This window comes from Pseudopodoces humilis, chromosome 1 (genome assembly GCF_049639895.1).
Source record: "Pseudopodoces humilis isolate 2021_Gansu_Grassland_sample_001 chromosome 1, ASM4963989v1, whole genome shotgun sequence".
In the NCBI taxonomy this organism is placed as follows: Eukaryota; Metazoa; Chordata; class Aves; order Passeriformes; family Paridae; genus Pseudopodoces; species Pseudopodoces humilis.
This window is the reverse complement of record NC_142200.1, coordinates 131,646,042-131,931,486: the sequence shown is the minus strand read 5'-3', so window position 1 is coordinate 131,931,486 and position 285,445 is coordinate 131,646,042. Positions and strand designations below refer to the sequence as shown.

Below are 285,445 nucleotides of genomic sequence, written 5' to 3'. Positions count from 1 at the left end.
TGTTTAATAATTGAGAATAAATTAAAATACAATAATGATGGTAATAATGATAATAAAAAGGAAACAAACCATTGATGCACAGTACAATTGCTCATCACCTGCTGACAGATGCCAGACTTTCCTTCCCAAACCCAGATCAGCCATGCTTCCAGGTAACTCCCCCCAGTTTATATACTGGGAATGATGTTCTGTAGTGTGGGATATCTTTTAGGTCAGTTTGGGTCACCCCTTCCATCTATGCTTCCTCCCAGTATTTTTATTTTTTTGTGCATCTCTTCATTGAGACAAGGAAAAAAAAAAGTCCTTGACTTAGAATGGAATAACTTATCCAAAAAATGTATCAGTGTGTTATCAACACCTCTTTCATTCCGAATCCAAAATATGGCTCTGTAACAACTACTGAGAAGAAATTAACTCTATTAGCTGAAACCAGGACACTGAGATAGGTAAAATAGTTGTTAAGCAATATCCAGAATGCTTTCTGCCATAATACACTCTCTCAAGCCTGCTAACTCAATGGATTTTAACTTCTCTGTGCTTTGCTACACTGCATGACTACAAATTTTATTTCAGGGAAGGAACAGAGCTGGTGCATCCACCTGTGTAAAGAAGTGATAGGGAAAGGTTATGAGGAGTCATGAAGTAAGGAGCTGCAGGCTAAGGAGCTCTATGAGGGGGACATGGACAGCGCACGGACACCCTGATATACCATCAGTGAATTTAGTCCCCTGATTTTGCTAGGCCGAAGATGTGGCAGCTGACACGCTCCTAATTGAATTGGAAGCGTCAGAGAGCCCCTACTGCTATCCAGATCAGCCAAGGCAGGAACCAGCAGGAGCCTGGCGGGAGCATCCGAATGGATGCACATACTGCTGAGTATGGCTTGCAATAGGAGTGGGTCTGTGGGGTGAAACAGTTGCCAATGTCCAATGTCCACACTGTCCAGGGTGGGGGCATGGAGGAGACTATAAATGCCATTTGTGGTTAGATCCCACTAGATACAACCCAACCCAGAAGCCTGTCTTCTGGTTTAATTTAATCTGAAAGCAACCCACCTTGTGTACTGTGAGACAACTCTACAAAGCAAAGAAAAAGAGGGTTGATAAGGGTGACTGATTTTAAAAACATTCCCTGAGTGAAATACCCTCTCCATTTCTCTAACAATATATAACAATAACCTGAATGGAAATCATTCCCATGGGCATGAAAAAAGCTTGGTTAAGAGGTGAACTAATACTCATGGGAAACAAAGCAGTGTTTGTTCCAGAGTTCTCTGTTTAGGATGTTGAAGTATTTCTCACGCAGCTGTTAACAGTTTGTAAAATACCATAGACCCATAACTCCAGCAAATGCTGATCATCTGTGCCTGGGTCTCTGGTCTCTGGCACCACAGACCTCTGATCCTGCTGTGGGGCCTGGGGTGACGCTGCATAGCCAGTAACACAAACCCATTTCTATTTCCTCTGATCATTAATCACTCAGAATTTCATTGGTGCTTAATGGCGATACTTCGGGCTCTCCTATAAAGACGATAAGATTTCATGTACTTGGAGCCCTTCTGCCTTTCTAAGGCACTCACATTTTCTTTTTCTAGGAATAGCCTTGGTGATAAAATGAGTCACCTAGGCCTCTGCCAACAGTGAACTTGATGACTGACACTTAAATGGCACCTTTCACGCTAGGAATGTTGAAACCTATGTGTGGAATCCTTCCCTGGCTGCTGGTTGTGCTGCCAGTACGATGCCAGAGCCTTCCTACATGCACAGACCAGGAGGTCTCAGTGTGAGGATTCAACACCCTTCGTTACTGCCTTGGAAAGGATCTGTGTGTGAGGCTCTGACATGGCTGGCAGGCACAAGTATTACACAGGGAGTTATGGTGCTCCTGTGCCATGTTGCAGGGAACAGCAATGGAAGGGAACTGTGCAAGTCCTCTGGTGAGGTTTCTGCAGCCATGTCACAGGCACCTCTTCTCATCCCTCCTAATGTGCCAACAGCTTGATTCTCTAGCACACCAGTGGTCTCCTGAGTGCTGCAGAGATCCAGGCAGTTGAGCATGAAAAGGTAAGTGACATGAGCTTTATGTTTATTCTGTTCCTACTGGCTTAACATAACCAGGACTTCACTGTGTGCCTTAGAAGCATGAATTAATTTATAAGGAATGTGGAACTAGCAGCACTAATGATAGAAAGAAGACTAAGTTTTTAATTTTGATAGTTTATGGAACACTCTTCATGGTCAGAATCACAACAGAAAAGCATCTTAGGAGCAAACAGCTCAGCTGTTCCTTCAGCCAGCCAGCCAAACACATCTTCAGCTTCTCTACCACAAAGTACCTGATTCAGAGAAACCCGTGAACTATAGAAAAGGAAATAGAAAAGTAAAACTGAACTTCTTTTTTTCTTTTATGAAACTTGAACTTCTGCAGGGCTGATTCACAAGTTCTTACATGATAATATTGCAAGTATCAAATAAGAATATACTTCAGTTACAAGGGAAGTCAGTGTTGCTACAGCCAGCAGCAAGCAAGTGGGAGATTGAAGAGGATGGTGTCATTCGGTGTTGATGGGAGCCTTGGTCTTTTGAAAGCCTGTGCACATCTGCCCAGCAACATCAGTAGTTTTCTATTTAAAGTCAAGCACTGGTTCGCTGAACCTGACTCAAAGATAACTGCAGCTTGTTTCAAAAACCTGGAAAATTAATCGGTGTGAAATGTATTGGAAAACAGAATGGTTATTCATATGCCTCAGCAGTTTCCTTATTAGGTAAAACAAGCTTTTGATTGTTCTCCCAGGACATACAATACCTCAATATGCTGCAAAATAGGCTGTTAGAAAATGAGCCAGCACGACTTGCATACCTCAGTGACCACTTTTGTGACAAATGCAAATGAATATTTTGAATCCAAGGTCAAAGTCTAATCATTGAAATGGCAAAGGCTTAGTCACTAATTTAGATGTACTCTTCACCCTATATGAACAGCCTGCCCTGGGCTGACTGGGACCCAGTGGGGTTTGCAGAGGGCAGGGACCACTGGTTGTCCCTATGATGAGTTCCCTAGACAGCTACAATGTAAATTCTTCACAGCAGATGCAAAAGAAATAAGCATGGGATCAAAATCCTCCTATGGAAAAGGAAAGTACCACACATTAAAATAGCAGTATTAGAAGCTCGTAAAACAAAAGCAAGGCTTAGGGTTCCAGATGTATCATCTTACAAATGGTCTTTTACAGTTGGCTCTACTCCTTGGAACCACTGAATCATTTCCTACTTGGGCACGTTTGGAAATGTCAGCTTTTTCCAATTCAATCCTATCTGGTTGCATAAACTGAAAATTCAGAGTGGCTCAGTGCCTAAGTGTGGGAAAGACAGTTGCATAGAAGAATATAAATGAATTCATTATCCCAGCAGAATTAAGCTCATTTTAATAGCACCGCCCCCTACCCTGAACAATGCTAGAATAAAAATTAAAAGGCAAGTCCTTTAGCAGGAAGAAAGTGTTCCTTTTTTGGTCTACATTGCTTTTCAGTGAGTAATGATAATAGCATCCATAATAATAGGATGCAGGAGGTCTGGATGCTCTCTGCCTCTATCCCTGAGGAATGGGGTGATGAAAAATTATGTTGACTTAACCATATGTCCAGAAGGATTAATTTTGATTCTGTAGTCTTGGTATCAGCTGCTACCTCAAAGGCGATGAGTGTGATGGTGATATTTCTAGGCTACTGATTATTTGCTAACCCTGACCTGAAAAATGACAAGATCCCTGATTTTACATGTTTCCAGCCTGACTACAGACTACTGCTAGGAGAGAGAATTATAAGAGATGATGAGACTGCTTTAAATACATCTTTATGTCTGGCCAAGACACCTATTTCCTAGCCCAAGATGTTATTTCATGGTATGGGTTCATTCAAGTAATATCTGGGATGAGGTTAAGTCAACACCACATAGTGCATACCACAGCAAAATCCCTGCCCAAGCTGGCAGAGCCCCTGTGGCCAGCAGCACCTGCACAGGCATCAGATCTTCTGAGCCTCAGTGCTTGACTTATGTGTCCATGTTATGTGGGCAATATAAAAAATGTGATTTGCTTGATGATTTTGGAGTGCAGACAAGTAATTTTTAAAACCTTGTCAGCCCCACTGTGGTTTGTGCCCTCCCTGGGGCAGCTCTGCATGCCTGCTCACACCAGGCAAATCCTCCAGGGTGCCCCCAGGCCACCCCCAGCAGCTGGTGGATGGACTTTTTGTGCTGGCAAGCAGCTGGCCTGCCACCTCCTGCCTCATCCCCTTCCCCACAGGCAGCACCCAGAGCAGCTGTATGGGGCTGATGCTGATGTGCCATCGACCGGACAGAAGCTTCTCTTTCAACACTGTCCAAGTGACTGGGATTTTGAGTGTTTGGTTAATGGCACTAGTACAGACTAATGGAAAACCAGCTTGATACAAATAAGTTGTAATAATCTCCAAGTGAATGATTTCTAATGTTCTGTTAATATTTTTAAATAAATCCAACATCACATTTCTAGATGTCTACATTGTGAGTGGACTTTTTCACTGTACAAAGGGTTTCACTCTGCTGATGGCTGTCTGCAGGAGAGTGGAAGGACTTGACCACAAAGCAGCATCCATGGACATGTAATTTCATAGCATCACAGAATCACTAGGTTGGAAGAAACCTCCAAGATCGTTGAGTCCAACCCTGCCCTAACACCTCAACTAGACCATGGTACTGAGTGCCACATCCGGTCTTTTTATAGACACATCCAGGGATGGTGGCTCCACCACACCCCCAGGCAGACCATTCCAATACTCTATCACCCCTTCTGTAAAAAACTTTCTCCTAATATCCAACCTATATTTCCCTTGGTGCAGCAACAACACAGCATTTATACCCTAACCACACTGTGTTTTCAGACATTCATTTGTAAGGGTTTTCTTTTTCTCTTCCTGAAAAAATTGCATTTTTATGGGTAAAACAATCAGTGAAGGTAGCCACAGTGCCACTATCCCCTTTAAATTATCAAAAATAAAAAATAAGCTGAAATAACACAAAGCACAGCTTTGATGTGATGATTTCTGGATGTCATCTATTATTCATACACACTGTCAATAGTTCATTAGTTCTGGTCTGTTTTCCCATGTAAAAAATCTTGTTTTTCATGCCTACAGTCATGCAGTAGAAAAAATAGCATGATCAATGACCTCAATACAATGAAAATAACCCGTTTAAAATGATCTGTTTGCATACAGTCTAGAAGCTGAAAACTTCACATCCCATTTCTGAAAAAAACCCCAACCCAACAACATGTCAGGGAAACAAAATTTATTTTCAAATAGAAATTAATTCTTTCTTACTGTTTTGAGTGAGGTATTTGAATTAATTCTTGCAAATAACACTGGACGAAATTGGGAGGGGTTTTTAAAAAGCCTGTAAAAAAGGAAAAAAAATTGCATTATCTGATAACGTATCCCTCTTCATAAAAATTGCAGCTAGTCCTACCTAACTAGGAGTTGTTTGTGGGCATTTCTCAAAGTGATGAGTGGTGTCTCAGCGTTTCCTTCTCTCTTTCTGATGATCTGTTATAATGACAGCAGCTTTTATCATATCTCTATTTGTGAGGGCCCCTCACTTTCTTCCTTCTTTTACTACAGAAGCTCTCAAAGGAAGCCTTTGTGTGTCAGGAGAAGCCAAATTAACATAATACGCAGCATCTATAAATAGTTGCTTCAAATTAGGCTTCTACAAAACCTTGAAGCAATATTTCTTTGGGTTCTTTTTTTCCTGCTGCTGGTAAAAGATACAATGTCATATCACATTTTTTCCTTTATAAAACATTAATGTTTTTCTTCCGATTTCGTATATTTTTCAATGCTTTGATCCAGCCACAGGTAAAAGATGGCCAGTTCATCGTTCCTATATTTTCAATTTGTGCAAAAAAGACATTGTTATAAACATGGCCTGTGGTACTGGCAAATTAATTACCAAGGACAATGCCAAATTATCTCTCTTGAAGTCAGATCCTGGAAAACATGGATTTTTCATAAACTCTGCTCCTACATCTTTTCAGACCTTTTGAGAATTGCTTCCAGACGTAAAAAAATTTGGAAAGAACTTGTAAGCTGAGAAGGATTAAGACAAGGCTAATTAAATCAATGTCTGGTATTATTAGGATCATGAGAAAATGTTAGCCACTATTTGTACATCATAACGACCGAGTCATGAAATTATCACATTTCAATGCAAATGAAATAATGGAATTATTTCTCTTTTTTTTTCACATACTTTCCTACCAAAGTGTGAAATTCAATTCCATGTAACGAAGAAGTTCAAGAGGAATTTGGAAAAATCCCCTGAATTAAAAACCCTTAGGTTTTTCTTCAGCAAGACTGTCCAGAGGTAACCAGTAACTTAGGGATTCCACCGAGCTGAGGGTTTGCACTAAGGCAGAGCTTACCGGTTGCATCCCTCTCCTTTTGCTTTTTTCTTTTTGGACACTGTTGGAAAGAGGCACTGAGGCTGCCCTAAGCAGATGTTGAATGTCTCAGATGTTGCCCAGGCTGCACTCTGGTGGCAAAGACACGGTGTCTCCTGGTATGTGTCAGGACGGGAGGTGTGCGCATCAGCCCCGGGCCCCTTCCCCGCATCTCTCATCTTCAGGACAGTCTGGCATAGCCATGGACTCCCAGCGCCCGAGCACGGCTGTGAGATCTGCAGAGAGCCATGGGTATCGCTGGCTGTTTGAGGGCCTCTGCACTGAGCTGTTAGTGCTGTGAGTGTCAGTGAGTGTGGAAGGAGGCAGAAAATCCAGCTGTGCCAGACAGCAGCAATCTGGCCCGTGCGCCGCTCGCCGTCTGCTGCGCTGGCACAGGAGGCTCCGGACTCTGCTCCAACAGCGGCTGCAGCTCTTCTGCCTGCCTGATCATTATTTGTTTGGGGCTCTCTTCTAAGGACCAAAGGGTGAAAAATGGTTCAAAAAATTATCCCTGTGAACTACACAGTCTCTTTTCCACATTAGCTGCTTACTAATGGCTGATACTGTCAAACACAGCTTTATAAAACCTACATAGGAATACATCAGTTCCTCCAAAATACTAATTTTTTTTTTTCCTTTTGGTTTCTTTAATATTGAGGAGCTTCCTTTTTACTTTTTTTTTTTTCCCTCAGCAATTTTAAGGAATAATAATAAAGTTTTTAAAGGAAAATCTTGGCTTTTCAGAATCTCATGATTCTAGTGACTAAGCAGTGAGGGAAACACTAAATGACACAAGATGCCTAATTAAATCACAGGCATGCTTCAGTTTCTTGAGATTTTGTCCTGAGAATATTTTCCTGATCTTCAAAGCAGCTAACATTTTAATCTGGGCCAGGGAAAGGCAACCACTCCTAATCTAATCTAATCTAATCTAATCTAATCTAATCTAATCTAATCATATTTAGGTTTTACAATTAAGTTAACTCATGACCAAACTGTTTACTTTTTAATTCCATGGCAGTATAATACATTGCTATATCCTGGACAAATTACTGATCCCAGCTCATGTATAAAGGCTATTTACATAAAGCTTAGACTATAGTATCAAACAGCTACTCAAAGAATGCCTATTTTTTTCAAATTAAGAATAGAAGGTACATGGAAAAAATCCTATGAAAACTATTATTTCAAACTAACAGGGCTCATCAGTAAATATTCTTTGAGATAAGGCAATAGTTGAATAATCATAAAACCAGCTTCTTGTGTAGCCAAGCTCACTGTTTCTGAGGAAGCACCATCTACATTAATTACTACTTCCCCTTCCCCTTCCCCATAACAGTCACTTCTTCAGGAGGAATTTACAAAATTAAAATACCTTTTTATTGAATAGGGGGATGTTTTGCATGATGGAAATTCTTTTAACACTTCCACTTCTGTAACTCAGTACAATGACTCAAAAGCAACAGACAAAATTTCTTAAAACATGTTCACAGGAGATGTTTAAGAGGAGATTTCTTGCCCTGTTTTAATTTGACTGTCATTTTTCAGGAACTGCAGTGAGTCTTTTTTTTTTTTTTTTTTTTTTTTTCAGATCAAGAGATTTTTAAAATACTCTTGCCAACCCTTTATTTTTTTAAGGAGTTCAGCTCCTCTTTGTTCACTAAGATATTCCAGCTGTACTGTAACCCAGGAAGGCCTCCTGCATGGCTGGGCTGTGTCTGTACTCACCATGTTTTGTGGCTTTCAGGGTTCTTTGTGCCCAGGCACATTCACCTGGCACATTCGTGGCTCGGTACATTAAAACCTGTGGCAGCTCCTTTTCTTGAAGAGGCGTGCTCAGCCTGAGAGAATATCAGTTGAAGAGACACGTAGGTGTGCCACTGAGGGACATGGTTTCCAGGGCTTGGCACTGCTGGGTTAAGAGCTGGACTCTATGATCCCAGAGGTCTTCCAGCTTAAATGATCCTACAGTTCACTGATTTGAACCTAGACTTTCATTAATTATTGTTTTTCTCATAAATGCAAATAAAAAAATCAACTCAATATTCTTTCCAAGTCTCATAACTTTGAGGAGAATGGACTTTTGATAATTGAAGTCCCAAAGCAAGCACACACTTTGTGACTTTCTTAATTGGAACAGCATGAGCCACAACCCTGGTAGAGCTCTGTGCACCAGTGCCATCCAGTCAGGGTACCAGAGCACTTCACAGATGATGGATGAGTTATTTTTGTGGATGCAGGATTTCTCTGCATAGTTCCTACCAACTAATTCTGCTCTCTGGAGAATTTAACAGCAAAACCGCCTTTGATTTTTTTGTGGTAAGTGCTTGAAAAATTCCACCTGCTATAAGGTGAGCATGGAAGACATCTTCTACGTGAAAAGGATAAAGACTAATTTTTGCTGTAAATTCAGGAGAAATTGAAGTAGATAGTGTGAATATAGCAGGGTGTCCATGGATTGGATAATTCATGTCAATAACATGCACTGTACCAAATCTATAGTATTTTTCCCACATAATTAAACATGCAAGTGTAATTAAACCGTATATCTACCAAGTTTAGTCCATGTCAAAATGTGACTTGATTCAGCATTGTGTCTCTAGTAGAAGTGGTGTGCCAGGCTATGCAAGTAATACTCATTTAAAAGCTTGCCGTCACCTCATAAAATAATATGTCTGAATGCATGAAAAAAAATCAGTGTTTTTAGATGAGGACAGGAACACTTTAAATTCCCCTAAATATTTCTCAGGAGAAGAGGGCTTTACCTCACCTGGAGCTGAAACAGTCTCTGGGTTTTTTACGCACATTATAATAAATATCAGGTTAAATATGTTTACTTTTGGATGAGATAAATTTCTCTCCAGAAGTGATTATCATTCATTTAAGTCTAAATGGAGCCAAGGTGAATGGTTCAGATGTGAATGTATATATTTCATATGACTGTATCTGATAACATGAAACCCAGCCACGATGTGCCATCTGTGTCCTATAAAAGTAAACTTTTGTGTCTTTGTTTTTCAAAGACCTCCTTCATAAATATATCTAATGGAGTTGATACTTGGAATGAAAGATATATCATTTCAGGTTGCTCTTACAAGGTTTTGTATCTATAACTGGCAAAACCAGCTTGTTTGTACATAATTTATTCATTTTGCAACCTGTCTAGGTAAACACACTATCTATAGGCTATTTAAAAACCTTCCCTGTGAAAGGGGAAGTAAGTTTACATTTCATAACTTACTTTATTTCCTGAAAATGGTCTCTCTACTGAAATAAAAGTAACTACCTATATACACAGGAATCTAACCCAAAGTTCCAAATTTTATACTATTTTACCCTTATGATTACAGAATAGGTCAGTACAGTCAAATGCCAAAGGGGGAGCTCTGTCACTTTTTCTGTTATGTTAACTGCACATAGAAGCACACATGCTATAGAAAATAATGCCTGTTTGCTATAACCAGGAAAAAACCCAGGTGAGATCTGATCTTCATGTGCCCACCACAGAGCCCCCTCAGTGTTTCTTCACCCAGACCCTGGGGAAAACACAGCTCCTGTCCCTGCTGTCCCCTCCAACAGCTGCTGCAGTTTGTGATTAGGATGATGCTTTGTGTGGGGTAAATAAGTGTGCAGCTCAAAGCACCACCATTCATGTCACATCCAGCTTAGGACCTCAGCCAACTTCTACCCAGGGCATGGGCTCCTACTGGAGCTCTACCAGTGCTATTCTCCGTGCTCCGCTCACATCTCCCTGGCCCACACCTCTTTCCCTAGTTTCCTATAGAACATCTGGCAACACCTTCTCATCATGCATTGGAAGTACACTCACGTAGTAATGTGTTCTTGCTTTTGTTTAGCATGAAATTTTTCTGTATCTGCTAAAAATGGCCTCTGTTTATGAGTCTAGATAAAATACATGCTCAATAAACGTAAAATGTCAGCAAATGGTAAAACAGTATTTATAAATGGACTAATCCAATGACCAGTCTAAGACCAAACACTGAGTTATAGTGCTGTGTTGCAGCTTTATGAATTATATGGTGTCTGAACAGAGAAATCAAGACGTCACATTTCTGAAGTCGCTTGGCACCTTTTAATTTTCAGAGATAATCTTACTTCAGATCTTGACATGCACCACTGATCTAGACAGGAAATGAGTCCTGGACACTGCTTCCTGTCTTACAGGGCTCAGTAGGCTACATGCAAACATCCTGTGCAGCAAATCTTTCAGATACCAGCCACTACACGCCATCCTCAGCTAGATGCTAACGTGCCTCAGAAATGCAAACATGCAATTCAGTGCTGAAATTTTGGTTCACTGTGGTTGAGGAAGGGTCCTGCAGTCCACAACTGCAGGATCATGTCCAGAGAAGCTACAGTTACCAGGAACCAGCATGGGACACCAACGAGACGGGCTTCTGTTCATGAAACCATTTATTCAGCATGGGAACAAACTCAGATTCAGAGACAGAGAGTGCTGAACAGAGGCAGGGAGATGGGTTTTGAGGGACAGAACCAGGGTGGAGTTCAGGGTCAGGGACCAGTAGGAACACAACAAGAGAGAAACCCCAGGGGCTCAAATCCAACCAGAATATCCTGGGCTGCCCCCCAGGAGGCGTCTGGGGTGGGGCAACTTCATCCAGGCCTCACAGGGCCCATCCCCCAAAGCAGGAGGTCAAAATTCACACTAGCTGGGCTTACAGCCATGCTTCTCACTTTAACAATGCTTATCTAAAACTAAATCTTTGCCTCCCTGAGGCACCTCACAACAGAAGGGAGCACGTTCCATCTCCTCCAATGTGGACTGAATTTGTGGTCTCAATCTCATCCCTGGTGAAAAGATTGCTGGTTGTTGGGGTCTTTTTCCCAAAAAGGGAAATTATTCCACCATACACATTACTGAAGACTGAGTCACACAAGACATAAAAAGGTGTTGCAAAGGCTGAAGCACTGTCTCTCTTGAAGAAGAGCCAAGTAATGGGGTTTGGGGCAGCTCTGGGAAGTGCTGCTGCATCTGCTTGCAGCTCTCTGTGGTACTCTCTGGTCAGCTGTCACATCGGGGGCTCATTCAGCTTCCATGACCATACCCAACAAAAAAATTTCACATATTGCTTACTTGTTAAATTTTCAGTTTGCTCTTAAGGACAGCCAAGCTGAGCCTGAGCGCATCTGGGGAGCCTGAATAAATTTTCTCCAGCTGCAGGTTCCAAGTGATGATTCCTTGCTTTAGAATTGACTTTTACACACACTCAGCTATTCGGTCAAATGCATACTCATGCAATATGCAAACACAACATTAAAGGCGAAGGATTTTAAATGCTGGTATTTAAAATGCACATCTCCCCAGCACATGATAATGGTACTTTAAGCATCAGCATTCCTCTCAGCTGAAAATGCCCTCATTCCCCCTCCCCTCTGCCCTTAGTGCTCAGGCTCCACACACTTCACACACCATCCTGTCCTCCACACTAAGCCCTTGTGCTCCCCAAGCACCTCTTCACTGTCCTGGAACCTCCATCCTCCTCTCCTTGCTCCTGCTCTCCCTTTTGGGTGCTCTTCCCAAACGTTGATACACTTTTAGATTTCTTCAGATCTACTGGTGATGCCAAGGCTGTTCAGTGTAGAAGACTCAGAAATGGTGTATGCAAACCATATATTTATAAACTTAGTCTATTTAGATGGACTTATTAACTGTAGGGGATATCCAAATAAGTAGTCTGGGTGATAAAGCTCTCAAGATTAATAAATGAGGTTGGTCAATCTGTAAGAAGAAAATGACCATGTCCTGCAGCAAGTCTCACCTGGGAGCTAGGTACTGAATGCCTGTTCTGAAAAGAATGCTAAACATACGAGTTGTTATTGATCCCTTTTGCTCAGATGACACTCACACTTCCTAAGCTACGTTTGGTTTTCCCCTCTGGTAGACCTTAATTCTTTTCTGCCAGGCCATCAAAGGTACTAGATATAATAACCTAAAATGTGCATTCTCTGGAAGTACAGTAATTGAGAGGGAGACAAATAGATAAGTGACTATCTGAGGACTGTAAGAGAGATTCTGGCTCACCCAGCACACAGATTTTGCAGGAATGGCAGTATATTTGCAGAGCCTAATGAAAGTGAGCCAGGGCTGCAATACAATCAGCAAGGCCTGTCACTGAGGTATGGGATATCAGCATATTTACTGAAGTCCCATACCTAGCACTACATGTTTAGAGGAGAGAGACAGAGAGAGGAGAGAGCTGAGCCAAATTGATGATGATCTACCATGAGAAGGAAAATGCCCTAACTCCCTCCCCTGGCCACCTTCCACGACCCCACCCATGGCACGGGCCTTCCAAGGTTTCTCACTTTCTCCCTGTGCCGGAGAGGGGCTGTGTTGCTTTGCAACTGCTTGAGAAGCCCCAACCCAGCTGCCCCACTGCCAGTCCTTTCCTCAGCAGGACAGCAATGGTCATGCACTGGCTGAGATGGCTCTCTCATATGTTGGCATGAATCCCAGCATGTTTTGGCCCCTTTTGGACTCTGGTCTACAACCAGCATAATTCAGACAGAAAATTACTTCAGAATGGAGAAAAAAAGACATCTGAGCCAACTCTGGTATACAGCAAGCATTCCCAAATGTCTTTATATCTTGCTAGCTCTTAAAGTACCCTGGATTTATTTCTGTTTGGAGATAAAAGCTTTCAGTTCCAGTTTATAAATGGCTCAAGTTGTTACAAGACAAATAGAAATAAAGAATTGTGTAGAGTTTTTTTCTCTCTTTGCTTTCACTGATGATTCTGAAACAGAAAGCCACCCTAATGCTAAGAGGTAGATTTTTTTGTATGGCTTATTTTCCTGTACTATTTCTCCTCCCAGGATGTGCTGAAGGTTCAGTGACTGTCTTGCTTTTCCTCATCACTGCGTGGATATGCTCCCTGACCTGTGTAAACACTGATGTTTCACTTCAGAGACACACTGAGATTGCAGAGGATTCTGGCAGGTGCCTCACCAGAAGCTCAAGACTGGTCCCAGGTTAACATGTGCTTAAAGCTGCATCTGAGAGAAGGGAACTTGTCAAACCCTGACTTCCAAGCACCCTCACAATTACTTTACTACGCAGCTTTTACACAGATTTATGGGATATGGTTTCTTCTCCAAGTGATCTCCTTTTCACAGCAAGGTATCCCAGTCACAAGCCCCATCTGGCTAATCCCACTGTTGACACCCACATTGACACCTACATCCGTCACCTGCACCCCTTTGGCACGCCCCGTTGTATCATAGCCTTATCAGCATTAACTTCACCACTGCAAATAGCCTAAGGTATCTTCATCTACCTGATGATAGAAGAAGGAAAATCTAGGATTTGGATCTGCTATGTTTCTATGGAGCATTGAAAAATTTTTACTGCAGAAGAGACTGTGAGAATCACTATTATGTAAGAGTATGTCTGGGCTGCAATCTGGGCAGTTATATTTTTAACTCTGTTTAATGAGGTTAATGGCTTTTTCCCAGTTTAAAGGCAGAGGTCCTGTCTTTCTACCTCAAATCCATGAGTTCATGGTGCTCTGTACCACTGTTGTGGTGTTCTTCCATAGCAATGAAGTAGTCTATCCCCATACTTTGGCACAGGATTCTTCCTTAATTTTACTCCATCAGTTTCAACAAAGTATAGGAATGGTAAAAAAAAAAAAAAAAAAAAAAGCTCTAGCCTTTTCAATGCACTGTGATCCCAAAAAGACATTTGAATCTGATCAGTCAGGCCACCCTCTTCATGAAACTCATTGGATAATCTTCCTATCCCAAGATTATGCCTTCATACATTTGTCCCTTTTTTCCTTTTTCCAAGTGATCCCTGCTATTTGCTCATACCATGGATTTATTTTCCTGAATTGTTGCTCTGATTTTTCATAAACATAAATTATGCTGTCTGGTCATCACACCCCAACACATGTATTATAAAAGATGATTCTGGACTCTACTATGGCCTCTCATTTCTATCACTGTATATTTTATATGCACACTTCAACAAACATGTGATCCCAAATAGGATTTTTCTGCAGATGGGCAGCTGGGCTCACTGTGTCACACTCAGTGATGGAAAGAAATGTTTCGTTTGACTTAATTACCTCAACCATTGACCACAGTGCCCAATGAGAGCCCTTCCATTACATGACATCCCTGGAGGCATATTTCCCCTTCAGCTATGCTGGCATTTTAAAAGCCTCTGGGAGCTGTACAGTCAGTCTGCATGCTGATCTATGACAAGTAAATGTTTCTCCAACAATTTTTGTCAGTGCTAATTTACTTGCTTTGTTTGTTTGCTTGGGATTTTAATAATTGTATTAAAAGTCTTTGCTCCTGATGTATTTGACATTGTGCCATTGGTCCATTAGGATTTGGTTGAGTGTTGTGCATTATTTTTAATTTGCATTCACAGTATGCTCTGTAATAACTCCCACTGAATTCTAGCAATGGATGCTGTGAATTTGTATTAACAGCAGTGCTGTTTGTGCAACTGTAGTAAAATTCTTTGCAAAAGAATACTTAGTGCATCATCTCCTTTAGCGAAGGAGATCAGAGCTCCAAATAACAACACAGACTTGCAAATTGTTCCTGGGCTAATTGTAATGGAAGGATTCATCTTGGATGGAAATCATTGCCACAAGCTGCTGTTGATGCCAGAAGTTTACATGGTTTCAAAAACCAATTAGACACAATTATGGAAGGAAAATCCATGAAAGGCAACTAAACACACAGCTAGCTCTAGTTCAGAAATTCTCTGAGCCATTGATTGCTGGAAGCTGAGAAAGGGTCCTAGGGATGGATCACTGCACAGTTCTTCTCTGGGATTGTGCTACTGGGCACTGCCTGAAGAACACGCTGTTCTAGTCTGACCCAGTACAGCCTTTTGCATAGTGTCACGTTAAGATGTCGTGCTGAGAGCCTTTAGGAAGAAAAGAGAATGGGGAAAAAAATTATCTCCCTTCAGGTTAACAACTTTCAAATTTTTCAGTTTCTGAATTAAATTCCTCCTTTGTACCTAATTGTAATTCAGATCCCCTTGGCCCAACAGCTTCCTTTGGAAAAGCATGCATGCTGGACTGAACGACAGTCATGGGCACATAACCTGCAGTGCCCTTAATTGGATGAAGGCTCACACAGTGGCTGGCAGTAGAGCACGCATTTTCAGTAGTTACTGGCCTCAAGTTTGCTTATGCTACAAGACTTTTTTTGGCAATGAGTATTTATCTGCCACTGGGCTGCATCATCGTTGCTAAAGAGGAGAAGCTGGTTTCTCAGTTAAACTAAATAAAGGAATCTGGTGAAGTGCACACAATATCTTACTCTGATGGATATAAAAACATAGCTTACAACAGCAAAAAAAGCATTTATTTTGTGCATAAGAAGCAAGTCCTGCTGTTGATTACAAGAGGGAGCTAATAACACCAGGTCATGTGTTCAGTCCCCATACAGACCATTCACTTAAGAGTTGGACTTGATGATCCTTGTCTGTCCCTTCCAACTCAGAATGTTCTGTGATTCTGTAAGTATGACATCTTATGAGACACTCAGAGTCCTGAAGACTTCTCCATGTGCCCTGATTTTTTTTCACCTTGACCTTCTCGAAGGAGTTCATGGTGCTTGACTGGATGAGTCATCACTGGCACACTTGATGAACACCTCAAAGTGATGGTACATGTGACCGCTTTTAAACACCTGATAATTTAGCTAGGTTTATGTAGATCTCAACAGACTGTTTACTGGCTGAATTTAGTTATTAAATTATTATTTTAATAAAGCCTAATTTTTAAGTTGCAGGACACAAAATTCTGTCCCGAAAAAATAGAGAGAAAACATTAAGGCAAGATAAAAAGCGTAGCAGCAACAGCCACACAAGGTGATTATTTGGTTTGAACTTTTTTTTTAATTTTAATGGGGTACAGGAATGCATTACTTTTTGTGATTTTCCTTTAGTGGAATGATTGGGGCCATTTGATGTCCTGGAGTCTGGCAGACGGCACCTTAGTTCTTGCAGTTTATCATTATGTAAAACCACATTGCCCAAAACCGTGGGTGGAAATAAATGAAGTTGTGAAATGCAATGAACCAATGATTTTCTCCCAGTTTGAAACACATATGTTTCAGTTTTGTGAATTTGTTGGAAGTTTTTTTGCTAAAAGCACTCATATTGTGAGTGCACTAAAAACACCAAAATAGCTGTCTCATACCAACACCTCAGTCTGGGGCCTCTCATGCTTCCCCAGAACATGGGACTCCAGTTTCACTGAACATCTTTAGTACCTTTCTCTTCTTCTTAATCGTGACAGTCATTTCTCCTCCTATTTGCTATAACTAATATCCCTATGACAGCCATTGCATAGATGAGAAGGCAGCACTAGGAAAGCATTTAATGAACATTAATTGCTTCTTAATATGATTTAGCTGCTGGAAATAAGAAGGCTAAGCTGGCTCCATGTGACCAGCAGCCCTACAGGCACCTCCACCAGACTCCTTTCGAGATGCAATCCTGCTGACCTGGGGGACAGTAGCTTTTCATGGATGAAAACCAAGGCTGCATTTTGCTTTTCCAAATTAGCAGCTAAGTAGGGCTGTAGGAGCTCAGTAACAAAGTCATGATGATACCACCTGGCTGATTAGTGATCTCTTCCTTCTGTGCAAGCCAGCAATTATCAATTCCTGCTGACTTCAGAAGCTAATGGGAATCAGAGGATGGGGGATGCTGCCAAGATGCAGCAGCTTCCAGCTGTGAGGAAGATGACGAGATGGAACAGAGACTCTACGTAGGCTGTTAAGTCTCTGTCTTTTCCTGTGTGGCATCTTTGGCACCTGTGCCTTTATCATTTTGACCATCTTCATTACATTACAACACTTCTGACATGGCAACACCATGTAAGAGAAACTTGGTCTTTTGAATTCAGCATTCCTAAATTTGAATTCTGATTCACCATTGATTCTCATCTCATGCTTCAGTAGGGTCACTTAACCTTTCTACTAAGCCGCTGTGGCAGGAAATTAAGGTTGGTAACAGTTAATGATACTGTGACAATCAATCAATACGTTTGTAAACTTGTTAGTAAACAACAAGCACCAAGTGCCAAGTCTAGTTTAAACACATGTTGTTTATAATCTTCCCATTTTTTTTGCAAGAACTTTAATATGACACAAAAATTAACCTTCTGATCTTGGGGAAAAAAAAAAAAAAAATCTTTACTGGTATTATAGACTACCGTTGGCAGCAGACCTCTAACTTGAAATATGATGTCCTAACTGGCATCACTAAATTTCCCATGGATTAGCTGACAGTGATACCTCAGGACTCATGGGGAAACTGTATTGCAGAGGGAAATGACAGCGAGGGCAAAAACCAAATCTTTTTCTGGACTGTAATTCTTAGTCTTCTTTCATTCAGAGCTGAAATTGAATACCAGTAGGCTTTTAAGATGAAAGACGTATTGTTTTACATAGGGTATTTAATGGGTATTATGAAATAGCTGATGATATCCACTAACATAAGCAGCAGCCTTCATGTTTTACAGAGGTGATGGGGGATTGATATTTTTTAGTATCTGATCAGTGAACATACACATACCTTGAAAAGCTTGACTGTTAGACTCCTACTTGTTCTTATACAGTGTCAACTGGTTTTATAGGATAAGCCCAAAGCAAGCTTTTGGGAAATGGTGATGAACATGAATCACCTTCATGTTCAAGATGTTTATAATTCATTACAATCTCAAACCAGCAAACTTCTTCAGGACTTCAGAAGTCTTCACACAGGCTTTGTTTCACTATTACAACTATGTATCGCAAAGCCAAGAAGACAACTGAACTGCATTCCCAGGAGGACTGTGCAGCGAGCTAGTGAAACACCTGCAACCCCTTGAGGAACCAGCCAACTGCTTCTCCCTCTCACCAGCACCCACAGTCCTGCTCACCAGCAAGCTAATGAATGCCCCAAAAACATCATTAGATGTTTCCCTGCATAGCCCATCACGATCACAGATGGTGTTGTGCTGTTCCTCTGGGGTACTATAGGCATGCTGCCTCTTATTGTCATATCTAACCACTCACAATATCAAGTCAGTGTTACTTCATTAATATAGCTGCAGCAGAGCAACATTGAGACTTTCTAGCCATTGTTTGATGAGCAGCAACAATCAAGGCTTAAGGAAATGCTCACAGATACAGAAAACATGAAGGATGGGGAAGAATCTGCAAAAACAAGGTGTCAGACCTTTCATGATTGAAAGGTTGCTGTAAGTTACAGCATCTCTTCTACCCACTCTTTTAAAAAAGGGGGCCTAGTTATTGCTACCTTGTCACCTTTACTAGGTTTCTCATACCAATGGCTGGCTTGTAAAAGCAACACCGTATTGGCAATTGAGAGACAGGGACATCCAATTCAAGATCAGAAGCCAATTTTATTTGGTATACAAAGCATTTATACAGGGTTTTACTTGTATGGCACTTAGAGAGAGTTCTATTTTTGGTAACATTGTTTACACGTTCTTCATATCATCACTTCATCTGGTAACATTATCTTATCACAAAATTTCACATCATGTTTTCTTGGCCACTTATTGCTCAGGGAGCACTTATCTGTGTCTGTCTCTCCCATGGTTTCTGCTCGATCAGGCCTAAGATATTAGGCTCCTTTATCAGTTCTATTGTACTCTGTTTTATTCCCCATAACACTGAATGCACCATTAGGTAAAAAGATCCAAGCTTACTACAGAAACACTTCTTTACCAAAACCACTGCAAATCACAGAGTCATAGAACATTTGGGGTTCAAAGTGACCTTATAAATCATCTGGTTCCAACTGCCCCTTGCCATAAGCAGGGACACCTTCTTCTAGGTCAGACTGATCCAAGCTTGCTTGAACACTTCCAGGGATGGGGCATCCACAGCTTCTCTGGGAAATCTGTTCCAGTGCCTCAGCATGCTCACTGTAAAGATATCTTCCTAATATTCCATCCATACCTGCCTTCTTCCAGTTTAAAGCCATCCTGCTTTTTCTATCACTCCATGCCCTTATTAAAAAGTCCCTCTTCAGCTTTCTTGTAGGCCTCCTTCAGGTACCAGAAGGCTGTAATGAGGTCCCCCCAGAGCCTTCTCCAGGCTAAACCACCCCTTCTCAGCCTGTCTCCACAGCAGAGGTGTTCCATCCCTCAGATCATGTTCATCGCCCTCCTCTGAGCAGGTCCACATCCTTCTTATGTTGGGGGTGCCCAGAGCTGCACACAGGTATTCCACGTGGGGTCACTTCTATCCATAATATATATATTTTCATAACATACCTTTTTATAAGAGAAAACACAGGGCAAGTTGACTATTATTTTTTAATTCAGATAAAGAGCCACTAAAGTAGCAGCGACTTCACTACACCAGCCACGGGGCAGAGCTGCCTGTCCTCACCGGGCATGCCCCGCACCCCGCTCCCGCCGCCGTCCCGCACGGCGCCCCTCTCCCCTATTAAAGTTTGGGCAGTTTCGACTCCCTCGCTCCGCGGCCCTCGACACCGGGCAGCGCCCCGGGCAGCTCCCCAGGCGGCCGCCAGCACAGGCCGCCAGCACAGCACAGGCCGCCCGGGTGCCGCCCTCACGCCGGCCGGGCCCGCCGCCCCCCCCCAGCAGCGGCGGGCCGGGCCGGGCCGGGCCGGGCCCGCGCGGCGGCCGTGGCGGGCGTGGGGCGGGGGGGGCCGATGGCGGCGGCGCAGGGCTGCGGGCGAGGGGCGGAGCGCAGAGACCCTGTGGCTGCCATGGCCGCCTCCCCCTCCCCGCAGCCTCCCTTAAATACTATGGGGCGGCCGTAGCTGCGACGGGCGCCGCCGCTGAGCGCACCATGCGGGCTGTCATCGCCTTGGCCGCGGCGCTGGGCAGCCTGCTGCTCGGAGGCTGTCTCCTGCGCCTGGGCGGCCAGCAGCCCCTCCGCGCCAGGTAGGGCGGCCTCGCCCGCGGTCCGGAGCCGGCTGGGGAGGGCGGGAGGAGTGGGACGAGCCCCGCGGGGAGCGGCGCAGCCTGGCGCGGCTCCCCCGGCTCGCTCTGGGCTCGGCGCGGGTGCTGGCGGCTCCGAGCGGGTCGCGGACAGGAGAGCGGCGCCGCTCTCGCCGGGTGATGTTCTATCACCGGTCCTGACAACTTTGTTTTACCGTCTCGTTTGCCAGGGGCTGGGAGGAGGAGGCAGGAGTAGCGGCTGTCACGCCGAAAGTGGTGCGAGCCCTCAGGTCTCCCCTGACGCCCCTTCCTCACACCGAGAACAGGTACGGGCTGGCCGCTCGCAGGTGGGTCCGTGAGGTCGGGTCTACAAAAGCAGAAATTCGCCTTCGCTTCGGTTCATTCTTCCTTTTGTTTCGGCAGCTTGATCAGAGAGAGCGTTAGAGATCATTAGAGCAAATGACACTTTGCTTTAACTATAATGAATTATTTGCTCATGGGCCATCTTATTGATGTCTGTCACTCTGCCCTTGGTTTTGAGCCCAATAAAATATTGCGTAGACCAGTTTTGTTAGCATACGATGGAAAAAGTGCCTGCTGAATGGTGTGTTCCAAGCACCTTTTATTCTCCTTTCCAGGAAGGTGGAGCTGGGTTATACTGCTACTGTTTTTGTAATCTGTTTTTGGTTAAAAATACAGATTCATAATTTAAAATTCACAGGATGAAGGCAAGACATATGAAGCCTATTTCATTTTGGTTTGGCATTGTACTTTGTGGGAGCCCATTCACTTGATCCTGTGTCTTGACCTTTTAGATCAGTGTAGATCTTTTCTTTACAGTCTGTTATTTTATACTGTGAAGTTTAATATTTACATACTTCATAAAATCAGCTGTGAAACATGTTGTGCTATACATGCAGACGTCAGTACTAATGACTATTGTTTTCAGGCTCCCCACACACTGTAGGAAAACTAAGAGTGCAGAAGACAGTGGTGTAATCCACTCATGAGATAAATACTATGTAAGAAGTAGTTTTGAAGTATTTTTGCTTTCCTCTTTTACTTTATATGGTCTTATTAACTTTGCAATTACCATGACTATTATATGGTAATATAAATTATGGTCAAAAACACACTATAAAAATTAGAAAGAACTTAAGAATTGGGTCTTTCACAGAAACTGTGATGTCCTTGTGTTGGAGACAATGGTGACAGTGCAGTTAACCTTACTGAGGCCACCATCTCACCCAATGTAGTTGAATTTGACAGCCTATGCTTTCCCTAAGTGAATGAAAGTGATGTTAGTTATAGTAACAATTGCAAGTGTACCCTAACAGTGCATGTGTTTCTGGTGAGAGACCCTTGTGCTCCCTCCCTCAAGATTTAGAACTTTCACGAGCTGTAAGTTTATAGCATCTTTCAAAATTAGACTCAAAGAAATTCTGCACAAGTTTCTACCTGGTGTTATGAGCTTCTAGCCTGCTCTTTTCTATTCTCATCTTTTCCCTTTCTGCCTTTTTTCCCTTCTCTCCCTCTCTTAGTAATGATTTTGCAGTATGTACTCTTCTGCATTGTTGGTTTTTTTTTTTGTAGCCATTACTCTGTTCTTCTTGCCACTCTGTTTTGGGTTATGTCTGTGGTTTCCCCCGGCCCGTCTCCTCATGCTCTTCCCTGCTAGTTTCTGAGCTGCATCTCCTTTCACTCAGCCCTTTGTGCTATACCATGGAGTCAAATTGACTAGAAATGCTGGCAAAGAGCACTTCAGAGAACAGTCTAGCTATTTCCCATCTGCTGTTAGTACACTCACAACTGGAGCAAAGAAAGTAGAAACAACACATACCAAAGAGGTATGAAAATCCATGTCATGTTTTCAACCTTTCTAATAGGGCAAGTGAGATTGAGATTTTAAATATGTATTTTTCCTTGTTCTACTTGGAGCATGTTTGCACCAATTTGAAGCTAGTTTTGGTCAGCCTGAAATTGTATTTCTTCATGACTAAGTGAATGCAAAAGTGTGTCAAGTAAATAATTCATCAAAGAAAGTTTCAGTTTACTCAAGCTCCTGTAACCGTAGTGTCTTCAGAGAGATGTTTTGCCAGCTGAATCCAAGAGTGGATGTGCTTTCTCACCTGAGTGACCATGCTCAGTAAGCTGGCCTGACAGGAGTTTGTGGTGCATGTTTGGCCTGTGAGAAAGGAGAGATTGCTGCTGGACTGGACTGACTGACTGAAGCTGTTACTTCATGCAGAGAGCAGTAAGACTGGGCAGGGAGCCATGCTGGAGGGGTTTGATCCAGGCAGCAGCTGGACTGGGCCTGGCTAAGGGCCATGCTGGAGAGGTTTGATCCAGAGACCATCTGGACTCCTTCAGGAGGTTCAGACCAATCCCTTGGTGATGGAGATGGATGGTCTGGTCAACAGGAATTAAGATTCCAGTGTGCAATGGGGAAGCATGATTCTCCTAAAAAACCCTGATCATTTGAATGGCATTGCTGTGTTATTGACAGCAATGTCATTTCCTGCATAAGAGTAAAAGGATGTGCATGGATGTTTCCAGGAGAGGAAAAAAGAAAAAAAACCTAGGCACTATCCTTGACCTCTAAGTATAAGTAATCTAGACAATCTTCACAGTCACAAGCTAATCTTTTTTCTTATCATTATTTCCTTTGCTGTTGGTGGCATATTTGTAACCAGACATCTCCCAAAGAATCTCTAAGGCCCTATTATTCTGTTGCCTTACAATGTTTAAAGCTAATCTGTTCTTTTACTTCGAGTAATTCTTTTAAAAGGATGGAACTGAAGGATGAAAGGATGAAAAGCAGGGGATTGGATCAGTCTCTTAGATATTTAGGCAGCTATTATGTGCAGCAATGTTTAAATACATGGTGACTAGGCATCTAAAGTTCTCTCAAGATCTGTGTCTTAGTAAATAAACTTGATGATGTGGTTTGTCTTACAGAACATTGCTTAACCCCTTTTTCTTGTTAAGCATTAGGTAATTGGAGCAATGTGACTGTCTCTACAGTGCAACTTAAATGTTTAGTCTTGGGCGTATTTCACAGCCTACTGTGGCTCTTAGTAGGGTTTCTTACTGAAAAAAGTGGCCACTGTTAGTAAGATATGTCTAGTAGTCCCCAGATTTATTCATGGAACCAATAAAATTTATACTGCAAATTCTCCTATCTATGCCTCATACTGTCCTCTTAACTTTCAAGCTGTAACTGCAAGAACAATTTCTATTTTCTTAAGCCAGCAGTACAACCAAAAAAAGAAGACTTGCATTTTTCCCACCTTTAGACCCTTGGTCTTCTCTCTCTCCTTTTCTCTCTCCCCAGCTGTGTTTGTGCAGGCTTAGTTGTTTGTGTAGTGGTTGCATTAATAGTGGAACAGAAGGCTCAGTATTGCTAGTGCTTATCAGGGGAAAATGAAAATAGTAAGAGAAGCTAGGTAGTATTTTCTTTGTTATGAGGCCCAGGGTGTGCTAGGTTAAATTTAGGCAGAAATTCTAGCTCTTATTATACTACCCTGGAATATGTAGCATATAAATAATGTCAGCTCCTGCAAGGGAAGTGAAAATAGCACTATTTATGTATACTTATATAAAAGTAACAGGGCAGCAGTACCCTAAAGAACTGACCACTGTTACTGTGTTGCCAGTTCTAAGGCATTCACTTACTATTTCCCTATCTTGCTGTCTGTTTTTGTGGGTCCAAGGCAAGCACAGTGTAAAGACCGCTGAAGTAATTGAACAGTGGGAGGACGTGATTGAGGAGCTATGAGTAAACAAGTTAGTATTAATAGAGTGTTCCATAGTGTTGATTTCTCCAATTCCTCTCTCAGCAGCAGGTCTGTATGCAGGCCTAGGAAATAAACAGCTATACTTAATTAACAAAGCTACAGAGACCTGTACATTCTGTGTCCTGTCAAAATACTGCATTCAGGCACTCAGAAGTGGAAGAAGAGACAGGCTAACACCACAATTATGGATTAGTATATAGTAAATTGCACTGATATACTAGTATATTGTACAGATACTTTGCTATGGTTTATACTAGTCAGCAGTGGGGGCCCACTTCACTAATTTTACTGCTCTCTTATTATTTTGCCCCTTCATTTCCAAGTAATGTGTGCAGACATATTTTAGGAGCACACTTTGAACATATGCCTCATGTATTAGTTCTGTCTAAATGAATAGGTGGTCAGTTGAAAGCTGCTGCCAGGTGTCATTTGTGTTGTGACAGTGGTGAAAGATTTACCAGACTCTTTCTGTTTACTTGATCCAAATGAAACTGCTCTGTCATTCTATCGTGTGCCCTTGTAACACGATTTTAGTGTAAGTACCTTATTATTTTCACTTCCCCTACCATGAGGCTCTGAATGTTACTTGTCATGTTAGCTGTCATGCAATTTATGGATTTTATAAATAAAAAGTATCTGACGTTATACATAACCCCGGTGAATGCACAAGAGGGTCTTTCAAATAGTTTAAAGGTGCAGTTTGTGCATTTCTTAGCATTCCTTAGATAAGCAATACCTGTATAGGAATTTGAACAAAGATAGTAGGATCAGTCCATTTAACAGTTACTGTGATTAATGTTTCAAGATAAATTCTTACTCCTGTGGTTTGATGAAGCCATTTTTATAGTCCATTTCACCAAGAATTTAAATTGTGTATTGCCTTATTAATCAAGGTGTTGTGAACTTTAAAAATATCACCGTATTCTTATAATTTAATTAATTTGAAATAGTGTCAAAGACAGCACTTAAGAGCGCCCTTCCTAGGGAAGTATGGATTGTGGTTTTTTTAATAGTATTCAACTAACAGATGATGAGATTCAAATATAAATTAGTCCCTTCAAGGGAGAGATTAAGATGGAAGATATTCACAATCTGGATAATGCTATTCAGTGTCATTTGCTAGAACGATTAAAAATGGGCAATTTTGCATACAGAAGTTATCCTTTTTAGCTGGAGATGCTCAGCAGGAACATGTTTAGATCTCTTCTGCTGCTTCAGACAGACAAGGGCAAGAAGCTTTAGAAAAGAGCAACAACTGGTTCTGCTGGGTGTGGAGTGAATAGCCAATGAGTGGTATTTTCCCTTACTTTCAGTGTGGACTTACTAGGGAGGTGGAATTTTTATTGCTTTACTGATGCCAAACAGTTCAGTTCTGAGAAATTTTGAATACCTCATCCCACATTCTTTGTTTCCACCTGATTTTGAGGGATTTCTAGAGGAGCGCCCTTTCAATCTTCATGTTCCAGTACAACTCACAGCACCACTTTTCGTTTTTCCATCTGCTTTTTTTTTCTCTTACCTACCATTCCTCCATATCATGCCCATTTCATTTTCCAACTATGATAACTGGGGTTGAATTTTTTAGAGGGTGTCCCTTTCCTTTTCCTGCCTGTACCTTGTACCTTTCTGTTCCCTCAGAATGCTGTGTTATTTGACATGCCTCTCTGTCTGGTGATTACCAGCACTACAATTCCCTATTGTCTCAGGACTGAATGCTACAGGAGCAGCAAAAGGACTTTCCATATAGTTCCTGCATTTCTTATTCTAAAGGTGGATTCAATCCTTATCTTAAACAATTTTACGGTTTGAGGATCTGCTGTCTTCCTGAGAGCAAGATATAGAATAAAAACGTGCTGATAAATACGGCACATGGTCTTAATCTACTGTGGCTTTATTAACGTACAGATGGTGTACTTCCTGAGTTCCTAGAATTACCATAGGAAGTATGTGGTCCTCAAGCTGTTCGTATATGATTAAAAAAAACCCTGTTTTTCAGATTTGGTCCAATGAGATTGGCTTCGAGAACATCTAAGCCCTAAGGAAAATACAACTGAAATTTCCTTGTATCATCAGTTTTATGAGTTCAAACCAACAGAATGTTTCTACTTCAAGTTCTCATTTAGCTTAATAATTCACAAAATTAGTTGAAAGTAGCCTGATATCTGTGTTGTTAGTCATGTCATTTGATTTCATTGTGGAAGTTGTAATGCAGCTCTAAGTATTGAACAAAGACTGTCCTCAACTAGGTCAGGTAAATCAATTTAGTGGTAAGTGTTGCCTTGCACAATTGTCTGATATGAGCAGAAATTTAATCTGAGTCTGATGCTTGCACGACTTTGCCATGAATAATGCAGTAGAAGTCTGGACTGCTTCTTGCACTCCCATTTTTATCTAAATGCAAAAAGATTTCATTCATGTGAAGCAGAGGGCACTCTGACAGTGAAACAGAAATTCAGAAACTTAACTTTTAATGGAATGAGTCATTGTTTCACATCTCTTGCAAATAAATTGTTTGAATTTTGTATCTTTTGCACCACATAAAGAATGTTAAGTAAATTTTGTGTAAAAAGCCACAGAAGAAGCATTTTGGTGATCTATCATGTGGGTGTAAAAGTGGTCGTGAGGCTTTAACAACAAAACAGAATAGGGACTAGTTTTGTTCTTTCTTTTTTCTCTGACTTCCTCTTTTTTTGAATTTTTCAAGTCTTGAAAATGAGTGCATAAAAAACAATTATCTGTTAAAAAATGAGGCAACTTGCTTGGATTGATCTTATTAAATTTAAAGGACTAGAAGTCTGTGGAGTAAAGCTTGTATTTGAGAAAATATTTATTCATTGCCCCACAGGTCTCAGGACACAAATTAATAAGAAGCTGTAAGGACTTGTAATGGCTGTGTGCACAGAGTTGTGAAAGAATGTTGGTGCTCTGCTGCTGCCTGCTAATGCACCTTGCAGGGATCTGCTCTGAATTGGCCATCATGACAGCCTTCACATGTTAGACAGGGTCTCTTCTGGCCAGCTGTGGCTTAGAAGGGCTGGGGCCACTTCTCAAATCAGCATCCAGTTCTTAGGTTTTATTTATAATGAAAGTACATGCACTTGGCTTATATCAATAGTTTTGGGGTTTTTTTCTTTTCTTTAAGATGCTGTTTAGCCAGCTAAATTCTTGCCTGTAGCCATTTCTCTTACTTCAAGCTGCAGCTGTAGAATAATAATTTGTGGTTATTGAGTTAGAGAAGCAACAGAGAGGAAGAATGATGTAGTGCTAACTAAATTTGTTTGAGAACTGGAAAGGGCCTACCTGGTTGTTCTGCATAGACAGAACCATTCAGACCAAGCTGCAACAAACCTGTATACATAAATTTTGTAGGCAGAATATTTGCTAGCACTTGCTATGTGAGATCTGCAGTTCTTAGCTCTGAACTGTGTTCTCTGAGAGCCTTCTGCTATTTCTATTTCACTCCTTGAGAAAAAAAAATGACATAAAGAGCTGTATTTAAAGCAAAGACAGCCAAGAAGCTCTCAGTAGGCAGTGCTGGCTGTTACTATCTATTGAAGTCACTGCAGAACTGAAAGGATAGGGGTTTATGTTGTGTTGTCTTACTGCTGTCCTCAACAAGAGGCATACAGACTGGATACTTCCTCAGGGGCACTGAGATTATATTGGGAAGAATTTCTTGGTGGTGGGAATAAAGGAAGAGGGCTGTTCTCTCTCCTCTGCAGCCTACATCCTGTGGAATTGCTACTGGGGAATCTCTAGAAGATTTAAAGGCAATGAAAGAAAAACAAAGGTGGTTCCTTCCTTTCCTGCCAGCTATGAACATGAGTCAGTTCAGTCATAAAATAAACAAGCATTTATTCTTCTTTCTACTTGAGCCAGTATTCTCATTTGAAGTCTTTAAGAGAAGGCTCAGGAGGGACCTTATTGATACCTGAAGGGAGGGTGCAAAGAGGATGGAGCCAGGTTCTTCTTACTGGTTCTCAGTGATAGAACAGAGGCAGTGGGCACCAACTTAAACACAGGATATTCCCTCTGACCATCAGGCATTTCTTCTTCACTGTAAGGGTGACTGAGCACTGGCACAGGTTGCTCAGGTAGATTGTGGAGTCTCTATGCTTGGAGATATTCAAAAGCATCTGGACACAGTCCTTGCTCACCCTCTCTAGGTGGCTCTGCCTAAGCAGGGAGTTTGGACTAGTTGACCTCTAGAGATGCTTTTCAACCTCAGCTATTCTTGTGGTTCTGTGGCTTGAAGTGGCACATCTTTGCCAAGCAAGGTCTTTGAAATCAGCTTGTCAGGAATGTTGTTGCTAAGGGGTCTCCATGTTATAGCAGGTGAAGGCAATGGAGTTTTGGTCCTTGTCAGGAAAAGCAGTAATTGCTCAGAAGCACGGTGCATTGTGTGCAAAGGAGGAAGGCCCCTTTGCTTTGTGAGTGCCTCTGCACAGAAATGTTTCAGTTGTTCTCTGAGAACAGCATCTCTGTCTTCCATGTTTCTACTTCTGGTGTGGGCAAATAGGGTGCAATGTCCAAGGGCTCTGTAAGTAGTGAATCAGTGGAAAGAAGCAAAAAGGAGGGGGAGTTAGCAGGAAGGAACATGGTGTAGGGCAGGGAAAATAATGCAAGAGGGAAAATATTTATGATAAACGGCAGTCCACAGAGTGGAAGGCTGATGTTAGGAGAGGGTGATAGTATGAGATAGGACCTAGATACAGGATGAACTGAGGTGAACAGAATAAGACCTGGGTATCTCACTCGTTTACTAATTTACATCTCAGTCTTCTACAAGGGCTGCCCAGAGCAAGAGGACCACATGGGAGTCTGGTGAAAATAAGACAGGAATTAAAGATCACTATCTGACACTTGCCTTGGTTCCTTTTACATATATTTGTTCTTTCTGTGTAAATAAAGAATAAACAAGGCAGGAAGTATTATGCCTGAGTCAGTAAGGTAAAATCAAAGATCCACTTCACCTGTGGTGTCTCCTGTATATATTATATTCACTCTGAATATTGCATTTCATCAACAGTTTTAGGAAATCACATCTGCTAAATATTTTACTAATGAATATTTTAAATGTCTTCAAAACTTAATGCTCAAGAGGCTTACCATTTAATTTATTTTTTTAAAATTACATTTGCTGATTATAGTATACAGTGGAAAATATAATTCAGACAATGAAATAGGGTTATTTTAAAGAATCAAATATTTTATTGTCCCTAGCAGCAAACTCTTTTACTAACAGGAGCTTCACAACAGAAGTCCATAAGATTTGTTAGGTAATGTTTTCAGCTAAATCAACGGTTATTAATCTTATTGTCATAGCAAAGTAAATGTGACATTAGTAGAATATGTTCTCTCATTTAAAGTTTATTGTTTTTTCTCCTCCCACTCCCTTTTAACAGAACAACTCTTAATAAAAATGGAATTTACCAGTTTGAACAGGCTTCAAAATGTAAGGCAATTCAGGACAACATTTTGTCATCATCTATCAAGAAGAAAAGGTAGGTGTTTGTTGTCCTTTCTGCTTTGTTTGTTTTAAATAGAAGGGTAAAAGATTGTCCTTTTTTACATAATTCTTGGTTTATTAATGTGGAGCTATGCAACAGAAAACTATTTGTTCAACCAATGTTTGCTGCATTTTTTCTTTTACATGGATAAGATTTATTCAAGGTGGGATTTTAACAGTTTTATTTTCACAATACAAGATTTCTTCTTATCAGTTAGCAACATTACATTCAAAGTTTTTCACAAAAATATTGAGTAGCAGTGTGGGGTATAATTTCATTTCTGAGAGTCTTTTCCCTGCCTGGTGGACACTTCTCCCTGTTTTGAGCAACTTCAGTTAAGGATTCTGTTTAGCATGTTGACTAGAGTGAGTTTGGAAATGTACTTGTATGAAGACTTGCTGGTTAGTTGCATGATTGCATTATGATAATGAGTCCACAGGAAACTAATAGTCCAGTTCTAGACACATTGGAAAAAACACCCCAAATTAATTTTGGGTTTCAACTTGCTGTTGTATATTTTTCTGGCATGGAGAAAAATCCAACTTTAATATCAGTCCTGCTCAAATTCCTTGTGATTTTCCAAGGTGAAAATGGGAGAAGCAGCCATTATTTTTGACATGTAACATCTTTTCTTATATGAATGCACCAATAAATAAAACATTGTAAGTAAGAAAGGCTTCCCATTAGGACTGAGTTGCAGCTTAAAATGGATGGTGCCATGCTGTCTTTAAAATTGGGAGCTTCCCTCCCCACACCCCTCCATTTGGGAAGAGAAATGGAGTGCAAAACAAAAGATGATCTACAAATAATTATGTGCCTTTCCCTATTCAAAGTACCAGAGAAGTCAAAGTTTTCCTTAATGCCAAAACAACATTAAATGATGATTTGAAAACTTACTCTGTCTTTGCCCCTTCCTCACCTTTTTATTGCATTTTAAGTTCTTTCATGTCTTTTTAAGTCATCGTATTTCCAGCATTTCATCTTTGCTCTTATTATTACTTCTTTATTTATTTCTTCTTCTTTCCCTCTTCTTTACAACCTCTTATGCCATCAGTATTCCACCTCTTTCAGCAACGCTATCATTGAAATTTTTATGCTTTTGAAAGGTGCTAGACCACTATGTTACTGATGCACTCATAGTGAGAGCTGAAACGTAGACTGGCAGAGGTCAAAGAATGCAGTTGACTGAAAACTTGAGAGATTGACACCAAGGGAAGGAAAACCAGTCACTGTATTGCTTTGAAAATCCACTTACAGCAATATTAATGCTGTTGTTTACCCCGCACATTGCAAAGTTTACAGTCTTTGGAGATGAGTCCTACATTTTGGAGCTGAGATTATGGGAGAAACTTTACAAAGTACAAGACCTTCATTCTGTGGTTAAAGGGGCTGTACCATTTAATGAGGCAGAAGATGAATTGGGCAGGTAGCAAGAGAAACAGATGCTTGTAAAAAAGGAGCAAGGGATTGCTTTTTCCCATGAATATTGCAGCTATTGACCTTCACTGAGAGGAGCTGCAGGGATTTTGTTGCTTTTACAAGGTGTGACCCGTATGCGTGGCATATGATGCTTTATTTTTGTAGTTCTAGACTTGCAGGGACATTCTGGACACTTCTGCCTCTTAAGTTGGAAGAAAGAGAAAAAAAATTACTAATTTAAAGGTTATCAGGTGATTTGATAGTAAAAAATGCTATGTAAGTGGGAAGTTATTATTATAGCAAGTGTGTGCTGGTGGTGACAGAGAGCCTGAAATACTGAGTTTTGCTAGCAGTTTTCCATTTTTATTCTAGAGCAAGCTCTGTGTACAATCTCCTGAGGGCTTATAAAGCTGTTTTTTTTTTTTTTTTTTGGTTGCATTAAAGTGTCCAGAGGCAAAACAGAGCCTTCCCTTATTTTGCATTTCATGCCATAGTTTCTATTTTTGTTTCTTTTTTGAACATAAACTGCCAAGTAGAAATGTGGTTTTTTTCACTCCTGTTGCTCAATCTTCCTTCTAATTCAGATACCATTTTTTTACAAGTTGGTATTTAGTTTTAGCAAATAACCAGTGAGACTGCATCTGTCTGTTCTGACATTTTACCTGTTGTCTCGATACTATCTCAATGCTTTGGTCCTCGCTGTTGTCCTTTACATATCTGCCAAAAATTAGAAGATACTAATACTTTGTCAGTGCTTTGAATGTGCATAGTAATTCCACCTTAGCCACTGCAGTTAGTATAGAAGATTGCTGCTTACCTGACAAAAACTCCTGGGGGGAAAAAAAAGAAAAAGCCTTCCAGGTGTTGTCAGTCAGGCTCATATAGTATAAGTGAGTTTCTTAGGACAGGAAATTATTATGGTTGTGATGCAGGCGGCAGATAAAAACAGGACAAAACAAAACCTGTTTCACTCATTCACTCTTTTCAGCACTGTAATTATTATGTTGTCCAAGTATTTTTATAGCTCAATTTACCTGAGCTTTTTTCATCTTAATAAAACCTTTTTCGTATCAGTGAATATGTGCTGTAGGCTCCTGGGTGCCAGTGGAAATATATGTAATGTGCCAGCTCTTTAAAATGGAACAGTGGAGATGACTGTCTAGGTTACGGCAGAGTCATGAAATGATTCCCTGATAATGTGAACTGTTTCCTCTGGAGAAATGAGTCCCCATACCTCCTCTAAACCAGGAAGTGCTAATATTAGCTTTCTGAGAGGAAAACAAAGCTTTCTGACCTGTAAACCCAGCTGTAACAAATCTCAGAGCTTCATGTTGAATCTTGAAAAAATTATTTCTAGGAATACTCTCTGTATTGGAGTTCATTTCATGGAAATTTTTTATTGGTGTGAGCAGATGCCTTGCAGAGCTGCCACAGTTGGGAGCTCCTGTCCTCCAGGACAGCGTGCTGGGTTGTCTGTGCTGCCCGTGGCACTGTTGGTAAAGACAGTCTAGAGTGTCTTGGTAAGTCACAAGAGGAGCGAAGCTGGATGCATGGGCTGAGCAGAGGTGGTGTTCTGACTCGTAAAGGCCTGGAAATGGTGCTCTTCTGTGTGAGCTGGTGAGCAAGAGCAATTCCATCCAGTAGAGACAGCTGTGGAAAGGCTGCAGTGTTCTTGCTTCATAATTGGTGTTTTTACCCTAAGCGCGTTTTCTCTTACAAGTATGAGAAGGCCTTACAGCTTCGGACAGTGAGTGCCTGTGTTTCCTTTAAGGTCTCAGAACTCACATTATGGATGATGCTTTCATTCTTCTCCCTACCAAATGTTTCCCTGTAACTTGCTAATAACTTGTCAGTCCATGACTGATGAATAAATACCATGAATAGATGGTAATTTTTTGTTTAATTTCTGACTCTGATCTTCATCTTATCAATGTCTTTAAGCTAGAATTTTCTTTTTCTATATATTTTTTTCTCCTGGATAATGATAGCCTAAGTAACTCTTCATGGTTTGTTGTCCTGTTAATTTCTGAATTTTTTTTTTGTAAGTCCAAGCATCTAAGAGTGATTTCTTGTTTAGATTAAGGAATGAAACCAGATGAGTTATTCAACATCAGAATAGACTATTTGTCTTGTACTTTTATCTCATCTCCACCCCACAAACACTCCCTGCTCTGCAATGCTACTAACATTTGTCTGACCCCATGGTGACTCAAGTTAGGTATCAGCTTAAGCAGGAAGATAGTTCCATTTTCTCTGGCTGCAGTTCCAAGGCTGATAACATGCCAGCAGGCAGCTGCCAAAATAGGAGGGCCTTGATCCCTGTTCATCCATTTCCATCACTCTTTGCTTACACTGGCTGTGATGTTAGATTATATCTTTCTTATCTGGTTTAACACAATAAGGAAGAAGGAAATGTGTATGCATATCCTTTTCCTTCTTTTTTTCTTTTTTTTTTTTTTCCCCTCCTTTATTTTTTTGCCCTGGTAATAAAAGTGGCCTATGAAGGCATTTAACAAGTGCAAAAACAGGCAAAATAAAATAGGTGGAGTCAGGTAGGTACCCATAGTGATACAAGGGAGTTGGACTGGAAGGAGGAAGAATGTACTGGACCAGGTCAGATCAGCTACAGCTGCAATAGAACCGGGTTTTTTCTTTTCCTGCTTCTGCCAGTTGAGTTCTCTTGAGTTGTAAAGGGCTCAGTAGAATCAGTTTAGTCATAATCTTCTAGTTCCATTAAGAGTTTGCTAAGCATGGAGGATGAAAATTGTACATGTTGTCACAGGTGCAAACTTGAGCCAGAGACCAGCGTAATGCAGCATTCCTCTTAAAATTATAATTTATTTTTCCATGTGGAAATTGGACATGCTTTTACTCAAGGTAGGATAAATGAGTTACCTTTAGCAATTGCAGTACTTTCATGAAGCAAACAAGCTGTTTATTCAAATGTAGAGCAGATAGAAGGAAGCTTCCAGGTAATTGACCTCTGCTGCTGCAACCACCAGTGTTTTTCTATATTGCTTTTTATTGATTCTCATGCTCCTCTTAAAAACAAGTGATCTTTCTTTCCATCCCAACTCTTGTAAAACTGTTCAAATTAGACACTTAAGTGACAGCTCAAACAAACTCATGATGGTATTTTTGTTAAATACTGTATTTTTGTTAAATAATAGAAGTTATATATTGTATGGAGACTAGAGTCCCATAGAATTTTAGTCATGGCATCCATACCATCTTTTCTTCCTATTCCCCCAGTTGTTATATGTCAGTTATTGTTTCTTAAAAGCCTGTCTTATGATTCAGGTACAAATGGGAGCAGTGGTAACATTGAACATGAAAGCAAAAAGTGTCTTCATTCTTTTGACTTGCATGTTACAAAATATTTCAGTTATGAACAAATTTAAATCTCTTAAATGAATTTTCTAGAGCAGAGGTCTTTGGTTATATGTAGCAACGTAACCAAAGTTCTGGATCATGTCAAATAGCAGATTGTTTTATTTTGGAGACAGTTTAAAGGAAAACTTACATCTGTAAATATTGGTCTATTGTCTTTACATAGTTGAGCTTTGGGGACTCTAAAAAGTAAATGAAAGAAAAGGCATAAGAAGTGTTATGTTTTATCTTGGCCTGCAAGAACCACTTTTCAAAACACTTCTAAGGTTTAAAGCCACCAAGTACAAGAGAGTTATTTATATTATTTTGGAATTTTGCACTTGAGATGATTCCTAATAACTTCAAAGTATTTATGGTCAGTTATGTAAGTTGGAAACAAGTGTACTTTTGAAAGTTTCTGAAATTCATTAGGGCACCAGTACTAAGAAGAGCTGTTTAATAGGTCATGCTAGTTAAATGAGGATAGTGCTGTTAGAAATTACAAAAATAAAATAGGTCATGGAGTTCTAAAAGCACTTTATTATATATGCACCACACACATTATTATTAATAAATGCATCATTTGAATGTTTTTAGATACTGTTTCTAAATATACATACAGATATATTCTAGTGTTTGATGTTGTTTCCTTTTTTAGATACTCAGAAGATTATTATCTTCACATAGTCACAAAACTGCAGAACTGCACCTGGATAAGGAAACCAGAAGAATCTACAAAATTCAGGTAATTTTCATTGTCTCATTTAGAAAATCTGTTTACCCTAGATTTTTCTAGCAAGTCATAAATTTAAATATTCTCTTTTAAACAGATATTTTTATATACCTTGTTGTCATTTCTATGAATTTTTTTATGCTGGGGTGCTTCTTGCTTGTTGGAATTTAACTGTGCAAAATGAGTAGAATAGAAGATCTACATAAGTAATTTCTAACTTAGATCACATCTATCTTCACTATGATGAATAGTAAGCTAACAAGTAGAATGAATTAAACTATTTCTGGCATAAAACCTACAGTGTTAAAAAAGTATTGGCAATGTTACTTTGTCCATCTGAACTGGCACTCTGGTAAAAGTCTGTAATGAAGCAGTGTGTTCCTTACCCCAAGACTATTGCCTCTATTACAGAAGTGCCCAAGGCACTTCATGCCCCTGAGCATGACGGCACTTGATTCCATCTGTCCTTGATTGGGATGGCACAGAAGGACGTGCTCAGTAGGGATGGTGAGCTCTGAAAAGCCTACACTCTCATTTGGAAATCATGCTGGTTTTAAAGAACAGCTTCACTATTTTCTCCAGGGGAACAAAGCCCACTTGAATTACATTTTTACATGGATCAGAATTAAAGATTCTGTCATGATAGTTAAAAATAAATAAACTGACCTATCTTCCAACTCTTTGGAGTTAACTAGCATTGAGAGCTTAATATCCAGATGCTCAGTATGATTCCTTTGGAAGAAGTAGTTTTGGGGTGGTGGGGACAGGGTAAAGATTTTGTGCAACATAAATTGCTGTGTTTGCTATGTATCACAACTGACTAATGCTGTTTCCCAAACCTGAGGTAGAAATACACATAAAGAAACTGCATTGACTCAGGCAGGCCTTAGCTGTGCACAGAGCTATTGAGCATGATAAGGAGCTCTAAAGTAGCCCATTCCATTTCAGAACAGGCAAGTGTCTTGCACAGAGCTGACAGGAGATGAAGCTGCTCTCATCCACTCCTCACCCTGCTACATTTGGGCTTTTTGTTTTCCAATCTATTTTTCTTTTTTAACTTCTCTTCCTTCCAAAGGGACCAGCCACCATGTACCAGCTATTTTCTACTGTTTCTGCTGTACTGGGTGTTTGAGTCAGTGCCACAGTAGCCACTCCTTGGTCCAGCCTGACATCTTCATTTATTGCTTTTACAATCTCCCCTCGACCAGGCCAGCTTCTACCTCTTCTAGGCCTATGGGAATCAAACATCCAAAACTGGATCCATCCATATAAGACTGGACTTTAAGTACAGGAGGCTTACCATTCCTCATGCTGTCTTTGGTTTCCAGCAAGGAGTGTGGGTCATAAGTAGTCAAGGTGGGTTATGCAACGAATGATAAAACTGGAAAAATTCAAAAGACAAGACTGTGGGACACACTAAGCCACCAAAAAAGTGCGGACAGTATGTACACTGAAGTAATCTTACTAGCTTTAATTTAGCTCAAATACCAAGCAGAAAACTATCATTTAAAATCCATGGTTCAGTAGAGGCTTGACAAACTTGCTGAAACAGTATTCAAGGGCTATGCTGTTCTAATTTCTTTGGTTTTTAGCATCTGGAGTATTAGCTAGTTCATATGTACATAACCCATGCTGCAATTCTGATGACAGTACTATGCATTCTGTTCCTGAAACTTGTTCTGATTTGATGTCATCTGAGATTTTCATTGATATGGCTAAATGACTGGTGCTTTGGTGTAGGGCATTGTGAATGATTATTTTACAAAAGATGGGTGCTTTTGCATAAATCTTGTCTTTCTTTTTTCATTCTCAGTCCTCTCTTGTTTTTTGGAAATAAGATATTAAAAATTTACAGTTGTCCTTAATCTATGACCATACTGGAGATTTTCAAGGCTCTTAACAGTTGGTCAATCGAGTCTCTAAAAAAAAAAGATTTAAAAAGGAAAACCAATTTTTATATAAAAATTTTCTGGCTAAATCTCCATGCTTAAAGCACTCCCAGACTTCTTTATCAGACTTAAGCCTGAAACTGGCTTTGGAAGGGCACTTTAGCTGAGAAATGATTCATTAATGGAGCTATGGGGGAGAAAAAGTTTCTGGAGTTGTAGTGAGATAAATGAATTAATAATCCTTGGGCAGTATAGCTCTCCTTTTTTCTGACTTAGCCCGGTGTCAGTAATAGCTGTGTAATACAAATATTATACAGTCTGAAAATCTCATTAAGTAGGTAGATAAACACACCCATTTGCAGAAGAGGAAATTAATCTCTGAGGGGTTGTGTAGCAGAAATTGGGTACTACAGCCAGCCGCCTTCAGCAGGAGAAACTTGAAGCTGCCTGTGTCACATTATTCACCTGCCAGTGCCACCAGAAGTCTGCCTGCTGACAAGACTGCAGAGAAGCTGCTTGACTTCTTTTCCTGTTTGTGCATCTGTTAAATGGAGCGAACGCTCAGATGCTTCTCAGGCGTGGTGTCAATTTTATGACATCTCTCTATTATCCTGAAGTTCTGAAGAATAGGCATGCATATTTATAAGAGAGTTAATGTCTTATGCTTCAGGGCATAAACTAACCTCTAATTAATAAGGTTCAAGAGCAGCTTCTCCTGGGTAGTTAATTTTTCAGAGCAGCTTTCCTGCATTTTCCTTTGCAGCTTTTGCTGTTGGCTTCCTTCATGCTGCTAGTGGAGTGAGGGAATCTAAGCCAGTAACTCCTATGTTCCTAGAAATCAGCACTGTGTGCCAAGGAGTACACATCCATTCTCATTGTAAGCTGCTCTCCCAGCAGATGCAGGCCAAATAAAGGAATATAAATTAGAAGTGCAGTTCAGGAAAGAAATACTTGTCTTTTTATTTGGCAAAAGGCTTGCAGCTGACAGCCATGTCTGGAACAAACTACAGTGGTTTTGCCAACTCACTGTAGGAGAGCAGAGTGCAGGACTCTAGGCTGACCCTCTACTACCTGGCTCAGCTTTGTCATGCAGCTGTGCAAAATGTGTCCATTTGTTGTCAGTGGGCTGCCCTTTTCCAAATGTGTCCCTCTAAAGTTGCTCTGCTGTGCAGGCTCACATGCTCTTGGCTAGGTTGCTATCTGGCAGTGCTCACTGGTTCTTGACAGTACGTGATGTTTACACATTCATTTCTCAAAATCAAGAAGAACCAGGAAGCAAGTACAAGCCATGATCTCTTTAATACCTCCCATATCCACAGTCGCTCTTCTGTGGTTGGTTTTTGTCCAGACTCTGTCAGGGAACAAATTCCTGGCATTTCATTTCTTTTAGCGTCTATAATGGTGACATTAGCATTGCCAGATATAGGCTGCCCTCAGAGGAGCAAGTGCAAGCACTTGGTTCATTGCTCTTGAAACCTAGTTAAAATTTACTGTGCCTCACAGTAGTATTTGTCAGTCACTGTTAAAAGAGTGGTGTAAGTAGCATTCTGCTAACAGTGATTTTGGGAGTCTTCTCCAACGTTTACTGCTAGGGACATGTAGAAAACTAATTTTTTATTTAGACGTTTTCCTTCATAAAATTCTCTTGAAAATCTCTTGACCTTTGTAAAATTTCTTTTGTTCTTTATGACTCTTCAATCATCTAGCATCTCCACATTATGCTTTTGTTTCTAAGCCCACCTGAATTTTTCCTCCCTTTTCAGATTTACATCAGCTCTAACTTGTTTTTGAGAGAACAAGTCCTTGGATTTCTTTTCTGTAAGAGAGAAACTTGGTACCAACTTGGAAAAGTGGGAGAAGTAATCTCACAGCTGCCTGGAAGGCTTATCCTTAAAGCTCTAGGGAAAAAAAATGTGCTGGGTGGCTTCCCCTGCAAAGGATCTCTAGCTACAGTCAGCAGAGTCTCAAGTTCCCTAGGTAACCTGAATATTAATTATTATATTAGTATTCTTTAAAAGGTTTTCCACTTTAAAGAAATATTTCATTACTGCAATAAATTACAGAGCCCAATTAAGTTCAAGCTGTAATTGTTTTTTACACCTCCACATCTCTCTGCTTTACAGACTTTTAAGCTTAATTTACTCTCATTTGGGCTACACACTGATGGTATCAAATAATCTGCAGGTTTTCAAAATAGTTGCAACTCCAGTTTTTGCATAAAGCTACAAAATAGTTAAAACAGGCCTCAAAATGAGGGGAGGAAGGCTGAGCAGATGCTGTGTTTCAGAGAAGCCTCTGAAGATTGTATTTCTGGGCTATCTGACTGATCTTGAAGCCTGTCAAAGCAATGCAACAGCACTTCGGGAGTAGTATCACACTGGAATACTGAGCTGTGGGTAATGGGCCCTCTCCTCATGGAAAGATCATTCCAGATAAACCTTCTTTGCATCTCATAATGTAGGGAGAAGAATATTCTTTGGTGTAAAACACAGTTTTAAAATTTCTCATGTTACACTTCAGTCTAGCTGGCAGAATGTTGCCTCCATCCAAAATATTTTAATTTTTTTCTTTTTTTAAAGGAACATTACTACTTTAAAAAAAGAACATAGTCTCTTAAAAAGAAGGGTTAAAAGGTCAACCATTTTCCTAGTCCTATTATTTGCCCTCTTCCTTTTTATTCCACTTGACCTCTATTGCCCTTTTCCTACTTTAATATCTTTTCTCAAAACTGTGTTAAACATTCCTGCAGATTATAGAACACCACTTCTTGAAGAGATTAGTTTCATTGTGAGCTACACTCTAACCCATATAAGAGTATTGCTTATCACATCTGTGTACTGCAATGGACCCCAGCTGAAACAAAAATAAAACACACTGCAAGGTCAATTTATGCTTATATAAGCTCGCACCACCACATAATCAATAGATTTTTAAACACTAAACAGATCAATATTTCTGCTGTAATCTCTGAAATCTTCCAGTTTACAAGAAAATACACAGAACTCAGACTGCAGAATGATTAAGAATACATTTGCTGCACAGATTTAATAGATGATATATAAGATAAGGAATATATATTCAAAGACATATTTTATTTCAGGAAAGAAAAAGATGGGTGGAGAGATAGTAATTAGTGACAGTTTGAAGAAATGCTTGAATCCTTTACTTGGGCCGCAGACTATTATATACTTTTCTAAAGGATGGAGGATTCCTATGAGGAGAATCTAATTTTGGATCAGTCTGAGCTAATTACGTCTCTTTGGTTTGAAAATTTTATTACACTTTTTACATCTTCAGCCTTGATTTCATACTCAACCCTTTTGGCTTTCTTTGTCTTAGATATTTATGATGTTACTTCATTTATAGGCAATTCGGGGGCTGTCAGTGTAGCATTCCCCTTCAATGTGTTCTGTTTCAGATAAGATTTAACCATTCTTTTCTTAAAGTTTGGAATATGGCATAATATGCCTCATTGCATTTTGATTGACACATTGACTTGGATTGATGAGAGCCTGGAGAAGCCTGTATCATTGTCTAGAGCCCCCAGTGCAGTACAATAAGATAATTACTTGCTTATTATAAGATGTTATAGCAATGGACATAGATATAAACTAGTCTTCCTGCTTGTATCTGTGCCCTTGGAATTTTCCTGTTACATAGTGGAATTTTTTGTGTCTTCTTCTACTGTCACAACAGTCTCTGCAGTATGAAACCTCAGTTTTTGATGTCTTCACATGTACAGCACAATAACTCACATAAGCTAAAGATTACAAATATCCAAGCTAGGTAAACTTTCAAAACAAACTTAACAAACTTTTGTGTTTGCTTCTTAAGCAACCACAAAACTTTTTCTGGTTTTTAGTAATCCATGGACTTTTGTTGCTTGAATGCTTTGCTCTTTGTTCAAATGACCTTACAAGATGTGCTGTGAAGTCCACTTAGCTCACAGGAGTTACAGCTTTCAATATTTGCTAGTTTTAATTTGTGTTTGGTTCTCTTTTGTGTGATGTTTTGATTTCTAGGGTAACTGAAAATCCACAAGGAGATATGTCTATGTGAGCATTGCTGGTGTCAATAATGTGCAGGTGCTTTTTAACAGGACTGATATGATACTGTTTTTGCAAACAAACATTCACTCTATAGATGTTTGTAAATGACTTAAAATAAAATAGATTTATGCCATTATTGAAAAAAGTTCATCCTGATTACTGTTAAAATACTCCAGTTGTTGAAATGTTGCACCTTGCCTAGGCACCCTCTTTCAATGTGTTTCCCAATACTGAACTGTAGCTTTCCTAGAGCAAATTAAAATTATTTTCCTCACCCTTCCCACCATGGCCTTCAAGGACAGTTGAGCATCTATTATTTTTAACAGTGTTTTGAATATTGAATATTTTGATGCTTTTGCAGTGTCTATCTCCATCCATTTTTCTCCTTCTCCCACCCTGGTTTAGTCCAATGCATAACAACAGTGAAATATTTCACTGTTCTCAGCAATGACGAATGCCCTCAGGCCGCAGATCCACAGGCACTGGTATCATACTGAAGCATTTTCAATGGAAAAAGCTTGAAGGAATGGGAAGTTTTTAAACTCTGCAGAAGCTTTTTACATAAAGACAAATTTCACACTCATCAATTCTTCCCATGTTACTCAGAGTAAGGGCAGTGCTGGCGTTTGAACCAGCTGAGAGTCTGCTAGCCCTTGACTCTGAAATCTCTGATCGCTATGTCAGTCATTGATTGTTTTACCTTTTGTGGTCCACACTGAGTTGTTGAAGATGTTGAGGATGTGTGCACACTGTGACTTGTCAGCAGGCATGTGCAGCCTGTACAGAAGGCCCAAATCAGCTAAAATGGATACATTCATACTAGCACACCAAGGTAGCTAATTTTGCTGCTATCTTGGCTACGGAGCAACTGCCAGAGCTGCAAAGAAACTATATCAGCATAATTAGAGCATGTGTATCCAACTAAATACAGTGCACTATCCATATGAAGTGTTTGTTATGCAGAAATGTTTGGAAACGTGTAATCAAGGCAACTCTGTTACTGCCAACAGTTCAGCATGGAAAAACCTGCATAACAGTTGGGAAATAACATTATTTGGCTTGTCTCACAAGCCAAAACAATTCTTGGTAACTTGCTTCAAGAAACCAGGATTTTTGTAAGGTCTCAGTGGCCATGAAATTGAAGAAATTATTTAGATGCCATAGGCTTAAAATTCTGTACCAGCTGAACAACAATACAAACATCCACAAAGGAAAATATTCAGTGAAAGCATATGCTGAGCAACAAAAAACATTCTTCAGTGCAACTATCTATGACTCTGTGTTGTCTAATATAATCAAAACTTCCCAAACAAATGCAGCACACCCCTCTGCTCAGGTTAGTCCTATGAGATATATATTACCATCAAAATGGTGTAGTAATTTTCCAGGTTCTGATTTTGTTCCTCACTTATTACAAGTGACTGTTCTAGATAATGCAATCAACTCCCTTTCTGCTTATCTTGGCATAAGAAATATCTGTGTTTGGAGTTATGCCTTAGGATTTAACAATAAGTCTTAGATATCACTCAGCTTCCAAATCCCTGCAGGAGAAATGTTGGAGGAAAAGGCTTTTTCAAATAAGAAACTGTCAGTAATAACCTCTGCTACAGAGGAGATATTTTCCAAAACTAGTGTTCTACAAGACTTGGGTACTTTGACTCAAGCTTCACCTTCAGTCTGGACTTGTCATGCCATGACTGGATTATAAACACCTTTTGTTCTAGGGCAACACCTCAGTCTCTGATAAAAGCTGGAACTTAAACCTTCTTACTGTAAGCTACATTCATGTTTTGAAAGTTATGAGATGGATGCTCAGCATGTATAGCAGCATCCTATTTTCCAAGAGCTGCTTCCATATCTCGGGGTTTTCTCCCAGTCAGAACAGACAATATGAATCACTTTCTAGAAAAAAAAAAAAAAGAGTTACTACTGTTTGGTGCTGTTACGATCACCGTCTTAAGTTCCCTCTCACCAGGTGGCAGGATGCATGAGTTAAAAAGTTGTGTTGGCTTTTCAACTCATCACATAGAGCCCTTGTAGGATACATGTGTTAATCTTATGAAGTAAATGCTCTTCAGTGTCATCATCTCCTCCCAGACCACATCTGAATGACATTAATACTCTGGTGCAATTGCAGTAATAGATTGCTTGAACTTCCCAGTCTCTACCCTTTCCTCATCATTTGCTGTCAGTTGTAGATTACCACATGTCACAGCTTGTACAAAATCCTGTGTGAATCGATTGCTGAATACACTACTGTGGGTATTGCTGTCTGCAGGTTACATCCATTCCCACTGGAGCTCTGTACAGGGATGCTTGAGCACAGTGGCATTCTGTGTCATTTGATTTAAGTAAAACATTTCTATTGTTACCACCAAATTTTTAGCACAGATGCTCTAAGAATATTTGTCATTACTCATTATGTATTCTTTTGTTCTTACTGTGTATCTGGATTAGCTTGCCTCTGTTTTACTTCCTCAGTGAATCCATAATATTAATTTAAACTATTACTTTCTTATTAATTCTGGTATCTGTTTTTCTTCTGCACTGTTTCTGCTTTTATTGAAGCACTTATTCTTGGAATGAGTAATAAAAAGCAAAGCCATGTCATCTCTGTTAAGGAACGGGATCTGTTATCAGTTTGCCTTCACAGGGTCTGGCAGTCATCACACACAAAACAGCTGTTTTACTTGAGTTGGCAGGAATATTCTGGCATTATTCCTTTTCCTCTGAATGTCCAGTGGTTAACACAGATAATGTTTAGGTGTGTTTCATTTAGCTTCAAGAAAATAAACAAGGAAATCAGCATTACGGGTTATGTGATTCTTCATTTCCATGTGAGGTCCAGTGAAGGACAGCTGCTTCCTGAGGGGCAGGGTGCGGGATCCCAATGCAGTAACCTGGCCAGCAGAGCAGAAACTGGCAGCTGGGCTCATTGCACCCCTAGCCAGGAGTGGGGCAGCCCTAACCCAGGCATGGGCACCTCCCTGGGAACACGATGGACACAACTGGAGACTGGCCCTGGCTGTGGTGTCTCTGGGGCAGCAACTGATGGCTCTGGAGGATTGAAATAGGGTCCTGGACCCTAGACAAGATAGGGGCAGTCCCAGGGTGCTGGACAGTAGTGACGCTTGGTGGTGCCCTTAGGACTTGACAGTGAGATCTGAATCCTCTTGTTGCTACAGTATTAAGACTGGAAAGAGCTGGTTATAGCAAAAAGGTGACTGAAAGAAAAGCAAGTGTGCTTCAGTCAAAAAACACTGGTTCAATAACATCCAATGTTCTCAGACATTTGACTCTACTGCCTCATTGCACCCTTTTTACTTTGCCATGTATTTAAAATAGGATACTATATATGTGCAGAGCAATTGTTTTCACCATGTGGTTATCTCCTGACCACAGAGCATAGCTGCAGTTCCATCCACAGCCTTGGACCAGTGGTTTTCATTGGCCACAAATCTTCCCTGCCCCTTAAGCTTTTGAGCAGGGCAGTGGGAATCACCATGTTTAGGGAGTGGAGTCGAATGCAGCTTATGGAAATTTGAGCCCTACTGGTTCCTCTTTCAGAAGTGACATTTCCTGGTTACTCTCCTAGTGTGGTTATTTCAGATCTGTGCGATCCCAGTGCTCAGTCTTTCCAAGTGGTCCTCATACATCTGGAAACTTTGCCTTGGAGGAGTTTTAGAACTTCATTAGATTCTAATGGTGATTTTTTTTTTTCTTCTCAATTTACCTTCAGTATAGTATTTTCAAAATTCTGGGAATTCCGTTATAAATGTATTTTCTTCTCTAAATTTTTAGTAGTTCTCTTAGTATCTTACCTAATGAGAAAGCTGTGTCCTAACAATTGATACATAATGTCTAGCCATGAATATTTTAGCCTTACAGCCTGAAAATCAGATCCCATGGCAGCAGAGAGGACGTTGTTGCCTAAAGCAAAATGAATTATAGTGTTTTGGGTCTGATTTCAAAGGTCTGATGGGGATTTTCATTTCATTTCATTTCATTTCATTTCATTTCATTTCACTGTTAATAATGTAGACTGTTTGCACACATAATATTTTTATAAGTTTGGAGGCAACAGGGATTGTAAGATGAGTGATAGTCTTCACTCCCACAGAAGGCTTGAATGAATCCCTGGCATTTTTCTTTCTTTATTTAAGGAATTCTGTTAGGTGTTTTGGGGAGCAGCTAGGCTATCTGTCAAGCACATAGGTATCTGTCTTCTTTATGTGCAAGTTGTGATGTGATAACACCAGAGGTACTGTACACAGGAAAATTGTGATGAATAGTTGAAGAAATTAATTATTAATTAATTGGCTTGCAACCATCTAGAAGTGCATGAAGTATCATTGCCAATACCTTCCATCTCTATCTCTTTTATTTCCTTTTTCATTTTTCCTACTTCAGCCTCTTAGTTTCTTGCAATCACTTGTTCTATGTTGGTGAAAATCACATTTTTAATCCTTTGGGGACTGAAGTCTCACAGTGCTTCTATATGAATCTTAGCAATTAATAATATTGAGGAGATTGATTACAATTTTTTTCTCAGTGGGAAAAGGAGACCAAGAGATAAAAACAGTTATCAGTTCTTGTTCTGATTAGTTTCTGGACATTTGCTGTGAAAATGGACTTGCTTAGGAAAGCAAGTCAAAGGAAATGACATCATAGAAGGTTAACATAGCCTTTTACTGCTAGCTAATTCAAACTGGTGTTCATTGATCTGGTTCTCTAGCACTGCTTTTCTACTTACTTGCCTGTCTTTGAGCAGGTTTTGTTTCTTTGTGTTTTCTGCAGGTCAGAATTAGCTTCCTGCTGTGATGCAGTTCACAATTTTATTGCTTCTCAAAACAACAGCCCACTGGGAAGTAACATGAGTTACGAAGTGGACAGTAAAAAGACTATCCTCATTACAGAGGACATTTTTAAGATGCTGCCTGTGGTAAGAACTGTATCTTTTTATTATAATAACTGTATCTTGTTATTATAATCACAGTGTATATATTTTGAGTTAGTAATTGAGATGCAGTGATTCCCCTGGAAAAGACCCATCAGCCCCTGTATGCACTTTATGCACTTCTTTATTCACCTTGCAAGGTAGTTTGTTTTGTCTTTCTTTTAGCCTTCCTCTGCAGTGGTAGAGGCATTTACAGATATCATAGATCATAGATTGGCGGTTGCTACAGAACACAAGTGGTGCCTGGCTTGGCAGCCATTTGAATTCAGGAGCAAATACTCTGAGAATGTTTGCCTTGCTTTTATCATTCCTGCTTTTAAAGGCATTTCAATCTGGAAGAACATTTCATGTTCCTCATGTGCCTATGTCATTTCCAGGCTTGGGCATGTAATTTATGAAAGATATTTTGGTGGTAAACCTAATACAGAATAGCATAGAACACAATAGAGCAGAACAGAAGAATGTCAGTTGGAAGGGACCCACAATGATCTCATAGTCCTACTGCCTAATCAGTTCAGGGCTGACCAAGTTAAAGCAAGTCATTAAGGACATGGTCTAAATGTCTCAAACATTAAATGTCTAAATGTCTAAAACATCAGCTGGGCACATCAACCACCTCTCTTGAAGCCTATTCCAGCAACTGACCATCCTCTTGGTAAAGAAATGCTTCCTAATGTCCAGTTGAAACCTCCTCTGGTGAAGCTTGGAACCATTCTGATGTGTCCTATCACTGGATACGACAGAGAAGAGATCATCACCTTCCTCTCCCCTTCCCTTCCTCAGAGAGCAATGGGATTACCTGTTGTTTTCTCCAAACTATACAAGTACAAAGTCCTCAGCCACTTTTCATAGGACACTGTAGTGGTTTTAAATCATCAGCCAATCTATCACAGACATTTCTTCCAGCCCTTTCACTAGCTTTGTTACCTACTGGGGCAGGGTGTTTGCAGCCAGAAACACAAGATGAGAAAAGGAATCAGATTTTGTACCTCAGATTACAATAGACATACAAGATCTTGAGACTAGGCAAAGAATTTTTATTTGGTTTCTTGAACTTAAGAGCACATGGTATCCCTCTTACCCATCTCTGGCATTCTTGATTTGTGAGATCCCAACTACCATGAGTCTAGTTCTTCCTAACACTGCTGTGAATCAGTCTTTACTGATTTAATTGCAATTTCCATTGAAATTTTGGATTTGATTCCAAATTTATCTGGAGAAATGAAAAAGTAATATGTTTTATGTACACATATATACACTAAGGTGGCCAGAATTGCCTGGCCTTTGTGTTCTTCTACCATCCTTTCAGAACTGAACAAAATATTTGAATATGGTTTGTAATATATAGTCAGGCAATATGTTTACCACTTCCCCTCACACTTTTTGCCTTGTTCATAACAGTGTCCTTTCTTGCTTCTCTTTGGGCAAGCTGATGAGAGAAGGACAATGCTTTCCATAAGCAAGTTTTTACAACTGGGTTTAATTTCAGTAAAATTTTTTTACTTTCTGTTAAAAATATCCCAGCTGTTGGTCTCTGGTGAATGTCAGTGCTTCCACAGCAGAAGAGGTTGAGCAAGACGTATGAAAAGTTTCTGAGACTGGGATAACAGCCAGCTATAATAACATCAATCTAAATAGCCAACAATGTACATTAATTTTCTAGGTTGTGAACTGTGCTGGTTCTCAAGTGGATGCACTTAGTTCCCACTCAGCTTCCCCACTACAAGACAGCAAGCTGTAACAAGAAGAGGAGCAGAGAGGGTGAACAGCCAGAAACAGTAACCTCTTCAGTGAGGCCTCGCATGCACAAAGAGTTAAGCCAGGGCACATCATTATCAATTACAGCATCTTCAGGTTCCCCTGAATTTGTTATTCTGCTTCAAATGTAATTGTGTGATGACATAAGTAAGGAGAATTTATGAAGTTACCTTCTATTAGCTGAGAAAGTAAATTACTATATTACAACCCCCAGTCTGTTACAGTGCAAAGGAAACTGGGTAAAATTAAACCACTTCAGTATAAATTAGTTCCTTAGCTTGTCAAGGTTTCAATCCACTACTAGATAATTTTAGTGTTAGGTATATTTAGAAGGTACCCAGTTTTAACAATCCAGTGTCAAAGTTCTGATAGCAGAGGTAACAGTTCTCTGTCTGTTGGTGCCTATTTTTGGCTTTCGGCTGTCCAGGTTTGGAAATCCTGTCTGCTAAATGGTGAATGCTTTTACTGTGATTTACCAGATTAAACCTGCAAGAGCAAATAGACTCAAAGAAACAATCAAAACACTTTATAAAGAATTGTCTGCATCTTTTTATTTGTTTGCAGTCCTCTCCTCTTTCAGTCTATCCCTTCAAGAACTGTGCTGTGGTTGGAAATGGAGGCATTCTGAAAAATTCCAGCTGTGGAGCTGAAATCGATAGCTCTGACTTTGTTTTCAGGTAAGAGCTGCTTCATATTCCTGAAGTGTGTCCAACATTCTAAAAACTTGGCAGGATTGGAAGTGTGCCAATGCCAGTTTGTAGCAATGAGGAAGGATCTTGACAATTCTTTATTTCTGCCTCTTTAAGGATACTTCTGCTTTGTTGCTTTCTAATTAAAGAGCAGGCTGGATGATACATGTATGATCTGTGACTGCTAAATCACCTTGCAGTGATGTGAAATGTGATTATCTGGGAACCTGACATTTCTGGTCATTTAACATCCTTTAGGAGACTGGTGTTAAATGTCACATGAGTATCTCTGGTTTAACAAAGCATTTACTTAGCCATAGTTTGGCTCACACATGTAGCTGCTTAATTGCCCCGATATTTGTTTCATCTGTTACTCATTTAAAATATTAAGCATCTATTTTAGTAGTGTTTTTAATCTCCCTGGATAGAAAACCAGGCGCACTCTGAGTGTAATTTTGCCTACTCTCTCAGTATGTGACTCACAGTTTGTAGTTCATGCAGAAAAACAGAGCAACAGAGGGAAGGTTCTTTTCTCAATGATGTACAATCACACATTCTGGATTTTGTTTCCTTTTCTTACTTTTTCCTAATATTTGGGCTTTTGAAAATCTAAAAAAAAAAAAAAAAGTCTTTCCAGTTAGACAGCTATTTTAATGAAAATGGGAAGTCTTTGTACTAATATGCTAAACTTACTAAGTAACTGAATTTAAAAAAATACTTTCTTTGCACTTTACAGAAATCACTGTTTCTGCAGTAAGGCAACTTATGCTGTTGTTAGAAGACACAGTAGAAGACTTTCAGCAGAAATGCATTTTTTAGGCAAGAGGGGTAATAATTCCTAGCAGCCAGCATAGGGCATTCATAGACTGGCTTCTCCTGGGATTTTGACTGTGCTCCTGGTTTGTGATACAATTTATGAAAATGAGCTCTCTATGCCCTATTTTAACCATCTGTACAATAGATTAAATATCTTTATTAGAAGTGCTGTAAGCCTTATTTAATATTTGTAAAGTGCTTAGACATCCCTGGGAGCTGACATGAAAGTGTCATTGCACAAGAGAAGAATCTGCAAATAATAACTGTAAAGCATTTCTGGCACACATCTGTTTAATCAAATGTTTCTCAATTTCAGGTGTAACCTCCCTCCAACCACAGGAAACATTAGCAAAGATGTTGGCAATAAAACAAACCTTGTGACTGTTAATCCGAGTATCATAGCTCAGAAGTGAGTACTACCGCAAATCTGTTTCTGTGCAATGGTGTATAATGGTTTAACATGATTTAGATTTTCATAGAAATCCATTGGGATACCAGCATAGAAGGCAGTACATGTAGATTACCTCATTAAGCCTTAGTTTCCAGGTAAAATATGTACTAGTCTAAATGGAAATCTTCTAAACCTGGCCTTTTTTTGTATCATAAAGGAATCAGCAATATCCAGATTAGCAAGAGCTTTGGCTGATACTAGTCAACAATTTATGGCAGACTAAAATTGGTGATTGTAAGTTAGAGCCTCTTCTTTTCCCTCCATGACCTTCACAATCCCAAGCATTTAGAAAGGAATTGTAATCATAAATCAGGAAAGCCTGGAAATGTGTGTCCGACTCTATCAGCAGTACTGTGAGTGCATGTTCCTAGGTAATGTGCTTAGAGGCTGTTCTGATGAAGGCTGTTTCCTGAATGGAGGCCCAGCTTCTGTAATCCATTTTTAAAATCCATATGAAGGCTTCTTGCTCACACACTTTTTTCTCAGCAGAGGTGGATTTTTTTCACCTTCTTGATGAAAAGAAAATCTAATAAGGCCAGCCTGACTAATCTGACATCTTCAGCAGGCTGGAACGGCAGCTTATCTATGAAAGGGACTGCTGTGCCATGTTATTTACTGCTTGCTAATCTTACTGTATCTTATTGTCTGTCATAACTGTATTGTCAAAAAGACAACATAAGGCAAAGCTTTTTTTTTTTCTCCTTGAAAGGAAGAAGGAAAAAGTGAGTACACAGAAATTAGTAACAGACATTTTTCATTGATTCAGGGATAGAACTTCATTTTTTGCAATGAGTACTAATTATGTTAATGCTTACCCAACCCTTTTTGACTTTAATGAAGAGAAATTATTGCTTCTCCAAACATAGATATAACTCATTGATGTTAGTGGGCCTGCACAAGGATATAAGGAAAGAAAATTGTCCAATGACTCAGCATCCTTGGTGACTTCTGACCTGATCCACAATTTTTCTAGGCTTAATCAAAATATTCTATCACAGCTGCACTCACTTTTTAGCCAAATCAAGTCACACTAGGGTTAATAGGAGTTACACTGAAGGAAATGGGAGATAAATCTGTGGGAGAATTAAGTGAGAGTTTAAGATGACTTCATGATTTTAAAAAAGTATTTATTTAAATATTCACAGAAAACTGTAAATGCTTTTGAAGAAGAAGCAGGAAGTTGGTACCATTTCTGCATTTAGCAGAAATGGTACCAACTAGCAGAACCAAATTTGTTTCTTCTCTCAGAAGACCTATTCAGACATTAGTAATTTCTAATTCTTTGTTTGCATTCTGGCTTAGTCTGATGTTATTATTAAGGTTAATCAGCTTTTGAACTGTGTGTTCAAACGTAGGTGAACACTCTTGGAGAAAAGCACAGTTCTTGCGTATCCTAATGGAACTGAGCTACACTTCTCCTCAGAGTAGCAGAGCTGGAAAGGAGATTGAGACACTGTTGAGTTGTCCAGGTTTCTAGCTAAGGAAGAATAGAGATTTGAATTCTGTTCTAGGGGCTTAGTACTTTACATTGAGTAAAACAGAGAAATTTCTTGTAGTGGAGGCCAGAAATTCACCTTTCAGCCACTTTTCCTTACACATAGGCTCAGGCATTTCTTGCTTGTTTTGGCTGTGTGACTCTAACATGCACAGAGGTTCAGGGTCAATAGGAGGGCCTGAGTCTCTCTCATTCCTTTTGTTTCAGATTCTGGTGGTAACAGCACTTTTCTGGGAAGCAGAAGCTATAAGTTTAAACCCTTTCAGGTTGAGAAGGGGTGTATCACTCCTTGCACTAATTTAGTCGTGCATGAGGTAACTCTTCCAATGAATGTTATGAATGGAAATGGCAGTGGTTGCTGTCCTCTGTCTTGAAGTGCTGCATGAAAAGAGGGTTTGAACCTACTCAAGTTGTGAAGAGAAATGAAACAAATTTTTCCAGCTTCTGCTGGAGTCATTTGCAAAAACTGGATTCCGATAGCCTTTAAGAGGTGAAAATACACTGCTCAAATAGATGACTCCTACAAAAGAGGACTCAGTGCTTTGAGTCCCAAAGAGGGTGGAAGCTCCATATGTTTAGGCGATTCAGAAAAGTCTGATCTATGGAGGGCATAAGTTGAGTGACCCCCCCGCTTGCATCACTTCTCAGATAACTTGGGAATTTCACTAGTCAGTATTTGAGAGCACAGAATTATGCAGTGTTGAGAGCTAAGTCTCTTTGCTCTTTGTTGGGGACCAAAAGCACCTGAGAATAAATCCTTGTCATTTGTGAAGCTAGAGCTCTAAGTCTTTATAGATCTTTACAGATCTCCATGTGTTCCCTTCTAGTTGAAGGACATAAACAGGGATGCCTTTATTTTCAGCTATTTTAAAAGTATGTCCTGCCCTTGAGCACACACTAATGCTCCAAGACTGCTCACATGCATCCTTGAATTTCCACACAGGGCAGACAGAGATTTTTGTATGCCTGTCAACATAAGAAACACATTTCACAAACACATACAATACAGATTTTAGTACATGTATTTTCAAACGGAGAAAGTATGAGAACAATATTTTTTGGCATTCTTCTTAATATCTTGGATTGATCAATTCTGTAAACATGTCCAAGTCTCATTAGCAGTGAATTTGATCTGCTTCAGTATCTCCTGTGTTATTAGTTCAGACCTATGCAGTGTGTTTTTATTACCCAATAGTCATATTTTCATAGCTGCACATAGGACAACTTATAATAGGATGATAGAGATTTGCAGTGTAGACAGGCTGAACTGCTGCAGCAAAGTTCATAGCACATCTTTGAAAGTGCAGTTGTGCTGTTCCAGTCTGTAATGTTTGTATCAATACTACATTCCATTCCTACAATTTTGTACTTTGCAGATACAACAAGCTAAATGAAAAGAAGACAGAATTTCTGGAAAACATTGCGGCCTATGGAGATGCTTTTCTTTTACTGCCAGCATTTTCCTTTAGAAGCAACACAGCCACTTCTTTTAAAGTATACCACACTCTGAAAGAGTTCAAAGCAACCCAAAGGGCAATATTTTTTCACCCCTCTTATCTGAAAAGTCTTGCCCAGTTCTGGAGAACTAAGGGTGTGAAAGCCTACCGGTTGTCATCTGGTTTTATGATCACTAGTGCTGCTCTTGAGCTGTGTGAGAATGTGAAGCTCTATGGTTTCTGGCCTTTCTCAAAATCCATAGAGAAGATGCCAATCAGCCATCACTATTATGACAACCAGCTGCCTAAACCGGGTTTCCATGCAATGCCCAAAGAATACAACCAGATCCTTCAGCTTCATGGCAAAGGCGTTTTGAAGTTGCAGTTTGGTAAATGTGAATCAGACTAAAAAGGTAGGTCCTGTTCTTACCACATGAAATGTCTTTATTTCACTAATGTGCCAAGGGAAAACTTGTTTTACAAAGTGTAAATTCTTCCTTAGAGAGACACTTCTACCTTACACTCAGTGAAAGTCGTATTCCTAAGTGAAAGATTGAATCTTTCTGAATAAATATGTATCACAGAGTTGAGAAATGTTTTCTAGTTGTGAATACCAGATGGGGAGCATAGCTAAGTACAAATTATCCCCATAATTCATAGTCAATCAGAAGTTTTTTCTTATCTCAGATACATCTCTGCCAACTTATGTTTGGTTTGGTATCAGTTCCGAGGTACCAGTCTCCTTTAAGAATTGCTTTATTAAAGGCATTCACACATTGTGATCTCCAAAATGAGACACCTAATCATGGCACAGCCTTTCCAGGTGTATACAGAGAGCAGAGTAAGGATGAAGATTGTTCCATGAAGAGGAAGCATGCATCTATGGCCTTGTTGCCTCTTGTTAGGTAAAGATTTGAGCAGTGTGCGCTCATGGCCTGGAGCTGCAGAGCAGCTTGTGCATGGCAGTGAGGGAGCTGCCATACACTACAGCAGATCTTGCTGAGCATTTTACCTTGAGGCAGCTCAGAATCTGGGAGTTACAAACATAGGATGAAGTGTCATTCCTTTTCCTGTGTTCTTTCTGTCCCAACCCCTTGGACCTCTACCTTCTGTGTATTGCCTCAGAGAAATGCAGCACAGTCTGGCTTCTGACCTTGAGCTAATTTACTGTGTACACACAGATGACTCTGAAAAGATTTGTCTGCATGTTTTCAATCTTGATTTGCCCTGTTGACAAAATAAGACCAATTTGTATGAATACTTCTTCATCTTTTAAGCTAACTCAGAAATTCCTAAGCTCACTATACTGTTGTCAGAGTCTTCTTTTACAGAACTCTATTTTTCCAGGGGGTTCAAGTTCATATAATAGTAAGTGAAGTATACAGTAGAACTGCCATTGTACTCTATATACTTTAATTGGACTGATGTAATCTCATGACTATATTACTCAAGTTAAATAAATAGCATCATCTTGTTCAAGCCAGAAATTTCAAGCTGAAAAGCTAAGGGCGCTTTTCTTCTTGCTAGGTTCTGAAATGTACTTGAGTATATCCTTTGTGATATTTAGAAAACATGTTGTCAAAGATACATTCACACTTAGTTTATCATCAGAGAATGCTAAGTTTTAAAATAGCAGATTGTTAATACCAGGAAGGGACAATTTTATTCAGTTTCAAGGGTTTTTTTTAAGAAATAGAAAAATAAATGGCTTTCAGATTATTAGAATAATATAAAACCTATTCATAGGTGAAAAGGGACCTAGAATCCGTATAGTGAATCCATTCTCCTAGTCCATGACAGGAGATTACCTAGGAGGAGTTGAATTGTATATATATGCAGTTTCATGTGGCAAAGGTATGCTTTTTTTGCTTGTAAAAGGTTGCAGTGTATTGGAAAGGTTAAGAAACACATTATGTATCTTTTCTTAGTGGCCAAGATGTTTATATCCAGCAGTTTCCATTGTATTTGTTATTCCTATAATATAAATCATTGGAGACAAACTGTGTAATTTTAATTGTAGGAACTACATGAGCTAATAAAATGCAAGCCAACTCCTTAGAAAAATTTACTCTAGAGAGAAGCAGATAGAAGCCACAAAAATGTTTAAATATCTGTATGTGTTAATTAAATGCTGTCCATGCTTGACAGACTGAAAATCACTTGTGGCCAAATTTGCCAAATAAGCTGTAAAGAAAAAAAAAAAAAAAAAAAACACAAGAAGAATAAGTTGTGATGCCCTAATTTGCACTTATATTTACAAAGAGAAAACCAAAGGAATGGTATGAGCTAGTAATTCTTCTAGTATTATCAGCTATTAGAGATAATTGAAATTCTATAATGAGTATATTTTACTCAAGATGACCTTTTCTAAAAGTTGAACAATCTCCTTTCTCTTTTCAATTTCCATTTTAATTTCTCCATGCTCTGTGTTCTTCCCTCTTAGTGGGTAGCTGGAGGTTCCTTACACCTGTGGGTGCCCACAGAAGGCTCAAGCAGAACCTCCCACACACATTACTGGACACAAAAGTTTGCTGCTGTAAATGAGGAGTGAAAGAAGCTTCTCTGCTGGGAGCACCTATAGGGAGAATATAATTGCATCCCAATGAGTCATTTTTGGCAATATTGCTCCTAAACACCATCCTTGCCATTGGAAAGGTGATTTTTTTCTTATTGGATAGAGAGAATTGTCAGATATGAGAGCCCTATAGAGTCCCACAAGGTGGGAAATTCTGCCTTAATATCCTCTCGTGTACCTTTATGATTATGTTTAACAGACATGTACAGGTCATCACTAAAGTTGGTGCCCACATTTCACAGAGGGTCAAACAGAAAATGCAGCAACAGCAAAGTCTTGAAACATAATTAATGATCTTTATTATTTTGTATTAGATTAACAAATAATTTTTACTATGGCCTTGCAGCTGAAGGAAGTTTTATTTGTTTTGTGGTTTAACCTGATAAGCCTGAAGGGCATGTCATTAGCTCCAAGTAAATGTAGGTTCAAGGAGGGGAAATGACCTGATTAATATTTTAAAATAGAAAAAAAATCTGATTAGAAAAATTGTCAGATGATAAATTAATCAGGCTGGCATAAATTTGATTACCCAGAAGCCTGGTTAAAATGCAAATTTTGCCTGACCGAGAATCCATCAGATTTTCTGTTTCCTAGAAAAAGACAGCAGGGCAGATGAGTATGTGTTGCTTTGACATACAAAACAGTAACATTAAGCATCTGCTCAGAGAAGTCAGTCAACACAAACAAAAAAAACCACAGAAAGGAAGAATGAAACTGAGACTCTGAGCTTGGGGAAGAAAACAGTCCTCAATTGTCTGAGCAGAAGGACTGAGGGAGGAGGGCTTGAGCAGAGGTGTGCAGGGGGTTAGGAAGTACAAACTGCTGAACTCTCCACTGTGTATCTTACCTGGAAAGTACGAAGTAGGTATGAGTTTTTTGACTCCAACCAAATGATTAAATGTGATTTGTTTCTGAAAGGGAGCAGCAGTGACTCCCTCCACTCAAGGTGGAGCTGCCAGAGCAGCATCCTGTAAAGCAGGGGAAGGCTTGCTTACTTTCTCAGGAACTAACATCAAAATGAATTATTTTTTTCCAAACTCTGTCAGCATGTGATATTTTTTTTAATCTTGAAATTTGCTACAATCCGAGTAAGTGATAAATACTATTACATGCAGCCTATTTGTAACTGTAGAATACCAACATGAGCTTAAATTCTGTTGAAATTCTTCTATGCTTGTGGTGTCCCCATGTAGCTACAGAAATAAGAACTAACCCACAGTTCACTTTTAATTACCTTGAACAAAATGATACCACATTTTAAAATAAGGACACCTCTGGATTCTTGTCAGGCAGCCAGATTGCAGACTATTTTTTGACTTGGGCAAATATTATCCAATGTGAAATTATTAGTTATTGAAAGAAATGTTTTCTGCCTTAGAACCCCTGCAGTACAGCTTTTAAGCACCTACTTTGCTCATGCATTCAGTGAATTAAATTAAAGTGTTAAGAACAATGTCAGTAATGAAACAAGTGGAGATAAATTGTTTCTGGTTTAGTTAAAACCTACCAGAATAGAAAAGTATATATTAAATCAAATTAGAATTTATGTTCAATTTCAGTTCAAATGAGGAAGTATTTACATATCTAGAAGGGTTTTATTTTGGTTTTCCACAGCAGAACTATCCCATTGAAGAAACAAAATAATTGCAATCTCTGGCAATTTCAAAATATGAATAAGATAATATAATTTAGAACATATCAATATTCAAATTAGCAATGAAAGTGTCCCCATGAAGATACTGGCTAGACCTAGCCTTGGTTAGCTTGGGAAGCCTGAAGAGTGTGGAGCAAGTGGGGTAAGTGTGAGCAGTTCTGGGGGTATTCAAATGAGGAGTCCTCCTTTAGAAAGATCAGCTGCTTGAGTTAGACCAAGCATGAGAATTCCAGCTTAGCCAGGAGAATTCTGAGAGCCTGTGATTCTGTATAATAGATTGCACAGACTCAGAGCCTGAAATACAGATGAAAAGCTGATGCAGAAGATGCAATGCATACACAGAAGATTAAACTATCAGCTTATTTCAAGTATAACAAGCAGTTTTTCTGCTATTCAAGAAATACCAATAACATATTTTATTGTTTTAATTTCAGGGTGATGATCCTAAGGAGGCAATTTGTGTGTATCTCAGCAGTTCGGTGTTGGATTTGCTCTGATGTGATTTTGTGAGCATTAAACTGCATTATTACAATAGAGAAATATTTTACACTTGGGGGGGAAAAGGGAGTGATTTTTTCACACAGTGACTGCTGCATTTACAAATTTTGAGTAATCATTTTTTAAAATACAAAGTAACAATAATTTGGAAAATTCTGAAACTCCTTACTGCTGGTTTAATGGTAGCAAAGCACAATCTCAGGATGGTGGCAATATGTGACATTCATCATGTTTTGCTTCTTAGAGGATCATTAAAATATTTTGACATAAGTTCTCTGGTTTTGTTGATATCACATAGTATAGGCAATAGTCTCTGTATGGTGGCTGCATGAGTTGGCAGTGAATGTTTTCAATTAAGAACTTCATCCTGTAAATACTGGCATTTGTCTACATGAGAGAAGTGATGAGAAGAGCTGCAGAGGAGTAATAAATTCAGAGCCATGTCTTTCTTAGTTTGACCCAGGGTGCACAGATGAGAAAATCCCTCAGGTCAGAGGTAGTTAAGTGGTTTATGGGCTTTCATTTTGTGGGTAGTAAGTAGTGCTGTGGATTTAACAAGCTTTCATTTTGTGAGCAATAGATGATGCTGTGGATTTGATGGGATCACTCATATGAGTGATGTTAATTCTAAGAAAAAGTGTATGAAGGACCAGGGCTTTATAATTATTTATAAACCACTCTGCTTGCTTGTGTTCCTGTATAAGGTCCAGTTCAGCTCCAAATGAGAACCGTGAACCTGGTTTCACACTACAATCCCCAGAGCATGACTTTGCACACATTCTTGCTATTGCAGCTCTGTGTCTTGTTTGATACATGAGATGGAATTTCCATTAGAAAGATGATGGGTACCAAGCCTATAATTAAATTTCTTTTCATGTAGTATAGCCTGTATTCATGTTACTACAGATAATGAAACTGCACTAAACATTATTAGAAGGATGATCCTTTTACCATCAACCCCAAGCTCTTCTATGCCAGGATGTATGAGAAAGCCAACTACATTCCCCTAATTTATAACCTGTGTAGTTCTTTAAGTTTTCCATATGGTCCAAGAATACGTATGGAGCAACACCCAGCAGCAAGAGAAAGTGAAATATCAGCCCAGAGGAAAGAATCCCTTTAACTTTTACAGGAGCTTTGACAAGCAGTTGTACCGTAGCTTTTACTGTTCTACTGCAGAAAAAAACCCCAACCAAGCAAGCAATCAAAATTTAAAAATTGTAATAACCAGTTTCTGTTAAGAGTTCCACTGATTCTTTTGAGAATCCTTTGAATGGTCAGTTCGAAGACAGAGTGTCCTTCTTCTACAGTCAGATACTATCAGGTATTTTGTTTAGTACAATTCCTTTTGCTACGGCAGCATTAAATCCCAAGTCAACTGATTTAAAGAGCATTCAGTATTCCACTCTTCCAGGATTATATTTGAAAAAAAAATTCCCACTTAAATGAATTGGACCTTATGAAATAAGGTTCAGAAAAGCCTTTTAAATATATATTTCATAAGAGCATTACTGTATTGTAATATTTGAAAGCTTAACTTGAAGCAGTTTTATAATCACATAAACACTCCTGGAAGTATTAGAATCAATCATTATGGTTACAGGTCTGTTGATTGAGCATCTGGATCCATTTCCAAGATAATGATTTCAGAATCCAATATTCCTCCTACCCAAGTAGAAGTGTCCATAAATTCTGATTACAGCTATCAGCAATAAAGTACATTTTTTGAAAATAAGGGGTTTTAAAAAATACGTAGTGCTTTGGGGAAATAACTGATGCCACTAGTACACATGAGGACCTCTGAGAGTCAGTAGAGCCTTTAACAGAAACAAAGGCAGCAGAATTGAGCTGATGAGTCCATCTGCATTACCAGCTGGTAACTGGAAGAGGGGAGCACAGGGGTTTTATTTATTCTGATCCGTTCCAGTTCCAGCACCACAATCCACATTTTTTCTTTCCCAGCAATGAAATTTTTGCCATTTTCTGGCCACAGGCATCTATTGCTCATGTGCAGAGAGCTGGCTGCTTGCAAGAACCTGCACCCATGTTACAAGTGTTATAGATGGTTGCCTACTGCAATATCCTAGCTATAGATCAAAGATAAATTTGCTCCCAAAAGACCATCTCCTCTGCTATAAATCACTCACATGGAGTGTTTTTAGTAGAAGCTGTGCAAAGTGATGTAGTTGTCCTTTGGGTGAGGCAAACAGCTGAGGTTGAGAACCTTGCTGCATTTCATCCAGACAGACAAAGGCCACCTGTGTTCATGTAAGGACTGTAACTTATTCCAGGCTAGTGAAGAGCAGTGAGGTGTTCTTGGCCGTGTAGCAGCTACATGGTTTGTCTTGGGGAAAATTCATGCATCTTTTACAGGTTTTTACATTGCATCCAGAACAATTGCAAGTGCTCTGCGCACACAGAGATAATGTAAGATCATTCATTGCTCAGACTAAATTCAGTTAACTACTCAGCATGAGTAAAGGGGAAAAACCTGATTGTGTGAAGTAGAAGATGGGGAGAGGAGAAAATGTAATTTATCTGCGGGGAAGAAGCCACTTTTTTTCAAAAGCATTTGCTAATTAGTACCATGTTGCACTTAGTGAATAAGTATAAATAGTGTACCATGACACACCACAAAGAGCTGAAGTTACTCTGTATTGGAACTATTTCTGTGCAGCTACATGATTTGAAACACATATGTATTAGTAACTGGGAAGACCATCAGAATACATTTTAAGAGATGTTTGTCCAAAAAGAGAAAGTCTATTCTGGCTTCCTTGATGAAAAGAGGTCTTAACTGAAGGAATGTGATGTAGCACTCACAACTGAGAGCAAGTGGAAATTTCTGTAGTATGGGCAGCCACTGACTTTTTAGCACTGTTTCCACAAAGTTTAAACTTGCCAATGACTTGAAGACCTGATCTTCCATGCTCTCAAGGCTCTCAGTGGTTTATGGAACACTGGGCTGATAAGAAATTCTTGAAGGAACTGTTGACCTTTCCTACCCTTTCCTACAACTGCTCTTAACTCTGTATAGAATAAAAATATACTCTGTTAGACTTTAGATTGAGATCCTCAGGCCTTGCTCCAGACATGAAGTTAGTATGAGATGTTAGTTGCATCCACTTCACTCTATAGAAGGGCAGACATTGTACTCAGCCTTATTATAGCTACTGGTGCTGCATGCGGGGTGGCTGGTTAATTCGGGTGCAGGCTGGGCAAGTTAGTAGTGGCATTTCTGCACCACAGGGTACCATCAGATTGCTCAAGACTAGCTGAAGTACACTCACTGTGGGAAATGATGTTTTCTTGGTTAGCTGAGTACATTATTTCTAGTTTATTTAAGACATTTGCCAGGTTAATAATAGTAAATGGATTTTATACCTAGCTGGAAATGTTTATGACACTGTTGCACGACTGAGTCTACATCAGTTTGGATTAAGGATTCTTGACCTAAGGTTAGTAAGGACCTTTCAATTCCCTCTATTTCACATCAGAAATATTAATTTTTAAGGTTTGTGGGCCTCCAATGCTGTCACATGCTGTGGAATGAATATTGAGATTAAATAGTTTTCTAAAGATAGAAACACTGACAGTGTGCTAATATTTCCACTGTACCTTTTCAGAAGCTGACAGTGTCCTTGCACAACTGCATCACAGCATCATTAGATTAAAGCCTGCCTTTTATTCCTTTTTCTCCTCGGAATCTCTAATGTTGCATCCTCCTTCAGGATCCAGTGCTGTCTTGAGTTGGTTGTCTTTACCCTGTGGAGTGTTACGCAGCCCTTTTTAGTGTCTGTTAGGGAGTTTGTATGACTGTGAATCAAACACTGCTATGCTTGCAGCATAATAAAACATTCTGTAAATGACTGGGTTTACACCTGAAGGAAGGCAGCTTGGTGTGATATTCACATTGCCTAACTGGAGCTGCTAAAGTTGGTCTGTAGCTGCATGGTGACTTAAGCTGGAATGGCTGCAAGGTCCATTCCCCGTTCTCATGCTGCACCTCTCCCTTCATGCTGTGTCTGACCAAGCTGTTTTGGCACCCTGAGATGGCAAAACCCTACCATGGCAACAGAACAAGAAAATTGGTTCATGCCAAGAGACAGGGGAATTTCAGAGTCAAAGCAAAGGAGGGGGTAAGACCACTCGGGTGGAATTGTAGGGACACAGTAGGTGCCTTTTGTTATCCGACAGCTGTTGGACAGACCCAGTGGCCCCCTGAAAGCTTGACCACATCCAGAAGGTAACTTCTCTGAGGCTCTGCTTTGTCAGAATGGAGAGATGGGCCCCTGCAAGGGGGATTGGCAGCACAGCAGCTGTTCCGGTGGGCTGGAGCCCATCTCTCCCTGTGGTGCCAGAAGGTGCTTAAGGCATCTACACTAAGGACTCTGGGTGCCAACACTGCTGATTATTGCTCACCCTTCTCTCTTTCCCATTACAGTCATTTTAACAAGCTGGCAACCCCAGCAGATTCAGAAATAAGTAGAAAAATTCTCAATTCACTGATAGTAAACTTGCATAAACTTGCTTGTTATTCAGCATACCTTTGCTTTCAGCCTCTTTTAATCCCAGCATCTAAAACAGCATCTGCAGAGAAAAGAGGTGAACAAGGCCTGAGGGGGTCGAGAGTTTGATTCTCTTTCCTTTGTGCATTAGTGAGATGACTGGCATACCACCATGCTTGACAAAAGATTAAATTCTCTGTCTTGAGTGACTCAGGAAAAGAAACTAAATTATCTAGGTGACTTCTGGCCTTCTGTGGCTCTCTAAAGCACTAGCAAAATTTTCCTGTTGTTAGGTATTAGTTGATTTTATTCTGTCCAAATATCTGGATCAGTTAATTCATCTGGGTTAAATTGATCATGTACACCTTGAGCCTGCACAGACTCTGTCGTGGAGCTGCAGCCTACCACAGCAATCTAGGTTTAGATCCATTTGACCTAGAGATCTTTTTTTGTTCTTTCACTTCCTCTCCTGTGACAAATTCGTGGAGGGAGGTTCTGAATATCCATGCAGTAGCTCCTCTAAGGACACTCAGGTCCACAAAGCACACATCCACCTGTATACAGGAGTCTGTGAGATCAAACCCAAGGAATATTCTGTGGAGGACTTTATTTTGTAACAAGTCTATCTCAAACAGTTAATAACCTCTTGCAGCATGCTTTGAAGCAGTAGGCTTCTTACACACGAGTCTTTTAGTTAAACGTATCTTAGTTTAACTTCATCTCAGTTAATCCTTCATCTTGTGCTACTTGAGCAGCAGATCTCTTTAATCTCTAGGTCTGCTAGCCAACAACAGTGACAAGGGGGCAAGTAGTTATTTTAGAAGGCTCAACTCTCTCTTTATTTTGAATTCTGTCATTCTAGGATCTAGGATCATCCTTCTCTGAGTTTCTGGACAGAAAAATTTCAAATGTTGCTAATCTCTCAGGCTAGTCTGGGGAAATCCTTAAGGCTTTTCACCCACAGCATACAAGTGGGCAGATTTATATTTATTAACCTTTGTTCCAGATTTTCATGAAGTATTTAATTGGCTCAAAATTATCATTATGATCAAGTAGAGCAGAAATGCTCTGCAGCATGCCACTAAACAAAGGGAAAATTGCAGCTATTTCATGGTCTCCTTTCATAAGGGCACATTTCAGAACACCATCCTATTCTGGGAACACGGCTCACCAGGAGACTGACCCGGGGTTACTGGGTTACAGCTACAGGGGTAGCAGCCTGTCAGTGAGCTCTCGGTGTCGAGCAGATTCCAGCAGTGCAGCAAGAGCTTAACACGAGGGTAGTACATCAGCTTGAGTTTGCCACTGACCAAGGCGTCAGTGTAGTACTGTGATGTGCGGTGATTGAGCTCACGTCACTCTGAGCATGAGCAATAACTGCCCTTGGGTAGCAGGTGTTGGCAGATGCTGGTTTAAGGATGAAAACAGTCTGATTGTGAAAGACAAGGAATGGCATCCTTGTGTTGCTGTCAAAGGAACATTCAAGTCTGTCTTTTGCTAAATCTTGATGCACCTTCAGCAGTACATCAGTGTGTGCTGCCACACCTGGTACTTCTGTGTCTTGTCTTTGTTTCATCCCTCTTTTCTCCAGTGTGGGATAAAACTCGCAGTGCATGATGGAAGTATTTAATGATCCCATCATGGTTTCAAGGCAAGAGCCCATCAGGATGAATCATGCAAATGGTTATGACAGGATAACCTGTTGCTGGGTTTAAATTCCTCACTATTCACTTTAGTCCCTGACAAGAGGAGATTCTTCACAGCAAGTCTGTCGGCCAACAGCATGCTAGGCTTCTCCGCTCTTGGCTTGGCTGTGAGATGTTTCCCTAAAAACACTTCCTCCTTGGTGGTTTTATTGTCAGTGTTTAAAATACAAACCCATTCTTGAATTCTTATGACACTGAAGTATAACAGCGGACATTTCTGCATTTTTATATGTACTGTTTGTGTAGTGGCTTCATATGTATTCTTTATCTTAATATTCTTGATATTCTTTTGAGTACCTAATTAAAATTATTTTAAATATTCTTATTTTTTAATGTCACCAGAGTAAAGTGTGTGGGAAGTTACATAATGTCATCTAAAAAACAGCCATACAAGCCAAAATAATTTTAAGGGTATTTGAATGATTTCTGGAGGAGTATTTTCATTAGTCATTTGGACACTTGCATCTTAGTTTTACCTTTCTAAGATAGGCCTAAGAGGCAACCTCTGCTTCTGATTTAGTTCAAGATCTACAAGGGACAAAACAGGTGAATGGAGAGGTCCTACAGAGGGCCGCTCCTCAGGGATGGCAAATGTGTGGCTTTTCCTTTCAGAGACTGGTCCATGTGTCAAAATGTAATTTCATAAAGTTACCATGATAGCTTTTGCCCAGAGGTTTCATTGTCTCTTAAAATGTATATTGTTTGCATTCATTTCAGCTCCATTCTTTCTAATGCAATTGTCAAAGCAGAGCTTATTCCCCCTTGGAGCTGGTAAAATTGTGCTCCTCCACATGCACCAAACTCTCTGAAGCTGCTAGTGTAGGCTCTGCTGCTGCTGTTTCAAAAAGGTTCCTCAAATTCTCTCAGTGCTGAACTTATTTATGTTTTCAGATGTGAACTTGATATTGTCTGAGTAGAATGTGTGCAGCATAATATAGAAATGTCTCTGCGCAGGGTTTAGGAGGAGGCAGGAGCCCCTCAGCCATGTGTCTGTGCTTTTATTACAGAGAACCAAGATGAAGTTGTACTGTTTAGTCACCTGTTACAGCTGGTTTAATTTGTACTTTGTTTTCATGTTTTAAGTGCCTGATGTTTTTTTTGTCAAGGAGGCAATGGTTTCACTGTTATAAGGCATACTTAGAATTCTGTACTTGTTACCTGTTCTGTAATAGAATATTTTTGCAATTTATGTTTGGAAATAAAGACTTATTAGGCATAATTGTGGTGGATTGTTTCTTTTGTGAATTCTTGAGACTAAACAAGCAAAAATGTGTCTCCTGAGGCTGCAGCATAGAAAAATGCATTAGTCTGAAACCTCTGGAACAGTATTGGCAACTGACAGTAAAAATGTGGACAGTTCCTTAAAACTGTGCAAGGAAAAAAACAAGCTGTGCTTAAAAGCAAGTATAGGGGATTGGGGCACTGGTACATGTGTAAATATCTGTTGCTTAAATGGTACCTTCAAGTGATTTCAGTCTTTTCTTGAATGGCAACACAATTAACTACTTTTGTTACTTCTAAAGACTTTAAATACTTTCAAAAATTATTTATTGAAAAAACATCAAACATGGAAAAGAACCAAATAAGAAAACAATTGTTGCCATCTTCCTCTGAAAATAGCTCTTAAATTTGAAAATTATCTCTAAAAATAACCAAATGCTTCAAAAACAATGCTTAATGGAAAATGTTTAAACAACAGATGCAAAAGGTTTTTTTATGCAAAATACTGACCATGAGTACATGTCTGATAGATGTGTCTCTAGTAGCTTACTATGCATATTTTAGTCCCTTACGTTGGGATTTTTTATTAATATAGCTTTTGGTCACATACCAAATACTTGTAATGAATGAATTTCAAACAGATAAAGTTCAGAGAAAGAATTTTCCCTCCACGTGTTTACTTTTTACTTTTGGGCCGAAGGCAGTCAGAACTTCTGTGCTGCTTATTGTGACTTCTCCAAATAGAAGCTGACTGCCTCGTTAAATCAGGTCAAATATGTACGTGCAGCTGTTTTGTGAGGAGGACTATCCTTTAGGGCCCTCTAGGGACTGAACTGCAATTGCCAAATTTTGTTGCAGACAGAACAGAGGTTTAGAACTGAAAGCTTTTATTTGGTCTCATTGACCATCAAGTGGCTTCTGCCTGAAGATTAAGATCTGGATCTTTGTGTCCTACTTCCTTCCCATAGTGCATGAGTTTTTCACTGATGATCAGAACCAAAGGGTTTCTCTTTTTTTGCTGTGCTGGCAGCTGGAATGGCATATATGAGTGATGCAGATGCAAATGTGTCCCCATAATCAGGGCAGGTTCTAAATCAGAAGTGTGATTTCTGCTGAGGAAAGTGTCTTAGATTGAGTTTAGTTATCACAAATATTTATGCACAGCCAAATGTTGAAAGAGCAGCACAGCCAGGTGATTAGGACTGCTTGGTCCAAGTACAGAATAACTGAGTGCAGCCCTAGTTGATGCATTGCCTTGTTATTATCCCCTGTTAAGAAGGGGAGCAGTCTGGGGGAAGTCAGCTGGACAAGAGGAGAAGGGGTGGGAAGTGGTTGTGCACTGAGGTTATGCCTGTCCTGCAGTCGTTGTGCCTCTGGATCACACCAAGATCAAACCGTGCTCCTAGGGGCAGAGCATCTACCATCAAGGTGGCACTCCTGCTGTGGGAAACACTTGGTCACTGGCATTAGGAGGGCTTTAGAAGGAATGTTGCCAGGAGCAGTTATATGGTTCAAGACCAGGTTAGGTTTTCCTCTTGCCTCTGTTAGGCAAAAAGTGTCATGTGAAGATTTTACAACATGAGGGCTCTGGCTTACTCCAGAAGAAAATGGCCAAAGTCCACAAGTTAAAAGCCATGGTAGTAGGCTAGGGAATCTGGAATCAAAGCCACAGCCCAGCCAGCAGCTGGAAAAATACACAAATGGGCTGAGGAAGTCATCAGCATTTTAAAAGGTGAAGATAGATTGCCTCCTTCTCAAGGATCCCAGTATGCCCATGTTCTGGTAACTGAATGTGCCTGATTTTTGAGATAGACGACTAAGTTTTAGCTTGCCTCTTCTATCCTGTATCAATATATACATCTGTGTCATACTCACTCTGCACTAGAGCAAATTAATACTGAATAGGAATTTTAAGGTCTCATGACTACTGCAGACTGATAGATGGAACCATCTGGTTAACAGAGATACCATAATGAAAGCATTAATCCTTAAGCAAAGCACTGCAGATCTTTTATCATGTAAGTGAAAAAAAAGTGAAGACTTATTTTAAGCTGCTGTCTGTTTTCCACAGCACAGGGAAGCAGAGCTGAATTAGTCCAGGAGCTCACATACTGCTGCTGTCATCAAAGGAAGAAATGCTGGATGTGCTGGTAAAATGAAATAAGCGTTAGAAATTAAACAGCTTTCATATTTGAAATTAATTTTATTAGGTTATTTGAGAGACTGTTAAGGCAAAAATATTCTGACTGAATTTTAAGCACAATGCTGATTGTGTAAATCCAACCCTGCGGGGACATTGGTCCTTTTTGTTTAGCTTTTAATCTTTGTTATGACAAAAATTGCTCTTTTATTATGTGCCAAGTTTTAATAAAGTAAAATCACTCAGTAAAGGTCCCTCAGTTTGAACTGCCCGTTTAATGCTGATAGTTTCTCTTGAACAATATGCATTGTGCAAAACCCTTTGTAAGTCCAAGCAGGACCCTAGGGGGGCTGCAGCCTCCCACTGTGTGTGCCCTCTTACAGAGCACGACCACAGCTCCACCCTCATGTTCCTGCCTGGAAGGAAGAAATGATGGGTCTGCATCACCCACAGGAGAGGAAGGAGTTGAGGTGGGAGGTGGCATGCTGCCTCAGTAAATGTCCTGATGTTGGATTGTGATATAAAAGAGAAGAAAAAGAACTCTTCTCTAGCTGGATTTTAAATTAGTTGGTCCTCTTTAAAGAAAAAAAAAAGTTTTTTACACTCTCAGGAAAGGGTTCAAGGATGGATCAAAAAAAGACAACGATGTTCTCAGAGGCATTGGAGTAGAAGAGTAAGAGACAAGTTTAAGATCCTCTGGATATGCTTGTGTGTGATACATCATAGAGAAATGTTACAAAGGAAGGATGAGAGGGTGTGATTATTAAGTAGCAGAAGGAGTGACCAAAAATGGAAGATTGCAGTACTTTGACATTGAATTCACAGTTCTCCATCAAATGCTGGTGTAAAATAACTGTTTTAAAAAGCCAAACATGATGAAGTACTGAATAGGCGAGAGTGGGAGGCAGATGGACACCTCACCTTCAGTTCTAAAGCTGAGAGAGGTGACAGGAGGAAATAGCCCGAGACTCATCTCACCACCCACAGTCTCCAGTTCGAGGTAGGGAGACTTTTATGCCAAGCTCCATGGTCCTTAAGTACAGGAGGCTCCCTCATAGTCAGCATGACTACTTCATATATAAATTCTTACATCATAAACACCTACATTTACTAGATCAGCCCCATCATGTCCTACGCTTTTCCTATCTACACTGGATGTTTTTTCAACAGTGCCTGAATCATAGAGCTCTGAACTCTGTTGGTCCTTTTCAGTTTGCTGTAGTACAGATACAGATTCCTACAGATTCCTAGGATAAAATCTCTTTTTCTGAATACATTTAACATCTTTCAGAAGAGTCTAAAACAGAAACTCCAAGAACATGAACTTAGATCACTTTCAAGTTCATCTTACTTGCAGTCCTGAAGTTACAACTGAGGTATGACATGAAGTAATTATACGGATTGTGTTGTATGGGCTCTGCAGGAGCTGAATAATTTGCTGAGGATATTAATTTTGAAAGCCAGACAGCAAGAGATCAGCTGAGATGAAAGATCACTGCACAGTGACCTCAGACCAGGGGAAAAGAAAAAGAAGAGAGGGGAGTGTGGGCCAGCTGAAGAGTTCAGTGCTGCACAGTCTAGCAGTGAACTGAAGTAGATGCATTTTAACACCAAAGGTGGTTTCCATGGAACTGACCACAGGTATCATCACTACATTTCAAAGTCACCACTGTGGATTCCCTTTATGGTCATGGAGAGAAATGGAGTATAATACAACCAGGTAGTTTTAGTTGTCTAAATTAGCTTGTGATAAATCCTAGATTCCCCAGTTTATGGAGGGAGTGTAGAGTGACTAGCTGGGCCATCACACTCTATGCTGGCCCAGAGTTCAGTGTTCCATCCTGGGGGAGTGGGTGAAATGCAGGTGCAACCCCAGACTGAGCTACCACCTTCCTTATTCATACCCAGCCATGACTTGACTGAGGCCTGATCAGTACCCTGTGGCATTGCATCTTCTGAGCAGGGAAATAGTAGCTAAGTAGCAGACTATATAACATCCCTTAGAGACAGCATATAATGAGGTCAGGTTATAAGGATTCTCTGAAAGAGAATAGGGCCAATCTCTGAAAGATTCTCAGAAGGAGAATCTATACCAATAGGTATAGATTAACCTTTGTGAATAACAAATCTAGTGAACTTAATTTCTTTGACCTCTAAAACAATTTTCGCAGTCACAAAAAGTTAATCAGAATGTAAAAGCTCTTTATCAAATGTTCACTGTTGAAATCAGTATTGGATTTGTGTACTTGAACTGCTGTGCAGCCCTGAATAGACACATTAAAAGTGGTTTAATCCGATTGTACTTTGGCTTTAGCTTAGTTTGTCAATCTAGCAGTGCAAGTCAAACAGCTTTCACCTTAGGGATTTTCACTGCTTTGCTTGGATAAATTCATTAACAAGCCATAAAGTAGCTGTGAGTCTGAGGGATTTTGGAAGCCATGGAGATGTTCCTGATGGTGCCAGAACCTGGAGGTAAGCAACACTAACCTGGAGGCCAGTTCTCAGTGTAACACAATGCTACAAAGAGAATGTCATGAAGCTTGACTGGGCAGTGTATTCATTGAATCTGGATATCCACACTCAGAGAAGAGGTAAGCAGTAGTAAAACCATGATTTTATGCTAACAGGGACACTCCTCCACATCCCCTTCCTCGATATGTTCCACATGGCTTCATCTGCCATTTGTCAGAAAGTGTCAAACTATTTCGGCTTCACTAAAGTGTTCACTTGGCCAAAAAAACAATGTTCTGGTACACCTAGACCAAAAGAAAACTCTGGAATTGCCAGGGTTATCACTGCTATGGACTCACAGACTTCATGTGAAAACACAGACACATCCTGAGCTGAAGGCCTTGGGCTCAAGGATTTTGAAAATGTCCAAGGATCCTTGCCCCCTTGTGGTTTTGGCTGCTAAGGCTCAGTCTGTACTGAAGAAAAGCCTGGCCTATCCAGCCTGTCCCAGGGTAACCATCTGGGCTGCCTTCTGTAGTCAGAAACAGGCCCTTTTTCCCATCCATCACTGTGCTGTTATGCCTCCCCTAACAGCAGAGAGACAGTTTGAACAAGAGGTTTAGGGTTTTGGCAGCAAAATTAAGTGAAAAGATCCCCTTGGTTACTGGTTAAGGTTGTATCCTTGCATTGCACATTAATTCTATCAAAGCTCTGACCTGGGTAGCACAGGCTCTATCCACAGGTGATAGTGAGAAAGGGTGCCAAGCAGTTCATGGCCATCAGGAATCTTTTCTCACTTTCCACACACCTGGAAATGAGGCGAGACATTGCAATTCAGATGGAAGCATGCATTAGTAGGGAACTTTTCAATCTTTATGTAGTGGGAGTAGGGAGCAATCCCTGGCTTTCTCTATGGCCGAGCACTTAGTCCTATATTATTCCCTGTCTGAAAAGTGGACAGTAATGCTTGGTCTTCTCCCAGTAGTATTATGGAAGTAGATAATGCATCCTGAAGTCTATTTATGTCCTGTTTGATGGAGACCATGCATGCATGACTTGCAGACAGACAGCATTTCCTGTCCCTGAAAATGGCAGTTTATCTCTCACTGCTGTTTCTCACACAGCTTAATCTATGCTTGGTTGGCTGTGACATAAAGCACAACTGGACAGTTTAGACATATAGTGCCATTATTATGAAATTTAAATTACAAAGATAGAAAACATCAAAACATCAGGGACAGAATTTATCCTTTTTGATCATCCTTTCTCCTGCATTTTCTTACTATTAATTTTAAACCAGAAGTGTTTCCTTCGTCCCATAGTAATCACCGTCTCCAAGAAGTGAAAATACTCTTGCAAAACTAATAAATGGGAATCTATTTGCAAAGATATTTATTTATGCGCCTGGCACTTCAGGGTGCTTAGAGGGTAATCTCAAACTGTGAGCTCTGCACTGTGTAAATTTAGAAGCGATTTTTCTAAATGTCAAGTATTTATTACATGAAAAAAACATTTAGAGTGTAGAGCAGGTCCCCAGTGATATACAGCATTTGGGGAAGGGCTTCTTGGATGAACAGAAATAATATTTGAGAGATGAAAAGCAAATCCTCTATTTGAAATTGCTTTGTGTACATGGAAAGGAGCTTGAACAAAGGTAGAAGACCAGTTCAGTACTTTGTTTTGTCTCATGCATAAAATAGTGGTTTTCCAAGCCTTTATAACCTTTGTAACAATCTGTCTTTTGTCATCCTGCAGCACTTCTACCACCTCTGCTTCTCCTTCTTACCCTCATAACAGCTCCAGCAGGCTCCTTTCAGACCACAGAATGCAGAATTGATTCATGTAGGATTTTACTCACATGTTTATCTTAAACATCAACATTTTCCAGTAGGTATAGGTTCTCACCAATCTATTGTGGGAAGTCTGTGATGACTGGTTTTCTGCATGGAAATATGAGAACCATCAGAAGCAAGGGAAGGAAAAACTGAAGTTGGCCTTACAACCACATTAGCCAGCTCCCTGAGCACTCTTGGGGCTCAGGGGTTTATGTATCTCCAGTTCTCTGACCTGATTCTCTTCCACCAAAGCACAACTTGATCCAGTGTTTCACCCTGGCCTCTGGGGATTCCTGAATTGTTTCTTTTTAGCAAAGGCTGAGGTGAAGAAGTTATTAAGTACCTCAGCCTTGGCCACATCCTGCGTCACCAGAACACCTGCCCCTTTCAGCAGCAGGTCCACATTTTCAGTAGTCTTCTTTTTGCCCCTTATGTATTTATGGGAGCTTTTCTTGTTGCTCTTGACATTCCTTGCCAGAGTCAATTCTGGATGGCTTTGACTCTTTCATAACCATGTCTGTTTGCTCAAAAGGTGTCTCTACATTTATCACAGGTTACCCAACCCTAATTCTACGTTCTGCATACTTCATTTTGAGGTCTGAGTTTTTCCAGGAACTCCTTAGCAATCCACACAGGCCCTCTGACATTTTTGCTTGGCTTCCTATTCTTAAGGAGGGATTGTTCTTCAGCACAAGGAAGGTGATTGTTGCTTATCAGCAGCTTTCTTGGACCTCTCTTCCCTTTAGGTTTCTATCCCATTGGACTTTTTCAAGTGGATTCCAGAAGAGACCAAAGTCTTCTCTCCTAAAGGCCAGAGATGGGGCCTTGGTCTTTGCCCTGCTGTCTCCTCTCAGGATACTTAACTTCACCATCTCTCGGTCTCTGCAGTCAAGGCAGCCTTTGACTCTCACACCCTCAGGGAGCCTTCCCTTCTTTGTAAGTGTGAGGTCCAACAGGGCACCTCTCCCTACTGGCTTCTCTGTCACTTGGGTCTGAATGTTTTCATCAGTGCTCTCCAGGAACCTCCAAGGCTGTGCTCTTCCTCCAGCAGATAATGGTATGGTTACAGTCTGCTCTGAGGACCTGAGCCAGAGAATGGGAGGCTGTGAAAGGCCTCATCTGCTTGTTCTTCCTGTTCAGAGTGGACACCCTCTGCCTCAGGCACCTCCTTCCCTACGGAGGTGCCTGATACCTTGGGCTGGGGCTGCTCCCTCTCTTGTTCCACAGCAGCCTGCCCTGTTCCCTTGGTGGGGGAGGTGGGACAGTCCACGGTGGATAAATCATTCCTGCTCACCCCATGTGGGGAGCATCTACAGTGCTTGATCATCTGATGACAGTAAGTCAAGGTCTGTGGATAGAAGTCCTATGTTTTATTAGTCCATCTAATAAAATTGGGGGAAAATGACAAACTTTCATCTGAAAGCTTTTATTCATATCTGAAAGAGATGCTGTGAAGTTCAAAGCAATTGCTCCAAATTCAGTTACATAGGAGCTCTACCACCTATAGAGGAAAAGGCAGCTAGAAAATTATGGGTTAAAGAAAAGCTGAAAACATATCTTGCAAAGGACAGGGAGAGACAAGTAATTTACAGCCTGTGAGGAAAGTGGAGAGGTTAGTGATGGAAAGGATATAGCAGACACATAACACACAAAAAAACCCAAAAAACAAACAAACAAAAAAACTGCAACAAACCCTAGAATCCAGAAAAATGAAAATGCTGATTAGACACAAAGTTACTTTTTCAGACACTTTATGTCCTGGTTTTATGTGTGAATAGAGTTCATTTTCTCCCTAGTACCTGGTATGGTGTTTTGGATGCAGGCTGAGAACAATGTTGGTAGCACACTGATGTTTTGGTTGCTGCTGAGTAGTGCTTGCATTGAGCCAAGGACTTTTCAGTGTCTCATGCTCTGAAAGTGAGGAGATAGTTGGAACAGAGAAGAGCCAGGACAACTGATGAAGCTGTTATCCCAAAGGGATATTCCATACCACAGAACCTTGTGCTCAGGATATAAACTGATGGGAATTGACCAAGAGGGACAGAGCTCAACTCAGGGATGGGCTGAGCATCAGTCTGCAGGTGGTGAGAAATTGTATTGCACATCACCTTTTTCTCCTGGGTTTTATTCCTCTCTCCTTTTCTTTTTGTAATCTTTTTAATTGTAATTATTATTATTAGTAGTAGTAATAGTTTATGCATTATCTAAATTATTAAACTGTTTTTATCTCAATCCCTGGGTTTTTACTTTATCTGGTTCTTTTCCACATCCCACCAGGGGTGAGGGGGCAGGGAGCAAACAAGTGGTTGTGTGGCACTTAGTTACCAGCTGAGGTTAAACCCTGACACCATATTAAACTGAGAACTGTCCACTATTGTGCTGAAAAGCCTTCGAGGAAAAGGAAAAGGAAAAGGAAAAGGAAAAGGGAAAAGGAAAAGGAAAAGGAAAAGGAAAAGGAAAAGGAAAAGGAAAAGGAAAAGGAAAAGGAAAAGGAAAAGGAAAAGGAAAAGGAAAAGGAAAAGGAAAAGACTACCCAAATTTAAAAGGACAGTGAAAGGAACTACTAGACTTTGACAGAAGTCATGTCCAAATGAGAAGCACAGGAAAATTTGGCAGTTGAAAAGTAGATCTCTAATGATATGGATCAAATACCTGTTCAAGTGGCAAGTAATAAAAAACACTTTCAGACACATCCAGACCATGATGTCTGCCAGAAATTCAGTGCAGCTTCAAGTGAGATAGTCAAGAAGTAGAAGGATTACTCAGCAAAAGTTAGAAAAAACTTAGATGAATGCAGCTCATTAAAGAAAAGGTGAAGGAGCCCCCTGAGACAGATGAAGAACAATCTCAAACTGAAAAGGTTTTGAAACAAATCAATACATTGACAGGTAAGAAGAAGGCAGAATGGCAACCATCAAGCAGCTCTGCAGCAACTCAGCATGAAGCTGCTAATTTGTGAACTGCAATGTATCTGGTATCAGAGGAACAGACAATGGCTGGTATAACTTCAGACTCTCAAAAAGAGTCTCCAGGGTGATGCTGAAATCTAGAGAGCAATAATGCTAATGTTTTTACCTGGTAAGATCAGGAGGAACTGTGAGAGCAGCTGCACTGGGTAGGATTCCACATGCATTTTTTCCCAGAGAAAGCCTAATGGATGTGGTGGAAACATCTACAGCATTATACAAGCTTTGTGCATAACAGTGGTGCAAATGGAAGATTTTGTCACAAAATTTTGAGTAACAATAACTTCAGAATTCTAAGAGATACAAAGGTCATGTTCTCCCAGTTTTAAGCTAGAAGTCAGGAAATTACAGAAATAATGGAGAGCCTTCACTGTGGAAGGAAGCTGTCAGTGGGCTCCCACAAGTGTTCATACAGTGGACTTTACCCTTCAGTACATTCCCCAGAGACCTAGCCAAGGCTGTCCAGCAGGTTGACAAAAGAAAAAAGGGCAATCAATATTAATGCTGACCTCAAAGATGCAGAAGGGTATTGTGTTCCCAGATAACTGGTTGATCAAATGGGGAATGAAAATTTAATGTTAGTGACGGAAAAGTAGGGGGAAAAAATAACTCACAGCTATTTATCCTTAGGAAACAGATCTTTGAGTCACTTTGGATAACTTTCTGAAAACATCAGCCCAGTACTGAGCAGTGATCAAAAAAGTATCTAGGATATTTTTACTTACATTGAGCACAAAACAGGAGTTCTCATTATGTCACTCTGTATTGCTCCATTGCACGTGTTCTGAAGATCACATGCTCATAGTCACCTTGTTTTAAATAGATCATGGCAGAACTAGAGTAAGTAGAGTGATGAGGATTATTAGGGTTACAGGATGACTTCCTGATGAGAAGGCACTCTAGATGTTGAGACATGCAAATGTGCTGGAGGAGAGTGAGTAGATAATCATAGACTAACAGAATGTTTTGGGTTGGAAGAGACCTTAAACATCATGTAGTTCCAACCTCCCTGCTGTGGGTAGGGCTGCCTTTCACTAGACCATGTGTTCAGAGCCCCATCCAACCTGCCCAGGGAAGGGAAATCTGTCAAATGAGGGATAACATGGAAGGGGTTGAGCACAGGATGATTATTTACCAGGTTTCATAACACAAAAACTCCTGGAAAGTCAGCAAAATGATCAGAGAATAAGGACAAAATCAAAAGGCAATGTTCTTCCCTGGTATACTGTTATATTATGAAATACACTCTGTTAGAAATGAAAAATATAAAACTACTCAAATCAAGTCAGACAACTTGATCAATAGTCTGGATAAAGCCACTGGCTCAAAAAGCCCCTGATTTTCTCTTTGCCTTAAAATAAAGACTGTTTCAGGAATTGGAGTCCTCTTGCTTATTCCCTTTTTCCCAACAAGCTCTATAGGATTCTAGGCAGATCACTGGCCTGACCCAAAATGGATTTTCCTATGTTGTTGTAGAGCTCTGGTCTTTACTTCCTAGAACCCCTGCCCCACCCCTTCCATCTGCCAGGCCACCCCTTTCTATGGATCCTTTTTATGACTAGTCAGTATAATTTGATATGATAAAGCTAAGTTTTCTGGAAGAGGTGATCCTTCCCTTCTGCACAGCCCTGGTGAGACCCCTGTGCAGTGCCATGTCCAGCTCAGGGCTCCCCAGTACAAGAGAGAGAGAGATGGATGTACAAGTCAAACCAAGGGCCATGAGGACAATGAAGTGCTTGGAGTACCTGAAATAAAAGTAGAGGAGTCTGAGAGAGCTGGGACTCTTTGGCCTGGAGAACATGAGTCTCAGGGGGATCATATCAATTTACATCATATAAATACCTGGTGGCAGGAATACCAAAGACAAATCCAGGCTCTCCTTAGTGGTATCCAGGAGAGGGTGTAGTGGAAATAAGAAATATTGTTAACATTAAGAAAAGCTTTTGCATTTTGAGAGTAACTAAATACAGAATAGGATTTGGCCATGATAGAAGCATACCCAACCAATGCAAGAATTTCCCACTCCAGACCCCTCCTAGATCACAGTCCAGAATTTTTTAGCCTAATGAATCAGGGTAAGTACTTTGTGTGGTAGAGAAACACACTTCCACAGTCACCCAGCTGTAGGGTACTAAGAGCTGAGAGGAAAAGTCAGGCCAGCAAACCTGGAAAGAAGGACTGCTGAAGCAGACAGAAAGCGTGTTTGCCATTACGTCTCCAATTTGCAAAGTGAGCTTTAAAAATACGATTGTAATGGTTTACAGTAGGTAGGAGCCAAGGTATGTTTGCAGTATTTAAACTAGAAAACTTGAAAAGGTAGAGATGGGAATGGAAATCTGGTCTGCACATGGAGGGCTTCAGACTGCAAAACCTCCCCATATTAGTCACTTTTCCATATATTATAAAGCTGGTTGTATAAAACAGCAGAGATCTTCTAGCTCATACATTGAAGTTTACAAGTGTCTTAAGTTGGGAGATCTGCACTTCAAACCCTCCCCTTAATTTGGAAAATATGGACTTTGAATCTGGGTCATTCTCAGATCTTGTATATGGCCTCTGGCAGGTACAGAGACACACACCCCTATCTGAATTTCTGCAAGATTCTTGACTGAGCCTGGCCCAGATCTTCACAGCAGCCCTGGGGGTGCTATGCTTAGAATGTGTGACTAAAACACTGTTGATGGTACACTGATGTTTTTGACTGGACAGTGCTTGCAAGTCATCAAGGCTTTCTCTTCGTTTCCCACTCTGACCCATCAACAAGTCTGGCTGAGGGTAGGAAAGACACTGGGAAGGAACACAGTTGGGACAAATGACCTGAACTGGCCAGCAGGATATTCCATACAATGTCATGTTTAAGCAGCTCGATCATCAGCAATAAAGGCTGAGGTAAAGGAAGAAGGTGGTCACTGTTCAGAGAGCAGGTGAGCCTCTGTCTGTCTGTGGGCATAATGTGTGACTGCCTTTATTTTTCCTGAAGTTTTACCCTGCTTTTTTCTTCACCTATTAAACTGCTTTTATCTCCACTCACCAGTTCTCTTACTTTGGTTTTTCCTTTTTTGTCTCCCATCTCACTGGCAGTGACAAGGACAAGCAAGCATTTCTGTAGGTGCTTGGCTGCCGGCTGCGTTCAACCCACCACACTTTTTCATCCTGAAAATGTATTTATATGCTGTCTGTCAAGTCTGAGACATCTGGTTGTCTCGCTGACAGTAGCAGAGAATAACTGCAGGACGGTTCTTGGAGAAAGCATCTCTCTCTCCCTTTGCAGCCATAGCATGCACCCTGCAGGCAAGGACCCAGCAGCCAGAAGAAAGGCTCCTTGCAGGCTGCCTTTGCCTTGCAGTTCACGTCACCCACCACAGGGAGACAGCTGCAATACATCTCTGGAAAAGAAACCGGCCCAAAAATGTCAGGCTGAGGTGTTTGTAGGGAATCTATGACACACCACTGTGCAGAGATATGGCTGCTGTGAACTTGCCCTTTCCAGAATGAAAATTCCAGCAATGAGTTTGGTTGCTGTGGACGGAATCCCACAAGCAGCTTTTCCCTCTGGCCAGCTCGTGGGCCTAGGGAATGGCCTTGGACCGGGGTGGGAGGGGGCCTGTTAGCCACAGCACTGCTGCCCTTAGTGCAGAAGGAGGGAACGTGGAATGATCTGATATGCTGAGGACAGGAGAAGAGTCTTTTAGCTAAGGTAACTCTACACTGTTGGAAATACCAATTTTTCCATGATTGTGCTATAGCTTTCCTTGGTGAAACTGAGAATTTCACTTAAACTGTGCTTTACATTGGTACCCCATAGTGTGTGAGCTTCATTTTATGGGGACTTAATCTGAAATCTAGACTGGGAAAATACCTGGACCTGAAATCAGTAAGAGCCTTAAAAGTACACAGTTCTAAACACCTTCCCAGTGGACCCCTGAAATTGGCTTCTACTGATCTTGACTTCCGTGCTCCTTTCAAACAGGGCTGCCAATACCTCACCTCCTGCAGAGGTGTTGCAAAGGACCATGAAGAACAGCAGAGGATGCTCTTTAGGCTCCATGGGTGCCTAAAGGTGATTGAGAATTTACAGGATATGTTTAAATGACTGACTAATGGGAAAACAGACCAGTCTCAAAGTGCCCAGTAACCCATTTACATGTGGGACCTTGCACCTGCCAATAGGACTCTGAATGTGAGCCTTGTAAGTGCTCTAATAACAGGTGCTGGGCCTAGACTGGTGGGATTTGGCCCAGACCCCACATGGGAAGTTTCCCAGTGGGCTGGGATGAGTGGTTTCCTATCAGCAGTTTTCTGAAAGTTCCTCAGATGCTTTTGTGGCTTTGCCTAGGCCCCTGTCAGTCCATGGGGCAGTACACTGAGGCCCGAGGCCCCACAAATCCAGCCCCTACCACCATGACAGCCAGCTTGCCACCACAGCTTGCCACCATGCTCTCAGCAGACTTCAGCCAGTTCCTGAGCAATTTAACCTCACACTTAAGCTGAACATTCAGAACCTCAGAGCAGTCTTGTAGGTATTTCCTCCATGCACTTAAAAAAATACAGAAGTTCCCAACTAGCAAAGCGTGGCATCAGTGGCAGCACGAGATTCATTTGGAGAGGAGAGGAGAAAAAAGAAAAAGGAACAGGAACATGAACAGGAAAAAAGAAAAAGAAAAGGAAAAAGAAAAAGAAAAAGAGGGAGGGAGGGAGGGAGGGAGGGAGGGAGGGAGGGAGGGAGGGAGGGAGGGAGGGGAGGGAGGGAGGGAGGGAGGGAGGGAGGGAGGGAGGGAGGGAGGGAGGGAGGGAGGGAGGGAGGGAGGGAGGGAGGGAGGGAGAAGTATATTTGCTGTATACTAAAGCAGACCAACTGGATGGCAGAAGAACTGCGTTAGTGCATGCTCACAGGGGTTTGGAATATGGAGCCTCTGCCTAGCAGTTTCTGTGTTTTGCAAGATTATTATTAAAAAAAAAAAAGAAAAAAGAAAAAAAAAAGAAAAAAGAAAAAAAAAAAAAGGAAAACAAGGTTCTGGCTACATAAGGCAAAACAAACTAAATATGAGATTCTCAGTCATCTGAGAGGAGGATTATTTTTGTTGACTGTGGGAACAGCTTGCATATTTGGAGGCACTGACTGTAAGCTCACAGAAGCAGCTTCATGGGGCTCGTTGGAGGGCAGGACAAGCACAGGACAAGAGGGCTGCCCCACTTGGTGCAGCTGCTGCTGCCTGCAGTTATTAGGATGTGAAATACAGTTCTGAGGTCAGCTGCTGGCTCAGCACTAAGCAGTTTTCAGTAATTATATATGAGCATAAGGCTGGTGCCCCTAGAGCAACCACTGAGAAATTTACACAGCCACTGTCCACTCTCCTTTCCACCAAGAGGGTGCTCTTGCACTCACAGGGGTACGGGTTTCTGAGGTTTCCTGCAATCTTCTTATCCCCTTGGCAACTAGGTTTATTTTTATTTATTTATTTATTTTTCTAATTATCCCCAGGACTGAGAGCTCTTCCACTTGCTACTCTGTGTTCTGAGTAACCCCAGACACTGAAGAGCCAGGAATAACTCCTTTGCTGCAGTCAGTGCTGGATACAAGCACTTCTTTTATCTACTGAGTGAAGCAATCAAAGACAACAGAAAGCACTGAAGCCAGGTAGCTGGTGGAAGAGTGGGAGCAATATCTGAAAGACTGTCACAACCTCCAGAGGCCAATGTGTATTTCAAAAAGCACACTGTGCTGTGGGTCCCTGCCCAGAGCCACCAAGGGTGCCCACCATCCTCTAGCAGAGCTGGCTCTCCCTGCCCATACACTGCCAGATCTCACATTGCTTTAGGGGCAAGAAATTACATTTACCATTGTCTCAACTTTTTCAATAACTAGATCCAGAGAAAGACAAGTAGTCTGCAACAGGCAGGACATCAGCCTCTTATTCCACTTGTCCTGAAAGGTTGTTGACACTCATGCCTATAAAGTGAGATATTAAACATGCCCAGAGCTGTTATTATAACAGAAAATACTTCCCATAAAAGCTCATTTGTGCTTTTTTTATCAGTCTGGTTGTTGAAAGGTAGTCAAAAAGCTAGTGTCTTTAATCTCTGCAACATGAAAAAGACTGGGTTCACTCTCAATTTCTAGTGAGACTATCCTACCCATCATATGATGGACCAGGTTGAATCTGTTCTGCTCTGCTGAGGCAAAAGCTGTGACTTGGGCCCAGGCACTCTTCTCAGAGACACTTCTGGCCCTTTTTGCATGAAGGGAGTCACCAGAACAAACACTGGACCAGCTGCAGGACTTTTGGGAAGCACATAAAGCACAAGCTGGACAGGGACATATCCCAGCCTAATCGATTTACATGTATCAGCCCATTTTTGGTGTTACAGCAAAGAGAAAACTACCCCCTGGCCTGATGGGAAGTGGGAGGCTGAAGCCTTTGAACACTTACTGGAGAAAAGTGGGATAAGAACAACACCATGCCTTGTTTGAAAATTTACGTGCTTTTCTGCTCTGAAGAATAGCTGCAGCAATTCTCCCTGGGTGGCTCAAAAACTGCTCTCATGCCTTCAGCTTGCAGGATGCCTGTGTGTTGGAGCTGCAGAGGGTTTCTTGAGCACACTCCAAGCCCTGTCCACCTCCCTCTTTACTATCCTGGCTGCTGGACTCAACCTGGTGCTGCCACCAGCTGGGATGAGGAAAGCAGCCTCCTACTGCCTCCCCAGTGCCTGCACTACATCCACTCAGTCACACACTTGAGCAAAGGTAAGAATAAGGATAGAAAAGGAATGAATTGTTTTCAACCCTATCAAATGGAGATAACAGTGAGTTTTCTCTACAGATCAACTCCCAGATCCTAGCAGGAGTGTCTGTACAACATGGAAGTACTACCCTGACCCTGAATGCTATTCATATTAACTGAAAAATTTCAGTTTGCAGTTACACATTCCAGAAAATTTGTACCTCAGTAAAAGCTTACAAGGAAGCAGACTTTACAGAAGTAATGCAGAACACAGCAGCTACTTTTATGGGGCTCTGCTGTGGGCCATTATTGTGTTCAAATTTGAGAAGCATTTTGCTCTGCAGGAGAAAACTTAAGCATTCAGAGAAGACATCAACTTCCACTACTGCCTCCTGAAAGACTATGGCAAGGCAGAGTAGAGCTTCCTTGTTCCCATGCTGCTGCATTTACACTGATGTTCAGCAGAGAACACCAAACATGGTGGCTGGCTCTACTTTTTTAAAAGAGGTTTAAATACTGGAATTGTCAGCAAAACATCAAGCTAGTGTCTCCTAACCGCGACTCCAGCCAAAGCCTTCATGTAGCTTCTTGAATACCAATAAGCCTTTGGGAACTAGTTTTTCCTGGAAAAAATAAGTTAATGCACCAAGTCAGCTGTTAACTTTGCAAGGTGCTGTCTGAGATAAGGGCTCACATGAACTACTTCTCTGCTACATAACTACTATGTTTTATAAAGCCAAGTTTTAAGGTACTTCAGGCATTCTGACATTCAGTAACTGCATTAACTAGTATATGGAAGCAAGATTAATTTTTATTAGCTTGAAGTATCATATTTTATTCAAGTGATAAGAAATATCATAATACATTATGCATCTGCCAGTTATAATCCATTTTAATTGGTTCCAAAACCTAAGCAGTAAATGAGTAAGACAGTTTATCTAGTTAAACTGAAAAAAACAGCATTCCACACAGCCAGTACTAGAGATGTCAACCGTATAATAATTCCAGCATTATGTTGTTATGGCTTTCCAGAAAGTCATGAAGTTAACAAATTAGAACACATCAAGAGCCATTTTCCAAAGATTTATTGAAGTAGCGACAGGTTGCTCATACTGTGCTGGAAAAAGCAGTTTTATTGAATTCAGATACTTAAAAACAGTATTGCAGCACAAGATATTGCTATTTGTAAACTAGACTCCATTGTAAACTCTAATCCTTCAGGGAGAGTCAGTTTGCAAGATCTAAGACCTATTTCCTAGCATAATCATCTTGCGCTCATGGAAAAACTGCAGAAAGGCACTTGAAAGCTGTTTCTTCCTTTAAGACATGGACTTTTTCAATCTTGCTGGTAAGAATTTCTCCTTTAGTAAGTATGCATCTTCACACTTCAGCTTTACTCCAAGTCATCATGATGCTGGGAAGTTTCATTAATAACCTAATGAAAAACAAACGTTTGCATTAAGTTTTAGTAGGAAGATTTTTGTGGTTTTTTTAAGTTAGAAGTGGAACATCCATTTCCAAAATGTGAACAAGTGGGTATCAATTCTCACTTATGAGAAATTCTAGTTTGTAAATAGCATAGAGAAACCATTCAAGTTAATTAATTACACTAACAATAGCATCTTATCCTAAGCACATAAAGTATCTCTGTTTACTGCTACATGTTTTCCTAAGGAAAAGTTTTGAGCATTTGCTAACTCAGCTGAACTTAAATACTAAATACACAGGTAACAGTCACCAACTAAAAGTCTTACTATCAGATGAATTTTAACTTTTTTTTTCCAAAGAAACCTGTTTGCTCTACCTGTATGCTCACATAGCTTGGAGTGCCCCTTGCTGTTGTATTCAATACTTACTACCACATACAAGCTGCAGTAACCAGCAGGGAAACTTAAGAATTTAATGTAACCAGCTCTGATAGAAATAAAGGTACCACCAACCTGTCCATCTCTAGTTTCCACGGTCTTAATTAGAAGTGTTCTCTTTGAGTGGGTGTCAACCATTGGCTGAGACTCAATGTTGGTTTCTGCAGAAGAAGATGAATTATTACCAATAGCCTAGATGACATGCCTCCTCAGATAAATGAAGTGTAACAGATTATAGTGTCTACTTTCAGAATCCAAATTTAGTATGCAAAGAAGTCTCCTGCTCTGAATAAGCCAGGTCTTCAACATTTTCTCTGTGTCCCCTAAAGCACTTTCAGCAGGTACCCAAATCAATTATTTGCTATGTACCAATATTAAAAATATGTATCCAGGAACAAAAGAGCTGCTACCATCCAAGGTTAAGTAATTGAAAATACTGTAGTTAGATCCAAGAAGAGTATTCACAACCAACTGCACTTATACAAGTTTAAAAACCAGCATAAAAGAAAAGCATCCAGAACCCTCATGCTAACAGTAGGGCAATTGCCTAAACTGAAATAGCAGAAACAGCTTACCTCTCAAGTTCAAAGCAGCAAAGGTTGGAATAGGCATGTTAATCCTGAAGGAAAAAAGAAATTGATAAAATCAGACATGGGTATAAAGTATCTTCTAGCAATTCCTGGTTTTAGAAAAGTGTCTGCATGTGAAAAGTGTCTGCACCTGCTCTCTTCACCCTCCAGCAGTTTTCTGTAGGTGGCAATCTCAATATCAAGAGCCATCTTTACATTCAGCAGGTCCTGGTACTCGCGGAGATGGCGAGCCATTTCTTCCTTCATGTTCTGAATCTCATCCTGCAGACGGCCAATAGTGTCTTGGTAGTTAGCAGCTTCAACAGCAAAATTCTCCTCCATTTCACGCATTTGGCGCTCCAGGGACTCATTCTGGAAGAGAATAGCGAAATCAAGCACTGCTGCAGTTCAGTCACTCTTCCCCACCCTCAAGACCCTTAACATTTTAAAGAAGTTGTGACATCCTTTCTGAAAATGCCCGGACATATCCCAAATTTGTCATGTCCTTATCTTCCCTTTGCAAAGTCAAGGAGAGTTATTCTGCTGCATGATCTGAGGTGTGCCACATACTTGTTCTACCAGGTGGCAAAGCCATCCTTTACAGTAAGCCCAACACATACAGTTCAAGTCAGCACATAGGCAATCCTTAGTAGAGGAGATTTGCAGGTGTGTTAAACACTTATGTCCATTTCAAACCTGTTTTTAAGTCAGCCATGTTCTAGCAACAGCAAAATTTGCACCTTTCACTGCTCCTCCAGGTTTTTTTTTTTATAACTTTAGCTGTACCTGGCAGACAAGACCTAACAGTGAATATTATAGCAAGAGAATGAACTTGTTGTTTACAGCTTAAGTAAGACTAATTCAATTTATCAATCTAGCCAGTGCACTGCTGTGCATACACACAAATTGAGCCCACAGCATCCTTTTCAAAAGTACTAATGTGCTGCTGAATTGCATGGCAGGTCACCTGCATTCACATCCAAATTAACAATTAAACCGCAGTGCAGTGCTTAAAGCTGCAATGAAGAAGAACAACTGCTGTCTTGTACTTACGCTTCCCTTAAGAGCATCAACTTCGCAGGTGAGAGACTGGATCTGTCTGCGGTACTCATTCGCTTCCTGCTTGGCCTGGCGCAGGGCATCGTTGTTCCTGTTAGCAGCTTCAGAGAGATCTGCAAACTGGAAAACCCCACACTGGTTAGCACAACACTTCTGCAGACATGGTGAAACAGACCTTCTGTGGACACAGCAGTTGAGGGCAACTGAAAGTATTACAAGGGTTAGCACCTGAAATGCTTAAATATTAGTATTACTCTTAAAGTGCCTCTCCCTCTCTTTTTGAATGTTATATTAGAATTCAGAGCAAACTTTCATACTTGTTGCCCTACCCTCTACATTTCCCATCTTTTCACTCATTTCTCCTGTACTTCATCCAACATCTGCTTTCAGGTACAAGCACAAGAAAGACTCCCAGTGAGCACCCATTACTTTGCTGTTGTAGCTATGGCACAAAATGTTTCCTGTTGTACCCTTCCCAGACTAGGATTGAAAAAAGACTTTGCGTCACAGTTATGTTCACATCCATTATAGAGACAGAGGGAACAGCAAGTGCTACAGAAAAGCAGCTAAACAGAATTAGTTCCAGTGCCTAATGCATTTTACTTACTTTGGACTTGTACCACTCTTCAGCTTCCTGAAGATTCTTAGCAGCAACACTTTCATACTGTTGGCGAACATCACGCAGGGCCGCAGTAAGATCAGGCTTAGAAACATCCATGTCAATTTGGATGTGCTGCTCCTGGAGTTGGGCCTGCAGTTCTCGGATTTCCTTAGAGAGAAGCAGACACTCAACATTATTGCACAAAAGCACACAGATCATACACAGGTGGGGACTCTGGGACAGAACCAGCAAAGAGCTTCCTTGCTAGACAGTCTGCATCTAAACATAGACTTAATTTCTCAGCTTACCTCCTCATGCAGCTTCTTCAAGAAGACAATCTCCTCTTGCAGGGACTCAACTTTGCGCTCAAGATCAAGACGTGCCAGAGAGGCATTGTCAACATCCTGAACAGAGAAATGAACAATTCATAATCTTACAAAACTGATGTAGAGAAGTCTCTTGCAGAAAGTTCAGCAGCATACAGACTGATACTACACCTGAGCTTTTTAACAACACAATAGGAAATCCAAAGCTGTGAAAAACCTTTTTGCCACCTCCTGCCTTAGCCTTAAACAATTATATGCACCTTTATTGTAAATTTGAAAAACTATACCACATATATTGATTATATCATCTTTGCTGACATGCTGCTAAGCACCATCAAGAGCACACAGATCATAGTGGGTGTAAATCCTTCAGGTACTTGAGTCAGAAGTCGGCAGTAAGTGCTTCTAGCTTGACTACACTGACAAAGAGTTGCAATTTGCAAACTTCCACTCTTTTCAGTGAGGCTTTTAAGTGCAACACATGTGCCTTCATGTCATGTTCTGTCAGTGGGCTTAACTTATTGACTCCTTGGTGAAGGAGCACAGAGCCCCCCTTAGGGCCACAGACCACACTTTTCCAGGATACTTGTAAAGCTGGTGAGGTACGTATAAGAACTGCAGCATTCACTTAATGCAGGCCAACAGCTCTCCCTTGAGAAAAAGAAGGTCTGAGCATAAACTGAGCACAAACTGAGCTACTCATCATTGCCTACACCCTCACAGTTGCTGGCAAAGACTCCACCTTTTGCTGGACAGAGATAGTCTTAATCAACAGCAAAAATTCATTTAGAGCATAACAGAAGATACGTCATGAATGTCACAAGGGAGCAACTTTAATTAGTTCAAAAACATAAGACTAAACATTGATTGGCAACTTCTTACATTTTGAATGTGTAGGGCATTTAGTTTGCAAAGGGGAAGATTTTTCCTTTCACTCAAGTTACATACACAACCACATGCTTGTGCTCACAGGGTATTAACATGTCAGGTTCTCACAGCTTACTCTAAAGCTATTTTGGATTGCTGAAAGCATAAGCATTCAAAAGCATTCCTAATCAGCAGCTCTCTTTATTATGGCACCTTTGAAATAAGGAGTGTTTTCTTTAGACTCCTAGAAAGCCTTTCCTTGGATCACTCCTACTCTGGGGTAAGGTCCTTGCTCCAGAAGAATTGTTCTGTTTACTTTATCCAGCAAAATACTCCCTTCATGCGTCATTCTGTAACTTTTCTATCAATTCCAGTTTTACACCCACAGTTCATATCAGTTCTGTTTTTCAGTTCAGGGAAAGAATTTCCTAATTAATTTGTTCTGCTCCCCCAAAACCTCTCAAGATCATTCTGGCAGAAAAATACATGGCTATGACCCAACATGTTTACATAATTGGCCAGACATCCAAAGATTTTCTAGAGGATTTTACAGAAATCTTCACCCTGAAGGCTATTAATTTTTTTTTATAACTGAATAGCTACAGGATTTTGGGACCTTAGAGTAAATTGAAAGCAATTTAAACTGAAGACACTATACGTGGTATGTACTTTACTATATGCTATCATTTATGTATTCCCTATCACCAAGATTTAGTGTTTCAGTAGTTCCCAAATGTGTGGAGAACCACATAAATGAACAGGCTACCTTTGGCCTGAACAAGCAAATACAAGTCACAGATATATGCAGCTGGAGTATGCACTGATTTTATCCTAGAGATTCTTCAATGCAAGCCACACACTTTGCAGGGTTGAGCACCCATACTTACTTAAGGCAAAGCTCATGTTAGCCAGGACATGACCTGATAGGCTTGTCACAGGTTCAGGACCTATTCCTTGCTGCTAGACTAGCTGGCAAAGCTGCAGGAACTTTCTCACTAACTGTGATGCTTGTCCTGCCCCAAAGCAAAGTCCTCACTGAACTTTCACATATACTTTATGCAGTATACCCCTCAGCATATGAATAAAATCACATCTTTGCCACAAGATGTGATCAAAAGGAATGAATTACAATACAGTGCATACGAGCTGGTCAGTCTCTGAAACAGGCAGCTTTTGGAAAGAAAAGCTTAAGTATTAATTCTTTATTTTAAAATACTTAAGTACACAACTGCTCCATCAAATAACAAGTAGCTTTAATGATACATCAGAACAGCAAAGCACCTGCTGAAGTGTTTCAAATTTATGAAACTATACAACTTTCCAGTGGAAAAATATAATGGTTTAACAGAACACTGTGCATTGTTTTAAAATGGAAAGCACAACAGGATATTTCAGCTTCAGTGTTCTATGAATTTAATTTCACTTTCAGAAGAACAAAACTTAGACTGAAACAGATTTAGGTTTCAAAACCTGCATGTTAACTCCACCCTTGCCAGTAAGGAAAAATGAGGTACAACTGACATTCAAATCAAGCACACCAGGATACACCAGTTATGTCATGAGTGGTTTTCGTGTAGCGTTTCCATAGACAGTGATTTTCATTTCTTATGCACAAGCTACAGCTTAGAAGGTTAAATGGATCCAATTCTGAATGCACACATCTGCTAGAGGCTGAGCTCCTGAGTGACCCCTTTCCATAGTACAGGGAAGAGCTGGATAGTGAGTGTGGGGTATGCACACTAAGCCAAGCTCACATTAAAGCCTAGAGCCTTCATAGGACTCAACTGGATTGAAATACAGGCATGCCTACAGCGCACCAATTAAATATGAAAGATCATGTAAAAGCCAACCTTAAGCCAATTGATCCTTCAACTGAATTCAGCAACGAATCAGAGTAGATGAGGTTCTCTAAAACTTAAATTGAATGTTCCTTCATAGAACTTCACACTACATTAAATTGTCTTAGCACTCAAAAAAAAAAAAAAAAAACAACAAAAAAACCCCAGAAGCTTAAATTAAATCTTAAATGAAGGTTGTTTAAAACTTCTGTTCCCAGAACACCAGTGGAGACTGAGTTCCCAGGCTCTGAATGGGAATAGATGTTCCCGTTTCCCCACACTATCTCTTGAACACACCTGCTCTCCTTCAAGGACTGTAAATATACTGCAGACAAAAGCCTTTCCCAGGGAAATACTGACAATCAAGTGCTGATTTCCTGAATAGTGACTTCTGTTAATGCCTATGAAGAGCTCTGGGACAAAGTCAGCCTGTACCCAGCTGCCTGGTGATAAGGGCAGTCACTTCCAGTCTGAAAGAATGCTAGCAATGCTGGTTTACACCAGCAGTTTTAGGGAAGAGACCTTGTTTTGAGAAGGCACATTCCTAAATATCTCTTAGTCCAAACAAGGCTTAATCTAAGTTGAAAGCTGGTTTTGCACAAGTGAAAACTTGAGCCTAAGAATTTTTGAACACTGTTTGCACAGTTGTTTCTGGCTGTCATGTAGATTTACTTTAGCTGGATAACATCACAGCATCCTACAAAAACTAAACTCTAACATAACTTGTTTCCTAGGTTAACATCTTCGTTTTACAGAGGATTAAATTTCACGTTCTTAATGGACACCTAGAGGAGGCAAACTCAATCCTGTGACCTCACCCTAAGGAACATATTGTCTACTTCTTGTCAGCAGACAACACCCACATGAAAAACCTTAAATTTGAAACTGTTGCCCAGTAATGTACTGACCAGTGATTCATCAAAAAGGAGTTCTGTTTTGTACAAAAACTGGCCCATAATAGACACATTTCGCTAGAAATGTTCCCGCACCATTACACATTTAGTAAGAATGCAGCCCACTGCGCCCTCCCCTCCGACACAAAGGGATCTATTATTTCAATCTGCTGCCACCACACTTGCCATAATGCCTGTATCTGCATTCCACGGTGAATCCCATAGAAACCATTAATACCCTTCAGCCAAGCGAGCAGATGGCCCCCTTTCACTTTTATTGGATCGGAAAGTGATTCCACTTTGGGGCGTTTTTTGTAAAACGGGCTAGACTTGGATAAAGCAGGACAATAGTTCCCCTCCCCTCCCCTCCGACTGCAGCACCCCCCTAAAGAAAACACGGAGGGCTTGCGTGAGAACTGACGGAATCTCTTTGTGCAAGGAAAGCAAACTCCTGCGCTCCCACCCTCCGCCCCAGACACAGCCTCCACCACCGCTAACCTGTCTGAAGGACTGCAGGGTGTTCTCGGCCTCCTCCCTCTGAAGCATCTCCTCTTGCAACCTGGAAGGGGCAGGACAGCGGTGAGGAGGGAGCGGGGATCACCCAAATCCCCCCGCTCAGCCTCCCGCCCGCCCGGTAGCGCTCGGGATGCTCAGGGGCTGCCGCGGCGCCAGGGGACTGGGCGGGAGGGAGGCAGCGGGAGGCGCCGGCAGCCCCGACCCGCGTTCCCCAGGCACACTTACTTCTCCCTCAGCCGCATGATGTCGTCGGCGAGGTTGTCCCGCTCCACTTCCACGCGTGCCTTGTCGTTGGTGAGCTGGTCCACCTGTCGCCGCAGCTCCCGCATCTCCTCCTCGTAGAGGTCGCCCAGGCGGGATGTGCCCTTGCCCTTGAGCTGCTCCAGCTCGGCCAGCAAGATCTTGTTTTGCTGCTCCAGGAAGCGCACCTTGTCGATGTAGTTGGCGAAGCGGTCATTAAGCTCCTGCAGCTCAACCTTCTCGTTGGTGCGGTTCGCCTTGAACTCCGTGTTGATGGCGTCGGCCAGGGTGAAGTCCACGGAGTCGTGGAGCCGCATGGGCGGCATGCTGCTCCGCAGCCGCACCGACGTCGTCTTGCTGGCGTACATGCCGCCGGGCGAGGCGGACACGTAGCGGGCGCTGCTGGGCCGCAGGGCGCTGCCCAGCGAGTAGCGGCTGCTGGACGTGATGTAGCGGGTGCCGCTGCTGGGTCGGCTGCCCCCGCCGAACATGCGGCGGTACGAGGAGTTTTTCGTGCTGATGCTCATAGCGACGGCGGCGCGGGCTTTGTAATCCGGGAGCGGAGCGGGACGGTCAGAGCGAGAGGAGAAGAAGGGCGGTGGCCGCGGCCAGGGCCCCTTCTTATGGGCACCGCGAACCCGCCCCGCCGGGCCCGCCCCGCTCCGCCCCGCCCGCGGGGAAGGGGCGGCGGCCGCGGACACAAAGGAGGCGAGCGAGCGGCTCGGCCGGCGGGGTGAGGGCGGTGGGCGGCAGCCGGCAGCCTGAGCTGTGGCCGAGTCCCCGGAGGCTGGCGGGTTTCCGCCGGGGCTGCGGGACGTGGCAGGGCGGTGCCCCATCATACAGCGGGGAGGACGGGGTTGACAGCAGCGGCATCTTTGGCGTCGCAGAAATGGGCGCTGGATTTCCCCCTTGCATCTCGTTTTCCCGCTCCAGAGCGAGCGCGGAGACTGCAAGAAGGGTTTGGCAACTGTAATGTTATGTCATAGGTCTGGCAAAAACACTCCGAATAACCTACTGAAACCCCTCTATAGGTATGATGTATGACGATCTAAGAACTTTTTATTGCCTTTTGAGCTTTCTGAACGAGTAAGATCAGGGGAAAAAATATGCTGACTATTCACAGAGGGTTGCCAAGTGTTCAAAATAACAGCTAGAAAAGTAATGCGTGTTGTCTTTAGCAATCTCAGCGCCTATGCTTAAGACACAAGTTTTACACTTTAAATATGTTTTCCATGTAGCTGGGGAAGTAGTAGCAAGCCTACGGCTCAATTCTGCCATTGTAACAATGTAACAGGACATGTAACAAAGATCCCAGGAATAACTTAGGGGTTTTTGTGTGGACAGTCCATTATTGAAATTGCTGCATCCAGGGTCTTGCTCCTGAATAATAACTAGGATAGTTATTAATTTTAACAAAGGTTTGTTTCTTCACTGTTGTACCCAACAGACTTTTGCTATTAATTTTGATAGGCACATGGTCAGAGTCTTAGGAGAGCACCTGGCAAAATTATAATTAATCATTAGCTATGATCTGCAAATATGTGTGCAACATAAAGGGCCAGACAAAAATCCCAGTGTTTTAGGAGCAATTTTAGTATCAAAATGGGACTACCAGCAACGGAAAAGAATGATGTAGGTAGTACAGCGCAATAGAAATGGCATAAAAGTTAACAGAGAAAAACTTTGAGTAGCAGCAGATTGTTTCAGCATGAATGCAAGGATGCTTAAGGAAGATGACAGAATCTCTGCCATTAGATAACTAAAACTTGAGTGGCCAAAGCATGACTCACACTCTGAAATTCTGCACTGATGCATCAGGTAAAGGACATCTTTTTCATCTTTGCTATGGGAAGTGAGCAATACATTGTAGAGGTCTTATCTGTAATGTATTATTTCAGCACTCAGAGGATGCAACACTACCATCAATTTTTGATTCTTTCTAGCTTGCAGTCCTGCAGGAAAAAATATCTTCATTGGAAGTTCTAATAAACATGAACGGTGGGAGAAAAATGTAATCGTCACACCCCAGTTCACACTAGTCAACTATTGTACTTCAGGTAATGTACTTTACAAGGAAGAATGTGAACCTGTATATTTTATTAAAGATCATTTTTGAAGGAAATTCTGCTTTGCTTTCACTCTTTTGGCAACCGGAAGTGCAGGAATGCAGTTTGTATCTAAATGTAGGTCCTTGAGGTTTTAATTTCTTTTGTTCACTGAAGCTTAGTCAAGCAAAGGAAGCTGACAAGGTTGAGCTACTGAAGTGCTTGCAGTATAAGTCCTTTGCTACAGCTCATTCCATTCACCCACTGAATAAGAGGCAGAGGTCACACAGCATTCCTGAGGCTAAGGGTTCCTGAAGCCCAGCCTGGACGCTGTTGTGCTGCCCAGCCCTCTCAGAGCTCTATTTAAGCCATCAAGTTTGAGCTGTAAGCCTTTGTGAGCCCTGGCACAAAAGTACATACTCATTCTATGAGTAGGCAAAAAGATAAACAGCACATAACCACAAATCTCATGGATTAAAGATGCTGTACTCAGAAATACTGATAGCTGTAGTAGATTGTTGTTTTTTCAAAGGTGTGCTGGTGTCCCATCTGTTTTTTCCTAACAGAGCACAACTTATAAAATGTTCAATGGCAAGAATAATCCTCATTCAGAAAATCCTTTTCCCCTAAAATCCAAAGTATTTGTTTTAGTAAATATGACCTACCCACTTCATGTTTCAAGAGTAATTTCCATATGTTTATGTCACTGCTGCCATATGTGCTCTTGGCCACCTGCCTCATTTCCGTGTCTCACTATGAAATGTTCAGATATTGTTGGTTGTTGGGACTACAGTAAACCTTTAAGTGCCTTTTGCTGGTTGGCACTTACACAGATGCACAAATGGAAGAAGCTGTAAGTTTCTTGCAAGCTATAATAAATATAATGCACATTTGCAATGCAAACCCTGAAGGAGATTAAAACATGTCCCCTTGAAATGCAAAAAGACCCCTACTGTCCTTCTCAGAAACAACTCTGTCTCAGTGTAGCCATAAACATCATGGAGAGTGTACTTTGAATGGAAATGAAATCAAAGTAATCTCTCTAGTTTCATGGAAAATGTTATGGGACTCTCAGAGGCAGTGGCTGATGGAGATCCTAACCATTTCTGACATGAAGAACAGACAGCTAAGAGCATCACTCAGCACCACGCTGGGGATTAATCATAAGCTACTGCTTGTCATCTGTGCTGTTTACTGCAATGCCTTCCCTTGCAATTCCAACACGCAGTCATGCAGCTGCCTGCTCAGCCTGCAACATCACCTCTACAGAAGTACATCAGAGGTAAGCCAATGGCACTCTTGAAAAAACAAACAGGTATTTTTATCATAAGAGTTTCAGTTCACACTGAAATGTTCTTATTTGCCTTTCTTTTTTTTGTGGCTTTTTTTTTTTTCAGATAATTATGTATTGATTTACTGCCAAGAATTAAATATGGAATGAAGTCCTAGAAATTTAATAAAAGGACACCTGTATTGTGTGTAGCTTTCATTAATGGGGAAAACGGATATGCATAGAGAGAAGGCACAGGTGCCTGAATGGCTTCATATTGCATATCTGTTGTACCACAAATTAAAAAGTCCACAGAACAGAATTTCTGTTATTTCCTTGCAAAAATATGTTCGTCTCAAAATATCACTGAAAAGACTGGAATTCACTTATTTTTTTTCTTTTTTCTTTTTTTTTTATTTACTATTTAATTTAAACAGTAAGAAATGAGAGCAATTTAGTCCAAATATTACATGTGCTTTCCAGTTAAATAAACCTTGACTAAACAGATGTAAATGCTTTTCTTAATCAGATTTACACCCTTTTTCTAAAGTTTCTGCTTCCAGAAGGTGTAAAAGCCCACACAAAAATTAAATAGCCATGAAAAAAACATCCTGGCATGCAAATACAATAATTTTTGCTTACGGCATCTGTAAGCCCTGGTATGCATGGGGCTGCAGAGGCATTCCTTCACACATCCACTGCACCATGAATATTAAACAAACTCTGGGCAATAGGGACACACTTTAACATGAGGAAATAAAAGGCCCTTAACACCCTACAGACAATTGAACAGAAGGAACATTCTGTAGTGCTCAGCCAGAGCAAATGCTGTGGCCTATCACTTGAGTGACTGCTGTGACTTTCAGTGTCTAAGAACACCTTCACCCATGGCCTAAAAACATGAAGACTGCTATGATTTTGAAAATAGAAAGGTCCCCATTTAAAAAAAAAAATAAATCTGGCTCTAATCTTCAGCTGGGATAAGTCCCTCTCTTTAGTTGAGAGCCAAGTCTATGGAGGAGCCCCCAGGAAAGGCCAGTGCATCTAGGGAAGTGATGGTTCCTCTGAACCCTGAAAATCCATCTCCCTACATTCTGACTAGGAGAAGCTGATTTGGATTTCTGAATATCACCAGGCTGTAGAACATCTAAATGTTCCAGCATTGAAATCTCTCCTTGTGAGTAGCTTCCTTGACTAATTTTTGTCTTGAGAAAGAAACTGGCAAATTCTTTTGTGAAATTTATTTTTAAAATTATGTTGCCTATTGTCATTTCCAGCATTGCAAAGAATATCAAATTGGTATGACTAGCTGCTGATTTTTTCAAGTAAATGACTAGTCTCTGTACTCAAAACTAACCAAGTCTGTCTAAAATTTTCTATTTTAATGTATAATGAGCTATATTAAACTAGCAGGGGTTTCATCATAAAGGAAATTATTTGAACATGAGTCAAGCCACCCCATCACATGATTTACATTTCCGAAGAATTATTATTATCATGAATTAGGTTCCTCTCTACTATGGCTTCTAACTACCAGAATAAGAAGTTTTCTGTAACAAAAGAGGACAATTCTATACCAAATCAGGTGCTCATTTTCAAAGCTACTACAGTCCTGTGCCCTGAGGTTATCTCAAACATCATGCACACCTCTTGGAAAAGAGATGAGAAGAAACAAAAAGAGAAATTTTTAAGCTCTATCACAAGTATAGAAATTTATATAATCCATCTCTTAAAAAAAAAAAAAAAAAAATCAAGAATTACACCCTGTCTCACTTCATTTAACGTCAACAGCACTGACTGCTGAATGGCAGAAATACAGTTAGCAATGACTGGGACATAAAGAATGAGGTTTTCCAAACTGAGAAGAGGTTTGGCAAGGTTTAAGGCTCAATGCTCAACTCTTTAGGCAGAAACTCTTTAAGCAGAACCTCTTTCTTTAACCTGAAACTCTTTAATCAGAACCAATTTTCAGAATACACAAAGTCTCTCAGTCTTGATTTGGGGTGTCCCAAAATAACTAATTTGAAATTTTCTCTCTCCACATCTTTGTTTCATGAAATTTGTATATTTCAAATATAGAACCAAGAAATTGTTCAAGGATCATGACAGGCACTTTATAAGGACATTTAACTTAAACATCAGATAAAATATTTTAATTAAGCAGCTCAGGTTTTCAGGAGAATCTGTGCAAAGTGCATAGTGTGTGTAGCTTCTTTCTGTCCTTTGCCCCATTGCTGACCTGGCCATCTTGACCTTGCACTAGATAACAATTCTACAGCAAACTTTTGGCCCAGGTAGAAGAGTATGAATGAACAGTCACTTGTCACATTACAATGGGAAGCCCTGTCTTGGTTCACTTTTTAAATTTTGAGGTTGCAAACTTTTTCAAGGATGAGTCATCCATCCATCCATCCATCCATCCATCCATCCATCCATCCATCCATCCATCCATCCATCCATCCATCCATCCATTCTCTCTTTGGGAAAATCTAAAATAAATTATTCTTGTACACCATTAATGAACCTTCTCAGTTAAACACTTACTACTTCTTCTTGGACCAGCTTTTTCAAATCAAACTGCTTAAAGAGCTCCTCTAGCCAAAAAACAATTAAATCTGAGAAGTGATTTAATTCTTGTCTCTTCCCCAGTTCCATCACTTACACAAAGCATAAATAGCATAATGTTTTCTTGCCATGATATACCAGGAAATGATGGTCTTGCTGAGGAAGAGGCAGGACACAGCAATGGAATCATTAATTGCGTGCAGCAATTGTTCCATTCTTCCTTTGAGATACACAGGACAAGCAGAACAGTACTAGCCCCTTGAAGGCCAAGTTTTTAGTGGATTCCTCAGTCCAAGTTCTTGTGCCAAATCCTTGGTTCCAATGAGACTCATAAACTGAGCGTACATTGTGTTAGCCATTCTGGGATTAATTGGCTCCTTTCAAAGGGAAGAGGTGGTGTTGCACACACCCCAAAGCTGAGAAGGCTGAGATTCTAAAAAGACATTCTCTTTTTACATGCCAGCTCTATGCCTAATTTTCAAGCATAAATATATCCAGTTGGGTTAAGGAGGGAAGATGATCCAGATTTAAGATGCATAATATATTGTGGGCCACAAGGAATTGAGTGGAAAATCAGTTAAATACCAAAGAGATGATGCATATGGCTGGAGAAAAAAGAGAGCAAATGTCTGGAAGAGTAGAGTTGTCCATATGTTTTCAGGTGAAATGGTGTCCTGTTTCCCAATACAAAGAAAATTCTCTGTCTACCTGAAATTTGCCTTAAGAATTTGGTCTTGTATATAGTCCAATATATATACTGGGCAGGACAGAGGTTGTGTAGGATGACAGGAATAAAGACCTAACAACTATTCAGGAGCTTTGTAGATGTTTCAGTTTTGCTAACTTAGACTTTTGCCAGTGTTTGTAGCTGTTTATTTGACATGGATCAGGCATTTTTATAAACTCCATGACAGAATTTACCAAGCCTATCATGTAAGTCCAGCACATCAGGATGAAACAACATTCAGGTCAGATGTCAGTATATTTCAAAGGGAGAGAGAGTCATAGTTTTCCCTGGATATGGTAATGCCACTGTCCCACAGTTGTATTCCAAAAATAATCAACTTCTGTTGTATCAAGAGGAATCTTGAGAGATATCCCACAGATGAAGGACACAGTACTATTGTGGTACAATATACATGATGCCTGGACTGCCAATGACAGTGTGAATTATTCACAGTTTAGGTTAATTAATTGCTTGAGTTTCATATTGTTAGGTTTTGAACAAAAGTGTCCTATACTGTTGGAGATGAGTGCTACATCTGACTTGGCACCAAAACTGTGATAAAATCATCCTCAGGGACTTCATCTGACATGCATTCCCAGTGGACAATTCCAGCAATCTCTCATTGTATTTTTCTGGTGAAGTATGTGAAACATATTTGCTGGAGTTTTAAGTAACCCAAACTCCCCATTACTGAATTCTGATACTGCCAGTTCATTCTTGTGCAAGATTTCTCTTCTTCAGAAATAACTATTTTAGGCTTTCTTGGCCCTTTAGGCTAGACTTTTTGGGGCTTCTCTCTCCAAGCTGCCTTGGCAAAAATAGCATTTAAATTTCACAGTCCTTTTTCTAAAGAAAGTTTGTTTCAACTTTAGAAAAACCTAAAGCTTTTGTTCTTAGTTGAGGCAAAAAGGAAAGGGGAATGGACCACAAAAGCAGCCAAAAATGACACTGTTATATTTGTCCTAGATTTTTTTCACAACAATTTTCAATTTATCCTTTATTTCAGTTTATCCTTACAGAATTTCACAAATTCTTCAAATCTGTGCTTTATTATAGACTATTTTTCAAGAGACTTTTGGGTAGATATTACATTGGTGTGTTTGAAAGATATCCGTAGACATGTCCCAAGCCAGAAAGAGAATTTTTTTAAATACAGTAACTTTTGTAATTGCAATTCATAACTGATATCAAATAGTTTTATATTAGCTTTAAAGTATCTCATTTTCAAATGCTAGCAATAGAACAGGGTGGAAGACCTCTCTGTGCTGCCTAGGCACCAAGTGTTCAGTTCTTGGGTGGATTTTATAGTACTCACTGTGTACAATTTTGGTTTATCTAATCTGAAGGTAGCTCAGCAGGGCCACAGTTACAGCTCTGCTGTGGCGGCATTAAAGGTTTTCTTTCTCTCAGGAGAAAATACCCTTCTTCCGAAAGCCTACCACCATGGCAGATCTCATTTCCTGTGCTAACACTAGTCACTAGTCATAGTCAGAGATTAAACTCACCACATGGACTGAATGGAAAAAAAAAAAAAAAAAGTTTGGGCAGGGGCTGAACTCCTTAAAAGACAAAACTGCAGTGTACAAAAGCTGTAGGTGATGCTAGATGGCCTTGTGATCAGAAGGTGTGACCAGCACTGACATACAGTTTCAAGTCTTTTTCAGTTTGCACAGTAAAATTGTTCAAATTATACGAGGATACTGGAGGTAAAAATTCCTGCCTTAAGCAAGAAGTTAAGAGCCATATCCAGGCTCACCGTCTGCATTTCCTTTCTTTCTCTCATCTCCCCTCCCCTCCCTTTGAGAGAGCAGCAGGCACCACATCATTTCCTCCTGCCCTTGCAAGAGAGCTGGGATCTCCCACGCCATTACCTCATCCTGAACTGATCCCCCTTTAACAAATGCCTGGCTCCGTGCTTGCTGTGACCCTTCAAAGGTCTGAGTCAAAACACATTCACCAGCAATCTTTTGCCTGACTGCAGGGGCCTTAAAGAACACTGTTTTGTTCAGTCCAGTGAATATGTAATTTTTTATATTACTTTTTTTTGTCAAGCACAGGAATATGTAAGTTCAAGAAAGTCAATAACATAATGTAAATATATGTCTCTCATCCGGCCCAGGTAACCACTACAGGTCAAATGTAACAAACAAGCCAGATTTATTTAGATTTAAATGTATTTAAACCAGAAAAGTAAAGATTTAATTAGAGAAGCAATGTATTTTTATTCCTTACTCCCTACAGAACATAAACCCAGCACAAAAACCTGAAAATATAATCCCAAAATGGAGCTGCTAATACCTTTGAAAAGCAAAAGGTTAAAAATGTTTGTGTCTGATCACTCTTCCAAATAATTTCAGCTACTTAAATTTCCCAGATATAGAGTTCTTAGAAAATGTATTGAGAGCAGCTGGTTTGATGTGGTTCTCATTTCTAGTCTTGCAGATGCATGGCATTATAAATGAAAATCATAGGCTTCCTTAGCCATGCAGCCACAGCCCAGCAGGCTTCCTGGAAGCACCGCCTCTGTGGTTGACAGCTACTTTTACTGAGCACCACTTCTGCAGAAATCGGCTCTGATAAATACCCTCCTGAAACGTAACATCCGATGAAGATTGACTTTGATAAACTGCAAAAGGTTTTTAGTTTTATTAGTAACCCACTGGACCAATGGTTATGGATGCAATAACTGATGCCATATGCTCTCTGATTTTTTTTCAATTCACTGGTTGCATTGCATTCTTTCCTGGCCACAGTGATTTCTGAGCTAGAACATGAGCTTCGCTTCCAGACAGCTGAGATGTTTGTATGCTCTTCCTGATCCTCACCTGGGTATTTAGTAGGTTGTATTGGATCTTTGAACAGAAGAAGCATTTGTTGTTGTTCAGCCATCAACACTGATATTTGCTCATACTGAAGTTTTGGCTGATCACTGTGAAGGCCCTTTTAAACATCTGGTGTACAAGCAGAGATAGATTTTCTCACTCCATGTTTTGAATATAGAGGAAATGCTCACAATCACTTTCAGCTTCAGGTCTACTACTTTTCATCACCCAGCCCTACACTAGGGTTACATTCATGGCCTTGACAAAGCCCAGTGACAGGCACTGCAGACTGGCAGCCTCCTGGCACAGCTGGGAGTGAGCACAGGCCCTGCAGCAAAGGGGAGGGTAGGGAGGAGACTTACATGTAACTGCTTATGGAGTTTTGTGTGCATTTGTTGAATTATAGAAACAGAGCAATGGAACTTTTCTTCTCACTTTGAGGACAAGATTACAAGGTCCAGTCATATTTTGTAATTTTGCTTTTCAGTTGCCAAGTACAATGCAGAATCTTAAGGAAGGGGTTTTTGCATGTTTCTGTAATGTTCTTGTGAAGCATTGCTAATTGTAATGTTCTTTACAATTCTAAAGCATTTTAAGAAGTGAAAATATTGCAGTGGTTTCATGTTCCTCTTATCACATGTAGCTGTTCCACTGGATGTGTTTGTTGATTACCAAGGCAACAATTTCAGACCTAGCATGACTACCTGTATCATGCCACTCATCAGAGATGTGGGCAAACTCCAGAAACTTCTGCATTGAGGAAATGCTGCTAGCTGGTAGGAGGCAGGAGTTTTCAAAGCTGTCTCAGTGAAAATGCTGATATTACATGCTTATGTCAACAACTTTAAAAATATCATTAAAAGATCAGTTTGCTTAAAATATATTTTACTATAAATAGAAGCAAGCCAAGCAAATAGCTGCTTCATCAATGCATTATCATAGTTCTATAGATGTTCCCATTTAGAATAAATTAAGATCATTTTGAAAAACCTTTCATTCGTTATTTAAAGCCAACTACATTGTGGAGCCATAATTCATACATGAAACAGCCCATACTTGTGTCCTAAAAAATGCCGAGTCCAGACTTGGACTTTGGATTTTAACTCTGTTATTAATCTTCTCTGTTAATAAAATTAAATGTTCATGGAGTTTTACAGGAATCCTACCCATCCTATAAGCATGGAGAAGAGTAAAAAGGAGCTATCACAATACCCAAATTTCAGTAAGTCAGAGAGATCCAATTGGGAAATTTTGCAGACACGTGGCTGCTTTGGGGTCACAAGACAAAGTATGAGCAATGTTTAGCCTGCTCCATGGCAGTGGCAGCAAGATTTTCTGAGTGGAGTATGACAATTGCTTTCACAGGGCTCACCCACTCTCTGCCATCATTCCGAGTTTTCCTGTGAGAAGAAAGATACGAGAGGCCATGGATCTCAACACTTCTCAGCCATTGCCCCTGACTGAAATAAGTAGCGTGCCTTAAATACTATTATATAAGTTTGGGTCCAATAAGTATGGTTATTATTATGTTTACTTTACATTTTTAAAGGGAAGAACAGCACAAGAAACTGCTTCCAGATTCCTTGTTTTCATTTTGGTTCTTTTCGCAGCTGTCAATTAATAACGAGAACCAGGTTAGGGCAGACAGTTATACAGAATTATAAAAGTGACTGTTGCCAGTTGTTTAAAAATGAACACTTGGGAAATTTTGGTTCTTCCCATTCTTTGCAAGAGGAAGCCAATAAAATCCTGATCTAGTTTATGAATTTATTTGTTGCCAGAGTGGAGGCATGTTGATCATATTCTCCAGTTTACTACACTGAAGGAGGAAGTAGGTGGAGGATTTCCCCTAGGCAGGGAATGTTCTGCTGCCACCAGCACAGTAGTAGTGCTGCTTTTTCCATCAGACTTCACTTTTCCTATGTATGAATGGCAAAATACCTTGGAGTCAGGCAAAGGAGAAGGAAAAACAGGTCTCAGCCCTGTCTTGTCTGCTATTAATCACTCCAGGTACCGGGTTACTCCAAATAAATGAACTGTTTCAACCTGACTACACCTCTCACTCTTCACAGTATCTAGCATTGCTGTGATCTGTAGGTTATGGGAATAGTAAGACAAGAAGCTCAAACTCATTCATCAGCTTTACTGATTCAATAGTCTAAAAATTGCTTTTTTTCTTTATTTTCACCTTTCATCTATATTTTGAAGGGGTTCTACTAAAGTGTATCTTTAACACAACCTTGCTCTTTGTAACCCATCTTTATCATCTTGACCAATTTTCTTCAGAGCCTTCAGCATCTTCATCCCATGACTCTTTTCTCCAGCAAGCACATTTCTAGTTTTGTTGTGATTCCCTTTTCTCAGCTCTCCAACAACCACCAATGCACAAAACCTTCATGCAGCTGGTTGCAATGCCTGCTGCTCTCCTCTGGTATCTCAGCTGCTGCACTTCCTGTCACATATCCTAGACGTAGACTTGGACTCCTTGTTTTAGTCACCTGCTTACTTCCATGGCTGACAAATAAAGCAGCAGCCCCAGACTCTGATAATGAAGATCCACAGATAAATGACACCACTGTTTCAAAAAAACTGGCAAGGACGGATATTTTTACTTTGAGATTTTGTTTCTAATTTCACTGTTTTCCACAGGTAATGCACGCTGTATTTTGGAGAAGTGCATTGAAAGGCAGCAGACTTAATTATTTTTTTGTTCTCCAGTTTCAGCTAAAAATTCTTCCCCCACTGCAAGTTAATAGGTGGGAGTTACTATGACATGCTGTATGAGGCAGTTTCTAAGGCAAAAATAACTATTCCTTAAACCCACCTTATTTCTGACAGGTTTCTTAAAGGCTCCACAACAATATAATTAAATCAAGAAACTAGTGGAGAAACATGTTCAGATTTGGGTTGGGTTTTTTTTGTTTGTTTGGGTTTTTTAATTATTATTTATATGTTTCATCCTCACAATCTGAATCTGCAAACAGAGGTGTAGATAAGTGTCTGCTTGACTGTGGTGGGTAACCCATGTAACAGCAACGTACTTACTGTGGTTGATATATATATAGATACACATACATATATAAAATATTTGTTTAAAAAACAGGCACTTTACAGAGGCAACAGTATCACTGAGTAGTCTCTTCCTTCTCAATTTAGCAAGAAGCGTTGCGGCAAATTAGGGCAGTTTCATAAGTTATTTCCTTCTTTCCTGTGCGGGCTTGGGAAGGACTTCTCGAAAATATCACTCTACGCCGGACTCACCGAACAGCCGGGCCCACGGCACCGCCGAGGCCGCAGCCAGCAGCTGCGCTCCGGGCGGGCCAGCACACCCCCTGTCCTGGGGTGACCAGGGTGACTTAGGTGACTAGCCGTAAACCAGGACACCCCCTCGTGAGGGCCAGCCCCGCTGCGGCCCGCACAGCCATTCTCTCCCTACGCCGCCCGCACTGGTTTGGCTGACGCCCAAGGGAGCCGTGGCGGGCAGCGAGTCCCTCTCCCGCCCCGTCACTGCCAGGAGGGCGCAGGTGGCGGAGCCGCACGCAGCAGCCGCCCCACGGACACCTCAGGGGGCGGCAGGGCCGACTGCACCGGGGCTGGCCTGGCCCTGCGGAGCCGACCTCGCCCGTGGTTCCCGAGCGACCACCAAGCCCGGGCCGCCGCTGCTCCGGGGCAGCGCAGGCCGGGGCGGGCGGGGGGGACGAAAGAGCGGCGGAACGGGCGGGCGGCGCTCGGGGAGGCGCCGGGCGGGCCGGCGGGCGCGGCTGGCCGGGCATGGCGGCGCTGCGGGTGCTGGAGCTGTACAGCGGCATCGGGGGGATGCACCAGGCCCTCAGAGGTACCGGCGCGTCCCGCGGGGCTCCGTGCTGCCTGCCCCGCCCGGGACACCCCGCCCTCGGGGGCTCCGTCTTCTCGAGGGGACCCCCGCCCTTGAGGGAGGGGGGGCAAGTAGGGTGCTCCTCTTCTCGTTGGGGCGGACAAAGGTGGCCCCTCTTCTCCCATAGCCCCTTCCCCAGCCCGGCGTGTGGCGCCAGGTACCCAGCAGCACGTTGGGACGGAAATTAGGGATCCCTGCACCTTGCTTGGCCCAGGCAGCTGCTTCTGGAAAGGCCGTGATTTTGTGTTTGTTTTTATGTGCTCTGTGTAGTACAGACGCACCCCGGCTGCAGATGGGACGGGGATCACTGAGATGCCCGCGATGATAACCACATGAGCCGGGGATTCCCACTGGCATGTACGCGGACTTGGTTTTCATAGGCCACAGTCAGGTGAAGAGCTGAGCTGTGTTCCAGTATGAGCAAGCCTGAACATCTGAGGCTGGTGTAACTTTTGATAAACATGACAATTGAATGTGGAATTTGGGCTGGTATAGAGGGTTGACACCAGCCCATATTCCCAGGTGAGTTTTTGATCTGGTACCTGGGAACCCTGGAGCTCAATTTGCTGAATTGTTAAAGCATGACCTGGGTGACCTTCAGCAGGTCCTGTAGATTCTCTGTGAATTTGTTTCCTCAAATTAAAAATTGAGTTAGGACTATTGATTGCATGCTATTTGCAATTGCGTCGACCTTACTACTTTGAAGTCCAGCTTTCAACACACATTAGTATAATTTGTGAAAATCACCATAATAATTTTAACTGTTACTACAATCCTTCAAATCCTTCAGTCTTCAGGAGCACTAGCAGAGAGCATTGTCATAAAAACATCAGGTAGAAACTTGCCTTATCTTGCTATTTTTTCGGGGAGCTATGGAATATTAAAAGTATGCTTACAGGGTAAAATCCATTGAGCATAATTTATCTACTTAAAACACACTCAAAATTGTCAGAGTAGCATTTTTCCTACTATTCTATTTTAGCTGTGTATATGTGCTTTATTTATAAATGTAATTATATAAAAGACATTTTATTTATTATATCTAAAAATACACAACAAAATAGGTTCCTACATTGTTCCTAACCACCTGTTTTGAGTATGTGTATTGCTTATTTCCAGAGACATTCTTAGAATATTAAGTGGAAATAAGCTTTGTCTGGAACTGCAATTTTGGAGTTTTTGTAGAATGAAAAGTGTGTTATACCTTCTATATAGTGTGCACACTAATGGTAGCATGCTGCTTTTCTAGTAACCAGATTTCTGAAGTGATGGCAAGATGGCATGTTTGCTGTATTGGATTTGATGTATTTCCATATTTCCATAAAAAGTGGACTGGTTCTTGAAAGTACTACACCATGGTTCCTTCACTCTTTACTGAATTATCAAGCTGCATTCTTGCCATAATAATAGATGTCTTAGAGCAGTTCAGTAGTGTGCTGCAATGTTTAATAAATTATAATGCTAGATGCAACGTCCTGTGAATTTCCACCTGTGACAACATTATTTGCAATTCAGTGAATACTTAAAAGGGTGGGAATGTTGAGAATGTCTCATTAGATTATCAGAATACTGTAAACTTTTATCCAAAAGGTACACAGAGTAAGTGATGCCCCAGAGGATAGTTACTACACGTATGAAGTCTTGAAATCATGTCACTTAATGGTGTAGTTTGAAGAGTGAAGGATTTAAGTAAGCCCCTTGTATTATTTCCTGAAAAGGTAAATTTACTTCCATGTTTACTGTTTCTGAACTTGCTGAACACAAGTGATTCAGTGTCAGTCTTTAGTGTAATTTCTATTCTTATGGGTTTACATTTGACTGAAGAAATTGCAATAGGTATGAACAGTGAGACAGATTTTTCTGTAGTGGTATCAGCCCAAGCAGATGTAGGGACTGTAAGTAAGGATATTTAACTTATTTTTGTAAATGACCCTAACTAGTTCAAAATGGTCAAGTACCAATTGAAATTTGTGAAGCAAATAGACAAAGCTATTTGCTTTACAGTTGGTATAACATTTTTTAATCCTAGTGCATATGTTTTTGGGAAGCATATGAGAACTCAGCCCATAAGTATTGTGTTGTCTCAGGAAAGTTCCAAACCATACACTTCTAGGTGAAAATCTTGTTTAGAGTCTTGTTAAAAGTAATAGGCAACTTGATTAAAAGGTGTCCCACAACAGGTTATTATATGAAACTGTTTTTGATGAATTTGATTTCATTTGGTAGCAGAGATATACTTGGGCATTTGATAATTTCTACTGGTTTTTAAAGTCCTTTAGACATCTGGATTCAGTTTTCTTACAGTTTATGAAGGAACAAAGTAAAGGGGTATTGAAGTGTTTGCTTTTACATGCAAATAAAACAGAAAAGAAGTGAATATTCTTCTGTAAGTACTTTAATAATGTGTTTTCTACATGTTTTTGGCCTGTATGTGTACATGAAACCATGCTGTTTGAAAAGGTTTCTGATTCTATCCTCCATTTAGCAAGTGGCAGATTGTTCAGCATCTTCATTTTAAATCATGTATGGAAATATAAGAGGGGTTGTGGGTTTTTTCCCATATAAATACGAAGTTTGAAAGAAAGGCTTCCATTGTGCCAGTGCTTCCACAAGCCAGATGCATGATAGATGAAGATTATGTATAATAATATATTATCTTGGTATGGTTTCTAGTGAATCTATGAGCCAAGAAAAATAATAGGAATATGTAGAAAATAGAGGGAGCATATAGTATTTCAGTAGCAGCATCCCAGAAAAGCCTTTTCTTACAAAAGGGGTTCTGCAGTTCTGGCAGCCTAGTTCCAGGCCATGTAATGGGGCCAGTTATGGTTAGTTCTGCTGGTCCAGCTTTCTACTTTTCTGTGAAATTACCTGTGTTTCAATTGGCAAATAGGTATTTCTCAGGAAATCTGACACTGACTTTTCTACCTTGTTGCCCTTCCTGGCTGTGATCTTTCAAAAATTGAGTAATAGGATAGCTTGCAGGAGGAGGAAGTTTGTTGTTTTGGCATCTGTGATTAACATAGAATGTATTTGGCACCAAATAGCATGCAATTGGTTTTGAGATTATCCTTGCCTACAGTAAAAAATAATTGAATTTTCACATATTGATGGAAGTTTACAGTCTCTTGTAAGTGTTTCTCTGTAAATAGTGCATAGAAGTACATAGCTTCATTGTTGAATCACATTCTTTTTGACAGTGAGGAGAAGGTTGTTTTTGAATTTGGGTTTCAGTCTAAAGCTGAAAAAGGAAACTCTTGGGGATTGTCTAGCTCTGTGTTGGTACTTTTGCTATACATAATTCAGCACATGCAGGATTTCTGGTTTTAGATTTTGAATGCTTTATAATAATATTTTAACACCAAAGCTCTGCAAAAAGATACAGTTTAGAAAGCTAAGCTCAGTTAAGGTCTGAAATAAGTGAGTCTGTTCATATTCACACTCTCGAAAGATTGAGGCAGGTAAAGAATGAAAGTACATTTCTTTCTTTCTTCCCACCTTATACCCTAAGCCTTTTGGGATTTATAAAGATAGATGTTTAAGTCATATATGTCTAAATCTATGATAATTTTTTGTGTGTGTGAGTGAACTTGCTCTTTATAAAGTGCAGAGCTTCTGCAGTGAAAAATAGTGTTTTATTTTTAGAAAATCTATGGCTACAAATTCATTTCCTTAGCAACTTTCCATCAAACAAACAGCCTGCTCTTCCTCCTTCCCAACCAAAACAAACTTAAACTGGCCTATTAATTTAGGCAGTTTTCCCATGAAAAATAGGTACCCTGCCTCTGCCACAAGCATTTGTAATTTGCCAGGTCCCTGAAAAAAGTCTTCTTGCATAAGACACTAAAGGACATATTTTAAAAAATAACCACAATTTTGCAGTGTTAAGTTGGTGATATTTTTCCTCTGCAATTATTATATTTCAGTTTTACAGAGTAAAAATTTTTGTTTCTTGTGCTCTGTCATGCATGCTTGTTCATTTTACTTGGTTGTCTCTGTGAATTGCACAGCACAGTAAACTGGTGTGTGTATTTACACTGAGCAAAGTTATCCCACCAGGAGAGGCAAAGGAGACAAAATTGGCAAGGAGCTTTAGGATTCAGTACAATGCAAACCAAAAATATTGCTGGTTAGAGCGAGTTTTTACAACTAAACTAAATTTAATGCTTCTCCAAAATATAGCTCTTTGTAGCACAGGATAGTACCAGTTGTGCTATAATGTAAGTTTATAAAGTTTATGTGGCTTAACATGATCAAATCCTGTACAAATAGAGCAGTGAAAGAAGTTGCTAAGTATCCTGCAGGAAGCAAGTATCAAGTTTGCTGATAGTCATGTTGACTGTAGCCATGGACAGTTCAGTCTAATCATTTCAGCCAAGAGCTGACAACTCAGAAATTAAATCTTTGCTCTCTGTTTCAAAAGGAAGCAGGACTGACAAAACTTGTGACTAATCTTCCCTTTTCCATCTGTTTCCATATACCTGTTAGAATAGATAATTGTTCTGGCTCCTATTTTCCAATATGCTGAAATCCACCAAACTGCCCTTGCTATAACACAGTGTATTTCATGTGTTCTGTTGACATTGATGACTCTATTTCAAAAGTACAGTAGTGAATATAAACAGATCTATGTTAATTTTAAGGTCTGCAGAAACACATGACAAAGGAATCAATTCTGAAGAGGAAAAGGACAGATATTGTAATGTCAGAAATTTTATTTCTGGCATTTGAAGGCGACACTCTTTGGGTTTACTTTTTCAAATCAAGCTAATGCAAACATCCTGTCTTTCTTTGTTTCAAATGCATCACCTTCCAGTCCTTACAGCAGTGTCCCTTTCCCTCAAGAATGACAACTCCATAGCCAAAAGGACTTGTAAGCATTGTGTATTCAATAAAGTAGAGAACTGGGACCCAGAGTGTGATTGCTGCCTCTGTAGGCAGCTTAAGACAAAGAGTTTCTGCTGTCTGGATCCAAGAGGTTTTAAGCTTTAAGTGTGAAATCAGTACATTACTAATAGGATGATACAAATTTGATTTCACCTGCTTTCAGCCAAGAGAGAATATTACAATCTAGTCTGCCTAAAAATAAGTCATAACACTTTCCTCAGTAACTTCCCTTTCATGTCTGTGGCTTCCATCTAAACTATATCATCTTGCTCAGAAATTAAAATCCCAGTTCAAAAACTGCTGTTGAGGAATCTTTCAAATCATGTATTCCAGCAGCCTCTTAGTTTCACTTAGGAAATGTGTGTTATTTTTTCTTTAGTCTGAATAAAATGATACTGTTATCTGCATTGTCGTAATTCTTTTAAATATCTGGGTTTTGAAAATTGGATGTACTTGTTTGAGGGGGATAAAAAACTCTCCAGAGCTATGTCTGTTTCTGTATTGAAATTCTGCTATATATTTTGGGGAGTTGATTTAACATCCCACTAAGTCAGCGATTCCCAAGTTGGTTTTGTGCCTTTTGTCAGTGGGGATAGTTACATGCAGTCTTGATTCTGTTTTTCTTAGACTCTGCTTTCAGGCTTTTTTATGATGCATTCCTTATAGTAATTTTCAAGTAGTAAATGTAATTTCTATAGAAAATCAGAATATCGCAGTTTGACATAAAGTTATTTAACTTTCAGGAGAAGTTTTTAAAAAATGTTGCATTTTCACATTGTTTGAAATTTACACAAGCTTTTCTTTGTTAGCTTGGATGTGTGAGAGCTGCTTGTCTGCTCAAGCTCCTTCATGCGTTTCCAGGGCATTTCCACACAAATACGCTTAATCAGCTTTTAGAGGGAGTCTGTTCCGTAACGGGAATTCCCAAGTGAGCTGCAGCTTTTAGATGAAAAGGAGGAGAAGCTTTTAAAAAGTTATCAGGTGTTTGAATTAGGAAGAGAGTATCTCAGGGGGAATACTTTGTGAAAAGTTTCTGTCCTTTTTCCATGCTGGTTTACATCTCTGGTTTAGACTGAACATTGTATTGGAAGGAGATTCAATCAGCTGTGTACTCTCTCCCAGTATCTCCAGGCTTTTGGGCCTGTGAAGTCCTCAGTAGCTCTTTTTTCTTGTATGTACACAGGGAGATATTGGATGGATGGCAGTAAAAATGAGTGTCTGAATCATGAGTTGTGAAAGAAAGCACACAGCTTGCCTTCTCCATTGCCCTTTGTGTTAATTTAGATAATAATTTGCGTGTTTTGATTTTTTAAGTTTTATTTTTCTTCTGGAGTACCTGGAAAACACAGCAGGGGTTAGTGTGTTAAGAACCGAAGGAGTAAGTGAGAAAAGTGGTCTCTTTAACAGTATTGGAAGTTTGTTCCTGTTATTTAGATACTGCAGTTTTGTTTTAGGAAGATGAGAGTGCTGGTTCTTGAATACATTTGTAAATTGAGATATTAATCCAGCTTCTTTTCACGCTAGGTGTCAGTGTTAACATACCTGTTCTGTAATCTCAGGTGTAGTCGTTCTGTTGTCCTTGTGGATACACCTGTATTTAGTTCTCAGTTACAACTTGTGGTCAAAAAGTCAAGACAGTAATGGTAAATAGTGATTTGTATGTTGACCCTTAATGGTCTGTAAGTATTTATCTTGTGAAAATCGTTATCTTTTTACCCTCAGTTGCACCAAGTAAACCTGGAAGAACCAGCTTGGTCCTTGTTAAAATGTCTGCTACAATCTTTTCAATACCCAGATTTCTCTTTCATCCTAGTTTTGACTAAGATAGCCTTGAAAACCTGAAAGATAGTAGATGGATGGTAACTGCATTATTCAAAATTAAATCCACTGGGATCATTCTAGTTGGGCTTTCATCCTCTCAAACTGTAAATAATTAGCTGACTAGAAGTAATTCATACGGTGTCTCATAAGGTCATCCGTTAATGTGTTACTTGAGCTATTGTGAGGTTATGCAAAGGCATGTGGCTATTTGCCTTGTTTCTTTTGGTTTACAAAAGTTTTTTTTAAAATTGCCTGTGTTTCATCTGAGGCTTTGTAATGCTGACCATAATGTAAATATCCTGGTGGTTGATACTGATCTCAGGTATCAGGAGGAAGGGTCACTTCTCTACCTGCAGCTGTGACAGTAACCACAGCCCATCTTCTTGGATAAAAAGCCTCAGTGAAGGTATTGTGTTTAGTAATAACAAATGGTGTGACATGATGAGCAATGGAGTAAACACTGCTCTTTTTATCTCTTTAGCTGCTGTAGAACCTATTACTCTCTTACTCTATAAATTAACAGTTGTTTATTTACATTCTTTTTAGTGCATTTTTATTTCAGGGTTTTAGCTGTGAGTTTGTTACACTGGCCTCTTCAATAACACCTCTATCCAAGAGAGGAGAAGGTGGCAAGTTTGGTATTTTGGGATCTGTAGCTCAAAGGAGGCATCAGTTAAGTTTGAGGCCTAAGGCTTTACTGAAATGTAAGTGCAAGTGTTTTTCAGGCAATTTAAAATTTTATTGGAAAAGTAGACATATGTTAAACATACTGGTGCTATTTTTTCATAATGAGAAGTAGTACACCTCTAAAATAACGCACTTACTTCTTGTAAGTTGTCAGAGGATAAGGCAGTGGCAGTGGGGCTTGGCAGGTTGACTTGGGGTTCCTGTAGCCAGGGAACTTGCTGGCCACAGAGACCTGTACAGAGGTGGAAATGCTGAAGAGGTGCACCCTGTTTTGAATTTTTTTTTCTACTAATTAGGTGCCGCTAGCTTCCATTTTTGGATATATAAAGAAAGGAAGTATTGCCCATATGATTAGAAAAACAGTTCCTTGTTTTTTTATACAAAGTTTCTAAGACTACAGAGCAGAATTTGATTGTGTAATTTGCCTTGTTTTTGAGCGATGCTGTAGCACAGCTGCATTACAGCACAAATTAGCAAAGTTAGCAAGTACATTTTTCTAAGAGTAGTAAAGAGAAGCTAGAGTTTTCAAATTATTTTCTTTAATTTTAGAAAGCTGCACATATGCAGAAGTTGTAGCTGCTGTTGATGTGAACACTCTTGCCAATGATGTTTATAAGCATAACTTTCCCAGCACACCATTGTGGGCGAAGACTATTGAGGTGAGTAATTACTGTGGTTTTTACTGTAGTCTGGCATTTGTAAGATGTAAGTTGTTTTCACTGTCTTTATTAGTAACAAGAAAAACATAAAGATTTACGTTATTACGAATAAAGCAGTTTTACAATAACTTTGATTGCCTGTGCTGTGGTGGCTTGTTGAAGTAAGAGGGATATTCATATTGCAGGCTTTTCCTTAAAGTCTTGCCTGCTACATCAAGAAAGGTTATATAAATGTCAAGAGGAACGCTTACCACTGGTAAAGGAATGTCAAAAATTATATTTTTAGATTAAAAAAAATATTTTCATGTACTTCAAAAAAAATTAATTAAATTACTTGGGGGCATGCCTTTGTTTTGCAGTCATAATTGGGTTCAGAGAAACACAGCAAAATATATTGGATTGAACACTCTTGAATCTTTTTTTAATGGGCTCAATAGATAAAATGTTTTAGGAGTTCTGTCACTTGCCAAATTATTTGAAAAATAGCTAAGTAAAATTAGATTTTGTTTTAATAAATGAGAGGCAAGGTAGGCATGGAGTTTTGATTGGATTGAGTCAGAAGTTACCATATACTTCTTAATCTTCTTTTATGGTTTTACAACATGACAGTAAAAGATACTGTGTCTGTTTTGAGACACCAGCTTAAGTAAGAGGTAAATAGGTGGCAAAAGGTTAAATGCTTATTCAGCACTCAATAATGACTGGCTAAATTATAGTTTATAGTTTTATAATGGAAAAAAAAGAAGAATCCTTGCCTGTGTCATTTTATAGTAGACAAGATCTGATTATTAGAGTCAATAACACCTTCTACAAATATAATGGAAAAAAACAGCAGCTTTTGTCTGGTTTTCAGAGGGTAGCTATGTTACATTTGCTGTATAGATATCCCTCAGAATATGTAAGGAGTGATTTCTTTGTCCAAGTCATAGTTACCTGATCATTGTCCTTCTTTCCTCCTCTCCCCTTAATGTGTTGACTTTCTAGTGTTGGTGAAAATTTAGTTTAGAGGAATTTCTACCTGTGTAGTTAATTCCTACCACAGACGTAATTATTTCTTTTATGAGCAGAATAATTTTTGTATATTGGAGAATTTCAACCAGACAGTATTTTTGACTAATTTTTATAGGGGAAGATCTGAAATAAGCTTTATAGGGTGCATTGCCAGTGCACTCTTAAGAGCTAAAACACATTGTTTGGATCTGTAAAAATGATAATATTTACACTTGAGCTACTTTCATTCTCAGATGTTCTTACACATATTTTCAGTATGTTAACACTGGTTTTGATGTACAAAGACTTTGTATCTGAATAATGATACTTTATTTTTGGGAGAAATAACAGGTCGGTATCTACTGAAGGAATCACTGCACACCTCAGAGAATGAGCAGATACAAACCTCAAGATTATGTATAAATGCTAACCTTATCAGTGTTTTGTTTTATATTCAGAGCACTGAATGCATATTTACATTTTATGGTTTGCCAAGGTAGAAAAGATTTTGAAATTGCTAGGTCAAATGAGAGTTTAGGTATTTTTTTGCTGAATACAGCATGCAGTGGAAGTAAGAGGGGTAGTTTGATCTGAAAGATGTCTTGGGAATTTCATACAGTTCACAACTCAACATTCTTCTATTTTTTTCTGTTGTCAGGGCATAACACTGAAAGAATTTGACAGATTATCTTTTGATATGATTTTGATGAGTCCTCCCTGTCAGCCATTTACAAGGTAGGTACAGAATGCTTGGGAGAAAAGTGCAGTTATAGCACTATATACGGTCAAAGGAGAAATGTTATCACGAGTGACACTATGTATGGGTGATCTGTGTATCTTTCTCTTCCTAAGAGATTTGTTGTAGCTCTGTTCACCGTGATGTTTACTGAAGCGAAAGAAGTGCAGCAATTTGCATCTTAATTGTTGATCACATTTCTTGCATATGTGTACATTAATTCAGTTTAAGTTAGGTAAGCTTCTTACAGCACTGATTTTGTGAACTGTATTATTCCTTTAATAGTGAAATTAGTGTTTAGGAGTGCTGCCTTTTCCTTTTAGATATCAATCTAATATTTTCCTGGGGCAACTCCAGAAGGAGGGTTGGAATTTTTCAGTTCTGCCTGAGACTTCAGAGTGTAATCTGGTTCCATTTGTACTTTGAAAATTGCACATGCACACAGATAGTTTATTCTGAAGAATATTTCTGTTTTAGCCAAGACCAGAAGGATAATGGCTTTGAAATGATTTTGTGGATGATAAAGAGAAATATCTTCCTGATTAAGGACTGAGTTTACTGGGATGTTATTTGTCAGATTAATTTGTAATTCATATCATTGGACAGCAGTAACCAGTGGGGTAAGATTCTAGTAACTGCACTCATGCAAAGTAGTGGCTTCATGAAAAAAGTCTGTTGATGGTGATAATTCTGGTTGTGTAAGAAAGCATATGTCATTGAATGTTCTAAGATTGAAAAGAAATCTCTGTAGAGTGGTGCTGTTCTATAAAAATGAATTAGTGCAAACCTACGATGTATACAGGAAACATTTCAGATTTTTTTCTTTCTAATACGATGAAAATAAAAATCTGTGTGACTGATTAATTTAGATACATGCTAAAGCTCACTAAAGCTCTTCTACAAAGCTTTTATTTATTTTTTTTTTAATGAGCTATTACAAGTATAAACTAGAGAAACAGGCATGGAATCATTATCATTTTTTGTAACCTACATAATCTGTCCAGTTTAGTGTTACAAAATTGGTTGCGAAGTTATTCACATGGGGATCAATCCTGCTAAATGGTGAACAAAGAGGCTTTAATTCGTAGAAATAATTTAATATATTCAGTGCAAAATAGCAGGGTATTCCCAGAAACCCAGTGGGGGTTTTTTGTTCATTCAGAGCCAAGTATATTCAAAGGCTTTGCTGGACAAGACCAGAATGCTAAAGACTTTGCAGACTGGGGAGTGGATTTCATTACTGAATGCTTCAATTTTAACCTTGCAGTGAGCTGATGGATTCCAGGGGCAGACTTTCATTCCTTAGAGCATCTCTCAGGACACTGCCTCTGTCTGTACGTGATGCTTTTGCAGAATCCCCTTTCAAAACTCAAAGCAAAGTGTCAGCATTCTGTAGAAAAATGTAACTCAATTGTCAGTCTGCTCTTAGTAATACATTGGTGTTTCTTTATTCTCTCTTAGAATTGGCCTGCAAGGTGATGTGTCCGATCCACGGACGAAGAGCTTTCTTTATATCCTTGATATTCTCCCAAGGTACAAATGAACTTCTATTTCCATTGTAAAGCCCCTTTTGTAACTAAGGCTTTGATGTAACTAGGTCCTCTATATTTCTGTGAGACAAGACGTCTGTAATGTTTTAGAGGGATACTTCTAGTGTTGTGTTGTATTCTGGGTTTTTATATGTTTTTTTATATATTTATATATGGGTATATATGATCATATGTAAATACTTGTATTTTACTAATGCTGTAATCACCTCATTGTTGCTGTGTATGCTTTTGTTGTCTGGTTTCTGCATGTCAGTTTAAACTGTGCCTAGATGATAAATGAGAAGAAAGTTAAACATCAAATTACATCAAATAACATCAGTTAAACATCAAATTTGCGTAGATTTTACATAGAAGCAATAGGTAATATAATAGTTTGTATATTAGTCTCATGGAAACATGACAAGTTTTTAAAATACTGGGTTCCAAAAGCTTAGATTCAACATATAGTCATCTTTCAAAGAGTTACCATTTGAAAGTTGGTTTAAATATGTTATTGACTGTACAATGTTAGTCATCTTGCAATGTCTTCCATTCTTTCTTGAAATCTCTGTCCTTTTTGGTGCTGCTAGGTATCTTGGGGCAAATTGTGTATTTTTGGTTGTAGCACCATGTCTCGTTTGGGGTAGTAATACTAAGGAATTGGAATAGCACTGTATTGTGTGAATAGAGTCTTTGTATTAATCTGTCATTTTTTGCCTGGTCAGATCCAGTTCCTAATAAAAAAGCCTTAATTATTTGTATTAATGGCAGTCTTGTGTCACCTGGAGACTAGGACAGCTCTTCCCTGTATATTCCTCCATGAGTTCATCTTGCTATCTTGCTGTAAGGATTGGAGAAGGACGGATGAATGTTTGGTATCTCTTTTTTTTTTTATGATTTTTTTTTTTATGAATGCCTTCAACACAAAAGGAAGCCAATACCAAAAAGCCTTTCTTTCAAACTGCTGTTATCACTGGGAGAAAAGGGTCTTCATCCTTGTTCTAGAAACTTCATGCAGCCAACAACCTGAAATGGAACTGTGTCTATGCCCTTGCCATGAGCAGAGAGAGAACAATGCCATGTATGGCTGAGTGGCTTGGCAAGGCCATACGTAAGAAATCTGTGTCAGAGAACACAGAACAAACCACAGATAGTGTAGCCCAGTAAGTTAGGCAATTCCTAGGTTATTACTACTCCCTTGCTTCTGTCAGATGCACAAAATTAGGTGGAGAACATGGGTTGTTTAGAAGTTGCAAAGGATGTCTTTTGTGGAGTAAGAAATGTAAACAGGTTTCTAACTGATTGTTAAAATGATAAATAAATAAAAGGCAGTTACTGAGTAAGTTAATAATTTGTCAGAATAATAGTACTTTCTATATCCTTAAAGGCATCCTGACCTGGGGATTCCTTTCCATTAAACTGAGACATGGTTAAGAGGCGGGCTGCTTTTGGACATTATAGTGCATGAATATGAAAATATTGCTTCCCAGTTGCTGTGGGCTTAGCTGCATGAACAGCAGAAGCTTTTCTTTCTCAAAACCAGAGCTTTAGACACTCCAGGACCTTTATTTTTATCATGACGATGCAAAAGACCTGGGCTTGGCTGTCTCACTTTTATCTCAATATTCCAGGAGACACTGCTAATGTCCCTTATCTCCTTGGGGAGGGTTCTTGAAGTAGCACCTACTCCAAGTAGTCACTAGAAGGTTCACCATGATGGCTTCTGTAGAGTTTCTCAATTCCAGTGGATTTGTGTTTTACTAAGATAGTGCTTATGTGTTTTTTGAATACGATACATTTGTGAGACATTGAGTATGGAGTACTTCAGCCCCAAAAAAGGAAATTCTTAATATAGGAATTATCCCTTTACATTTTACATTGATATGGTATGCATGCAGTTTATGAAAAGTGTGAAATAATTTCTCATCCCTTGGATGTACTTACCTTTTGTTCAGCCTTTTATAATGAAATATTGCTGAAATGAGGTTCAGAGGTAGCCTGGGATGACAAATATTAGAGATAATGGAAAGGACAATTTTAAGATCTGGAAAGGCCTAGGAAATCCTTGAAGCACTCAGCCAGCAAACAAAGTCCAATTCAAATGGTCCAGATACTGTCTGTTTATTGTGTCCAAGCCATAACCTGGCAAAATTCAATGCTAAAACATCAAAGTGCTGCTTTTACAGAAACATTTTTAATGTTAATACCTTGCCAACTACTTAACACTTCCTTGTTGTACAGTGATTATGTGCCTTGTGATCTGTCGATCCCCTATGAGTGCTTGCATTTCAGGCTGTGCTCTGGATTCATTGCTGAAAAAGAAGTTTCATAGTAGTCAATGATGAGGAGTGTGGGTAGACATAACAGCAGATATATTCTCCATTCCTCTGCAAGGAATTTGGCTGCTGCTGCTTTTTTCAGCTTAGTATTATTTTTTCACTATTATTTTTAGTATTTTTATATTTGACTTATTTTCTTGTAGATTTTCCAGTTTCTTGTGAAATGCATTGGTTCTTTTATTCATGTGATGACTTTAATTGGTGGTAATTAAAAATGTGCTGAAACAAATTCTGCTATGATTTGTTCCAGTGGAAGTCCAAAGTCACTAACTTCAATAAGTATGAACCTGCTGTCTGGGGGCATTAATATCCTACTTCTGTATGTTGTTCTGAGATCCTCCCAGTGTGTGAGAGACATTCTGTGTCTACAATGGCCTTACTACAGTGCTACGGAATGTTACCAGAGACTTGAATCTGAATCAGTCTGAATCATGCTTCTAAATTGTTGGAACAATTGTTAGAGCTGCTGGCACAGTTTGGGCATGTCAATTTCTCCAGAGATTTAATATGCTGTTCTTGGAATGTGCCTATTTCCAGACCTTTGTACAGATCTTGCTAAAGTTGAGACACCTCCTTCCCTCCCCCCCATCAAAATAAAGAAGTCAAGTTTAGAAAGTTGAGAATATCTGCAGTTTGAACTCTAATTATGTTGTGTTTCTTAAATCAGTTAAATTAATACTGGTTCTGATGTGTTATCAGTAAGGTTTATGTGACATTTTGACATTGATTTTGGGTACAAGCAACTTGAAAACAACAGTTTTATGGCTAAGTAGCAATTTGTGTTCCCCCAACAGTTATATTTCCTATTACATACTGAATCTGTTGAATAATATTATTGTGCTTTAGGAAATGAACAGTGTTAAACATTTTCAAAAGTACATGCATGGAGTACAAGAGGGTACAGCTCTTCATCCAAATATAGGTGGGATTTGTGGTTTTCACCAGCAGTCTGCATTTTTAATATGGTTGGTTTTTAAAGGATGCTAAACTTTAACAGCTAGCATGATGTGGAAATACTTTGATCTTTCTCCTAGCTAAACAGATCAGTGAATGAATATAATGTACGTTACAACTTGTTACTCTGATTTGCTTTTTTTTCCTTGTAGGCTTCAGAAGCTTCCAAAATACCTACTTTTAGAAAACGTTAAAGGATTTGAATCCTCTTCTGCAAGGTAAACTCTTGTTAATATATGCAGGTTTTAGTTTGCAAAAAGGATTCTGTTCTAGAAGGAGAAGTGATTTATTCTTTAGAAGGGATTTTTATTTCCTAGCATTGGAGTTAACAAAATAGTTTGAGATGGGACAGGAATTAAAATCTTAGGTTGTGAAAAGAACTTGCTAAATAACCTGTTATCTCTCTAAGCAGATAAAATACAACAGTATTTTATTTATTATATTATTTGATGTGGATTTGATTTGATTTGATGTTTTCTTTAGAAAAGGTCAGAATTCCTTTTCAAAGAAAAATAACAAAAGGTGTAACACTCAGAGGTTTCAGGGGATTGTTCATGACAGGATGCCATGGTATCTTGTGTTATGGTCACAGAACAGTCTAGCGGCTTTCTTGAGTATCTTTGTTGATCGTAGATTATCCCCGGGTTCAGGGCTGCCATTAAATGGTCAGAGATACACTAAGAAGGTTCTTAATCTGAAATGTGGAAGAGGAAAGGTGTCACTACAGTTACCTAATGACAGCAGGAGCACTCTCCTCTCTTGTGACCAAAGTAGGAGAAAGAGAGTTGCAATCTTCCTTCTCAGTTCTTGCTGGAATGGAGTGGGGTCTTTCCATGCATTCCTTAAAGCACCAACAGCCACCCTGCGTATCATGCTCTTAATGAATGTGGCAGGCAGCTGGGAGACATTGAAATCTCTCTCACTGGTTCAGTGATCACAGTCCTCTCTTGTAGAGCCCAGGATTCCTTGCCTTGCTGGCCAGTGCTTGGGACAAGCTGTACTTCAGAAAACACCTCAGTTAGGACACTTGTTTTCTCTTACGACACCTGGGATGCAGTCTCACATGCAGTGCCTGGTACAGGTCACAGCTTCTGCCTTTTGTATAGTTCCAGCCTAGTGCTGTCTGCATGGAATACAAAAGAAAAGTATTTTTAAGATTCTTTCCCTTACAGTCTTTTTCCATTGTTTATAAAGTAGTCCCACCTCACTTTTATAATCAAAGCCACTGATTTTTGTCATCCCTCAACTTAGCCTTTTTGTTAGGCTTGGCTGGTGCTGTGTATGTGAGCAAAAGGACGTAGTGAGTCCCAATAAAGAGACTGTCTTGCCCTCTGATTGCTTTCCTTGTTGACACACTACAGTTACTCTCCTAGAGATGGGATGTTTTTTTGAAGAGGTATTTGCACTGTAGTAAGAGTGAGGTGCCATTGAATGTATAATAGTGTGTAACACTGAACTTCCTATGTTATCTCTCAAATTCAGTAATGGATGATGTATCAATAATTTGCTGTCCAATTATTTCAATGAATATGATGTTGCATTTAATCTGTTTTTATTTAGGATTAAAAACGGGGCTAATGGCTATGTGAGGGGAGTAATTGCTTTATTATTCCTTTCAGAAATGAACTTTTGCAAACACTAGCAACATGTGGATTTAAATATCAGGAATTTCTCTTGTCTCCAACCTGTGTGAGTACTAAAATTGCTCTAATATTAGTTAATAGTTCAAATTGCACTGAGTCCAAGAAAATTTGAAAATTCTCTTTTGTATTAAAAAAGAGAGTCATGCCTAAAGCTGAAGATACACTTGAATGAGAAAACCAACTGACATGACTTCTAATTTCTCATACTGGCATATTCGTATTGCTGTTTGTGTTCAGATCCTAGTCCCATATTGCTTTGCTGCCATTTGATATTTTTAAGAAGGCATGAATGTACACTGTAACCAGGAAGGTGGTTTTCCCTGCAGGAGCCTCATTGCTTCAGAAGTGCTGTGCCTCTGGATTTCCCAGCACAGAAAATGTGACTGTTTCTTGTGGGAGGAGGAGCTTTGTTTCCATGTTACCCTGGCAACTGAAAAAAAGTTTGAGAGTGATTTTAGATTGTGCAAGACTAACTGGAATCAGTGAAGTACCATAAATATTTGAGAGACGCTAATCGAGTGTAGCTTGAAAACCAATTGTGGTAGATTTTTTTAATTGTTAGGTGTCTTATAATTCCTTGTTCAAAAAGGCAAAGAGAGACTTTTTTGCTTTCAACAGGAAACAGATAGTACCTGTCCCAAGAAATCATGAGGCATGTAAATTTTTCTTCTTGCATCACATAAAATTTTCTTCATATTCAGTTACAGTGAAAGTCAAAACTATGAGATACAAAGAATAATTGCTCACTTGGTTCTTTGGAAGTCCCTAGGTATGGAAGTTACAAGTGTGTAGGTGTTATCAACTAATACCCAGAGAATACCCTGGAAAAAAGGAGGCTTCAGGGTGACCTAATTGCAGCCTTCCAGTACCTGATGGGAGACTACAAGAAAGACAGAGGGACTTTTTATAAGAGTCTGAAGTGACAGGACAAGGGGGAAATGGATTCAAAATTAAAGAATAGTTTTAGATTAGAATCAGGAGGAATTTCTTTCTGATGAGGATGGTGAGGCACTGGAATGGGTTGTTTAGAGAATCTGTGGATGCCCCATCCCTGGAAGTGTTCAAGGCCAGGTTGGATGGGGCTCTGAGCAGCCCGGTCTAGTGGAAGGTGTCCCTGCCCACAGCAGGGGGCTTGGAACTGGATGACCTTCAAGGTCCCTTCCAACACAAAGCATTTTATGAATCTCTGATTCTGTTAATACTGATATCTCTGAAGTCACAAAATATGTTATAGTTCTGTTACTGCATGTAATGGCAGATAACTTGTGTAATGCTATAGACCACTTTATCTCAACTATCACATGGACTAAAGGCTTCTGAATTTTGATTACAGCTTGGCATTCCCAATTCTAGGCTGCGGTATTTTCTAATTGCGAGGCTTCACCAAGAACCATTTTCCTTTCAAGCTCCTGGTCAAGTGAGTCTATTCGTGTTACTTGAATTTATTCATTTCATGAAGATTGAGGGTAAAATTTTCAGCTTGTGTTGACAAATGGAGAAGAAGAATTAGTACTTCAACAGAAAAGTTAAATTCTGTGTGCTTTTTTCAGCCTGGATATTGAGCTTTGTAAGGACTGATGTGCATATCTGTTGCTTAGATGGCTTTAAGCAGTTGGGAGATGTGTTTTCTAGCCTGGTGGTGGGCTAGAAAACAGGTCATACTGCTACCTTTTTTACACACTTGGAAAGATCTTTTTGCAAATGCAATTATTTGAGGTTGTTCCGACATCATTGCCAATAGATCAATAAATCTCAATGCTATTGTGTTTGAAAACCCCATGAAAATAACATCTAAAGGTTACTTGCTTTATTCTGAACATATCTGAAGGAATTCTTACTCACTGTATGGTTGGCTGTCAAGTTGTTTATTAAATACAGTTCTTTAATTTTATTTTGTCACAATTTCCTCTTAGATATTGACAAGATTCCCAGATCAGGATCCAGAAGATTTACTCAGTGAAGAGGTTGCTGACAAAGTGAGTGAAACCAGTTCTTCTTTGTCCTCTGAAAAGAAGAATCTGCATCCAAACATTGATCCAGATTGTAGCAGCAAGGAGAGTTTACCCAAAAGGGCCTTTCTATTTAAGCTTGAAACAGTAGAAGAAATGCAAAGGAAACATAATCAGGATAATGATTCCTCTATTCAAATGCTGAAAGACTTCTTGGAAGAGGAAAATGAAGAAATGACTCAGTATTTTTTATCGCCAAAGTCCTTACTGCGCTATGCTTTCTTGTTAGACATTGTTAAACCCACCTGCCGGAGATCCACGTGTTTTACAAAAGGGTAAGTTGCCAATAAAATGTCTTGCTAAATCATGTCCTGAAATTTTAAGTATATTTTCTCTCTTATGTCCTGTAAAATCACACAGAGAGGTGTTTCATCAAAAAATCCTAGGCCTTTGAAAGAAATTTCCATATATAGCGTGCTTGTTGGTCCAGTGGAATGCCTGCATGAGAATCCGTCTGGCAGAACATCATGTGCCCACTCCAAAAAGGCATTCACAAAAGACAGTTCCCATTGTTGTTGACCTTCACAGAAGCTTAATTACCCCTGCGGAAATATGGTTCCAGTAGACTGGTATAGTGCTGATTCATTAATGAATTTCTTTATATTGCTCAATGAAGTTACAAAGTGTCATGCATGACAGATCCATTGCTCATTAAATCTGTCTCCACTGTACATTTTATTGATTTCTTGGATTTTTCAGCTATGTAGATCAGAATAGCTGTGGATTGTCATGAAACCAGTTAGGTTGTTGCGTTAAAATCATATTTGATGGAGCAGAACATTGGTGCTTTTCTGTCTGTGATTTGTACCTTGCAAATTTAAGTTTGACTTCTGGAAGTTGGTGATTGTTCTGGAACTCCATGGACAACTGGTGAGGAGCTTTTCCACTGAATGCATTTGTATTGAAACATTCCAGTTGGAGCCTGCAAATTCGTGAGACTTTTTAATGCTGATAAATTTTTCCAATTGGATTTGTTTTTTGAATTTGCTGAGTGTTTCAATAAAATGGCTTGGATAATGAGTTAAAGCTAATTGTAACTTTTTTTTTTAATTAGTAGTAATTAGAGTGCCAGATTGACAGAATTCCTGCAGATTTTTTTTATTTTTATTTTTAACTTTTAGACAATAAAGAAGAAAAATCATTTCAAAAGTTGGAAATTTGTGCAATGGGAAAGGCCTTCTCTCAGCTCTCATTGATATATATGTATGTGTCTTTTCTGCCCTCACTCTTTTGAGTTGAGGAGAGTCAGCAGCTCATGGAATCTCTTTCTTAAGTAGTCAAAAAAACCCTTTAGCCAGAATGGTGTCTGATGTGTCTTACATACGCCTTACGTGTCATTGAAAGTAACTAGCCACTTGAGATTTCACTAGAATACGTCATGGTAGTTTGTAGTCATGTTTATCAAAATCACACTGAAGGAGGCTCCTGAATAGTTCCTATCAAGTCTCTGTACACAGCAGTGGAAATGTGACACCAGGGCAACATGACTCTTAACCCTCTGCTGATATGGAGGTACTTGTGGTGGTAATTCTGTCTGATTTACCATCTTTGTTCTGTATTTCAAGAGCCTTTGGGAAGGAAGGTTGCCAGCATGGTTCTCAATGTAATCATCTCGTTTACAGCTCTGTATTAAGAGAAGGTTTATAATTACATTTCATTAAAGTCACTTTCTAAGGCCAAGAATAAGTCCCTGCTGTATCTGTTCCAGAAGTTCTGCTTTCATGTTTCTCTGAAACATGAGATCTAGGAAAAAGACCCCTGAACGGGATGGAACAGCCCTCCCAGTAATAATAGAATAATAGTAATAACAGTAATACAGAGAATCCCTCTGCTGCTGTGCCTGTCTGGTGTCTTTCTTGTAAGTTGCATTTGAGAATGGGAGAAAATTTTCCTTCTTTTCTCTTTGGTTTTCAGGTATTTTCTAGCAAGGTTCATGTGATTGAAATAATCTGGGTATGGCTCCTCTAGTCCTTACTGATTTTTGCTATACCAGTATATCTTTTGAAAAGCTTTGGTGGAGCAAAATGTAATGGCCTATAATGTGTGAGAGATCAAGGAGGTAATTCTGTGTGCCCTTCTGACACTGAATTCCTGGGCACTTAGTAAATGATTGCCGAGTTCAGTGAGACTACCAACACCATGGTTTCTCTTGGGAGTATGTTTGTGGCAGATGAAGTTTTGAAAGGAAATTGACTATTTTAAAGGACAGAGAAAATGAAAATTATATCTAACTTCTCTAGATACAATCATTCTGGACATACTTAAAATTTTTGATATGCTATTGACATGAGAAGCGATACCTTTCGAAATAGTGCAGATATCAATTACAGAAGAGATTTCTCACTTTGTGGAAATTACTTTTTGTCAGTCATAATATATGACACAATATACCCAGAAAAAATACATGTATGAAATGAGAAGATATTTTTTTTTCAAAGCTTACAGAAATAAAAGAGGGAGGGAATCTTGAATCAGATGAAAATTGAAGACTAATTTCTTAAGCCAACTTCTTTCATTATCACTTGCAATGAAATGTCAGAAAATCAATACATCATTTTTTTACTGTGACAAAATTTAATTATGTCAATAAATATTGTTCTGGGTCTAAGGTAGGAATGTTAACTTTACCATGGTCAGCAGCTTCAATAATAATTAATGACAATCCAGCTAACATTACATTAGCCATATGCCCACATTTGTATTAAAAACACACACACACACAGCCATCAAAGCACATGGACACCAACTGGATTTTTTTTGGGGGCAGGGGGGAGGAGTTCTGTACTCTAATGCAAGTTATTTAGACAGGAGTATTTATTTCTCCCAATAAAACTCTTCAATACCACTTTGAATTTTATCCCACTTACTTATTTTGGCTCAGTTATATTAAACTGCACTATTACCAGATGCTATATAAGAGGAAGAGGATGAGGATTCCTCAGTGCTGTGTGTGTTATATTGTTAAACTTTGTGTTTGGGGAATTTGCAGAATGCAGCTAACCCTTTAAAGGTGATGTATTTACAAAACAGTTAAGTTCTATGTGTATTTAATCTGTAACAGTGTTTAGGTCTTCTGATCTCGAAGAAGATTTCTAACCACTTTGTTTTAAAATGGGTGCTTCTCTGGCTGTTACTGGCAGATCTAATTGTAGTTTTTTCAGCTGAGGATGAAATACTCAAGATTGAGCCATGCTGGGTCATTGTGTCTGTGCTGAAGGAAGAGTATTCTTTTATTCACTGTGGAATTAGAGAGGCTTGAAACACAACTTGTGCCGTGCTTTAAGAATGGGTCCCAAGTGGAACAAAAGACCTTTATAATTGTCTTTACAGTTGTACAGATTAAACTAGAGAAGAGTGTCTGTTAACGATTGATGCAGACCACATCCCTCTAAGGCAGGGGATCTTCTGAAGTTCCTCCACAGGGCAAAGCCATCTGTTGTCTTGACTCACTCTTTCTGTTCAGAATGTTCAAATTGCCATAGTTAAACCAATAGAGCATGTTTCTGAGAGCCCATAATTATATTTAAATGATAGCCTTGAAGAGACTACAAAGTAAACATCTTAAGCAATCAACCACCAAACATGCAGAACAGCTATCATAGGTTTCAGAATGCAAGTTTACTTACTGTTTACTTGGATTTAATTTTTTTCTTCTTTCTTTCTTCTACTGCTCTGCATAGATGCCTGGCCATCTCCCTTCCTTCAGTGGAAAAACCACAAGGAAGCAGAAGTTAAACCTGACTGAAGCACTTTGTTCCTAATGCTTTGACATGAAAGCTGGAGGCTTACACTAGTGGTCCTCCTTTTAATAAGGAGAGCTGATTTGAACCCCTGGGGCCATTTGACCTTTAATGCATTATTCCTTAATGTAAAATTGGTTTAGGCAATGTAGATGTTGGTTTTTGGTGGTCCTATGCTTGAATTCCTTGGCTGTGTGTAGTTGCCATGCATAAGACACTAGTGTGGATAAACCCTTGAGCACTGAGGGCAGACTCATCCCCAGAGAGCAGATTCAGAGGGTACTGCACTCCAGAGGTTATCAGAATTTATAACAAGGCTTTCTGCTTTATCTATCCAGGATGCTGTTTGATCATCAAGGCAAAGGAACCCAGATAACCTCCCTGTGTCTTTGCAGTTGTCAATGCTATGAAATCCTGTGAAAATATTAATTTAAGATTGTTGTTGTTGTTAAGGTATGGACACTATGTAGAAGGAACTGGCTCAGTTCTGCAGACAGCAGTAGATGTACAGGTAAGTATATAGTCTAACATAGAATGACTTGTTTTTAAAACACTAGACTTCTTCCGAAACTTGTGGTTTTTTCTGTCTTCTCTGTTGTTATTCTGAATATTATATGAAAAAAATCTTTTCAATCTACATTTTATGACAACTGAGTTTCCAATTGGTTTACTTTGTGTTCCTAGCAGTTTGTTTAGACCAAAATTATATCTGTGTCTCTCTGTGAGGAGGATATGAGTTGCTATTATTTTATTATCTGTCATGTCATACAGAGGTTTCACAGGGATATGTTAAAACCTTAAAAATTACTAGTTCTATGGAGAACCTACAGTACACTGTTATGAATCATGGCCTGTTTTTTGTATGTATATAGTTCAGTTAATATTGTCAGATGTTTAACATGTTTGACTTTCAAAATTTTTATTTATCTGAGAAGAGTATTTTGAAGAGTTCTACTGCTGGTAGTAAGTTCATGACCAAGTGATATTTAGGCATTGGGGAAGGTAATAAAAGTACTGGTTAATCAGCATTCAAAGATACTTTTCACAAAGCCTGTGTTGTACACAAGCCCTTCCTCCTGCACTTCTGTGCTGGTCAATGATATTATAGGGCATTTCCAAGTATAAGAGGAATGCAGCTCTGGAATTCAGAGTAATCTCAAAGTGAGTGTATTAAAACAGTTGCATCCACACAGCTTAATTTGTATGAATGGTCTGGTATTGAGTTATATTAAGTCACTGTCCTTTGTCATTAAAAAATGTTTATTTTTTGATTGCCCCATTAAGTATTGGTATAGCTTGGAATTGGAGGAAGAAATTATGAATGTCCTCATGGCAACATTGATTTCTTTCTTGAAAGTCCATGTGTTGAGATGTTGGCTGCAAAAACAGAATGCAAATGATGCTTTCAAGCAAAACATGCTGTTGTCTTTGTCACTTTGATAATTAAGGAAATATTCTATTAACATGTGACTGTAAATTTTACATATTTAGCCTGCATCAGTCATATTTCTTGGTTTTGATATTCTTCATAGCTTGAATCAGTGTTTAAACACATTGACGAGTTACCAGAAGAAGAGAAGCTTATGAAATTGTCAACACTAAAACTGAGGTACTTTACCCCAAGAGAAATAGCAAATCTTCATGGATTCCCTTTGGAATTTGGTATGTGCTGCAAAATACCCATTTCTACATTATTCTTCAGAAATGCCAATATATGTTTTTGGTTTTTTTTTTTACTGGGACTAATCCAATCTTTTTATTTTGCATTTCTTTCAGACCACTCAGTTCTTATGATTGGTTGATTCTCGTTGTTTGGCTAAATTTTGTTTCTCTAAATTTCTACTGTTTTTTTTTAATGTTTTGTAAGAGCCAGCTTCTGTGGTGAGGTCTATATTTATTTTATTTATATAGCTTTTCTTCATAAGCTAAGAAGAAAGTTTTGGCATGCAAAATGCTCTGTTAATGAAGCGCAATGAAGGAATACCTTTGTTAAAAGTTGAAACTATTTACTCAGCAGCCAGTGTTACTCACAACTGTGGTAAATCAACATATCCTGCCAGCTTAGGAAGTCTGTTTGTGGTTCTCAGTGTTTGAGCTGCTTGCCTTCTCCCTTCCACACATTTACAGCTGCTGACAGGGAATTTCAGATGATACAGATAGTTCTTTGTTGAGGAGTAACCAATCTATTGAGCCATCTCTATTTTCTATAAAAGACAGTTCTTAGTCAGTTATTTCGTTTTCTAAGTGGTTTTCTTTTTGAAGAAGGAGTCAAGCAACAAGACTCAGCAGTATCAGTACACTGAATACACTTCAATAAGAATTAAAACTGAAGTAAATTAATCAGAATTTTCTTTGTAAAAAAGGGCAAGCAGCTGTTACTGTAAAAGTGTAGCTGTTACTATCTGCTAAGAAACTGTCCTGCTGACATCAGATCAATTTATTGTCACTCAGCAAGAAAAGCATCCATGGAATCATGGAAAGGTTTGTGTTTGAAGAGACCTTAAAGATCATCTATTTCCAACCCCCTTCTGCTAAACCAGATTGCTCAAAGAATAAGACAGCACTGACCTTGAGTAATTTGTCATTTTTTGCTTTGACTTCTGCAGTAACTTAGAGTTCTGAGAAATGTGATTTGTTTCTATGTATTTCTTTCTTTCACAGTTTTAGTTTGTTTTTTCATATATTACTTGTTATATTTGAAATTGCTACTTTTGGAGAATATTATCAAGGTTGCACAGTGAAGCTAGAGTTGCCAGCACTAAGCTTAGGTGTTTATGAATATAAACACACAAGAATGTGCTGTGTTGTTACATACCATACCATGCAGTGATTTTTCATAGCCTCTCTTCTTTAATGGATCTGTTCTATTTTCAGACAGCCTTTTAGCACAGCTCTCTTCCATATTCATGTAGACTGATGTCAAGATACTTGAACTTAACAGAGCTGGATTTGGCTTGTATAGGCTTATCATGCTGCTCAAGGTCTCTTTTGAGCACCAAATTTCCCATTTTCTCTTTTTTTAGATACAACTGGGGTTTTTCCACTGTTAAATCAGACTGTGCAACATTACTGAGAGGTGCAATAGGGTTAATGTTGCTTGTATTTTACAAAGGGAGAACTGAGACAATAGAGAAATTTATGTTTGGAAGGCTCCATTACTTTGGGGTGAGCAGTTTGTGAAACCTGACTTTCACGGTTTCATAGTGCTTGGAGTGATACCATGCTTTCTGTTCAGAGCTCATCTGCAGAGACATCTGTGGGGTTCAGTATTTTTGCAAACCAGAACTGAACTCTGAAGACAAGTCAGGCTTTTGAATTTGAGGATTATCCAGATCATCACCATATAACAATATGTTCATATAGCAGACCTGTCTTTTGTTGGTTGGGATTCCACCTCTCAGAGTACCCTTTTGCCATAATTATGGCAGGTAGTTTTGTAAATGTTTTACAATTCTTGCAGTTCCCTTCCCTCTCTATATTGCTTTTCCAACTTTGATGACACATAAAGCAAGCCTCTCTCATTCAGTGGTTTCCTCTCGAATATACTCCTGAGTCATAGGCAGAACATGCATTTCCCCCTGCACTGAGTCACAAGTCTGACATTTCTTTGTGTTTAAAACTTCTCCCATTTTTTGCTTAAAAAAGCATTACTTGAATCTTGGCTGATAGAAATCTTTAGTGAATTTAGGTACTGTAATCTCAGTTTCCTTTGAGAATTTGCAAGCTCTTTATTTTTTTTGGAAGTGGATATATTTATGGCTGCAGCAAAGGGTGTTGCCCTGAAAGCATTTCTCCCATGCTAAACTTCAAGTAATTATTGTGAAATATGGTATTTTCAGAGCAAAATGTGTTATAAGTTCTCTGCTACTGTGTTCTGTAGTGACAGCAACATTTAGGTTGAAATTTTCAAAACCAGGAAGCTTGGAATTGTACCCATTGCAACTATGTTATTGGTGCAAGAAACTGAAGAATGAGGAAACTGTAAACTGAAAACTATGTGAACAGACTGTCAGCTTCTTTGTAACAGATGCTGTTACTAGTGCAGCTACAGTATCATCAGAAGAAACGTGATTGTCTAAATGGTTCTGCATTTTAAGAAGTTGATGGCCTTTTCTGATATGTGAGGTCCAGTCATTGTTCATTCTTAACATGACCAGATTTATTTGTGCTTTTAACATCTAAATGTATAAATAGTAATTGCACTATAGTTCAATGAAATACTGCAGTCATTTGTCTTTGTCACTCTGGTGGGTCCCACAGCAATATCATTAAATGTGAACAGAGCATTCTTGCACCTGTGACCTGCTTTCATGAGAGTGATGTAAGGATGTGTTTTCCATTTTTCTTATTAGCAATGTATGCAAGCTTTTAGGAAACAAAAGCCAGCATGGTAGGGAAGTATGTGCATGCTGCTAAGATGTCAATGTCCTCAGGTACTGTGTGTGACATAAATGCTACAGTGAGAGCTGTGCAGCAAACACCAGCATACTGGGAGTTGTTGAATCTAACCTGATGTAGGCCACTGTGGAGCCAAGAAGATAGAAAGTGCAAGACAATGTTAACAGTCAGAGGGAGGAGGCTTGGGATAAAGGAAACCACGAGTTCCGAAGATTAATTCTTGGCTTTCAGTTGCCAAAAGGTAGAAGGAGAAATTCTGACATTTTCAAGATTCAAATAGGCTTCTTGGGCTGTAAGTGTTTATGTGTGCACATGTGTGTATGTGCATAAATACATATTTATTTTCATGTATGCTCTTCAAATGCCTTTATTCTGTACCTTACTCATCAATGGAATGTGAAAACTCTAAGGAAGCGTGTATGGGAGTGCAAGTGATTGTTCCAAAGACACAAGAGCAGTTGCCCAAATGTGAGTGCCAGGAAGCTGGACAGAGTGGATGGAGCTGGCAGAAGATGTGTTTACCAAAGCAGTCCACATTCGAGGCATTAATAACTGGCAGGGAAGGATGGAACAACTCCTCCCAGACACCACCTCTTCCTCAGAGCCTCCTTTGGCTCAGTAACCATCCAAGCACATTCTCTCCTGAGCTCTCTCTGGAAGAGAAATTGTTCTGAAGAGTTGTGAAAATTTCAGAGCAAACATATCACTGCTTGTGCTTACGGTGTGCTTGTGCATCTGAGTTAATTGGGGTGGTGATGACCTCCGAGTCAAAGTTATGTGTTTCTTCATAGGGAATGATGAAATAATTGTGGCCAAGTTTCAGCAGTTTACTATATGACTCTAACAGTTAAGTCACCACTCCTGTTCATCTTTCACTCAGGTTGAAGCAAATGTACTGTACCTCATAGTTGGGGTAAGGTAAGAGTGCAAGCAAGGACAGAGCAGACAGCTGGCTGCTCGAAACTGCTTCACTCTCAGCAGCTTGGTAGTCAGTACTCAACACTGTCCTTCTACAACACCTGGGCTAGTGCAGTTTTTACTGGCACTCCCTCCTTTCTGCCAGGCCATGCACTTACTATGAGAAGGACATTTCTGATGCTGTCTGTATTTCTGAGTATGTTTAATGTGGTCAGCATTGAGTTACATGGAAAATTCTACTGCTTGATCGCTCACTGAATAAGCCTTGCTCATCATTTAATCTGTATGGGTGGCACTGAAGAGACTTGTGATTTGCCTGAGCTATTAGAGGGGATCATGTGGGAAGTACAACATAAAGGTTATTGAGAAGTGCAGTTTAGTCCATCTGCAGAAATATCACATTTTCTTTCTGCTGTGGCCATGTTCTTCTGTGGATGCAATATGGAGTAGCACTTGTGCAGGGATTTAGTGCTGCTGCCCCTCCCTGAGACTGCTGAATGTTTTGAGCTCTCTGAAGGGAAGGTAGATCAGCAGTAGTTACACAATAGAGGAATGTTTTGAAGTTTCTTGTGAAATCTTAGAGATGGTAGTATTGGTAATAGAAGAACTGATACAAATCCAATGAATTGGTTGTGAATTGGTTTTCTAACCTCATGCATTTTTTGAGGGGGGCTGGAGGGAGGGTGAATCCTGCTGCAAACTGTGATAACTGCACTAAGAAATGTTGACTGGAAAAAAAAAAAGACTAAAAAGTAGTAACAAACCCAGACTAGTGATGTTGCACTATATGTTTTTGTTTTAGGTTTTCCTGAAAAGGTAACAGTAAAGCAATGCTATCGTCTTCTGGGAAACAGCCTCAACGTACATGTGGTGGCAAAATTGATCTCCGTTCTACTTGAATGATTTAGAATCTGAAACTGATGCATATGGACTGGTGACAGAAAATACTTTAATCTTTTAGAAGAAAGCTGCTGGAACCTGAACGAAAAACAGAGCTTACCAAGATATCTGTCCAGACATTATGCTGAACAGTTTTGATATATTTTTAGTAACTTGCATTCACGATGGATTTAAACTGTATAGGTGTTTTATTTAAATGTCAGTTTACAGGACTAATTTGCTTTATTTAAATATTCTTTTTAGTTTGCAGAATGGAAATAGCAGCATATGCAAATGCTTCAATGAGAAAGGATAAGATTATTTTATTTTTTTATCTTAGTACTGTGTGAAACTGTGTCAAAGCTATTTTAATTAGGTGCAGAGACCAAGTTCTATGTGTAAAATGTCTTCATCTTTAAGTGTAAATGATCCATTCTGAAAAGATTTACTGTATATATATGAAATTTTGATGTGATTTTTGTAGCTCATGAAACTATTAAATTCAGTATTTTATATACAATTCTTAAGACTTAGTGTTGTCCTTTATGGTTGTCTCATCTACTTTAAATACTTGTAGGACCCCAACTGTATTTGTATGGAATGATTTGCCTAGGTGCAGCTGAATGAAAATATTTTAAGATTATCACAAGCCTGACAATAATTTTCCTGTTTCTCTTCTCATATTATTCAGGATAAGATCATTGCTCCTTACCGAAGACCTACGTGTAAACGACATTAAAAAAATGTCAAAGCCTCATGTTTAGGTTCCTGTGACATAAGAATGGAAGAAAAACTATATGGGCTTCTGAAAATTTCTTTACAAATCTTGGTAGTGCTTGGATAAGGAGTGTATGTTGAGGTGAAGCCACTGGATGTGGCCATCCTGAGTGCCACTGCTGCACAGCACCTCATAGAGCTGGATTCAGTGGGTTTGTAATCAAGACTTGTGAGTTCAGTACCTCTGAAATAATAGAGAAAATGATGGGAGAACTGAAAGCCCTCTAAAGAAGCATGTGTTCTAGTTGTTATCTGTCCTTGGGATTTTCCCATTGGTATCTAGATTAAAAACAGCTTGAGTGAGGAAGAGGCGAGATGATACTTAGAAAACATCCCATCCTTAGGGACATTATATGCCAGAAGGCAGTAGGATTTTGTAGTTGATCATAGTTCCTGTGCACCTAAGCAGTAAGTTAAAGTTGCCAGTCCTGAAAATGAATGAGTTTTCTTCTGCCTCTCCCCCCCACTCATGGGATGACACAGGAACAGTCATGGTATGTTCCATTTGGGCTTCGTAGTACAGGCGAAAGTGAAGATAGAGAACAGAGCTGCTGTAAAGATGCAGCAGCTACTTTCATATGCTGTAGTCCTGAAAACAATTTCAAAATCAATTTATGTAGATAAAGTCATGCAGCTTTATCTTATGCTGACTCCTGCATATTTCTTCTTCAGTCTTGATTTGCCTGTTGCTTGTGGACTATTAAACCAGGAAAAGCTTGGGTTTACCTACTTCAGCCTGTCTGATTCTCCAGGAGCATATTGACCATTTGTGCTGTTCCAGCTGTAAAAGAGAAATGGAAATGCTTTCTCCTGAAAGCACCCTGGACAAAACCCTAGAGAAGGATGAGGTTGGCCTCTGTCCTCACCTGATCACTTGTAATACTGAAATGGAAAAAAAGTACTGTTGTGCTGGCTACTAAACTGTGAAGAGCAGGTGTGGTATTGACAGTGAACCATGGTTACCTATACACACAGTGGTTATTGTGTAGATTTATCAGCCAGATCAATAACTAGTAGCTGTATGGTCTTGTTCTTGGGAGAAATGTGGTAGTTTGAATATCTGTTGCTATCTAATATGTTCCAAACATTGGTATGAAAATCAATACAATTTATCAATACATCAATTTGATGTATAAATTGGAATTTCCTTCTGCTAAACCATGTAAATAGTCTATTCATTCTGCTTCACGATAGTAATATTTGGAAAAATGTCACTATTAACAGTTAATTTTCAATTCTTTTATATGTTGAACATATCTTAATGCTTTATAGGCCACTTGTAAGTAAGCAGTGTTGAAGTATAAATTGAAACATATTTAGCTGCACCTAAAACTGCTATAGTAATACAGAGCCTGTTTACATATTGACAGAGAATTTTAATTCAATGTGTTTATGAAGACTGAACCTGTTTGTTAATTTGAGCTGTTTCTGAAGGGGACAAAAAATTGAAAGAATTCAGAGTTGTAAGTACATATTTGTGTATTTTCCCCCTTCTAACCCTGTCATACTGGCACAGATAAATTGAGTGACTGCTGCTTATCCCCTTGGTTTGTCATTAATCAACTGGTTTACTGAGTTCTATTGGGTTGTACCTGCTTGACCTCACTTGATGATCATGTTGCTTCCTTTTCCAAGCAGTCTCCTAATCCTAAGTACTTTGCAGCCTACATCATTGCTGTACTTTGCAACTTCAGCTTAAGCATTTTCACAGCAATGAAATGTGATTACAAAAGCAGCTGAAAGGTGAAGAAGTAAAATCTGGAAAACAGCTTTGGAAAGGGAGGGAGATTTCCAGAATCTGATTTTTTATTTTGTACCTCATTCGTTTGCGCATTTTAATTACATTTCATTATCTGAATGAGGTGATGTGGTTGTGTTCCCGCAAATTTGAGAATTTCCACTGAGAAAAAGGGTGTCATATTTGGTGGTGTTGTATTTATGTAGTCATTTTTGAAGCTTGCAGTAGACTTTAAAAAATCTTCCCTATACTAGCTAGTTTGTATCTGAGTTAGTCTGGAGTTTCCCTGTACTCATGAAGAAACCTGTCTAGCAGCAAAATTGCTAAAGTACCATTTTTTAATACAGTGGGTTTGAGTATTTTTTTATGTTTGAAGTGGAGATGCGTCCTTCCATGCAGTGAATGTAAGGCTCCTGCCCAGATGCTTTTTTATCTCCCTTGACTGATCCCTCCTAGGAGAATTATAAGGATTTTCAGGAATCTTTGTATTATAATCTGGGAAAACATTGATTGGTGATAACTATTTCTTAAATGTAGACAAGGGAAAGCCCATTTTGGTTTTGATGGAGATATTTCAATAGAAATCTGAACAGGCCCAATGCTTTAAGGACTATACAATTCTGTTTAGCAGTTGTCACACATTTCTAAAATAAATGAAAAATTTAAAAAATATTTTTTTACATCTCAGGGATGAACTATTCAATTCTCAGCTCCTCCTTTGGCTCCTCTATTTACTTGCTGTTCAAACTAAATTTTAACACTAGAATTCTTGTATAAATACTGAATTATATTTATTTTCCTTAGCAGTTTAATATGTATTGTCTCATATGTGTTTACAGCCACTTACTATTTTTTTCTGTGTGGTGTTTAAGGAATATGACATATGAGTAGGGATTTGGAGGAGATTAAGTAATAATAGGTTAAGAGCACTAGTAATTTCTGAGCAGTCTTATATAAATAATATATAAAATTGAACTGATCAAATAAATATCCAAGGAAAAATAATATGAAGCCATAAAAAAGTAGACACAGAGCACAAAATTATTCCAGTAGCCATTTTCCCTTTGCCTGTGCAAATATGATTGTTGTAGTGTTATAACATCATTAGGGGAAGTTTATGAAATACTGAGTAGTGATAGTATATCAGTTTAAATGTTATTGTGAAGAGCAGGACAAGATTTGTGATATTTTTATCTATAGTTGATTGTAAGATTTGGAGAATTTATATAGCTGTTAAAGAAAAGAAATAGTGACCCAAGAGGGCCAGGCAGCTGTCTGTGAAGGTGAGACAGCAGGATTGTTCTCTTTGTCTTTCTTCCACCTGGTTCCTGTTGAGGAAGTTGGATGAGGAATCTTCTGGTAAGAGCTTTGGTGAAACAAGAAGCAGAGTTGGAAGGGTTTAAATCAGCTGGAACACAACACTTTTATTGAAACAATTATTGGATTGAATGTCAGATGGCCACTCTGGTTGGAGCACTTCACTAGGCTTTTGGAAACTGCAGCAAAAAAGTTCCTAAAATCTCCTCCAGGGAGGAATATCTCTGATTTTAGATGCAAGAATACATCCTGATGTCCCAGCTTCAGTGAGAGCATGTTTGTCTTGTGCTTTTGTCCATGCACTGGGCTGTTTTAATTCAAATTTTTTTTTAATTTAATTCAAATTTTTTGGAAGCAAAGCATGTTGATGGTACTGATGTATTTTTTCATATGTAGACAGCAATAAATAGTTTTGATTAGTTCAAATGTTTGCTCGTATATATTTTAAAAAACAAGCTAATCTCATTCTGTTTATAAATAGTACACTTAAAATGGGATTCTTCCCAGAATTAGTATTTTTTATTGGCATTTTCACTGTATATTGACCACAATTAGCATATGGCATTACTCATTCTTTGCACATGTGTTGTAAGGTAAAACTTGTGGAGAAGGAGAAGACTGGACAAGTTGGTGTAAGAAAAATCCTTTGAGAGTACTCAGTAAGTAGATTTCTGACTGAGATTCCTGAGCTGCAAGTAACTGGAGGCCAAGAGAGTATCTAGGGGAGGTACTGTATGTCCTCACCTCTTCCTGTACCCTTCATTTCCTATCTGCTTTTGGCCACTGTTGGAGAGTGACCTGGATGATCCACTGACCTGCAAAGGTCTTTTCCAGAATGATGTCTCTTACTGCTTATTTTGTGTGGTGACAGAATGCCAGTACTTGGCACAGCATCAACACACAGCAATTGCTTTACAGACAGCTCAGACTGAGGTTCTTGGTAAAAGCAGTACAGACTAGAATGGATCTGAGGGAGGTTGTGCAGCCAGGCCCATTCAGGGCTTCAGGGTTATCAGTGAAGAAGGGTGCCTATGCAAATGGAAGTCCCTAAAAATAACTCCAGTGTATGTTAAAGCAATTGGAATGTGTTAAAAGGACTGGAATAATCGATAAAAAAGAGCACTGCCAATACAACCGACTGGAAGCTTTTCATTAACCTAATTGCAAAAAAGAATGAAATGGAGTATAGGAGGCATCAAAGTGGTTAGTGGTTTACAGAAACAATGTGTAGGAGGAAAAACCAGAAAGAGAGAAGAACTAAAAAATCTCATAAAGAAAGTGTAAACTAATGTGTTAAATCTTACTTGTGATAAAGGACTCTAGGGAGAATTTTGGACAGCAGATCAATTTCTGCTTAAGTAGTTAACTAAATCAAGACTCTTTGTAATTTGTTGTTAAAAACTGAAAAACTCAATTTCCTGGCCAGGTAGTTCAACTTCATTAGCAGGTAACTTATGAACGTCATCAACAAGTGTTGAGGAAGCAGAATCTTAAACAGGTGTCAGAGGGCAGAATGCTGAAAAGAAAATGAAATCCTTAAGAGGGGGTGTGGGAAATGAAGGCTTGTATCAACTGCCACCCCTGGGGAAGGTGCTGAGGCCATAAAACTCTCTAGACACTCTTGAAGAGAGGGAAGGAACTGATTATGAGTGCTTATAGGTAAGGAAAAGCGAGGGGAATGTTACTTTTCAGAGTAAACCCCGTGGTTGCTGATCCACTGTACAGGGCCTGTCACCAACTTTGCTTGGTTGTCTCAGACCTGCAGGGACACACGGGAAATGCTGAGTTACCTATGGATTGTAGTTTACACCATGAATTTTCACAGTTACATGGAGGTAGCAGTATAACTTCATATGTTGTGTGTCACTTTTGAACACTAGAGTATTATTAGAAAGAGGAAAGGTGAAAGAGGATCCAGGGAAGTGAAGACAGAAGTAATGGGAGATATGAGCTCAGCTGAGGGAAACCTTGTGTAAATGTGCTCTATTTGGTATTTAACCAGCAATGGACTGGATTTATAATTATTTGTAAATATTTAAAGTGATAACATTGAATAACAGGGTTGGTGGTGGGTTTTTTTGGCACCTGTAGGGGAAAAAAAAGGATTATTTTTTATTCTTCTGTAAAAAATTAGCCGGGTTTGGATTCACACCGATTGCTGCTCTTCCTCCATTTAAGCAGGCAACATTGTCAAAAACTCATGTTATGTCCATGCATTTGAGTTACTTCCTAGGAATAATTAATGTGTGTTGAATTTTTGGCCATGATTTGAGTCAATTCTTGTCTTCTACACCAGTGTCTTTTCATTGCAGGCACATACTGCTGGAGAAATAGAGGAATACCACCATTTCATTTCACACAGCTAAACAAGATGGTGGTAAATTGTAGTTCCTGCTAGGATAAACTGCAACCAGAATTAGAAACAAACACTCCATTACTCTTGCCAAATCTGCACACAACCTAAGCTCTTTAGAGCTGTTTTCTGAGCCTTCGTCTTGGGGAGGTAATGAATGACCTGTCCCAGGAAGAAAGGTTTGTGCCAGCTCTTCTTGTTAGAAAGAACAGCCCCTATTCTTGTGCCAGACATTTGTATGTTTTCCATTATATGACTCCAAAAATGATGTCTCAATCCAGTATATTACAGTAAAATTAGAAGGTGTGGACCTATTTCTCTCCTTAAGGTTTATAGATTTCTCATTTTGGCCAGCCTAAGGTGCATTCACCAGGAATAAAGACTAAATTAAAGTCTGGAAGGTCTAATGAGATGGAAAGTAGTGTGTCATGCAAATAGGTGGGTGCCCAACCCTCTCTTTCCAGCATATGATCAGTGCATAGTCAAAATCAGCTGGTCCTCAGGCTAACCATTTTCTAAGTTATAAAGCCTGCTGGAAGAGAAGGTGACTTTCTTCTTGTTCCTTGCATTATCATCCTTGTCTTGCTCCTTTATGGTTTATTGCTCACTGGTTATTGGTTTATTTGAGTTAATTAGTTGGAAAGGGAAGCCTGAATCAAAGGCTGACAGGCAGCAGAGAGGGGCAGTGCATACTCAGCGTGCAGAATAAATGAACAGAGGAAAGGAAGGATTCTGTGGGCCACAGCCGAAGGTCAGGATGGAAACTGCCAGCATACAGTGGACTTTGTGAAAGTTCCTGGAGTACACAGACATTCAGCCAGCCCGCTATGGAGTGCAGGTGTAGTTGGCCCAGAGTTTATTCAAATTGACCTCCAACTGACAGTTATACAAACTCAGTAAACTGTTAAAACAAAAAGAGAAAAAATCCCCACCAGACAGACTTCAAAATAGACAGGAAGAATGTTAATGATCACCAGTTTAATGGACAGTACCAGGATACCCAGAGGCAGAAGGTGTCCAGTCAACTAGACAGAAACATTGATAATTTGTCTACGCTGTCCTATTTCTGAACAGCGGTTTCAGAGCAAAAAGCATAACGGTAAATAAAAATAAAAAAAAGGTGGAGGGACAGATTCTCGATATAAATTTCAGATATTAAAAAAACATCTATTTTGGATTGAATGGAGCCATCATATTTCCAACAACTAAGGACAATTCTGTATTTTTATGGAAATATTGTCCCTCATGTTGGTAAAGGACAACACATGAAAAATTCTCCTTATGTTTCTCTGTTCTGTCAGGAACAACCGATAGGCTCCCTGCTGCAGAGCAGGTGAAGATCCAGAGAGCTGTCCTTCTCCTACCTCACCAGTAGGTACATGAGGTGGGCTGTCTGCTGTGGGTTCAGGAGGAGCTTCACCACCTTTCCAGATCCCTCAGGAGCAGTGGTCACGGTTGGGTTACCTGAATCACAGCCACTGGGGACACAAGGGATGTGTTCAGCAGGCTGGCACTCTTCTGAATTCCAGGGTAAGTTTATGAATCATAAACACAGATAATAAAGTATAATACAAATCTAGTTTTTGCAAAAATGGTGGGATACAGCCTAAGACACTATGGTATTCACAGTGAAGATCATGTTAACTGTGGCAGCACCACAAACATTAGCTGACATCCTGACTTCACATTCATGTTCTCAGTGTGCATCTGTCTCTTTTTGAGATGACATTAGTATTTTTCATCACCATGTTAAATTTCTTCACAGGTTGTTTTGAGCTCATAAACTTATCTGTGAAAGCTGTAGAGTTCATTCAATCCCCCAGCTCCAGGGCAGGTTCCACAAATCTTTGGGATACTTGTACAAACTGGAGCAGAAAGACAGACTGAGCAGAGTTAGGAAGTGTAGGAGCTTCATGGCTTCCAGGAGGGTCTGGGGCTTAAAGGACGCTGATGTTACCTACAAGCAAGAGCAGCTACAACTGTTGCTACTCTTCTCAGTAGAGTTTTGAAATTGAGCAACCTGAATAAAATGTCTACTAAGCAAAAAGGTCAAAAATAATGGTGGTGGACCTGGTTGTTGGGAAGCTCCTAGCATGAGGAAAGAAAACACTCAGAGAGCTCCTCTAAGCAGGAAGAACAAAGCACAGCAAAGTCTTGTGCAAGGGGAGTATGGAGACTCTGGCAAAAGCAAAGGGGAGGTGGGGCATGGAATCTGTCATGGCTTTCAGCAGCAACAGCCTGAGCCTCAGCATCTGGGGACTGAGTTGCTCTAGAGTCAGAGCAACCATATTCAGTTAAAATTGTACTTAGCTGTTGTAATCCATGGGATGTTGTTCCATATTGCTGACTTGCTTTTGTCATCTGCCCAGTAAATTACTGACTGGAAGCTTCTCTTTCAATAGAAATATTCTTTGCCAACCACTGTGGGTTTTACGTTTGGGGTTGGGGATTTTTTTGATAATGATTTAGGTCCTTTAGTACTGCCAAATAATCTTTCCTTTGCCCCTGTGGTGCAGCATGTAGGAGAGCACTTTCTGCAGATTGCAAGGTTCTCAGGGACACAAGAGGTGCTCAGCTGTACAAAGGGCAAAGACATAGTGATAAATACAGGCAGATTCCATTTAATGACCTCTCAAAGCTCCTGAACCCAGAAGACAAAAGAAGAAAAATGCATTTAATGTCTAGGGGATTTGTGTGCTGTCAATCTTTAATTAAGGTATCCGAGATAAAGTTCACCCTTGCAAGACAAGGCAGCAGAATGGGCACCTTGTGAAGAAGGAGCTGTGTGAGAGCAAAGGGCACCTGGGCTCACACCAGCCCAATCCAGCACTGGAGGTTTCACTTCAAGTGCAGGACAGCTGGAGGAGAGCAATGCTTTGGGCTTCTCCTGCTCCTGGGCTTGTAGCTCTGTTATTATTACTTACTGGATTGAGCTGTGACCCAAACCACCATGAAAAAAAGAGGCAGAAAAGAGCCACGTATGATGAGCAGTAAGTACCATTGCTTGTAAATGCATTTGTTGTTATGGTGGCTTGTAAATGATGGTAATGGGAGCAGAATGGCTTCACTACATCTCTATTTTACATATTCTGTGGCAGATATATGTAACTAAATGATCTCTTTATTTTATTTTTTTTTCCAATACACAACAGGCCTCGTTTATCCTCCGAGCAGGGTAATTTAGTGTTCCGTGCTGGCTCCAGCAAAAATATTGAATTTAGAACTGGACCACTGGGGAAAATAAAAATTAATGAAGAAGACCTTGCAGAACTTTTTAGTCAGGTGATACAGTTATTTTCCATTAATGTATTTTCATTTTCAGTTCTACATATTGATAGTTAAATTGTTTTCACAAGTGTTGGACATGCTTTGTATTTTATTTTATATTATCTATATCAGCAGTCTAATAAGAAAGTAAGCCATTGCAGACTTGTAAAGTAATCATGTCATTGCAAACGATAATGAGAAGATTAAATTGTGTATGTAGTAGAGCTCTCTGTATTTAAGTGGACTTTATAATAGTAAAGTTATGCAAGGACTAAACTTTCCTAAGCTTTTGGAAAGTCAGTTTGTTTCACATTATCTCTATTGTTTAACTTTAGGTTAGAGAGAGTAGCACAGAGATTCAAGAACTTAAAACAGCCAGTGGTGCCTTGCAGAATGTATCCCAGCAGATTACTCTGCTGACCTCCAAGGTGAGCCATACCTTCATGTTATCCTCCTCCAGCAATCCCAGGTTTCCATTCCTCACACTAATATTAAACAGCCTGCTTCATTCTGGTATTTCTGGACCCAGTTTAGGGAACTGGAGCAGAGTCCTTATTTAATATCAGCTTGGAGTCTGTGTTTAATTTGAGATACTTATTCAGTAACTCTGTAGACAATGGAAATACTTCTGTAAATCCCCCCAAAATTTCCAGTTCAGTGATTCTTCTTTGTTCATTGTCAGCATCTGTATTGACTATATCCTCTGACATTTATGGATAAATTCTGGAAATGGACCATATATGTTTTCATAGGTGCTACGCAGGTATCCCATTCCATAGATGAAATGGGCTATAGGGGTTTGCAGTGGAAAGAAAAGACGGTGGCAGTAACTTTGTCACTCCCTGCTCTTGAAATTTTTTTTCCATGAGAAGTTTTGATTGCCTGATTTAAGTGTCTTTTGTTACAGTGTTTCCACAAGTTCCTTATAGGAAAATATTTTATAGTGTAAGAGACCTTCCTTTAGGGAAATTGTGCTAGGATGTATCCATCACATTCTCTGATTCAGTGTCAACTTGCTGTTTGTGGTTACAAGCCACTGAGATGTGGAAACCCTTTTCTTGGCTTTTGTGCTCTGTCCCAGACCTCTGTCCTTGTTATGCATGTGAGGTCCCAAACAGGAATAGTCACACTCTCAGTTTTCAGCACCTGAATGCATCTTTGCAAGATTGAGTCTTGCCTCACGGATCCAAGCTGGGACATATTTAAGCTGTCATTTTCTGAACAGCCAAACCCACCAAAACCTCAGTGAATGGGGCCTCATTTGGATCTGACTGTCACCTGGTTTTACATACCAGCTATTCTCTTTTCTCAGAGGAAAATGTTCTGTGAGTTTACCAGTTTCCAGCAAGTACCTCTGTGGCCACTCTCATACTAAGCACAATGTAATTCACATTTCTTTTGCAGATCCTGAGTCTCGATAACAAACTTCAAAGCTTACAGCTGGTAAGTAAATGGGAAGCAAACTAGAGATCAGAAAGAAAATCTCAGCCTCAAGTAAAGGTTGTAAACCAAGTAAAGCCCCAAGTGAGGTTTCAATGATTAAACAGCTAAATGATTTCTTTCCTCTCATGCATTCCTCAGGAAAACCTTTTTTGGTAACAGAAGGTAAAAAAAAAGCACCAAGATTTGCAGAGGAGATGATATGCCTTCTTACAAAATATAAACTGTGTAGGAGCCTGCATTCCTTAATGGAAAAACAGTTGTGCATTCAAGAACAGCACGTAGATACCAAGGAGAAGTAAACTTTTCCTTCCCTGGTCTGTCAAGATAAAGACCAGAAACTCAAACTGGATTTTTATTGTTCTGGAACTAAGTTTCAGCTGTTGCCTGCTTCTCCAGTGAGCTTGTGACAAGCCACACCTACAGGTGCCAGTAAAAACAATTGTCAGATGAAATAGCCATGGAAACAAAAAGACAAGATGACCCTCCATCTAGACTCCCAGTCTGCTGCTGACGAACAGTCTCTATTAATATTTACCTTTTACAGGGCTTTTCTCATCCTAGTGCTTGACCATTCTGTGTATGAGAATCACAGCATCATTATTTTGTACAGGGATAAGTGAAATAGCTCAAAACTTTTACAAATCAACCTTGCTTAAAAAAAAAAAAATATGGAGGAGGAATTCAGGAAAGAATTTGGAAAGAAAAAAGATTTCTTGAAAATAGATGCTAATGGAACACCAGCTAAGCAGAAACCTTTTTTTCTGCATCTCAGGACATCCAGAGGAGAGCCTGCAGTAGTAACCCCTGTAAGAACTCAGGGACCTGTGTAAACTCACTGGATGGTTTCTTTTGCCTCTGTCCCAGCAACTGGCAGGTGAGTCTTTGGCCTCCTCAACTACAGAGTGTGTATTTCAACTGTGAGACTGCATCTATGTTAGTGTGATCGCCACGAAGCACAGCATTTGGGGTTGCTCAGGATAGAGTGAGGTACACTGAACAGCAGAGCAGCAGTATCACTCATTGGTCAGAGAGCTACATGTTTGCTTCTCAACAATATCAATATACGTGTGTAAAAAAAGAAGCTCAAAGCATTGGGCCAAACCCTGTGCTGTTACGTGCAGGCGATGGCCCATGAAGTCAGTGATTCTTGGCAGTTCCCACAGCAGAGAATTAGTCTGGTTTTTGCTGAGCACTGAACTGAACTGTGTGCCTTGCTGTTGACCTTACACAAGGATAGAGAGAGACGGGGGGAAGGGATGGATATTTATTCAGTCTTAAACTCAAGTAAGACAAACAGGGTGTAAATAATCAAAAATTCATTCTGAATTTTTAAATCCGGAGACTTTACTATCAAATGCTTTAATGGTGCAGTTTTGTGCACCAGAGGTAAAAATGTTATAGCTTCTTCTCAAAGGATTTCAACTTAAATGTTACCCCAGCAAGATTTGTGTCAAAATTGATGTGCTTTCCTGATAGAAACAGATTATAAGAAAATTTTCTGAGTCTTTTTTCTAGTTGGAAAATGAGGGGATGACAGAAATGTGCTGTTCACATGCTTTCTTACATCTGAGACATTTATCCCCATCTGACTGATAGCAAGGGTCACAGAAACACAGCTGAAAAATAAAGTTTTGTTATTGTGTTTCATAAGGGAAGCTGTATTGATAACAGCCCATGGTTTGTATATATTTGAAAACTATGTTAAACATTGGGTCCATGGTTTGCTTCATTTCTCAGTTATTTGGAAAATAAACTGGTTTTCTATTTCATCTTAGGGCCCCCTGTGCTCAGTGGATGTTAATGAATGCCAGATTTTTGCTGGAACAGAATTAGGCTGCCAGAATGGAGCAACTTGTGTGAACACACCAGGCAGCTACAGGTAACCTCTCAAAACCAGAGAAAAATATCCCGTGTAGAATACTCTGCTTATTTTGTGCCCCATATCATGCCTGCAGCACTAGTTCTAGAAATAAATCTGTTTAATATCTATGCTCTTTAACCCCTTGCAGTCTAGGAACATATAAAATCCTTACTTCACTGAGCCCACTGCAGACACGGACACAGAAAGGCCTCCAAAGCCATTGCCTGCTTTGACACAAGAAGGTCTTTGACATAGACCCATCACACAGCCTTGCCAGGGGAGAAAGCTGCAATTTGAAGACTGGCTCCAGTGGGCCACCCCCTTACTGTAGGTGCAGCTGCTTTAATGGAAATTTCCTGCACCATGGGATGTAGCTGGGGCAGTGGGAGGCTCGTACTGGTCTGCAACCAGTGCTCACCAACGTGCCCACAGAGCACAGCCATGTGTCCATCCCTCCACTATCACCTCCCCCTTAAGATCAAAAGGAGTGAGGAGAAGAAGGAGGTGATCACCTGTGATCACTGGCATTCCCAGCACACTCATTTGGTCAGAGCAGGGTGCTAATAACACCAAGATCATGGTTCAATCCCCCTGTGAGCCATTCACTGAGGCTTGGGCTTGATGATCCTTGTGGGTCCCTTCCAGCTCAGAATATTCTGTGAAATCAGAAACAGTTCTCTGAAATGTCTTCATCCCCTCCAAATACACAGGCACTGCTGGGACATCAGCAGAGCAAGGAATGCACAGTGCTGCCAGGCAGAAAGGGAGAAGTGCTGTCTGCAGCCTTCTGCCCAAGGGGGTTCCTGGGCTGTGTGCTGGGCCCCACACTCATGAAGCCCCTGGAGCCTATTCTTCTCTGACTGTGCCCAGCTACTTAAGAAACATGAACTTGCTTACAGGGCAAGCCATCCCGAACATTTTGTGTCTCATTCTTCAAAATGTCAAAGAATCTGGTAAATAAATAACTTTCACATATAATACAAAGCTATCCCTGTGCAATGGGCACAAACATGCTGGAGAGCATGCCACAGCTTTCTGCAAAGCATTTTGTCTCCTGCTTCAGCATAGAAATCTTAGCCCCCACAAATACTTGGTTGATGTAACACTGGCCTATAATGCTTTGTCAGTTCTTGGAAGAACTTCAAACAAAGGGAATTCTCCTTTGCTTCAGCTCTCCTCATGCTTCAGCATTAACACAGTCTGCTGAGCTGTCACAGGCACATGATGCTTCCTGGAAGCTTACTTCGATTTTAAAGGATGTTTCTAGCTTGTTTGCAACAGATATTTGTCAAGGGAACAACACACAAAGCAGTCTGCCTTTATTTGTTACTTATTGTGCTCTGAGAGGTATGGGTGTGTGACTAAGTTAAGGTTTAAGGTCTGCTGTTTTCACAAGCATTGTCATTGTATTTGTACAGTCATGATTCCCCAGTTTCTTCCCTGGTGTACTGCTTGCCCTCCGTGGTACTTACTGAATCAATGCTTCATGAAATGAACTAAGATATTCATAAGTCATTGAAACCTTAATATTGCTACTTTTGCATCACACACTCAGGATTATGATATAGTCCCTTCCCCAAATCCATTGTACTATCTTTAGTTCTCCTTTCACATATTATTGTCTTACTTATTTCTGAGTGCTCCACAAACGCTAAATCCATCCACCGGCAGAGCATGACATCTCTTTCCAGCAACCGTGAGGACATTGCTGCTAAGCTTTCTGGGGCTCAACAACCCAGGTCACCTCACTAATGCTCTGGGATAGTTATATACATCATTGTGGACTGCAGCCAAAGAAAAAGGTAATGTTTCCACAGCCTGCAGAGATAATACCAGGTGATGGAAAGTACCATGTACCATAGGTACCATGAAATGGAACATAATGCAGTATTCACCCCTGGTTCATATTCTTTTTCTGCACGCTTTTCCTCTAACTCAGGAAAGCTGAAGCATGAGGAAAAAGAGCAGGTATCCAGAAACACCTTCCTCAGTCAGAATCTTAAGGAGACATTGTATTGGTTGGATGAAAGGCTGTGAAAGTCCCCATGTCTATCAGACTTCTGTGTCACAACCAAAACAACAGGGGCCTCATCACAACATGCTCATGTGAGTGAGTCATGTGAGAGAACCACGGCAGTGCCAAGCAGCAGTGCATCACAATTTGGCTGAAGTATCTTGCAGTGTGACCTACTTCTTGAAGCTCTTCTCTGAGAAACTTCAGATGGGTAGCAGATTAATCTTTGCCAGAGTAGACAGGAGACAGTGCCATTGTTCTCCTCCTTTGGAGATGGTCGGATTGCCTTGTTGTGTCCTTTGAAGTTGAACATGAAGCTCTGAATGTGCTTTAGACATACAAAAGTCATCTGGTTCCCTGACCTGTTGCCTCTGTGCTTGCCCAGGCTGAGCTGCTGCACTGATGGGAAGGTGTTGCTCTGCTTGCTGTCTCTTACAATAGTGAACATGCTGTCCTGCACTGCAGACTGCAGTTAAGCATTAAGCTGTTGTGGGTTTTTGAAGCCTAAGTTTGTCCTGGGTGCACTGTTTAGTTACCTGCAATTGGCTTATGAAACTGCTATTTCAGCTGAGCGTGTGACATGGTGGCAGGGACAGCAGCAGCTTATTTTATATAAATTGCTCCAAGGTCCAGGTCAGCTGCACTGGAATACCCTATTCCCAATTCTGCAGAGAAATGCTTTTACTGAGCATTTTTTTATTAGGCAGCTTTAAAACAATCCAAGAAGGGTGTGTACCTGCCATATGTCTCTGCAAGCTGCAGACATTGCAGCTTGTAACTTGAATCCAAATGAGTCTCACTGTCATTTTATTAAGAAGATAGTGATCTGAAAGGAGATTTTCTGTACAGTTATATCTCTTTTAGTTGTATTTCAGAGCCTCACATTTTATCTATGTGGAAATAGAGCCAGAGAAAAGAGAAACATTATCCAATGGCTTAGAAGTTCTCAGTTTCAGTTCCACCACATACGTATAATGCTGTAACCAAGCTCTGCCTTATAAATAACCTATATGATGTATGTGGCAGTTTTCAAACCAGATCCTCCCAGTAGAATGCCTTCTTTCAATCCACTACTTTGTTCTTCCCACCCCACCAACCCCAAATTCCACCTCTTGCCTACCACTCATCTCTAAAAGCTGAGGTGCTGCTGAGACAGCAGCTGTCTATGGTTGTGGTGTTGGGGTGAAGGTACCCCACTCTCTAGGACAGGCTAGACATTGCATTTCTGCATATTGCTAGAAGTATCTGGAATCATATGATGGTCATAACTGAAAAAGGATGCTTAGGTGCTCATTGAGTGAAGTGGGGGTTTCCATCCATGGGGGTTTCTGTTTAAGTCTTATGTTAGCCTTTTCTTTTTTTCTGTATTTGTGCTTATGAAAGTAACAAAAGGCTGTAGATCCTTCCGTAGGGCCAGACAGTCATGAATATACACAAGCCTCAAATGACTCTTGAGTCTCTGCTTAACAGGAGATTTGCCTCTCTGCGTGATCATTAGCAAGATTGTTAATACAGGTAAATAGATGTATTTTGTAAGGAACTCCCCATAAAGTGGACAATGGCAATGAACAATCTTTAACAGTGGTAGAAAGGCAAAATTTTGATTTTTCTTTTCACTTTCACTGTTAGCTGCTCCTGTACTCCAGAAACCTATGGGCCTCGCTGTGCCTTGAAGTTTGATGACTGCCAGGAAGGATCTGAGACACTCTGTGAGCATGGCCTCTGTGTAGACGAAGAAAGAGATCAGCCCCACAGGGTAAGGGACAGTGTATAAACTTCATCGTACAGCACAGCAGGAGTAAGCAACAAATACTGCTGAGCATGACAAAACTGCATAGCACAAACTGCTGCTGGAAAACAGCAAGAAAGGCCACTATACAACATAACAGCCTCTCTGCTGTACTAAGGGTGGCAGATAGAATAAAAAATGTCATATACCTTGTTAAAGGTACTTGTCACAGTATTAGATCTGCTACTACATCCATAAGGATCTTGGGAATATTTTTTTATATGTAAAAGTCTTATTTGAAATATAATATTCTTACCATTCATTATTTTGGAAGAATTAAATTGCTAGAATATTTTACTGCTTAAATTATTAAGGAGGACAAACAAAATTAATCTTATTTTTCCTGGGAAAAGGCATACCAGTGGAACATTAATACCAGGGGCCTGGAAGCTGCCAGGGCTGCATGGTGACTGTGTGGCTGCTGCTCATCTTTGGTTCTTCTCGATGTCAGCTGGATGTGGTGTCTGACTCCAGGCCCAATCTTTCCAAGCATCTGCACTGCGTGGATGCTAACACACACTTGAGTGCTCTTCTGGAGCAAGCCAGCTCATTCCATTTGGGCGAGAATCTGGGTACAGGGTGTTCACTCCAATGGGACAGATGAGCCATGCCAGCTTCATCTCTTTCCACTTAGAGCAGCACTCCAAAACCACCCAGCCAAGCCTGTGCTCCTTAATGCTCCTATATGCCCATGCACTATTCCAGTCACAGAACATATTTTTTGTGCTTTGCTATAAAAGTATTTCTTAATTTTTAGAAGTTTCACAACTCATCACTTATTTTCTGCTCACTTTTTGTTGAGAATGGTTTTCAAAAGGGTTCAGTGTTGGCTTAACAGTGTCTGCTCCTGTGACAATCAACAATAAAGTTCCCATTAGCTTTAATTGGACCAAAGCTAGATAAATGCTGAAATCTGACCATTAGTAAAGTTTACTAGAAAGAAAACTGTTTTCCTAAAAGAAAACATGTATTTGCAATTTAATGTCATTGCTGCACATTGCATAGACTACTGAATAATTTGATTAAAAGAAAACAGCTAAGATGATTTCAAGTTGCTTATGCTTACCTCTGCCCTGGTTAAAAAACAAGTTGGTGATTTTTAATTAAGTACATCTACAGCTCATAATTGATCTTATTTTCTCTGGGAGCTTTGGGGTAAATTACAGTTTTCTTTTATGAACATAATGAATGAGCCTGAGTTGCTTCCATAATCTGAATAAGTAAATTCAGAGGAAGAAATAGACTGAGAAAACTACTGAAGCAACTTACCAGACAAAATGTGCAAGCCATGTAATGCTCTGAAAGTTTTCTTGCTATAGTTTGAAAGCCATTTTATGAAATTAACTCCTTTTTGCCTTTCTCTTGACAATTGCAAATGTCTTAAATATGCAATGTGATGTTTTCTGTGGCAGCCCAAGTACCGCTGTATCTGTGAGGCTGGCTGGATGTCCCCTCCTGGCAGCCCTGCCTGCAGTGCTGATGTAGATGAGTGCAGCCTCCCTAATCCTCCGTGTTCACAGGATCCGCTTGTGCAGTGCCACAACACTCAAGGCTCCTACACGTGTGGCCCCTGTCCCACAGGTATCTTGTCCTTCCATGCTCTCAGGTTGGCAGAGGTACTACTGCCTGTGTATCATAAGCACAGACACAGGATGCAGATGAGAGTAACTCCATGAAATGCTTTGGTCTGTGTTCTAGGGAGTAAATGCAGGTTATGTTTTATATAGGTAACACAGGCAGTGGAGTCTAATGCATGATTTATCTCATTCTAAACTAAGCTCCTAAATAGGTATCATGTTCATAGATACCTTCCTGTCCATCATGTCCTATCACCTTCACATAAGAGATCTGCAGTACTTTCACATCTGTATGTTTCCTGCCCTAAGGCAATATAAAAATCTGATTGTTACCTCAGACTATATAACCTATGATTACTCTTCCTGAGCTGGGAAGGTGGTGTCTATGGGAGAAGATTTAAAGTGTTTAACTGAAGTTGCAATACAGCTTTCCTGCAAAATGAACATAAGTGCACTAGACCAGAACTGTATCCTCTTTATGTAAAAGTGTGTTTGAATCTGAAATATCCAGAATACAGTTAAAACAAAACATTCTTATACACACATCTCTGCCCTGTTGTGTCTGAAATCTAATTTTCAGACCAGTAGTAATTTTAATCAGTTATGAGAGAGACAGATCTACTCTTGTGCTAATGAAGTGCAATTCAGTTGTACTCTATGCAAAGATTTGGTCAAAGAAGAAACCAAAAAGGCCAGGCATTTTCTTTTTGATGTCTTTTCTGTGCTGCTTTTTTAGGCTGGCAAGGAAATGGCTACACTTGCCAAGACATTGATGAATGTGCAAGTAATAATGGAGGCTGCTCAACAGCACCCATGGTCCAATGTATCAACACAGTTGGATCATTCCGCTGTGGACTCTGTCCACCAGGTAAAATGGATTTCTTTTTGATAATCCTATAGAAGGGCTTAAAAGATGAAGATTCAGCACATTTGAGCCTGTTTTGGGGTAGATTTAAGAAGCTGAAAATTGGTTTATAGAAAGAAATATACATAATACTGTAATAGAGAATGCAGAGTGAGTCCAAGTATATTCAAACTGCTTCAGCTATTAATGAACATTGTATAGAGTATGCCTCTAAAGATGATCCTCTGAAATGTGTTTCTCTTGTACTAGGTAGCTGTTTTCAGTGTTATAGCCTTGATTTGGTGAAGATCTTTACAAGATTATTAATGAGAAAAAAGGATTGCATAATTATAGTAGTAATTTCATTGTCTTTTATTAATTGAAGGAGTATCCTGTGTGCCATAAATCACAGACTGTATTGTCTTCAGTAAAAAAAAAAAAGCCTTGATAATTGTCATGCTCTGAATGCTGTCTGAGGAGGCAGTGTTACCACTGCAATACAGCTCAAGCAGTGGAACTTGCATCTTAGGTCTTTATAATTTATGGTTTACGATTTCAAATGCTTTCTGAAATGTATGGTATCAACACTAGAAGTATAGCAGGAAGAAGTTTTTCTAATTGACTTTTTGATTGCTATTTAAATGGCAATAGACTGCAGGTAGTGAAGGCTCCTAGTTATTGAGTGCTGAAGGGATATCGCCATGCTGGAAATGCGGTCTCAGACAAGTTTTGATGATGACAGCTCTGGCCATAAGGAGTTGTGCTGCAGGGCTTTGGTCCTGAAGCTCCTGAGAGGATCTGGGTGTTGTGCTTGAAATCCAAGGGCTGCTCTGGTGTGCAGGAGAAAAATATCTGGATGTGGTTAGGGCTGACTGGATGTAGATGTGTAAGGAGGACAACACATGGTGACTGAGAGACATGGGCTTCTGTGGTTTCACTGATTTTACCTTTATTTGGCATACACTAATACATCTTTTTTTCCACAACTATGGAAGGATTTATTTACAGTCAGAATCCATCCCTACAATGAAGGAGCTACAATAAAATATGCCAGGTTTTACTTCAGGAGCTATCTCAATTCTTTCTTTTTTAACTGCAGAAGACAATGATTTTATACCATGAATTACTGTTTTGCTCACCAGTTGATTGTTTTACTGTCAATTCTCAAAGAGAATAGTTTGTTACAGACTAACTGAGATTTACCTCTGAACAGGTTATGAGGGAGATGGACAAACATGTATCCAGGTTGATATCTGTTCAATAAATAATGGAGGGTGCCATCCTTTGGCTACTTGTACCTCAGCTCCAGGTATGATGCTTTCTTAAAGACTGTAAGGTAATATCAACGTGAATCTCAAGGAGCATCTGGTTAGGATGAATCCACTTCATAGTAACATATCTAGATTGCAGCCCCTTCGCCACAGTCAGTTTTGCCTCACACAAAGGATTTTACAGGCAGGTCAGCTAAAGCCAGAAGACTTTTTCACAGAAGTAGTTTTAGTCTCTACCAAAATGAAGACTTTATCCTAAAACTGTGGAGACGTTCACCATTTCTCTTTGATGCAGTTTGCCAGTTATACAGCTGCTTTTACCATTCCCCTTCCCAAAAATACCCTTTGACTACCCCACCACTTCCCATGGAGGTGACCTTGGACTCTCAGGTACCCACAGCAAAACAACACTATGGCTCTTTACATGGTCAAACTGGGCACTGACCAGGGAAGGTGTCAAAAGATCAAGTAAGTTAGAATTATATTGAGACTCTGCTTCAACATGTCAAGGACATTTTCAGACATTGGTATTATCGTAACAGAATTGCATTTTATATCTTGTCCTATCTCCCAAGGGCCCATGGCACTTTGTTCCTGCAAATCTGGGTACACGGGAAGTGGGTACGGGCCGAACGGGTGCTCTCCTCTCAGTGATATCTGTCAGCTGCAAAACCCTTGTGCAAATGGACAGTGCTTGGTAAGTGCTGGGCTCCTCACATGTGGTGACAACATTGTGTAGTTACAACCAGTCAAGGAGACTTGGTGAGACTGAAGGCTGAGTGCAGTCATACTACTGGGAATGAGGCAAAGTCAGTGGAGATGGCAAGATTAAAGGATATACCTGAGGAAAGCAAAATGAATGTCAGGGCACACAAGCCATTTCTTTCTTTGTGAAGTAGAGGTAGCAATCCTGGCGCTAATGGCCTGAGAAGTTGTTGAGCAATGGCATGCTAGCCAATGGAATGCTCATGCTGATGGGAGAGAACTGTTCTTGGTGGCACAGGAAGGTAATTTACCACCCTGAATCATGGGGAAATTACCCATGATAACAGAACCAGTACCTCTGCTGACCTTCAGACTATTAATATCCAGCAGACTTGCTTATGAATTTGTAGTCTGATCTTGTGAAAGCACTCTGGAGTCTCAGGCTGTTTATATGAACATGGAACCAATTTCAAGGGAATTGGTTGCACTGATGGTAACCAAGTCTTTTGGATCTAAACTGATAGACGGTACGAATTCATTCTCATGCACAGTGAGCATTTAGTTTGTCTTCATAGACCCTGTGAAGGCTTTTTAGGCTTCCTTAGTGAGGTGTGCTGTGCCCTGGAAGGTCCATGCTGCAGACCTCGGGATTATGTTGTGTAAGCTATTTATGATGATGATTTTGCTGAAATGCTCACAAATGCTATTTTTTTGTTCCAGTAGAGTCTTTTCCCATTTATCACCATTAGGCTGCTGATATCCCCCTTTTGGTTGTCCCTGGAGGCACAGGGAAAATGGGACATAAGATATGGATTTGGCAGTGTTAGGTTAACAGCTGGATTTGATGATCTTAAGGGTCTTTTCCAAGATAAATGTTTCTATGATTCTGTTGTGTATTACCACTTGCTTTTTCAATTTTCAGTGTGAAATGTGATGGTCCTCTCACACTCTGCTCCTTACCAGAATTCCTTGCTCTCTATTTTGTATTTTAGCTACTGTGTCTTCACTCATATTTAAAGATATTTATAGGCCCTTTTGTGCCCATATCTTATGTGCCCATAAGATACTTTTTCTGACTATTTACTTCATTTTAGTCAATCTATTAAAATATATGACGTCTTCCCCTAAATATATGCTAACATGCAACAGTAGGCAATCATGGCTACAAACTAGTAACTGAAGATAATAACACAGATATTTAAGTGATGGGACTACAGAATCATCTAATAAAATAGAGAAACAACTATATTAGGCCAGCATAATAACAGAGGAAATATAATGTCAATTAAGTATAAGGCAACACAGATCAGACCTTTTAAAACAACATTCAGAGCCCTAAATACACATCAAAACCCTCTTCCATCATACTGAAAAACTGTTTGGGACACAGAGGACATGAATAGATAATGGAAAAGCAAACAGAGAATGCAATACACTGGCTGTATATCATCAAAGATGGGATTGTAGCCTGTACCATGGACCATGTTCTGCTTTACCTTTAAAGATTATGTCTAGAAAATAAGAGATATAAGGTAGGAGGACATATGAAATTGAAACAGTTACAGATATTTCCATATCTGTATCAGACTTGATTATACAGAGAAGCAGTATAGGTTGCGGCGATGGAAATGGAAATACACACAGAATAAAGAATAAAGCTGAAAAGGTGATGAAATTGTTCCCCTTAAACATTCCTCAGGATGAAAATAAAAGTTAACAGCCCAAATAACTGCAGTGCAGAATTCCCAGAGAAAGGCCTTGAGAGAAATTACTCAAAAACCAGTTATCTTGCCTTGCTATTTATAAGGTTTAGGTAGTATGATTGACTTGATTCTAGAGTGATCATTCTGAAACCAAGCAAAGAGTTTTCTGACTGGCTGAAAGGGTTTTGATTTTTAAGAAAGTAATGTGAAAGAGCCCTGCTAAGAATTAACTTAATAGAAAAACCCAAAGAGATAGATAATCTGATTAGGCTTTATGTTTATTTTGGTATTCACCAGTGACCATCAAGGCCAAAAAATTCAAGGTTTTATTTCTTTACTCCAATATCTCCCCATAAAATAAGTGTAAACACCAGTCTTTCTGCTGACTCCATTGATTTTTTTAGGTGATTCATGCTGGTAGTTTATTTGATTTATTTATATCTGTAGGCAACGATCTCTGGCTATTTCTGCCTGTGTAATGTGGGCTGGACAGGCCCTAACTGTACAGAGAACATTGATGAATGTACCAGCAACCCGTGTCAGAACGGGGGGACCTGCACCGATGGGGTCAATGGCTACTCCTGCGAGTGCACCAGCGCCTGGACTGGACCACAGTGCCAGACTGCCCAGCAAGGTACAGCCAGAACCTCCTCCCCCTCCTTCCCTCCTGCCAAATGGGACAGCAGGCTTCAGCCAGTAGATGCTTGGTGCATGGGATTAACATGTGAATAAGAACTGAGTTATGATGTGAAAAACAGCCCTGTGTTTGGTGGATTAGAGGTCCCAACCCAAATTCCCTCCAAGTCAGAGTTTTCCATGAGCTTCATTTATAGCTGTTTTGTTTAGCAGTAGGAACACAACAATGAAGTTGATCTGCAGGCCCATTGGCCTTGGCTGGATGCCAGACATCCTAAAATCAGATCTCTGCTCCTGAGAAAGTGGTCTGGAAAGCTGTTTGGGAAAGAGGATCCAGTATAAGGAGAACAAGAGAATATATTGATATTTCTCTTTTGTGCATGTTATTTCATCTGTTATGAAGCAAAAAGGTCCTGATGTTCTTAGTCAAGAGGAAAAGTCAGAAAAGGTTTTCAAAAAGAAATGTAATGAAAGAAATACTAGGCATGAAAATGGTGGACTCTCAGTTTTATACTTACTGCAAGGTTCTCCCTTTTCCTCCTAATATAATTTATTCTGTTTATTTGAGAACTTTTTTTTGCCATTAATTTTAATTACACAAGGTCAGGACAGCATTCCAGTGAGTCCAGTGTCCTTGTGGCAACAGAAGTGGCTCATTTTTATTGTAGATTGCTATGAAGAAAGCAAATTACATTTTAATGTAATAGAGATTGTACAACATTCACTGATTCCCTGTGAAATCTGCTCTATTTTAGAACTATTTTAGGCCTTTTTCTATTTTCCTGAAGTATCTAACTAGTAATGTTTTATTATTAAGTCCACAGGAGAAAAAATTTTATTTTTAGCTGTTATAATGAAGGGATAGAGAACCAATTTTTATGCAGTAAGGAATCATACTATACCACCTATTCTTTTAGTTTCCAATCAATGAAGAAAAAATTTATTTTCTTACATGATCATTTTGAATCTGGTTGAAAAAAGTTGAGATGTTTTAGGCAGACATTTCAAATAAAATTATATAATTTTTACCACTTCTTGAAACAAAACAGTTTGGTGAGAATTGGCTATTTCTTTAGAATCAGTTCAACGTTAAACTACAGGTGCTTGGTGCACGCTGTAACTGTATGTGCATTATATTTTGGCTGCTTTGCAGACATATTTTTCTGTAGCTGTTTGGGCTTCTCAGTTCTCAGTTCCCATGTATTGAATGGTTCAGTGAAAGAACAGACCATGGTATATAATAAGAGAGATTATCAGGTCTAGGAATCTGACCAAAAAGAATAAAAGGAACAATAAAACTTCTTGAGGATAATTTCTATGATGTACCACTACTGAGAAAGACAATTTTGCATCATGTTAACTTCAAAATGCAAAATGATATTTCATTGGAAGGGAAAATTTTGAGATTCAATCTGGAGGTATCCTTCTGGAAGTAAAGCAGTTTATGGACACTATCATGGGACAGACTCAATATTTTTTGGCAGTATCCACATGTTTCAACTGATATTCTTTGTTCTTTTTCCAAGAACTATTCTTCTTTCAGGAAATTTGGGCTTTTTTGAGATGTCATTCCACTTGAGAGGAAGTCCTAAAGATCCTTTTATAGAAGTACTTTTAAACATTGTTTTAAATGTTTAAGAAGAAAAAGCTATGGCAAAAAAGATGTTTTGTTTTAGTCTGTACAGTAATAGCACAAAATCTGTTTAATTTTCTCTCTTTTTTTTCAGTTTGTGGAGGATACCTCTCAGGCTTGAGGGGGACTTTCAGTTACCCTAACAACCCACACAGCCAGTGGTACAGCAGTGGGGTCAGCTGCGCTTGGGTTATTGAAACTAATCCCAACAAGGTAAAATAGAGTTCAACTTAAAGAAATCCTCAGCTTATCAGAGCAAACATGACTATATTCAAGCTACATGTGTTCCTATGTTGTGATCCAATCCCCTCAGAATAAATAGTTTTTCAAAAAATAAATTTTAGATTCTTACAAGCCTTCAGGCTCCTTAGCCTAAGGATTTGCTTGGGTTAGATTTTCCAGGCTTTTTCTAAGCAGCTGAGGGTTAGAGTTTCTTAATCTACCTCCAGCTACTGAAGGGAGCTGCCCCACATTGTTTTAGAATGTGATCTGTGAATAGCTGCATGAGAAATGCTGTGCTCTTATGAGCTCCACGCATGGTTCTTGAACTGAGTTGGTCAGAGCCTGGTGCTAACAACACCAAGCCTGTGGGTTTGATCCCCACATGGGCCAACTCTTCACTTAAGAGTTTGACTCCATGATCCTTCTGGGTCCCTTCCAGCTCAGACTATTCTGTGATTCTGTGACCCCAAACAATTTCATGTTTCTGGTGTCTGAGTGCAGAAACATGGAATGCTTAATTCATACTGTCAATGGCTTTATGTAATAACAGCATTTGATTTTTTTTTAAGGATCAATTTTTAAATGTTGCACACAAATGTATATTCTGATTCTGATTGCAACTAACAATTCCACTTGTGTTATAAATAACAACTACAAAATATGCTACTCCATAACTTAGCATGAAATTTCTTACTTGGCATCTAAATATTTGATGTGTTTTGTGGAATGAATTAAGTAATTTTATAAACCAGTGCTTAACAGTGGTTTATACAGCATTACATATATTACATATATACAGCATTACATATACACACATATGTATGTGACATGTCCTTAGCCTTAAGTCTGGGAGACACCACTGTCTTCAGCAGAGCATATTACAGCACATCAGTGAAGAATATGAACAAACTTAAAGCTGTGCATGTCACTAAGCATCCAGAATCAGCTTTAGAGACACTGATTTTGTATGTGCGAAACAAGATCATTGAATCTTTTAACTCCCATTACAGCATTTCAACCATAGCAAGGGTGAAAAATTATCTGATGAAAAAACTGCCTAGGGAAACGTGGAATAATGTATTTTAAGCTGTGTTTCAAGCTTTTCCCATGGCTTGAAATTTACACACACACACACACACACACACACGCACACACATATGTATATATATATATATATATATATATTTTGCACATATAACACACACAGGCAAATGGTCTCAATTATTAATTTGTAGAAATAATGCTCTTTCCAGAAAATTTCACTGACTAAATTCTTATCTGTCTATCTTCTCTCTTTTGAAGATTAAGATTCTTTAACATTCTTTTCTGTCCTGGAACATTTCAGGAAATGACATAATGGCTCTAAAGCTCATAGATTCTCACAGTTGCATGAAAGCATATATCTGCTCTATAAAGTTTCTGCACAGATAGTGTCTCAGCAGATGACAAAAAGAGATTTCTTGCTTTCTTGCTTCTATTAGATTCTGCGTATTACTTTCCCATTCTTCCAACTGGGGACAAGTAATGAGTGTAACTCTGAATTCCTTCAAATCCACGATGGGCCTTCAGCATCAATGTACATGCTAGGAAAATACTGTGGCTTCACAGGTCCTGCAGAGCTTTTCAGTTCCCACAACTCTCTGTATTTTTGGTTATACTCAAACCACACCATTACTGGAAGCTTTACTGTTCATTGGGAATCTCAGGATCCTGGTAAGTTGATGAAATGCCAAGCATCTTCATGGTTTTGGAGTAAAATTAATGACTTATTTCCTTTGATTAGGAAACATTAGGAACAGGACAGTATTTTTCAAGGGAGTGAGGCGGAAATGTTGACATATAAATCACTTGAAGATATTTTCAAACTCTAGCTCTAGGCCTCTGCATGAATAGCTTTCAATAAATAGTTTTTTAAGGCTGCTTTACACCTCCTGTGAGGAATCCCCCAGAGAGCATGTGTTTCTGGGGATGCCATTAATTTAGTCCATTCTCTTTTCTCACAGAAGTTTCTAGTACTTCGAACAAGTAAGTCAATGGTTTGTTTTGTCATTGACAATTTACAACAGCCTAAATGTTCCAAAAATTATAGATTGTAAGGAATTGGGTTTTAAAGGATGTGTGAAGTTTTTGGTATGATTTGTTGAACATTTCTGCCTGAATTCTTGGTAATGTTAATTGGGTGATTGCTCCAGACGGTTGGGCAATCCATTTCCAGAGATAAACTTCAAATCATCTCTCATAACATTAGGGTCACTTCAGTGTTTTGTGTATTATCTAGAAACAAAATAGTGCAGTGGGTTGTGTCTTGAATGAACCATAGATTAAAAAATATAATCTCCTTATTTCTAGAAATATTTCTTGAAATGCTTTTAATATGATTTTTGGTGGGTTTTTTTTCTTTCAATTGTCACTATTAGATCAATAATTACTAATTGACAAATATGAGTACTGAAAAGTGAAAGCAGACATTTTGGAGGAAAAAGTAGCACTAACAAAAAAATCCAAAGAGAGCAATGTAGATGAGATTAAACTAGCTATTCCTGAGGTATAATACATGATGTACCCCCTCCCATTCCCAACTGTTGCACTGATGTTATTTTATTACAGGTTCATAAAACAGCCTTACCTGTCACTATATTTTCCTTTTTTTTTTTTCTTTTTAATGGAAGTAGTCTTGTAATAGAATAAAAACTGGAGACTATTTACAAAGTACAGAAATCTAACAGAAAGTCAGACTGTTTTAATCCATTCCAAACACGGTGCTTCTGTTTATTGTTCTTAAGGCATATTATTCATAATTGGGTAAGAATCTTTCTTTTACTGTGCAAATCAGGAAATATTGGGAGTTTTCCTTTTAAAATTGAGTTGCAGAATTAAGAAGAAACCTGCTGTTTTTTTTGTCTTTGTCTTTGTCTTTTAATTTATTCTGATCCCAAAGTGGTAGCTAGTTTTGACACTACAGGATGAATCATCTTCTGACCTGACATGCAATGATAAAGACTCTGTTGTTCCATGTCTCTTTCTGCTAGAATGTGGTGGTGAGCTGACAGGTACTTACGGCTCAATAAGCTCTCCAGGATATCCTGGTAACTATCCTGTAAACAGAAATTGCTTCTGGACCATCTCAACCAGTCCTGGCCTCCTCATCACATTTGCTTTTGGCACACTGAGCCTGGAATACCATGAAAATTGCAGTTATGACTATTTAGAGGTAAAGTGTAATTGTGAATTATCACAACATTTTGTGGATATGTTATTGCAAAACAAGATATTTCAAAATTTTTTTATGTACAGAAGGGGACTGTTTGAACATTTAATCCTGGGTTAAAATGCTCCTTTTTATTTACATATTCCAGCCATCCATGCACAATCAGAGACAATAGGACAGAAAGGGGAGGAGAACCTGCTTCACAGAAGTCCTGTGACAAAAAGAATGGGATTCAGTCCAAATACTTGATGGGAAGCTTTCACTTTCTTACAAAGTTCAGTCACCAAACTCCTTGTCAAATGTCAGCCCACAGAGAATTCATGAACCTATGGGAAACTATTCAGGAAAGGGATCTAAGACTAATAGTTTCATATTGTAGTTCACACAGCTGTCCACGACCTGATGTATAAGCTTTTTGTCAAATGTGACACAATGTTTACAGAATTCACCAATACCTTTTCATGGAAATGATAAGCCAGTTTGGAATAGCATGTTGAGTGCAATGCAGAGCATGACTTCAAGAAAACATTTCAACAGTGTATCTTCTGATACTTTCTTTCCCTTTCACAAAACCCTTGATGACTTCTGGCAGCAGCATTGCAGCTCTGCTGGTTTCTTAGTTTCTTGGTTCCGCTGTGTTTAGAGGAAATTTCCTATGAGCTTTCCCTTCACCCACCATCCACAATAGCTTTGGGGCCTCTGAGATAACTTAAAGAGTGTTGGTACTGTTCACAACTGGTACACATATGAGAATCCTAAATGTTGATCTATCATTTTGTCTAGATTCGAGATGGTCTTCTTCCACAAGACCCTGTCCTTGGTAAATACTGTAGCACTGGATCTCCACCTCCCCTCCAAACCACTGGTCCATATGCATTTATTCACTTTCACTCTGATGACTTAGTTACTGATAAAGGCTTCCATATTATCTATACAACATCTCCTGGTAAGTAAAATACTCAGGATTAAAGGTTGGTCTGTGACATTCTTGAGATAGAGCCAACAACACATGAATGGATGTAATTAACACTTGCTCTTTAATAATATAGTAATTCTTTTTGATTTGCAGACATTGTACAGAGGCAGCCTCAAAAGGAGTTACTGTACTTATGAATATCTCTTTTGTTGTTTTTTTTTTTCTAAATATAGCAGATCCAAGTTGTGGAGGAAATTTCACAGAGAGTGAAGGGGTTATCACATCTCCTTTCTGGCCCAACCCTTATATCAACAGCCAACAATGTGTCTACATTATCCGACAGCCAGAGGATGAAAAAATATTCCTCAACTTCACCCATATAGAGCTGGAGAGTCATAGTGGCTGTTCAGAAAATTATATAGAGGTGATTCCCTTAATCAATTGATATGAAAGTTTGATTTCGTGTGTGTACAAGAGCATATATAATTTCTGTCCCAAGGGCCAATGCAGAAATAGGTGCAAATCAAATATCTAAACATACAAATTTACTAGGGTCCAAAAGCCACAGGGGCTGAAAGTGCAGGATGGTGCATTTGGAGTGAAGCAAAGATAAGAGAATGAGAAAATCTGTCTACCTTAACACTAATTCTTAATTGTCTGTACATGATTAGGGGGCAGTTTTGACATTTGGTAAATGCGTGTCAACTGCAAGAAAAATAGAATTAATGCCATAGCTGCTATGCAGCATTTTCTGGAGTCAAAGTGTTATATAGAAGATCTTGTTCTGACACTGAAAGGAAACACACCATATAAATTTTTATATACACTTTCCCAGGGAAATGGTTGAATTACCATTCATGGAGGTATTTACAAGATGTGTAGAAGTGACACTTAGGGACGTGATTTAGTGGTGGGCTTGGCCAAGCTCAGTTTACAGTTGGACTGTGAGATTTAGAGGTCCTTTCCAACCTTAATGACTCTATGATTATATATACATATGTAAAGCTGGGAGTTTATTGTTGCCATAACTGAAATCTTACAAGTCTAATTCAGGAATTGTTTTTATTCTAAATCTAGTTGTCAAAGAAAACAAAATGGTACAGATTCTCTATATGGAAAATGTAATAATAATGCAGTACTAATGTCAGTACTTAGTGCGATCCACTTGAGGTGACTTTTGCTTTTACTTTTACTCCTAGCTCTCTTCATTGGTTTGCAATGTTGTGTTACATACAAATTTGCAGCTGTAGGGTGCCTTTTAAGTGCATGAGATAGCATGTTTTCAATTCCTTTGTTATCCCTAAGCCCAGTTTTGTGCAGCTGCCGCTCTGCACCCCTTGAGCTGGCCGTGGAGGAGGTCTGGTGCAGCGCTGTGCGGGACAGGGGCAGGGCCTGTCCCCCATCCCTGGCCAGGGAGCAGGGCTGTCCTGGGCCGAGGGCACCTGCTGGGCTGGGCATGCACTGAGGCAGGCCAGGATGGGGGGCACAGGGGGAACCTGGCTCAGCAGAGCCCCTGGCCGGGCACGGCAGCACTGTGGGGAGACAGAGACTGACCGGGCTGCAGGGGCTGACATGGGTCCTGGACAGTGGCAGGGTGCAGGTGGAGGCAAGGCTGGCCCCAGAGGGTCATGGTGGTGCCCTCAGAGCCTGACAAGCTCCCTGTGTTGCTGGCCATGCCCCTTCTCCTATCATGGCATCCCTGTTCTCTGCGTTATGCCCCGGCTCGCCACGTCTCAAGGCCTCTACTGTCGTTCCCAGCCTGTATTTCTCTGTACAGCCATAAACACCTCATCCCACATGGGATGGCTGCTTTGTACTGCTGCCAGTAAAAAACTGTGTCTGTGCTGTGCAGAGCTAAACAGAAGGAAAACAAACTGGGCACGGTCAGCAGCTGGTTTGCGAAGGTGCCACCGCAGCTGAAGCAGGAGGGAGCCATCCCTGTGGCCCCAAAGCGGGGTCCAGCACTGCCAGCCATGAGGCTCAGTGGCAGTGCAGGTTTGGTTTTGTATTTAGTCTCTTCTTGACCAGTGAGGAACAGGCCCCTGTGAGCTCTATGCTGTCGGTATATTTTTAAAAGATGTTATTGTGTTGACATTATTCCTTTCTCTCCTGTAATTCAAAGACCTAGTTTGGAATGAAGTGTAATTAGTTTCTGAAATGAGAGGGGAAGTGTGTTTAATGAAAACAGACAGCTTTTGTTTGTTTGGCCTGCTGCTCCTCTTGCCTAATTGCTGGCAAAACAGCAGCTAAATTCACAGTAGCCAGAGAAACAAAACCATTTCTGTTGAACACCATCGGTTTGTATTAGTTCAGCAAAGCATTTACCTCACTGCTGATCAGTCACAAGCCCTTCAGTTTCCATGTGCTTCTGCCCTCCTCTTCTTCCTGCCCTCTTACTCTGTGGCTCAGCCCAGAGCAGAGAAATCGGACTGACGTTTTCTGGCTGGGACAGTCAGTAAAACCAAAGTACTGTGCTCTGTTATTAAGGCCTGATTTTTCACATGTGCTTTTATAAAATACTGTCCCACTGGTTCATCTAGGGAGATAACTTTTAAGTTACTTTAAAAGTCACTCTCCAACAACTCTTTTGTCACTTTGGAAAGGTGCATTCCCTGGCTATACCTGGCTGTACCAGGAAATATGTAGACTTTCCACAGGGACCAGACACAGCTCACAGCACTTTCTCAGGAAGGGATGTTTAGTTTCTTGCTAAGTAAGGCATCTGCAATAAGAAATTAGAGACAATAAAACTTATTTGAGAAAGGCTGCGACATGATGATGCAGAGGTAAGATGCTAGCCAAGGCAGCCCATTTCCCACACCATCCTTCTAACTGGCAATAGGAGACATTACTCAAATACACAGTTTAGAGAACCTGTTATTTTTATCGCTACTCACTGGACTATATAAACAAAAAATGTAAGGAGAAGTAGATCAAGAAAAACCTGTAAACTCCTGTGAATTACTGTTCTGGAAGTTGTTCACTGCTTTCTAAAGATTTACTACATATTTTGGCACAAATTCTGGTATCAGCTGCTCTGCTGTAAATACTGAATAATTATATCATTTTAAACTCAAATTAGTGGGAAATTGGAAATATCTGTTAGTCAGAAAGACATCTCACCAGCTTTAGACTGCAAAGCTGGGCAAGCAGGCCAGCCACTGCCTGTTCACCAGGCTCATAAGACTTCCTTACCTTCTCTCCCAGCCCATGGATGAATACAGCTGAGGAAGAAAGAATTCTTTCTTCCTCGGAGAGGACCTGAAAGCTGGATGTCCCTGGTTTACTAGTGAATTCACTGGAAGGATTTTTTGGCTTTGACACCACATAGATGCATTTAAAACCAGTTCCATCTACATGAATTACCACCACTTTAACAGCAGAAAAAGGTGTTTTGTTTTTGGGAGAATCTTTGGGACAAAAATTGCATATTTTTGCTTGGGCAGAGAGCAGAGTACCTGTCTTTTGGACCTCAGGTTGTTGCTGCCCACTTGAAATGAGGCAGGCACCTCAGAGATATAGTAGGGCCCTGCCTGGATCCCTGGATGTAGCTATTCTTACTCGTGGAATATGGATTCAGGGTCTGAAGTCTTGAAGTACAAATAAGTCTTTCCCTTCTACTCCCCTTGATAATCAGGATTTATAATCAGCTTTAGGGAAAATAAGATACATTTCTCCTTTGATTAGCAAATTGCTTGAGGTCAGTAGACAGGCAGTGCAGAAGGTAAAAGCTGGATTCCCTGATACAGCCTCATTGCCATGATCATGAATTGAACCCCTCAGATAAAGGAGTGAAAAGATGTCAGATGCTTTAGGGACTTGGAGTTGCATCTCCTGTTAGTAAGCTGTCTGCCTGCATTGATGTATGAGTGTGATGGGACAGATGCTTGTTCTGGAGAAGTGCCATTGAAAAATCACTGGAAACTTCATGGCCAAAGCAAGAAAATCAAAAATATCCTTTTTATCCCCAGCAGATCTTAGTGCTGGCAAAAATTTCACAGCTGTCATTGGTGAGCACCCTACCTCCCTACCTTACTTTTGGAAATGTAGGCATAAATAGTGCTAAAACTGTGGTTCATAGAGAAGATCATTTAATCTTAATGTCCTGTGACAGCAGCATGTGTTTGTGTCTTCTGTGCTGATCATCTGATTGTTCCTTGGAGCTCTCATAAGTCCTGTGCTTGTGCCAGTTACTGTGATGGCTCTTTGCCCCTCTCATAAATATGTAAACCAGTTATGTATCCTTTTGTTATGTAGCAGCTCTTGTGACATTATAGTTTTATCTGGATATCAGATCCTAATGCTTTTATGATCTAATACTTTTCTTTCCTCTTTTTGATGACTAGGTTCGAGATGGTGACAGTGAGTTGTCTCCTCTTATTAGAAAAATCTGTCATAATACACTCATGTCTCCAATCACTTCTACCAGCAATAGTCTTTGGATCAAATTCAAGTCTGGTGCTTCCGTGCAGAGAACTAGCTTCAGGGCTATTTATCAAGTTGGTAAGAGGAACTGGGCATTTGCACAGTGAACTTATATGTAATTTGGACATTTTCAGTCTTTTCCATGCTATATTATTCATAAAATAGGTCAAACACAAACTTCAAAAGAAAGGAAAGAACAGAACAGAGCAAATTTATTTATTTTAAAAGATGTCTGCAGCAGGTTTGCTGTAGGCACTCCTAACATGCTTGGAAACATGTCCTTTGTTACTTTTGACCATGAAATTACCTCAGATGTTTAGAGCATATTGCTAATAACAGCAAGGTTGTGTATTTGATCCTCATATGGGCCATTCATTTAAGAGTTGGACTTGATGATCCTTGTGGGTCCCTTCCAATGCAGAATATTCTGTGGTATGATATTAATGGTTCTGTGATATGGTACTAATGATTTATCACTTCATGCTGACATACCAAAGATGTTATATCTTCAATGCCTAAATCTTTTTATCTTCATTTTGCCTATCTTTAAGTTCTTAACCACCAACAAGGCTATCTGTGTCTGTGAAACAAATGAGTCAAATCCATTAGTTTTCATGGGCACAGTTTGGTCTTCTGTAGGTATAGCATGTTTAGGCTATACCTATAGTAATTTTTTCTTTTAAATATGTTTACTTGAGTGATCTGTAATAAGAAAGTTTAGGGTTGGTTTTCTTCTAATTTCATAATGTTACTTGATACATATCATACATCATCATTATGATACATTCCTTGAAATCATGCATTACAAGTCCTGATTCCTGGTCTCTCTTGGCAGCCTGTGGAGGTTCCTTGTCTGGAGCAGGTACAATCCATTCACCTTATTACCCCAGGATGTCCCCTCACCCAAAGACCTGTGAGTGGATCATCTCCCAGCCAGCTACCAAAGTGGTGGTTCTCAACTTCACCAACTTTGACATTCGAAATACAAGCACTTGTGATTCAGACTACATTGAGGTAAAGAACAATACACATATACTGTGAATAGTAGATACATATTTGCAAGTTCCTTCTAATATTTATCTCCACCAAAGCAGAAATTCTTGGCAGGCAAGCACTCTTTTCAGCAGTCACAAAAGCTTTTCCAGATTCATAATGGGATCCCAAAGCTTTCCTTGGTTCTCCAAAGATGTTATGATTGTTTTGATAATCAGAGATATGTATCAGGTTTCCTTAAACAGATAGGCCTGGTTTGGGGGGTTTATGTGCCATTTACTACTGAGAGTGTAAGATCTCTTCTTTTCTCCATCTGACATACTTTGTGTGGGACAGTGCTTCTCTGATAGGCATAAGGTTGTATTTTGTGTGCCTATAGTAGAAACCACACTGAAGAAAGGGTAGGGTTGACTTCCTAAGGATCTCTTTTATATAGTTCTTATTAATTACTTTATGCTGAATCCTTGAATGTAAGAAAAATTTCTATAGGATATTTTGAATACACTGTTCTTCAGGTCAGAGATGGCAACAACGGAGACTCTCCTATTTTGGAGAAATACTGTGGTGCAGCTGTACCCTCTAGAGTGCAATCCACACGGAACAATCTCTATATCAAATTCAGAGCTTCCTCACTTGCCAACCTTGGCTTCAGAGCTCAGTACTGGCCATTAGATACAGGTAAGGATTGTTCAGCTGTTTTCTGTGTAGAATGTTGGTACTTTCCAAATTTTCCCACAAGCTGAAAACAACTGGAAATCAAGTTTTAGGATGGCAGATAAATTCTGAATCAGTTACCATGTGGTATGCATCAAGGAAGAAAGACTATGAAATTTCAGAAAGAAAAGTAACCAATATTATAAGTGTCTAACTGCTTTTTTATAAACATATTACTTGACCTGATATTTTAAATCTCTGCAGTATGTGGAGAGACTCTCACTGGACCGTCAGGAAGCATTACAAGTCCTGGTTATCCAGATGTGTACCCACATGGGATTAACTGTACCTGGATTATCAATGTTCAACCTGGCTACTTTATCCGCCTGACATTCACTTCATTTAACTTGGCATTTGATTATGGTTGCAGAAAGGATTATCTTGAAATATATGACAACAGCACTGTGCAAAAATTGGGAAGGTAAATATGTCCATTAGCTTACAGACCTGTGTTACTGTGGAGTGAGCACTGTTCTGACACTGACATTCAATTTACTTCCTTAAATTTTGTGTATAGATTATTTTCTCTTCATCACAGAAACAATAGCAGAAATTTCTCTGCTAGGATAGCAAAGGCAGCTTGCTACTTGACCATGGAATGAGAAGCACATTTAATAAATAATATATTTGGAGAAAGTAAGTTGTGTCAAAAGGATAGCTCTTTTAAGGACAGGTTTCAATAGCTAGCTTTGTCCTGCTCCATTAGCATTTTGATTTATGGAAAACAAATTGAAAAGCATTAATGTATCTCTGCCCAGAAAAGACAGGATTTTAAAGACTTGCAGAAGTGAAAGAAGGATTACTTCAAAGGCTGAACATTTGTATATCCACAAAAACTACATTTTTTGGGATTTAATTTTCAATTTCTTCTGATACATGATTTTATCTTAGGGAAGAATATTTTCTTTTATTCCACTTTTCCAGCTGGTATACAAACAAGGTTTTCTTGTTGCCCTAGAATTCAGGAATATTTGAACTGCTTGAGAACAGTATCCAGCTGCAGCTATAGACTGTAAAATAGTTGGCTGGCATGGCAGTATTTTGGAAAATATGGAGCAAATGACTCTCATAACGAAGAGCATTATGCAATATTAGTGTTTGGCCAGCCACTCTGACTCCTACAAAAGAACAGTCTTTTTTAGGTACAGCACAGTATAAATTCAAGAAGAATTTGACAACTTGATGTAAGTCAGAGTTTCTTCTGTGATTTTGCCACACTTTAGATTTGTACCCTTGTACATGTAGTGTGCTGTTTAGTCCCATGATACATATGCCTGCAATCTGTATCATCCAAAGAAGAAAGCCGTGTATGTGTAGCTATTCAAATTTCACTGGAAAGTTGAATTCTCTTCCAGTGATACAGATCCTTTAAAAAGTACTGCCATTCAATTTGGGGTATCTTTTTTCTGTAGATACTGTGGAAGATCAATTCCACCATCTCTCACTAGTGGTGGCAATATGATGACATTGTCCTTCACGACAGATCACAGCATTGCATCTGAAGGCTTCTCAGCTAATTATATCTCCCTGGATGCATCCAAAGGTAATACGTCAGGCTGTTCATTATGCAAATTAAATGTTTTCAGCTGTCACTGTAAATAACTACTACAAGAAACAGAATCATTATTTTCTGTGTTGCCAGAAGACTTCCTGGTGCCTCTTCTACTCCTTCTTATTCATTCTGCTTTATTCAAAAGATTTTTACTCCCTAGGAAAGCGGAAAGCAATTTCTGTAAGCAGCATTGTTGCTTTCTTTAAAAAGTCAGTAAGAGCTGACATGGCAGAACTGCATGAATTATTTAGGAAAAGTATTTTCTGAATTTTCTTTGTCCATTCTGAGCTGAGTATGTGTGATCTAGGAAACTTAGTGATCATGGGCAACTCACTTGAATGGGAAACCCTTGGGTGCCATAAAAAATTAATTTAGTCTCTGTAAGGTTCAGTATTGATGGTGGGTAGAGAAAGGTCAATTAGGATGAAATTTGAAAAAGCAGCAAAATAACCTGAAAGCACAAGCTATTTTTTCATTACAACAGAGTGCAACATTTCTGTCTCCGCCAGAGTTCAAGGCTCCTGTTATACATTAATTCCCTTCTTTAAGTATTTTCTAAAGGGCTAAGACTTCAGTGAGGTTAAGGAAGAATGACTGCTCATTATCTCAGTTCTCTTTTGGACATTAGGAGGATTTTTTTTCACAGAAAGGGTGGTTAAACATTGGAATGAACTGCCCAGGGAAGTGGTGGAGTCACCATCCCTGGGTGTGTTCAAGAAACAACTGAACACAGCACTTAGTGCTATGGAAGGTAGGGGGACAGGGTCTGCCTAGCAGAACTAAACCACAAAGAAGCACAAGGGAAATAATATAAAAATGATAATGTGTTTATAGCTGAGATGTTTGCTATCCGTCACTATCCAGTTTCTATGTGGTTTCCATGTAGTGCAGACTACAAGGGATTTGTTAGATGAATACCAGAAATTCATAGTACTCATCTATGCAGCTACAAAGTACCAATGGCTGTTCATTGTGTGCTTTTAATTTCTTTAATTTTCCTAATTCCTGAATTTATTCAACCTGTTTAAAAGCACCAAATTTTCCAATTCCTAACTGCTTTCTTGGGGATGGATATCTTGGGAACATTGGCTATTATTTCATCTCTCAAGCGTGTGTATAGGCAGAACCAGTACAGATTTTGCTACTGTGGTTTTATTCACTACCAGATAACTTACAAATCCAAAGAAAATATTTCCTCAGCTGCCTACATTTATATTCAGGTTATCTTTTTGAAACCAAAAAGCCCATAGAAACAATTAAGATTTAATGACAGCTATTTCAAGGAGAAAATTTTTATTTCTTAGAAAGTAATAGGCAAAAAACCAAATTCTACTTTTGAAAATCTTTCCAGGAAAACTCTGTGGTTTGAAATCTTAATTCTTACTGGTGAGAAATTGCGAAATTATCATCCTTATAAAGTCTTTTTTTTAGTCTTTGTTTTCAACTGCAAACTAAACCTTCTGTAAATATCATTGTTGCTTTTTAATGTGATATATTTTCCTTTTAACTCACCTCAGATTATTATAATGGGTGGATTGATTCCTAAATATTCTTATAGCAACTTTTCCCAGAGTCCTTCAAGATCAAAGTATTTTTTACTCAACATTAATCTGTATTTCTGTTTCTGTTGTAGCCATATCTGTTTCTGTGGGTCTGTTAGTCATTTCAGTGCTATCCAGTTTCACAGTTCTGCCTCCTTTCTTCTGTATTTCCCCTTACCACCACCATGGTGATGGGCTTTTGTCATCTTAATTCGAAGCACTGCAATATGTGTCATGTGGAGTTCCAACTGCATCAATGCTGTCCCTGGAATGTTTTCAAATAATGCCTTAAAAATGCACATCTGCTGTCTCTTTGATGCTTTTAACAACTTTATAATAGGTTTATATGAAATGAGCACTGTGTAATACCTTAATTCAAACTATATTACATCTAGGAATTTCTTTTCCCATAATGAACACAAATATCTTTACTATTCTTCAGCCAATCTGCACTAACTCTCAATTTATTCTCACTCTTGGAATGATCTTTAGAATAAACACTTTTAATTTCAACCGCTACAGCTTGTATAAATATGGCAAAGTAGGAGATAGCTAATGAAACTGAAAGTAATAAACTTACAGAGAGTCTGAAACTATTATTTGTTTTTTTTACATAGATTTGTTTCTTTTGGTCCAGTACAAGCATAGCAGTACCATAAAGTTTTCATAAATACCAGAGAGTTAAAATTAATTTTTTATTAAGAATAAAGTGCTTTGAAATGTCTGTGGCCTAAGAGAAGGCAAACACATATGTGTATGTGGATTTTGCTGTGAGTAGCAACTCCTCACTTCCCTGCAATCATATAAGTTTAGTTTTCCCACTGTGAGATGTTTAGGTCTGATCTTCATGTCATGTATATCCAGTTACACTAAGGTAGCAAACTGCTAAGCATAATAATGTCTGAGAGATGCTAAAACTATGATTTTTTTTCTTTACATCTGCTGCTAATTTAGATTTTTTTTCTGCTAAAGAAAATATGGTTCTAATAATGTTTCTTGTGCAATAAGAATTCTTCATATTTTTTCAGTTGTGTTTTCTTAGCTAGCTAAAGCATAACCATCCAGAACTTGTCAAAGATGTTCTGCTTCATATTACACATTTCAATAGTTTTTTGCCTGGAGTTATTTCAGAGAATAAGCTATTGAAAAGATGGACAAGATTCTCCCTCTTCCCCCTGCCAAATAAATAGAAGTTAAAAACAGAAGGATATGTAGGAGTGAATTTTGTTTAATGCAAAATGAAACTAATTTTCTACTCCATGCATCTTAGTAAACGATGTTTTTGTTAGCATGGCTTATCTGTGATATATTAAATACTTGAAAAGTAGCCTGAAAAGAATAAAAAGCAAAGCTATATTTCCTGTCAAAAAAAGAAAAAAAAAATGGAATGCCACAAGATGCAGCCATGGTCATGGCCCATAAAGTGCAAACAATTGTTTTAGCAGTCTGCCAGCCAGTAGCTGTGAATAGCTCATGTAGCAGCAATACAGATGAAAATCCTTCAGTCAGACATGCCCACAATACTCATTTTAAAATGTGTGTCACACACCTAAACTGTAGGCATCTTGGATTCTTAGTTGTTTGTCATCTTTCTGTCATTTAAAGGGAAAAGTCACATGGAATGCAAGGTAATATTTTGATTTGTTTCAAAGAGTCCAGGTCAAAACTACCAGACAGATGAATGTCACAAAAGCCATGTAAGTGTTGTGGAAGATTTTAGCATTGCTTTCTGCCAATTTTGGCTGACCACATCACAAATAACCCACGTAAAAATATCAAAAATTCTTTGAAAGAATTTAGTCTTTCCTAGAACTTTTGTGCAGGGTCTTGATAGATACAAGCCACAGTTTTCCAGTAGGAATAGTACTGGAATCAGTGCTATTATATTTTTTTTTTCCCACTCAACTTCTTCTTATGAAATAAGTGGGAATTCATCTGTTTTACTTTGAATTGGGGTTTTGGCAGTGTGTTTGATTTGTTTGTTGGTTGGTTTTCTGTATGTTTGGGGTTTTTAAAATTTGTTTCTTTCTTTTGAGATACTTAATTTCATTCTTTCTGCTAGAAAAAGTTAACTTTGACAAGGTTGTTAACAGATTGCCTTCCTGACAGCCTTTTTCTTCCTGGTTTTTCTCTGGCTTTGGTGAAATATAATTTTCCTCATTATCATCCTGAATTGTGAATATTATTTATCAGGATGGGTAATCTGGTTTTAAATATCTTCATTGTGGATTATATGTTAGTTACAGTGACTGTTTGGATGAGGCAGAGTTTGAGAAGGATGAGGAAAGAGAAAAACATTTGTGAATCCATTAATTTAAAAGTGCACCTGAAAGTGTAGTGTAGATTCATGTGTCTTCTTCCTTGATAGCTGAGTATGAGTTGTGGTCTTCATTTCCATCTTCCTGACTGAACCCTGGAATTTTTAGGAGCATGATGCCTGGCTTTGGACTTCAGCTGAACGAGCAATGATGAGAATGGAAAGTAATGTCTGACAAACAGGTGTGCTCAGAGATATACAGAGAATGCTTGAATGAGGTTGAATTAAGACAGAAAATAAAGCTGATGCCCTATATGTGTCTTGGGCATCTGCTCAGCTCACCCCAAGTCTCAGGAAAAAGGCTCAACTGGCTGGCACCTGACAACTTGTTAGGCTGCTGTAACTTGGCAGTGTTTGATCAGGGTGTTATTCTGCCTATAAAAGCCAAAATAAGTGAGTGGAGTACAACTCCGTGTATATGTGTTTAGGTGTAAAGCAGAAGGCAGACGGAGATTCTTTTTGAACCATTGTATCCAGTATTTTGAGAGAGTTTGGGTCCAACATGCTACAAAAGACCTTTGTGTGCCTCCTTGGTAAAAATCAAGCCTGTTAGCATCTGCCAGCAGCAGTAACAGAAGGCTCTGAAGTGCAGATGTGCTTCCACATTGCCTGTGGAGAGGCATATACTTCATGTGATGGTTTCTTCTTTCTTTTCCTAAACATGCATGGTACTACATAAAGAGTGAATAGTTAGGGATCCTGGTTTTCCTTTGGTACAGTGAGATTGGAAGAAAAATCCCATGTTACATACTGCACTATTGCTTGATTTTTGATAATCAGGATTGTGGCAACTGATTGTATCTCTTTAGGGGAAAAAATACGGATATAATTTTCTACATTATGCATAATTGCGTGGTAGTAGTACAAAAGCTGGCATTTTTCTCTGCTATTGGCTATTACAGTGGGTTACTGCCATTTATGGCATTTTTTCAGAAAAGCTAATACATTCAGTACTAAAATCAGAAGGCAGATTGAATAGCTTTCAAAACCTCATACACTGGGCAAAGCTAGATGTGTGATTGTCCTCAACAATTGCCTCTTTCTGTTTTTCATGAGCTGTAATAAGTGTCTTCCAACTAAACTGAATTAATGCTTTTTTCCAGACACATAATAATCACATATGCTATTAGACTGCTTTCTGAACTTTGGCAAAGGAGTCAAAGTACTTTTTTTCCTGCTAACTTTACTAAGTGTTCACTGAAGAGTCTGTTATTGCCCAAACACACCCCAAAATGTTGTTAGGGAGGTGAGTGCTAAAGGGGAGTGCCAGCTCTCCTCCTTAAAGTAGAACACCATGAATTAATCCAGTTACCAGAAAAGAGTTGGCTGTCAAAAAACATGGGTTCATCTATGCTTTTTTAAATCCTCATAGCAGCCAGCATACTCCATCTATACTTGGATTTATTTCACTATAGCCAGAAGTCTAGCATTTATAAGGCAATCACTGTTCCATCTTCCGTATTTATTATCCCTTAGTTCATAAAGAAGATTGTTAAGTGAAATATAAAGTATTACAGAGCATCCAGTTTAGAACAGAACACTTGGGATATAAGTTTCTGTCTGGGTTCCTCCCAGGAAGAAAAACTTTGGTGAGGGAGGGAACCTGGACAATTCTGTGGAAATTGTTATTAAAAGGGCTGATAAAAAATATTTGGCTTCTGTAGTGCTAATTTTACTGTAAGGGTTCTTATCTAGTACACCAGTTTTAATATTCTACAGGTTGAAAGCTGTTATTCTTTGTCTCAACCTTTGAGAGAGTAAGTAATGGCAGTATTGCAAGACCTCTAATCATAAAATATGCACAAGTCAGACGCCTATCCCTCCAAACGCAGGAGGAAATAATAGGTTAAAAATAAGTAACCTAACAAATATACACCCATTTTCTTTTCAATTTTTTACTGCTTTTTCTGTAGTGGTCTGTTAGGAAAACTTGGATCACATTTCTAAGTCAGATTTCTAACCCTTCAGTCAGCATTCTCAAGAAAACATATGACTTGAGGATGTGGGGTTTGATGATAAGCCCTTCATATCACAAAACACCATGGGAGCTGGCAGCACAGTCAGGGCATCATAAGGATTTACAAAGCAGCAAAAGGGTCTTATGGTGACCAGGACCAACCTGTTTGTTACATGTGTACAGTTAAGCATATCTGTGATGGAAAACATAAACTACTAAAATTCTAGATAAAGACTTTCATGGATAATGATTTTAGGTAAACTAGTGCATGAAACCTTTTTGATTTGTCAATACCAAAACACAAGCCAATGGCAGAAAATTACTGCCTTTTTTCAGTGTCCTGTTTCTCTGTTCTCCCCATGATGAATTAGGAACATGAGTCTGGGAGCTGGTTTTGGGAGTATTTATCCCACAGAAAATGTTTGCAACAGAGGCTTTCCATGTGACCCAGAGTGCAAAAAACCACTATTAAAAATACACCATTAAAAGAAAAAGTGTTTCAATAGTTAGAATGGCTAGAGAACAGACAAAGAAATGACCAACCTTAGACATGAAGGGCCTGAAGTGTAGCTCCATCCCTTTCCCCTAAGTTGTTATGCAATTAAAGACTCAAGCATAAACATTGCAACACTGCAGCTGTGCTGTGTTAAAAAGCTGATCTCAGAGACCTGTAGCAACCACCTTAAATGAGCGTAATTGAACATAATATTTTGTTTGCTCTCTCATTTCTATTTATTCCTCCTATTTGGTAGGAACTATTTAATTTCTTATATTTGCAGTCTGTAGGACCTGAAATGGGGAAATGGAGGACCAGAATGAGTCCCCAGGGTCCTCAAATCCAGTACAAAATTTCATGCCACTCCCCCTGTCCTTTTTATTTTTAGCTAAAAGCTACAAAATGTGAACCCCTCCTTAAATTAATCAAACTGTGTCTTAAGAACAGTGTCTTAAGAACAGTGGACTGTTTTCTCGCTTCTGCATCTGTTATGCTGATTGGATCATTGCTGTAGAAACTTACTTCCTAATATAAACTTTCTCCTAATTTCTATGTATCTCTACTAATGTACATTTTTTAACCTTCAGAACTTGTCCTGTCTTTGAGAATGCATTCTATTTTTCCTTTCTTCATGCTTCTTGATGCTTGTCTGCTCTTGCTAAGCCAAACAAGTTAAACTCTTCTAGTGTCTCTTGCCTACCAATCTGCTAATTTCCTGCTATCTCCACAACCTCTGTCTTCTTCTCATTTGATTTTCAGAACATCAGTGACCATGGTTATCCACATTTTTCCAGGTGACATATCACCATTGCATTGTGCAGTGACATCAGAATTTCCTGTTTTGCCTAACACCAGGCAAAGTTCACATTTCTTCTTGCCTTTTTTGCAGCCATACCACAAACTTTACTCATTGACTGTGATCAACTAATAGACAACAATTCTTCCTTCCAAACAAGGTTTAATACTATTTTATAGCAAATGTTTTTATTCCTACTCATTATGCTTCTGCTTTGAAAAGAGCTTCTTTTTAATTATTGCTTAGGTTCTATCTCAGCATTCATCCACCCTACTTTCTCCTTCCCAGCTCATACATTGCTCACAAAAAAAAATAAAAAAAAAAAAAATTATGTCATTCACTTAAATATAAGACCTTAAGTAAAACTCTTGTGTCCTCAAATTCTAAGGATTATACCACTTTCTAACTTATTTTCACTTACAGCCAAGAAAATGGGAAAAGGAATTTAGATATAAAATCCCCTCTAACAGGTTTGACCATGGGGAATGCTTGAAAACAATGTAGCTTCTCCTCATAATTAGAAACTTTATTTAGTTTCCATCACCATTGCTTTTCAGAAATTCAGGAATCCTACCTTTCGTGTTCAGCAAAACATCCCTTTCAGTTTCCTTCTCCGCTTACTTGGGCTTTAGGACAAAGCCATGTAGGCAGCTGAAAGTGCTTTTATGTTGCCTATTTATTACAGACACAGTGTTCCGGTAAAAGCTGAAAAAAATCAACTCAACTGTAAGAAATCCCACAAAGCAGCTGGATTCTGGTTTTAGTTTATACTGTTGATGTTCAGCAGTAAGATGTGTCCAGGAAGAGTTATAATGCACAGGAACACAGGATGTTTTCTCCTCTGCCTGTTGAAAATAGAAATTTCCTGTTAATTTAGCAGACATATGACATTAATTCATCTCTCTTTCTTTTCTTTTTAAAGTTTGCTCACACAGCTACACTTATGAAACTGGTGATCTAACATCTCCAAACTACCCCAATAACTACCCTGTGCGGACTGAGTGCATATACACCATCACAGTGGGAATGAACAGACAGATTGTGCTGACCTTCACCGACTTCATCTTGGAAGGGAATAAACGCTGCACAGAGGATTATGTAGAAATCAGGCAAGGCTAATTATTTCTCTTGTCCTTAGTGCTGATTGTACTTTGTCCAAACCCACTTAAGCATGTTCAGAATCTTTAGTTTTAACTATACAGCTTGCTGTCAGTGTGGGAAAAGGACTTCCAAGAGAGCTTTAAAGGCTACCTTTTCCTCCTCTCATCCTGCTCTGTTGTCAGCTTTCCCACTTGATAATTTCCAGTCCTGAGAACAAGTGGAGTGTGTGGACTGTGTTCCCATGCACTGCATTTGGATTGTATTCCTTAGTGCAGAAACGAAGAGTTGTATTGTCTGTTTTGTGACATATTCTCCATGATATTTGAAAAGTCATGGCAGTTAGGTGAAGTTCCAGGTGACTGGAAAAGGGGAAGCATTGTACCCATTCTTAGAAAGGGTATAAAAGAGGACCCTGGGAACTATTGACCTGTCTGCCTCACCTCTGTGCCTGGCAATATCATGGAACAGATCCTGCTAGAAACTCTTGCTAAGGCATATGGAATACAGGGTGGTGGCTGCAGACAACCAGCATGATTTCACCAAGGATATTCTTGACCAACCCAGTGGCCTTCTGTGATGGAATGACTACATCAGTGGTTGAGTAAACAGCTACAGATGTCATCTGCATGGACTTCTGTGAAGCTTTTGACACAGTCCCCACAACGTTCTTCTCACTAAACTGGAGAGAGATAGATTGGATGTGTGAATGGCTTGGCAGATGAGGAATTGATTGGATTGGTGCATCCAGAGGGTAGTGGTGGTCAATGGCTTGATGTGGAGATGGAGATCTCTGACTCAGGGTCTGTACTGGGACTGGTGTTATTTAATATCTTCATTAATGGCATAGATAGTGGGATTGAGTGCACCCTCAGCAAGTTTGCAGATGTCACCAAGCTGAGTGGTTCAGCGGACACACCTGAATGACAGGATGCTGTCCAGAGGGACCTGGATAAGCTTGACCAATTGGCCCATGTGAACTTTGTGAGGTTCAACAAGGCCAAGTACAAGGTCCTACTCCTGGTTTGGAGCAACTCTCAGTATCAATTCAGGCTGGGGAGTGAATAGATCAAGAACATCCTAGTGGAGAAGGACTTGGGGGTAGATGAAAAATCAGAGAGGATCTGGCCGTATCCCCTTGCAGCCCAGAAAGCCAACTGTATCCTGGGCTGCACCAAAAGCAGTGTGGGCAGCAGAGCAGGGGAGGGGATTCTGCCCCTCTGCTCTGCCCTGGTGAGAGAGATCCCACCTGGAACACAGCACCCAGCTCTGGGGCCCCCCAGAATAAGGACATGGACCTCTTGGAGCAAGTTCAAAGGACGACCATGAAGAAAATCAGAGAGCTGGAGCACTCTCATATGAAGACAGGCTGAGAGAGTTTGGATTGTTCAGAAGAAACTTTTCACCATGAGGGTAGTGAGGCACTGGAACAGGTTGCCTGCAGAAGTAGCTGATGCCCCATCCCTGGAAATGTTCAAGGTCAGGCTGGACAAGGCTTTGAGCAACCTGATCTATTTAAAGATGTCCCTATTCCTTGCAGAGTTGGGCAGCATAGATGACCCTTAAATGCCCCTTCCAACCCAAACTATTCTATACTCTGTATTTGTGTTTATAGTGTTTAGACAGCAGCTACTCTAGGAGGTAACAAAAGAACATATAAATAATCTGCTATATTTTTCTATACTGGCATCACCATTGAACTTAGGATACTAACCTAGTGATTTCTAGGAAATTTTACAGGACAGAGACAAATAGAAGAAAGTAATATTTGCAGGAAGGAAGTACCTGCTTAGAGTACAGCAGCACCAAGCAAATATCCTTTCTGCTGTGTGGCTACAGATGGATTTGCATTTTGCAGTGTTGGTGCACCCATTCCTGTCCTCATGAGCCAGCTCTCTGGGTGAACCATATCTGAAGAATGCAGTGTGTTTTTCAGACTGAGCATGCTAAGAGTTTCCATTACATCACTGAGCACCATGATAAAGCTCATCCTGAACATTATACCAGATATTCTTTATGGGTTATTCCTTGGTAAACAGTACCTTCTTTTTAAAGCCAAACAAAAATCTGCTTGCTGAAGTTGTAGTATTGAGATTCTGGATTCCATCTGAATTAGCTGGGGTTTTTCAGCTGTACATACCAACTTGAGAAAGTTATAAAAACCTGAAAAGCTTTCTCAGTATTTTCTAAGTAATGCATTTCTTTTTTTTTCTTTTTAGAAAAACAATCTGAGATTAAATTTAATCTAACTTTATTTTAACAATTAACACTTTAATTTGGGGTGACCCAAAATGAAAACAGGGTTATTTTTTTCCACTTTTTCACCTTAGGAACTGGAAGCATTTATTTATAACATAAATCTAACTCTGTTTTCACTGTGAAGAGTTCATCTGCATTAAACAGGTTTTAAGGTATGGACAGGACATTCTAAGTGCAATTCAGCACATTGCTGCTGCCATGAATGGATTTTTAAAATGTCTCTTCAAACCTGATACTGTTAAATGGGGTAGCTACATAAGTCTTAGGTGAAGTGCCACTCTCGTTTCTTGTCCTGAGTTGTCCTCTGATAAATTGCATTCAGCCAACAAAGAAAATTGTTCATCTGACCACAGCTGCAGAGGCCAAGATGCAAGTGAGGGGAGTTTTGGCACATTTCTTCAACTGCCAGTAACATGAGACAGCAAAAAGCAGTTTAAGCTGGGAGGATGACAAGAAAAGAGAGTGGCAAAGACTTCATAGAAATTTTTCTCAAAAGCAGCTGTAAACCTGTGATACGCGATTGAAAGTATTACTGTCCACTTAAAAAGCATCATAGCAAGATCACACACATAAATAGATTATAAATTATCTGCTATTGTCTTACTGACCTGTAGGTTGTTTGTAGTATGAAAGTGCTTAAAGACAAGGTCAGGAAGCAATTGATAAGCAGGGTGTCACTGTCTTTGTTATTCCCATAAGGCATGTGCAGAAGGCAAAACAGAACATTAGCTGTGAATCCTGACTACAGTATTAAAAAACATTACTGGAGTATTAATTAATCTAAAAACAGGAAAATAAGTGGTTGTAGAACCAGTTCTGAAGACTAAGAAAAATATTTCAAAACATGCACCACATCAGTGAAATGAATTTAAAAATGAATTCCCATTTGTGTGGTGGCACATAAACATGTCTTTTTTTAAATAAATCAGCTCATCTAGGTTTGTGCCAGGCTAAATAGTGAGGAGTGAGAAAATGACTACCTCAAATTAGAATATTACCTTTGCTTGCCCCAATGCTTGTCACCTTGTAAAACATAGAGAATGTAGTATACCTGAGACACTTATCAAGCTTGTCATTGTGTTGACACACTCTCAGGCTGCTGAGATGAGAAACTGACATATCCAGCAAGCAGGTGGTTGTGGCAGAGATTAATACTGCAAGTAGCAAGATTCAGTACTTGGTAGCTGTATTTCTGTTGAAGATGAAGAGCCAGGATTAGTCTTTCCCAGGTCTGAAAGAAACACAAGATTTTTGATTTGCTAGTATTTCTCATGGTATCTCTTTGACCAAAGATTTTTCTTCTTTATCATTCTAGAGATGGAGGCTATGAAACTTCTCCTCCTCTGGGAAAATACTGTGGTACAGACCTGCCTCCTGTTATAATTTCTCATGGTAACAAGCTGTGGATAAAGTTTGTAAGTGATGTATTTGGCGTAAGGAGAGGATTTTCAGCAGAGTGGGATGGTACCTCAGCAGGTAAAATGACTGCATCAAGTATAGAACTATTTTACACATCTTATTTTTGATCTTCTGTTTGTATTTCATTTCTCACCTTTTCCCTCACAGTTTTTCTGCTTCCAGTCTTCTAAAGTCTGTCTGCTAATTATATAGTGACATGTATGCATGTTCTTAAGATCAAGGATGTTTCTTGATCCTTGGGCTTTCTTTTTTACCACAGAGAAGAGCATAATATTCCCTAGATAAAAAGCTGCTTCAATTTTCTCTTATGCTTAGGAAAGCAGTAATTAAGAATTTAATGAAGAGGTTTCTAATTTCTAATTTTTCTCTATCACAAGCACCCCTCAAATTAGATAGTTAATACTTCTATTTGCTACGGACTCTCTTCTGCTTTCAACATTGATGGCTGGATGCAGATTTTTGGGGCATTACTATAGATGTTAAGAGCATGTGAAGGGTGTCAGTAGTGAGAGTCACAAACACTGGGTTTAGTTCTCTACTCTTCTAGTTGTTAAACGTTGGTTTGCTTTCTCTGCTATTTTCAGGTTGTGGTGGGACTTTCACAGCAGCTTCTGGCTTCTTCATGTCTCCCAACTACCCTATGCCGTATTACCACAATTCAGAGTGCTACTGGCTGCTCAAAGGAAACCAAGGCAGTCCATTCGAAATCCAGTTTGAGCAGTTCCATCTAGAATATCACCAGAGGTGCAACTTTGATTACCTTGCGGTAGGTGGCCAGTGACACTTTGCTCCATAGGAGGCAGATGAGTAGGCTGAGTACAAAGGCCAGGAAAAACACAGGGCCTTGGTTTTCAAATATTCCTAAGTGAACAGACTAAGAACAGAAACAACAACAGTTGTTGTGCTACCTTAATCTCACGGAGCCATGAGAGGCAAGGCAGCAGTGTCTGTGTAGCTGCTGTTAAGAAAAGCATTTATGTCTAGTTAGAAAGAATCTAACAGATAGAAACAAGATCTGTCTGTATGTTTTAAGTTTTCTGTCTTTTGAACCAAGGCCTTAATATGTTTTCTTAGTAAATTATGTGGAACAATGGTGTCAATAACCATATTGTTAATCCCAAATTTCATATTTGAATTGTCCCATAAATTATTTGAATATTTTTAATAAAATTGAAATGGAGTGCTGTGTTCCCCTCTTGGTGACTAAGCCCCAAAAACCCACTAGTATTCAGTTACTGGCTTCCTGTTTTTGCTTATTTCTGAAATGTCTGCCAGGCTTCCTCTGAGCAGAAATGGAATTTAACCTCTTGTATACCCAGTAACATTTCCCTAAGCAGACATTTGTCAGGGGGAAATTAACTGTATTTGAAATGTCATAAGCTTTATTATATATTAATTTTTCTTTTTTGTTTTTGATTTTTTTTTAGATATATGATGGCAACAGCAGCAATGCTAGACAGCTAGGTAAATTTTGTGGGGATCAGATACCACAAACAATCCATTCCAGTGGTGACAGCGTGTATGTAAAACTAAGGACAGACAACAGTCTGCAAGGTGGAGGTTTCTTAGCCAAATACAAACAGGGTAAGTAAAAGAAGATGAGATGTTTCTACAGCCCATGTTGTCTGTGAAACTGCTTGCAGTCCATGATCTTACTTATTTATCAGCACAGTAAAATGTATAGAGCATGCTGATGACCCAGATTTTCTAGTCTGGTACAGTTACAGAACACAGAGAGCTAAAAGTTATCTGCCCAATAACTTGTGATGAAGACTATCTCCTCCTTAGGAGACAGCTAGTAAAGTGGCTCTATTTCTATTACCTGCACCAGTGGCACTTACCACTCCAGATTTACTCAGAATAACAAGTGCTGGAAGTCCATAACAGGGTGGATTTGACTGTTCTTGCTCTTCTGCTCCTTCAGGCTCCTGAATTTTTAAAAGAAGGCAGATACAGAAAGATTCTCTGATCATAGAGCTGCTTTTGAGGCAGGATGACAAAGGATAACAGAGTTTCTGTCAGCCAGACTGGATCATTGTGGGTGCTTGGGATAATTTAGCCTATAAGGAGCATTTTTAAATTTTCATTTTTTATATATCTTGTGGTAAGGGTAATACTTCTCTTGAAAACATTTTTTTGTAAAATATCAGAAGAAATACTAAAATAATAGCATTTTTAGAAAAATACAAGACACGTGACAAAGTTATTTTATTCCCAGTCATAATCTTGAATATAGTCCTGGTGTTTACTTTTCTCTTTATATTTTTTTTTTATGGTTATATGCACATTGGAAGATATGTAATTTCATCACATACAAAGTGATTTGTAAACATCTCTGTGTCCTCTAAGTATGACATGCCCAAGTGACTAGGATTGTTGTAGGTTTATAGACATGAAGTTGTCCTAGGTTTGGACAATAGTAAATGGATTACAAAAAGGCAGAGCTATTCATCCACGCATGACACATAAAGCAATTAGAAGAGGGAGGGAGCCTTGGCTCCCTCATTCCTTACAGATATCACTACATATTCATCTACCAGGTACTTTTCAGACTGCAATGTCAGGAGGATATATTATAAGAGGTTCCCCCTGCCTTTCATTAATTAAACAGAAAGAGCACTTTCAAAGCACTCAGATGTAGAACCTGAGCTATCAGATAATGTGATTTACATTCATATTTAATTCCTGAAGATGCACCAGAGAAAGCTTTTAATGGCTTGCCCAAAAGCTAAAATTATGTAGGCAGTATGTTGTAAAATAAGGATGCTTAGATACCAGATACATTTACATGTACATGAAAGAAATTTAATGATTAATTGGAAAACGTTGCAAAGGAAAACATGGTATCAAGTTACCATTCAAAGGCACCTTTGTGCCTGATATGTTTCTAATAAAATCCTAGGGGATAGCAGATTTTACCCATCTTGTATTCTTCAAAACCCATTTTGTGCTCTTCGTCCTGCCCTTTCAAAACGTCATATGCTTCAGTGTAGCTTTGCAGACAAGCTCCACTCCACCTGACCCTGACCTGTAGCTGTATCAAGCATTTTGAAATACTGAAAGCACAGACCTTCAAATTGATTGGATAGAATAAAAAAATGTGCAAGAGGTAGGTGTACTATCCATGGTGACAGACAATAGAACAGTTATGCAAGTGAATCTGAGCTACTTCTGCTGTTCAAACACTGCAGATTTGCTGCATAAACCAAACAGCCTAGTCTGCTCCCTGCCTCCTGCCCACTTCCTGTGCATTAATTACACTGCTCTGCTCCCAGTACACATTGTGTGCTCTCTCCTGACAAGGGAATGCCCACACTGATATTTTTGTCTTTAGGGAAAGGTGGATACAGGAAAATGAGACTCACTTACCTAATGCCATAATTGTAATTTTGTTCTTTATTTAGTTTAGTTTATTTTCATTTTCTCTGCACTTCAAGGAAAGCTCTTATTATTCCAGGTGAGTGTCCAGTTCTTATGCTAGGATGTTATTGAATGTTTCACAAGGAAAATCATGGCTCCTTTCTTTAAAATTTCGTTATCACATTCTATTCCTGGGGCTAGAAAGCCCAATACTAGTAGTGTACTTTCCATTGGTTGTTCTAGCCAGGGATCATAATTTTTTTCCTAGTTAGCTGAAATAAACCACTTCTATCTATTAATCAATATTTGTTGAGCACCTCCGCAAATTGTTTCAAATGACAGGGTGCATTTCTACGATTAGTTAAAAAAAAAAAAAAAAAAAAAAAAAAAGTGTTTCATGAGTACCCACGTATTTAGACTTAGAGAAGACTGCCCAAAAATATGAATGTACTATATATACTGATGTCTACAGGTGTCAGAAAAGAAGGTCAAAATAATTGATTCAAGTTTGAATAGTTGGAATTTTTGTTGAAATATATAAAATTTGTTCTTCAATAAGTCACAATTCTCTTCCTGCATGGCTTCTCTAATCTGAATAAAAATATTTTTCACCTTGTAATGCTAAAAGTAACTTCAGTTAGTAATTTTTGAGATATTGGATTAATAACACTATACAAAAATAATCAATCACCACTTTTTTTTCAGTTTGCCATGAAGTGCTGACTGTTAATCGTAGCCATGGTATATTGGAAAGTTTAAATTATCCAAATAATTATCCATTAAATGAGCACTGCAACTGGACAATCCAAACTACCAAGGGGAACACTCTCAACTATAGCTTCACTGCCTTTGATTTAGAAGGTGGATCTGACTGTGATCGTGACTTCTTGAAGGTATGTTTCTGCATTCTAGAAACAAGAAAAAGCAAGTCTTTAACAACAAAGAAAAATAGTAAGATTGCAGAAGAGCAAGGGGAAATTTATCTAATCTAAATTTAACCATTAAAGCTCAAGTGTTAAATCCAAACTATTTAATCCTGTTTCATCAGTGATCAGTAGGGAGTGAAGCATTGCTATCTTAAGACAGGTACCTGCTACCTTAAGAGGCAGGTATGTGTCTCTGAGAGGATGAATCACTCTCCAGGTGCCTCGGTTTGGTGCAGTCTAGCTTCCACCTTAGATTAGATGCACTGGATTTCATGGGCAAAGTGGGATGTTGTGATTCCAGCTTCATGCAAAGAAGGGGAAATCTGGAGATAAGAAATCTTGAGATCTGCATCTTTAAAGGAAATAAAAAAAAAAAAATTATTGCACCCACAAGCAAAATGTGACATTTTTAGGTAAATGAAACCATAGAGTCAATCTAAAGCCAAGTAACCTTTATTTTTATTTCCTCAAAAATAAATATTTCAAGGACAAAAAAAATGTTTTCTCAAAGTTTTCTAAGAAAACTGAAAAGTTATTTTCTCTCAATTTTGTACTTAGTACTGTAGGATGAAGAGGTTAGTTATAATCATTCTATACTGTGGATTATAATCTCCTGACTACAATTTTGCTGTTTTGCTGGACTAATTCATCCTTCAAATCTCACCCTTGTACAGGACGGCAGCATGTAGGCCCTGTTCTCTACTTAGGTTTTTGCAAAAGAAGAACTGAAATTTAGAGAAATCTTAGCGAAGACTACTTACAGCCAGGGAGAGGACTGTGAAATAATACCTGTATTTCTGGGGATATTTACACCCGGGTATTACAGAAGGTTCAGCAGCAGACCGGTTGATGGCCTAATCTGCTCCTTCAAGATGCCCTCCCTCACTCCCTCTACCTCGTTACTATGGCAGCTTTCATAGCTCAAAATTGGTAGTGAATTGGCAAAAGTGATGTTCTTCCAGCTTTCTTCTCTTTGTGGCCAGGAATGGAAAGGAAGAATAGACATGGGAAGAAAATAAACAAGGGAGCACTGTATTGAGAACTATTAAGCTCTGGTTTGTTTTTGTGAGGAGGCTGAAAAAGAAACATTGGAGCCAAGTGGAGAGGCCAGTGCTAGTCTCAAGATGCCTAAGGCCTTGACCCATGGAAAGCAGGAGCCCTGCACACAGTAGCCAGCCTGTGAGGAGCAAGGAACTTGCCAGAAGACACTATTCTAGACATAAGTCAGGAGTGGAGGAATAGTGCCAAGGGGCAAGGACCTGATCCAAAGCACTTAAAAGAACAGAAATAAAACATATTGGAGAGAGTGAGGAGACAGGAGCACTCTGCTTAACAATTTTTCAGTGCTTTCAATCAAAGAAAATACAAACTGAAAGAGGTATAAAAAAGAAAGGGAAAATAAAGTCGTGGAAGTGTGTTAAGGAGGCTTTTATTTGCAATTCATGTAACATTTCATACAAATCTTTCTCCAAATGCCATTAAGAAATACCACTTGGAAAAGATGTTCTCATTTGGTTGTTGCGTGCTGCACAAATATGTGCCATAGTGTAAAAAGAGAGCGAGGTTGAACCAGCCAGGGAGTTGAATAGTGTGTGCTCCCACCCTGCATCTTGCGAAAGGGGACCGTATTGGCAAGGCTAGGAATGTGCTGTGGTGTAGGGGAAAGGGGAAATCATCTGGAAAAAGTGTAGAGTTCCCTTTCTAAGCAGACTACAGATATTTGGGGCTTTTCTGTTTGAAATCCATGTGGAGCCTGACACTGCTGCAAATTGGAAAAAAAGGATAATTAAAAGAAACCTCATAGCCATTCAGCTAAAATAAATTACTTTCCTGCCACATGTCAGTTTTGAGATTCCTTTATTGCAGCAAGGTCTCAGAGGGGAAAGATCTGATGCTCTCACTGAGTATAACACAGACATAAACCTGTTCATTGTAGCCTAAGCAGGTGATGCAGAGACCATATGCCAGAGTCCCTCACCATTTTCTTGAAGCAAATGGGAAGCTGCTGCTCAGACACTTTCCATGTAGCTATGCTCATGAACCAGAGTGGCCGCTGGTGCTCATCAAGTGCTCTTTTCCCTGGGAGGTTTTAAGTGTCCCTTCACTCATCTTGTTTTGGGTTTGTGACAGCAGCTCTCCCACCTCAGGCTCTTACAGCAGACAGCAACACTCTCTTAGCTCTGTGGCAGCTCTGGCAGTAGCAGCATGCTGCTCCATGGCAGCTAGCAGATGGCAGGCTTGGTGACAATATTTCCTCCTACTTGCTTGGGAGGCTGGGGACAGGAAGGACAAGAGTTAGCTGTTAGGTTGGATTAGGTGATGATCACAGTCATAGTGGCAGAAGGAGTAAGGAGAAGTGGTATATGATGCAAAAGGACAAGACTAAATGTTGCAGAGGTGTTTTGGCAGAGAAATGACCCGCCTTAACAAACTATAGTCAAGAAATGACAGTTGCAAAAAAACCCCAAAAGGATAAAAACCATTTTTAAAAGTTAGAGTGAGAAAAGATTTATGGACAGGTGGACATAGTTTTATAGTCTCAAACTAAAGCTCTATTTTTTTTTAAATCTTTCTGAATTCTGAAGGGAAACATCATGGTGCTTGGTAGGGTGGGGACAGATAGACTGAGCAAGCTGTTTTCCTGAGTACTGCTGGACCTTGCCTGCTGGACACAATGGCTTTGGCCCCAGTCTCCATACTGGAAAAGGGCCTGTTCTTCAGTTTTGTGTTTAATTATGACTGACACTCTGGCCCAAACCCACATAAAAAGAGCATTTTGCCTCATGACTGTTTCAGTCAGATATACACAGTTAATTAGCTATTTGCTCCCTGGCTTAGTCCACATATGAGTCAGAAGTTATATGTGTAATGTCAAAACCAAAAATTTTTATACACTGGTATTCCTAGTGATTTTCAGTTACCAAAGATATTATCATGCCATAGAGCAAATAACTGTTTCACATTAAGGGCAGGAAAAATATAGTCAGATATCCAGTGAGTAAAAGTAAGTACAAATACAGTGCATGGTTCTTCCAGACTGAAATTCTGTCACATCTGTACAATGAGAAGTCAGCTGTGTATTGTATTACCTATTTCCTTTTCTCCTTTGATCTTGTCAGCTAGGCTACCATTCCACTAGCTGGCAGGTGTTACTCATGGTGAGCAACACTCTCTGCAGGGAGCATTAGGTGACTCCAGCTTGGTCTGGTCTGGGCAGGACCTGCATCTCCACCACTTCAGCATATACAACGATTTGTATGTGTGTCAAGTAGCAAGGAAAAAACTCTGCTCTTCTGACTTTGTGGCAATTCTCTGCCTCTGTGTGTAGCTGCCAGAAAATGAAAAATGGCAGTGTGGGAGGGAAGCAAAACTGCAGTCTTTTTATTATGTTAGTCTCTAGCATGAATCTCATATGAGCACTTTCCCAGCAAATGAGCACTGTGCAGTGTTTCATGTCCTATCAGAGGATGTTGGCTCATTGCTAGTAATGCTCATAGGATGTGTGATGTTTTGGAAGGAGTTTTAAGTTCTTGCAACAGTGAAGTTGCAAGAATATGAGATTAATTGCTTCTGATAAAGACATGTACAGAAGTGATAATAATAAGATACAAAGCATATCAAATAGGAGACTGTTTACTGGTGATGCTACACTAATTAGATTGGATGGTCTTTAACTTATATTGCTTGCTGTGTCTTGGCTAAATAACCTGACATTAGTCTTTCTAGAGGAGTCATGGGGCTGTAACTAGTGAGATATTGCAGGGAATGACATAGAAATGTCATTCTTTCCTCTACATTCATCAGATTATTAACTGAACAAGCATATATTTAACTCCCCATCCTTAATGATGAATTACCTTCTTATTTGGTATGGCAGAACATAATCTCTGGGGAGGCAAAGTAGAGAGAATGTCATGTTTTTGCACTGAAGATGAGAGTCCTTCTGTAGAACTGACATATACTCCTTCCTTATACAAGAAAAATATTTGAAAACCACTGATCATTCTGTCTTTCAGTGACAATGTCCCTCTGTGTTCTTCTGCTCAGAAAGTACTACCATTCCTTGATGTCCAGTCTGTTTAGCATCTGCTTTTATTAATTACATGTTAATGTCCTGGCTTAGGAGTGATATTCTCCAATTTAGTACTCCCACTAAAGACATGCACTGCTCCCCTTTCCCCCCTTCAACTGGAGGCACAAAAGGCAAAGACCAAGGGCTGAGATAAGAAAATTAACAGTATCAGCAACAATAGTAATGACAGAGGGTATAAGAAAAGAAATTATTCATATAGGCAAAAAAAAAAACCCAAACTGTAATTGACAATACCAGGCAGCTCCCTCTGTCAGGTTTTCTAGGCCAGAAGGAGCTCCTTCTTCCTGACCCTGTCCCCTGGTAATGAAGTGAGGTGGTACAGAACAATCCCTGTGTCCTGGTCATGCCCGCTCCCACCTGCAAAATTTTGCAAAAAATTAACTCTGTCCTGGCCAGGACAAGGGCAGACCTTGCCCAACATTTTGCAAGATGTCAGCAGCTTGATAAGCAAATAGCAAAATTGTGTCAGGCAGCAGGATAAATTTCAGAGCTCCCTGTCCAGCAAATTCACCGCTTTGGTCTGTGCATCTACTGTCAGTGTGGGAATTATCGTTGGGTTAATGCAAAAGAACATCTTATGAGGGCAAACAACTGTCTGATAACAACAAATACCTTTCTTCTGCTGCAGGCCAGGACAGAGTTCCACTTTGGACCAGAGCACTGCCTTACTTGCTTACTGTCAGTGTGCTTAAGCAGCCCAGACTCTTTCAGCAACTAGGCTCAAAGTGGTTAAAATACCATTGCACGATTATATGAGGAATAGTATTGAATTAATACAGTAATTAATATGGCATCTGCTCCTGAGAACTCTTTCATTTCCTTCTGGTGGTAGCAGGATATGTCTTTTTTTTCTCTCTTTTTTAAACCACAGTAGCATTCCAGGGATGTGCAATAATATCCTTTTTCTCCATCTGGGAATACTCCATTAGATAATTGTTGCTTGCACTCATCTGTTCATCCTCCTGTTCTATTAGCTTAACATAAAAATATCTTACCCTGTTTCTAGTTTTACTCCCTCTTGAAATTAGTAAATATGCTTAAGCTATATTAGGAAATTACCATTATTACATTTTATTTATGACTATGTCTTTCTAAAGTGCTGCAGGAATTCTTCAAGCACAGGGAATGGCTTTTCTTATGGCCATGCATTGATTTTCTTATGGCCATGCATGTCATTGGTAGTACATTTCCCTGGAGAAGCAGATGATGTATGAAATATACCCACCCAGGTCCTGCACCCAGACATCAAATCACAGGCTGCTGGCCAGGCTGCAGTGGTATCCATTAACATATTATCATGCAAGCTGGCAGCACAACAGCACATCCCTGAATTCCTTCGGGGGGTTATGAGCCTCCACAAGAAATCCTTCAGTGTAAAACTGTAAGGACAAAAGTGATGATTCTCAGGTTTCTCTGCCAGGCTTCACCATTAATATACAAAGAAATCTTAGCCCATGCACTGATTTTCAGTGAGAGATCTGGACATTTAAAAAGAGTGTCAGGCCAAAAAGCTGTCCACCCTAAACCAGACCAGCTCAGGACTCTGATTTTTTGTTTTTCTAATTGCCTGCATTGCCAGAATCAAAGTACACTTTGGTTTCGTTGTTTGAAAGGTTGTGTAGAAGCAAAATTGCAAACGCACACAAACCCCTGACTCTTCACAATAGCTAAATTTGTACTGATGACAGGGTTGCCTGGTGCCTACAGAAACCTCAGATGACAAGAAGCACAAGTGAAGCCAGCACAGACTCCTCTTTTGGACTCACAAAATGAGTCAGACCTTCATGGACCTGGTGTTTTCCTTACCCTGCCAGCTCATAGCAATGTGACTTAGCCTGTTCCTTCAGAAAAAAAAAGCATGGTACAATGAAATGACCGTGGAATACCACCATATGATGCTAGTGGTCACGTCCCTTGTTGGAGAAAGACTATTTGGGACTCATCTAGTTGCAGCTGGATTCTTTTTTCCTTTGTTCTTCTTCTGTATTTTAGATTTAGCTGGAAAGCCTGGCCATTATCTATGAGACTTACCACACTCAGCACAGGCGTTGCAATAAAAATGTTACATTGTGGCTGGAGAAACTCCATTTAAATCAGTCAAAGCTTCCCCTCATCAAGGGAAGACCCCATACAGCTATGAAAAAGCCACACTGGACTTTGAGGAAGGTCATGTGCACCCCCTGCATTGTTCCATAAGCAAGCCTGAAAGCCTAAGAGGCAGGAATATTTCCTTTTTATCTCCATTTGCTGAGACCAAGCTGCAACTCTCCATAGTGTTCATAGATATGCATGATGCAAATTTTCTCAAATAAAGGGGAATTCTCAGAGTCCTTCCTGCCCTCTCTGGCCCTTTATGGTGTCAGTGTGATATTCCTTCCACTTACACTTCAGTTCAGCTGGGCTGGCAATGCACTGGAGGAGAAGCACAGCCCTGGGCACAAGACAGCAGCGCTGCAAACTGCTCAGATCACCCTGGGCTTTTCAGAGCAGGCACACTTCTCTACCCCCTTAGGCACAGCCCCTCCCTTTGTAAGGAGCTTTTCGCACAGATTTCTATTGAAGAATAACTCTGGAAACATTATTGTCCCACACTCAAAAGCAGTCCTGTTCCCTCCACCACGAGTGGATTCTGGATGCAGAGGAACCGCCTCAATTTCTGCTTTGAGGACCGCAGTCACTCTTACCAAAATAGCAACAGCCTCATTTCCAGGAACGTGATCCCACACTGCCACAAAGGCGTGGATCCCCAGGCACTCTCTTGGTCAGCAAAAGCTGCAGAGATACTTTAGGGACCCATCTGGATTCTGTCCACCACAGCATGTGGCTTAGGAGGAGGTGCCATCCTGATAGAGCTTTGGAGATTTAGAATGGCATGCTAAACAAATAAGGTTTTAAGTGCAGATCTTGGGATGTACTGACTAGGTGGATGTCTCCTAGGCATTCCTTTCTTCAGCAGCAGTTATTTCCTACTCCTGTATCTAAAACAATTTTAAAAGATACACCCTGCATTTCTTACATTCTTATTATTCATTCATTGCTAACAAAAAATATCAGTTTAATATAATTTGAAGAAATAAACCTTCCCTAGAAAGACAGGAATGAACAGATATGACTGTAGTTAAAAATCATTGTTTTCTTTGAGAAGGAAGTAAGTGCTAATGGAAGAGGCAAAAAACTATTTTAAAAAAAAATCACTCCAGTGTAATGTGGACTTCAACATTGCTCAAAATTTTCAAAGGACTCCGATTATGTCAGGCTCAGGTTACAAGACAAAACATAGACTCAGATAAAAGTCTTACTATTAAAAAACTAGACATTTATTTATTTCCATATGTTAGATAAATCCCAGCAAGATTAACTAGTATGCCTACATGTCTAAGTGATGCCTGATGTCAAATTCCATTGTACTATGGAATAAAATGGTTCATTAGTGAAAGTGTGTTATTGTGTGGAGACAAGAAAGGTGCCTGTGGTGATCAGAGCAAGAACTTTTATCATAGCCATCTAGGGCATAAACTTATTTAAATAATCATATTAAAATATTAATTAGAATGAATTCTTAAGGAGGGCCTTTTTCTAGTGGCGATTGCAAATTCTTTTCATCATCCAAGCACAAACATAACCTTATTTTGTTGTTTGTGCAGAAGTGTCAAGGCTCCATGCAGTCAGTCACTCAAAGTCTTAAGCTGCCTTTGTTTCTGTGAAACAATGTCATTGTGGTGCTCAGCTAGCACATTGGGCCACATCCTGGAGCTTTAATTTGTTTGGGTTTTTCACTGGCTGACAGACCTTAAGTTTGCACTCTATCCCTTCTGGAAGGAAATGTGTTGCTTGGAAATTAATTATTTTTGTTTGTGTTAATTCTTGTGGTGATCTCTCTTTAGACTGCATTCTGTTACTTGGATGAGGATTATATTTTCTGGTTTTTGCTTCTTTTTGTCTTCTGGTAATATATTTGTGGCAATGCCATCAAAATTTCCTCTCCAAAATTTATTTTCCTTTCATTTCCTTTCAGGAAGTGCTATTCAGAAACCTGTAATCACTGCCTCTGGTGTTTAGATCCAAACAATCCCATATAAGCTTTCCTGCTTCTAAGAGGAAAGGGATACTTGTGTGTGTCAGGCTGTCCTAGGGGCTCTGACCATGGGTGGGACACTCATGGCTCTGTTGCTGTGATCCAAGGCATTACCTCCTTTCCTGAGTTCTGCAAATAAAGCCCAGGACTGTTGCTACTGGTCCCTGTATAAAGATTTTCTGACAGCAAATAGTTTGTTTCAAGACTCAGTTGGAGACAATTATTAATATAATTGCTCATTATTATGATTAATTCATGACATCTGATGACAGTATTATTTACAGTACAATTAAAGAGAACTGTCAGTATTCATAGGATAGATTTTCCTCTCATATAAAAATAAGAATTTGTTTTTGAAGACTATCACTTTTGATCAAGACTATGTGTTATGACTAACTAGTGTATATAAGCAGCTTTTTTCCAGAGCTGATTAGGGATGGGCTTTTCCTCTGCAATGTTTTTCCTGATGAAAACAAAACCCTGTACCTTTTCATAGAAATAATATTCTCCAGGAGAAAACTGCTATTTTGCCCTAACAATCCCTCCACCCACCCACCCTGCTCTCCACCCCCTAGTTTTCTCCCAGGAAAACTGAACAGATGGAGTCTTACTTCCAGTATGAAAGGCTCACTTTTGCAAGACAGAATAAGCTTGACAAGGCACTCGGCTAGAAAATTGTCCCTACCTCGAGTATGTCCAAATGGAACACATTCCAAGTTTATTTTTCCCCATTTTTTATAGACTTTTATTTCTTCCAAGTAGAGGAAACCTCATTTTCCAGTCAGTTCAGTCCTTGAGCCCCTGCTCCAGTTCTGGTAATGAGCTTTTCTGTGACACAGGTCATGCCCTTTTGCTTTGCTCCTCCAAAGAGAAGTGAACAGCTGTGGTCTCCAGGGCATCGTTATTGGTGTTAGTGACATATTTCCAGGCTGAAGACTCAGAAAAGCCAAAATGCAATACTGGTGACCATGGTGTCCCCTCAGGAGAGCTACCCAAGCCGAACCCTTCCTGCAGCTTTTGCTAGTCCTGCTTTCCCAACCCTGTTCTAATGTACAGCAGATGGTTTTCAGCTGCCACTTTGCTGTGGGGCAGTCACACATCTTGATTAATCCCTTAGAGAGCTGGTACCTTCCCTTTTTACCTTCAGGTCAACCTATACACTTGCTCCTAGGGAGCCTGGTAAGGAGTTTCTTCTAACAGTTATTGAGCCGTGTCTAATAATTCATTCAAATGTAGCACATCCCCACCTGGACCCAGTGCTGGGGTGCAGGCCGATGAAATGGAGCGTTCTGCTTGCTCCTGGGCAATTGCTTTGGCTAAAAAGGAGAGGCTAAGGATCTGAATGTGTGTTGCAGGTGTTTACATGTTTTGCTGGTTGAATTGTCTGCCAAAATCATTATGAAGCGCTTGGATTTTCTGGTGGAGGCTAAAAGGTCTGAACAAATAAATATATTACAAAACCAATATATATATACACAGAAGGGGAACAAGCACTTTCTTCCCAATAGGGATCTGGAAGGGAGTCAAATCAGCCATTTCTCAAGTCAGTATGGTGCAGGAGTGACTAACACACCACCCTAAAACCCAATTGTCTTGCACAATCATGATGACTATCTTGCCTCATATAGATGGCAGAAGCTTCCTTCGATTTGCAGCAGTTTAAGGTAACACAGCTGACAAAGCAGAGCCTGACTTAAGAAACATTATCTCAGAGATCAGGAGAGAAATCATGAGATCTGTGTTCAGCTTCAGTTTCACTTGCTTGTGTTTGTGTGAGAGCAAACGGTGGTTTGAGAAGTTCAAAATGCCCTGTGAAAACACACAGCTGTTCCCTTCATTTAGAAATGAAAGACAGCTCAAAAAACCCCAGCTGTAACTCTAGCAGTCGTGGTTCTGCCTCTCCCAATGAGTTACAGCTGGCCAGGCACTCAAATTCCCTGTGAAATGCTGCTCTGAACTCAAGCCCACGGGGCAGCACGGCATGAAGGGATTGCCATAGTAACCATGCTTTGTGTCTAGAAAAACTGATGGACTGTTTTCAGAGGAAATGACAGAAATGTGGCATTCTCTGTCTTAGATAAAGATAATATTTACTTGATGAATCAAGTTGCAGAAGATGCATAAAGCTTTTTGTTGTTGTTGTTTGGATTTGGAAGTTTCTAGGTATGATTTGGTCCATAGTTCTTTAGAATGGGTTTTCATTTGTAATCTCTAGAGATAGCAGTACATTGTGAATATGTATCTTGAGATGGTTTTAGCTACTATTCAGTGATCTCCACATTGATTCATTCTTCACCATTCATATTTTTCTGGTGCAAGATTTCCAAGGCTTGAAGCCACAGAAATATGAGCAGTATACCACAAATTTGTCAAAGGAAGTACTTTGAAAAAATCTAATTGGACCTGACCTGATTTTATTTTTGCTGAACTTACGCTTTGAAAGAATGTGTAAAGCTCTCACACTGGCTTGGAAGAAGGTCATAACTGTAATGCTGGACATGGGACAGCTCATTTTTACGAGGTCATTTTACATGTGAATAAAAAAAAAGATTGATATTCAGCATATTGCCATCTAATCTTTAGGACAATTTATATTTATTTTCAAGTACATCTGATCACCATCAGCAATGTGTCTGCAATTAGAAACTTTCAATTTTTTTTTATTTCACCAAGAGAAACCATACTAAATAGAGTGATAGTTCTCAGTTTGCAATATACTTAGCTTGCTTTGAGCTTTTCATTGTATTAGATGGATGGTCACCAGTCATGAAATAGGCCATAGAATACTACCATAGAATTATTCCTGAAATTTACCCCTAACTTCTGGCAGAACTGACTCCAAATTTTTTATTTTTTTTTTAATTTGAAAAAAAAAAACATTTAAACTGGACAGTCTGCCAGAGGATTTGAAACCATTTGAGTTGGTTTCTTGGCCCTAACTGTGCTTTAAATGTATAACAAGATTTCTGAAGATTCTGCAACACCAGCATCTCATCTTCAACAGAAAGGCTGGGGGTTAATGACTCATTCTCATACATGAGTCTGCCAGAAAATATGCATGAAAATTAGTACCTAGCATGGTAATCAATATTTGCTGACATGTCCTATTTCCACAGTATGAGTTATACAGTACTGAATGTAGCAGAATTCTTAGTGGAATCAAAGATATAGGAAAAGAGATTTGAATGGAGAGCAAAGATAAATAAACCTTTACTGTTTTTCTAGAGATCATAGCTTTTATTCTTTGCATGGAGACAACTTTACAGTAATGGCTTCAGAAGAGAGAAAAGTTTTTGTTGAGATTCTGAAAGGAACCATGCCAAAAATGCACAATGAGAATGTTCATACGTGGTTTCTGTGCCAGTAATTTGCTGGTTGTGTTAAGAAGATATGCTTTTTTTGAGACAGATCAGATGTACTGTCACAAAGTGGTAATGAAGGACAAGGGTTGCTGTTTTCCTAAACTTTAAGAATCATAGTAACCAAGATAGAAACAATAAAGCAAGTCCTAATCTGAAAATAACCAGCAATCTGATATTTTAAATCAAAGGCAATCTAGCTAAAATGTTTCATTTTTACTAGCTTTGCAAAAATTACATTCCTCACACCTGAAAAATTGCACTGGGGCATGGGTGAGAACACAGAAATATGTTCAGTGTGATACGCTGGATTTGAAAAAACTTGCAAAACTAGAATTTGAAAGACCATTTAAACCTGTCTGGAGACAACAGATATAAAGAAGTTAAAAAGCTCCAAGTATCTACTATCACCCCATCAAAATATGTATTGTTTTCATTTAATTGTGAGTATATGACTGCCTTCAGACATCATTTAAATATTTAAATACAGAAATATTTCCCTAGCATTTTGTTGTTTTGATTGTTTTGATTGTTTGGTTTATTTTGGATTTTTTTTTAAGAGTGGCAGTGTTTTAAGAGTGGGATGGAGGATTCCTCATCTGCATTTGGAGAACAAAAAGATTTTCAGGCTGGCTACATCTGACAACACACTGATTGTCAAAATACCAGTACATAGACTATGACAAGGAAATCAAATTTCAGAAGCATGGCTCAGTAAAATTTTCCTCCAAAGCAAGACTTTAGCATGAGATTTTGAAGCCATAAAAAGCCATGCATTAAATTTCCTGCACCTGAGTGCAGTCTTAAAAAGATGAAGATGTACACAGAGTTGTCACCAAGGGGTTTGGAGGCACTCAGCATGTTAGGTGCATGGGCAAATCAGATTGCTAACATCCTCTTTTTCTTTCTATTTCAGTTCATTGCCACTTGTCCTTTATCTTCCTCCCCAGCAACCCCCAATACACACCAAAACAGAAACAGCAAACCCTTCCTACTGCACACAGTGTGCAGCCAGGTTTAAAGACATATTGGCATTGTATTTACTCATCATTTTACCCAAATCTTTCCACACTCCCCAGGCTCATATTGCTGTGCAAGGGTGGCCAGTGGGAGAAGTCTCACTGCTATTTTTTTTAAATTTATTTTTTAATCCTGTACAAAACATTGGGGAGCTGCTTAATTGGGGAACTTCTTTTTACTCACTGGCATACTTTTTTTAATTTCATTTCAGCTCTATGATGGGCCTGATGCACAAGCCAGCCTTATAGGCACTTTCTGTGGACAGTCTCTTCCACTGGCAGGGAGCACTACAGGGACCAGCCTTCATGTGGAGTTTTACTCTGATGGACTGAATGCTAGAAGTGGGTTCCAGATGCTATGGCATGCTAACGGTAAGTTAGCCAGGTTTCCTCTGGGAAGGTAGGTTTTGTTCCCTGTATGTGTAATTTGGCTTATGCTACTCTACGCCATCTAAATAAAAATAACACATTACAGCTCCAAATCCATTGCATTTCTTCATAATTCTTCACTTACTTTCCCAGTGGATGTTTCTGCACGTGTCCACCACCAAAGATCAGCTGATCGGAGATTGAGAGCTATTAGTGAAATATGCTTTCATTTCCAGGAGTAGGTACAGGGATGAGGGGCGTGTCCAGAATTTCTGTACTGAACAGGAGATAGATGCTGTCATGGGTAACTGTGAGTGATTTGGCCTTTTTAATGAGAACATTCAGCCCTCATTTTTTCTCAGTTCTGTATACTTCTGTTTTCTGTGCAGGCTTCTCTATAGTTTAATTTAGTGGTACTTGTTTTCTTTAGTAGTGTCCACTTCCAGCTGCCCCCGCCCCATTTCTCTGCATGAAATAACATCGGTCAGGATGTGCTTTGAGTGTTTGTTCTCTTGTTCTTGCATGTCATGAAAACTGCCATAGTCCTTATTAAACAGGCAAGCCTGCATGCCAACTATAAACAAATCTGTTAATGATTGTACAACAGCAAATTGTGTTCACAAGTTTCTTCATAAGTGGGGCTACAAATGTAATATTTTTCATTCTACTTATTTAACAGCAATTGTGGACTGTAGCAAGGTTAAATCCTGTGCCATTGTACATCCCAAAGGGGTTCCAACCTTGGAAATAATTAAATCATCCCAGTTCCCCTGTCTGTCTTATCAGTCTGCAGCATCCAAGTTTGACAGCACTGTGAAGCAGCCGAAGTGGGCTGCAGAGGCCCCACTGTGGGTTGCTGAGGTGAAAGGCGTGCTGAACACGGTTTGAGTGGGAGTTCCTTGTGCCTACCGCAGACTGCTGGAGCTTGCAGGCTCCCAAAGGGCTCTGCCGGCTCTGCAGAGGCGCCCAGCGTTCAGCGGGGTGAATGAAGGAGCGTTTCTGGGTAAGGGAGGGACACACGGAGTGGGATGTGTAGCAGGAGCCAGCAGGGGAAGGACCGCAGCACAAAGGTACCTTCTTGTGCTTTGGGGTGACATCATTCTGGAGCTGCACAAAAGAAGAAAAAGCAGAGGCTTTTATGCACAGCCAGATGACATCAGTTCCATACAGTAGCCATGGTGCTGGGTTAACTTGCTTTTCTAAAGCTCTCAAAGCTTTCCAGAATCTGCCTGCATGGTAAACACTCTTGTGCTTTCCCTCCTTTCCCACCCCTCTGCAGTCCTTTGCTGCACTGACGTTTATTTCTGTGTTAGACAGCACTGCCCTTCTGTTAATTCCTGGACACTAAGCTCCACCCTAATGCTGCACAGGGCCAGACTAATGCAGGGCTGTGTCTAAGCAGCAGATCAGGATCTGTGGGGTCAGATAGGCCTGGCTCGTAGGGAATGTCATTGCTGGCTCAGAACGTCACAGCTGTGACTTCTGACAGCTTGTAATGTGAGTGCTGACCACAGTTGTCATCTTTTCGTTCATTCCAAAAATTTCCTTTTCTTTTTTTCCATTAGTGTCATGCACAAATACAGCTATTCCTCTTACTCTTGGTGGCTACTTTGGCTGGTTGCCCTAAAGTGCATAAATATGTCCCTGTGATTGGGGTACTATATTTACCTCTCCTTTCTAAAAATCTTTCAAGTTCATTAAAAATATTTACTAGAAAAAGTCTCCTTGTTTAGGGGAACTGAGCAGGAGATGCAGCCTTTGAGTTGGGTATTTCAGAGTGAAGCATTTGGGTCCCTTCTTCCCTGAGGGCAAATTCTTAGGGGAACCTACATCCAGATTTGGTAACATCTCACCTGACAAGAAAATAACAGAGCTACATATATTGCTGAGAGAAGAGCTTTTATTTCTGCTCAAGTGACAAATGTATGCTCTAGAGTTTAAGCTGCTGTGAACTATTCCTCAGGCTGTCAATGTGCTTGCTCCTTTACTGGCAGTTGTGAAGCCTCTATGAGATATATATCAAGGACATTCACATATTTTGATGGTAAAGAGAGCAGCACTTAAGTTTGCCATGTGCCTGATACAGTTTGCTTCAGACACTCTTCCCAGCAGGTTTTTACAGCTGTGAGACGGTCAAAAAAACACAAAAGCTTACCTCATTGACAGCTGATGTGAATAGCCCCTCCTGCCATAGATGAAACAAAACTGTTTTGATTTAAAACATTTGCATCTGATCTTTCCAGCTGCTGAGGAAACCCACTTTAAAAAGTGGTTTCTTTGAAAACCTAAAGGCTTTCACAAGGGTAGAATTAGTAACTGATCTTAGGAGAATGCTGTTATTTATGCTGAAAAGTGTCCTATGTAATTTTAACTTGGATAGAAAGGTCTAGTGCAGAGAAGTCAATTTAAAAATTATTGTGGTTCTGAAATAACACTGTTCTTCTAAGGAGGTTTCGTTGATGAGGATGGATTGAGAATTTATTTGGCTGAATTATTAATTTTTTTTCTGCAGCCAAGGCTTCAAAAGAATTACTTACCAGTGGAAAGCTTGAATCTGCAAGGTGCTTATTCTACTTTCACTTAGTTTTAGGAAGCTTAATATAGGCAAATATATATGGGACACATATTGGGCCTTTGAGAAACAACAAACTTGTGGTACCAGTCTGGATATTGCGAAGATGGAATGCCAGTCAAATTGCTTTCCCTAAAAAAAATAATTCAGGAGGCCAAGAAGGCAAAGGTCTCTCAGTGCAAAATTACACCAGTGACAACTGTCATATCTGAGAAGACACGTATTTCATAGACCTCTCACTTACCTTATTAAACAACGTGCATGTAGGGCCTCACTGGTTTATATATATGCCCGAATCTCATTGGAAGCTCACTCATTTGGCTGCTTGATTGTCAACAGACCTTTTAAATGTAATTGTCTCTTCTCACCATAGTCCAAATTTGCACCAGCTATTCTGCTTTCTGTTTCACATTGTCAGTATATGTGTCAGGTCAAATGTTAAATAGTCTGCTAGCTCTTCAGAGAAGCGCTGCAGAAACAGAGGTTAGACGAAGATGCAGAAGGCATTCACTGGAAACATTTGTCAGGCATCCATTAGGATTGCTGAACAGAGTATCACCCTGCAGGTCAGCAAGGGAGCTGAATCATAGCTCTATTGTTTATTTCTTGTGTAACCTTTGACAAATTGCCATTTTCTCAGTTTCCAAAAATGACTATTCCTTTTCAGTGTCTTTCTGTCACACTAAATCTAAGGATGAACAAGGTCTGATATTAACAAATCAGAAAGCAGAAAAAGCCTGAAACAGTATCTCACTTGAATTTTTACTCTCTTGCATAAACCCTTATCACGTAATTATATTACTTCCACTGGACAATATTCTATAACCAAACCTACCCAAGAGAGCAAAAGTTTTCAGAATCAAATCCAAATTATACTTTACACAATTATTATTGTAGTACAGGCAAATGTTTATAGTGCATGCTCCTTGCAGTTAGAGTCAGTTTACGTTTACTGAAATGTTTCACCATGAGTACCACAACTGGAAAACTCTGTATCCTTTCATTTCCCTAACTTTGATTTTGCAGGAACAGTGCCAGTTCTGTTTAAACTTTATGGATGGGGTTTTTCTAACATGGGGCTAAAACATACCTGTGAATAAATCTGAAAACCTAGCAAACAACAGAGTTTTCCACGGATTACAACATTTCTGTTCAGCTATAATTATTCATGAGTGTAAGGGTTCTACTTTGGTTAATGAACACCATCTGCTAACCAGACAGGCAGTAATATGGAAAGATCTGTAAATCGTCTATTGCACAATCTTCAATGAATACGTAGATTTTAGTCAGAGTAAAGCAAAACCACCAAATATATGTTTCCTAAGTTTTCTGTTTGTTTTCTGTTTTCCTAGCAACTAACACCAGAGTAGGTAGTAGTTTTCAGCATTTTTCAGGGGAATTCCAGAACCTTTACACTACAAAAAGAGTATCTCCCCTTTATTATTTTTTTCTCTGTTTAACTGCAAGGCTGAAATGTCTAAAATTACTGCAAGGAGGTTGGCACAAACTGGTCATATGCTGTATGTAGTTCAGCTGCAAGCAACTTTTCCACAGTGCAGCTGTCTGCGTTTCACAGCATACAGCAAGACCATGTGTTTGTGTGCTGAGAAAAACTTTTAAAGATGTTCTGCTTCTGCAGAATCTATTTTTATATTTATCTCTTTTTATTCATCCCTAAAGACCAAATTTTTTCACTTTGTTGCTACAAACAGCACAAATTCCATTTATTTTAATAGAATCAAGATTTTATTTGATGTTTGAAAACTAAAACAAACACTGGGAGAAGGTTTGTATTCATGCAATTAATTATTTGTGTAACTTTGTAATCAAAGTTTCATAAGCATTTAAAAACTTTCATTTTTGATTTTTCTCATTTTGGCATAATACAGCAAGCGAGTTTAGATTGGGAACAAATGTTTACTCTTAAGTATTTATGTAAATATTTTAAAAAAATAAACTATAATCTATATTTTCAGCAAAGCACAACAGAATTGACTCCTACCTCATCCTTATAAAAAACAGAGACATCATGCACAGGCTTCCTGGCAGTTGGCCAGGGAATTCAGAGATTGTGCTTCTGCTCTGATGTGGAGGTTTCTTGTGGCATATCAAAAAAATTCAGGTGTGAAGTTCACATATTTGCAAAGATCAGTGAGTTCTTTTTCCAGCTATTAGTCAGGGAATTCTTAGGCATAAATTCAAGTAATTCTGATCTTTTTGCCAGCAACTTACAAGAAATTAATCTCAGAGACCTAAACTTTACCTCCATTTTACTGGAGCACTTTAAAAGAGTCACTCCATTAAAAAATTTAAAAATAAAAAAAGCCTTTTCTGGGAACATTTCTAGTTGGAAATAAAGAAATGGGACACTAAAAACAGTTTGACCTTCTTACTCATGTGCTTCCAGAGACTGTTGATTGAGCTCAGAGGAAATATAAACCTCTCTGGAGAGGGCGTGTGAGTAATCTGAATGCTACCTGCAAGGGTTGCATGGAAGAAAGGTCTGTGCCTCAAAGAAGCACACACAAGCTTTCCACTCTTCTGAGCCGTTTCACATTTAAATAAAAAACGTCTTTTGTGGCTATCGGGAAACCCTTAGTAGGAGAAGCTGAGTCATAACTGCCTGTAAGCTTTAAAATGTTCCCAGCTTTCTTTGGGCTGAGATAAATAGCAATTGGCTTTGTTTTGCCTGCTGAAACTCTCCTGATCCCTGTTCCCACCCCCTCAAGAGCCGAGACATTAAGCCTGTTTCTTGAGAAATCTTTCTGTTTCCCAAGCTGGGAAAGCAGCTTTTTCCTCCTGAGGTCTGTCCTTAGTGGCTGTGTAATTCTGGCTGCTGAGGGGAAACAAAGTCTGCAAATTCCACTGTAAGGCTTCCCCGACACCTTTTTGCCTCCAATTGTAAAATCTCAACAACCTTTAGAGGAAAACCAGGCCATCTTCTAATGGCACTAGGAGAAAAAAGGGATGGTGGTTTACACTGAAGCTTTCTTCCTCTCCATCTCACTGATGAAATGTTCATGGATATTGAAGTTTCAGGGAGTTTAACATTTACCTGTGCTGACAGCCTCAGGGGAGGAAGTGTACCTTTTCTCCATAGGGATTGAAGGCAAGATTGGTTTAAAATACACTTAAAAACTTCTTTGGTTCCTAAATTGAGATGCCCAATGTAGCTTTGGGACTGCTCCACGTGCAGCAAGGTGGGGAAAAAGGAGAAGAACTAAGCCTGTCACAATTCACCTGAGAGTCAACTTCAGCTGTGTAAAGGTTTACCTGGATTAGTGGGAACTCTTGTTTAAAAGGTGTTTTTCTGGTCAATACTGTGTGATGGATTGAGAGAGATCAGTGTTACATAGCTGACATGGTCTCACATCTGTATTTAGGTATCTCCTTCTTTAGCTTTGCTCCCTTTCAGAACTGCTGCTTTTTCCCCTCATAGATTAGTGTTTTGCAGTCCTAGAAATCCTATAATCCACTATGAGGAAGTCAAAGTCAGGTTTTCTGCGTGAAGCTGAAAGACCCCATGGTAGAGATGATGGTAAATGCTTCTGGGATTTAGCAGCCACAAATTTGGCATGAAAGACATTAAGGAAAAAATTTTCACTTAATTGGAGATCTTGATCTACAGCTTCCTGAAAATATGGTGTAAAGCAGAGCAATGGCCTAATACACCTTGTTTAAATTGCAAATTATTCTTAGATTTAATAAAGATTAGATGAGTTTTACGCATTTGTGTGTGTGTTGAGCAGATCAAAAGGGCAGCTTATTTGGTTTATGTTATAAAATATCTCCTATAAATAGAGGCTCTGATACAGATGCTATTTATCACTTCTGACATACCACCATATTTGCCTCCAGGAATATAGAGCTCATGGTTTGTTAGGTGGTTTTATTAAGTATTTTGGGGCTTTGCAATGTGACAGAACCTTTCCTCTGGAGATGAAGCCAAAGAGATTGATGGAGAGTGAACATTACAAAGCTCGAGTGACCCTATAAATTCTGTATAAGCAAAAGATTAGTTCCTAATGAAACACTTGGGGGGCTTGTAATGTAAAGAACAAAACAAAAATGCTGCTGGAAGGCAGAGTGGCACACACAAAATCAGATCAAACACAGAATCCATTTTCTTTCTGCATGTGACACTAGCCACCCTACTGTCTTTTCTAAAGGTAAGGTTTCACTATGAGTGTAGCTGAGCTAAATCTGCCCTGATTCTAGGAGGGCTGCTGTGCCTTCCTACCCTGTTTATGCCTGAACTTGGGGACTGAGTCAGAAATAGCATCTTCCCAGGAATTCATTAAAGAGAGGCTAGTGCTACACTTAGCACGTCCCCATAAAGCAATGATAAAACTAGTCTCAGATGTTCAGCTGCTTTGTCCTGTTAAACCAGGGCCTGCATTTCATCCATTGTTTTGGTAATGTTTTTTTTTTTCAATTTAGCTCATAGTATGTAAGAACTTAGTAACCCCAGGGTCTGGGGTGTGCTGTTAGCACAATACTTTCTTATCTGAAAAGAAAATACATAACTTTTCAAACATGGCTTGTTTAAAAATTGCACTGTTACAATTGAATAAAAAAGAGAATGTTAAACCCACTAAGTGTCAGAAAGCTGGTTTATCCACTGTGATCTGGCAGCTTTTAATCATGCTCAGTAGGCTGAGGCAAATTGCATTGTCTTTAATTTTATGTTTTCTAAATCAGTAGGAAATGGCATTTTTGCAACAATAGAAAGACCTCCCTATGATAACTTAGCTTCTGCATTGTTTCAAGTCAGTAAGAGCTGAGAATGGATCTGATTTAGCTTCCTTGAACTGATAAAGTTAGAAGCAAATAAAAAATTTAATTTTTTTTTCCATGTCTCAGCAGTCAGAGCAGATGCTGAGGTTTGGTATAAAACATACCAAAACAGGAAGTGAAGTACTACCTGCACAGGCAGTGCAAACAGCTCCAGCATGCCATTCTCTTCCCAGATTCCCTGTGGCAGAGCAGACCTTCCAGCGCAGTGTACACATTAGTCAATGTAATGGGTGCTACTGTCTGTCCTTATCAGAGCTGTCAGTGAGTTTTTCCATACCTCCTCACTGACAGGCTGCTTTGCTTTGTTGTCAGGTTGTGGAGAAGAACTCTCTGGCCCTTCTGGTTCATTTCACAGCCCTGGATACCCCAGCAGATACCCAAGCAACAGGGAATGCATCTGGTACATCCACACAGCGCCTGGTAGCAGCATTCAACTCACCGTTCAGGAATTCGACATTGAGTATCACCCAAACTGCAGCTATGACGTTTTGGAGGTAAGAACATTAGTTTTACTCCTCTAAAATACACAAGTTATATTCATTTCTGTCTGGAACAGATAATCCCAAGGACTGCAGATGCAGAACAAACAGTTCTTCCACAATTCCCCATTTCTTCTGTGGCTAGAGTTATGTTCAACAGGTATTGTCACAGAAGACACAATGTTCTTATTATTTTTTGCTTTTATGTCTTTGGTGACTGTATACCTTAATCAATGGTTTTATGCACTGTATGCTTCCTAACAAGAGAAAAAACTGCTTTGAAAAATTTAGTCTTTAAACCCCACCTCGTACAAAGAACTGAGTGTTGGGTGCTGTACCATGAGACTGATTTCCTGATATAAAGGAAGATGATGGATCACTTACTAACTCAGGTGAGACCTTGTGTAGGGCCTTCCAAGGATGTGGGGAGATTTATAACCCTGAGTGATGAAAATTATGAAGAATCTTTGCACTCAGAAAAAAAAATAAAAAAAGAGGTAATATCCTAGTCACCTTGAGGTGGTGGAATAAGGGGAAAAGGGGCCTTTCCAAGGATGTTCTGACCCATAAGAGACCCATAAGACTGGATGACCCTGTTATATATAACATCTTTTCACTCGTGTTGGTTTGCAACCAGGTGACCAATCTCAGCTAACAAAGTTGAATAGACTTCCAGTACAGGAAGAAGGGATAGGAAATAATTTCAGGAAGAACTTTTTTAGAGTTATAGGCTTTCTTGATTGCTCTCAGAGACATTTGAGATCACTAATGGAGGTACACTTGTGACTTTTAGTCAATGTTAATACATGGGTGGCTTTTTAATGTTTTTGTAATGAATGCAAAAGATTGGTTAAGAGAACTTGTATAACTCTGCTGCAGCCTTTCTTCTCTTCTTCTCCTGGATGATGTAATAGAGCATACAGTTAGAAACTTTCTGTCCAGCACCCACTCCTATGCTCTGCTGCCCATTCCCACATTCTGACTTCTGTAGGATCTGGATGTAAGGAAGTTGTTCCATGAATTCTCCATCAGTAGCATTGGCAAGTATACCTGTATGTCACATTGCTGACTCCAGAGACTGTGAGTAGGTGATCTGTACTGGCTGGTTTGGGTATTGATGAAATCAGTTGTATTGCCTCTTCATTGTTCTTTGTGCCCAGAATTACCAGATAGAAGGTAATCTGCCTATAAACACCTGTTAAGCCTCTATTGCCCAGAGGAACCCATTAAACAGCCTCCAAAATGAAATTTGCTGTGGATGACCATTTCTTGTATAGCTTACAGACAATACCTACGTCTGCAGATGGTTGCTCAGGAGCTATTGTGATCCAGCAAGAGTACAGATGGCTGGCAACCATTTGTTTGAGAATTTTTTGACTGGGAAGGTATTTCGCCTAAAACAAATAGAGTGGGTTGCCAGACACCAACTGCTTAAAGACACTGTTTAACAGGACCCTGAAATCTGCTGCTCCGTATTCCTGAGCAAGCTATTCACCTTAGGTTTCAGGTTTCCTTTCTTTGCCATTTTCAGCTTAGTTGCTATATTTTGCTTCTTTCCAATCACACCGATTCATCTGCACAGATGCTCACCTTGCTGCTTGAACTGCCCTGCCTTCCTGCCCTCAGAATTGGCATGCTTCAAGTTACTTGTCTCCTGACCTTGGTTCATCCAGCTCCCAACACCTGTCTCTGATCTGCTGGCAGTTACCTAACAAAAATCAGCTTATGGGGAAAAACTGGTTCATGTTTTAGTGCATGATCAAAGGTCCTGACTACCAGCACAGAGCTTCCCCTGCCAAACTGCAGGCATGTGGTGGAGCTTTATATACTTTGCCACATACATATTTTCTTGCTTTTGTTATAAAATTTATTCATACCATGATTGACATAGTCTGAGCAGAACAAGTGATGACTTGGATTTAGTGGGGGAAAAAAAAGAACATGGCTAGCCATTTTCAGAAGCTGCTTTATCTTTCCTGGAGTTGTCTATCTATGTCCAAGCTGAAAGCCACACATACATTTAAGTCTGCAGAGTGTCACAAAAAAAAAAAAGTTACTGGTGCGCTTTTGATACTGTGTGTTTCAGTGATCACTAAGGTTCTAAAGGTCTTTCACTCACACTATGTTCCTGAAAGTATCCCAAGTATCTCTGAGGTTTGAAGTCTAATTTTTCTCATGGTTATTCTCCAGATTTCACATTTTCCTTATCTCTGAGTAGTAAGTTCTACTGCTTCCTGCTTTCTTTCACATCAAACAATTTTCCACTTTTAATAGGAAGTCAAAATCTGTACTAAGTAGCTCTGCACTCTGCTGTCCCTCCATGTCACATTCAGTCTTCTACCTGAAATAAGATGTCCTGTAATAAATATTCCCCAGCAATCACAAAACTTGCTCTCCTGGATGCATTTAGCATTTACTTAGGAACACCCTCATCCCTTTGACCTGGAAGTGAATTTAGGAAATTCTAAGAGATATTTTTCATTGCAACACCCTTGTTGTTAACTTCATTTTTATACTACAGTTTCTTGAATATTTCATGCTTGCACATTTGTCTGAAGCATACTTGTTCTTGTAAAAGGCAGTGTCTCCCTTCCTTTTCCTTTAATGATGTCTCTTAAACAAGCTGTCATTTCCATGTCAGTATCCCAGGACTGCAGTATGTTTCATCAAAATTGTGCAATAATAGTTACATTATTTTTTTTTTAATGTGAAATCCTTAGGTTATCCCCATGGCTCAAGTGTTTGATGCATTTTCCTTTAATCTTTCTCCCTGTTTCCTTTATAATACTGTTGCAGTCTGTCTTTTTTTCATTGCCATCAAATTCCATTTATTTTATAAACATCCAGAAGCAAATTTAAATTGTTCTTACATATATTTTCTATAAATGTTTCATGGAAATAGAAGACATTATTTTGGACACAATTAAAGAATTGAAATAATTTTTAAATGGCTTCTATTGAAAATACATTCATAGAGGAAAATTATCTGCTTTGAATAAGTTATGACACATGAACTATGACATCTTCTTCTTTAGCACAGAACAGATTTTTACAAACTCTAAATATATTCTGCCTCAGCAAGATGTAGCCCTAAGCTGAAAAGGAAGGAAGACTGGCAATCTATTTCACTTCCAAGTCAGATGCTCTGGTCTCCTTATTTAAATATAAAGAAACATCAGGTATTGCCACTGTTCTTAATTCTCTGTAAAAGCCAGACTCTTGCTTTTCTGGAAGTTATATTTGAGCTGGGATCAGTGTTATTCCCAGAAAATCTGTGTCATGAGGGTGACCAACTGCAAAAGAACAGCTTTCTATTGCTCATAACTTTGGAATGCTGACTGTTAACATTAAATGGAGCTAACAGGGCAGAAGCAAATGATAAGAGCAGATTAAAACCATGGGCTTTATGGCGGTGTCCTGCAGCCCTGCTATGCCATGCAATACTACTTTATCTTGGGATCAGGTACTCTGCAGACTAGATGTTTGTGTTTTTATTTTTTTTTCAGCTCAGACAGCCTATCACTTTATGAACCACACCCCTGAATTCATTCTTTCCGTCCATTCTCTTTTCCCTCTTTTTTTTCCTGTGGTAACTATTGGTTTTTCTTTTTGTGGCCAAATATAATATTTTATTGTTTTTTGTCATGGAGACACTCAAACTTGTTTTCGTTCCAGCCCTTATGAAAGAAGCTGATTAATTGAACTGGCCTAAAGGAGAAAAGAAAATACACTCATAACTATACGGAGTGTGCCTCCGACTGCTTTTTATGTTGAAACTGTGCAGAAGCTGTTGCTGATTAGTTAACAATGTAAAGGAGATCCACAAACTTCAGATTTCCAATTTCAGATTGCAGTATTTATGCCCCATACTCAGTTCTTTCCCAACAGGTCAATTCAAAGTGTTCAGCTTGGGCCAAGCTGGTTTCTGAGGTAATGCTGCAGAAATCAGCAGGGTTTATGTCAGAGCTGGGTTTGGTTCCCTTGCCCATGGTGTGCAGACAGCCCCAGGGATGATATGAGAGGCTGCTCCATGAGACTTATAAGATGCATATTAGAAACTCCTGCTGTTTCCTCTGCCACATAGCTTCCCTAGGCTGGTTTAGATAATTAAGAGCATGTGTTCCTGCTAGATCTCATGCTGTGGCTCTGACTCAGGGAATGTATCACAAACAGATTTTAAAATTCACATTTGAACAGACTTCTGACAAATGCAGCAGTCACTGGGCCTCACAAGCAGCCAAGCAGTAAGATTTTTCTGAAGAGACACTGAGCTTCCAGTGGACAAACAGGCTTCTTCCCCAGACTGTGACAGCTTCATTACAGATTCTGAATCTGAGCTGTGATTTCATCCATACTGACTTCTTTTGAATGCCTTGAGACGATCGAATGGACAGAGGAACCATTATCCATTCAAGTCATGCAGCCTCTGTGCAGAATGTAAAAAAGTGCTGTCTCTGTCAAAATAAAAATGTTTGAGCTATGAAGCCTCTGTTATCAGCCACCAAAGCAAAATACTCTATTTTGAACATCTAACAGACTATGATGTTTATAGAAAAATTAATTCCTTATTTCTTCTGGGGATGCAAGCCTCAATTCCTGAGGTTTCACATTAACCTGGAGTCACTGAATTTTTTTTCCAGTTAAAACCAAATTATTTCTCTTATATGTCTAACATCAGAGCAGTGTCAGACCCTCTAAGTTAGCGAGCACACAATTAATCAAATTATCTAACAATGCAGTACACTTAGCCCTGGATGTGGGGGGACTACCTCAGCTCTTTGTTAGACTTGCTCAGATATTTAGCTTGGACAGAACACAAACTAGTTCTGGGGTTTATTAAACAGAGCTTATTAAAATATTAAGTTTCCCTTCATCTTGAAGTGATCATAGGAAAAAGGAATATATATAAAGCTGTTTCTAACAGTACTGTCACTTTCTGAGAAAGATGCATAAACAGCTTCTTTTAACTTCTTTGATGTTTACCAAACTATTAATTTTTGGAGAGGACTTGAGGTACTACTGTTGGAAAATTCTGATGGGGATTTGTTGCCTTGTATTCCTATTCTCTGGGGGTTTTTTGTTTGTTTGTTTGGTTGGTTGGTTGTTGTTGTTGTTTTGGGTTGTTGGGGTTTTCTGTTGTTAGAACTTGCTGTTATCTAGTTTAGTTTTGGGATTTATACATAATATATGCTTATAGAATTAGAATCTTTCTATACTTGTTTAGTTACTGAAAGAGAGGAGCACATTCTTTATTTGGTGTATCTCTTTTATAGTTTTCACATCCAAGGTTACTGCCAAGCTGACTTTTGCAGCTGCAGTCCTACCAGGGACATACAGTGGAAGGTGGTAGACTGTTAGTATCGGGTGCCATTTCATTAGCATGCAGGAAGCCAAGAAAATCCAATCGTTGAGGGCTCTAGGCACCAAAATCACATGCCAATTGGAAATTGCACTGAGCATGTGTGTTTTCTTCAGCTTTGAGAGAGAAAAGTAGGGAGAAATGGGCTCCAAGACAAATGTAACTCCACCAGTTACAAATGGGCTCAAACTAAAATCCTACATCCCTTCTGGGAAGCAACAAACAGGGTTAACAAGGCTTCAGCACTGCCACCTAATTCACTTCACGTGGTTAAAAAATGCATTGTAAGTACATAATACTGCTGTGATGTTTAAGGGCGTGGTGGTTCTCTGGTTTATAACTGCCTGAGGCACACTCTTCTGAGTAGGAAATAATTACTCTTGAAAACCAAACCCCATCTTTTGTGGCAAATATGTATGCTATATATATCCTTGCTTCCAAATAATAATTAAAATGTTGTTTACTTGACTCAAATCCTGTATTTTGGATATTTATTCTGCCCTTGAAGTAAATAAAGTTGCAATGCTTTTTTTGTTTTATCAGAAGGAATTACAAAATCTGTTCCCAATTTAAAAATCATCTTTAACTATGCCTCTAAATATCAATGCTGCAAATCATCAGCACAGGTTCCTGCAAAAATAAGCAGTTTGTTTGCACAGGCATGAAAAAAAAAAACCAAAATAAATAAATCTGGGTGTGTATGCCAAGAGAAAAAAAGGTGCTAATTCTGGAGGGAAAGGGAAGAAGAATCTGGCCAAGGCCCCAAACAGAAAATTCTATTTAATACAAGGCTGTTCTCAAATAGTCTAGAATTCTAAACTTGTTTTGTACAGGTGGTTCAGATACCAAGTAAGTCTGCGGAGAAAATTACTCACTTAGCTGCTTTACATTTTAAAATGTTGAATAATTTTCAATACTTATAGATGGGGGGTGGTTTCCTCCTAAAAACTAAACAGTTCTCATGTACTCTGTCTGACAGATACTCTCTTTGGAAAACTTTGACCAATATTTTTTCCACTTCTAGGTCTTTGGTGGTCCAGATTTCCACTCTCCTAGGCTAGCCCAACTGTGTGTTTCAAGACCAGCACAGAACCCACTGCGAGTCTCCACCACTGGCAATTCAGCCATTGTCCGTTTTGAGACAGATGAAGCAGTGACAGGGAAAGGTTTTAATGTCTCCTGGCAAGAAAATCCAGGTGGTGAGTATATTGATTAATACCATGAGAAATTCAGGAAGTCTGAGAATCAAGGATCAACCATGCAAGCATTCAAAGTAGTCAAACAGCATAGGATTGAAGCTGCAAGAGAATTTGGGTGATACTGAATTTGGTAAAACTAAGAGATGCTGAAAAACACACAGAGTTAAAAATTTTCTATCTATCTGAAATCTAGGCCTATTTGTGTATTTTGTTTAGGTTTCTTCTCTTTATATGTAATGAAGATATTCCTGCAATCAGCAAAGGATTTTGCATGCTACCGCTATTTCCCGCCTATTTACCCATACAGAGTCCTTTATTCACTGAATGATGTTTTGGTTTTAAATGGTAAAGTGAAAAATAGCTGAGAACATGTCTTAACTTGAAGAACTCAGTGGACTAGACCCTCAAAATATTTGGAGTGATTAATAAACATCTGATCTCTGTAAGGTTCATCCACCCCCCAATGTGATTATTGATCTACCAGATTCATAGCCTTACTGATAATCAGTAAAAGAAGAGATGCTTAAAAGACTCAACCATGTCTCTACATGGAAGTTCTTATAAAAACTTTTCCAGCTATTGGAAAATAATTGCACTGAAAAGTGATGAGGGGGAAATTCTTGTAGTTTTGCTTAATTAAGCACACTGATTCGTTAATTTGTCAAGGTTTATACTTCTCCTCTCTCACAAGTTTTATGAGAAAGGCACAAGATTTTTTTCTTAAAAAAAGAAGTCTACAATAGCCCTTTGAATTAGCCCGTTCTGAGATCTGTTGGCTCATTTTTTCTACTTAGGCCCCCTGAAGTTTTCTTATCCCTTTACAATGTCTTGCCTACTGTACTCCAACCCTCTCTGGCCTCTAAATACCCACTCACCAGAATGCAATAACAGTATAGTTTCTTTATTTTCCCAGCAGGCTGCCTCCACCTACAGCAATCCTAATGCCTTTCTTTCTCCCTCCTCCATATCTTTTTAAGATATAAAAGTTAGTTTGTGTTAGTCCTGTTGAAATCACTGGTACTTTCCACACAGAATCCATCATTCCAGGCTATTTAGATATTCATGAGTACCAGATCTGTTCTGACCAGAAGTATCTGAGGGTGGAGTGCTCAGGAAGCTCTCAGCTCCATAGGCAGAGAAGTGAAAATGTGAGGTCTGCAATTGCTGCACTGCTCATGAGCAATGAGGAGCTCCCAGCTCTCAGTAAAGCAGTAATTTTCTTACCCTATACTCAGCTAGGCCTAGTGATGCTTTCTCAGTATGCCAGGTCTCTGGCATTCATATGAACAGTATTTTGGATTGCTTTTACAGTATCTAGGATAAAGGAATACCAGCACTAATGCTTCAGCTTTTACAACATCTACGACTAGCTTGGGGCTACATTACTCAGAACAGTGTTGTTGCATATTGAATTATAATGATAATGTTATACTTTCCTAAAAGGAATTTCCATTGATTTTTGCTGCACACTTCAACAGTTGTAGAAGTCATCTTACAAAAGCTTAATGTAGGAAATATAAAGAAGGAGGTGTTTTTAGTTTAAAAATAGACGTGGATTCTCACAAAGGATAAAAGAAAAGAGCTTGTGATTAAAACTGATTGTGTCTTTTTCAGGCTGTGGTGGTATTTTCCAAGCTACCAGTGGGGAAATCCATTCTCCAAACTATCCTCAACCTTATAATAACAACACAGATTGTTCCTGGGTTATCCAAGTTGACCACAGCCACAGAGTCCTATTGAGTTTCACGGATTTTGACATTGAAAATCACCATTCATGTAACTATGACAATGTTGAAGTAAGTAACAAAAGAAATTTCAAAAGCTTCCTTAATTAATCTGGTGAAATGCTTGCAAAATAACCTCATACATAGATGGCTGCTATGATGACATCCTTTCTCATTTATAGTGCAGTTTACCACAGCTTGCTCCAAGCCATAGGATGAACTGCTGGCATATAGCAGATTGCCCACACTGCTACAAACTCAGGAGAGAGGGAGTCTGCATCCAGAGGGAATTGTTGCTGGCTGATTTTCTTTATGTATGCACTGTTTATTCAGGTGCTCTGCAGCTGTCTAATTGCTACATTAGACCCACTGCTCTCTTTAAAGCTTCACAATGCTGCTGTTTCGTGAAGTTTTGTTGGTGTCACAGAAATCAAACTGCTGCTCAATCAGTGCACAACAACAACAACAAATGAGTCTCCTCTTGGCCTTTTGGGAGCAGGGATGTGAAATCCTGACCCTTGATGTCAGATTGCACTTCACTCAGTACAAAGGCATGTGTGATCAGTGCTAGTCAGATAAAGCACAGTGGCTGTAGCCCAAAATCCAGCTTTCCTCTCCTTGATAAACTGTCATTCACAAAGAACTCAATTTGGCAGGAGCTGAGACTCTTTTGAAAGCAGCATCAGTTTTAACAGCATTGCCTCGTAAAGCTTTTTTGTACTGAACTAGAAAAAAAATGGGAAATGTGTCCCCATTTTGCTGAGCAGAACTGAAGATTTCATTTGCCCACAAAGCATCTTTGTACAATGACTGTTTCTTCTTTTTTCTTTTTTTTCCTTCTGGTTATGAAGCATAAGGAAATATGGTTATGTCTTTTTATTTAAATCATCAACTACATCAGGGGACCTTTGAAGAGGAACTTTCAAATCTTCTGTGCTATGACACAGGAGTAGAAAGTCAAAGTGCCTGACAGAAACACAGGCCATCTGAGATGGTAGTATTTGTATTAATGCAAACAAACCATTTACAAATTAAGGGCTAAATTCTGAAAAGGCCTGATATACCAGTTTCTCTTCTAGATCTGATGCCAAGGGATGTTTTCATGTATCTTAACACTTTGTGGAGTACTCAGTTGCATGAGCTCCTTGTGGCTACAAGCACAAGTTTCCCATTACCTTTACAGACTGGATAGGACACTGAGTTTTGAACCATTGAAAAGAATCATTCCCTTAGTAGGCGGAGGAGGTGGCTGTGCCAGAGCTCTTTGTGTGAACAGAGTCTGCAGACCGTGTGCAGTGGCACCCTTGTCCTCCTAAGCTATAGGAGTATCTGTTCTTTGCTTCTGCTTTTTGGTTTTGTGGGGATGGTGAAGAAGGAAGTTGCCCATTAGCTCCAGCTGTGCAAACACAACTGGAGATTCAAATTTGATACAGACATCAATCACTGCCCACCAAGTAGAGTGTGGTTTGAAAATTGATTAGGGGGAATGCTGGTTTGAAGCCAAGAGATAGTAAAGGGGTCTGAGGCCTTGGTGTATGGGATAGAGTTTTTCAGTGCTCATGTAGGGGAACCAGCAGGGCAAGAAAGAATTAAATGAGGTTTCTTTCACTCCTGGTATGCCGATAATAGGAGAATCACTTGTTGCCAACACCTAGATGTGATTTGTGTTCACCTTGTTTCAAGACTTGCTATATGCCTCACATGTAGGAGAACAGAGTGAGGGGACATAATGGCTGGAAAATATAAGTAGATGTCTGACTATGAATGGTTTAGGAATTGCATTCCAAAAGCCATGTAAATGGAAAATACAGACAGCTAAGGAAGCAGGTGGGTTGTTTTTGTCTCCCTAATATAGGAACAACTACCATGTATGAGTAGCACAGAGGTTCCACCCTTTTCTGTTTCTTGAATTTTTGCTTAGCTGTATGGATTTTATTTACTCTGTGAGCTCTCTTGGGGCTTCCCTCCACCCTTGAGTGTACCAATGGTCTTTTCCTTAACCCTCCCCCTTCTAGATTCACTCATTTTTCCCTGCATTATGACTCAATATTTTATTTTTTTTTCAAACATTTCTACCATAAATTTCTTCCTATGTGGAACACATGAAAATGTATTTTTTTCCTCTAAGATTTTCCATTGCATGTGTGTTATGTAAGCAAAGTGGGAGGAGAGAAAATACTTGTGACTGCTACTTCTTGGCTGTGCTGCAACTCCATAAAGCCTGGTGCATTTTTTAGTTCTGCTCAATGATTTCAGATGTGAATCTGGGCAGAGATCTCAGTTCAGCCAAATGTATTCTGAGCCTGTGATGGTAAATCATGGGATAACTGCCCTGAGCTCCCTCTAGAGCCAATGGAGGGAGTGCAGAGAGCACGTTTTTCATTCGTTTAGCTTTCTAAATTTAGCTGAGTCCTCTTTCTGCACCTCAGTTTTCTTTCTTATTTGTTCTCAGAACAGATGACCATCACTTCATCTGATAAATGAGGGTGTATAGCCTTTCTCTAATCTCAGTTATATTATGTAGAAAGCAGAAGATCTTTGAGAAGAGTTTTTTGTTGTCATTATTACCATACTCGAGTAAATTTTTAATTCATCTCTGTGTACCAACTCCTGTGTACTTCTGTCAGGAGAGTGTGACTCTCCAAAATTTTGTTTATTTGGAGGAAAATGGAAGGAGGGGGAGAAATTGTGAATGCACCAGTTGCTGTGTTTTTGGACCATGTTTAACCAATAATGTATCTGATGCTATGCCAGGAGCTCAGGTCAGCAAGAGTTTCAAATATTTTGAGAATGGAGGAGGACATGGCTCAGAAGGCAGTGCTTGTAGCACAAGGTCCTGAAAAGGGGAATGAGAAATAGCTTATCCTGTCCAGTGAGTTTGATTAAGTAAATGTTATTTTTCTTTGCTCTTGCAGTATAACAAGTAAAACACAGGGATGTAGAAATGTAAGCTTCTGGGAGACAGAGAGGAGGTACAATTTCATTTATTCCAGGTGCTGGCAAGGAGGATCTTTCAAGAGAGAACAGTTAGAAATATGTGGAGTTTTTTTGGCTCAGAAGACAAAAATTGACATCTTTTTGTCACGTGTTTGTGCAAAATTCAGGACACATTTGAAGAAGGCAATGAGTCAGTTATGTTCACTGTGGAAAGGGAATTGCTGCTATGCACAATGCGACTGAAAACTTGACTTTTAAATAAACAGATGCATCGGTTTTCCTTAGTCATTCAGCCACAAAAATGCATTTCTGAGATGTTTTTAAAATAACTTTATGAAACTGCAGAGACTCAACTCTTTCCTGAGCTAATGTGTGAATATTGTGGTTTCTGATCTAATAGCAAGCCTGAAATCCTCCTGGTCCTATCCTCAGCTGGACAGAGGCATGCAGATCAAAGCCAGCATTTTACCAGGAGCAGTCAGGCCCTCTCTCTATGCCCTGTTGATGCAATGCTTCTTCTCAGTTCGAGCCTTCAGATAAAATCCTCTCTGTCTAGGAAAGACACTGCCTTAATTCCTGAGGGTTATTTTCCTCCCCCCATTCCATGGTTTGTGGTTTTTAACTCTAGGCAGTCTGATTTATGTACAGAATATATGTGCAGAGGAAGAATAAACAGTGCACACTGTGTATTAGAGGGCTGATTGTGGCAGGCTGCCAGGAGAGAAGAAAAGGTTGAATGGATGGATGTTTTTGGGTGTCTTTACCAGGTACTCATTTTAACAGGCGTTGCAGACTTAATATTCCATCACAAGATCCCACACAGCTAGCTAATGTTCACAGAATCTCAGGCAAATGTTTAATTCATGAGTACAGCATTGACTATGTAGGGTATGTCAGGGGATTAAGCAGGAGTTTTGTCCCTTGTTTCTCAGCTCTGGGGTTTATTTGAGACAAGTCATCTTTCTCTCAGCTGCTGGGTTTTTTTTGTTTTTTTTCACTAGTGTGTTCAAAGGCTTTGAATACTGGAGGCAGAAGCATTGCATTGTGTTACACAGTCTAGTTAAAAATTTCAAATTCATTGGTGCTGCTTTGCATGGACTTGCTAGAATGTGAGGCATTTTGAACTAAAGGAAGACATACTTAATAAAAAGTACATGTCTTCTAATCTGATGGCATTTGTATAGCTTTTATATAGCTTTTAGCATCTTGGCTTCATTTTTAGGTGCTCCTATACACATTTTAATCCATATTTTTCTCCATTGTATTAAATGATGTACATATGGCAGGGCAGGACGTTAATGCTGAAACAGGAACAGAGTTCAACTGCTGTTGCAGCCCAAAGGCTCTTCCTCTGTGGGTCATGCAGCTGTGCTGGGAGCTCCAGCGCTCCTTACTGCTGAAGGCAGGCACTTCTGAGACTGTCCCGTGGCTCCAAACAGAGCAGCAACAAATCACTTCTGCTGAGTGATAGGGAGGATTAATGGGAGACTGAGACTGTGGCCATTTTTCTCTCTCTGTACTTTGTCTTGTCAAAATTTTGATGTTGCTTAAGTTATGAACTCATTTGTTCTAACTTTTCTGCCCTTCTCTTCCTGATTGTGAAACAGGAAGGAAATAAAATTATCAGCTGTAGGGGGAATAAAAAGAGAAGGAAGCCATTTGTGGTAAAATTAAAAGTGAAGTTTTGTAAACCTATCTACTTTCTTCCTCCTTTTTTTTTTTGTTTTTTTTGGTTTTTTTTTGTTTTTTTACTTTTTTTTACCCTCTGCTCAAAGCACTTCATGTATATGTGTGTAATTCAGCATTCTAAACCTGTTATAAAGCATAGATATAGGCTCTGATCCTTGGTGCCAGATCTAAAAACTATAATCCTAGTGACTTTTTATCCAGAGCCATAGCTCTCATTGGTGTACCAGTTGCATGTCTGGGCCAGTTTGGGAATCTTTACTGAGACAAGATGTAGGGTTTAACTGAATGAAAGCTACACAGGAGCTCATGTTAGCCATTAACAGAAAACAACAAATATATGGGGACATATGGATTGTTAAAGGAGAGTTGCTTCAGTACCCAATACACATGAAAGAAGATGTTTATCTGGAGAATTTCTGTTACAAGGGTCACAGTGGCTTCAACCTGAAATATATGCATTGCTTGGAAATTGCCACATAAGAAATGTACAGTTTGTTTGCACTGCCCATAGCAGGACTATATCACAATCAAGTATATGAGATATAAGAGAGGGAATGAAATAAAAGTCTTCTCAATACTCCCATTGAAACCAAATACTTCATTTGATCTTTTCATAACAGGTGTTTGATGGTCCTAATAATGAAGCACCACTTCTTAGAAAACTCTGTGGAACACAGCATCCTCCTCCTATCACATCCTCCAAGAATCTGATGTACATCCGACTGCACTCCGATACAACCATCCAGCACAGGGGCTTCAGTGCTCACTTCACTGAGGGTAATTTCATCCTTAATGCATATTTATCTAATCACCACTTTGTATCAGATACAGTCTTTTAGCACAGCTGATAATGGAAAGTGTCAGTTCTGCCCGTGCAGCACACCAGTGTGTATCTTTACCTGGACATTTTTTTTCCAAATTATAGATGAAAGGCTTTAAAGTCTCAGGATAGATTCTTCAATTTGAAAAATTAAATCATACTTTTTATAGCAAGGCATCTAGCACACATCAGCTACCTTTTATTCTTCCTCCCTAGAGGGTTAGCTGTCCATAACTGTCCTGAGAAAAATGTGCAACTGGCAGTTTCCACAGACCTAGTGACAAAATAACATTTTATATGTCCATCCATGCGCATGAATCTGAAAAGCTATAAAAGAATTCTGTGTGGTGCTGTTGATGAAGTCCATGGATTCGGGCCTGCACACCCTGCCAAACATCAACAATCCAATTTGTGGCAGACTAATTGGAATTTTACATGGTTTCCTTTTTAATGAAAAATGACACCAACTAGGCAGAATTTTTCATGAAGTTACATATTATTTGATATCTGGTGATTTGCTTTTACTTTTTCTCAATAATTTGGGAAACAATTTTCCCCTAAGATACAGACATTTAATTTTTGCAGAGAAAATCTGTTTCTCTCATTTTCCTTTCAGGATTCTTTTCACTATAAATTATTGTTTTTCCCAGAAATGTTTCTTTCATTGAAAATATTGTGAAAATTATAAAGAAAAGGAGGGTTTTGTATCAACAAAAATTTCAGAAACCCCAGTTACTGAGGTACTAGTTAGCTACCTAATTAGGCATTTCTGGCTAACAGCTGTGAGAGCCTAAACTGTTCAGCTTTCTCAGAACACATTTACTGGATTCAGTACTGCACAAACCATGTCTGGTGAGTGAGTGCTCCCTGCCTGGGATGTTAGAAATCCAGCTTCCCACTTCCTGAGAAAACTCAGTTCACTAAGTCCCATCTCTTGTTTGGTATTTTAGGCAGCACAGCACAATAAATGAACCCCACTCTTCAGTACTCATCTCCCCACCCTGCAGTTTAAAGCACGTGTATGTTAAACTCTGACCTGAGCAGTTTTTGAGCAGCCAGTGGGCTCAGAGATGAGGCATGGCAGCACTAAGCACTGTCAGCTGAAGTTCTGCAGTCAGTCAAGCTCTAATGTGTGTGCAACACCTCACACAATTGCAGTTTTGCTGACACAGCTCACAAGAGGATCCTGCCAATGCAATGTGGGGCCACCCTTGGCTGGAAGGTTGTGGACATGATCATGGTTATGATTTTTTTCTTCCTAGCTGCAAACACAGACAAATGACCAGAGAAATGGGTGTATTGCACTACCCTGAAACCAAGTTTTTTTGGCCCCAAGATATCTCTTCTGGGCTATGAAGAGAAGGAAACTATCAGGTTTGAAGTCACTCTGGCTTCTTACAGATGGTCAGCCAGATGCAGCATGGCATGTGGATTCCAGTCAAGGAAGTGCAGCCAGTGTTGGGAACTAATCCTTAAGTCTCTTCTTCTGATTAAATACTATGGTGAATTTTATTGTCATTTCATGCTGATGTACCATGTTACACTTTATGCATTCATTTTCACTACAGAATCTAAGCAAGGTGATGTGTATATATAAATATTTATATATGTATCTATATCTTTGTGTTTCATTCTAAAGCATGTGGAAGTTTCATAGAGTCAGATTCAGTTGGGGCAGCAATTTCCTCTCCTCTGTATCCTGCCAAATACCCAGACAATCAGAACTGCAGCTGGATTATTCAGGCTCAGGAACCATGTAAGTAAAAACATCTTTTATAGTTAGTTGGGATGACTAACATCCTCATCTTCTTTTCTGTAATAACAATGCAAAATTCCTCCTTTATTTCTTTAGGAAGTTCTGCATCCTGGTAGTTGGTGAGTGTGGCTCTCCCAATCTGTCACAAGTCAGATTTCACTGTAAAGAATTAGTGCATAGTGAGAAAAACAATTTACAGCTTTGTCATCTTAGCCAATTTACTGTGACCCAAGTGTTACAGTTATAAATGAGGTGTTGAATACTATGTGAAGCTGGATTCATTTGTGAGAAAATCTAAGGGTTTACATATAATTAAAGCACTCTAGTATTTAGCCGACCTTATTTTGGTTTGGAGTTTTCAAGCTGGAGTTATGTTACATGAAATCTATGCTGTTAACATTAAAATAATTAGATTGAATAATGAGAAAAGGTACATGGAAATTTCAATTTCAAACACAAACAAAAGTATATAAAATAAAGTGTTGTATTGTGCATAGATACACTCTCAACTATTCATAATTTTACTCAGATTTGTGATTAATTGTAAAACACCAAATATTTTCCATCAGATACTGCTACTACCTTTAATACCTTCTATTACCTTTACATTGTATAAGATTCCTAAAAACAATTTGTGTGTGTTAAATCCTATAATGCTATCCTGATATCCTAATTTTAGATTGCAACTATTCTACTTCAGTTGTACATATTATATTTAGACATTGTTGTTAAAATCCTAAAATGTTTAAATCATATTTATAAGTTTATTTTGCTAGTTTATAAAATGAATGTCAATTTACCAAGAAAATACCAAAATGTAAATCAGGAGATCAGCAATTATTTTTTTAGCATAGTTACTTATACAAATAGAGTGTCCCTGAAAAGGACATCATCTGAGCTGTTCATCACCTATACAACATTTATTTTTAGAAACAAACTTTCCCTGGATTCATATTGAAAACTCATACATGACTGCTGTCTCCTGAATTACATGAGTATGAGAGACCATAAAAATGCTGTATAAGAAGTAATGACTTCCTCCACTTACCAGCAGGACCACCCCATGCCTCATGTTACAGCTCCACGTGGCTTCATGACGCCGTCGCATGGCATTACATAAATAAATAGCATCCATACATTGCATTGCATACCCATGGCCAATGGATTTAGCCAATGGCAGGCCACAGCAGAGTTCCTGCTCTGCTTTTACTGGGAAGGCCAACAAGTCTCCTGCTCTGGCCACCCACTGTGTTTTTCCTTTTTGCTGTGTATCCTGAGGACCTGCATTGATAGCTGTAATTGATTGACCAGACGGGACACAAAGGAGTGAGGAACATGCGTATGCAGCTGAATGCCAGTCAGCGGCACCCCGCTGAATGCAGCCTGGGCTCCATGTCTGTCATTTCAGCTTATTCAAGCCAATTAAGTGGGCCCAGTGAGAAGCAAAATATCTGTGTCAAATTCAGCTTGGTCAGTGTGGGAGAAAACTTAGTTATCATCTAAATCATGAGAGTCTTTCTGACCCACTCAAACTGCATGGAACCCTAAGGCCAGTAGTAACTCCTGTCCCAGACTGGTGTCAAGGACAGCTTCTTCTTCTGCCAGCTATGACTTCACCTTTGTTTATATCAGACAAGCAAGAGTATTAGGAGAGTCAAAAATACCCTGAATCAGAAATCCTCTTTTTCATGATATAGCCTGCAGTCCAAGAGTGTGGAAAATCCAATTCTGTACAAGTATAGCTGAGGGTAGTTAATGATCCTTTGACCAGTCCAATTGATGAATATGGAATGTTGCAATATGATGAAAGACATGGCTCTTTCTAAGCCTGGAGCAGGGCACATTTGTCCAGATCTATGGTATAGATCACCAAGGGACAGCAGGTCATGAGTGTGTAGGAATAAGTTTTGTTTCTCAATGTTTGTAGATTTTCCATGCTTTATTTTTTAATGTTTTCAGTATATAATGAAGTTGTCCAGAAACAAGGAAACTTAGATCCATTTGAATATGCTAAATCCTGTTCTTCTAATATTGATTGAACTAGAAAGTACTGAAAGGTAGTGGAGAGATTTACCAGACCTTTGCACTAAAGGTTAAGGCACTTATATCAAATTCATTCAATATAAAATGAAAAAAAACTACTTCAGATTATATGCTTTATGGGGACTTATTGACTTCAGCAGAAAAAAAGAACATTTGTTTACATATAATTATTTCTCTGTGAAATTACAAACTTCTTCCTAAAGTTTTACTTTTTCCTGTTGCCAGTTAACCACATCACTCTTTCATTCACTGACTTTGATATTGAAAACAATGGACAAAACTGTACAACAGATTTTGTGGAGATTTTGGATGGGAATAACTATGAGGCTCCTCTTCAAGGTATTGTACCTTTCCCTTGTGTATTTCATATATATAGGACTACACCCAAGTTAAGCAGGAGAAAGTTTTCTGTTCATGGTCTCCTGCTTCATGGATATTTTTTCGTAACAGAATCTCCTTGGCCTCTCTGGCCAGAGGAAATTGAGAATGGAGAATAAGTCTTCAGTATGAATGGCAGAGTCCTCCCAGGCTCTGACTATCCTCCTACTAACCTGCAGTTTAGTGTTAACTCTGGCTGCCTTTTCCTTCCTCCTCAGCTGAACAATACTGGGAACCAAGGAATTCAGTTTAAACCTAATTTCCAGTTAACTGCACAAAAATATAACATAACTCACAAGCACAGCAAATAAGTGCAGTCCATACTAAACACAGGTAAGGGAGCTGCAGACTTCTGGGAGCAGAAAATGGTTTTTCATCAAGCCATGGAAAGCCTAATTTTTTAGCTCTTTCCTGCGTTTCCTACAGCTTTCTTCTGACTTGTCTGGATAGTGCCATCCCCTTCAAGTGCCACGAGCAGCCTGAAGCAGCAAAATTCAGAGCCCTGGCCACAGGGTAGTCCTAACTCTCCTTGTATCCCTAGGGCTCCCTCTAATTCCTTTCTGGAAAATTCAGAATGTCTCTGTCTTATTATGTTCTCCCTTGCTCTACTTATGTATATGTTCTATGTTGGCAGTGGGGTTGCAGTCAATTTAAATGGTTTGTAACTAGGAGCAGGACTCTTTTTATGTCTCCTATCCTTGGGTTTCACTTGCCAAAAGGACTTTTTAGTACTTAAAGGAGACATGTAAGAAAGATGGGGAAAAACATTTTAGAAAGGCATATTGAGATTGTCATGGTTTTAAGCTAATAGAAGGTAGATTTCAGCTAGATATAACAAAAAATCTTTTTACAGTGAGGGTCGTGAAGTACTGCAACAAGTTTTTCCTGAAGATTGGTAGATGGCCTGGAAACAGTCAAGGTCAGGCTGGATGAGGTTTTGAGCAACCAGAGCTAGTTGAAGATGTCCTGGCTCGTTGCAGGGTGGTTGGACTGGATGACTTTTAAAGGGTCCTTCCAACCCAAAGTATTCCATAATTCTATGATACTAGCTGCTATCTTTCTTTTTACTGCCAGATGCCTTTTTGACAGATCATGACTCATATTCCTAATCCCCGTGTTGCAATCCATCATTTCCAGATAAATGGTCTGTTATTTTTCAGAGTTTTTTTTGTTGTTTTGTTGGGTTTTTTTTCATCAGAAACCAATTGAGTGAAATGGAAACCGTTGTCAGATATATTTGATAGATTTTGTTGGGGTTTATTTCCAATTAGGCAATAATTCCTCATTTGTTTCATTTTCATTGAGGGAACTCAATGACAGAATAGGCAGGGACGAGGGTGTCTGGAGTGCAAGAGGTCCTTTTTCTGTTAAAAAAATTGCCACAAGAGTTGAATTTTGTGCAAATGCAATGGAGTATTTCTTTTTTATTTAGATTGAATTGACAACCGCAATTGTAAGCAGCAAACGTTATTCCTGCTTGTTGTCAGGCATTAACTCCAAATGTTAAATTACCAGTAGTAATTACATGCTGAACACTTGTTTTTTCCTTCTCTGGTCTGCTCTCTTTCAGGCCGTTACTGTGGCACTACTATGCCATATCCTATCACTTCTTTTGGTAATGCCTTGGTGGTGAATTTCGTCTCCAACAACAACATTACTGCCAGGGGCTTCCATGCCACCTATGCTGCATCGTCATCATGTAAGTTCATATGCAGGTGCTACCTGTCCTTATGCCTCTGACTTTTAAGAAAAAGAAGAGATCCTTTACCTCTTTTTCTCTCTGCCATTTGGTTTTTGAACCTCTGCTGTTGCCCTTCCTCTTTTTGGCCAAAATCTCAGCAAGTTCATCAACAAGCTAAAGAACAAAGAGTCAAGGAGAAATGCTTTCTTGATTAGCAAATGCTCTATCTCTATCAAGCTTGTTTTGTTTTGGTTTGGTTTTTATGCCATCCTCTCCAAACCTCTGCTGTCTCTTTCTTGTTGCAGCCTGCGGGGGTACTTTCCACATGGACAGAGGAGCTTTCAACAGCCCTGGTTATCCCAAGCCATATCCACCCAACAGCGAGTGTGTCTGGACAATCCTCAGCTCCCCTGGCAACCGGCTCCAGCTGTCCTTCATGTAAATGCATTGCCAGGGGTTATTATTCAGCCTTTAACAGACCTGAAGGAAGGATGCTCTGTGTTTATTAGGAAATGTAATTACTGAGTGATAAAGCTGAAACATATTTTTAGAGTAACTTGGAAAGAGAACACAGCAGGGGTTAGTGGCAGCTTGCAATCAGTGTTTCCCTGTCTTAGTCATTGCTTATATTAAGGCACATACAGAATTATATAAATAGGTGGTTTATTATTTGAGCAGCATGGGATGCTGAAGAAGCCAGCTCTTACTCACATATAAACAAGAGGAAATTCAGCATCACTCTACCTTTTTTTTTTTATGAAGGACATTCCTACAATGTAAAGATTCATTTTGTTGTTTATTTTATAGCTGATTAATATAAAGGGCCTAGATATTGCACACTTTGTAGGGTTATGTCCCTGGAGGGATCTTGATGCATTTATGAGGTGGGCCGAGGCAAACCTCATGAAATTCAACAAAGTCAAGTGCCAAGTCCTAAACCTGGGTTAGGGCAATCCCAGATATGCCCACAGGTTGGGCAGAGAAGTGATTGAGAACAGCTCTATAGAGGACTTGGGGGTAATGATTGAAAAACTCAACATGAGCCAGCAGTGTGCACTCACAGCCCAGTAAGCCAAAGGAATCCTGGGCTGCATCCAAAGGAGTGTGGCCAGCAGGTTGAGGGAGGATTCTGCTCCTCTCTTTTGCTCCCCTGAGATCCCACTTGGAACGCTGCATATGGTTGTGTTGCCCCCAATGTAAGAAAGACATGGAACCCACGAAGCTGAAAAGAGGACTGGAGCACCTCCCTTGTGAAGATGGGATGAGAAAGTTTGGGCTATTCAGGCTAGAGAAGAGAAGGCTGTGTGGAGACTTCTTAGCTACTTTCCAGTATCTCAAGAGGGCTTACAGGGAGATGGAGAGGGACCCTAAATCAGGAACTGTAGAGACAGGACAAGGGACAATAGCTTCAAACTGAAAATGGACAGGTTTGGATTAGATGTTAGAAAGAAATTCTTTACTCTGAGAGTGATGAGGCACTGGAACAGGTTTCCTAGAGAACTTGTGTATGCCCCAAACCTGGCAGTGTTCAAGGCCAGATTGGATGGGGCTCTGGGAAATCTGTCTAGTGGAAGGTGTCCCTGTCCATGGCAGGGAGTTTGGAACTACCTGATCTTTAAGGTCCCTTCCAAATCAAAACGTTCTATGAATCTAGTCTGAGATTCTAAAATTGATGTTAAACTCTTTAAAATTTCTCCATTTAAAGCAGAGGAGCTACAACAGGAATCAGAAGAGTATGTGATAGAATTTTGTTTTCCCTTCAGTAAACTAACTTTTCTTTGAACACTTCTGACAGGAAAGTCATGTATGTGGAGAATAATGTGGGTCCTTTACCAGGGCTGTTAGGTCGTTCTTTACCCATGAGGTAGATTTCTGAGCCTCCCCGTTTCCAGGCATCAAACCGTGGCTGCTGCCAAGAAAGAGAGCACTGACCTTTAGCAAAGCTTACCAAAAGTGAGCAGGAAAAGAAAACTAACTCTGAAACCTGCATTTGCAGTTAATCAGAACAAAAGCAAATTTTTCTGGTAACAAACTCACTGCATAAGGCACAACTTGTTAGGCATGTACTGATTCACTAATGCAATAAAAACGACATTCTATTCCTCCACTGCTCACTGAAGCAGAGAAAAAGCACTACAGCCTGAAAACATTTTCCAATATGTTTTCCAAAAGCCTGAAAACACTTTTCAAAATGCTACAAAATAAGCAGTAACCTTTAAGAAACAACCAAAAATTCTAGTGTGAAGCAGAAACTTTCAGTGGAACATATATTCACTTATATAAAGTGACACTGAGTAGATGTTAATTCTTTTTCTTCAGTTACACATAGCTGAAAGGTAAGCTGAAAATACTGGAAGGCATGGAGTAATTGTGTTAGAAAGCACTATTTGTTTTATTTAATTTAATGTTAGGGGGTTATAAAGTTTTGTTGGCATGAGGCATTAATTTTCTTCAGCTCAGTCTGAACTGAAATGTCTATCTTGCAATGTGAGGGTTAGATTTAAATTGTTCTGAAATGTATCCAGATGAGTGGTTGGAACCATTTCACAGCATGGTATGCTGAGCACATATGGCTATATTCAAATCTAAAATGGAGAAGTTGTTACCAGAATATAAGAAAGCACAAATATTTAAGACATTGATTATTAGAGGTGCTCTCTGGGATCTTTGCTGTATATTAATAACCTGCTTCTGAAAACCATGTTGGCTTGTATAAAAGCATTTCACTTAGAATACCAAATGATTTTTAGAATATATTTAGCATTCAGCTTGGTGCAATAATTAAGAATTTATAGTTTGATTACTATATCTCATTCCTTTTTTATGGTAAAAAATAGTCTAGAAGAGCTGATAACAATCCTTGTTATTATTTTGCACATGCAGATAGCTAAGTCACAGAGGCTAGAGAAACAGCACTATTTTATAATTCTGGAGAAATTACTAAGGGATTTCTGACCTCTGAGGTTTTAACTACAACTAAATCAGCAATTGTTTTCTCACCACAGAGTGTGCTGAAATAATACACGTATGAAGGGGCTAAAATATTCTCTGCACCCAACACTCATTGGATTTACATTAAAAATCCAGATTATATCTCAGGGCTTTCTGAGTTTCATGGTTGTTCTTGGAGAACCAAGAAATTTTAAAAGAGTTTGAGAACTCTTTGAAATGTGTAACTACACACTGAAGCTCTGTTATAAAGTAAGGGGCTGGAAAATGCACTGTATTGATGGCCTTGGTGGGTGCTGAGGGTTTTGTTGCTGCCCTTTTCTTAACTCTTACAGTAGGATACCATCTATGTGGGATTAATGGCCTGGCAGGCCACACTCTGAGGTATGTACCAGTCACATGCATGCTAATGCTCTTCTACTGCTATTGGAACAGAGCATTACAGGTGGAGAATAGTAATGGCTGCACCAAAGATTACCTGGAGATTCGTGAAGGGAGTGATACAGGCCGTCTGGCAGGACGATTCTGTGGCAACTCCTTGCCTTCAAATTATACCTCCACTGTTGGACATATCCTGTGGGTCAAATTTGTCTCAGACAGTTCAGGCACGGATGTTGGCTTCAGGGCCACCTTCTCTCACTGTAAGTATGTGTAATTTGATTGAGCTATTGCTCTTTGATAGTACATATGAAATTATTCTAAGTGATTGTTTGGCCCTCTAAAGTCTATTAGAAAATATTTGCTGATGTCAAAAAGTCTGTAAATCATTTAAAAAATATTTTGTAAAATATCTGCTGAATGTAAAGGGATGCTGTTAAAAATGACAGAACAGAATTCATGTGCATGTAAGTGTATCATATTTATTAGGCAAATTATTAGGTAAATTAAGAAAAAAGTATTTCTTTCCCAGCTTTCCATTTTGCTTTTTGAGCATGACAGTGTCCATTTTCTGGTTTGATCTAGATGCCATCAACCAGGAAATGGAATTAGAAAAAAAGGAAATTATGCCAGTTTATAGATCCAAAATTTCAAAGGGCCACTGCCAACATCAGTCTGACTTGCTGTATGAACAGACTGCTGAAGCTAAACCACAGCCATTTTGATTATGCAAGCTAAACTTCTAATAATTTTCCTTCTTTTGAGATTTAACTCCTTTTCAAAATTAATTATCAATAGTTCAGGCAGGCCTCAATGGAGTCAGAACCATTTTTCACCAGAACACACACAGGCATTTAAAAAAAAAAAAAAAATCCTTAATGCTTTTGGGTAGAAATGAACATAAAGTAGTCAGAGACAGGGAAGAGTGTAGATGTGCTGTCTTCCTGCTTCTCCTTCAGGTAGACACACATGGCTCAAATGGATAATTTCCTTCAGAAAGGGGAACACTGCATCTCTCAAAGCAAGAAAATAATTTAATGTGCATCTTAGAACTGTCTGAGACATGTCTTACAGACTTACAGCACTGTCTAGTCCTGAGTAAATTAAGTCAGATGGGCCCCCCAGTGTTTCTTTTACTGTATGTGAATTAGAGGCATTAGTTCTCTCTTTCTTATTTTTCAGTGTATGGAAATGACATTGTGGGAGACAGAGGACAAATAGCTTCCCCACAGTGGCCCAGAAGTTATCCTCACAATTCCAATTACCAGTGGCGGATAAGAGTTAATGCTTCACAAGTTATCCATGGCCGTATCCTGCAGATGGATATCGAAAATCATCACAGCTGCCAGTATGACAAACTAAAGGTGATTTCATTCTGAGAAGTTATTTTATTTCAACCAACTTTAGTAAAATGGATGAATAGAGAAACATACAAGATGAATGAGAAACATTTCTGAGGATCTGGTGTGTCTTATTGTTTTTGCTGTATTGTCCTTTCAATAATTATTATTTATAGGGAGAGTTACATACTCTTTGGCTCCCTAACAGATATTTCTAATCTGTAAATTTGAAATTTACTAAAAGTAAGTCCACAAAGGTACAATCCTGAATATTACTATTCAAGAATTTCAGGTCAGATACCAGACTGGAATTTGCTCCATTCTGGTTAAGGACAACAGTGATAGTAACATCTCAATGCTTCTAAAAATAAAGTTATTTTAAAATCCTACAAGGAACAATTCTTTACTTGCACCTTCTTTGCTCTCTACATCAGTAATTTAGCTGCTGATGGTAGAAAGGTGCCTCTTTTAGTTTGATTGGTTTTTTGTACGCCCCTGTAATACAGTCTAGCCAGGTTAAGAAATAGAATAATGGAGTAGTTTAGAGCTGGAAAGGGCCTTTTACAGATCCTCTAATCCAACTTGCCAGCAATATGCAGGGGCTTCTTCAGTACAGCACTCATGGTGCTAAGCAAAATGAACTACAGAGAACACAACTTCTTTTTGAACTTAGCTGATATAACACTTAAATAAGGTAAATCTCTCCTTGCTTTCTTTTTTTTAAGCAGTTAATTATCCTTTTTTTATATTTGAAATGTATAAAAATAAATACTTTCAGTTCATTATTAATTTATTGATATTCAAATGTAATGTTGGTTCAAAAATGAAATAAAATCTTATATTTCATCTCATGTCATATATTAACAGCATTTTTTTCTCCTAACACAGCCTGCCTTTCTTTGTCCCTCTAAAAGCAAAATGAGTTTCTTAAATCAGTTAGGTGTTTAGTGAGTGCAAATCAGCCTGACTCAAGGATCAGATCATTAATGTAATGTTAATGTTTATTTAATAATTCCTAGCTTTGTCTACTGGACAATATTACTGAGTAGTAGATGAGAAGAACAAAATAAGCTTGAAAGGTAGCAAAGGAGAAACATCTTGTAACCAGACAAGATTTTGGGTTATAAATACATACAATGAAAAAAATATTTCTGCATATTTATCTGATAGAACTCAAAATGCATACTTTCCTCAGTAGGGGTAAAAAAGATAAAGGAAAAAAAGAAAAGGAATTCCTTTTCTTTTCCCTGGATATCATGGGGTTATTTTTACCATCAAGGATAAAAATTGAACCTATGGACTTTTTTTAAAGTGGGATGTCGTTCCACATCTCGAAAGAGAAGCCCTGTGATGGGGAATGAGGTGAATTTGATTCCATTCAGATCTTTCTTCTGTGAAAGCTTCACTTTTAACAGTGTATAATGGAAAGGAAGATTTTATTCCCATTTTATAAGAGAGGTTTCTTGCTAACTTGGATTTATTGAAAGATCCTTCACTCATTTAAAGAGGATAATTTTCTCCTTGGAAATTTGCTGAGTATGGGGAAGATGAAAATCTGACTCAGTGAGGAACAGCACTGTTCTTCTCTCTGCAGGTGTATGATGGGCCCACAGTTCATTCTCGTCCTATTGCAACATACTGTGGTGCAGATCCCTCTTCTTTTGCATCCTCTGGCAGTTCAATGACAATCCAGTTCCAGTCAGATTCGTCTGTGGCTGGAAAAGGCTTTCTTTTGGAGTGGTATGCAGTGGACACTTCTGCAGTCACACAGACCATTGCTAGAGGTGGGTTTTCAGTGAGTTGCACAGTTACAAGTAGTGCAGCCGGTGATACACTCAACTTTACTTAAAGAATTCCAAACCAACTTCACCACTAGAGAAAGCCCAAGTTATTACTGAGGGAAAGCTTTCAGTGACATTTCAATGAAGCATTTTACGATCTTTTCAAAACAATTTCTAGAGACTCTTAAATATACTAATTTACAGTGTTCTAAAAATAAGCATGTTTTTACAGGATCATTTTTCTTTACACAGGTATTTAATTAAATCTAAACATTTGTTATGCTTGCATGGAAAATTATCGCTCTTGAAAAAACATTCTAAAACTTTTGCCACTGTGATATGAAGCGAGCACAATAACGTATGTTAAACTGTGGTAGATGCTCTTAGGTATTTTGTTAGATATTCCTCAAGATAAAAAAGGTCACATCATTGCTGCAGCAGGTGGCACAGGAACATCCTTATGGGTGAGGATTTTCAAGTTTTATACTTCCAATCCCAACTGAAGTTGAAGAATTCCTGCATTACTGTAACTGCACACATCATCACTGTGCCCTCATTGTGCCTCATTATAGGACTGTCATCTTATATTACATGAGGGGTGTACTCGGTTTAAAAAAAGGATGCTTTCTTTTTTTTTTTGGTCTTCTTGTCCATGACAGGCGCATGTGGAGGGGCTGTAACAACTGAAGAAACACCTTCATTCCTCTTCTCACCGAGGTGGCCAATGAATTACAGAAATCTTGAGGACTGTATGTGGCTTATCAGAGCTCCTGGATCCACTGTGGAATTCAATATCCTGGCACTAGACATAGAATCTCACGGCTCATGCAACTATGACAAACTTATTATCAAAGATGGTGAGAAGCCAATCTTGCCCTACCCTGACAGGATGCAGTGCAGACCCAAGGTCTAAATACATCAAATTCTCATCTCCACAGAGTTTAAGCAATATTGATAACAATGGGAACATGCCCTGAAATAGTACTCTTCCTCTGTTCTGAGACATTCTGCTAGTTAAAATAAAATTAGCTAAGTCTAGCAAAATATTTGGTGATCTATAAAAATATTTCTAAATCTGTAAGAGATTAAAGGTCTTGAAACACACCTTCCTGAAAGTGTGAACCACAGCAACAAACAGGCAGATGTGGACTGATTCAGTTTTAACAGTAACATGTTCTTTTCATCTCAGGCGACAATAGTCTTTCCCCAGTACTGGCTACTCTGTGTGGACAAGAACCTCCTGGGCCAATAAGATCAACTGGAGATGCAATGTTTATCCACTTTATGTCGGATGCAAGTGTCACTGGAGCTGGGTTTAATGCCTCTTATCACAAAAGTAAGACTCATTTCTCTTCTCCCCCAGATAAATGTCTGCCTTGCTGCTAACAATGGAGTAAGAGCCATTACAGTGTCTGGCATTTTAAGAGCTGTCTACAATTTAATTAAGCACACACACATCTAATTTTTCACCTCTCATGAATATGTGTTAATAAATGTCTGATTCTACAAAGGTAAAATTGGCTATTTTCCCAGCAATATAATTCAACAAAGCGTGATTCAACTCGATCAGTCACTTCTCAGAAGGAAGAAAAGCATATGCCTAAGTTTAAAACAGCTCAGCTGAAGGGTGAAAGAATGCTCAACTAAGAGAAGGAAATAAATGACTCAAAGCAGAAAGAGACAAATGCAGAAAGCTGTATAAATTCTAGAAGGAATGTCAGCAATTTCCAGCAACAATCCTCCCACATGAGCTCAGGAATGATGACAGATTCCTGTATGGGCTGAGGCACCAAGAAAGTGTTAGGGCAGCAGTGGCAAGCAGGGAAAAATTTTCTGACTGGCAGCTGGAGTAGATGGCAATGTTTTGGTCCATGGTTAGAAGCAATGTCCTCAGACAGGGTAATGATAAGACCATGGAAGGCCCTTGACATTGCTGCCTGCTTATTCATCTGTTAAGACTGAAAACAGTCTCATGGTCAGCAATTTTGGTGTGTGTCATCTTTAAATCTGTAAACTTGCATTTTGGGAGATCATTCCTCATGTGCATTGCTGTATGTCACTCAGCTCCTCATACACTAACTTCAGCATTTATTTTAACCCATCATATCTTTTAGGAGACCTAGTTTTTCTCTAAATGAATAGGTGAATATTTGATGTTCTGGGGTTTTTCTCTTTGCTTCAACTTTTATTTTTTTTTTTTTTCAGGTTGTGGAGGTTATTTGCACACAAGCAGCGGTGTGATAACATCCCCCAACTACCCTCAAAAGTATTCTCCTAATCTAAATTGTTCCTGGCATGTAGTGGTAAACACTGGATTTATCATTGCTGTTCATTTTGAACAGCCTTTCCAGATTATGAGCGAGGATACTTCCTGCATCCTTGGAGATTACGTAGAGGTGAGATTATTGGCTGAGTCACCAAATCCTCAAAGCTATTAAAGCTACTGAATCTAACAGATTTCAGGGTCAGTAAAGCAGCTCAAGATGTCATGGGGTGCAAACACCTAAGAGAAATATCAAAGATTATATTTCTCTCTATTTCACTCTCTCTCTCTTTTATTTGTGTGCATTAATTAATCACTAGTTTATTAATTTCCCCTGTGGCTGGAAGCATTAAGATGGTGTGTGCACAAAGATTACATTCAAGACCTGTTTGCTTGAGTAACATTAGCAATTTCTGTTTTAGCTGAGGAATGGGTTAGATAATGCTGCCCCACCTCTGGTGTCTGCAAGAGGGAATGGACGGTTTTGTGGAAGCAGCCCCATCTCTACCATGTACACCACCGACAATCAGCTGTTTGTCCACTTCACTTCTGACAGCAGGAATGAGGGTCAAGGATTCAAACTGAAATATGAGGCCAAGAGTCTAGGTAAGTCTAGGTAACAAACTTAAATTCTGCAACTTATACATATGTAACTTGGAGTTTGTCCTCTAAAAGGATATTTTTTGTTCTAAGTTCCAGCCCTGATAGAATCAGATGTCTGAAAAATGTCTTGCAGTGCATGACTTCTGATCTGACACTCAGATTTCTCTTTTTTAAAGAGTGTCAGGCTCGGGTCACTCAAAATATTAAAAATAGATTGAAAAAAAAAGTGACCCTTTAATAAGGAAGTAGCATCTACAGTTAGGATGATATGTTAAAAATTCATACAGGAAAGGAAAAAACTCCTGGAAACAAGACCTTTATTTTGAACATTTAGTACCCAGTGCAAGTGCTAAGTGAAGTTAGGAACTTTTCAGGGTAGTGTGTCTAAAAAGGTGTCAACATTTCTCACAAGTTTTACTCCCAGCTGAGAAAATAACATTAATTGCCAAACCTAACTTCTTTGAAAGAATGAACAAAACGGAGACTCACATCCCAGGAGGAAATCACGAACTTGGCATTTGCAGTTATCCCACTGTGATCATAACAGACGCCACTTGGCACACCTGGAGACCTGTTAAACACCATATCTAAGCAACTAAGGCAACCTGTCAATCAGCTAAAATCTTTAAGTGCTTTATTGCTGCCTATTTTCCCTGCTGCCCCAAAGAATTAGCATTACTTCAGAGAATTCATGAGGGGAATAGGTGAAGCTGTACAATAGCATTTCTATCCCTTCAATTTATGGAACTTGAGTAAAGCCCTGGGTTAAACCAGTATTGCTAGAATATAGAGGGGGTTTGGGACAGAAAGGTTCTGGTCAAAATAAACATATTTTTGTCAGGTAAAGGACCTGAACAAACCTTCATGTTTGCTCTGAGCAGCATTCCTTACACATTCATTATCTCAGACATTTCAGTTCTTGGAAAGTAGAAGCTGGGAATGATTGACAGAAATATTGATAGATCTGACTTGTGGTCTTCTTAGCTGTTGGGAATTTGCATAGGAACAAGGCAAGAAACATGTTTTCTGCTTGTTTTATGAGCAATCCGAGGGAGAAGTAATAGCAGTTTCAAATGAGGAGAATTAGGTAAGCAGGAGCACAGGAATATAGGATTCTACTGCATTAAAATGTTTTCCCACAGCAAGCAATAGAATGCATTTGTTTTTTGATGTGCATATATGACATCAAAAGGAAACTGTGTTGGAATATAGTGATAAGTCATATTTTTGATGCCTCACCCATTTCCTTTTCACGTTGTTTTTTATTGATGATTTTTCTTTCCCAGCCTGCGGAGGCAACATTTATATCAATGATTTCAACCCCAATGGATACACATCTTCCCCCAACTATCCGAGCAATTACCCTCCACATGCTGACTGTGTCTGGACCATAACTGCTCCCAATGGACATGCAGTAAAGCTGCAATTTGAAGATCAGTTTTACATTGAACCTTCACCAAAGTACACATCCACATTATTTTGCCTATTTTTCTTCAGAAACTCCATTCTGATTTGTCTTTCTCTGTTACTTTCTCTAATTCCTCCCAGAGAACAAACACTTCTATTTTTAAAATCAAATGGGGTTAAATTTTTGAGAGATCACTGAAGCTATCTGGTCATTGGTTTACATACCTAGGACATTGCAATGCATAAGTATGACAGAAAAAGTGAAAACATGCATGATAGAAAGGTGCTTTCTGTAAAATCTGTGCCCTGTAGTCCTTTAATATTCTGATTTTCAGTAATTTGGACACTTGGGTGCTTTTAAAGCCAATGGATTGCCACCATGACACTTTGCCTCCCTCCTCCATTGCTTGGTGGCTGGTTTGTAGTGGGTCTACACATTTTGCCTCCCTTCCTGAAGCATAAAACAAGGCTATTTTCCAGCTGATGTAGCTTCATTAATAGGAGCTGGACCACTGTAAGGGAAAGGTGAGCCTTGAAACATGAAACCACGTCCAGGAAAAATAGTGAAGGATGGAGAATGCCAAAGGTGTCCTTTCTAGCTTCCAGGACGCTGCACCATTCTGAAGGCAAAGCTTACAGTTAAGATATTTTGAGTCTTTGTATGCCCACCGAATTATACCCCAGAACTGAATTTTTATTCCCTTAATCTGTCTTCTTGTCCCTTAATTCAACACTTCTCAGTGAGAATTAATAGGGAATATCTGCTGAATTTGAATCCTGACAAAAAAATGTATTTAAGATGATCACAGCTAGTTTGCCAGTGCTGTTCATATCCCTACCCAAAATTTGCTCCTGTCAGATCTGATCTGATCTGATCATAGAGTGAGTTTTAGATGAATCTTTCTCAATGTTTCTAGCACTCCTTTTGATTCAATTGTTTCATAAGTGCAATGGATTATGATCTTGTTGATTCTGTTCTGGTCACACCGCATGGAAACGAATCAAATTCACTGCAGCTTCATGTCTTTGTGCACGTACTGGGATGATTTTGAACCACTACTGCCATACATTGAAAAGAAAATTGTCTCCTCTTCCAGCTGCACTTCCAGTTACCTAGAGCTGCGCAGCGGGGCTGACTCCAGTGCCCCCCTCATCACCAGGCTGTGTGGAGGTTTGATGCCAAGCTCACAGAGATCCTCAGGAGCTGTCATGTACCTGAGGTTCAGGTCTGACAGCAGTGCCACACACGTGGGATTCAATGCTAAATACTCCATTGGTAATGCTTTCATTTATCTCTTTCTGTGATTTTAGAGAAGATTTTGGTCTCAAGTTAGACTTCTGTAACAGGGCTGAAATCAAACCTGTGGGGTGGGCTGACAGGAACATGTCTCTTTCAGTTAGTGTTAGAGCTAAGGCTTCAGAATATCAGCATGTTCTGCACCTAGCAAGAGCTGAAGATTAGGAAAATATTAATAGGAAAGAGATAGTAGACCAGCGGCAGCAGAAACAATGACTGCATAACCTCTTGTCAAAGCCAGTTGTCAAAGGAGCAGTAGAAGAAAGGTCAGTGTGGATAAAGTCATGTAACATGGTTTAATTTTCAGCATGCAAACTTAGTGTCACTTTCATGAGCAGGGTTCTGAAGGGGAATGTGGAGATCAGCTGAGAATTGGCAGTAGAAGAACAAATTGTGAGCTTCTCTATGTAAATGTAAATCAATCTATAATAAAGCTGCTAGACAAACAGGGGCAGCATAATAATGGGCTGGAAAATGAATGAGCTATGAGAACCATTATTTGTCATCTGGGAAAGAAATACTTTAGTTACGTGTTCTCAAGCTGCAAAAACAGGGTTAGAAAGCACTAGAAAAAATTAAAATTCAAGAAAAATTAGTCCTTGATCAGATTCAGAACAATGCTTCTTTTAAGGGTTTGATAATGTTAATAATCTTCAAAGAATAGCAGCCATTATGTTAGCATCACTTATACAGGAAAGTCTAGGACTGTTAATTTCTCAAAGGCAAAGTAGTGAACTATATTGTTTATACAGAATTTTGCTCATTGCATTAGATCTGAAACACCAGCCAAAATAGAGTACTATCGTATTTCTGAATGTGAAAACTGAAGAAACTTGCATATATACATATATATATATACATACATTTGTTAGTATATGAAGCCAGAATTTACATTGCACTAATGACTCACAGAACTGACAGTATGAACACATATGTTACTGCCATGGAGAGATTGTAATTAACAGGCACAGAATCCACTACAAAAAAAAAAAAATCCAATAAATTCCACCTGGGAATATTGTTTCATAGAATTATATAATATCCTGATTTGGAAAGGAACCACAAGGATAATCAAGGTCCAGCTCCTGGACCTACATATGACCTTCCCAAGAATCACACCGTATGCCTGTAAACACATGTTTGATGTATGTCTTACTCCTACAAACTTATGCTTGCAGGTACTGCAGAGAAATGAGTGTCCAGAGAGAGATTATTAAAAATAGCTGTTTTACACACTGTGCAGTGCTTGTTCACTAAGGCATCACAAGGAGTGAATGGGAAGGGATGAAAGGAAAAAGGAGTCTGAACTGTTGACCCAAACCAGAAGTCAACTTTTGTCTGTCATAAAAAATTGAGATCCACACTTAGCAAGTTTCATTTCTTTTCAATATACCTGTTATATCTTTGCAAGGTTTTCTGGTAAATATGGACATAGAGATTAGATTGAAAACTGTGAGTTTATTCAAATTATAAGAGATATGAAAGAGAGGAAGGGATGTTTGCAATGGCAGGGTGTGTGTGGTTGTGGGGGATGTGAAAAAATCCAAACCAAACAAAAACTGATTGAATTAGATTGAAAACATGGAAGACTTTTAATTGGAAGGCAATTCCTCTTTTATTACCACAGTTAGAGAACAAGTCAGTTGTACCTTACCTTTAAGTCTTGTTTAGGATAAAAATCATCTCTCAGGTTCTTTAGTCAACCAAATAATATTCTTCCTTTTGCAGCTCCGTGTGGTGGGACAGTGATAGGACAAACCGGTATCATCGAAAGCACTGGGTACCCTGACCTCCATTATCAAGACAACCTGCTGTGTGAATGGTTTCTGCAGGGTCCCAGGGGCCACTATCTTACCATCAGACTAGAAGACCTAGATATTCAAAATTCTTCCGACTGCGCAAATGACTTTGTGGAGATCCGAGAATACAACGCTTCTGGTCTGAGAATTATTTCAGCATTTGTCTTCCCCTCCCTCATAGTACTATGAAACCTCACCAGAGGTTCCTGAGAGCATTTCCCTTTGGGTACAAAGTGAGCCTTTCCAATGTGCAGTATTTGCTTGTGTTTGTCTTGCTTGCTGATGCAAAGTAAGGCAAACGAAACCCTTCTGTTTGCCAGCAATAACTTGATTCCACTAGTTTACTCCTGCCTGTCCAGTTAAATTGGAAGGTGACCCTTCAATATAAATATTAATAATATATTGATATAAATTTCTCTTTCTCTATGTGACTTTTGCAGGAAATTTGTTGGGCAGGTACTGTGGTAATACTCTCCCTCATGCTGTGGACACCTCTGACAGTTTTGCTTATGTCAAGTTTGTCACTGATGGATCAGTCAATGCCCGGGGATTCAGACTGCGCTTTGATTCCAGTACAGAAGGTTGGATTTGTAAGGTTGAAATATACCCTCAGGAAGCAACTTATACCACAGATCATAATTGCACTAATACAGAATATGTTGTAGGTCACTTGTTCTTGGAGTAGTGTGCATTTGCTCTTAAATTTAAACTTGAGGGAAGTATGAATAGAGATCTCTGGCAACAACTCTAGCTGAGCTGAAACTTGGTGAAACAAGAAATCACCTGCTATAATGGATGTTGCCATCAGTGGAACAAGGAAGCACACTTTCACACCTTTTTTCTTCAACAGTCAGTTGAGGGATGTCCTGACATACCCTTCCCATATCCCTCTTGATAAGCAAAATCAACTTATTCTTGTATTCAGTGACCCTCATTGGGAAAAATGTTTTCATGTGTTCAGGTGAAATTTCATGTGTTTCAATTCATGTCCATTGCCCCTTTTCCTGAGCACAATGACTTCAAAGAACTGCCTTAATTAGGACTGAGAACACAGACCTACTCCTGCTTCACACTTCTTTCATAATCTTCAATGTCCATGCAATGCTTGTCCTACCAAATATGGCTACTTTTTTAGAAATTCTTTACAATAGTCAAGTTGAAAAATCTCCTTCCAACCCTTCTGAACTCCTTCCAGATCATTTAAAAGTTCAGCTGAAAGCTTTCTTTATGTTTGATTCTGCAGTAAAAAAAACAGAAGGGAAAACAAACTCCAAAAGAATGTTATTCCACTCCTAGGATCCTGTTATGCAAACTTAGAAGAGAAAATCTTTTACCAAAAAATTTAATGCAGGTGGATGCAGAGATCTGACTATTCTGTAGAATCTGTGAGTGTAAGGAAAGGGACTTCCACTACACATCATTGAACAATATCTCTCTATTTTAAAAGGCTACTGAGGGTAAGTTGGTAAAATTCTATCATAAGTTTCAGAAAAAATGTATTCTGTATCCAAGATCTTCAGAGTTCCTTCCTCACAGCAGTTTGATACTCATAACAAAGATAGGAAAAGCAAAAATAACCATAATGAAAAGTGTTGCTTAAAATACCTAAAAGCTTTTCTCTACCTGTTAATCAGAATATGAAAAATACATCACTGGCCACTCTAACACCCTGCTTGTTCTGTGTAGCTCTGCTCAGTCCTCTGGAAGTCAGAAATGTCTTGATCTTGTCACAATGAGAGGCTTGTATCATATGGCATTAAAGCCTGTGGGTCACCCAGGCTTCTGAAGCCTGGCATGGGCCCTTCAGAGAAGGAAATATTAACAATTAGACTAAAAGGAGTTGCTATGGCCAGTTAATACTCAACTACTTTTATGACTGAGTGACAGAGACTGGCAGGAACTTGGCTGTTTAGACAAATATATGGGCAGGGTAGGCTGATCAAATCAGCCTCTCAGGATCTCTTTTTCTCACAACATTGATTATTTTTGGCTATAATTCTATAAGCAGTGCTTTACTCTGAGAAATGTACCAATATTTGGATATTTCAGAATGTGGTGGGGATCTTACTGCACCTGTTGGAACATTTACTTCACCCAACTATCCCAACCTATACCCACATAACCGAGTGTGTGAATGGAGGATCACAGTGGAAGAAGGCCGACGTGTGACCCTAACCTTTAATGACATGAAAACTGAAGAGCACTGGAGCTGCTCATCAGATTATGTGGCTGTGAGTATTTGGTGTAGAGTCAGAAACTGCTCTTCCTAATCCCTTTACGGAGAATTAATGGACCTAATAAAGTGAAAAGTCACTTATAGGTCTATATATGATTTTAAGACAAATCATCATTTCATCTGGGGAAAGCAGATAAATGAGAGAAAGTTATCTCTGTAGAGCATCTAAACTCATCTGCTTGTTTTGGAGTATGGAAATTTTGAAATTGTGGCCTAGGCAGAGTAGAAGACTTAAAGGAATCACTGGAGTTGCCTTTTTATCAATTATGGAAAAAAAAAATTCTGGGGTTTTTGAAAGTTTTCAATGTCTCTTTTCTGTGCAAGCAAAATCCATCAGTCAGTTCCAGGTTTTATTGACTGGAAATTGTTACTTCTATATATTCTATTGTTAACTGCTGTTGTTACTTTTTGCTGTCAATTTAAAAAAAAAATGAAAAAAAAGACAGAAATTGCAGCAAATGGCCAAACTAAACTATCTGAACTAAAGATAGGGGGACCCCATATAACTTTACTTATATGTCACTCTCCATCGCAAAAAAAGGTAAATATTGGTTATTTTATCATGTTTATTTTTGATTTCTGGTTATTTAGTGAAAAAAAATCAAGCCTGGCATGCAGATCTGGGCCTGATCAGATGTACAAATGCGTCAAAAATATGATTCCTCTCTGACATTGAAGGAATGTGAGGTAGAGTTTAAATTCCCACTTGTTCAGATAAGCAGTGCAAACACAGGCATTAACTGTAGGATGATCAGAAGCCAATCCATGCACAAGCATTGGGGACTGAAATAGTTATTCATCCCTTGAGGTTTGTAGACAAGGTTTCCCCTGTTTTTCTTCACAGATGCTTTAGACAAACCTTTGGGAGCTGGCTTTTTATCAGTTAATGATCTCTAAAAAGGAAATTTTTTTCTGCCAGCTTTTATGCCTTCAATACTCTAATATACTCCAAGTCTCAGTGGGAAACATCATTTCTGCCTCGCTTGCACTGCAGAGTAGAAAGAAGGAAATTAATTCTTAGGCTAAAGGGTGTATGAAGGAAACAGAGCAAAATATCTCTGGATCATCACAAAGTGAAATATTTGAAATAATCAGAAATGTCCACCAATACTCAGTATGTTGGAGAAGATTTTGATAAAGCTGATGTTGGTTTTAACAAGAATACAAAGATGATGATTTGAAATTAATATGATCAGTAGCTGGCATTATTAAGTGATTATATAAATATTGAGTTAAAACATATTGTTCTTCTCAATTAAAAAAAATCAATTTCTGTTTGAAAAAGGAGAGAGAGAGAGAGAGAGAGAGAGAAAGAGGGACAGAGAATATGTTTGTATTTCACCAAAATAAGCAAGTTATTTTTGATGTTTACTTCAGGGCCTCATCCACTCAAGGCAATGAACGTTTGTTCCAAAGTTTGGGTAGATTTGAGAACTAACCCCTTGTGAGTGACATCAGTGAATTTTGTATTAAAGATGGTAAATACTATTAAATGATACAGGAGATGCTCATAAGACTGTATATTGGTATCATGAAAGTTTATTTTGACCCCACAGGTTTACAATGGCCTTGGGCAAAACTCTCCTCAGCTGGCCAAGCTGTGTGGGGAGGTAAATCCAGGCACTGAGGTGAAATCCACTGGAAACACAATGAAAGTCATTTTGGTGACAGATATGTCCCGTGCAGCCAGAGGCTTCAGTGTCTCATACACCTCTAGTGAGGACGCAGGTAGTGTATGCTTTTGATTTAAGTGATTGATCTCTAGGGAGTCATTTCATAGCTGGCACATATATTAAAAAAAATACCTAAACAGATAACAAATCTCTAATACCTGTTTTCGCTTTCATCTCTGGATGGGAATAGATATTTATCTTTAATTATCTGAAAGAACTTGGAAAAAAATGGAGAATCTCTGTGAGCAATGGACTTCATGTGCCTCTGTATGGATCACAGTCCCTGCTGTCCCTACTGATTTATTTTTTTGTACTTAGTCTTGAGTAAGAGATGGTCTGAAGTGGCCTTATTCCATGAAAAGTTTCAAAAAGCATAATGCTATACAAATTGGATAATTGAAGTGCTTCCTTATTACTCAGGGGGGTAATGAGTTTATTGTAGCTTGTGAAAGAGTGCAGTTAACCTACTTTTGCAAACTCAGCCTCCTGAGAGGAGATAACTGTCAGAGCCTTGCTACTATAGTCTTGAGTATTTTGAACTTATTTTCCAATAAGAAATTTCTCCTCATACAAGAATTATTACTACTTTTAAATAAACCATATTTTGTTTCTGCAGTTTGTGGTGGAACCCTTATGGCATATGCAGGTGGGAATTTCTTTTCTCCTGGTTATGATGGCATCAGAAATTACACAAACAACCTGAACTGTGAATGGACCATTGAAAATCCCTCTCACTATAATTCATCCATTTACATATCTTTTGAGGATTTCCACTTGGAACATCACCAGAACTGCCAATATGACTACTTAGAGCTACGACTAGGTTTGTATGTTCAGCAGGAGAATGGATAAAGATTCTGGTTGTACAACTCTGTTTGTGCCAAATCTCATTCATATACATTTGCAGGGAGTGGCTTTTATACAATCTGTACATTGAGAGTGTTCACATCATGCCTTCCATGATCAGAAGTGGGATTTCACTACCAGAGAAATGGATGCATGGATTTGGTCTTTCAGGGGAGAAAATGGGAAACTGGATAGACATCTTGGGGAGATAAATAGTTTTGCTGTTTGCAATACTCACCTGATTCTCTCTTTACAAGGGACAATATGAATTTCACTTCATCTGCCTTGAGAGATGGCATTTTCAGTCATCAAAACAATTTATTTGGTCCATTCCCAGTTCTTTCCCTGGTCCTGAAATATCTCCAGGGACAGCAGGAATGGAGTAAAGAGTGTTTTAATTATTCATAACCTCTGGACTGCACACCCACTTCAGATCCATTTTTGTGTTCTGTAAGATGACTCTCCAAAAAAAATTTCTATATTTCCAATGAGAATACATTGCAAAACACACACTGAAGTATTTTAAAGAAAAAAAAAATAGTCACAGGATTAATGCACCAGTGATATCCTTGCATTTTTGAGCATCTTTATCCACAAGAGCAAGCAACTGGAAATGTCACATGAAAGTTGCTCAGGTAATGCCAAGTTTAATATGAAAGCTGCAGCTGTCTTCTTAGTAGAAAGGCTGTACCTGTGAGAGAGAGAGCAAGTTTTAATTTACCAGGAAATTCTTTCCAAAACATGTGAAAAGATTGAGAGCAGGAATCTGTCTCATCCTTATTTGCACTCATTTGAGCAAGAGCTTTTGGTTGTACAGCATTAGTTTGTCCTGTGTAGAGCCAACCCTGCACAGCTCTGTAGCCTAGCGGTTCTCTCCCATGTATGCATGGAGCTGGGAAATAATAAAAAAAAAACAACTCAGAGAAAGAAACAGTAAGATATATTTGCTTTGTTACTCATCCATTCCTGCCACTCCCACTTTATCATGAACCTCAGGCCTCCAGGCAAGACAATCAAAGAAAAGGAAAGAAAGTGCAGTCTTGCTTTGTTCTACACAGTTTTGTCATCTAAATAGGAGTGTCCATTTTAGCACTACTAATGGACCTCCAGTTTCCCAGCTAGCCTGGTGTCAAAAGCAGAATGTCCTCATTCATCTGTGCATGCTGACAAGTAACATTTAATGAGTACTGAGATGCAGTAGTGCAGAATACTACTAAACACAGGCAGGTGCTGTTTAAGAATCTTGACACAGCAGATGCTGTAGTTAGGGAAAGGTCCAACTCTACTTGAAGTTACCCAAGAGACCCCAAGCGGATCTGAGTTGTGCAAAATTATTTTGTGATGCCCAAAATTGTTTTGTGCATGATACAATACACTTCATGGTACTCAAATAAAAATTTTAAAAAGCAGAATTGACTAATATTTAAGCTAAATAGATGGAACAAATATTTCAATTTTATTAGGGTAAGATATTAAGGTATTAAGTTATTAAATTATCATGCATATGCATATAGGTTGTACATGATAATACAGCTGAGCATATTGTTATGATGAAATATATTCCTAACTTTTGTCTGTTGTGGAAGACTCTTAATTTTGTTTTTCAGACCATTCCCTTCATTTTGAATGAAATGTTACAGCACAATATTTCTGTTTTCTTTTTCTGTTTATTAACAGTCAAGATCTCTGGCCGGCTGGCCATTCATGAAAGCAATGATTGGAGTCACTTTTCACACTGAAGAGATTGAATAACCTGTGTGATATCTGTCACATAATTAATCACCTCATAAAATGTACAAAAAAGAAAATGCATTTCACATAGTAATTCTAAAAGCAGTCATTACTATCTTTTCCTGAGACAGAATTTATAATTAATGTCTTCTGCTTATATAGCTCAATATAATTTTTAGTGCATGTTATCAAGACAATTTGTACCATTCTCAGTTTGTACCATGATAGAATTTTATTATATGTCCCTTTTTATCCTTGTGCTTCAAGGCATTTCAAATGGTGGCTGTGTTACTTGCATATGACAGAAACAGGAAGTTGCTCAACCAGCCCGTGACTTGGATCAACTCTGAAAGGCTTTGAGGACCACCCAAAATTTCCCCCTCTTGCTCTACTGCCTTCTTCACAAGAATGGCCTGTACTTTGTGCAGAGCTAGGAATTGCTTTTGAATGGAGACTTTTAAGACCAGCAACCTGCTATTATTAGAGAAGTGAACTTAGGAATGGCATTGCTTTGCATATCATGAGGAATGGCTTTTAGACTTCAAGGATTTCAGCAAATGCTGGCTTATTTTTTTTTGTCATACAGAGAACAATATGTTGAGTTCCCTGGGAAAGAGATGCCCACTATTAATATAGTGATGACAGTTCGTGGATGGTGCACATCCCTATACAGTAGAAAACTCAAAATCCCTGTTGACTTTAATGAGGATGTCACAAAAGTGAAGGTTCAATAGGTGTCCATGTGATACGGTCCTTAGGACATCTTTTTCCACTGTTCTGCCCCGAAAGGTCTGTAGTTCTGGGGCAGAAAAGTGAGGATTTTGTGTGTCTGATATGTCTGATACAACATATGAAAGTGTGCAGGAGGGCAGGAAGAGGAGAAAAGGAGCCCAGGGTATTGAAAGGATCATTGATATAGCTTTGGAGAGAACTTTCTTTTTGCAGAGATTTAGATCCCAACAATGAACTGCAACACTCTGCTTATATTCATAAGAAATAATCAGTTACTAAGTGTGATATGTACTCTTCTCTGTTTTCTTGTCAAAATATAATGAATTGCATGTTTGCACTATTCCTTTATGTTACTGTAGCTCTTTCAGGACTCAAAAAGTGCTGTGTTTGGTTTTTTTTTTTTTCTTTCTTTGCTTAGGGAATGCTGATGGAGAGCTAATAGCCAGACTTTGTGGTCAGGCTGCACCATCTGTGCCACTAGTTATAGCTGCCCCCCAGGTCTGGGTACACTTTGTCAGTGATGAAAACACAGAAGATAAAGGATTCTTGGCCCATTACACGTTTGAAGGTAAATGGCTCGAAAGACTGCTGCCTTGGCTGACTGAGGCACTTCTGGGGAATGTTGCCAGTCATTTGGTGATAGGGAGAATAGTCAAGATGGGACCAACTCTCAGAGAGGTTCTCAAAAGTTACACAGTGCTAGCCACTATTTATATCTTCTGAAGGAAGCATGTGCTAACAGTTGAACTCTCAGATTTATTTTCTGCTTCACTGTTGGCAATCCCCAAACCACATTTGAGATTTTGCAATGCCCAGAGCAGCTGGTTGCTCTTGGGAATAGGGACATAACAGGTAATGCCAGCCAAGTTTGACTTACTTCAGATAGGTCTCTGGAGTGCTAGCAGAGCTGAAATGCATTCTGCTGCTTGAACCTTTGCACTCATTTTGAAATCCACTTGAAGCCATATCAGTGCAAATTACACCACTTTGCCATTTATGTGCCAGAACAGCTACTCTTCCTGTCACAGCTGAATTTAGCCTTGGGGCTTATTTAGACATCAGAAACTTTTTTACTTCATTGTGTTGGTCCAGGGATGGCACTGGTTTGCTTAAGACTGAGATAAACAAATGATAAGGTGGAAGAGGCAGATATAAGTGTCAGCTGGCAAAGGTTTTGCAGAGTTATATTAAGTATCAGAATAAATTCAAAGTTTCAAGGTCATTGCATCCTTTTACTCAGTATTCAATGACAAAGATTTTAAAACTTGGAATTTCCCAGATAAATTGTTCATTTTTAACTCCACATCTGAAATATATTTTATTACTATTACAATCTGAATAATCTTCCATTCATTTGATTATAGTGTTCTGTTCTGAAAATGTGTTGAAATGTTACTTTTTTTTCCTGCAGCCTGTGGTGGGGTACAGTCAGGTGAAAGGGGAGTTATCTCAAGCCCTAACTACCCAGAGCCTTACAGCAACCTGAATCGCTGCTCCTGGGTGTTGGAAGCCCCTGAAGGTGAAACCATCACTGTGAGTAACATGTCACAATTGTGTGCACAGCAGACGGTGTGAGAACTAGCTTCTGAGTTTTGAGGAACAGATTTGAGACAATTTGGAAAATTAGAAATGTGGAATAATTAAATATCTTCCCATTGATTTTACCTAAAAGAGAGAATGAATTTACCACAACAAAACTGTTTGAAGATTGTCCTTTCTGAAAAATAGAAGGACAAGAAAAATATAACTTGACCTCAAAACAGTATTGACTTCTCCTTTAAACAATGACTTCCTGTGTTTACAAAACTGAAATAACTCATTTTATTAGATGTTCGTGGATATTCTCACTGTCATGAGAATAAACATGAGGCTGAAGATTTTTCTTCTCTGTAGGAAAGTTTCAAGCCACTAGAAAGTTACTTTTGTGTCTTACTGGTTAGTCTGAAACATAATATGATTTCTGGTACAAATTATGTCAATGAAACGTTGTTCCAATTTCCCAATAAATATTAAAGGTCTGCCTGAGGTGCTGCTTTCTTGAGTTAAACTCCTGATCGACCAATCTAAGCACCTCTATGAACAAGCAGTACAAAACTTAATTCACTGAATTATTTGACTGATTCTTTCAATCACAGCTATAATCAGTGACATTTATGGTCTGGGTCAGAAAAATATCTGAAAAGCAGTTTTATGGGAACATATTGCAGATTTTCATATGTAATGTCTTTCATTACCTTCCCTATCATGTTTTCCTTGTTTACAACTACAGAGATTAGAAACTAAGACCTATAGTCCTAATTTTTCTGCTACTTGATATTCTGACCACTGCCTAAGTACTTATTTCAGGGAATACAGGATTATTTTAGTAGAACACAAGATTTCTATTTAATCCACAAACTAGTTTAAAGCAGAACTAATTTTAATCAGATGAAAGCAGATTTCTTTTTGAAAGGACTGAATAGCAGCATGCTCAGTGAAGGCAGACTAATTTTTTCCAGTATAAGCTGCCAGTTTCAGTTGCTGGAAAAGTTCTGAATTTAAACTATTACAGCTAGATTTGTATTTAGTCTTAGACAGGTTCTTTTGGAAATGAAGATGCACAAAAGGTATAGGATAAAAATCCCATGTGTTTGCTAAACTTTTCTACAAAGATCCTGCTATTGTAACTAGTTAAAAAGTCCCAAAACTTATGGATACAGGGCCAGGCAGTAACTAGTGTACATCACTATTTCAGCATCAACAAATCCAGGAGTCTATGGGATCAGCAATCTAAATGTTTGAACTGGAAATCCCAGTGAGCATATCTCTCCAAGGACAAATGGAATCGGTGTGGGAAGGAGACAGGGTCAGGAGCTGCCTGTCCAGCCCGGTCTGTTTATGTGATGCATCCAGGCCCACAGGAGCGAACCACAGAACTGTTTCTGTTTTGGTGGAAACAAACATTATTTTTAGCAACTGTTAGTGCATTGATTCAAAATAATAGGAAGAAAAAAATATCCAAGGCTTTCTGCTTACATAGCTAGGTATATTTCATGAACAGAAACTTTAAGTGCAGGAAAGTGGTTCAACACCCATACATATTCAACACTGTTTTGAAGCACATAATTAGTTTCAAACATGGTTAAGACACAATGATGCCAGTTTTGAACCTATGAATTCTTCTCCCACTTCTGTCTTCAAGCTAAGTAGTTACTGTTACTTATAGTGCCAAGATTCCAATCAATACTTGCAGAAAGTATCATGAAGTGAGGATCAGATTTCTGAGTGCTCCTAGAAATCATTGTACCACGATGGCCACAGGATCTGCCTGGAGTTGCTCTAAACCTTCCCCTAGAATGTCTGGTTTTAGCACCTGAATGTCACCTTTGTGTGTTGCAGCTTACTTTTACAGCCTTCCACATTGAAAATCATTCACTTTGTAAGTGGGATTCTGTTACTATCCTGAATGGTGGCTCTCCAGGGTCTCCTGTCATAGGACAATACTGCGGAAACACCTCACCTGGGACTATTCAGTCTGGTTCCAACAAGCTAGTCATCATCTTTAATTCTGATCACTCAGTTCAAGGAGGTGGCTTTTATGCAACATGGACAGCAGAATCTTTAGGTAAGTTTGCATTAAAGAACAAAAGAAAGACATGCTATCATCTTTAGGATCCTTGAAATATGCCACTACTGAAAAAATCAAATGTTAATCCAGTGCTTTCTGATCTTACACAATGAATTCAAATTTGGATCAATTTTGTTCTTTTTAAACCTCCTGCTGGCAGTTTCTTGATGGCTGTAAATTGATACCACCCCCATTACCCTCCCAGAAGTTGTATCTATTGTCAAGGACTATGAGACATTTCACTTCATGAATAACTATTGTTCCACAGTTTGATTTGGTTTAAACAAAACTAGGAAGAAATGAGTTCCAAAACAGAGAGGCAGACAGAACATCTCAAAGAGGACGTGACACCAGTGCAAGATTCTAGAACTCTTGCACTGTGATGGAGATGTTGGTACACTTTTGAAGGTGGTATACACGCAGGATTGAATGGTACATTTCTCAAAGCAACCTACCTTCTCTTGAAATTATTATCACTCTTTTATCATCACTTTGTGCAGTGTACTTCAGGAAGTTATGGAAGGACTAAAGGTAAGTGTAGATGTGGCACATGATGGCAGGGCAGAAATTACTGTGCCTTCCTGGCTCAGTACAGAGCTGGCATATGCTTCCTAGTGTCACCTCCATCTGCAAACCTTCTGGCTGATCCTGATCATCTTTCTGTCCACTAGTGATGTAGCTGTATTCACACAGTTAGTTGATAGATTGTCTTCTTAAACATATCAAGTCTATGCTTGCATGAATATACACTGTCATTTTAGCAAATATTTGACACTGTTCCCTACTGTCCCTGAGATTTCGTGTGCAATGTAGCCCACTCTTCAATGGTGTAGTAGACATTAGCTTGCATGTGCCATGTGCATAGGCAGTATTCTCTCTGAAAGTTTTCATTTCTATATACACCTAGGTTACCTTTTTCAGCTTTCTTCTTGTTTGTTCACTGAGAATCTCCAGGTCTGCATTCTGTATGTGTGACCAAAACTTGGCTTCACATCCTTCCAAACGCAATTGCCATTTCTAACAGAGAAGAATGAAAAATATCTTCTTTTTAAGCCAATTATATATTTTTTAAATTAAGAGGAAAAACAGTAGGTTGTTACAATTCTTTTTTTTTACTCCTTACTCATCCTTCTACTACACTGTATCTAAAATAAAAAGGGGCTGCTTCTATTGTATGCATAGCCCTAATAAATTATTCTTGGCACAGTATTTGCAAATATGTTTCAAATTAACTAAACTTATTCTGTAAAAATCTGTAAAATCATGCGCTGCCAAAGGGCCATGACCATTCATGACTATTCCTCTTTATAAACTAATCTGTTAGCAATTTTTGAAGCATGTTTTTCAGCCCATCCCATAATCCCACTGAAATCCACAGGGCTGCCTAGGCTGGGGAAGTCACTATTTTGCCCTGGGTAAACGGATGTAGCTTGAATAGATTCACATGTGGAACTTCAATATTTGCATGTTGAAGAGTGAGAAGAAAAAAGGACATATCAGTGGACTGATTTTCTCCCCTAGAGTACTTTCCTGAATGGCTGTCACAATGTGCATGCAGGGGGGTGTGGGGAGAAACCTGCACAGTCTCAGATGTATTCCTGACCCCTGAACTCTTTCAAACCAATATTCAGTTGAAATTGTCAGGAGTATATAGATGGAACTTGAAAAAGGCTATGAAGTGGCAAGAATGAGCTTGTGAAGAAAATATAGTGAAGTCAAAGAGTGTAACTACCTCCCTGCTGCAGGGGTGGGAGAAAGAAAATCAAAAGGGGTGAATGAAGTTTCAGTGAGTATCAGGGCTTTCCACTCTCACTTTTGCAGCCACAGAAGCAAACAACCATTTAAAGCTGAACACCTCTCAAAAACATTTGAACATTTCTCCCATCTGTTGCCGTTTTTTCCAGGCTGTGGTGGAATCATTCATGCAGATAATGGTACAATCAAGTCCCCTCATTGGCCCCAAAACTTTCCCATGAACAGCAGATGCACCTGGACCATCATTACACATGAAAGCAAACACTTGGAGATGAACTTCCACAGTAACTTCCAGATTCCAGATAGCAATGGAAGCTGCCAGACCAGTTACGTGAAGGTAAAATAATTGTTGAGGTTAGATCAGCAGAGCAGTGTTTTAAGAAGTCATGATTTCAGAATCCTGTTTTGTATTTTTTATGGTTTGGACTGTCAAGGCACAAAACTTGGGAAATGTAAACTGAAGTCCTTGTATCATACAGTCCATTTTCTGGATGTTTGTAAACTGGCCTGTATAAAATTTTCATAGGTTCTTGAGGTTCCACCTCCAGGAGGGTCCCATCAGCCTACACACATCCCCAGAAATGAAAAATATGAAAAAGGCATATATTATTTCAGAAGAAGAAGAAAATAATAAGAAAATAAAGTATAAAGAAAAGTTTTCTTAAATTACTCCAGTGAAGAAAATCCCATGAATTTTACACTATAATTCTACCAATCCTCTTTATAAGAATTTAGACTGTCCCGGTTGTACTTCTTTTTTTAATCTCCAGAAACAAAGATAGCAATCTGGTCTTTCATATGTTGTCAAGAGCCATTGTTTTCAAAGAATTAGAATAGAGTGGACATGTCTTGAATTTTTCAGTATCAGTTTTTTTCAGGCATTTGGCATATGTTCAGTGGTTTTGTGCTCATTTTCTCCACAGCAATACAACTCCCACTTGAAATAAAGGGCAAAGATAATTTTTGAACATGTAGGAAGACTTGAGTAGCTGTATATCTGATCCATACCAACCAACTTAAAAATTGTGGTTGCACTCATTCTTTAAGGCTGTGAAAAAAACCCCACTGCTATTAGATTTGTCTTTTCATAACCTGCTCCAGCAATTAATTGATGCAATGTTACAATACATTTCATTAATATAAAAGTCTTTATGCCACTCAGTAAAAATATTTAATTTTAAATTCCTTAACTGCTCTGAATGACATAAACAAAACTATGTCAATTGGTGATTTTCTCCATAGAGAAAGATCTGAAAATTTTGATGTGCACTTCCTTTTCCAAATATCTAATTTGAAATGTATGAAGCTGTCTGAAAAGCTGTAGAACAATGTGAGTTTCTTCCATTTATTCCAAACTGAGCAGCCAGAAGAGTGTAATCCAAAATCAATAGTGACTTAGTGACTTTGCAAAACCTTGGCTGGGCTATAGACTAGAAAGTAATCCTTCAGGCATCCATTGCCTCCAACACCTGGTCACATGAATGAGGTGATTCATTCATACAGACTAACCCTTGGATAACCCTTTCCTTTCTAGGATGGTCGCTTGGAGAAATCACAGTTTCATATGGTTGTACTAGTTCCACTCAATTTCCTCCAAACACATTATTTTAAGAATCAGATATGATATATTTTTGGTATAAACTACAGTAAAAAACTGTTCAGACACATCAACAAAAATGTTTTGTTTTTTTTATTAGAGTAAATAATTCATTATTTAAACAGACATTTTAATTCCTGTCAATAAACATGAATCAGAATTCAGAAAAATATTTAAATGTTTAGGAACATCATTTATACCTATGTTTCATTTTACATGTGTTCTGAAATACAGCACTTAAACTATGAGCCTCAAGCACATATATAAGTAATTACCTGAAGAGGATTTCACCTACCTAAATGTCCATGTGCTTTTTAGGTTTGATTGAGCTTCAACTGGCAATTTGTACAGTTGTAGTAATACTTTGAAACATCACTTTTTTTTCTTTATTATATATATGTATTTAATTTTATTATTTTAGTAACTCTTTACTTGATTTGATACTTGTCATTGAAAAAGTGAATGCAAAATAGAAAAAAATTATTAGCATCACTAGGTATTATCTGATGCCTATATATTACCCTAGCATGACAGCTTTGATTTTTATTTACTGAATAACATAAGGATTGCATGCATATTCATAGTTTGTGTGGAGTTAAGTACGCAGAGACAAAATGAAAGTAGGTAATGATATGCATAAAATGTTTTTCTCTTGTTCCCTGGATCTGATCTACATTTGCTCTGTTACTAGCAAGGATTCAATCAAATGACATCAACATGCCCTTCAGAGGTCCCTGGCAACCTAAGTTATTCATTGTGACTCACTACTTGCAGGAACCTTTTTGTCACCACTGACTGTGGTAATTAGCTCCAATTTAGACCTCTTACATTCACTGTGAGATGAATCCTAAGTCTATGGAAAGACAAATTGCATATGTAATTCCTGTTGGGTTCCCACAAACTACTTTGACTTTGCAAGCACTAAACCATTTCCAATCTGGCCTTGCCAGGTGTGGAGAGGAAATAATGAAGAAGCAGCAGCTTTGTTAGCCACAGGATGTGGAAGTTCAGCTCCTGATCCTGTTATTGCTCCAAACAATGTGATAACTACAGTATTTCAGTCTCAGGATGCTCCTGCGCCAGGTTTCTCCGCATCTTTCACAAGCAGTAAGTAATATTAAAGCCAGATGGCTGCTTAATTGGTCCATATGGGATTAGTTTGACCTGTGTATAGCAATTCAGACCCTAGTCCAACAAGGCATTAAGGCTTCTGCCCAGATATATAAACCAAGAGCTTCCATACTGAATGCAAAGATCTTTAGTGTTGGACTTGCCCAAGATGCAGCTCTGATTTTGTAGTTATTCTCAGCCACCTTTGCCTTTTCAATGTGCTGAAAACAATGAATAGGCTTTAAATTTTAAAAATTCATAGTTAAACTTCATGGAAGCTAAAGCTTTAATTTTCTTAAAAGACATTTCTTTAACCATGGCATGTGCTTTGTGATGGTCAAACCCACTAGAAGTAGAAGAGGTACTGCTCAGCTGCTGCTGGTTGCTTGGGTTTTTTTGTAGGATGCTGGCAAAGAAAATGACTTGGCCTTCATGACATTCTGCTTAAAACAGCAAGAAACGAAGTGCTTTAAGGGAAACACCATGGAATCATACAGAATTCTGACTTGAAACCACTTTTGTTTTTATAATGTTTGCACTAACATTGTCAGTAACATCTAATAATCTCTTAGTGAAGACAGTCAGAGGCTTCATATGCCTGCTCCTAATCTTCTATCAGCATTTCACTATGCACGGCATTCTTTTAAGCTTTAGTCTTAAAAAAGAGAAACAAAGGCCATGCAAGTCATTAGGATCTGATGGAGCTCCATGAAAATGAACTGTTCTTTGTGCCTGAAAACTTCTGGGTGGTAAACCTTTCCTGCTTCTGCATACAGCAAAGCAATCCAGAGGTGGCCTTATGGCAGACTGCATTCTCCTGGATGTCAGGCACGAAACAAGAATTGCACCACTTAATCTAATGTGGGCATTTTCAAATAAGGCTGAACAGCTCCTGTGGCCCAGTAACCCCTCCTCCAATTCAGGCACTTTTGTATGTACTGAGAGATTTTGAATTGTGCAGGCTCCACACCCACTAGAACAGCAGTGCTGGTCAGGGGCTGCAGACCTGTGGCCTGGTTTTATCCATGAGTGTGACACTGTAGGGGAGGCCCTACACTTCCCAAGAATGCTGCTCTGGGTATGTGTAAGACCTGCTTTTGCCATCATAATATATGGTACCCTCCCTGTTTTGTTTTTTTCCAGGAGAGATGAGGTCCTTGTGGACATTATTGGGTTTCGTACTGTAAACCCAGAATAGTTTTATCACCTGGATTATAACTGTGCTTTATTTATTTGATTGCAGGATGTGGAGTAAATTTCACCAGCCCTGAAGGTCATATTATCTCTCCAAACTACCCTAGTCAGTATGATAACAACCTGAACTGCAATTATATTATTGATCAGGGACCACAGTCACTGGTGATCCTAGAATTTGAGACTTTTCACTTGGAAGGTAACTGGTTCTTCATAATTTCAGTATATATTATGAAATGTAATTTCTTACTTGAAAACATACAAGTCTTCTATCATTGAAAATCACTGATGGTGTAATTTGCTGGCTGGCCCATTCTGGAAATCTTTTACAGACAAACATTTATAGTTTTCAGGGTTAGGTTTTGAGTCACTGAAGTCTTCCAGAAGAATGAAGAGAGATTTCACCTGTTGAATGTCTTGTAGCAATGATTTTGGGAATGTACCAGCTTCTTGGAGTATAAAAGTGACTGTGGCTAATCTGGGTTGTTTTTCCTGCCTTTTTTGTTTGGGTTTTTTTTGTTTCATTTTGGTTTTTTTTGTTTGTTTGCCATTGAGTCTTACAACCTTTTTATCAGGCCAGCTGTTTTGCTTTTCAGTGCATCTGTTTCTTAACTGGTAAAATAGATATAAATATACTCAGATGTTTTACAAGGTTGAGAGAACACAGAAATATGAAATTAGGTCCCACTATAGCAGTAGGAAATGCATAAAAGTGACTACCCTGTATATATAGTAAAACAAGTCCCTCTTGTGATTATCAAATTTTGCAGCATTTAGCCAAGAAATAACAAGTATAGTATCTTGATCACATTGGTGTGAATGGTAAAACTTTCTCAACCTTGATAAGATCATAATTTTATGTGTGGACATGCCATGACAACTCAGAGGAATCAGTATGTCCAAACTACTTGACAGACATCACATATTTTGAGGCCATCTTAATCTGGTTCCCTTGAAGTCACCAGACAAAGAAATATTGAGTAATTCAGTACTAAGTTGGGTTGGGTGATTTGAATTCTTCTTCAAACCCATCAATAAAGGCAGAAAACAGTATTCTTTTATTTTCTTTTTAAGTTTCCAGATTGTTTTGAATTCAAAAGTATTCTGGTTCATACTTAATTTAGGTCTGAGATAAAATTTTGTTTTGACTATGATTTTATCAGAAATATTCTTTTCATCCCCTAATACAAACCACTGCCTTAAGAATTTTTTTAAAACAAAATGTAAACCATAGAAATTATGTAATTTCTTCACATAGAGGACACTGTTATTCAGCAAATACACTAAACATTAGGCTGAATCAGATGGTGCCAATTTTGAGACCTCTGAGTACATTTACTAATCTGCATTCTGTCCATGCACTCAATTAATTTATAAATGGATCCAAGCTTTTATTATCAAGAGAGTTAAAGCAGAGAGGTAAGGGATACAGACATAATGATAAACAGATCTAAATAAATACTGAAAATATTCTGCTTCTTGCTGGGCAATTTGTTCTTTTATTTGTATAGGCTTCCTTGGGTTACACCGACTAAAAGTCCTTAGTCACAAGAAAGAGCTCGTGGATATGAGCTAATGGACATCTGGTTAGCAAAGAGGAAGTATGACACTCTCCAGTAGTTGGTTACTAATATTTTTCACAAAATCTTAAAACAAAAAACCCTGCAGTAAAGAAAAATCACCTGGGTTTCAATTGTAAAGATTGAAACCACCATCTTGAAAATTATCATTGCAGAAATGAAAACTTATTCAGCAGTCACACTGAATATATTTAGTACACGTGCCTAAGGGTTTCCAGTGTGAACTCCATTAGTACTTTTGCAAAGGCAGGACAATGTTTGGCAGCATCTGTTAAAAACATTTCTAGCTATTCCATATGCAAGGAAGCATTGCACCTGCTTAGATTGTTGCTGAGAGTGGCCTTCAAAATTTTAACCATGCTATTACAGATGTTATAGATTGATTTTAAAGTTTAGCTGCATGTCTAATTAACATAATTTATGAACTATTTGACCTCTCAAAAGAAATCTAATTTTTTTTTCTATAATTGTTAGGTAAAGAAATTAAATATTTAAAATAATGCCTGTAAAGCATGAATATCTCATTGACTTGAACAGGTTGAGATATCTTCTCCAGAAAATTAGAAGGCAGAAGTCGATAGTCTATAGTGCAGTGACATATTGCTACAAAATGGAATTACTTAATGGGTTAGTCACAGGTCTCTACCCTGTAGCAGTTATGTTTTCAGTTATGATGGGATGCCTCTTCTGATTGTAAAGAATGACTGAGGCTGGTAACCCACAGCAGTGATGTGGTGTCACTATCTGGGACCAAACAAACATGACATGCATGTACTAAGTATTAAATATGTATTAAGGACTAAATATAACAACAAACACAGCAAGAGAGAATTCAGGGGAACTGAATTTGTTGATTTTGTGATCAAAATTTAATCTACACTGTCTGCTTCTTGGTAGGTAGAACAATTTTTATCTCATTTTGAGCCCCTGAAAATATACATCTAATTTAGACAGCTTTATCACCTAGCTTTATCTTGTAGCGGTGGAGGAAGCCTTTAAACTCAGAACCAAATGTGTTATGCAGGTGGAGTGAATTACTTTCTGGAAGCCTCTCTCACTCTCTTTACCTATTGACTATTGCAGGAAGCCATAAACAATAGCTTACACAAGATACTTGAGATCTGGGCAGGAAAACATAGGCAAGATTAACCTCATGAATAGAGTTTGCTTAGCTTCTGTGATTTCATCGCAGCATTCAGGATGTTTATTCCTGTGCCAAATTGAATATGGTCACAGAACCTCTCTTTTGATTTGCCAGTTTCAGGAAGTTGCATAAGCTGTTGCTTGCTTCTTGTACTACCACTTGCATTGTTGTGTTTGGTTATTTTATAAAGAACCAAACAAATAGTGTGAGTTTGTTATTCCAGCCCAGCTTCTGCAGTCATTAATGTCTTCCATCTGCCCTCCCTCCTTGGATCAAAAGTCTACAAAAATCACACTTTAGAATTAGTGAAAAAACCTTCTTTGTCTTTCTTGTTTGACTTACTAAGAAAGAATTAATCACATTCAATTTCTTGTCCATTAGATTTATTCAGATGAACATCCTGACAAATTCTCCTCTAGGACAGCTACAATAATGTATTAAGTGGTTGTAATACTCTTCAAGTGTAAGTGTAACACACAATAAAGTCAGAGTCTCAAATAATGAGAAAATAGGGAAAATGGATGTAGGCTTTCTGCAGTACCTGCTTTTTGAATTCTCTAGTATTTATATATCCATTTATATGTCCATACAAGACAACTGTTTTGTGTTTATACCATGTTGATCTGACAAATGTTTTAATAACTTGTTTATTTCTCCTTTTTAAAAAAACATGTCTGCAGTTTTGCAATCTGGGATAGGGTCACAGCTTTGTTTTGGAGTCTGCTATATCTGCTTTCTCAACTGTTACTAGGCAATTCAGAAAATAGACAAGTTTAGCAACAGATTATTTTGAAATAAAATATATATGAGAAAGAATTTTAATTCCTTGCTTTCAAAACAATATATTGTGCTACAGAGCTGGTTAATATATTGCATAGTGGTATGTTTCTAGGTAATACTTCTACTTTAGTAATTCCTAATTGTATTGCCATTTATATAAGAAGCTGCTTTTGTGAAAAAAAGCCTCATTATTTTAATTTTTACAGCCTTTAAATAAAAATACAGATTCTGCCTCAATACTAAATGAAACAGAATCTATGGCTAAAGACAAAGAGATAGAAAGAGGACAGAGATATTAGTGATCAGATAGTCAGGGGCCCAGATTTGGTAAAGGTTTTTGTGCTGGCATCATATCAAACAAATTATTTTATGGACAATAATGAGACTGGACAGAAATTTCTGCAAAGTGGCAAGGAGACAACCCAAGGAATATTTCAAAATGTAATGTAAGGACAGCTGAAGCCCTTATCATGTGAACTTTGGAGACAGGGTCAATAAATCAATGCTGAATGGTGCCAAGAGATGATAAATAGAGCCCAGATAGATTACTAAAGGCCTTGAAAGCAAATACATGCAGCAATTCAAATAAACAGGGATGTGTTCATAATATCAGGCCAAATAAATGATCTCTTGAGAAGTATTTGGAAGAAATATTGTCAAGGCTAGAGGAATGAATGGAAGGATAGCAAAGAGTTTATCTTAAAGATAGTAACTGGAAACTTATGGGGTCACCAACACAGAGAGAGCAGTTGCATCTGTCCTTGCAAATGAGATTATACAGAGCTAATGTGGTGATAAGGAGCACAAGACAGAAGATATCTCATTGAATCCTCATGGATGAATCAGAACAGAGGATACAGTAATACCAGAAGGATGAGCGAAAGCTCTTAGTAGAAAAGGTTTTATGAAGAAAAACAGTACTGGCTGTGTGGAAAGTGCCTGTCAGCTCAAAGAGGATGTTGGTTTGACATCTGGCTAAGAACACATCTCTGGAGACTCATGAAAGCTATTTCATTGTAGTGTAAGGGACATAACTTGGTCTAGAAAAGGTCTAAGATTATATGATTAGAGGAAATAAACCACAGAGAAGAATTGTGAATGATGAGCTGAGTATGTGTAGAGGCTGAAAGTATGAGGAGATCTGAATTGGGGAATATTTACAGAACAATGCATTTAGATTGGTGAGAAGTTAAGAAAAGTGTAAACAAGAGAATGAGTTACAGGATAGAGATCAAATGATTAGTCTTATCAGGATTTATGAGTCATAAATCATATTGGCTGAAACAATGAGGATTCAAAACTAGAACTTAAGAGTTTTGCTCACAATCCTTCATCAACTGTCTTATTTTTTCCAATGTAGCATTGCACGTCAACTTCTGATAAGCATTATGGACCCTGGCTTTACTGAGAAATTAGTTTCACTTCTTGCCTTTCTCTGGCCTTTTCAGAAAATGACCTAGGTTGCTTTCTCAGATCTTTCCCATCTTGAAAATAGTCATCTCAATTTCTTTTTTTAATTTGAATTTTAAGATTTATTATTTTTTTATAATTGTATCACATTATCAAATATTCCAAAACAGGATAGGACATGAAGAATATTTTTAATCAATTATTTTATTAACAGTGTAATCAGCTATCTGATGCAACTAGTTGTTATCAGCTCAGTTACTCTTACTAGAGTCAGACAAGCACCACACCGTATTTGTGTATTGACATAATTGCAAAGCATGTTAGTATACATTCTCTTCATTGAGACAGAAGGAATTTTTAAAATTAAACCTCCAGAGATGATCTAAAATATATCTGACTGCTGAGATAATTCTGTTGTTCTCATGAAACAAAACTATCACTCCACTCCTACTTGTCATCCTGTTCAAGTTATCTTGTTTCCTGCAACAATTGGAAGCAGCTTGTTTTCACTGGACAATCTGCAAGAACCAATCTGCTACAGCAGTAGGCTCAGCGTCTCTCTTGTTAAAATTAGGTAATTCCCCAGTAATTCCAGGTAGTCCTCTGCAGTTTAAGTAACTGCCCCATTATTGCTTACAGTGATAACTTAATAAACATGTGAGAATCCAGCTTCCATTAAGCTTATAAATTATGAAAAAGACAAAGAAAACATCAAGTTATCCTTTAAGTATAACAACTAATGAAATTAATTTTTCAGTAGGAGTGTGCTGTGTTTTTCACTGACAGCATTAATTCAGCTTTCTTGCAAAACCCACTACTCTCTTCTTGCTCCCACCATATATCCCTTGGTGGTGCCAGGCTGTGTACCAGCAACTCCTTCCCCTGCTAATGGCTCCCAGCTGGGCAGGGAGGTGGTGACATGGCTCTGAGCTCCTGGGGCACTGGTGGCTGGTGCTTGGTAGGTCTCTCACATCCCCTGAAAGTGTAGCTTGTCCTTCTTTAGGAACATTCCCCTGGCATTCTTACTCAGCTACTGACTTTTTGGTCACCTCAGTATAAGAAAGACTTTAGGCTATTAGAGAGCTTCCAAAGGAGAGCTATGAAAATAGTGAAGGGCCTGGAGGAGAAGCCACATGAGGAGCAGTTGAGGTCACTTGGTCTGTTCAGCCTGGGGGAGAACCTCATTGTAGTTACGACTTCATAGTGAGGAAAAGGGGAGGGGCAGGCACTGATCTCTTCTCTGTGGTGACCAGTGACAGGAAATAAGCGAATGAATGGCCTGAGGTTGTGTCAGGAGAGGTTTAGGCTGGATATTAGACAAGTGCCCAGAGGGTGGCTGGGCACTAGAATAGGCTGCCCAGGGAAGTGGTCACAGAACCAAGCCTGACAAATTTTAAGAAGTGTTTGGACACATGATGTGACACTTAGAGATGGTGCTGTGCAGGACCAGGAGTTGGACTTGATGATCCTTTCAACTCAGCATATTCTGTCACTCTGTGAAACTGATAGGACTTTCATATTTTTGAGATCTTTTACCTCAGACAAATCTGTTTGCAAACAGTGAGGTGTCTAGAAAGTCCTGAAGGTAGGGCAGGGAGTCAGAGAAAATGGTCCATTCCTCCAGAAACCTGTCTGCAAATGAGAAGCTTAAAACAGTGGGGAAAAAAAATAATAGAATGCTGAACTCCCTGTTTCTGTGTTCCTTTTTTTTCCCCACTCAGCCTAATATCTGCACTGATTTTCCCTCCAAAAAAGATTGCTTTAGGAAATCACTGCAAGATCAAATTTCCTTTTGACTTTTTCTTAAGCCAATCTGAAAAGCCTGAGTTTAGGTACTCCAAAGTTTGAGGAAAATCAGGAAGAAGTAAGTCAGCTCTAAAAATTGCTAGTGTATGGACTACTTTTTGATTTTTCAAAAATCTCACTCTTAATGGTTTAAAATTCCCTGCACTGAGTGCTGAATTCTACATTTGGGAAAGAAATTCCAGGTAGCTAGTTGCCTGTAACAAGAAGTGCATTGCTTTTATCTGCAGAGGACATCCATGTTTTTGTTGGGTCCTCTTATCTCTTCATAGATGGTGTTCACTCAACTGTGAACTCCCACAAATTCAAGAGGCCTGGAGCCTTTCCCAGATCATAGGATGTATTGAACGAGACAAATCTGAGGTCTTACATACAAGGTCTCTGCCTTTTTCTGCCACAGTTTTACTGCATGTTAAAAAATGACATTTGCTTCCTTAGCAAGCAAAAGAAATCCTGATATCCCTGGAATGGAAAGTAATATAAAATCTAATTCTTCTCCTGGATTAGATCTGTATGGTTGTTACTCAGTAAATCACATGTAGAATATGCTGCTAACACTTCTGCACTCTATGTCTATGCAGCCCCAGCACTCCTGAGCAGAATTTGTCTTTATGATGGAGTGAGTATCTTCAGTGGGAAGAGCACAGCCACACACCCTCTCATCACTCTCTGTGGCAATGAGCTCCCTGCTCCAGTCAGTGTCTTTGGACCAATGCTGCTCAACTTTTACACTGATTCCCACATTGTAGGCTTTGGATTCCAGGCCAGATACAGAGCAATTGGTGAGTATACACTCTTCTGTGTAGAAATATTCTGGGTAATGGTTACATGTAGGAAAGCTGTACCTCATTTTGGGAATACCTTGGTTGGGTGGAGATGGTACATTTTCCCACTGCATTTGCTCAAAACAGTTTTCAGGACCAGGACATGGCACTGTTTGGTGTGTATTAACACACTGAATGATGTGTTGCCTCACAATTCTCATTTCTAGACTTTCCATGGGACCAAGTTAGGAACTGAAATATTTTCCCTTTCCTGTAGAAAAGAAATGCAACCATTTTTGGCAAATTTTGGTTGGTTGGTTGGTTGTTGTTTGCACTGTCTAAGGAGAAACATCACTAGTTTATTTAATTGAGTTAAAGATTTTATCACTTACAGGAGAATGGTCTAATTCTCCGTTATACTAAAATTACATGATACAATATGGGAAACAGAACAGGTAAATGAAAACAGCTATATGCCTTCTTTTGATGATCCTCTTGCAGTGACAGGAATGAATGTAAATAAAACTTGGGATATAGATTTGTTTTAATTTTTAATAATTTTTTCACCAAAGCTCTTTTGTCATTCACAAGAGATCTCTTATGTTTTAGAGAGAAAATGTGAATTTAAAAAAGAAATTTCCAACTGAATTAGGAATTTACATCTGCACAAATATAAATATCTCAGAAGAGTGATTTCTATTTCAAAACAAATTTTATTTTTTTCTAGGTTTAACTGGTAGATACCACTTTTCTATTTGAAAGCATTATTTTCTAACTGCAAATAAAAGTGTGAGTTTAACTTTGGTATTTCCCTTAATGCATTCCTCATGTTCAAAGCCACAGCAAAAATGCATAAGGCTAAATTCTTTATGTGAAATGAATGGTCTGATACAGATAAAACAGAGGGACTGGCACTGAGAAATGACAATGTGCAGTTACTCATGGAAAAGACCTTCATAACTCACTCAAGTCAGTTGCTGCTATCTGACTTGTGACTTCTGACATTTGAGAAGGATAACTGGAGCTTTATTAGCTTGTTGTTCTATACAAAGCAGATTCTGCCAATTAACATTCTTCTTCCCCTAGTTGCATTGTTTGCTGCAAAAAAATGAAAAAGGCTTCCCCCTCCTAGTGTAGAGTAATGCTCATTCTTTATCTTCCCAGCTCCTATCCTTTATCTGCCAGTTCTCCAGGCTGCCAGCCTGAGTCGTCAGGGGCTCTGCATCCAGCAGCACCCTCTGTGGGACTGTCTTTGTTAAGGTGGTGGCCTGGGCAATGGCATCTTCTTTTAAATATGAAAAACTGTGTGTGGCTCTGAGCTTATCAACAGGATGCAGGGAGACTAGGGGAAACTTTTTTATTTTTTCCCGAAGTTTAAGATTATAAAATGAAGGTTGAAGCTAACAATGGAGATTAGAGTTTGTGTTCCCTGAAGCACTGAAGCTGGGAACAAACATCTACATCCTGGCTGCATTTGCATCCATGGTGAGAAACCAAGCAGTGCCTTGAGTTTAGAGCTGCAGAGTTTAACTTGCTATTCAGCCAGAAAACAAATATTCAGTCCTCCAGCTCAGCCACCTCACAGTGCTGATAAGTCCCAGCACAGGGTGAAGTGGGAACATGGTTAGTGATACCTGGAGACTCCTCTATGCATTTCTGTGCAGAACAAACACTACAGCAATGCCCCTGCCCTGACAGGATGTTGACAGATGATGAGGATCCACATATATTTATTCCAGAAATGTCAGAGATAGGTCTATGAGTGCAGTTGGGACTAATTAGAGGCTTCCATTGGGCCAGGATCTGGATGAAGGAATGTCTTTGCCCACATATCAGCCAGGTTTCTCTTGGCAAACCGGAATGAGTGCAGAGCTATTCTCACTCATGCTGCTGCATGAGGCACCCATCCCACTGCTGCTCCCTGGACCTACTGCAGGACACTTGAAATCAGCCTCAGTCTTTTCCTGCACAGCACCAGTGTGATTTGGTATGGATTAGTATCAACTTTTTATTGCAGTGCTGATTAGTCTTCCACCGCAGAGCACAGCCTGACAGATATCTCACATCTAACACTTCTAGGCATGACAATGTAGACTGCTCCAAATATATCAAGAAGCCTTATCCTTCTGGGTAAACTCCTAAAAGACATATGAAAGTTAGGGCCAAGTTAGTACTCAGACACTAGTCACTTTTTCTGTTTCCTCTACAGCTTGTGGTGGCACTTTCAGTGGCTCTGTTGGTGTTATCAGCAGTCCAGCCCATTCAGTTCTTGATTATCACAACAACATGAACTGCTCATACTACATCACAGTTGGAAATGGGAAAGTAGTGGTCCTGAAGTAAGTAATCCAAACTCAATTTGTCATAAATGGAACAGGGAGGTCTCTGATTCCAGTTAAAACAGCAATTATTGACAATATTTTCTGTGACTCTCCTTTTCCAAGGTCAAAGCTAAACTTAAATAAGAAATGGTTACTGAAGTCACTTTTATCAGCCTGAGGCTCCCTTCCATCTTTCTTTTTAACTTGTTATGTAAAAAATCACAATTTCAAGTTCCCACTTTGGTTACTGACAAGACAAGGCCATTGCAGCTCATGCTTTTTAGTTAAATTCTGTCTGCCTTTGACAAGTTTATACAAGAAAAATAATAATTCTTTTAGAAGGGTAGTAATCACTTAACAGCCAAAGTAATAATATGCACCCCAAAGTAGTGTATTCCTAAGTGCATGCTGTCTTGCCTAAGAGAGGGATATTATTGCCACAAAATCTTGCCACTGAGAAATTAAAAACTGATCTGTTCTTCAATCATATGACTGTGAATTAGGAGAACATTTCCCAGCTAAGAGGAAGACTCATTGGCCTGCACTCTGTGCCTGCATTTTATGGGCCGCTCAGGTGTCCAAGGAAATTGCAGCCTGCTCAACTGCAGAAGTGAGAGAGGGTGTGTTTGCACAGGAGACACCTGCTGCTTCATAGAAAGATGAGGTGTGCTGAGAGCTTGCCTTGCAAGAGGCCCAGTGGGTGAGGGTCCCAATCCTTTGAGGCTTGTTGGCTGAAGAGTTTTGCCATGCATTTAATAACTGCTTGGTTTATTCCTGAAGAGACATGTTTTGCCTCTATATGGCTTTGGCTAATGCTAGTACTTGGACCTTTCCTCAAGCACTAAAACACACGTAACACAGGAAAAGAACTGAAAATGTGATACCTAAGGCTCCAACTGTGTTTTACAGATTCAACAACTTCCAGCTTGAAATATCTCCCTCCTGCTACAAAGATTATGTGGCAGTATATGATGGCTCAGATACTCATGCTCCTCTCCTTGGGAAGTTCTGTGGCTCAGAATTGCCTCCAAATATTAAGAGCTCCAGTAATAACTTGTTCCTGGTGTTTAGTACTGACTTCTATGGAACAGACAGGGGATGGAAAGCATCCTTCAGAGAATCCTTAGGTAAGTGTATTATCTGACTTCTAATCTGCTGGTAAGTCATTTCTTTAGGTGAAGAACTGTTGTGACGTCCCTCTCTAGGGGTGTGTGAAACAGAAGAATGTTTCTGATTTTATGAAAATTGAGTGACCTAAGCTAAATACTGTCCTTACGGGATCCGTGCATTCCAGTCTCGTTCTGAACTGATCTCCTTCATTCTTTGCTACCCTTTCCCAGCCTCTCTGAAGGTATTTCTTGGGTGACTGAAGGTTTAGAAGCACCCAAAGGCCTCTCTTTTGGAGGAAATACAACAATACCTGAGAATTCTTATTCTTCCATAGTAAAAATTTGGTGGTATGCTAAAGATGCCTCCTTTCAATCTATGCTCAATTTCCATTTCCTTTCAGTTTCCCTCACACCTTCTAAAGAACTAAAGTGTTGAGGTCAGTTAAGATTGTGGTTCCTCACCAGGCACCACTGTGCTGATTTCTACTGATTTGTGGAATCATTCTGATTAGCTGGCCATAACATAAATGGCATCATAGTAAGAAGGCACTGGATGCCTTTTGTTTTGATGAATGCAAGAATAAGAGGCAGATTTTTACCTTAAAAAACACTTCAAATTCAATTCTCTAGTTTTAAGAACAAGGTGTAAAACGAGATTTTTATCTTCTTATCAGAATTGTTTAGGGATGGTATACAACACATTATTATTACATGCAAATTGATTTCATGTCATTTCTACTACTTTCCTGTATAATTAACTCCATGTCTTTTGTGGTCTAGAAAGAGGTAATTGTCTGGTTTGCAAAGCTGGCACTCAGACAGATCAGAATGAAAGGCCTTTGTGGCAGAGAAAACATAGTCTTCTGCTGAGTCATTGAATCCCCTCCCTACCCCTAGCCAGTGACTTTCGCATTTGATAGTCTGAGAAAGTGTTTACAGATAAGGAAAATAACTGGTTCTACAGGCTTTGCCAAGAAAAATATTCCCACAGCATCTCATAGTTATTACTATTATTAACTCTTCCTTTGCTTCACTCAAAGTAATTGCTACAGGAATGCTTAAGACCTTGTGAGTGGTACTCCAGGTAACTTAATGTTGCTTCACATGTTGCTTGCTGTCTTTAAACCCTGAAGTATCAGTTGCTATAGATGCCCTGCAGCCTAGGTTCATATTTCCAGGGTGAGATCATCAGGAACTCCCCAAGCTCTTCCTCTTCCTGTTGGCATTTAATCAATTTTTTAGCCACTGACTTTAGATTTATTTGTGCAGCTTTCCAGATAGTCTCCTTAAACACACAACAGAACACAAGCCAAGCTCTTCAAGCCACTACCATGCCTGATAATTTCCTAGAGTGAGGAGGAGAGAAACCTTCTATGAATAAACTTTGACATCTCTAAGATGTTTTGGAGGGACATTTCTGGAGGCTCTCAAGGAAAAAGAGGTTAAGATGTTGCATGGGTTACTCTGGAGCTATGAGTTAAAAGTTATAAAAGATGTCCAGGCAGAGATATCGGTTGTATGACAAAGAGCCTGTGGTGGTGAGATGCTTAATGGTAGGTCTTGTCTCTTCATTGTGGGAAGCAAGCCACAGGAACTAAACCACACAGCCATTAGCAAGGATCTTGGCAGTCCCATGATAGTACAGAATAGCCAAAAAGTAGAAAAGCATATTATAAAAGGAAAACATGAGTCACATCCTATAAATGTTTCCAGTTTGGCTTGCCTAAAAAACAGAGCCAGGAAAATCTGTGACACATCTTTGTACTATGAGGTCTGAGATTATGCTTCAAAAAAAAGAGACTAAAACCGTGAAGATCTAAAAGCCTGTTATTCTACATGGTGCTTTAGAGAAGCTCCCTCATGTCTGTTAAAAGATAAAGGCCATGTGGTTTTGTAAGAGTACAAATGCAATCAGATGACAATTCATAATGATAAATCTATTGAATAAGGAAGATAGTATCTATAGAGAAACAAGAAGCCTCATTCTTTGTTGGATGACAATGAGCACATTATTCTCTAGTTGCCCCAGGGAAACACAACTGGATAACGTAATTATTGCTCTCTGTTTCATGTTGTGAGTGACCCTGAGTATGTATTGGAGAGAAATAAACAGAAACAGTATGTTGTTTCTGTTTGTAGTAAACTAAACTATTTCCTTTCCCCACAAGCTCTTCCAATTTCTTTCCTGATCAGGCTCTTTTAGAAATACTGCCTAATTCTAGGATTACCCAGGCAGTCAAAGAGCTAAACCCTGAAATTTCTGCAGAAAACCTTCCCTGATTTTATTAAATCAATTTGTTTTCATCACCGATCCTGCCCCCAACAGAAATTCAAAGTCCCCCCACTAGATAGAAAAAGAACACTAAAAGAAAGTATGAAATAGTGTTAATTTGACAATTGAGCAACATGTCATCTTTCTTGTCAAATCTATTTTCTTACCCTGTGCTGCTCCATACACTATGCAATAAAAAGTGTGCATTTTACAGGCAGCATTCTTTGTCATAATTCTGTGAGATGGTGTGTTTGAGGCAAGGGAACATGTGGTCCTTGTGATGTGGTTCAGAGGGTTTATCTTTTCACTATTTCTGCTGCTAAGTTTGGGCACTTATCAGACTCATTTTTGGAATCACTAGGACATCTCAGGCAGAGCTGCTTCAAGTGTTAAATTTGTGGAAAGACAGACTCCTCTTACCTTAGTTACCACTGACCTTTTTTCTACCTTTGTTTTCAGTCTGTAAAATGAGAATTATAACTCTTTTCCACAGCGAGCATGTGCTCCTCTAGACAATCAATAAAAGGATGAGAAGATAGAAATCAATATCAGTTTAAGGCATTTGGTTACATGAGATGTCTCTGTAAAGGAAGGAAAGCTAAAATCTCTCCCCAAAGAATGAGATCTGCATATACTGAGCTTGTGACTTGGCTAAAGATCTGATTATCTCTTAAGCTCTAAGGGAAGATCTGAGTTTTTTAGCTGACCCTGGCTGGCAGGGACAGAGCCTGCACACACCTCTGCCATCCCTGCTGTAATAGCACAAATAGCACTTCGGTGACAAATGGAGCTTCTGCCTATTCCCGTTCAGTAATGGGATGACCCTCTCGCCTGAATTTGTGATCCCCTGAGGCATATGATACAACAGCTAAGAAGACATAAATATTTGGGATGTTTTGTTGTTTTAAAGGGTCAGAAATCCCTGTTGGAAGATATAGCTGTGATTTTAACAGGAAATAATTTCTCCTTGAAAGCTCTCTGCTCATGTACATAGCTCCATTGTCTCAGTGATGAAAAATGTGTCACATTCTAAACCATCAGAGAAGGATCGAGGGTTTGTCTGAAATTCAGGCCTGCTCACTGAGGCTTTCTAAGAAATTCAAGTGAATGTACAAGAAGCAAAGTGTTGCACATGGTTAGATGAGTGAGTTGAGTCAGAAGGCTCCTCTTGAGTTTCATTCACACAATAGAGGTAGAACTGCAGCAGTTGGGACAGTGGAAAAGGTGGGGTGAAAGAGGGGAGGAAGATTGCCTACTTTTTCTCTACTGCCCTAAATTCTGCTTGACTTCAAGCTGTGACCAGTTTTTTCCACTGCCTTTTTTACACTATCTTCTGTGAACATGCAGGAGAAATCCAAGTTTATGTGTTGTGAAAGACTAGCATTGTGTACTGGACTAATACCATTGTGGTCCCTTGTTTGCATTATTTTGGGGCTTATGAGCTCATGAGCCACAATTCCATTGCACAAGGCACCGCACAGAATAAAGCAACAATCTAATGTCACAAAAAGATTATGATTTAAACACAAGATGAAGCAAATCCAGTGGCTATAGACTGGCAAGAAGAATAGGGCAGCCACAATGAGAAGCCTGGTGTTGCTGGCTCTAGGGCAGGAGAAATGTCTCCTTTGGCAACCATTAGGCAGTTGGAATGTTAATTCCTGAAACACCCCATCCTCTACATTGTCCTCAGTTCGCTCAGTGTTTCCCTCAAGGATCTCTCCATTCTTTTTATACAAATCATCATTTCTATTGAATGAATATTAATCATTTTACATGAGAAAAATAATCATAAGAAAGTAGAGTGTAGAAGAAAAATAGCTGGAAAAATTAATCTTCCCTGATATACCAGAAAAGTGCATTAATATATAATTTACATAAATAATCTAGTTTGCATATAATATATTATAATCTACATGCTTTTCTTCTTGATAAGATTATCTGTAACTTGCCTGATAAATCATACAGAGGTATCTGCCTTCTCTTATTCTATTTGCTTTGTATTGGATTACTAAAAGCCTGTCACTAACAGGTTGACACTCGCCCCTAATGAAATTACAGTCTATTTCTTAAAAAATTGATCCAGTAGAATTTTCCCAGCATTTTTATGCTATTATATTATATCAACAGCAACAAAAAATGTCTCATTTCACTCTAGTTCATGTTCTGTCCTGTAAACTGAAACTATGGCTTACTCTATGTTCAGTTTCTAGGGGCACTTTTTCAGCAGTGATCAGCATGCACAGTTGCTGCAGAATCTTTTGGGTTGTTCAGAATTGCTGAAAAAGCCCCCACAATTCTGAATGAGCAATATAAGGTGTAAAATATTGGTTTGGATATTCTGTTGCATAGGCCAGGGGTAGGTGACCTTTTGTGAGTCATATTTAAATTCTCATATGACCAGAAAGAGTTCATTGCACTGATTTATGTAATTAATGTTGGTACCTGCTGTAGGTGGTACCAGGCACCTGCACTGATAACAGCAATTATGGCCTGTTATCTAGAAAGCACATAACATTCAGCACAGCTGAATCCTACAAATTTTTCTTTCTGCACCAAAAAATATTTTAGAAGTATGTGTCCTTGACTGTGGCATGTGAATGTAGTTGTATTTTCTCATGCCTTTGGAAATGCAGCAGTGACTTGCAGAGATTTCACATCCCATTAGGACTGGTTTCCAGGGGTGTATCTCAAGGTATCCAACCTGAACTTGGAACGTAAAGAGGGTCTAGCTGAGAAGTAAATTGTCCGAATGTCACAAATCTTCTGGCAGAAATTTCTTTGGGCTTTGAGTTCACACAATTTTTGCCAAATATATTATCCATTAGTATTACACATTTCATTACACTGCCATGCACAACTTATGATTAGTTTTATGTATTAAAATAAGTGAATAAATTGTGGCTAATAATATCTTTTCTTGATCTTATTATAGTCTAGGAAAATAAGAACACCCATGACAAGATCAGAATATATGATCACAATTCCCAGACTGTCTCTAAATGTATTTTGGGGCTCAAATATAAAAATATCCATCAGCTTGAAATCTCACTAAATTTAGAAAGCATTCACAGTGTTAAAATACATCTCTTTGGTGTCTGAAAACAATACAACTGTTCAGCTATAGGATAGTCTACAAATGCCTCTCAGAAATGTTAGTTAATTAATCACAGGGTCACAGAATGGGTGAGGTTGGAAGAGACCACAGTGGGTCATCTGCTCCAACCTCCCTGCTCAAGCAGGGTCATCCTAGCAATATGTAGCACATTGCATAGGACTGCATCCAAACAGTGCTTGAATATCTTCAGTGAAGGATTTCTTCCTCTAAAGCAAAATAAATAGAAAGGGCTTGTATGCTCAAATTTGAGATAAGAAGAAAAGAAGACATTAAAATAAGAAAAATATGTCTGATCTGATCAGAAAAATTGAGGTGAAAATTTATTTTCAGACACAGTCATTACATATCTTTGTAGTGACTAAACGGTTAAAAGCTGATGGGATATTCAGATTAATGGCACTTCACAAAAGTGTGAGTGAACTGCTGACATGAATTGTCTTAGCTTGACTGAAGTCAGTGACTTCTTCACTGAAAATCTGTCCTCTGGTGCATACAAAAAAGAGGTGAGGAGACATTTCTCATTTGCAAGAGAGATCTGAAAAGGCTTAAGTAGCTGTGGTGCCAAATATAAACACTAATTCAGTATTAGTAAGTATTGGAATTAGGAAAAACAGCATGTCAGCCTCTGGTCTCCCAGACAAGCATCAAGGAGATGGATAGGACAGTACATTGATCACAGTTTTGTAGGCTTGGCACAGAGTATGTCTGAACTGTTGTATTTGGTATTAGTCCAAAGAACCTTAAGGATACAAATTTCATCTGACTGCATTTGTGAAATCTGGCTAAAGCAGAATACTGGGGCTTTACATTCCTAAATGTCACTGCTAGTACCACTGCCAGGCCATCAAACCAGTCAAAAAGCTTTTCTGCATAAAGGCTAGATAAGGACTCTAAAGGGCCTTAACCTTTCAGAGGTCTCCTGAAATGTTGCAGGCTCAGTGGAGAGGGCCTGCAGCCACACAAAATCAGGATGTTGGTGCAATGACTGCCAAACATGGGAACAACCCAGCTTGAGAAGGTTCACAACCTTCAGTATCAGCCATGAGTCAAAGGAGAAGAGTACAATTTCTCACTCCAGTCCTGTCCTGAGCCTTACTGTTTGAAGTCAGGATCCAGACAAGGTATGAGCTAATTGTTAGAGCCACAGTAAGTCCAGCCACTCCCACGCACTGTAAATAACACCCATCAAGAAAGAAGAATTAGCCTTAACTGAATTACTCTTTGCTTATACTCATCTTTAGTTCAGATCAGAGAGAAGTCAAAGAGTTCCCAGGGATGCTTCTAGGCGAAACCCAAAGAGAGTCAGAAGTCTTGGAGGGGATTTTCATTACTGTCAAGCAGAACTAGACAATTTCTTTAACTTTGCAGCCTTCTAGTAGCTTTTTAGGGTGCTCATTTGTAAAAGAAGGGAAAACCAGCAAAATTGCTTTGTTGTCTTTTGAAACATCAGTGGTGTAGTTGATTCTGATAGATTTTAAACTATTCAGTAGGTTACCCTTTCATTGCACCCATACCTGTATAAATGAACCTTACCCCTGGCTGTACTTCAAAGGCAGGAAGCTTCAAAGATTTATCTTCATCTTCATTCCATATCTAGAGGGTATAACTCTTAACAGAGAAACATGTGCTTGGTCTCTGCTGTAATGATTTTTATTTGCCACAGGGAACCTTCATTTCCTTCTTTTCTGAATGATCCTTGAGCCTTTTAGTTTCACTAATGCTTCCCACCAAAAGCAATTAGAGATGACAGTGTGTGCCCTAGTTCTGATAATTTGCTTCTCTGGCAAGCTGTTTATGAGAACAAGATTGCCATCTGATTTATGATGACCTTATGATTGTTATTTCAAATAAGAAAGCAAAGACTGAAACAAGCCAGTCAGCCTTGTAGTTGGTCCATCTGCTGACATACAGATTGCTCTATAAGGTACATTTCTCATTGTCTTAAACAAGTTTAGCTTTTAATATTTAAGAGTCTATTCTACAAATGAACAGACTTCCCAGTCACAGATTTTGCCTGGATTTTAGCTGCATTTGTTTCTGGCTATATTAGCCAGTGATGAATATCTTTCCATTAAATATCACCTGCAGGCTGGATGGCTACTCGTTGGCCTTCTGCTCAGAAGTGGTGCTGACTATTAAAGCAGTGTGTTGTGTCCTGGCGAAAATGCAGTGAGATAGTGTTTCTCTTAGTTCCCTCCTGTTAAACAGTTGCTTCCTCATTTACTTGTGGGTGTTCCCTTCATCTACACAGTTTCACTATTGTGTAACTTCTAGTGCCTGCAATCAGACATAACATTGATCAGCACTGAAATGCACCAAGTTAGATGGATTTTTTCTTTATTTAGCTTGATGTAGGACTACTTGATATCTGGTCAGCCTCCAGTTTAGCCTTCATTTTATAATGTACTGTCCTGTAAACATCTGACTCTATCCCAGCTGAACAGGCCAGGCATTGTGAAACCTCATGTTTATTAACTATAAATCACATTTTCAGTTATTTATCTCCCCTTAGATGATATTGCTGGCTATACTATACTAGCTAGAATTAATTTTCTGATAAGGAGAATTTGGCCTGCTTCTCTCTCTGTCAGGTCCTTTTCATATGCTGTATACACAGAGCTTACCCACGTGTATTTTTTGTCATTAGAGCTGTCTTTATAGCTGCACATTTAGCAGTGAATTTCACCACTGAAAAGATCCAAACATTTAATATTCAAGAAAAGGATGATCCCACAGCCCTGAGAGCCTTCTTTTACATGGGTCTGTGGCAATTCCCTGACTCATGTTGCCATGGTCTGACTGGCATCTCCACAATTTTGCCCTTGAAAAAGGGAAGGGGAGCTTTGTTAGCATTTGACCCATATACCAATAGACTCAATATTGCAGGGCTGGATGGTCAGACTATGATCTTTGACTGGTGTTTATATGCTTAATGTTATGTTTAAATGCTTGCAGTTGATAGCCTCAATAAATTGTTTCAGGGGAATAGATCATGCAGAAGGATGAACACAGAGAAAAAGATAGGGAAACTGCCCTCTTAGGGCCCAGGCACCCTCCTGTCTGACATTTTCCTCTTTCCTAGACTATTTGTGAGAATGTGATTTATTGCTCACATTTCCCCTGCTGTTGTTCTCGCCTTCTGCAGTGGCACTGGAATGAATGCTAACACTTTTCCAAGTCTCTGACTTCATCAAATGCCCACAAAATGGGACTATATTAACTCCTGGCTTTTTCACTTTGTAATAAGTTTCTTGTGTTCATTTTTAACTATAGAAAAATCTGAAATCTAATGTTATTAGGATCTTGGTTTTAAGCAAACTGCTTTACAGGGTGGGGTTTTTCTGGCTTTGGTTGATAGAGCAGGATGACTTTCAGCCTTAGTCATTCTGCTTTAACCACTATAGTCTCGCAAGCCCCGGGTTACTGATGCAATCCTGATGCTTGGATGCTGGTTTCTCACCATCGTGGTCTTTTGTAATACTGTAGCTCAAGTAAGGCACAGTTTTATATGTCTGGAAATGTATCAGTGTGTCAAGGTTAAGTCACTGAATGTGCCAGAAAGGCATATTTTACATACCCAGATCAAATTCTGAAACTCTGCTTGTGTTTCTTAGCCACAGCTGTAGCTTTATTTTTTACTGAATGCTCATAAATGGATTTGCTGCAGAAGACAACAGGCTTGCAGTTACTCCTCTGCTCTGTGCAGTTTACAAAAACTCTTTCCTCAGATCCCAAAGCAAGACTAAAACAATATTTTATTTAAATTCCAAAGTAAAATAAGTGGCCAGGAGACCTCAGAGACTGAGGAAGGAAATAAATGAATCAATGATCACATTTACTAGCCCAGTCCAACCTCTGGAAATCAAACTATTAAGAAAGAAAAAAAAAAAAAAGCCTGTCAGATAATCTCTGGTTTTTTGCTTGTTTGGAATTCAATCTGATAAATAACTGCTTTCCCCCAAAGGTAATTTCTTTCAGTGTGACTGACTGTGTTGGGTTCAAGTTTTCACAGTAAATAAGTCAAGGACTTACCCCTGGCTGTGGGAACCAAATGAAAAGCAGCCTGCATTTCAGGGGGGCTGTAAATTCCCACCAAGCAAAACACTTCCAGAAGTAAGTCCCTTTTAGCTAGATTTGTGAATACGGTGTCAGCTTGCCAAATTCAATCCCTCTAGGTTGCAGCTGTATTGCCAAAATAAGCAACTTGATTTATATCACATTTTCAAAGCCAACAGTTCAGTGCCCCCTACTGACTAAATATTTTCAGCAGCCAGCAAGGATCCCGTTCAAAGGCCTTCAGACCAATGCTTTTCCATTTCACTGCTGCCCTCTGTCTCCCTTTTAAAGACTTCTTCTGACACATTTTCAAAGTAAATGGTGTTTTTATATTCAACAAAAGACATGAGCTTTTCTTAATTCACTCTATGAAATCTAATTGTGATTCATGTCTCTCTTTGTGTTGAAAATCTTTTAATCACTCAGACCTTGCAAGACAGGAAAGTAAAATACTGTAGCATGGATAAAAAGCTCCTGGCTTAACATTAAAGAGTCAAAGATTAAACAAATGCCAGGAATTGCTGTTAAAAAGCTTCTGCTTCTTCAACAGGACCTCAGAATGGCTGTGGTGGTTACTTGTCAGCTTCAGCTTCTACCTTTAGCCCTCCAGTCTCCAATGTGACCAGAAGATATGAGAAAAATCTGGACTGTGTATGGATTATAACTGCACCTGTAAACAAGCTGATCAACCTCACCTTCACTTCATTTCAGCTTGAAGCACAATATGCTCAGATTTGCAGATATGATTATGTCAAAGTAAGACAGCTGAGTATTTTAACAAGAAAATATCATTGAGATGCAATCCATTATCTTCTCCATGAGGCTAACTTAATTAACAGAAAATGATCTTACGAAGAAATTGAATTTCTTAATATAGTTAATTTTTTTCATTGGGTTAGATTACTAGTACAGATGTCATTCTGCCTTTCTGGAAACCAGTAAGAGTTTTAACATTACACACACTTCTGCTCTTAGACTACTCATTTAATGAGTATTTATTTCACAGCATAGAAACAAAACAAAACTCAAACACATGTAAAGTAAAACTTCAGAGTAAACTTGCAGATTCATTATCATACACAATTGCTTGAAAGGACAAGAATTAATAAAATTTTTCATTTTTTTTATCAATAGTCTTGGTGATCAGTGCTCACCTGTAGAAGCTATTTTCTTGGAGACGAGCATACAAAACATCAGATAGCAGAATGGTGCTAAACAAACTCCACCAAGGAATTTTATAGATCCTATTAAACATTTGAGATACTCAATGAAACAAGGAATTAATTCTACATTTTGATTAATAAAATCAATCTTCTTACTGAAAAGCACTTTTGAGGTTACATATAATAAAGAAATGAGAGTGCCAAATTAAAATGGAATCATTTTTTGATAGATTTGCTGAGACAGGACTAGAATGATCCATAATGAGATTTACCCTGTCCAACAGAATTAGGTAACATGGCAGTGAATAATTATGGTAATCAAGAACATCCTGTTAAAGCACAAGAGAACACACTGCACTTTCAAGTAAATGAAATTGTAGTGTAAGGAGGGGTCAGAGAATTTTATTTCTCTTTATTTGTTTGTTGTGCCTAAACTATTAGTAGTTTACATATTTTACTTCTTTCAGCTTTATGATGGAGATAATGAAAATGCCAATTTAGCTGGCACATTTTGTGGATCTACAGTTCCAGCTCCTTTTCTTTCTACCTATAATTCCTTGACAGTGAAATTTGTCACAGACAATTCTGTGGAAAGGGCGGGTTTCAATGCCACCTACACCACAGTAGATCGTAAGTATACATATATATGAATACATATATATTGTTATAACTCCTTTATAGAAATTCATATTTAAATAATAACTCAAAATTTGTTCTAGACATAGGCCTCAGGAAGCGGCAAAGACAGTCAGCAGCACAGCATCTTTAGGCAAGCTGAAAGCAGCTTGACCCCAGTACAATTCTCTTTGGTCTTAGCTGGCTGGGAGGAGATTGTCAGTCTGGGAGTGCAAAACAGAAATGTTCACAGATTATTAACAAACATTTCTTTGGGTTTTATGACATATATTGACCTCGCTAGAATGTATTTTGCTTTTTGTTTTCCTTCTAGTGGAGTCAAAGACAAATACAAAAGTATACTGTTCAAAACTCAACTCCATTTGAGTTTTGCTCAAAAAATAGTTTTACCTAGCTTTCACTCTGTGATGCATTTGTTACTGTTTTACACAGGCCTGTGTGGAGGAATTTATAATGCAACTTCTTCATCCCTAACTGCAACATCTCCTAATTATCCAAATGAATATCCACCATTTACTCTCTGCACTTGGGTCATTGATGCCCCTCCGCAACAGCAAGTCAGGGTGGTGGTAGAGGTCTTCCACCTCCATTCCAGCCAGGACTGCTCTCAGAACTACCTAGAGCTCCAGGATTCACCAACAGTAAGAAATTTACAGGGGATACCATTCCCCATTCCCATTCAGCTCCCTTCACTCTTTGAAAAGAGAGAAGAAGCCTACTATTTGGTAATATATTCCTTAATGATTCTGTGTGAGGGGCACATCCAAAGCATTACTCACCATGCCCCAATTAACATGTGATAACTGTACACAGACCTCACAGAAGCACTCTATGCCTACATGGAGTTAGACCTGGACACAGTTTTTCACAGGTGAAGCAAGTATCAGTGATGCCAAACTTAATATGCAGAAAATACTGTCCCACAGCAAGTTTTCATTGTGCTTCCTCCCACCCAAGAATCATAATAAGAATGCATACTCATGCCAGGAAGAGTGTTAAAAAAACACCAGAAGAAAACCCCAGTATTTATGTCCCTCATATTCCAAACCTTCTTTTATAATTTATTATTTTGGCATGACAATGCCTCTTATATTCTGTTTGTTTCTAATAATAATTCAATGTGAAATGTTGAGATATTAAGTGATTCCCAGGAGAACTTTAAAATGCAATTTCATAATTGGTATAGGAAGTGTTGAGAGATTTATTTACCCTAAGTTCAGTACATATATAACTGAATTATATTAAGTAATTTGTGATGTATTAAATTCCAGCAGAGCCAAGGGTCAGTCCATAGATTCTGTGGCACTGAAACTTTTCCAGTACCTGAATTTTATTCTTACGATCGCACTGCAATTGTGACTTTCAAGTCAGATGAATATATGATTAACAATGGACTCAGATTTTCCTATCAAGCTACAGGTAAGCTTGAAAAAATGTCCCAAAAAATCTATTCTCTTTCTTTGTTTCATACACTGAAATGCAATACAGAGATCTGAAATCCTTACATGTTTCTGGTTTTCTGTCTCAAGGTTGCAGCAGAGAGTATAATCAAACATTTGGCTACCTGAAGAGCCCTGGCTGGCCTGGTCATCACCCCAATAATGTGGATTGTTTTATCATTCTTCGAGCTCCTCCAAATCACACAATATCTCTATTTTTCCATGCTTTCAGTTTGGAAGACAGTATCCAGTGTTCACATGATTTCCTAGAGGTATCATGCAAGTATACATATTTTGTGAGCCTATGTAAAAAGTCTTCTGAATAGGATATTAGTACATTTAGATCAAGTTTGGATCAAGTCTGAGTTGAACTGACTAAATTAGGGACTAATTTAGTGCCAGAGTTTTATGCTGAAATGTACTTAGATGTTATAGTAAAAGGTTAAATAATACACCCTAGTAAGTCCAAACTCAGTGAATAAATAGTTTCATTATCAGCTAACTTATCCTTACCCAGCTCTTGTTGAGGTGACCCAGTTAACAGAGTCACCTGGAATAGTTTGTGTTTGATACTAACATCTATGCATGAACAGAAAGCCATAAATCTGAGCGTTTTTGTTACATCAGGAGATTCCATCTGCTTGAAATTTTCCCCAAGAAAGATTTTTTTTTCCTAAAAAAGCAATTTTAAAAAACCCAAAAAAACCCAATGAAACAGAAACAACAAACTCTAGTGACAACTGTAAGACACCTGCAAAAGTACTTTGTGTTGATAGAAAGCCTACACCATCCTCATTCTTGCAGATTTCCCAGTTCACTGGCCAGATGACAAAAATCAGATGTCTGTGGCAGAATCATTATTTAGCTCTAGTTTCATACCCTCTTTACTGTCTCAAGAAATGAATCTAAGCACCAGCATTATTGGAGTGCAGAAAAAAAATCAGATTAAATCTGAGCTATGTAATACGATCTGTGTCTTAATGTGACTGGGGAAAAGAGCAGTCTGAAGGGTAATGAATTAATCTTTTCCTCTGGAATATTAACATTTCTTATGAAAAGCAAAACACAGGCTTGAACTGCATAAGAACATCTTAGCTACTAGTCAATTATTTTTTTTCAGTCAGGAGATATACACACTATAACATTTAGTAGCATGTTTTTGATATTTGTTCTGTGCAATTACATATAAAACTCAGACCAACTAACGGTCTCTTTTTCCTTCTACACTAGAGTATGTGGTAGGAAAAATAGGTGTATTAAAATGACAGCTATAGTATATATGCAAGTTACTACTTAGTTTGTGCTGTGTTTATATCCATGAATAATTGTGCTGGTGTATATAACTGCATAGGAATTTAATGCTGACAGTATTTTTTGTGTTCCCTGAAGGTCAGAAATGGGAGTGATGTGCAATCACCACTACTTGGCAGGTTCTGTGGAAACACTGTGCCCAGCCCCATCTTCACCCAAAACCATGTTGTCTACCTTCATTTCAAGAGCGATTTTTCAGGGGCTCATGATGGATATGAAATTACTTGGACTTCATCATCAAGCGGTAAGGCTGTAGCTACAAAATAATGCTACATGGAAGGAAAATACAGCAATGTGGAATTCAGCTCTTTTTGGATCCTTCCTCATCACCACTTTAGACCTTCCCTAGCACCCACAGTCCACCCTATTCAGTCACCAGAGAGAGGTGGTTGCTCCTCAAGACCACTGGGGCAAGATTCATTTTACAAGGTGGAAGCAATTCCCTCTCCCAATGTTGGCTTTAGAAACCTCAGATGATGTCCACTTAAGATGAAGATCTCCTTCTTTCAGTGAGAGGCTAGAAAATATCAGGAACATCTACCTTGGGATCCACAGAGTGGTGGTGCTGGTGGTGACTCAGCTGGTTCCAGTACTCCAGTTGTGATATGCCTGAGGAGCTAGGCACAGCTAAGCCTGAAGAGGACAGGAAGTTGCCCCAACAAAATAAACTACCTATAATGCTGTGTAGTGACTATATAATGGACATATTCATAAATGGCTTATGAAGTGGCAGTAAACAGCTGGGTAATAGTTTCTTCATGACACTGAGTTACTAGAGGTAGGAAAGTTCGTGACCAGAAGAGAAGTACTGCAGAATAGCCATACAGTACTGAGTGGCCCAGTGATGGAAAGGCAGAGAAAGCTCAGTGTAGGAAAGTGTCAATAAAGAATGTGATCCAAAAAAAATTACAATCCTAACTTTATTTACAAAAATACAGGCACTGAGTTGACTTCTAGTAGTCAACAAGATCTTAGGGGTAAAATAGTTTAATGAAAACAAAAGTTCACTTAGAGTTAAATAGACTCGCATAATGATAGAAATTGTTGGGAAAGGAAGAGAGAAGAAATAGAGAGCCACTGTATAAATCCATAGTTCACACACAAATTGAATGATGAGCACAGTTCTGGTTTCTTCTTCTGATAAAACATCAGGATTAACAAAGGGCTCAACATTAAAAGTGGCTTCTGTATGAGGTATGCTGAGACTTTTTAATCTTGTTAAGAAACTACTGAAGTCTATAAATCTGAGTGATATTGGATGATAAATAGTGATCAACTGTTCATTGACGTTTCCCATAGAAGAACTAGCAGCCATCATGTAAAGCTAGGAGCTCGTAGGTTCAGAACAAACTAGACAAGCCAGTTCTTGACACAGTATGCAGTTAAACTGTGGAGCTCCTTCCCCCAGCATGCTACAAATTTACATGGATTCAAGGGCTAACCACACAAGTCCATCTGATAAACATTATTAAATAGAAAGGTGGTATCTCTGGAAATTGTAAACTGAAAATTCTTGGAGACTGTGAGGGTAATCTGGGGCATGACCTGCACATTCTTATTCTATAAAGTTGCATTTTTCCTAGATCATCTGCTTCTGCCCACTGCTGAAGATTGAATTTTGGTATAAATGGACTTTGATTTACTTAATATGCCTAATTTCTCTGAGTTGTTCTCTGTATTTTTCTATCCCATGAGGATTTACTATTTTTTATGCCAAAGAACAGTCACAGCAAATTAATCTCCAGTAGAGTAGCTGGGAACTGAACTGACTAAGGCACAGACTTAAAACTTCAGTTCCTGTTTCAAAGAATTTGGAGGTGGGGGGTGGGGGGGGGGGTGGGTGGGTTTGCTGTCTTTTAATATTTAGTGATGGTCTAATGCCTATGGCATATTCTTAGGCAGCTGAAGCTAGAGCCTCAGTTTTATCTCCTATTAGTGTTCTTAGCCACATTAGTTGTCCCAGCTCACAGTCTCTCTGGTTTGCAGCGCTACTACTGATACCATACTAATGTACTACATGGTGTATTATCTTGTGAAACTAAGCCTTCTAGGCCAATTAACAGTATCTGCTTCCAGGATGCGGCGGAACATTGTACGGCACCACTGGCTCATTTGCCAGTCCCAGCTACCCAGCGACTTACCACAACAACACTGACTGCGAGTGGGCCATTACCGTGCCCCAGGGACGAATTGTCACAGTGAACTTTGATTTCATCAGCATCGATGACCCAGGGGATTGCAGCAGCAACTACCTGATGCTCTACAACGGGCCAGATGCTAGCCATCCCCCCGCTGGGCCCTACTGCGGGACGGTACGTATTGCCTTCCCTCTGTGACCCCAGAAATGTTAAAAGGAGTTTTACTGTTTCATCTACAAGACCATTTCCCTAATTCTGGCATAAATGCCACACAGATGAATGGAAGCGAAGGCATAAAGCGTGTGTGGTGCCTTAGAAGCCTTTCAATTCAGACCGTACAGTGACATCTAGTGGGAGACATCAAACATGTTTGCTCCGTACTTCTATTGGCATTTTAAATATTTGCAATATCCTAAGGGAAAAATGTAGCAATAGTTACTAGAAGAGACCTGAGATCACTGTCAATCTATGATCCAATTTGTGTCTCAGTTTTAACTCTCTGACTGTCTCTTCCAAAGGATCTTGCTGTACTATAAAGCTTTTAATTTTCTTATCTTCCATTTTAGGACACAAACATTGCTCCGTTTACTGCTACATCTCATCAAGTCTATATAAAATTCCATGCTGAATATGCGACTTTACCATCAGGATTCCAGTTAAGCTGGACAAGCTAAAACACTGACTATGAGAAATATGTTACCATTCCTTGATATCCTGAAAAGACTTTAGATGATGACGGAGGTTTGAAGTCCAGTGATGATTATTGCAACTGAAGTAAGGCCTTTTAAAAGTTACTGTAAATGTAGCTGTTGTGAATATTTGGAATTCTGTCAAAAAAAAAAAAAAATGATGTTCCATTGTGCTCAAAATAAACTATTACCTACACAACTGGGAAAAGGAGGTTTTGCTACATATTTTTTATATTCTTCTACATAATTTCAAAATTGTACAATCAATGCTATAAAAATTTAATTACCCAGGATAACAATTACACATGAAGTTGATGAGAGGACTTAAGACATGAAATCATCTTCAATTTGTTCCCTAGAGTTATGTGGTTTTGCCCCAAGCATCTCTGAAAACATCAGCTTAAGTTTTATTCAAAATATCTAAAATCAGAAATTTCTAAAAAACGGTCCCTTACACAGATAAGTGTGCTGAAGAACTTTCATTAATAGTGGGCATTGGGTATAAGAACCAGCTGAATCAGTACTTGAGCATTCATTGACATTTAATGTAGCAAGGACATGACATGGTTCTAAATCTTAACCAGATTAAGAAATAATGTAAAGATCAGAGCCCTGTGTTCAATGTATACAGATATCAGTGATTATACTTATTGAGTTGTATTTTCAAGCTTCAAAGTCTATTTTACAACTGAATATAAAAAAACTTCTGAGACTTTCAGTAACTATGTCACCCTCTAGTAAACTTGTAGGCAACTTCCTGGACATTTATGAAACAGATAAAACTTTGGAATAGGGCAGACATTAAAATATCAATTGACCTTTGACTACAATTACTTTTTCCCTTCCCCAGGCTAACACACATCATATATAAAAGATGTTGTTGACAGGGTATACAGAGGACACTGATTCCCACCACTAAGCATTTTTTGTCACAATCCAGAACAAATGACCAATTCATTTTCTGAATGTCAGCTGTGATTGACAGGCAAGAGAAATTTGCACCACAGGAAAGGAATGGGGCCCTTACCAGAATCCCATTTCACAACTATTACAAGGAATAATACAGTGAAAGCAATTCCTTAATGTGATTATTGAAGTAATTAATTATGAAAGGATCTAGGAACTCTTTGAGGATTTCCCAGTGAATGCCAAAAAAGCCATCATTCCACAAACATACAAAACTTTGTAACAGCTGAGAAGATACTCTGGTTAAGATAAAATCTAGAAAAAACAAAGGGACAAGCTATGAAATACAACCCAAAATTCTCTGGTGGTAATTTAGAAAAAGAGAAACCTGTGAGGTCACACTGGCCAACAGAATGAGGTGTAAGCCAGCATTTTATAACTGTCCAAGGACTAAGAAAAATTGAGCCCATGTACAGGTGATACTTCTGCTAACATGCCTAGGTATAACATGTTAAAATTCAGAAGTATCTGTATTTGGATGACATTGGGAGGCATCTGTGTCCTACTGAGCTGCTAGCAAAACAGAAAGTTCCTCTAAAGGAAGACATAAAAGATCATATAATCAAGTTAAATATTTTTGGATTACTAGTCTAGAAAACTTTTGCTGAGAGTCCACTCAAGCTGACCCTGTACTTGCAGTCAAAGGATGATGCAATCTTTGTCCATATTGTTTATTAAAACAACCTATAGGGGATAGCAAGCAGTAAAGAAACGTCTGAACAGTCTGAAGATAAAGCCACAAAATAAATTCTAAAGACAGCAAACTCCAAGTAAAATCAAGCATGAATTGAGTGGTTTGCCTGCAGAGATTAGGAGGACTGCATTTCTTCCCTGTGGAATGCTGCATCACAGGCTTTATAAATGTCCATTGTGGCTTTGACTTTCCTTCCTATGAAATCACCATGGATTTGGTGCAGTTGGTGCACCAAATCTGCAACTGGCAACGAATCTCCTCAAGATCTGGATGCTGTTACTTGCTGCTAGGTGGCTGGACATGGAAGCATCTGATTTTAGGCAAGAATCAGCTTGGCAAGAGTGTTGTCATTTTCTGCATTTCACCAGCCCAGAGCACAGCTCAGCTAGAAACCACACATGAAAGGGAAAGATATGTCCTTCCAAACAGCTCCGTGCCACTGCAGGCAGTGTTCTGTGTTATGTTCATTGCTCCTGCTAAAAGTGGATCAGCCCTGTCAGAAATGAGTTCTCAGGTTAAACACTGGCCTTTTCGGAAGTGTGACAGGACATAAACTGACAAACAGAAACCTGTACGTGGTTTTAATGGATGGAGGTCATTAGTGGCTTTTCCAGGCTGGTGTCAGAACCAGTTTAAGGACACCGAGTTGCCCAAGGACATGGCAGTCCCCAGCTCACAGCGCTGAGTGCTCTGGTGACCTGACATGTGCCAGAGGCCATTCTGGTAACACAACCTTAGCCCTTAAGATCTCGAGGGGAACTCCAACTAAACTGGTGAGTTTGCTGAAATCTATACTTCAGAAAGACTTTTTTTTCATGAAGAGAAAAAGCATGTTTCATTTTAAAGCAATTAAATGCTTTTGGACATTTTTTATACGATAAATACTTGCTGTTGGCAAGATCTGTCTCATCATCAAATTTTATAAAATCATTGAAATTCTGCAGAAGA

At 39.3% G+C, this 285,445-nt stretch overlaps 4 protein-coding genes across 11 annotated transcripts; 3 read left to right on the top strand and 1 right to left on the bottom strand.

Annotated features, from left to right (window-relative positions):
- Positions 1-20,215: 20,215 nt before the first annotated feature.
- On the top strand, positions 20,216-67,290 carry ST8SIA6 (ST8 alpha-N-acetyl-neuraminide alpha-2,8-sialyltransferase 6). 4 transcript variants are annotated; one of them, XM_014248470.2, is made up of 9 exons: positions 20,216-20,423; positions 20,651-20,767; positions 29,623-29,721; positions 35,174-35,260; positions 45,984-46,128; positions 48,466-48,578; positions 49,723-49,815; positions 52,729-53,201; positions 67,022-67,290. In XM_014248470.2, exons 1-8 carry the CDS (start codon positions 20,329-20,331, stop codon positions 53,195-53,197), a joined length of 1,218 nt encoding a protein of 405 aa, XP_014103945.1. In that variant the 5' UTR covers positions 20,216-20,328; the 3' UTR covers positions 53,198-53,201; positions 67,022-67,290. The 4 variants fall into 4 exon arrangements, with proteins under 4 accessions (XP_014103945.1, XP_005519173.1, XP_014103944.1 ...); XM_005519116.3 differs by lacking the exon at positions 67,022-67,290 and adding an exon at positions 57,452-64,948 and having other exon boundaries at positions 20,651-20,746; XM_014248469.2 differs by lacking the exon at positions 67,022-67,290 and adding an exon at positions 57,452-64,948.
- A 14,844-nt stretch (positions 67,291-82,134) lies between these two features.
- On the bottom strand, positions 82,135-90,447 carry VIM (vimentin). Its single transcript, XM_005518763.3, has 9 exons — positions 89,824-90,447; positions 89,581-89,641; positions 85,467-85,562; positions 85,165-85,326; positions 84,552-84,677; positions 83,650-83,870; positions 83,505-83,548; positions 83,005-83,090; positions 82,135-82,499 (listed from the first exon to the last, which is right to left on the bottom strand). Exons 1-9 carry the CDS (start codon positions 90,363-90,365, stop codon positions 82,458-82,460), a joined length of 1,380 nt encoding a protein of 459 aa, XP_005518820.1. The 5' UTR covers positions 90,366-90,447; the 3' UTR covers positions 82,135-82,457.
- A 12,584-nt stretch (positions 90,448-103,031) lies between these two features.
- On the top strand, positions 103,032-131,850 carry TRDMT1 (tRNA aspartic acid methyltransferase 1). Of its 4 annotated transcripts, none has more exons than XM_005518764.2 (11): positions 103,032-103,102; positions 111,086-111,195; positions 112,844-112,920; positions 114,383-114,454; positions 117,896-117,961; positions 119,363-119,432; positions 120,720-120,803; positions 121,300-121,670; positions 125,589-125,646; positions 126,668-126,797; positions 131,254-131,850. In XM_005518764.2, the coding sequence occupies exons 1-11, from the start codon at positions 103,039-103,041 to the stop codon at positions 131,352-131,354; spliced, it is 1,203 nt and encodes a 400-aa protein (XP_005518821.1). In that variant the 5' UTR covers positions 103,032-103,038; the 3' UTR covers positions 131,355-131,850. The 4 variants fall into 4 exon arrangements, with proteins under 4 accessions (XP_005518821.1, XP_087917582.1, XP_087917588.1 ...); XM_088061462.1 differs by lacking the exon at positions 103,032-103,102 and adding an exon at positions 103,956-103,974; XM_014248415.2 differs by lacking the exon at positions 103,032-103,102 and adding an exon at positions 110,098-110,553.
- An 8,478-nt stretch (positions 131,851-140,328) lies between these two features.
- On the top strand, positions 140,329-283,045 carry CUBN (cubilin). 2 transcript variants are annotated; one of them, XM_088057402.1, is made up of 67 exons: positions 140,329-140,505; positions 140,668-140,797; positions 141,118-141,210; positions 142,187-142,225; positions 142,998-143,099; positions 144,001-144,104; positions 147,730-147,856; positions 149,302-149,470; positions 150,203-150,334; positions 151,524-151,619; positions 152,157-152,278; positions 154,437-154,623; positions 156,353-156,471; positions 157,962-158,193; positions 159,510-159,691; positions 160,472-160,634; positions 160,838-161,028; positions 164,951-165,107; positions 165,865-166,043; positions 166,538-166,700; positions 166,941-167,157; positions 168,149-168,279; positions 176,318-176,504; positions 180,068-180,228; positions 180,756-180,937; positions 181,599-181,755; positions 184,237-184,424; positions 197,216-197,375; positions 205,054-205,235; positions 211,604-211,778; positions 213,393-213,574; positions 218,749-218,905; positions 220,588-220,704; positions 222,973-223,086; positions 224,696-224,824; positions 225,112-225,244; positions 228,191-228,396; positions 229,316-229,497; positions 231,068-231,257; positions 231,914-232,111; positions 232,444-232,590; positions 233,460-233,650; positions 233,940-234,123; positions 235,407-235,581; positions 236,625-236,803; positions 238,553-238,762; positions 239,064-239,204; positions 240,673-240,854; positions 242,416-242,587; positions 243,149-243,355; positions 246,260-246,409; positions 247,253-247,374; positions 249,220-249,445; positions 251,353-251,540; positions 253,751-253,907; positions 255,154-255,303; positions 262,403-262,603; positions 264,795-264,924; positions 265,816-266,033; positions 276,012-276,217; positions 277,092-277,254; positions 277,693-277,901; positions 278,535-278,679; positions 278,790-278,971; positions 280,089-280,254; positions 282,087-282,322; positions 282,715-283,045. In XM_088057402.1, exons 1-67 carry the CDS (start codon positions 140,387-140,389, stop codon positions 282,820-282,822), a joined length of 10,899 nt encoding a protein of 3,632 aa, XP_087913528.1. In that variant the 5' UTR covers positions 140,329-140,386; the 3' UTR covers positions 282,823-283,045. The 2 variants fall into 2 exon arrangements, with proteins under 2 accessions (XP_087913528.1, XP_005518823.2); XM_005518766.3 differs by having other exon boundaries at positions 278,532-278,679.
- Positions 283,046-285,445: the final 2,400 nt, after the last annotated feature.

Excerpts from the sequence above, each read along its gene's own strand:
- VIM (XM_005518763.3), bottom strand. The coding sequence starts at position 90,365 with ATGAGCATCAGCACGAAAAACTCCTCGTACCGCCGCATGTTCGGCGGG. Across the intron at positions 84,678-85,164 it reads AAGAGTGGTACAAGTCCAAA|TTTGCAGATCTCTCTGAAGC; the intron begins GTAAGTAAAATG and ends GGGGTTTTCCAG. Across the intron at positions 83,549-83,649 it reads CTGGAGGGTGAAGAGAGCAG|GATTAACATGCCTATTCCAA; the intron begins GTGCAGACACTT and ends TTTTTCCTTCAG.
- ST8SIA6 (XM_014248470.2), top strand. The coding sequence starts at position 20,329 with ATGCGGGCTGTCATCGCCTTGGCCGCGGCGCTGGGCAGCCTGCTGCTC. Across the intron at positions 20,768-29,622 it reads TACGGGCTGGCCGCTCGCAG|AACAACTCTTAATAAAAATG; the intron begins GTGGGTCCGTGA and ends CCCTTTTAACAG. Across the intron at positions 35,261-45,983 it reads GAAGAATCTACAAAATTCAG|GTCAGAATTAGCTTCCTGCT; the intron begins GTAATTTTCATT and ends TGTTTTCTGCAG.
- CUBN (XM_005518766.3), top strand. The coding sequence starts at position 140,387 with ATGCTTTGGGCTTCTCCTGCTCCTGGGCTTGTAGCTCTGTTATTATTA. Across the intron at positions 158,194-159,509 it reads TTGGGAATCTCAGGATCCTG|AATGTGGTGGTGAGCTGACA; the intron begins GTAAGTTGATGA and ends TCTTTCTGCTAG. Across the intron at positions 160,635-160,837 it reads TATCTATACAACATCTCCTG|CAGATCCAAGTTGTGGAGGA; the intron begins GTAAGTAAAATA and ends TTCTAAATATAG.
- TRDMT1 (XM_005518764.2), top strand. The coding sequence starts at position 103,039 with ATGGCGGCGCTGCGGGTGCTGGAGCTGTACAGCGGCATCGGGGGGATG. Across the intron at positions 111,196-112,843 it reads TGTGGGCGAAGACTATTGAG|GGCATAACACTGAAAGAATT; the intron begins GTGAGTAATTAC and ends TTCTGTTGTCAG. Across the intron at positions 121,671-125,588 it reads TCCACGTGTTTTACAAAAGG|GTATGGACACTATGTAGAAG; the intron begins GTAAGTTGCCAA and ends GTTGTTGTTAAG.